This window comes from Manis javanica, chromosome 13, assembly GCF_040802235.1.
Source record: "Manis javanica isolate MJ-LG chromosome 13, MJ_LKY, whole genome shotgun sequence".
Classification (NCBI taxonomy): domain Eukaryota; kingdom Metazoa; phylum Chordata; class Mammalia; order Pholidota; family Manidae; genus Manis; species Manis javanica.
The window spans coordinates 100754058-101020321 of NC_133168.1; the positions used below are offsets into that span (position 1 = coordinate 100754058).

General features: G+C 59.3%; 18 protein-coding genes and 7 long non-coding RNA genes across 61 annotated transcripts; 10 read left to right on the top strand and 15 right to left on the bottom strand.

Annotated features, from left to right (window-relative positions):
• The first annotated feature begins 7615 nt into the window (after window positions 1–7615).
• PLPPR3 (phospholipid phosphatase related 3) lies at window positions 7616–13940 on the top strand. Of its 4 annotated transcripts, none has more exons than XM_037018586.2 (8): window positions 7616–7974; window positions 8303–8402; window positions 11287–11358; window positions 11546–11684; window positions 11768–11963; window positions 12056–12113; window positions 12184–12357; window positions 12571–13940. In XM_037018586.2, the coding sequence occupies exons 2-8, from the start codon at window positions 8328–8330 to the stop codon at window positions 13903–13905; spliced, it is 2049 nt and encodes a 682-aa protein (XP_036874481.1). In that variant the 5' UTR covers window positions 7616–7974; window positions 8303–8327; the 3' UTR covers window positions 13906–13940. The 4 variants fall into 4 exon arrangements, with proteins under 4 accessions (XP_036874481.1, XP_036874480.1, XP_073076827.1 ...); XM_037018585.2 differs by having other exon boundaries at window positions 7617–7974; window positions 11287–11472; XM_073220726.1 differs by lacking the exon at window positions 11287–11358 and having other exon boundaries at window positions 7617–7974.
• A 316-nt stretch (window positions 13941–14256) lies between these two features.
• PTBP1 (polypyrimidine tract binding protein 1) lies at window positions 14257–38026 on the bottom strand. Of its 3 annotated transcripts, none has more exons than XM_073220728.1 (15): window positions 37914–38026; window positions 22690–22720; window positions 19797–19872; window positions 19519–19691; window positions 19289–19435; window positions 19044–19214; window positions 18853–18963; window positions 18591–18765; window positions 18402–18479; window positions 17676–17821; window positions 16672–16705; window positions 16168–16260; window positions 15873–16089; window positions 15672–15749; window positions 14257–15575 (listed from the first exon to the last, which is right to left on the bottom strand). In XM_073220728.1, exons 1-15 carry the CDS (start codon window positions 38009–38011, stop codon window positions 15443–15445), a joined length of 1761 nt encoding a protein of 586 aa, XP_073076829.1. In that variant the 5' UTR covers window positions 38012–38026; the 3' UTR covers window positions 14257–15442. The 3 variants fall into 3 exon arrangements, with proteins under 3 accessions (XP_073076829.1, XP_036874484.1, XP_036874485.1); XM_037018589.2 differs by lacking the exon at window positions 37914–38026 and adding an exon at window positions 25019–25164; XM_037018590.2 differs by lacking the exon at window positions 37914–38026 and adding an exon at window positions 23408–24085.
• On the bottom strand, window positions 29990–37881 carry LOC108395525 (uncharacterized). Of its 4 annotated transcripts, none has more exons than XR_012124608.1 (3): window positions 35121–37881; window positions 32107–34150; window positions 29990–31816 (listed from the first exon to the last, which is right to left on the bottom strand). It is a non-coding gene; the product is annotated as an uncharacterized lncRNA (long non-coding RNA). The 4 variants fall into 4 exon arrangements; XR_001852689.3 differs by having other exon boundaries at window positions 32107–34393; XR_012124610.1 differs by having other exon boundaries at window positions 29995–31816; window positions 32107–32386; window positions 35121–37873.
• Window positions 38027–49719: 11693 nt separating the features above from the next.
• MISP (mitotic spindle positioning) lies at window positions 49720–57417 on the bottom strand. 2 transcript variants are annotated; one of them, XM_073220727.1, is made up of 5 exons: window positions 57308–57417; window positions 52634–54297; window positions 51968–52095; window positions 50867–50905; window positions 49720–50487 (listed from the first exon to the last, which is right to left on the bottom strand). In XM_073220727.1, the coding sequence occupies exons 2-5, from the start codon at window positions 54240–54242 to the stop codon at window positions 50398–50400; spliced, it is 1866 nt and encodes a 621-aa protein (XP_073076828.1). In that variant the 5' UTR covers window positions 54243–54297; window positions 57308–57417; the 3' UTR covers window positions 49720–50397. The 2 variants fall into 2 exon arrangements, with proteins under 2 accessions (XP_073076828.1, XP_017513358.3); XM_017657869.3 differs by lacking the exon at window positions 57308–57417 and adding an exon at window positions 55844–57245.
• Window positions 57418–57522: 105 nt separating this feature from the next.
• PALM (paralemmin) lies at window positions 57523–79537 on the bottom strand. Of its 4 annotated transcripts, none has more exons than XM_037018095.2 (9): window positions 79334–79537; window positions 69611–69662; window positions 69309–69389; window positions 69052–69182; window positions 67476–67638; window positions 65969–65990; window positions 64971–65030; window positions 62602–62733; window positions 57523–59394 (listed from the first exon to the last, which is right to left on the bottom strand). In XM_037018095.2, exons 1-9 carry the CDS (start codon window positions 79336–79338, stop codon window positions 58865–58867), a joined length of 1176 nt encoding a protein of 391 aa, XP_036873990.2. In that variant the 5' UTR covers window positions 79339–79537; the 3' UTR covers window positions 57523–58864. The 4 variants fall into 4 exon arrangements, with proteins under 4 accessions (XP_036873990.2, XP_036873989.2, XP_036873991.2 ...); XM_037018094.2 differs by lacking the exon at window positions 79334–79537 and adding an exon at window positions 78673–78731; XM_037018096.2 differs by lacking the exons at window positions 62602–62733; window positions 79334–79537 and adding an exon at window positions 78673–78731.
• A 4343-nt stretch (window positions 79538–83880) lies between these two features.
• On the top strand, window positions 83881–87285 carry LOC108386601 (serine protease 57-like). The gene is made up of 6 exons (XM_073219526.1): window positions 83881–83991; window positions 84431–84533; window positions 86200–86353; window positions 86448–86583; window positions 86786–87046; window positions 87133–87285. The coding sequence occupies exons 1-6, from the start codon at window positions 83881–83883 to the stop codon at window positions 87283–87285; spliced, it is 918 nt and encodes a 305-aa protein (XP_073075627.1).
• An 889-nt stretch (window positions 87286–88174) lies between these two features.
• Window positions 88175–92675, top strand: LOC108386599 (serine protease 57). The gene is made up of 5 exons (XM_017644547.3): window positions 88175–88265; window positions 88631–88784; window positions 89328–89472; window positions 91115–91378; window positions 92436–92675. The coding sequence occupies exons 1-5, from the start codon at window positions 88187–88189 to the stop codon at window positions 92652–92654; spliced, it is 861 nt and encodes a 286-aa protein (XP_017500036.3). The 5' UTR covers window positions 88175–88186; the 3' UTR covers window positions 92655–92675.
• Window positions 92676–93678: 1003 nt separating this feature from the next.
• On the bottom strand, window positions 93679–99380 carry FSTL3 (follistatin like 3). 2 transcript variants are annotated; one of them, XM_037018102.2, is made up of 5 exons: window positions 99193–99376; window positions 97793–97978; window positions 95583–95798; window positions 94942–95169; window positions 93679–94851 (listed from the first exon to the last, which is right to left on the bottom strand). In XM_037018102.2, the coding sequence occupies exons 1-5, from the start codon at window positions 99290–99292 to the stop codon at window positions 94802–94804; spliced, it is 780 nt and encodes a 259-aa protein (XP_036873997.1). In that variant the 5' UTR covers window positions 99293–99376; the 3' UTR covers window positions 93679–94801. The 2 variants fall into 2 exon arrangements, with proteins under 2 accessions (XP_036873997.1, XP_036873996.1); XM_037018101.2 differs by having other exon boundaries at window positions 93679–95169; window positions 99193–99380.
• A 1902-nt stretch (window positions 99381–101282) lies between these two features.
• On the bottom strand, window positions 101283–109073 carry LOC108386603 (uncharacterized). 7 transcript variants are annotated; one of them, XR_005061303.2, is made up of 4 exons: window positions 108955–109073; window positions 107437–107854; window positions 103531–103839; window positions 101283–101812 (listed from the first exon to the last, which is right to left on the bottom strand). It is a non-coding gene; the product is annotated as an uncharacterized lncRNA (long non-coding RNA). The 7 variants fall into 7 exon arrangements; XR_001850601.3 differs by lacking the exon at window positions 108955–109073 and adding an exon at window positions 108531–108668; XR_005061302.2 differs by lacking the exon at window positions 108955–109073 and adding an exon at window positions 108043–108270.
• RNF126 (ring finger protein 126) lies at window positions 108568–117469 on the top strand. 10 transcript variants are annotated; one of them, XM_017644551.3, is made up of 9 exons: window positions 108568–108716; window positions 114435–114493; window positions 114675–114738; window positions 114973–115217; window positions 115656–115724; window positions 115798–115867; window positions 116314–116407; window positions 116610–116725; window positions 116803–117469. In XM_017644551.3, exons 1-9 carry the CDS (start codon window positions 108642–108644, stop codon window positions 116950–116952), a joined length of 942 nt encoding a protein of 313 aa, XP_017500040.1. In that variant the 5' UTR covers window positions 108568–108641; the 3' UTR covers window positions 116953–117469. The 10 variants fall into 10 exon arrangements, with proteins under 10 accessions (XP_017500040.1, XP_036873994.1, XP_017500043.1 ...); XM_037018099.2 differs by having other exon boundaries at window positions 114973–115136; XM_017644554.3 differs by having other exon boundaries at window positions 115006–115217.
• Window positions 117470–117898: 429 nt separating this feature from the next.
• FGF22 (fibroblast growth factor 22) lies at window positions 117899–121202 on the bottom strand (the record flags this gene model as incomplete). Its single annotated transcript, XM_073219527.1, is given in 4 exon segments — window positions 117899–118877; window positions 118880–119005; window positions 119076–119221; window positions 120977–121202. Coding segments are annotated over 4 exon segments (564 nt in total), but the record flags the coding sequence as incomplete, so codon positions are not given.
• A 142-nt stretch (window positions 121203–121344) lies between these two features.
• On the top strand, window positions 121345–123674 carry LOC140845746 (uncharacterized). Its single transcript, XR_012124614.1, has 3 exons — window positions 121345–121694; window positions 121988–122036; window positions 123542–123674. It is a non-coding gene; the product is annotated as an uncharacterized lncRNA (long non-coding RNA).
• Window positions 123675–123695: 21 nt separating this feature from the next.
• LOC140845745 (uncharacterized) lies at window positions 123696–132604 on the bottom strand. Of its 2 annotated transcripts, XR_012124613.1 has the most exons (3): window positions 132063–132604; window positions 126201–126399; window positions 123696–124431 (listed from the first exon to the last, which is right to left on the bottom strand). It is a non-coding gene; the product is annotated as an uncharacterized lncRNA (long non-coding RNA). The 2 variants fall into 2 exon arrangements; XR_012124612.1 differs by having other exon boundaries at window positions 123696–126399.
• Window positions 130353–144676, top strand: POLRMT (RNA polymerase mitochondrial). Of its 3 annotated transcripts, none has more exons than XM_037018033.2 (21): window positions 130353–130554; window positions 134211–134315; window positions 136076–136686; window positions 137781–137911; window positions 138125–138311; window positions 138813–138962; window positions 139197–139361; window positions 139567–139737; window positions 139853–140077; window positions 140271–141059; window positions 141417–141539; window positions 141732–141854; window positions 142108–142287; window positions 142506–142592; window positions 142690–142803; window positions 142895–142950; window positions 143037–143135; window positions 143974–144046; window positions 144246–144334; window positions 144416–144486; window positions 144577–144676. In XM_037018033.2, the coding sequence occupies exons 3-21, from the start codon at window positions 136267–136269 to the stop codon at window positions 144624–144626; spliced, it is 3303 nt and encodes a 1100-aa protein (XP_036873928.2). In that variant the 5' UTR covers window positions 130353–130554; window positions 134211–134315; window positions 136076–136266; the 3' UTR covers window positions 144627–144676. The 3 variants fall into 3 exon arrangements, with proteins under 3 accessions (XP_036873928.2, XP_036873927.2, XP_036873925.2); XM_037018032.2 differs by lacking the exon at window positions 130353–130554 and adding an exon at window positions 130635–130665; XM_037018030.2 differs by lacking the exon at window positions 130353–130554 and adding an exon at window positions 133250–133740.
• A 91-nt stretch (window positions 144677–144767) lies between these two features.
• On the bottom strand, window positions 144768–163072 carry HCN2 (hyperpolarization activated cyclic nucleotide gated potassium and sodium channel 2). 2 transcript variants are annotated; one of them, XM_073220734.1, is made up of 8 exons: window positions 162444–163072; window positions 153783–154206; window positions 153116–153277; window positions 152467–152685; window positions 150981–151127; window positions 148103–148343; window positions 147722–147886; window positions 144768–146113 (listed from the first exon to the last, which is right to left on the bottom strand). In XM_073220734.1, exons 1-8 carry the CDS (start codon window positions 163055–163057, stop codon window positions 145422–145424), a joined length of 2664 nt encoding a protein of 887 aa, XP_073076835.1. In that variant the 5' UTR covers window positions 163058–163072; the 3' UTR covers window positions 144768–145421. The 2 variants fall into 2 exon arrangements, with proteins under 2 accessions (XP_073076835.1, XP_073076836.1); XM_073220735.1 differs by lacking the exon at window positions 144768–146113 and adding an exon at window positions 146140–146264.
• A 4984-nt stretch (window positions 163073–168056) lies between these two features.
• BSG (basigin (Ok blood group)) lies at window positions 168057–174804 on the bottom strand. The gene is made up of 7 exons (XM_017651490.3): window positions 174647–174804; window positions 169951–170107; window positions 169702–169784; window positions 169475–169611; window positions 169118–169394; window positions 168849–168873; window positions 168057–168744 (listed from the first exon to the last, which is right to left on the bottom strand). Exons 1-7 carry the CDS (start codon window positions 174705–174707, stop codon window positions 168681–168683), a joined length of 804 nt encoding a protein of 267 aa, XP_017506979.1. The 5' UTR covers window positions 174708–174804; the 3' UTR covers window positions 168057–168680.
• A 6912-nt stretch (window positions 174805–181716) lies between these two features.
• Window positions 181717–189848, bottom strand: CDC34 (cell division cycle 34, ubiquitin conjugating enzyme). 2 transcript variants are annotated; one of them, XM_017651491.3, is made up of 5 exons: window positions 189148–189828; window positions 186373–186459; window positions 186167–186264; window positions 185381–185515; window positions 181717–182936 (listed from the first exon to the last, which is right to left on the bottom strand). In XM_017651491.3, exons 1-5 carry the CDS (start codon window positions 189322–189324, stop codon window positions 182732–182734), a joined length of 702 nt encoding a protein of 233 aa, XP_017506980.1. In that variant the 5' UTR covers window positions 189325–189828; the 3' UTR covers window positions 181717–182731. The 2 variants fall into 2 exon arrangements, with proteins under 2 accessions (XP_017506980.1, XP_036874050.1); XM_037018155.2 differs by lacking the exon at window positions 186373–186459 and having other exon boundaries at window positions 189148–189848.
• Window positions 189849–190019: 171 nt separating this feature from the next.
• Window positions 190020–193883, top strand: LOC118972375 (uncharacterized). The gene is made up of 3 exons (XR_012124616.1): window positions 190020–190142; window positions 191685–192074; window positions 192618–193883. It is a non-coding gene; the product is annotated as an uncharacterized lncRNA (long non-coding RNA).
• LOC140845747 (uncharacterized) lies at window positions 190040–193989 on the bottom strand. The gene is made up of 3 exons (XR_012124615.1): window positions 193877–193989; window positions 190415–190639; window positions 190040–190215 (listed from the first exon to the last, which is right to left on the bottom strand). It is a non-coding gene; the product is annotated as an uncharacterized lncRNA (long non-coding RNA).
• Window positions 193990–194982: 993 nt separating this feature from the next.
• Window positions 194983–200376, bottom strand: TPGS1 (tubulin polyglutamylase complex subunit 1). Its single transcript, XM_017651493.3, has 2 exons — window positions 200011–200376; window positions 194983–195757 (listed from the first exon to the last, which is right to left on the bottom strand). The coding sequence occupies exons 1-2, from the start codon at window positions 200346–200348 to the stop codon at window positions 195220–195222; spliced, it is 876 nt and encodes a 291-aa protein (XP_017506982.1). The 5' UTR covers window positions 200349–200376; the 3' UTR covers window positions 194983–195219.
• Window positions 200377–201503: 1127 nt separating this feature from the next.
• Window positions 201504–205625, bottom strand: MADCAM1 (mucosal vascular addressin cell adhesion molecule 1). 2 transcript variants are annotated; one of them, XM_037018154.2, is made up of 5 exons: window positions 205495–205625; window positions 205139–205411; window positions 204492–204809; window positions 202575–202949; window positions 201504–201638 (listed from the first exon to the last, which is right to left on the bottom strand). In XM_037018154.2, exons 1-5 carry the CDS (start codon window positions 205553–205555, stop codon window positions 201592–201594), a joined length of 1074 nt encoding a protein of 357 aa, XP_036874049.2. In that variant the 5' UTR covers window positions 205556–205625; the 3' UTR covers window positions 201504–201591. The 2 variants fall into 2 exon arrangements, with proteins under 2 accessions (XP_036874049.2, XP_017506981.3); XM_017651492.3 differs by lacking the exon at window positions 201504–201638 and adding an exon at window positions 201712–201852.
• Window positions 205626–220355: 14730 nt separating this feature from the next.
• On the top strand, window positions 220356–225625 carry CIMAP1D (CIMAP1 family member D). 2 transcript variants are annotated; one of them, XM_073220738.1, is made up of 4 exons: window positions 220356–220534; window positions 221285–221380; window positions 223291–223404; window positions 224357–225625. In XM_073220738.1, exons 1-4 carry the CDS (start codon window positions 220378–220380, stop codon window positions 224839–224841), a joined length of 852 nt encoding a protein of 283 aa, XP_073076839.1. In that variant the 5' UTR covers window positions 220356–220377; the 3' UTR covers window positions 224842–225625. The 2 variants fall into 2 exon arrangements, with proteins under 2 accessions (XP_073076839.1, XP_036874420.2); XM_037018525.2 differs by lacking the exon at window positions 220356–220534 and having other exon boundaries at window positions 221102–221380.
• LOC140845748 (uncharacterized) lies at window positions 221704–228045 on the bottom strand. Its single transcript, XR_012124617.1, has 3 exons — window positions 227977–228045; window positions 225613–225799; window positions 221704–222372 (listed from the first exon to the last, which is right to left on the bottom strand). It is a non-coding gene; the product is annotated as an uncharacterized lncRNA (long non-coding RNA).
• Window positions 227122–250160, top strand: SHC2 (SHC adaptor protein 2). Of its 2 annotated transcripts, none has more exons than XM_037018414.2 (13): window positions 227122–227815; window positions 232555–232625; window positions 233313–233373; window positions 233526–233645; window positions 235203–235256; window positions 235379–235430; window positions 235525–235651; window positions 236875–237028; window positions 237679–237742; window positions 240519–240662; window positions 242306–242616; window positions 244184–244317; window positions 245835–250160. In XM_037018414.2, exons 1-12 carry the CDS (start codon window positions 227240–227242, stop codon window positions 244310–244312), a joined length of 1863 nt encoding a protein of 620 aa, XP_036874309.2. In that variant the 5' UTR covers window positions 227122–227239; the 3' UTR covers window positions 244313–244317; window positions 245835–250160. The 2 variants fall into 2 exon arrangements, with proteins under 2 accessions (XP_036874309.2, XP_017506983.3); XM_017651494.3 differs by having other exon boundaries at window positions 227126–227815; window positions 237679–237736.
• Window positions 250161–250343: 183 nt separating this feature from the next.
• Window positions 250344–254094, top strand: C2CD4C (C2 calcium dependent domain containing 4C). Its single transcript, XM_037018568.2, has 2 exons — window positions 250344–250574; window positions 251113–254094. The coding sequence occupies exon 2, from the start codon at window positions 251152–251154 to the stop codon at window positions 252412–252414; it is 1263 nt and encodes a 420-aa protein (XP_036874463.1). The 5' UTR covers window positions 250344–250574; window positions 251113–251151; the 3' UTR covers window positions 252415–254094.
• The last annotated feature ends 12170 nt before the right edge of the window (window positions 254095–266264 follow it).

Genomic DNA, 266264 nt, shown 5'->3' on the forward strand with positions numbered 1-266264 from the left:
GCTGAGCACCCTGTTGATTATTCCTGCGGTTCTGTGGTTCCCTGACTCCCAACAACCAGGCCAACACAGCACATCGCGGACCCCCCATCCTCTACACAGTCCCCCGTCAATCCCAGGGTCTGATCTTAGTTCTGAAGAACTTTCCTCTGAGTCATTCACACATATGAGCCCAGAGAAAACACCGAGGGCTGGGTTTTTCTGGGTCTTTCTGTTCCCATCAATGGGTTCGATCAACAACCAACCCCTCACCTCATTTACTCCAGCGGCTGGGCACCAAAAAGTCCTCCTGGGCTTTTTATAGAAACCACTTGCCTGCCTTGGGCCCCTGGGAAATACAGGGAATTCCCAGCATCCCCTTGACATCTGTCAGTACACACTTCCCAGGGTCTTGCACGTGCCCGCTGTGGGCCCTGCTGCTGCCGTACATCCGTACACCTCTTCCTCTGGGACGGTTGGCTGCAGTGCACGGGTTGAAAATGGGGGGAGACTGGGAATTTTTCTACTTGCACAAATGGGCACGCTGCCACCAGGTGGCGGCAGAGTAAGTCAGTAAGGGAAGGACTGGCGCGCCTCTTGAGCACACCGGCCCCCGTCTCTGAGCCTCGATTGCCCCATTCCCAGCTGGCCAGTGACCCTCCTTCTTCCCAGCCTCAGGCTTCTCCTGCAGGCCCTACTTCCCAGTCCGTTTTGGTGGCCCAGCAAGCCTCAGACCCACCGCCTCCCTGACCCGCTCCCCTGCCCGGCCCCTTGCCGTGCTGCATTCCAGCCACACCAGCGGAGCTTGTCCATACCCAGCAGCTGTGCACACACGGAGCCCCAGCCTGGCAGCCCTTCTCCTTATGTTCCTACTCACGCATGGGCAGTCAGATCGGGCATTGTTTCCTCCTCCAGGAAGCCTCCCTAATTGCCTTTCTGCCTCTCCCTGGCCGCACAAGGAGCCCCACAGGCCCTGAGCACCCCAGAACTGGATACGGCATCCTCACCCTCGAGTGCCAGGGTGGGGATCCTTGGACAGGGAAACGCCTGGGGTGACTCCATTTTCCAGATGAGAAAACTGAGGCCAAGGGTCACACAGACAGAGCTGGATTAGAATCCTCGTCCGTGGGTGCTGGGGCCTGGGACCCACTGTGGCCCCAGCCCCCCCACCAGCCTCCAGACCTCTACTCCAACCCCTTCCCACCCAGGTGCTGAGGACCCTCTGCTGTTCTCCCCAGCATCTCCCCACGTGGGAAGCACAGACAGGAGCCGGGGCCGGGGGGACGGTTTCAGATTTAGGTGATGTCACCAGGAGGCTGGGCATCTGGCTGCCAGGCTCTGAGAGCCCCATGGGGGCGTCATGGGGCTGTCCAGCGGCATGGGTGGGGAAGAGGCCCTGGTCTGCCTCTGCCTAAAGTTCCCCATGAGGGCCTGTTGACCGGCCTCAGCACCCGGGGTTCTGTAAGAGGGGGCCTCGGGGGCTTCTCAGCCTGGAGAGAGTCCAGTCCACACAGGGGTCGGGGAAGCAGGGAAGAAGTCAGGTCCTGGTGGCGGGTATGTTCCCGGGTCGGGGAGTCTACACCCAGGAGGGTGGTGGTGTTGACTGAGGGCCACCCGAGTCCCCTGGGAGGGGTGGAGACAGGTCGGGCAGTCACCCATCACCCAGGACATGGCTACTGGGGGCTGCCTAATGCCACTCCGGGTTCAAATGCTTCCCGTCGGGGATTGTCTTTGAGAGGTGTGGACGGGAGAGGGAGATGAGGCCATGCCGGAGGACAGTGGGCGCTGATTGGCCTCCTGCGGTCCACCTGGACCTCTCCATTCTGGCTGTGGCCCCGGAATGAGGCTGGGCAGGCCACCCACTCTTCCCTGGGGTGGGGAAGCCCCCAGACCCACAAGGGCGCCAGGTGCAAACGACAGAAGTGCCTGCTCTGTCCTCCCATCACCTGCTGAGCCCAGGTGGGAGGCTACACAGCCAGCAGCTGCTCCGTGGGGAGGAGATGGGGCTCAAACTCCAGCCTCCCACCTGCCCTGAGGCCCCAGAACCCTCTGCTGTGGGCGGCCCCCACCTCTCAGGAATCCCTCGGCCATGGTGAGGGCTGTTGACAGTGGTGTCATGGACATGGGCAAAGCAGATGCCATTGGGGTGGGCAGCAAGTGTGGGCACACCCTGCAGCCAGCACAGCAAGGAGATCATGGTGACCCATCTCCTCCAGGCCCCGGGGCGACGGCCTGTGGGTGCCTGGGTGACCCCAACCCACAGCCACGCACTGGGGCAGAGCGCAGACGGGTGGGCAGTGAGACTGTCTCCGGGCCCTGCAGCCACCCCTGCCCCAAGCCCCCAGCGAGTCCCTTCTAGGCCTTTGCACCTGCTGTTCCCTCTGCCTGGCACCCCCACCCACCCTCAGGCTGCACCTTGGAGGTCACCTCCCCGAGGGTTCGACCCCGATGGATCCTCCAAACCTGACTGGAGTCAGTTTTACATTCCATGATGCCACCCAGCCTTGGTTTCCTCTCTCTTAGTGGGAATGATAAAATCCTTTACAGGGATTAAATTACCAAATACAGACAAGAGTGTAATAGACTGTTGGCTGGTGAACAGAGGCACACGCATCCACCCACACATGGAGCACCACGCAGCCACAGAAAGGAGCGGAGCTCTGCCACACACTGCACGCAGACTGTGAACCCACGGTGCTCAGTGAGACGCAGGCACACAGGCCATGTAGGGCGTGACCCCCTTTCTGTGACACATCCACAACAGGTGGACCCAGTGAACATGGGCTCATGGGTGCCTGGGGATGGGGAGGGGGTGCAGGGGACTGCTAAGGGGACAGGGTTTCTTTTTGGGGTGATGGAATGTGAAATATATTTCAGTAAAGCTTTAACGAAAAGAAACGTCCATGGCCCGCCAGATAACTCGCCCCCATGTCTCCTCTAAGTGTTCTGGTCCAGGCCAGCATTACACGGAGGCCTGGGGGGCAGGGGCTGCCGGAGGCAGGGGCTTAGCGTGGTTGGAAGGTCCCGAGGCTTGGGATGGTGGGGAGCCCTGGGGGGTTCCTGGGGGAGCCCTCTGGGGCCTCTGAGGGTTTGGGCTGGTGAGCAGAGGGGAAGCGGGGAGCCCTAGGGAGTTGAAGCTGGGGGGACCCTCTGTGGGGTCGGATGGTGGGCGGAGGGGAAGCAGGACCAGGAAGCTGTGGCCTCAGCCCCTTCCCGCTCCAACGGTGGGTGGTGCAACAGGTAACGGCTGTGGGGCCAGGAAAGCAGGCCAGGGCGGGTGGCCGGCCGGGGGGTCCCCCCAGCACGGCGGGAAAGAGCGGGAGGCTCAGCATCTCGTGTCTCTGGCCCCACCCCGCTTCCTCTCCTGTCCTTAGAAAAACGCTCCGTTTTCCACTGTGTCAGTACTGGGGTACTCTGAGCTGGTGACCTCAACCCCTCTCGGACCTCAGCTTCTCCGCCTGAACAGTGAGTAGGCAGTGCTGTGACCAACCTCAGTCCCGGGGGCGGGGGGGGGCCCTGGGACCAATCAGGATTCCTGAGCCACCGACATGCCTCTGTCTCCCCAGCAGTGAAATGGGTTCATGAGAACACCACAAACCTTGGAGGCTGGTCGGCTTGGGTGAGTGCCGGGGGCTTCTGGGGACAGGAGGTCGCACTGGGGGCATCCAGGTTCAAGACGTGGGGTTACAGGGCCCCTCATAGGCCCCTATGCCATACAACTCTGCACAGATGCTGGCGCCTCTGAACCCCAATCCTCAGCTGCATGATGGAGAAGTAAGTCCCCAACCCCAAAACAAACGGACATTTTTGTGGGCCCTTGGTGCGCCAGCCAGCCAACAAGAAGGTGTCTCCCCTGCCACACACACACTGTTCTGCCCCATGTCTGACCGTCTCCATGTTTCCACTGTCCCACGAAGACCCCTCCAGTCAGTGAACCAAAGTGCCCAGACCTTCTACACAGCTGAATAATACTCCCCTGGTGGGTGAACTAGTTTGTGCATTTTGTGGTCTTCTGACGGGAAACCCAGACCATTTGCAGTCTCTTTTCCTTCTAGCCACATGGCAGGAACTGCCCCTGCACCCTCCCTGCCTGCGCAGTAAACCCCCACGGGAGGCACACTGCCTCAGATGCCCCTAGATCCGTCCCTGTCCAGTTTCCCTCCCACCAGGCAGACGCCCACCGTGTCCTCACACAGCAGCCCTTAGGCACACCCCACAGACCCGAAAAAGGGTACATCCCAGCAAGGTTGGTCACACCCGTCATACAACCAGCCAGCGTGTCTCCACATCGCCAAGAGCCTTTCTGTTCCTTTGCTGTGAACTGTTTTTTTGTTGTTTTATGATCGTCATCTCAAGATATAATTTCAAATTCTCAGTTATTACAAAATCTGGCATTATTAACTCATCTGTGGCATCCAGTGCATCATCACTATGTTTGTGTGTGTGAACTGTTTACATTCTGTACCTGGTTTTTTTTACTACTGGGATGCTTTTTTTAAATTGATTTTAGGTGCTCTTTATATATTACATGTATTGTGATTATATGTTATTATATATTTTGTATATTTAAAAATATATAATACATAGTAATATATAATAAATAATGATAGATTTCACCTTTTATTTTAGTAAAATTTCTTAGTATAATAAACTATAATATATAGCATATCATTATTCTTACATATATATATTGTTTTTATATCATACTTATTATCCAATGTTTGTATTTCAGCTCTTTCTATCTTAGGTACATCAGCCTTCAGTGATTCAAACAGCAAATCAAATTTTGCCATTTTCTCATGTGCCTTTTGACTCTGCTGCACAATATACTGGATTCTCGACCCAAAGGAGAGGTGATTAAGAGGGTCAGGTATGTCACAGACTTATGCTCAAAGCCCACAGTGGCTGTGTGACCTCGGGTGAGTAACTCAGCCTCTCTGAGCCTTGGTGCCCCTCTTTAGGTGGAGACGACAGCCCCAGGTTCTCAGGGCCAGGAGTGAAAGCCTTGTGGGCTGGATGCCACCAATGTTTGCTAACTCCTTCCCCCCGGAACTCCCGCAGAAGTCAGACTCAGAGGAAAGAAAGGATTCTTTCCTAGGGCCCAGACCATGCAGGCTGGGGCAGGGGGCCAGGCCCGGAGGCGTGGTGGGTAGGGTCTGTGAGAGGTTGCAGGCCCCCCACGGGCTTGGTAGGGGTTCCCCAGGGGTTCCTTGGGCCAGCTTGGGACAGAATTGATCCAGTCTCGGAGTCGTACCACGCAGGTGAAGAAGTTGGGGCCACACCACAAGATTGCAGAGCAGAGGCCACACCAGGTGCCTCTTTACAGATGCGCTAAGTGTCCCCATCACCCTGGGTGGGCAGCAGGCCAGCCAGGGCACCCCCAGGCCCAGCCCCCTGCTCCTCTCCCACCTTGGTCTGGCTGACCTTTACTGGTAGGGGTCCCAGATGCCTTCAGGAACTTCCTGACACCCCCAGACTGGGTCACCTCCTGGGGTGACCCCAATGTCCTGTGTGCACCCCTATCTTGATAGACGTCTGACTGCCCCCAGACATAGGGGGGTTCCCAAAGGGCGGGCCTGCTCTGTCCCGTTCCCCACTGTGTCTCCAATCCCCCGCACAGGACTTGGCACACGGTGTTTAATGAATACTGCTTCTCATGAAGCTAAGATGCTCGACTGCTGGAAACATCCAATCCCAGCTCCCAGGACCCTCATCCTGGACTGGCTTCCTCCTGCCACGGGGACCCACGCCGCGTGCCTCCAGGCGCCGCCCTGGCCAGTGAGGACCCCAGTGCGCACAGTGTTGGGGCGACTCTGTTATGCCATCGTAACAGAACATCTAGAAACAACTTCAGCGGGAGGTAGACAAGCAGACTGCGTCCATGTTTGTACTTGGCGGTATGACTTGAGCCACACGGCTCCCCTCCCCGCTAGACCCTCAGGCTGTCGCCGCCCGCAGCCTGCAGATTGTGCTGGGACGTCATAGTCTGTCTCCTGCTGCCTCAGGCCCCGGGCCCCCAGCGCCACCCTAGCGATTGCGGGGTCCCTTAACGGTGACCGGGGCAGAGGAGCAGCACCAGCCCTGGGGGTGGGCACGTGGAAACCACTGGTGGGTCCTCAGAAAGTCAGGTGCAGATTTAGAATTACAGTGTGGTCTGGCCACTCCACCTGCGGGTCACTGCCCAAGAGAACTGGAGACAGGGGCTCAAATACTTGGTCACACATGCGCACGGCAGCAGGATGTCACAGCGGCCACAAGTGTCCACGGACGCGTGAGTGGGACACACACACAGGTCTCGCACACGTAGCACCACGCAGCCAGGCAAAGGCGTGAGGCCTGACACAAGCTACACAAGGATGGGCCCCAAGCACGCACCGCTGGGCTCAGGCGTGGTCCCCACGGGCCCCAGGGGCAGGCCTCATAACTCCGTCCTCCCCAATCCCTTCCGGCCTTCTGCCCTCCTAAGGCCTGGACTCTCTGTCCACCCCTTCCTCTGCCCCGTGGACCAGGCCTGCCGTCTTGGCCAGAGCACAGCAGGAGAGAAGAGAGAGATTACAGGTCCACCCCTTCCCAGTTAGGTGACCTCAGGGTCCCCTCTCTGGGCCTCAGCTTCCCCATCTGGGCAATGTGGTGGGGCAGGCACAGCCCACCGCCACAGAGCTGTGGTGGGCGTCCAGTGGGCTGATTTGCGTAAGAGGTTTTGAGTGGCATAAGCTGTGCACACCCCCCATGCCTGCTCTGAAGTCCCCCATGGCTCCCTAGCGCCCCAGGCTAAAGCCCAGCACCCCCCAGCCGGGCAATGTGCCCACAGCCAGGCCTTGCCCCGTCTCCACCACGGGGAACCATCCCTGATCCTGAGATTCTCCCACACCCTCCCCAGACCCCTGGGTCACCATGAGGGTCCCCCAAAGAGCCCCCAAGAGCGATTGCCCTGTCTTCCACTCCCCTTCCTGCCCCCATGGTCACCTTTCAACACCAGGATTCCCAACCACGACCCAGGCTTCACCCCTGCTGTCAGGGGAAACGGAGGCCCGGCCCCCCACTGGGCATCACGAGGCAGGACCCGCAGCGCTGGTGTGCCCAGCACGGCGGGGCCTTGGAAGGGCAGCTCACTATGCCCGTTTACCAGAGAGGAAACCCGAGGCCCCAGTGGGGTCTGAATCCTGTTCGCAAAACGGGCAGGGCCGAGTCTCTTCAAACAAGCGGCACCAAAGCCAGGAAGGGGGTGAAGTGTGAGGGGCCGAGTGGGAATAAAGACTGGGAGGCACTCAGCCGATGCCGCTCATCTGTGTAACCCCGACTGGACGCTGAACTGTGGGATGGACCATCAGGCTCTGTCCCCGCTCCCAGGGGCTCCCCGGTGACCGCGCCTGGTGTACAGTAGGTGCTCAGGAGATGGCGACTACACGAACGGGGTAAAATCCTGCCATTTGGGGCCCTGGAGACCTTGGCAGTGATTTACGTTCCCAGGACTCAGTTTCCCCACTGGTAGAACGAGAGGTCGGCCAGTCCCTACACCACGTGGGTGGGCGCGGTGAAGACGGATCGCCTGCGAAAAGGTTCGGTAGGCTCACTGCGGGGACGCCCCCTGCCGCCCCCACACCCCGACACCCGGGCCGTGCGCCCGCCGACCCGCCGGAGGAGGGGGGCGCTGGGCGCGCGCAGGGGCGCGGACGCGCCTCTATTGTCTCCCGAGGGCTCGGCGCCCTGGGCGCTCGCCGTGGAAACGGGCGCTGGCGCGGGGCGGGCACCCGGGAGGGCGACGGCGGCGCGGAACCGGGGGAACCCCCCGATCCCCACTCCCAGCCTGCGTGCCCGAGACCCCCGAGAGCGGGGGCTGCACACGGGCGCGCGCCGCGCCCCCGGCCCGCCGAGACAAAGAGCCCCCGCCCCGCGCGCGCCGCCGGGCCCCCTCCCCGCCGTCCTCGGCCCCGCCTGTGCGGAGGGGCGCGCTTTGTGCCCGCCGCCAGCTCCGCCCTCCGAGCGCCCGCGCGCCAGGTGAGGGGCCTGCGGCGCCGCGCCCGACCCCATCCTTCCCCCCGGCCCCGGCCCCTCGGCCGCCCGGAGATCGAGCGGCCAGGCCGGCCCCGCCCTCGGCCGAGCCCCCTCCCGACCCCCCAGTCCGCGGGGTGGGGACGCCCGCAGCCGGGCTGTCTGGGCGGGCCGCGGGGGCGTCCTCCGCCCCAGCCCCAGTTTCCCCGGGTGGCTCTTGCGCATCCTGCCCGGCCCGCCCCTCCCCTGCAGGCGCCGGGCCCCGGGTCCCCCCCCCCCCCCCCCGGGCTCAGCCTGCGCCTCCCTGCCTCCGGCGCGGCTTTGTCTCCTCCAGCCAGGCCTGTGGCTCCCGCGGCACCATGATTTCCACCAAGGAGCAGAATAAAACCCCGAAGGACAGCATGACGCTTCTGCCCTGCTTCTACTTCGTGGAGGTGAGTGGGGGGCACGGGGGTGGGGGTCGCGCTGCTGGGGGCCGGGGCAAAGGCCTTAGTTACACCGGCCCTCGGAGACCCCACGCGGAGGGACAGGGTCGGCACAGCTCAGGTCAGCATCGGGTGGGGGCACAGCAGGTGCCTGGGAGTTGGGGGTCAGGGAAGTTGGGCCCTGCAGGTCGAGTAGGAGTCTCAGGGGCGCGGCCAGCTGTTGCGGGCTGCAGAAACGTCCTGGGCAGCTGCTGGGAGGTGGGACCTTCAGCCGGGGGTACAGGTCACTAGCTCACCGGAGGGGCTGGAGCAAGGTGCTGGGGGCCGTGAGGGGTGGGGGTAGGGCCCTGTCTTCCTCCAGCATTTGGGCTCTGAAGCCTGAGGGTCTGAATTCAAGTCCCTGGTGTGCTGAGGGGGAGGCTGGTACACGTGCCCTAAGCTCTCTGATACAACAGGCCTGGCCCGTGGGGTGGGGCGGGGGACGTTATAAGTGTTTAAAAATCAAAAGATGATAACCAGGGCCCCCTGGCACAGACTAAGCACTGGCGATGGCCCAGAGTGACACCTCCGTGCTTGGACGTTCAGCACCTGCTTTAGTCTCCCTGTAGCTTCGATCCTCCTGCCTTGACAGGCCAGGAGACCCCCTCACCAGTGAGGGGCCAGGCAGGGCGTGGGTGCTGAGGGCTTGTCCCAGGCCAGTGGGTCCCTCCACAGGCAGAAAATAGGATTATTTTTTGCATTCGCACTTACATCCCAGTTACGGTAGATTATGCCTTCTCCGGTTCCGCAACCTGGGGGTACAGCCCCCACTCCTGCGCCTTTCTGCAAAGCGTTTCACACATTCAAGCCCCTCCACCGTGTGTCCCTTCCCCGCCACCTTATGTCACAGGTATTTGCTCTGGCTTTTCCTCTGGCGTTTCCTGGTGCCACCTGCCTTGTCGTGGCTTTGCAGTGCCTCCAGCCCTGAGGCCTGTGCCCTGGTAGCTGGACCCGTGGGGGTCTCCAGGTCTTTTGTCATCTCAGACATTCCTGTGTCTCTGGGCACAGAAGTGACCTTATCTGCAGGATGCATCCCCAGGGGTAGAGTGCCCACTTGTGAAAGACCCCAGACTCTCCCCCTCGAGGCTGGCATTTATACGCCCATGCGTGTGCCTGTTTACTCACAAGCGTGCCAGCAACGTGTGTGAGCAGTGTTTTGTATTTTAACCAGCCTGTCAGCCACAGAACCCCGTGCCAGCTCATTTGCATTTCCTTTACTGAGAGTATTATGTTAAGTGTTTTTTAAGCACACACGTGCACCCCAAGACTAAGTATGCTGGCAGGACGACGTGTTTGTGTATCATCTTTGTTTGGGCCTGATGAGCAGGGCTTCAGAAGCAATGAGAGATGAGTGGTGGGATTCAGGAGGAACTTAACAGACCCTTCACAGGTGGTGGGCTCCTGTGTAGCGGCTCCGGCTGCCAGTTGCTCGGCATCCTGCCTTCAGTGCAGCCCAGCAGGGGGAGATGGGGCCGAGTGCTGAGGGCATGGGAGGTGCCAGACCAGGCCCGATGCCAGCGGCCATGCTGCCCGGAGACTTGCAGAGTCACGGGGGGCCCACAGACAAGAGACCTCCAACAACCCTTCTGCTGAAGGATTCCAGGTTTTTAAGATTGTGCTCGGGACCCCCAGGGGGGCCTGATGTCCACTCACCTCGCTGGTCCCATGGACAGTGGTCATGGAAGCTCACACTGAGGGCTCCACGTGCAGCAGGCATCGAGCACTCCTAACACACTCACTCATCCGGTCCTGGGCCGCAGCCCTGGCGGGCGGCGACTTTCTCACTCTCGTTTTTGGCTGAGGAAACTAAGGCGTGGAGCCAGGATCCACGTTCAGGCAGGCAAACCACCCCACGCAACTGCCTTGGGCTTCGGGCCTGCACACAGCAGGCACTCGGTGGTGCTCCCTGGACACGAACCTGACCCCTGCAGATGCATCTCTGGCATTTCCCCTCCAGAAGGGGCCAGGCACAGGCTGGGGCCCTCTTATGGCACCTGAGTCCTCATCTGCAAACAGGTGGGAGCTGCCTGAGGGGGCTGCCTGCATTTCCAGTCCCCACAGTCCCCACAGTGCCAACGCCTGCCTGGCCCCGGGGGAGGGGGTGTCTGAGTTTGCGAGCCCGGGACCAGAAGGGGTCCACAACAGGAGTCTGCTTCCGTCACAAGACCTGTAGCCGGCTCCCTGGCTGTCCATGCTTGTGTCTGAGACTCGACCGGGAGCAGCTCAGCCTTCCTGTCTGTACCCTCTGGGTGTGAGGAACATCATGTGTACTGTGTGTGCACGGCCCCCGGGGGTCACGACAGGGTGTACAGAGGGACACATGCAGGAGTGGATGACTCTGTCCGGGGCCGTTGTGTTCTTGGGGCTGAGGAAGGTTGGCACATTGGCACGTAGGAGGGCAGGGTCCAGAGGACATAAAGCAGCGCGACGCAGATGGGTGGCCAGGGAGCGGCTCTCTTAGGAGGCTCAGGGCACCGGAGAGCTGTCCGAGGGCATCCGTCCATCCCAGAGAGGAAGAGCCCAAGAGGAGGAATGTGTTTACTGGTTCTGGACTGGTCAGGACGGTAGAGTGGCTGGACGGGAGTGGTTGGGTGATGGGTGGGTGGATGGATGACGGGTGGGTGGGTGGGTAAGTCAGTGGACCGTGCATGAATCCGTGAGTATAGGAATGGCTGGGCTGGCTGTCAGGGTCCGTGTGTGACACAGATGAGTTGCGGTGGCGGGTCTCTGGGAGGCGAATGAGCCGAGGCTGGTGGGCTACAGCCTGGCTTGGTGGTGCGTGGGGAGTTGGGAGGGGCCCGTGGCCGTGTGACCCAGGGTGAGCGTGGTGACCCCGGCAGCCATCTCCCGGCAGCTGCCCATCGTGGCGTCCTCCGTCGTGTCCCTGTACTTCCTGGAGCTGACTGACCTCTTCAAGCCGGCCAAGGTGGGTTTCCAGTGCTATGACCGCACGCTCTCCATGCCCTACGTGGACACCAGCGAGGAACTCATTCCTCTGCTCATGCTCCTCAGCTTGGCCTTTGCCGCCCCGGCAGCCTCGGTGAGTCCCTGGGGGCCCGGCCGGCTGCACGCCCCCGACCGGGATCCGGGCTAAGCAGGTCTCTGTTGGGCAGATCATGGTGGGCGAGGGCATCCTGTACTGCCTGCAGTCCCGGCCATGGGGCCGCGGCGGCCGGGATGGGGCCGAGGGTAGCATCCACGCTGGCGGCTGCAGCTTCAGCTCCTTCCTGCGGCGCACTGTGCGGTTTGTGGGTGAGTTGCCAACCGGCGTCCCGGCCCCACCTGAGCCCCACGCACCCAGCTGCACACCCGGCCCTGACCCTTCCGCCCCACAGGTGTCCAGGTGTTCGGCCTGTGTGCCACGGCTTTGGTGACCGACGTCATCCAGCTGGCCACGGGCTACCACGCGCCCTTCTTCCTCACGGTCTGCAAGCCCAACTATACGCTGCTGGGCACGCCCTGTGAGGCCAGCCCCTATGTCACGCAGGACATTTGCTCCGGCCACGACAGCCATGCCATCCTGTCTGCACGGTGAGCCACCCTGCCACTGCCCTGGGCGTGCAAAGAAGCTGGGGCACAGAGGCGTCCCAGAGCCGTGGGGCTCACGTGGGCACCTCTTACAGGAAGACCTTCCCGTCCCAGCACGCCACGCTGTCCGCCTTTGCGGCTGTCTACGTGTCGGTGAGTCCCGCCCCCGGCCCGGGCACGCAGCGGGGCTGTGGCCACCCTGACCTGCCCACCCGCCCCCCAGATGTACTTCAACTCGGTCATCTCGGACGCCACCAAGCTGCTGAAGCCCATCCTGGTGTTTGCCTTCACCATCGCCGCCGGCGTGTGCGGCCTCACCCAGATCACGCAGTACCGCAGCCACCCCGTGGATGTCTATGCTGGCTTCCTCATCGGTGCGGGCATCGCCGCCTACCTGGTGAGGGGCTAGGGGGTTGCCCCAGAGCGCCGGGCTGGGGCTCTCACGAGCTCAAGCTGGCCGAGGTGGGGAGTGGCCCCAGGCTGGGACTTACGGCGTTGGGTAGAGGTGGGCTTGTCCTCAGACTCTCCTGCCCCTCCGGGCCCCTGGCAGGTCTGCACCTGGGCGGCCCCGGGTCCCCAGCCTCAGCCCCGGCCTGCATCTCACCCCCAGGCCTGCCATGCAGTGGGCAACTTCCAGGCCCCACCTGCGGAGAAGCCAGCAGCCCCGGCACCTGCCGATGATGCGCTGCGGGCGCTGACCCAGCGGGGCCACGACTCTCTGTACCAGCAGAACAAGTCTGTGAGCACGGACGCCCTCGGCCCGCCAGGGCGGCTGGGGGGGGTGGCCCGGCCTGTGGCCCGCGAGAAGAGCTCGCTGGGCAGCGTGAAGCGCGCCAGCGTGGACGTGGACCTGCTGGCCCCGCGCAGCCCCATGGGCAAGGAGAGCATGGTGACCTTCAGCCACACGCTGCCACGTGTCAGCACACCCTCGCTGGACGACCCTGCCCGCCGGCACATGACCATCCACGTGCCGCTGGACGCCTCCCGCTCCAAGCAGCTCATCAGCGAGTGGAAGCAGAAGTCGCTGGAGGGCCGGGGCCTGGGGCTGCCCGACGAGGCCAGCCCGGGGCACCTGCGGGCACCTGCCGAGCCCATGGCCGAGGAGGAGGAGGAGGAGGAGGAGGGGGAGGGGGAGGGAGAGGGGGAGCACGGGGGGCCGGCCCCACCCTCGCTGTACCCCACGGTCCAGGCTCGGCCGGGTCTTGGGCCTCGAGTCATCCTCCCACCACGGGCTGGGCCGCAGCCCCTGGTGCACATCCCCGAGGAGGGGGTGCAGGGAGCCGGCCTGTCCCCCAAGAGCAGCACGGCTGTGCGGGCCAAGTGGCTGATGATGGCCGAGAAGAGCGGGGCCGCCGCGGCCGCGGCCACAGCCGCCACCCAGCCCCGTGTGGCCAACCCGCCGCGGCTGCTGCAGGTCATCGCTATGTCCAAGTCTCCGGGCGGGCCAGGCCCCAAGGCGGCCGAGACGGCCTCCTCCTCCAGCGCCAGCTCCGACTCCTCGCAGTACCGGTCACCCTCGGACCGCGACTCCGCCAGCATGGTCACCATTGACGCACACGCGCCGCACCACCCCGTGGTCCACCTGTCTGCGGGGAACGGGCCCTGGGAGTGGAGGGCCGCGGGTGGTGGGGCCCAGGGAGTGGAGGGCGAGGGTGACTATGAGCTGGGCGACCTGGCTCGCAGCTTCAGAGGGCCCAAGCCACAGGGCGTGTCTCCCGGCTCATCGGTCAGCGACCTGGACCAGGAGGAGCTGCGGTTTGGGACTGTAGCCACTGTCAACCTGGTCACAGGCGAGGGGCTGCCCCCGCTGGGCCCAGCTAGCCGGGAGTCAACGCTGCGGCGCCAAGCAGGTGCCCTGCTGTTGGGTGAGCGTGAAGCCCCAGGTGAGGGGGCACCAGGGAGTTACTACCGGAAGGTGCAGTCAGCCCGCAGGCTCCAGGACTGAGGCCCACGGAGGCGGGTGGGGGGTTGGGAGGGGGCTTGTGGGTAACAGCACTTCAGTCAATAAACAGTCCACACTGCAGCCTTGGCTGTCTTCTTGGTCTGAGGACCCACATAGGTAAGGGCCTGGGGAATGCTGTGTATGGCGGGGGTGGGGGCTGCAAGGAGCAGGGTGGCCACTCAGCCCAGTGCAGCTGGGGCCCCTGCCCTCCAGGGCCACGTGAGGGAAGCAGGGGCCTAAGCCCACCAGGCAGGAGGTTGGTTGGGGGAGGCAAGTGGCACAGGTAGGTGACCTCGAGGCCAGCAGACTGGCACACTGCCCACCAGCACCCACAACACAAAGGAGCCCAGGAGCAACTGTGGTAAAATCGCTTTTTAATTCGGTTCTCTCCACATTATAAGCCGTCAGGCGGCAGGGATGTGCTGGGCCCCGCAATACAATACTGAGCCTGTAATTGCTGTTATCAAAATATACATCTGTGTCCCATAAAAAACCGTGTTTGCTGCCCCTCACGTCTTACAACAGGTATAAAAAATTATAAATATTTACACCCTTGTTCCACCCCAATAATGGAAATTTGGGGGTCCAGACCCCAGGGAGAGGCCAGCCAGCACGGGACCCGAGCACAGGACGTGTAGGAGACCCCCCTTCTGGGGTCCCAGCATCAGAGGCAGACAAAAAACAGAAACAGAACTTTGGTCCAAAACTTGCAGAAAGAAAGCAACCCTGGAAGTTTAGGAGCGCTTGTACTCCTGGGTGGAGGGTGGTCAGGGTAAGGCATCCGGGGGTCTCAGATGGGTGGCCGAGGCCTGGGCCCCGGCTCATCACGTCTGCCCTGCGGCTCGGGTAAAAGGAGTACAGTATGCGAGGTCACACAGAGGAGGCGTATGTTACTCAGACCATCTTTATCTTGCTATATAAAAAGTTACTCAAAACTATTTCTTTTGCATATAAATGAAAAAAAGATTAGAATATTTGGTCACTGGAAATATCGCTAGGCACAGATGTCTGCATTGAAGCTGATACAGAGACTATGGTGAACCAGAGCTCCAAAGCTGAAGCCAATGGGGCGCCCCGGGCTTGCCTGGGGTGGGGGAATCACACGCTTAATTGAGTGGGTGGGGGTGTGGGCCGGACCTGCCACACAGCCTCCCGCCACAGGACCCCACGGGAGGGCCTGCTCCCCCAAACCCCCACGCTTTTGCTACCCAAGAAGGCCCTGCTGGAGCAGCAGGCTTAAGGCACGGGAGAGCCGAGTGAGGTTTGGGAGCGCCCGACCCACGGAGGCCGCAGAAGGCACTGGGAGGGCCGGGGCGGGGAGCTGGCGCACTGTCCACGTGCCGCCGCCGAGAGCCCAGGGGCCGGCACCCGACTCCCCAAGGTGAGCAAGGTGAATTCCATTTAATTTTTTTAAAAACAGGTAAACTGATTTCTCTTTAAAAAAATAAAATCTCTGGTCTTTTAAGGTCACTTCAGCTGCTTTAAAGTGGCTTTCTTCTGGAATGACGGAAGTGTGGCCGGCCCGGCGGGAGGTCCCAGCCTAGATGGTGGACTTGGAGAAGGACACACGCAGGTGGTGGTTCTCGCCCAGGTCATGGTTGTGCAGGTCGATGAGGGCCTGGATGGCCTCCTCCACGGAGCCCATCTGGATCAGCGCCATCTTGCGGTCCTTCCTGGAAGACAGGGCGAAAGGGTGGGGTGGGGGCCCCAGGACGTGAGGAGATGGGACTGGGGGCACCTAGGACGTGAGGGGGAGGGGCTATGCTCACTGGAAGAACTTGAATCCCTTCACGATCCCGCCATTGCTGGAAAAGAGCGCCTTGAGGTCATCCTCTGACACGGAGGGCCTGCAGGGAAAGGAGACCTGAGCCACACGGGGTTTGCCAAGCAGAACAGGGCGGCTGCAAGATCTGGAGACACCTGGAAGCCTCACCCCCACCCCGGACCCTAGGCGGCGCCTGACTGCGTACGGGATATTGGACAGGTGCAGGGTGGCTGAGGGCGGGAAAATATTCTGGAAGTTCTTGGAGCCAGGCTTCTTGAAACGGTGCAGTGGCGAGTTGCCATAGTCCTTGGTGAGGCCCTGGTCCTCCTGGCCCTCACGGGGCAGCTGTACATTCTGGTGCTTGGACAGCGTGATGCGCACAGGCTTCCCATGCAGTTTGTGCCCGTTGAGGTGGCTCATGGCTGGGGAGGCAGGACACACGTGACCAGAGGCCCACACACCTGCCCCCCCCAGCGCCCCCCCCCAGCACCTCCCCTTACCCAGCTGGGCCTGGCTCCCGTCTGCCATCTGCACCAGGGCGTTCTCCTTCTTGTTGAACAGGATCTTCACCCGCTGCACATCCCCATACACGCCTTCAAAAGCACAGGACGGGCGCTGAACTCCCACCCACCACTGCCGCCCTGCCAGCCCCCGCGCCCCGCACACCCTTGCAGGGCTGCTCTTCCCGCAGGCTTGCGTATTCTGCCTCTGGGGGCCTGCGTCTAGTCGGGGAGCGGTACCAGGAGGACCACCTTCCGCCAAGGTCAACATCCAGGAACGTCAAATTGCCAGAGAACCACCACTTAGCATGCTACCAACACATTAACTCTTCGAAAAGCATGCGGGGCAATAACCATGCGTGTAGAGTCAAAGTAATATGCAAACTGAAGGCAAGCCGCGCATGGAGGCAGAATGCCAAACTGCAAATCATAGTACATCTCAGGGCGTCAAAAAATACCCTCAATTAAATGAAAAGGTAATAAAAGTGTGAAATGATAACATACCGAAAAGAATAAAGAGGCTTTGGGGTGTGACTCTCTTTAGAGGACAGCAGAGCAAGGCAGCGAGGGACAGGGAAAGGGAGAGGCCAGGGGGCGAGGTGCCAATCGTCCGCGGAGGCAGCCCCACAGGCGTGCAGGTTGATGGATGATGAAGTTGTCAGGATGTTAATATTCAAGGGCAGGTTGGTTTCCGGAGAGCAGGGTTTGAGGGGGAATTTTGTTTTTATTTATTTATGGTTTTGTTTTGTTCAAGCAACACAGGAAGCAGAAGTACCGTGCAGTCAGTTGGCAAAGAAATTCCGGATCAGGGCAAGAAAAAAAATTGGGAGAGGGGAAGGGGAGAAAAGAAAAAAGTAGCAAAAAAACACAGGTCAGTAAATACATAAGAAAACGAGTGCTCCATCAGTCAAGATCTACACATTGGGTCACAGGGTCACCTTGCAGACACAGGCAGGAGACAGGGCCGCGGCCCGGCGCCCCGCACACCGCACCCCTGCTGCCGGCTGCGCAGCCTCTCAGCGCTCACACAAGCACGCGGCAGTTAGTGAGGGCTTCCCAGCGCGGGCCTCACAGCTGAGGGCGGGAGGGGGGCCCCAGGCCAGGCAACCAAGGAGGGTCAGAGACCAGAGAGCAGCCTGAAATGCGGCACAGGAACCCCATCTTTCAAGAGTTAACTATCTTGAGCCTGTTATGACCTAACCCGAGCTCTTGCCAATCTGGATGTGGACGTGGGCCGGCACTGGCCACCACTGCCCATCACACAGAGCACCCTAGCCAGACCACGGCTTGCGTGGCTTCATGCTAAGACCACACCACGCACCAAAAGCTACTTCAGCTCTGAATGTTATGGAATTGGAAACGTAAATCAAGATATCAAAGAGACAGAACGCCGCATACTCGGGAGGGGCGCCGAGGGGACCTGGGCTGCCTGCCACCTGCTCTGAGACCTGAGGCCGATTGCCCACTTGTGCCTCCAGGAGCGATGGCCTGGAAGGAAGAGCACGTACCTCGGGGCTGAGGTTGCTGACCAAGAGGACAGAGTTGCCTGCGCCTGCCAGGCCAGGGATGGCAATCCGGCCTGCTGCAGCAGCCGCCGCCGCTGAGGGGATAGCCAGGGGGGCCAGAGCCCCATGCACATTTGGAACTGACAGACCTGGGGAGAGAGGGACCGGAAGGTTGAATGGCACCCATGTCCCTGTCCCGAGGGGAGCAAGGGTCCTGCCTGGCCTCATCAGAAACAAACGGCCAGAAGGTTCACAGGCCCTCTTGCCACAGCCGCTCCTCCACACTCTCCTTGCAGCACAGACCACACCGGCTGGGACCCACCCCCGTGTGCCCAGCAGCACAAAAGCTCAGGCCCATGGTGCAGGATGGGCTTGGCTGGCCAGCGTGCACAAACCATCCCCTTCCCAGTGCCATGCCAGGCAGAATGTCACAAAACCACAAATACCATGAGGCGCTCCACGATGGAGGCAGCTATGTCTGCCTCACAGTGCCCCTTGCCAGGCCATCTAACCCACCAACTAGGGTCGTATCCCTCCAACAACCTGCGCCTGTTATGCTGCTTGAAGGGAGTCATACCAGACCCTGTGGCCACGGCCGTCCTACAACTGCCCTAGCAGGGCTCCTTGGGGAACCCAGGGGACCGCACCCGCATCAGCTGCACAGAGGCAGAGCTACACAGAGTGGACATGCAGGATCGGCGATGGGGACCAGCACAGAGCTTTCAATACCTGCAGCTTGAGGGATGGCAAACGTGGGAGGGAAACCAGCTCCTGCATACGGAGAGGCTGACATTATACCAGGCGCACCTAGAAACAAACGAGACGCTAATCATCGCACACGCCGCCTGCCTCGCCTCACCAGGGCAATGGCTGCCAGCACCCCACAGGGCAGGTGCCCGGTGCTGGTGGGTGGCTCACCAAAGGCGGCAGCCATGGTCTGGTCCAGCGAGGGCTGGCTGTCACCCGAGGGCAGGTCGGGGCGTGTATAGTCTCGGCTCTTATCGTTGTTGTACTTGACATTGAGGCTGGTGAGCTTGGAGAAGTCGATGCGCAGTGTGCAGCAGGCATTGTAGATATTCTGCCCATCCAGCGACTGCGGGTGTTAGGGAGGCTGTTGTCAGGGCCAGCAGCAGGGTGAGGTGAGGCACGGCAGGGCAGGGCAAGGGTGCCTCCCACTTACCAGCTTGGCGTGCTGGGCACTCACAGGGTCCGCGTACTGGAGCAGTGCCTGGAACTGGTTGTTCTTGGTGAAGGTGATTATCTTCAGGACGGTGCCGAACTTGGAGAAGATCTGTGGGGGCGGGGGGGAGTCAGCCTGACAGTGGCCGTCCAAGTCCCCAGCACCCTGGCAGGTCAGGGTGGACCGCTCACCTGGTGGAGCACATCCAGGGTCACTGGGTAGAAGAGGTTCTCCACAATGATCCTCAGCACTGGGCTCTGCCCGGCCATCGCCATGCCGGCGTCCGCTGCCGCAGCCGAGGCAGCCAGGGCCAGGTTCCCAGACTGCACAGAGTTCACGGCCTGCAGAGCCGCCTGGGCCCGCTGTGGGAGGGGGGGGCATGGCCATGAGACCGAAGCCCCGCGCCTGCCCACCCCCAGCCCGAGGGGAGACGCACCGCTTGGTTGGGTGAGCTGTCCGTCTTCAGCTCCTTGTGGTTGGAGAACTGGATGTAGATGGGCTGGCCGCGGAGCACAGGCGTCACCGAGGTGTAGTAGTTCACCATGGTGTTGGCAGCCTCCTCTGTGTTCATCTCGATGAAGGCCTGGGGGCGGGGCAGGTGAGCGGCAGGGTGGGGGCCAGGGAGGGTGAGTGGCAGCTGGGGGGGGGGCAGGGGGCGGGGGCTACCTGGTTTTTCCCTTTCAGCATCAGAAGGTTTGTCACCTTCCCGAAGGGCAGCCCCAGGGAGATGACCTCGCCCTCGGTGACGTCACCAGGCAGCTTGCGGAGATGGATCACCCTGGAGGGTGCACCTGTACTCCTGCTGTCACCTTTGAACTTCTTGCTGTCATTCCCGTTTGCTGGCAGAAGAGCACCGGGTAAGGCCCAGCACCTCCCCGGCTCCCAAAGCAGGTGTCAGGAGGGGGCTATCTGGCTTGGCCGCCCGCACCCCAGAGGGGGCTCACCTGCAGAGGACGCGCTGCTACTCATGATAAAGGGTCCGTTAGTGACGCAGGCAGAGAAGAGCTCGTCAGACCCCCGCTGGAAGAGACGGGGGCGTGTGGGGCATTGCAGGGTTGCAGGCACGACCACCCTCTCCTCCCCACCCTGTGACCTGCAGGCCCTAATGCGAGAGCACTGTTGCTTTTCCAGCCTCAGTGATCCCTGGGGGGCTTTCCCAAGGTAGGGGACACCACTGCCTTCAGGGACCTCTGCGCGCCGACCCCCAAGGCAGGTCCTTGACCTCCTGCCACCAGCCACACCTGGGGCTGAGCCTGGCACCCCCTCTCTCAAAGGGGCATAGCTGCAGCCCTGCCCACTGTAAACCATCAGGTGGTCTCCAGTGACAGGAGCTGCTCACAGGCCTGAGAAACAAAGCCCCCTTGTCACCCTGCAGCCACTCACTCTGCCACAGGAGTGTGTCCTACTTTCCAGACATCTAAGGAAACCCGAGCCTCCACCTCTGTGCTTTCTTTCAGAGGACTAGAAATGCTGCCTCTCCATGCAACAGGTGGCACTGCCGCCTGAGGAGGGGGCATCCAGGTGACCCTGTAACCAGTGCCGGCGACACACCAGAACTGCCCTGGCTGACCCACTCTCCAGAATCACACAAGGCTGACCCTGGGGGCAGGGAGTGACTTCCCCAGGGTGGAAGGTGACAGCCAAGCAGTCCTGGATGGAGCCCACCTCTGGGGCTGCTCTGCAGGGAACAGGACTGTTGAGGCTGGAGCTCAGGCTCCAGGTCCCCAGGGAGGGAACAACGCCTCAAATGCAATCTGCATTGGCAGCTAGGGGTTCCCCGGAGCCTTGCCTTTTCAACCTGCCTCCCACCCATCCTATGAGAATACCTGCTCTGTCCTTCCTCCAAGCTGCATGCATCACTGCCGCTTACAAGCAGGTACAACTGTTTATGCCCAAGGCCACCACATAGCACCACTGAGGCCATGGGGACGAGCGGGAAGACAGTGAGGTCCAGAGTTGACAGCCCTGCTCACTGTAGTGAGCTTGTCCCTGACCCCAGGCTATATAAGCATTTGCACAGGGCCCCCCCGACTCCCAGCCGGTGCAACTGTAGCCCATGGACAGAGGTCCATGCTTGAAAATCAGAGTGGAGGACCTGTGCCAACAAGGGGAAGCTGCAGAAGCTGGGGGCTGACCAAGAGGATCTCACACAGGGTTGAGATTTAATGCAAACAAGGCAAAACATAAAAAATCAACCACCAGCTGCCAGTGGGGGGTAAGCTCACTTTCCTGGAGTAGACGTGGGTGCTGGGAGGCCAAGGGCCACATGAGACCCAGGCTGGAACTCAGGTGAGATCTGGGCAAACCCCCTGCACAGCATGCTAGGCCCGACCTCCTGCTGACTCCGGGGGTGTGAGTGCCTACTCCCTCCCACCTGCTTGAGCCAAGGGTCCCCACTCCCATCTCTGGCCTGAGCCCTGACCTTCCTCCTCAGGATCAAAACCCCCACCTCTGCCTATCAGTCAGGGGCTGGGCGCTGACTGCATCACCTTTAAAAGGGCATCTTTGCCCTGGGACAGGTGTTGAGTATGGTTGGACCTTGCTGAGAGTCAGGCATTCTTGGCCCTGATGGTATTCCTGTGGCAGCTGGCCTGTACCAACATCTGTGGGACAAACTACCTGTGTCATCCCGCCCATGCCACCTGTACACATGGACACACAGTAGGGCAGAACCCCACAGAGGTTTGTCCAACTCCTCTGGCCAGGCCCACCATCCCCATGGGGATGGTGCTCTCTCCAGGACACCAGGTCAGGGTGCACCCACAGGAAAACCCCCTACGCATGTGCCTGCTGCTGAAGACTGGGCAGAACCTGCTCCAGACAAACCCCCACTGTCCCCCTCCCCACCCCACCACCACAGCCACTGTGTTTCTGTCCTGGGTGGACCTGGCTCTGGAACTGAAACGTGTTGCCTGGAGTAGGATGGACGAGAGGCCACCCTGAGAACAGACAGCCCCTCCCCTGAGACCTGCTCCAGCTGGAATCAGGAGCCAGCTGGAGCTGGCAGGAGGATTATTTGCCAGTCAGACGTTTTCTGTGACTGTTACAAATGCTTCAGATGGAAGTCCCTCTCCCCCTGCCCAGCCACTGAACAAACAGGTTTAATCTGCAGGGAGATCGGGACAGGTAGCGTGTGAAGACAGGAATCCACCTGGGAAGTGAAACCCAGCCCGGGCACCATGGATGGCACACCAGAACCCAGTGGGCTGCCTGCAGGGGGCCTGGGGAGCCGGGCTGTGGGAGAGCCAAACGACCAGTATCCACAACTGGGCCCATGCCCCCCGCAGTCACACTCCCAGGTGCACAGGCCTGGTGTAAGGGTAGCACCCCACCACCCCCCTCCCCCTTTACCACCCAGCTAGCTACCTGGCTGCTTGGGCACCAACGGTTTTGAGGGTTTGGATATCAAGGGGACTCGGACCTCTGCTTTCCTTTACCTCAAAAACTCTGATATTTTGGAGCAAAACCTATCTGCAGGATGTTAAGTCAAAAGCAGCCCGACTGCCTCCCAGTCCCTATGTAACCTCCAATCCCCCCAACAACCCTACAAACCGCTCTGCAGCCAGACCAGGTTTTCCACAGAACTAGAAGCACACACACACACCCCCCACCATGGAAGCTGCCTATTGGCCCTGATATCAAACTCCAGGCTGGGAACCACAGGACTCTCTCTACCTGCCCTCGGTCAGGACAGGGTGCAGAGCCCCAAACTAAGGCCAAGAGTGCATTTACTGCTGGCAGCAGGAGGGTGTTTGGTCTGGGGCAGCCGCCAGGCCACATTGCAGGAGAGATGTGCCTGTGCGGGTCGCATGGAAAAGCAAGGTCACAAGTGCCTACCTTTGTACCAACTGCTATCTCTGGGACAATGCTGTGGAGAGAGAGAGGAGATGGTTAGCCAGGTGGCCTCGTGTGGGGGCAAAGCCAAGGTGCAACTGCAGGTCCGTCTGTACAGGGCCCCCACCCCAGCCCCTCCAGCACTCAGAGATCTCAGAGCAGGGAAGTGAGCTGCCATCCAGTTAATCTCAACTTGAAAAGGAGCAACCACTGTCCTCCAGTCAAGGCCCACAGCGGGACCCCAGCCCGCCCAGACCATCCCCAAAGATGCCCCCTTGAAAAGCCCTGGGAGGGGTGCTTCAGGCCCAATAAGATTCTAGTGCCATGTGCTTTCTAAAAACCGGGAGTGCTTAGGGACAGTTCACAGGCTGGGGAGGCGGTGGTAAGAGGGCAGGCTGCTCGGCTGAGGTCAGAGCTCCAGCCCTAGGGGACGAGGAGGGAACTTACAGGAGGCAGCGGAAATTATCAGATAACCTAAACACAAGTTACTCATCAACCTGACCCCGTGACTGGACTTTCTCCCTGACTCCAGCACTGCCCGGGAAGACACCATGCCTGTCCAAGGGATCTGCAGTCCCGCAGGCCTTGACTTCAGGAGAGCTCTTGGAGGCTGACAGTAAAACCCTTCCAGGGCCCCACGTGGCAAGCCAACTGCCGACAACTCACAGGACGTGTCCAGGAGGGCACCTCGGTCACCAACGCCCCCCACCAGGCCACTTGCCTGCCCTGTCGCACACCTCGGTGTTCCCTGCACTTGTCCGGGGAGGCTCTCCGACTTGGCAAAGATTAGGGCTGTTCTCAGGATCCCCCCAGTTCTCAGCGCTCTGGGCCTCGGGAAGGTCAGCTCAAGGAACCGAACTCCAGCATGGTGACCCCGAAGCAGGCCCTGGTCCTGCTACCTGCAACCCTTCCCTGCTTTTAGGTGTGCTGACCAGCTCTTTTCGTCCTCTCACGGCAGACCAGCCCATCCGCTAACATCAACAGCTTTTTAAAACCTGACTCAACCAAAAAACTTCTCAGGAAAAGTGAAGAATGAAAAGTACGCACTTTCCAACAGCTTCCTACTCGCAGGGCCTTTCCTGAAAAGGCCTCAAACCTTTCAGAGACAGGCGGGCTGCGCAGGCCCCGCTCCCTCCCTGCCTAGGCCAGACGTCCAGGTAACCAGGCCGCCTACAGAGGACGCAGACGGGACTCCGCGGGCCACACTCCCCAGAGAACCTGAATGGACAAAATGAGCCCCGAGGAACCCGGGCCCTGCACACCCCGCTGGCGAGCTGGGAACGGTGTCCAGCCTCCCAGGAGACAGGTGGACAACCACAGGATCGTATTCCCGGTGCTCCTCGGCTTCGTTCACATCTACCACTTCAAACCCGGCACAGAAAACATGTGACTCTCGGGGATTACAACACGCCCCCCCGCCCCGCAGCCCCCCGAAGGTCCGGGTAGGAGGAGCTTCCTCCAAGCTTCACATCTCTTTCGATGTGAAAGATAACCGAAACCGCCTCGGGAAACCTCACACTGAACCCAGGATCTGCGCCTGCCCTCTCTGCGCGCTTAGCTCCGCTGCAGCAGGCCCCGCGTCCATGGACCTGACGCCCAGCCTCTACAGCAGGCTAAGCGCTCCGCCGGCATCAGGCGCCCCCGCCCTCCCCGGCCGTGGACCCGGGAACAAAGCGGGCGGGCGCTCCTTCCCCGGCCGCCTGGCCAGGAGCTGGAGGGCGGCCGGGGACGGAGGAGGGGTCGGACGACCGGAGGAGGGGCTTCTCCGGGCCGCGCCCGGGTCGGCAGCGGGCGGGGTAGCCCCAGGGCTGAGTCGGCGCGGCGGGAAAGGCCGCGCACGCGCACGGGGCCCAAAGAGGGCGCGGAGACCTGCGCACGCGCGCGCCCCAAGGGAAGCGGGAAGGGCCACACGGGGCGCGCGCAGTGCGTACGGGGAACCGGAAGAGCCACGCGGGGAGCGCGCGCAGGGGGGAGGGGTGTGGGGAGCCGGAAGGACCACGCGGGGAGCGCGCAGGGGGGGTACCGAAAGCGGCGCGTGCGCGCGGGGACGGGATGCGGGAAGGGCCACGGGGCAGCCGTGTGAACTCGGGACGGGGCGCACCGAAGCCAGTAATGCCGAAGCTGGGCACGGGTCGGGCCCGGGAAACGTGGACCGCTTGGAGCCCCCGGGAGCCGCTCCGCCCCCGCGGCCATACAGGGGAGGGACTCCGGCACCCGTTGGTCCGGGCGGAGGCGGACGTCGCGCGGGCCGAGGCCCCGAGGAGGCCGGGCGGCGGCTGGGGGCGACTGGGGCGCGAGGAGGGCGGCAGGGAGGGCGGAGCAGACGACTCACCCGTCCATTGCACACAGAGGAGACCCGCGGGGGACGGAGTGGAGACGCCGGAATAGCAGGAACCGACTCAACGGCTCCGAGTTATAGACTCACAAAATGGCGGAGACGCCCGAACACGTCCCCCGCGCGCTCTGCCCATTGGCTCCCGCCGCGGAGGGGGGCGGAGCTAGCGCCGCGGGCCTCCGCCAGCGCCTCCCGATGACTATGAGGCGGCCCCAGGGGTGGGGTCAAGAGGAACGGCGAGAGGCGTTTGGAGAGGGCGGCCGTCCGTCAGGGCTCAAGGCGGAAACGGCCTTGGAGTCGGGGGAGGGGAGAAAGGGTGGGCCACATGATGGCGCTTGAGCCAGTGAGTGAGCTGCTCCCCTGGTTGGGGCTTTGCGGGAGAAGCCATCTTGAGAGTGGGTACGTGGCGAAGTCAGGCGGCGGGAAGCGTGCTTCCCCCAGGTGGCTGCCATCTTGCAAACGGGCAGAGGCCGTCCAACCCGGGCTGGAGGGAAAAGGGCGGGGGTCACCATCTTGGAGTCGGGCAGGAAACCTATGGAGTTCCATCTTGCTTGTGGGCACGGGGCCCAGAAATCTGATTGAAACCTAGATGTTACTGCTAGGATAGCGCGCAGGGAGGTGGGGACTGCCTAATGCGTCCCGGGCGGCCCCGAGCTTACCGGCACGATGTGTTGGGGATCGGCCTCTACCGTCCTTTGTTCGCTTCACAGCAGCGAAGCCAGGCAGGTCCTCTACCCTGACTGCAGGAATGGGGAAACTGAGGCCCGATGCCCACGGAGCACGCCGCCTGGCCTGCACGCGGGGAGACAGGCCCGGGAACACAGAACAGAATCCCGCTGTCAAGGGATGTTCGGGACCGGGTGCATCTCCGTCCCAGCAGCAGCAGGAGAGCACCCTACACATACCTCCCGAGACCATGATTCCAAAAATTGACAGGGTGTGGCTTACAGGGGGCGCCTCCTGAAGAGGTGGCGGGAAGCCTGGGTTCGCCGGGTGTGGGGGTGTCTTGAAGGGCGGTCGGGGTCAGAGAGGCCAGCGCCAGGGAGGCTGCATAGTGGGTCAGCACCCCCACCCCCACCCCCCAGCGCCTTGGAAGCTAACGGAGCCGATGCGTCCCCAGGCCTGGCGTATGCCCGCCCCAAGTAGATACTAAATAAACAGCAGAAGCCATAGTAGTAATTGTTTGCCATAGTCTGTGGCGGAGAGGGGCTTCTAATTGGCACCAGTCTAGACCAGGAGAAGAAAGGCCATTTCTCCTTTGCCTGAATGGAACAAGGCTGGTTGCCCTACGTCAGGTTGGACCTGACACCCGCGGGTTTCAGGGTTCGGGGGCCTACGGGGTGTGTGTGTGTGGGCGGGATGGCCTAGCCGCAGCTGGGGTTGGGGGCGCAGTACAGGTATGTGTCCTGGGCGCAGCCTGGGCACCCCCCTGCCGTGCTCATCGGAGGCCTCCGGTGGATTAGGGGCGGCTGCCGATTTGCACGGAGGCTTCCTGCCTGTGGTCCTCGGCCCTCACTTGCGCCTAAGGCCACGTGAAGCTCGGAATGGCTAATCAGGAATGTCCCGGCGGATTTAGGAGAATCCCCAGTGCATTCCTGTGGATTTGCCGGGTCCGGGAATCCCATCTGAGCTCTGCCCTGGGTACCACCAGGCCAGCGGCTCACCCTCCTCTCTGAGCTGTGCGGGAGGTGCTGCCCCTTGACAGCAGTGGGGAGGCAGGGAACCCTGGGAGTGTCACAGCCCAGAGGGAGAAGAGGGGGCGGCTGATCTTGGTGGTTCCAAACCATCAGAACCATATTAAAACCCACTTCTGATGGGAGGGGCGTGAAAGGCTAGGCAACTTTGCAGCCCGACCTCCTGCCCGCCCTTGGTTCCTGACCTGTTGGCACATGCTTCCTTAGTACAGCTGTTCCCTTCTGGAAGGTTTTTCCCTCACCTTCACTAGTCCCTCCTGAGAGCCCCTGCCCCAGGGCCTGTGTGCCTGCCATCCTCTAAAATGGCTATCAGTGATGGTCTTCCTCTCCACCGTCTGCTGGAACCCCTCGGGGCGAATCTGACCTCAGACTAGCGCTAGGTAGAAAGCATTTGGCAAGAGAGTCAAGAAGGCACGGACGCAGGAGCCCTCGAACGGGCAAGGCCCCCCTTCTGTCTCAGGCAGACCTGGAATCTTGCTGTTTGCTGGGAGGAGGTGAAGGAGCCGAGCCAGCCCCTGCCTGCAGAGAATCCACACTGATCACCACCATTCACAGTGCCACGAACTGGAGGGAACGAAACAACACAAACTCCTCCGTGGTCTGGAGGCCAGAAGTCCGCAGTCACGTCCCCAGGGCTTTGCCCCAGGGGAAGGTCCTTCCTCCCTCTCGCAGCTTATGGGGGTTCCAGGCATCCTTGGCTCGTGGACACATCACTCCAAACTCTGCCTCTGTGGCCACGAGGCCACCTTCTCTGTCTCTGTCCGTTTTCTGCCTGTCTCTAAAAAGAACACGTGGTTGGATTTAGGGCCCACTGCTGTAATCCAGGGTGGCCTCAACTCCAGACCCTAACCATAACTGCAGAGGCCCTTTTTCCAAATACGTCCCGGGACACTCACAGGTTTCGGGGATTAGTATGTGGACATGTTGTTTTGGGGGCCACCAGTCAGCACCTGACACCATGTGAAACTCGGAGCGGTGACAGAAGGCTGGCAGGCCCTCCATGATTGCAGCGGGGGAGCCTGGGGGCTCATGGTCACCAAGGCCCAGGGCCTGCATGCACACATTGGACGTATGCCCCTGGCTCACCAAGGAGCCAACCCACCTGCTTCTGCGCTCTTCTCCCTCCCAACCCGTCTTGCCTGCCAGCTGCTTCCCTCATTAAAGATTCAGGGTGAGCGTGGACTGGGATCGCCCTGCATTTGTTTGAGATTTTGAAAACGATCCTCTCCCTAGCTAGGAGCAAGGGAGAGGGGAGCCTGGTAGGGGCCTGCTGGGGACTCATTCCTCTTTTCTGAGCAGATTGTGGGGGTGTGCCTCGGTTTACCCATTGTCAAAGCGAATGGGGTTTCGCACCCTGACTCTCTGTGGGGCTTCCATGTATTTCAAAGGAAAAGGTTAATCATTTTGGAATATATATTCACCTTACAAAAGCGATAGGGCGGGGTCCAGGGCCTGGGGCTTGGGCAGTCCCTTCCACATCCCCCGCCCCTCACAGTCTCCCCGCCTCTCCAACCCGTTTTCCGGATTTCTGCAGGACTGACCCACCCCCACCCCTGCAGGCTGGAGCCTCTGCCGCAGGCTGGGTGGCCTGCAGCTGCTCTGGCCTGCCTGAACTCTGGGGTGAACAGCACTGCCTACAGCCAACAACAGTTCACACCAGAATCTGCCTCCCGCCTGGAACCTGGTCCCTCCTTAGCCCCAAGGCTTCGGGCAGTTTCCTCCTCCAGTTAGGGTGCCCTAGAGGGACCCCTTTCCCTGCAAGGCGGGTGGGGGGGGGTCTGGAAGGTCTTCCCCTGAAATGTCAGGGTCACCACCCTAACCCCAGCTGGCGCCCAGCCCCCACCTAACTGCAGCATCCCTCCAGCTGCTCCTCCCACTCCCAGGCCCTGGCCGGCCCCTCCGCCCTGAGGCCGCCCCTGCCCCCGCCTCCCCACACCCTTTGCTGTTTTAACTCTTTAACTCAGATAGGAAATACTTTCATCTCCTTTTCTAAATCCCAGGGAGGCTGAGTGAGCCACCTCAGCCTGGAAGAGGCCCCTAGGGCTGAACCTGGGTGGGGGTCCTGGGGAGGAGCCAACCGGCCAGTCGTCCAGAGGGTCAGCGTAGAGTCAGGGTCAGAAACTCCACTCCCAGGCACATGCCCAAGAGAAATGAAACAGGTCCTCACAAAACCTGTACATGCATGTGTCCACAGCAGCACGCGTCACAATGGCAAAAGTGGGAACAACCAGATGTCCATCAATGGACGGACACACACGTGTCCACCGACACACGGAACACCACTCAGAAAGGAGCAGAGCCCTGCCACGCGCCACACGTGGACAGACACAGAACACACAGGCCATAGGGTATGACCCCATTCCTGTGACATGTCCGCGACAGGCAAATCCACGAGCAGAAAGTGTACTCATAGGTGCCCAGGGCTGGGGGAAGGATAGAAAGGGACAGCTAATGGCTGGCCTTTCTTTCCTGGCGACGAAATGTTCTCAGATTAATTGTGGGAATGGTTGCACAAAACCCCACTGAGTTGTGCACTTCAGTGGGAGACTTGTAGGGAATGTGAATTATGTCTAATAAAGCTGCTATTATGAAATCATTCATATGCAGACTGGAAATGCCCAGCACTTGTGGAGATGGGCAGGTGGAACGGTGTGGCCGCTTTGGAGAACGGCTTGGCAAATCTCTTATAAAGCTGCTCATAGACTTCCCCTAAGACTAGCGCCAGCTCCTGGGTGTTTTACCCAGGAGAAATGTGCAGGAATAGCCAACAGATGCCTTGACAAGAATCTCCGTAGCAGCTCTTTTTAAATAAGAGCCAGACACCGGGAGAACCGAGGTGCTCACCAGCCAAAGAATGGAGACACCATTTGTGGCAGGTCCACCTAATGGAATACAACGCAGCAATGAAGAAGGACGGCACACCCTCGCAGCAATGAGACAGCTCCCGTGGACACTGTGTGGAGAGAAGGAGCCAACGCACAACAGCACTTGTGATTCCAGAGAAATGAACTTCAACATCAGGCAGAACCCAGCCCCTGGCGCTAGACACTGAGAGAGAGGCACTCAGGTTTAGTGGCTGCAAAGGGTAGGGCTGGCCGCGGGGGCCCGCGATGCTCTTGGCATCTGGGGTGTGCCTGGCGAGCACGGTGTGTGTGGCCGGAGCGCTCTGCTGTGGGCACAGTGCACCTCCGTAACAACCTGGCCAAGAACACACTGCCCGTTCTCTGTATTTGCACACTTACAGTCTGTGAGGTCCCCACAGACACAGGCAAAGTGACCTCTGGGCTGACCCTCCTGGGGGTGCAGCGGGGTTCCTGCAGGTGCCCGGTCACAATATTTTCATCAACCCAGCCACACCTTATCTTGGGTTATGTGTGTTTCTGCCTAAAGACACTTTATGTAACGTGTACTATTGATCCATTAACATCGAGGGCACAGCCAACAGCACTATTGGAACAAAGCGTCTCAAACACACATATTTTCTCCCAATTCTCTAATTTCACATCACACTTCTTGTGCTTAGGAATGGTTGGGGGCCAGTTTAAACAGCAAAATCACTCAGAAAAAGCCCCAAAGAGTGAAACACGTTGCTCTAACTAAGCCTTAAAAAAGGGATCCTTGTTCCCAGTCTCAGAAGAGAAGAGACGGCAGCCCTCGCCGGTTCCACCTCAGCTGGGCACCTGGGCACGTCCTCACTCAGAGCTCTTGCTGCTCAATGTGCCCATGAACAGCCGGCCACAAAAACGTCTCAGGAGTGTTGGTTTATAATAAATGTTACACTTTTACAAGGACTTTTACAAAAAAATACCAAAGGACTTCAGCAAGGAGGTGAATTCCCAATATGGAATCAGTGAAGAGTGAGAATCTGGCCCCCCTTAGAATAGAATGTGGCTATTTAAATCCACACTAATCACAAAGGATAAACGTGCAGCGTCCCCCGCACACCAGCTGGGTTTCAAGTGCTCAGCAGCCACACACAGACGCCCCATCACAAGGCACAGAGAGCATTTCCACGGTCACTTCCAGAAATGTTCCATCAGACAGAAGCTGGAGGGAAGGCTGCTTCTGGGCGTGACTTCCTCGCAGGACCTAGAGGCCCACCTCCTCTTATCAAATGATTCTTTGCTTGAACCCCCGCTGGGGTGGAGGTGCACCGATGTGGTCCTACTGGCGGGAACAGCATTGAGGGCAGAGGGAACAGCAGCCTCAGGCAGTAGACGGTCTTCATGGCACTGGGCCACCCTCCGTCCCAGCAGCACACCCTGGAGCACGGGACCCTATAGATGCCCCAGTACGGTAACAGGCATCTGGACTGGGCTGGGGGCAGGTGCACAGAGACACCGCCACACCTGGCGTGGCAGGGGACACAGCAGCAGGAGGTCGCACACAGGACGGGTCTGGACAATGCAACCAGAGCTGGGAATAGATGGATAGATGCGCTTGTGGGGAAAGTAGGGATTGGAGATCCTGCCTTAAGGAGACTCTTCTTGGGGGGTGGGGGGTGGTGATGTCTGGCTGCTGATACTTGATTTCTTGTCTGGGTGGTGGGCTCAGCTCTGTGTGTGCAAGTGTCTGAAATGCTTAAGACAGCCACCGAAGGAAAATCTCTGGGGTAACAGCTTTAGTGAGATGTAATTCACATACCATGCAATTCACCAACTTGTAGTGACAGTTCAATGGTTTTTCATATAGTCAAAAGTTGTGCAACTCTCACCAAAATCAATTTGAGGACATCCCATCACCCCGAAAAGCAGCCCCTCTCCCTTAGCAGTCACCCCAGCTCCCCCAGCACCATGAGCCCATGTTCTGTTTGTGGATCCACCTTGTGGATGTGTCACAGGAATGGGGTCACACAGTGTGGCCTTGTGTGTCTGAGCACCGTGTTCAGGGCCCGTCTACTTGTGGTGTGTAGCAGGGCCTCCTTTTCATGGCTGCGTGATGCTCCGTGTATGTGTGTGTGGATGGACACGTGTGTGTGCACACCCCTGTTGATGGGCACCTGACGTGCACCCTCCTTGTGGCTGCTGGGGACAGGCGTGCACGGGGTTTCTGTGGACATGTGTTTCCGTTGCTCTTGAACAGACCGAGTTTCCTGGGGTCACTGCAAGAAAGCGCCAGAGACGTGGCAGCTTAAACAACACACAGTTGTTCTCTCTTGGGCCTAAAGCTGATCCTGCTGAGGCCTCCTCCTGTGGGCGTAGATACCACCCTCTCCCCAAGTCCTCGCGTGGGCGTCTCTCTGCATGTCTGTGTCCTGGTCTCTCATAAGGACACTGGTCAGATTGGATCAGGGCTGCCCAACGATCTAATTATGATCGCCCCTGTGGAGACGTCCACCCCCAAGAGGGCCCCACTCGCAGGTGCTGGGTGGGAATCGGGGCCCCACCATACCTATTTCAGAGCCGGGTGGTGACATGATCGGTCCACACAGATGCCCAGGAGCAGAGGTGCTAGGTCACGTGGTAGCTCCATGCCTGACCTTCGGAGACCCAGGGGCCTTGGGTTTTGCACAGCGCTTATCAAGAGGCTGGGGACAGAGATGCAGGCCGTGGGCCTACACTGTCCGAGGTCACTCTGGGGGCTCCTGCCAGGCGCTGGGCTGAGCAGGAGGCTGGGCCACAGAGAAGGCGGCTGATAAGCATGTGGCTGAGGAGAGGAGCCACTGGTCGGCCTGCGGGAAACGGCCAAAGGCAGAGAAAGGCAGGAAGGGGCTGGATGTGGGGGAGGCCACCATGGAGGGTGCACTGGGGAGGCGGCCACAACGTTGCGGGGAAAACCACAAACGCCCTGCTGCGGGCTGAACCCAGTCCCCAAAAAGTGTGTCCACATCCTGAGCCCCACACCCATGAGCGGACTCACCTGGGAACGGGGTCTTTGTGGATGTGATGAGGACAGGGTCACACCAGATCAGGTGGCCCTAACACAATGTGTCCTTCTGAGAAGAGGGAAATGTGGACACAGACGCGGGGATAGGCCACATGATGAGGACGGGGCAGAGACTGGACAGAGGCGGCCACAGGCCTGGCAGCACCAGAGAGACCCTTCCCCTGAGACGGGACCAGCCTGCCCGTGTCCCGTCCGGGCCTGGTCTCCCAAGTGGTGAGGGAATGAATATGCTCTGCTCTCAGCCACCCTGTGCGTGATTCTTGGTGAAGGCCGCCACGGGAAATGCATTCTGCCTTCAAGGACCCAGGAGGGCCTGGCGGATGGAGCCGGAGCCCCGGCGTTGACCGCCCAGTGGATTGCGGTGGTGGGGTGAGAAGGCTTGTTTCCACGGCCTTGCAAAATTTATGAAAAGAAAGCTGCCTCAGTATGGAAAGGGAATGTGAGCCGGGCTGTAAGTGACCCGCAGCCATCTGCCCGCCGGCTGTCCGCCTGTCCACGGGGTCACGGGGCTGCAAGGGACCCCAGACCGCCCAGAGGGTCCTGGCCACGCTGGGGCACAGAGGGTGCCGCAGACCCAGCACCATGCTCACCGAGGTGGGGAGACCCCGGGCCCAGCCTGCTCCACCGCTGCCCTGCAGCCCGCAGACCTTGGTTTTGTCTTTCTTATTCCCAGGAGTAAGTAAGGATTTCTCTAAAAAGGTTGAACTGAATCGAAGCCCAGCGCTCACCACAGCAAGGCAGCCATTCTCAACTGGGGCAATTCTTCCTGCCCCCCCTGCACAGAACTCCGGGTAGCATCTGGGGGACATCTGTGGCTGGGGGAGCCCCTAGCATCCAGTGGGTGGGGCCCAGGGAGGCTGCCCACCCCCTGCAGTGCCCGGGACACCCCCTTCCTGAGAACGACCCACCCAAATGTCAGCCGAGTTAAGCTCAAAGCCCCCAGGGTCCACTGCATATGTGCCCAGGAACATTGGGCCTCCACTCCAGGGGGACGTGGGATCCTGGTAAGAGGCTGATTCTGGAAGGATCCGGGCGCCAAGGTGGGAATGTGCCCCCCTGGCAGACCCCTTGGCTCCAGGACAGAGAGCAGAGCAGCCCTCGGGGTTCGTAACAGGTAACACAGGAAACCCAAGACAGAAGCTCACAGTGGTGACATCACCCACATCAATACTTTATAGCGGGAAACCGAGCCTGAATTTCAGGGTGCGGGCGGCCGGCTCGGGTGGCCTCCAGGCCGCCCGCCTGCACGAGGCTCCAGACAGCCCACCTAGGGGTGAACAGGCCAGCAGGTGGCTGGCACTGCGGCTTTCCCTTCCTGCAGTGGAGCCCCCGTCACCACTTCCCTCTCGTTTTGATGGGCCCAGGATGGGGGCCTCTCATCCAAGGTGGGTTTGGCCAGAGGCTGGCCCTGCACGGCTAGGGGCTTCTGCTCATGGCTGCTGGGGGACCAGGAGAGTGGGAGGGAAGAGAGAGGCTGAGGCTGCTGGCTCCAAGTGCCTTTGCAGTTCTGAACAGGTAAGATATTTCTGTAGACGGACAGATGACCCACCTGTGCATGAAAAGACACTCAGCACCACAAGCCAGACGGGAAATGCTCATCAGACCCACAGCAAGACACCACCGCACACCAGGAGGAGCCAGGTTCCCACACTATCCCCAGTGCGGGTGAGGACGTGGAGACAGTGGGACCCCGCCCACAGCTGGTGGTAAGGAAGGTGATCCAGTCGCCACGGAAAACAGTGGCCATTCCTCCAAAGAGTGAAAATAGAGTCCCTGTGGGGCCAGCTCTTCCCTCCAAAGAAAATGAAAACACAGAGATACGTGCATAACAATGACCACAGTAACGTGCTCACAGCAGCCAAAGGCTGGGAACATACAGGTGCCCATCAGCAGGGGAACAAACACATACACGTCCACCCACCCACGGAGCACCGCACAGCCACGACCAGGAGCAGAGCCCTGCTACGTGCCACACGTGGATGGACCCTGAACACACGGTGCTCAGGGAGACACCAGACACACAGGCCACATGGTGTGACCCATTTCTGTGGCACGTCCGCAGCAGGCGAAGCCACAGACAGAACGTGGGCTCATGGTGCCGGAGGAGGGGCCGAGGGGGCTGGAGGTCTGCTAAGGGGATGGGGCTGCTTTTGTTCATATATTTCCTACTGAGTTTAAAATTTATGCATGCTAAACACTCTTGTACACAATTAGATGACTAAACACAAGAAAACTAAAAATGATCTGTGCCTCCGCCCCCGGCAGTCAGCAATAACTGCCTTTAACGTGGGACATCTTCCTTTCAGAATATTTCCAATATTTATCTTGAAGAGGAAATATGCACGCATGTAAACATAGATATGTGTCCATGTATATATGCATGGGCATAAACACAATATATGTTGTATGCCTATTTATATTATACATACTACAATTGGGAACATGTTAATAGGTTCTAACCATTGGCTAAAAATTACAAGGTATCCTTGTAACAAACTCATATAACCCCCGAAGCGTACCAAGTAAATGTGCAGAGCTCCGTTCCTGCTGATTCCCCCAGATCCTGCTAGTCTCTCCGATCCTGTCGATCCCCCCAGATCCCTGCTATTTCCGAGAGTTTGTCTGCGGCCTACGTGCAGCCCCAGTCTATGGGGACGGTCCAGCCCTTTCTGCTCCTTATAAGGTGACGTCACCCTCCCACCTCGCTTACACATCCTGCATTCTTTGGTTTTAAATGGTCTTCCAGCCTTCATCTCCCTTTTCCTGGATGCATTTAAAAAACCAGCTCAGGGTCTCCCAGGCTTTGTAGAAAACATTTAAAAATAGAGTTGGCAGCAGAGGAGGAAACAATTCTTCCAAGGCACCCAAGAGGGAATGACTGGTCGTTTTGGGAGTGGCTACACCAAACAGGGTTTTCAAATATAAACTTTGTAGCTGAATGCTGGTCACCAAAGCGATACCCACGTTCCCGTGGAGAAGGTTCTCTGTTCTTTCCCTCGTTTTACCCCCTGAACTTTTCCAGAGGGTATTCAGATTTCTTCCAAAACATTTTTTCAAATTGCAGTAAAAGTATACATAACAAAATCTACCCTTTTAACCATTTCCTAGCTCACAGCCCTGCAGCATAAAGCACGTTCCCGAAGTGTATGCATCTCCACCATCATCTCCAGAATGTCCCCAGGAGGTCGTCTCCACACGTGCCAGCCCCTGGCCCCGCCGGCACCCTGCCCTGGGCCCCTTCCACTCGGCCCGACTGGCCTCCTCAAAGCTGCTCAGGACCTGCAGTGGTCGCCCCAAACCCAGGCTCTGGGAAAGCTCACATGCGGTCCGCGCTCAGGGAGCAACCCCACAGTCCGGGCGCATAGGGGGCCTCCGCAGCCGGGCCCTCAGGCCCCTCAGACCCTCCCTCAGACCCGCCGGATGCCCAGGGGCCTTCCTGTCAGAGCAGCCGAGCCTGGCGGACCAGCAGAGAGACACAGCAGAATGAGGGGTTCTTTCTTTCCCTAAAATCCAACATGCTTGTCCTTTAAAGAAACCCACATTTTTGTCTTCCCTTGCCCTGAGCTTCTCTGTCCAGCTAACAGAGTTTAAATTCCCAGCCGTTCTCCTGGTGGAAAATTCTAGAATCAGGTGGGCAGGCCCCGGCCCTACTGGCCTGTATCGCCTCTTGTTTTCTTGGTGACTTCCTTTTTGCGGAAGATAAAATAGGTCCCAATGATAAAAACAAACGTACCAAGACGGCTTGTATTTATCTCCAAAGTGGGACCTCTGGGCTCCGGAATGTTCTTGTGTCACTTCCAGATATTGTACGGGGTTCCGGGCAGTCCGCCGCAGACTGCGCCACAGAGCTGGCCGGAGCTTTAGAAACCAGTTTGAAACCCTCCGTGTCCCTTCAACGGCCTGCAAAAGTCAGTTATTTCTCCCTGGGAAAATTTTGTCTCTGGAACCTTCCACGGAGGTCATTTACACCTTGAAGAATTCAAATAGTGAGGGACTCCCCCCTAGACCCCCAAATTCCCCTGTCAAGGAAGCTGAGATCTTGACCCTAATTGAGAAAAGAAAATTCTGTTGGGTCCCCGTGCACCGTCTTTGACATTTCTTTAGGAGGCAGGGTTTGGGGTGGTTTCGATTGCTTTTCCAAGCACACCTTGTTAATAATGTTCTTTGTTCCCTCCCCAGGCAAGCTCAGAAAGGCGGGAGGAAGCCTGGGGTGGGCCCTGGGGTGGCCTCCCACGCCTTCGCGGGGCCTGGGGGCCTGGGGAGGCCGACCGCCCACATTCCTGACATTCTTTCTCTCCTTCCCACATTGTTTGTTTGTTTGTTTTAAATTCGACCAGGAATTCCTTTTGGAATCTGCTGGGACTCTCAGCGTGTCCTAGAGCCGCTGCTGGGCCCAGGCACAGATCATTCCAGCACCCTCCTGGGCTATACCCTCCCAGAGACACCGCACACGGGCCATCTCGCATTTGAGGGCGTGCAGCAAGCCTGCAAGACCCCAGCCCATGCACGCACCCCGAACACTGCACCCCGACTCACCTCCCCACATTAGAACCGGCTGCCTTCCAGCCAGGACCAGCTGGGCCTTCCCACCTTGCCTTAGTGGGGAGGAAGGCAGAAAGAGACATCTGCCACTTGCAGGCCAGGCTGGGCTGTGGTGGACACCGAGGGAGGCTTGGACCCAGGCAGGGACACCGTTAGACAGTGGGCAGCCCCAGGACTGCAGTCATTCCCCAGAGCCTCCGCAGGATTCACGCCCACGGGGCCCCGCAGTCCCCGGACTGGGGTACCTGAGAGCCCATATTTCAGTCCCTGGTGCTGGGCATCAGTGGGCACCACGATGGTGTCTCTAAGGGGTTGTCCTTTGCAGAGTTAGGTGCCCAGCCTGCAGAGAGCCCTGCACTGGTAGGGGTGCTGAGGGGCGGGGGCTGCACGTGTGACCCTGACCGCCTCTGGGAAGCAAGGGTGGAAGTAAGCAAGATAATGTCTGCCAGCCTTGCATGGCACCAGGCGGGTGGGAAGGTGCCAGCGCACCTGGGGCTGAAGTTGTTCTCGGGGGTGTGCAGAAGTGGGGTCAGGGCCAGCTGTGCAGTGGAATTAACCATTTTTAAGTGAACAATCCCTGGCATTTAGTACATTTTCAATGCTGTGAATCATCACCTCTGACCATCCCCCAGAGCACCCCTGTGAGCCATCACCCCCACCCTCCCCAGCCCCTGGCACCCACGGGCCCACACTCTGTCTGTGGATCTGCCTGCTGTGGACGTGTCCCAGGAATGTGGTCACCCTGTGTGGCCTGTGGGTCTGGCTCTCACCGGGCACCGTGTTCAGGACCCGTCCACGTGTGGCGCTTGGCAGGTCTCTGCTCCTGTCGTAGCCGCGTCCCGCAGTGGCTGCCCTGCGGTGCTCCCATCCGCACCAGTGGGCAGGAGCCAGGGGTGCAGGCCCTCGGCCTTCGACCTTCCCAAGTGGCCCGCAGCCACGCGCGAGCCCACACGCCGTGTTTCTGCCCTGTGATAGCCTCGTGCACAGCTGGGAAATGGGAAAGTCTGGACAAGTTCGGGCAGCCTCCCGGCGAGTTACCGTCTTGGACTGCAGGGGCCGGAAAAACCTGCTGGGGATGCCCGGTCTGGAGGCTCCCTCCGTGAGCCGTGAGGCGCGGGGCTGGTGTGGTCTATCTGTGGCCGCCCCAGTGGCTTCCTTCCGGCATTTTCGGCCCAAGTAGGGAAACATGAAGGGAAGGGAGGAGGGGGCACAGGAGTCAGCACCCACCCTTGCCAGGCCTGCAGGAGCCACTGGCAGCCTGTTTGGCTTCTTGCTCCTGCCTGGCCATAGCTGAGGAACCTGCAGTTTGGAGTCGATCTCCAAGGTCTCTCAGCTCCAAGCTGGTGAGATTTGAAGTGGCCTCTGCTTGACCCTGGCCTCCTGCCACCTCCAGGGTCAGCTCTGGCCACAGTGGGAGCACGGTGGCCACTGGCCCTGCCCTCCTGGGGTCCCGGGTGGGAGCTGGCCAGGATGCAGGCAGAGCCTTGCAGTGGGCAAGCGGCCCGGACTCGCAGGAGATGTCCGCACGTGGGTGCTTACACCCACTTCATTCATAACTGGTGGGACCGGGAGACACTGGTGAGGGGCCTACGGGGACTGTAATTTCTGCTCCGTTTTCTGTAAGCCTACAACTGCTAAAAAAATAAAAAAATATTAAGAAAGGGCGGGGATGCTGACAAGAACAGGGTGGGGCCCTCCTAAGGGCGAGGCCCTGAGGTGACTTGGGAAGGAGTATGCTGACGGGGTAGAGGCCCTACATGGACATTTTCCGAAGAAGATGCGATGGCCCACGGGGACTGCGTCAAGATGCTCAACGCCGCCGTCCTTGGGGAGATGCACGCCTGTCGTCGCAGCTGCTTATCAGAAGGACAAGAGAGGCCCGTGTGGGCGAGGATGCGGCGAAGGGGAACTCCTTGTGCACAGATGGCGGGAATGTAAACCGGTGCAGCCACCGTGGAATATGTACGGACGCTCCTCAGAACACTGAAAACGGGAATACCGCATCACCCAGTAAGTCCACTTCCGGGTATTTATCCGATGGAAACAAAAACGTGGGTGGGATAGCCTGAGATGGGGAGCTGGAACAGATTTCTTAAAATTATACTCTCTGTAGCGTGTAAATTGATTTGTGTAGAAGACTAGTAAAGATATACTTTTAAATTATGCAGAAAAAATAAATTGTACAACTCAAGGGTTTCTGGGATGTTTACAGAGCTGTGCACCCACCACCCCTGCCCAGTTCCAGAACATTTCACCACCCCCAGAAGAGCCCGTCCCCTTAGCAGGCCTCCCACCGCCTCCCCAGCCCCCGGCCCCCACGGGCCCACATCTGTCTGTGGATTCGCCTGCTGGGGACGTGTCACAGGAACGGGGTCACACAGCATGCGGCCTGTGTGTCTGGCGTCTCTCACTGAGCACCATGCGTTCAGGGTCCGTCCACGTGTGCCTCGTGTCGGGGCTCTGCTCCTCTTCATGGCTGAGGGATGCTCCGTGTGGGGAGACACACGTGTGTGTCTGTCTGCTCACCTGTTGGGTGTTTCCACCTTTTGACCGTGGTGTGACCTACGCTGTTGTACCACCCATGTACAGGTTTTTGTTTGAACACCTATTTTTAATTCTTTGGGCACATAGCCGGGAGTAAAAATGTGAGACCCACAAGTGCATAATGCCCAGAAAGCCTGGGCACCGATGGCCCTGGGGGGACCTCACGCTTCTGGCTGCCCACTCTGGCAGGGCCCGGCACCCCATGCCCTGGGGAAAGAGATAAAAGGCCCAAGCGGACAGAAAGGGAGGGCCCAGCATAGCCCCTGGTTCCCACCCTGGACACAGGTCCTCCAGGAGCCCCTGCAGGTGGCCACGTTCTCATCCACACCATGTGGTTACAGTAACAACTGACCTAGTGAGGCCGCCAGCCAGACGGACAAGACATAAACAGCGACCTCCCGTCCCCAGCCCTTTCCATTTGACTTGGCAGTAAACGAGGTTTTGTAACTTCACATTGACGGTTTCATGCCAAACTTGCGGATAGGCTCAGAAATACCGTAATGTAGGCCCAGGGATGCATCTTCCAGCAACACCCCCCTAAGCATCTACATAAGTCAGGGGTGGAGCACAGAGTGAATCTGCTGCCCCAGGTGACCTGGCACAAGTCAGGGTGCTTCTGGGAACTTGGTCTCTTTATCTGTGAATGAAACCAGCTCCTTCCCTCCACCCTGCACGTGGAAAAGCTGATGCTACTGTTGGCAAACTGTCCCCTTGATGACTCATGCATGGAGCCTCCTTGCCTATAAAATTCATTTCTAATTAAAACAGTTAGCATTTTACTTTAAACAAGCTGGTTTGTCCAAACACCCCATTAGGGGAGTCAAAAGGCAAAGCACAGATTGGGGGAAGATACTTGCAGTGCATAATCCTACGAAGGACTCAGGTCTGTAATATGTAAAGATCACTAGCAAATCAATGACAAAACCAAACAGCCCAGTTGAAGTAAATGGGCCAAAGCCTTGAAGGGCAGGTCCTGAAGACGGATACCAAGTGGCTGATGACATACTGGATGGGGCCAGTCCTTGGGGAGGTGCAGGTCCAAGCTCCTGTGAGGTGCCCTGCACACCACGAGCAGCTGACACTGACCTAGAGTCCAGCGTCAAGGGCAGGCCAGACCCGGAGCAATGGAACTCTTGAACCCACTGTTGGGAACGCAAAAGGGGAGGACCCTTTGGAAAGAGTTCCCCCCACCGAGGCCTTCATCACTCTGCATACCATGATCGGCCCCAGTTCCCAGACGAGGCACAGAGGGGCTCAGCCACTTGCCCAGAGTGACCAGCCCATCAGAGGAGGGGGCTGGCCCCCCGCCTGGGGCCACAGGGTCTGTCTCCTGAGCAGTTTCCACTTGGTCTGCTCCTGGGGGCCAGCTCTGGGTCACCCTGCTGCCCTTCACTGGTCAGGGACTGGCCCCAGGCCTCCCCAGGGCTGGGGTGGAAACCTCACCTCTGTAGACAGATGGGGGAGAGACACGGAGAGGCCCCATACCTGGAGCCAGGTGGAGGGCAGCCCTTGGGGGTTGCAGACACCTGCTGCGTGTGGGCCTCTGGGCTGGCACCAGGTGGCCTCTTTTTATCCTGTGAGATCAGAGACGGCCTCAGCTCCCGGTGCAAGCCCAGGCCCCCCGCAGGTTGGCCTGTGATTCTGTAACCTGGGTGCTGCAGGAGGCTTCCCGGGGGCCTGGTGTCCCACCTGGGAGAGGAGTCAGGTCTGTGTGAAGCCTCTGTGTGCCGCTGGTTCTCCAGCAGTATTTCCAAGCAGCCACCCCGTGGTAAGAGGGGGCCAAGCGAAGACCTGTAGGGACCAGGGGGCGTTTGAGGGCATCTGGGAAGGGTGTCCAGGTGCAGAGCAGAGCTGTGCAAAGGCCCTGGGCAGCACCGGGACTGGCGTGTTGGGGGAGCAGTGAGGGGGCCCTTGGAGCAGAGTGATGGGTGGGTTGTGCAGGGCCTGGGGAGCTGCGGGGAGGATTTGGGCTCTGACCCCAGGAAGGTGGGAGCCTGGTCGTCCACAGGTACCATTTGGCAGCCGTGGGCAGGACAGACAAGAGTCCCGCTGGTCCAGGAGGGTGGAGGGGAGGGCGGTGGAAAGGATGGGGGCTTGAACAAAATGCATGGCTTGGAGACTGTGCTGTGGCCGCTGGCCATGGGGAGCCCTAGAAGGCTGTGGGGGCAGAGAGAAGTGCAGTGGGTCCCTTGTAAGCTTCCCCGTCCTACCCCCGGGGTTCTCTGAAGGTCACAGGCTCTTTGCCAGCCAAGCCATCTGTGGGGACACATAGCTGATCACAAGCAGGAAACCAACACAGGAAAGAGCGCAGGGATAGAACTCGGGACAAAATTTTAAGTTCTGTTTGCAGTATAATTTTTTTTTAAACATATATATATATGCATACATATTTAAGGCTAAACTAATGCTGTAACAGTTTTAATACACCTACTTCTCAATGTTTTCAATTAATGTTCTAGGGAAAAAAAATCTATCGAAAGATTTTCAACACATAAAAACACTATAGAGGGTACGCGGTTTCCTCAGTCACACGTGTCTTGGTGAAGCTCTCTCTCCGGTCCCCTCTCTGCTGCCTCCACCAGCCTAGGGGTGTTTTGTGGGGCGGTGGCTGCGTTTGCTCCCATCTGGACGCCGAAGGGGTGCTGGGAATGCGTCTGGCAGGAATGGGATCCCCAAAGAGCAAGTCGAGGTATTTCTCTGGGGCGGCTGAGGGCTGGCGCCGCATTGTTAGTGAGTGATTTGCTGCCCTCTGGTGGCAGCGGGCGTTTGCTCTTTCAGCCTCGAACCAGGAAATTGCGTGAGTTCCTCCTGGTTGTGTAGCAAGCAAGGGTTTATTTATTTACTAGGTCAATAGCAACAAGAACCAACATTTTTTCAGCACCGATTCTGCACCTGGTGCCTGGGAACTCTCGTGATGCGGCCCCCTCCAGGCTAGGAGAAGGCATGGGCCTTGCCCATGGTCACTCGGGGCAGAGCTGGGGCTTGAACCCAGGGCTCTTAACCTGGCGAAGGAACCCCTAAAGCCTTTTTTGGGGCCTGGTACCAGCTGAGCCTGAAGCTGGTCCTACTTCAATGTTCAGTTACGCAAACCAGGAAATCTTGGTTTTGCCAAAGCCGGTTTGGATTGAGTTTGCTTTAGAAAGTCTCTTGACCACGGCCAAATCCAGCTTCAGGCCCACTGCCTGCTGTGTGACCCCAACTGCCCACAGTGTGACCCCTACTACCCTCTGTGTGACCCCCACTGTCTGCTGTGCGACCCCAACTTCTCATCGCCCCATCTGAGAAACCCCTCCTGGGGGGAAGACGGGATGAAATGAGATACCGAAATTCACCGAAGCTAAGCTGCTGTGAGACCCACCGATATTTTAATCTCTAGAGCTGCAATGCCTCCTCATCACTTAGAATGTTAGTTTTATGAGGACATGTGGACATGGATGTCACATGTCCTCACGCAACGTGGTTTGGGGGCCTTTCCACGTGCCCAGTGATAGGCTGTGTACTGGACCCCGAAGATATTAGATACTCTAAGGAACCCATAAACGTCTCTTCATTCAGAAAAGGGTCTTGCAGATGTGACTAAGGGTCTTGAGATGGGACATTGTCTTGGATTACCTGGGTGGGCCCTCAATGCCACAGTGTCCTTATGAGAGACAGAGATCTGAGGCAGGGCCCCGCCACACCCTGATTCAGCCTGGGGACACTTATTTTGGACATCTGGCCTCCAGAAGGTGTGTGTGTGTGTGTGTGTGTGTGTGTGTGTAAATTTCTGCTTTGAGCCTCCCTATTGTGGAACCCTGAGGTCATGAAATCTCTAAGCCCAAATTAGACGCCAGGGGGTCTGGAGCTCCAGGGCTGGCTCTAGGACACCGCGCTCCGTGTGGAGAGGCCTTGCAGGTGCTGAAAGCCGCGTAGAAGCACCCACAGCTTGGATAAGTGTACAAGGAACGGCTAGCCCTGGTAGCGACCCAGCCAGGATGACCTCATGAACATAACTGACACCCACAGGGACCCTGTTCCCAAGTGGCTTCACATTCTTAGGTGCGGGGCGAATATGAGCTTGGGGCAACCCTATTTTGCCCACAACAGGAACTACATTTGCAAAGTGGGCACCGGGGGCCCTGCAAATGGCCTCAGATCTCAGGCCCAGGTTTTAAGCCAAACCTCACTCCCACTGGAAAGGTGTGACCCCCCTGTTTGCAGACTGAAAGGTAATTGGGAGGAGGGAGGCCGTACGGACTTGAATACTTGAAAAGATGCAAAGGAGGATTTATTTTTTTAAAACTGCTCTCAGCAGGGCCACTGCAAATTTTTATTTAATTACAGTTCTTTTTACTCCTCTTTGGAAGTGGAAACTGGAGGAACAGTGTCACAAATCCCTCCAAAGCATCTGCTGGGGCCCAGCCTGCTGTGAGCTACAGCCCCTGCCCCCCTGCCGGTGAGCCCGGTCAGAGGGACCTCAGGCCCGGGGCCTGCTTGAAGGGTGGATGCTGCCCCATTCCGGCCTGGCTGGAGATGGGGGGCTGCCCAAGGGAAATGATCCACGCTTGTATTAAGATAGCTTGGTTTTTAAATTTGGTATGTTCTCCAAAACTTGAAACCTTGCTGGCCAAGGAAGAGAAGTCTGTGCTCTGAATTCGGCGGGGCCTCCAAGGTGAGGGGTTCTCAGGGGTTTCACCTGCCCATCAGCCCTCAGGTGGGTAGGCTACCTCCCCTTTATTGCCAGGGAAACCGAGGCTCAGCCAGGTGAAATGGCTGGTTAACTTAAGGCAACCCAGTGGTTGGACCTGGGGATGAGATCTGAATCCAGTCTTTCCCACCAGAGCCCATGCCCTGAACCCTACTCTAGGTTCCCCCAAATACACGGGGGCCCCAAAACTGCCCCTAGTGACATATCCTATGTAAGCCCCTTGAGAAGAATGTTATTTGGTAAAGGCGAAGGGCTTTTCCAGACATAATTAAGGTCCCCAAATCAGTTGACTCTGAGTTAATCTAAAGGGAGACCACTCTGGGTGGACCTGACCTGATCTGGGCTGGGTGAAGCCAACAGCCATAGGCTGTGTGTGGAGGGGGGGCACATGGCACAGGCCAGGGGGACACAGCAAGAAAGCTGGGATCTCAGCCCTACAGTGTAAGAAATAATCCTGCCAACACTCACAGGTGCTTAGGACCCCTTCCCCAGTGGAGCCTCAGATAAGAAGGCAGCTCGGCCGGCGTCTTGACTGCAGCCCTGTGGGACCCTGAGCAGAGAACCCAGCCACGCTGGGCTGGACTTATCACCCTCAGAAACTGTGAGAAGATAAATGGGTGCTGCTGGAAGCAGCTAAGTGTGTGTTAGCTCGTCATGTGGCAGTAGCTGACCAACACAGCCATCTCCACCACAGGTCCGTTCCCACAATAACCAACATCCTGTTCTTAAGCTACACACAAACGCACTCCAACTGTTGAGAGTTAAATTTCCAGGTAAAGCCAAAAAGCTCCTTCTGTCCTCTCACTCTCCAAGCCCACTTCTGCGCTACATGTGCTCTAGTCTAGACCCGCCTCAGTGAACACGGACACCGTCTACGGGGTGACATGACAGTGCAGTTCTCTCTGTGATTTAAGTTCCTGCACGTTTTTTCAGTCAACAATCAGAGCTTGAGAATAATACATCCTCACCTAATGGAACTGGACCCACCTCTTTCCCAGGAAGATCACTGGGCATCCCACGTGGTGAGAGCAGTTTCTCTTCATATGGGGGGCATGTGGACTGTTTCCCTATTTTCTCCCTCACACCGAGACCTCCCTGTCCAGGAGGCGTTCGAGTGCCAGCCTGTCCCCGAGTGTCGCGGCTGGACATGCAACCACTGGGCCCAGGTGCCTGCCCGTTTTCCTGATCAGTACGGCCTGCCCCACTGCCAGAGTTAGCAAATAAAAACAGACATTTGGACGTTCAGATAAACAGAGAGTGATTTCTTTTAAGCATAAGTGTGTCCCAAACACTGCATGGCGCATATTTATTCTTACAATGTCATTCCTGGTTGGTCTGGAATTCACACTGAAGTGGGTGTCCTGAATTTTATCTTACAACCTGCCCCTGCCTACATCCTTGCCAACAGCAGCCCCAGCTCCAGATGTGGGAGTGAGGGTTCCCCCAAGACCCCCCAGAGCTGGTTGTGGGTGGGCCCCGCAGAGCCGAGTCTGGAATCGTGAGCTCGGAAGCAGCTGCTGTGGAAGCCACTCTGGTGGAGAGGTTGTTACTCAGCAAACGCTGACAGATACACACAGCCGGCGAGCCCCGGAGTGGAGGCGGCCGGCCCGGCTCCAGGATTTTCATCCTGAACGCCCCACGGTCCTGCAGGAGTTGATTAAATAAGAGTGATTCTCCCAAGGAGAAGATGAGGATGTGGAAACATGCCTAGAAGCAGACCCGTGAGGGAGGGAGTAGGTGGGGGACTTTTAGTTAGAAACTCGCCTTTCTAATGGTCTAGGAGAGAGTTCTTCTCCCTTCCCAGATCATAATACACTGAGCTGGGACAGAACCAGGAAAGAATATCTACCCCCTTGCACGAAAGAACGGGGGGCCGCCAGGGACCCACCGACAAGGCGTCTAATGTGCAGCACACCAGGGTCACGTCCGTCTCCATTTCACCCTGAGCGTCCACTCCGACTTTCCACACAGACCTCCCCCCGCCTCCCCTGCTTGCAAATTCCACTAAGAATTCACTTAAACCGCTCACTGAGTGCCTTTTGGGACGTCAGCCTGGCAGCTGGATAGAATTCTCTTTCTCTGCCTCATTAAAAGAATTAAAGTAAAAGCGAATCATAAAAAAACACAGACATTTCCACCAGTCACACTTTTGGCCTCTCCGAGCTCATGGTCCAGACAGATCATGAATCTCAAGGAGGACATTGTACTGTTTTAGGGCATATCTAACCCTTTTTAAGCCCGAAAATTATAGGTACTCCCCGGGTGGTTCCCAAGGGCTTTCTTATTCCTTAAAAGAGGCAAATACATTTTCTCTTGGTTTTTAAAAACTGTCAACATAAATTCACCATCCTAACCACGTCTAAGTGCACAGAGGGGGGCATGAAGCTCATTCACACGTCGTGCAGCTGCCCCCGCCCTTCGTCTCCAGAACTTTCCATCTGCCCAAACGGAAGCTCTGTCCCCATGGAACACTCCCCACCCCGGGCCCCACCACCCACTTTCTGTCTCTGTGGATGGGGCTCCCCTCAGAACTGCCTAGGAGCGGGATCGGACAGGGTCTGTCCTTAGTGTCCGGCTTATGTCACTGAGTGCGGTGTCCTCGAGGTCCGTCCACGTTGTACAGGTGTCAGAAGTCTTCCTTTTTGTGGCTGAGCGATATTCCAGTCTGCATGGACTGTTCTGTGTGTATCGGTTCATCCCTTGACGGACGCTGTTGTTCCCACCTTTTGGCTGCTGCAAATTGTGCTGTTCTGAATATTTGTGCACAAGCATCTTTTTCTGTCCCTCAATTCAGTTCTTTGGGGTTTAGACCCAGTAGAATTGCTGGTCACAAGTCGTTCTGTTTAACTAAGGACTCTGTCCTGGTTTCGTGCAGGTGCAGGTCAGTTAGGCTGAAACACAGGTCTGCCTCCCGACTGCATTCAGGGACGCAGGGTGGGGTGGGGACGCGGCTGTCATGCACCCACAGGCCTCACCGCACCACCTGACGGTGCGGGGTGGGGGACACACGGTCCCCAGCTCCTGGGCGGGGGCAGGGTGCTCCCGCTGTGCAGGCCCCACCCGGAGGGCCCAGGCAGGTCACGGGCATCTAGAGCAACAGCAGGGCCCCCGGGCTCTGCTCTGTGGTCCTTCCTGCCCCCTCCTGAGCCAAGGGCAGGGCCGGAGCCACCACAGACCAGGAACCCTTCCCCCATCTCAGGCCCGCACACTGCAGGGGGCTGGCTGGGCAGGGGCTGCCCTGGAGAGGGGGTCGTGGAGGGCGGCCTGCGGCTCCCACATCTAGCCATCAGGGTGGTGGGCTGGAGCCAGGCGGGGGGTGGGGAGCCCTCACAGAGGGGCCAGACCTGCCGCCACAGGCTCCTGTCAGCACAGCTGGACGTAGCTTCCTGTTTCTGAGTTTTCCGGCCCCGCCCCGAGAAACAAAATCAGCTGAGGGCAGGGCAGGACTTGGGACTAGGAGAGTATGTGGGGGAGCCTGAGGCAGGGACAGAGGGACAGAGACAGAGAGAAGGGCAGAGAGAGGGACAGAGGGACAGGAATAAAGAGCCGGACGGGCCCCCCACCCCAGCTCTCTGCCCCAGGCTCTGGCCTGGGATGACCCGGTGTGAGTGTGGGGCAAGTGCCCACATGGTTGCTGAGATGGGGCTTGCCCGTGGGGGTGCTGGCCGCAGCCCACGCTGGGGTGGACACTCCTTCCTGGCACTTGGTTAGGGTTAGGGTTGGGGCTTCTCCGGGAACATTCACAGGCTAGATGCGAGCGGCCTTCTGGCGTCAGAAGGTGTCCCCGGACCCCCCGGGAGCTGGGCCTGCAAGAGATGTTCTTGTGGAGGTTCAGTGGCAGGGGCACTTCTGAACCTGACGACTTACACACACATCCCTCCACAGCTCAGCCTGGGGCAGAGAAGCACAGCCAGGCCGGGAGTTGGTGAAGGGGTCACGGGGGAGCCAGCCCTTGGCTTCCTGGCCCAGCTGCGTGCAGGACACAGCCCCTGTCACAGTCCTGGGTACCCTGAGCAGACAGGATGGGGGGGAACTGGAAAGAGAGCAAGACCCTGTGGAGTGGCCAGGCAGTGACCCCAAAGGCGACCCCATGCCAGTCCAGGAACTGACGTGTCCCCTCATGTGGCAGAGGGACTCACAGAGGGGATAGTCAAGGCCCCTGAGATGGGGGTGGCCTGGGTTGCCGGGACTCACGGTCCTCACAAGGGTCCCTATGAAGGGGGCAGGTCAGGGTCAGAGAGACGGGAAGGCACGGCCCTGCCGAGGGTGCAGGTGGAGGAGGGGCCCTGGCGTCTCTAGAAGCTGGAAGAGGGGAACACGGTTCTCCCGGGGCCCCTGAAGGAGCCGGCCCTGCCCGCCTGGATTTAGGACCTTTGACCCCAGAACACGGGATGACAAATGTGTCATTTCAAGCCACGTTTGTGGTGATGTCACGGCAGCGGCTGGGGCTCCCAGGTCCTCAGAGGGATGGAAGGATGGCTGCGGGCACCAGGGAGGATGTGGAGCACGGGATTCATCGCAGGTGGGATACATTCTGGGCCCCTGAGACGCCTTCCTGAAGGGGCCGGGTCCCTCATTTGGTTCCAGGGGCTGGGACAGGATTGCCAACCCCAGAGAGAGGCCAACTGTGGCCACCGACGGGCGCTCTGCAAGGCCCAGGCTCTCCTGGGGCCAGGGCTCTGCCCCCTCCCTCGGATGGTCTCTGTGTGCCCCATGCAGCCCGGCCCCACTTCCTCCAGTGCCCCAGCCCACCCTCGGCCAGGCCCTGCCCCCGCCCCAGCTATTTGGGCCCTTGTCCCTGCAGCCTTGCAGGCATCTTCAGGAAGGATTCTTAAAACCTCAAGGCATTTTAGTGTCTCAGAGGGAGGAGACCCGAGGATGGTCTATCACCAGCCTCACCAGCAGTGTCAGGGAGCCTGTGGCCGAGGTCAGTCGGGGGCCACCATCAGCAACCCAGTCAGGGGTTGGCGCCCCCATGTGTGCGAGCCCGTCTGACTGTGCAGGGAGGTGCACCAAGGCCACATGCGGCTGCCAGGCTAGGATTTGGGTTTAGTGCCCACACTCCTGCCCAGAATGATCTGGTCTCCCGGCTGCCTGCCTGATACACGCGTGGAGCCCGGCCGGTGGCCACCCCACCTTTCCTGAAGCCAGAAGGGCTGGGACTCAGCAGCAGCATAATTAGCTCCTCAGTTAGCAATCGAGGGGGGCCTGCTGCAGTGGGAGGCACCGGCCCAATGGGGAGAGTCACTCGCTCACGTGGCCAGTGGTGAGCATCCACTGCGTGCACACCCCGGGATGCGAATGACAGCCCAGTGGGAGCAGCAAGGTCACCAGGGCAATGAGGCTTATGGAGGGGACGGGCAGCTCCCTCATGTTTTATTCCATGGGGGATGCAGACAAGCAGTCTGGGAAGCAGGACCCTTTTCTGCCCCAAATTGAGACTTTGCTCTGCCAGGTTGGGGGTGCCATCCATGGGACCTCACGCCAGAGTGTGGCTGGACATGCCATGGAGATTGGGCCTTCTCCCTCAGACTGGTGTCCCAGGGTTGGAGTGGGGCCGGTCACCCCTTTCAGATCGGGACTTCTCAGGGTGGGGTGCCCAGTGTCACCCCCTTCAGACCTGCAGCTCCTCAAGGTCCAGGACCCGTGCCTCCTCCTAACCAGCCCTCGGCCCTTGGACCAGCAGAAACAATGACATCTGCAGGTGGTAGCTGGTCTTCCTCTTTGGGTTCAAGAGTGTTTGAAAAAGTCTTAGAAGCAGAATAGACAGAGGTCCCATTGCATCCCCAGCTGTAAACCCAGCAAGCAGAACAATTTCTCCAGGAAAATGAACATGGGAAAGAAAACCCTCGCGTCTAAAAGCGCACCTGCCCTTGGGATTGTTGGCATGTGATTATGATTTGTGGTTCTGGGTGGTGGATCTGAGTGGGGGGGCTTTCCCCAAGGTGTGGGGCTCGGTAGGATCTTGGCTGTTTCCCCCAGGGTCAGGGCAGTGCAGGAACAGAGAGCCCCAACCCCCAGGCTCAGTCCTCGTCTTTGCTGGTGTAGATGCCAGCTTCCCAGCGTTCTGCCATGGCATTCTTGTGCCGGGTCACCCGCGTGGCTTCCAGGACCTACAGGAGGAGACAGAGACCCCATCGGGGTTCTAAGTCCACAGACATCTCCCCCCACTGCCAGCTTATAGGAAAGGGCTAGAACAGGGTAAAGCGAGCCCATCCCCCTCAAAGCAAATGCCCTTGCCTTGGGCCCATTCTGCCCCAAAACCGTAACCATCTAAAGAGGCAGCAGGTGGGCCTCTTCCACGATCTGTGCCCATGGCAGGGTAAAAGCAGATCACAGTAAAATCCACCTCAGGCAGAGACTTGCAATGGAGAAGATGCTCAATGATGCCCCCACGCCAAGAAGGGCTTCTGATGGCCCAGGCGCCGTGGGGCAAGGGACACGAGTCGGGGGGCGGGAAGACCCAGGTCCGCAGCCCCGGAGCACACTCACCTCCAGGTTGATGTGGTCTGAGGTGCTGACCCTTGCATACTGCGGGGAAGGAAGACATGTCAGTCCAAAAGGCCTGCCCCACCCCAGAGCCTGCCTGGACAGCCCACTCCGCCACCACGTGGGCAGAAGGGAAGGCATTCTCTGCCCTCTGTGGTCCTCCCAAGGGCCCCTTGATCACCCCGAACTCAAAGCCGTCCACCGTGCTGTTCCTCATGCTGTTCCCTCAGTGAGGCCTGAGTCCGTCGTTCGTGATTATTTTCTCTTTGTAAACTTCATCATAATAAAGACAGTTGACGTTTACAGAGCTCTTGATGCAGCCAGCCCATGCTCTAAGGCTCAGAGGGGCTTTTCTCATCCTCATGCTCATTTTACAGAGGAGGAGACAGGATCAGAGAGTGGCAGGCATTTGCCCAACATCGCACAACGGACAAGCGGCAGGTCTGGGACTTGGGCCTGGTCCCTGAGTGCATTCTGTGCCCCAACCAGCAGGCTAGTCTGTGAGCACCGGGTAGGCAAGGTCAGAGACCGTGTCATTCTCTGTGGTGTCCCTGATACCCTGCCCAGGGAGGAGACGGCCTTGTGGTTGCAAATGTGGGGCACGGAATCAGGCCTGGATTCAAGTCCGGCTCGGGAACTCACAGCCGTGTGACCTTGGGCATGTGTGACCTTAGCTGCCTCTGAAAATGGGTGTGAAAGACTTCTGTCCAGGGTGTTACAGGAGTGGTGCATGCAGAAGGTAAGCACATCACAAATGTGGTGTGGACATCGACCATCAATGATGATGACAAAAATACACACAAAAATAATGATGATGATATTGATAAACTGCCCCTGTCTTCCTCCAGGCAGAGCTGGTCACTCAGCCTTTGATTCAGGGGCACAGCCTCACAGAGGGGACCCTGCTTATGTGACTTCTGAGGGCACACATGCAACTTATCTATCCCACACCTTCCATGTGGAGGTCACAGAGGCACGGTCACCCTTGGGACAGTGAGGGAGACAGGACTCAAACCCAGGCATTCTGCCATCCCTCTGGGCCCTCTGTGGCCCTGGTGAGGGTCAGACCTCAGCCAGGCCTCTGGGCAGACTGGCAGGACTCACCCCCAGCTCCTTCTTTCTCTGCCCCGGAGCAGCCTCTGCTGGGGCCTCCGCGGTCCACACCAGGCCTGAGTGCAGTTGGATGGGACTGAAGAAGTGTGACTCAGACACCGAGTAGCTGCCCGTGATGCCTGTGGGTGGAGGGGGAAGCAAGGAGCATGGGGGGGGTGTCTCAGAGCCCCTTGAGGGCAGAACATCTGCCAAACCCCAGCCAGGGAGACACAGTCTCTGGCCAAGAAGCTGGATGCAGATGAATGGACAGACAGATGAGCAGACAGTTGTTTGGGAAAGCTAACGGGCAGATTGACCAAAATGGTCAGTCCGGAGAAACCGGCCAGACAGATGGGCTGACCACACAAGGTGAAAACAGTAAAAGTGATGGGGAGTGTTTCATATGGACAAAACGGAGCTATCACACAAGACCATATGACATCTGCACACCTTTACGCACCTAATAACATCCTGAATCCATAAAGCAAAACCTCAAGGCAAAGGGGTTGCCTCTCTCCAAAATCTACAGCTCATGCAGGTAGACCAGCTGGTAGAGGATGTGGACAATGTCCCCCAGAGATTCCCCTGGCCACCAGCCCCTCCTGGCATCCCCGCCTTCCTGTGCTCCAAGCTCTGATGCCCTGAGCAAGGCAGCCACTCCCCAGCACCCCTCCTCACCTGACGCTGCAGATGAACTTCCGGAGTCTGGGTCGCAGCCCTCAGCCGGAGGTGGGGAGAAGACCTCGGGGAAGAGCGCGTTCCGCCGCTCCTCCGCCAGCTCCTGCTCCCGCCGCAGCACGCTCTCCACCTCCCTCTCCAGCAGCTCGGACGACTGGGACCTCTGCAGCCTCAACGACGGGGCCCCAGCCACCTCCCAGGCCCAGACACGGGGGGCCTCAGCCTGCTGCGACACGTCTGGGACCCGGAACCGCAGGGGACGAAGGCGGAAGTACTCCCTACGCACGGCACCCCTGTTGGCCTGCAGGGGTCCCTGGGGGGGCTTCCAGTGCTCCTGTGTTGTGTCCGAGGGTCTTCTGGAGGATTTGGAGATGTGCCTCTGAGACCACACGGCCTCTGGAGAGCCCACGACCTTGGCCTCATCTGCAGAAAGGCCACTGGGCTTGCCGTATGCACGGAAAGCTGGGGATCCCGGCTGGGGGGTCCTGGGGTTCAGGTACGGCTGGTAGGTCTCTGGCGGGATGCGGTTCACCTTCCTCACCTCTGGGGCAGGGTCGGCCGCACTGGCACCCGGGGCCAGATCGAGGATGGAGTCTGAGCTGAGGGCTCTCCGGAGCCCAGGCTGAGGAGCCCCGAAGACCTCGTCCGGCGTGGACGGCTGGCCTGGCCGCAGGCCCTTCCGCCGGTGGCCCTCCTCGCGCTGCATCTCCCGCGCCATGTCCCGCTGCACGTAGAGGTACGGACGGCCCCTCTCCCGCCGCGGGGTCTCGAGCAGGCTCACCTTGGTCAGCAGCGGCCTGCTGTGGACCTCCACCAGCTCCTCGTGGCCGGCCGCCCGCCGTAGGCCCCTCTGCTCTCGGAGTTCTGCCTCGCGCTCCCGGGCCCGCCGGATCTCCCGCTCGATGGGTGTCTCCTTGGGGAGCTCTGGGGACCCCGCTCCGGGCCGGGAACCAGGGTCGTCCACGGCCTGGCCCTTCTTCTCTACGATGACCATCTCCGTTCCCCGGGGCTTAGCTGGGATGATACACCCGTTGGCCAGGGGCGGCCTGTTCACGGCCTTGGGGGTCTGCCCGGCCCCACATGGGGCCTGCACACTCGCCTGCTCCAGGCTCAGGAACTGCTGCCTGGCTGCCAGGAAGCAGATCTGCTCGCCGTCGACCATGTTCTCCTCTAGGGGCGAGGGCTGAGGTCGGCCGGGGGTGCTGGGCTCCCCACGGTCATAGAGTGTGGCCACTGTGGCACTCTTCCTGACCGCCTGGCCCTGGATGACTGCCTGGCGCTCCTGCTCCAGGTCCCATGGCCGCCTGGGCTGCACATCCCCAGCGTCCAGGTGGCAGGCTTTTGCCCCCTCATGCTTGCTGACCTCTGTGCAGTGTGGCCGTGGGGTCAGCCGGCCAAGAGCAGAGGGCAGGCGTCCGGGCGCTCCCTTCTTCACCACATCCGGCTGGGCCTCGCAGTCGGCGGCACCTGGTCCCGGCTTATCCAGGCCCCAGCCGCTGCCTGTGGGCCCCACGTCCACCAGCTGGAATGTGTAGCTGGTGTCACCATCGGCGGCCACGCGGGGCGAGTGGGGGATGCCGAAGATGGGGTATCTGGTCACTCGGTCCATGTTCTGGGGGTCTTAGCGCACCACCAGCAACTAGGGTGCAGTTGCTCCGGTTGTGCTGAGGGAGGAGAAGAAAAACATGACAAGTGGGCCACAGCTTCCCCTCAAAGTGCCGGGTGGCCTCTGTGCTCGGCTCGGGTGGTGAGGGACCCGACCTGGCCAAGGACATGACGTCCCGACACGGCAATTAACACTGAAAACTGGACCTTCTTCCCAGGGGGCTTGTCAGGCTGGTCAGAAGAAGCTGGTGGATGCAGCTGGCTCAAGAGCAACCCCAGACCCAACAGAGCGCCCTGAGAACGGCGTCCAAGTGTGGGATCCGGTCACACATGGACCTCGCCCCACGGTGTCTGACCAGCACGGCGGTGAGCCCCCTGCTGCCCTGCTCCCACGCCGCCCTTCCTGCCTGGCTCGCCGTGTCCAGACTGAAGCCGTCCCCAGGCAGCCCCACCAGGGCATGTGTCTCCTCTCCCAGGGCACACAGCCTGAGGTTCCTCCTGTGACCTCTTGCACCCAGCGTGTACAGATGGCCCCACTGCGGGGAAACCACAGCCCAGAGTGGAGCAGTGACCGGCAGAGACTCCAGTCTCCTGGCTCCCACATCCCGGACCTCTCCCCTGCACCCACCCCGTGGGACAGCTCGTCCCATCCCAGACAGCCTCCCTCCTCGGCGCCAGAAAGGCTAGGCAACATCTTGGACCTTGCCCTGCTGGGCAGGGTGCGGCCACAGAGTCTCTGGGTCACACCCTGACCCAGTGCCCCAGAGCCCCAGAGCCCCCACCCACGCCCGTGCTCGAGTTTCCACTGAGCACGGCTCCGGGAGCCTCCTCCCTGAAGATCCTGCACCTGCTCTCAAACCTCCACGGCTCCCGGCGCAGTTCTTCTGGCCTGCCCTGGGCACTCAAAGCTCCCATCTGGCCTCAGCACAAACCCCCAAACTCCTCAGGTGCCCAACTCCAAACCCAAACCCCCTCCCTCCTGCAGCTCCCTCTGCCTGGACCCTTCATGGTTTCAATAGCTGCAGCCTGCAGGACACCTCCTCCAGGGAGCCCCCTGGGCTGAGCCTGTCATCCAAGTATCTCCTGTGTGCCGGGCCCAGCACCCGAGTGTTAGGTATCGCCTTTTAACAGCTGAGGAAGGGAAGAGTGGCTGCTCAAATGGTCCTTGTCCTCGGCCTCAGACCCCCGTCCCAGCAGAGCTACCATGTATGTAGGTATACCGATCAGGCGCCTCCCTCAGCCGTCAGGGCTCCTGGCTCTTGGACTTGGGGGCCTGAGGCCCTGGGGGAAGGCTGAGGTCCCAGCAAGTCCAGGGATAGGGCCTCTGCTCCCCTGGGTGGGGGCTAGTAAGAAGCAGAGCTACCATAGGGGTGCAGAGCAGGGGGAGGCCCCCACCAGCCCGAGACCCCAGCTGGGCCCAGAGGGAGATGGGGTGGGGGTAGGGGTGGGGGGCCTCCCTGCATCCCGTGGGCCCCATAGGTGAGCAGACTGTGCCAACTGGCACATGAACCCCCAAGACAAAAACAGCCCCCACCCTGTGCAGGACCCGCACCCTGCCCAAGCTTTGTGCCCCTGCCGACTCTGCTCGCGCACCCTCAGCCTTACCTGTCGGCTCCCAGCCTCCTGCAGCCTCCCAGCCGGCTCTGACTCTGACGGGAGCCAGAGGCCCCCGGGTGACGCCCTGCCCGCAGGTTGCCAGGGCGCAGGGCCCCACCCTGGGGGAGCGGGTGCACCACCTCCCCCAGGCCCCACCCAGGCCTGGGACACAAAGTCCAGAGGAGGCAAGAGAAAGATGATGCCGGGCAGAGGGCGGGCACCATGCCCGCGGTGCACTGCCCTCGGCCCCTGTGGCTCCAGCCTGTGGAGCCAGAACTCACCCTGACCCCTCCCTCTCTCCAGCTGCTGTCTGGCTCTCCCGCCATCTCTCAGCACCACTCAGAGAGGGGGTGTCACTTGCCCAGGGTCACACAGCAGGCTCATGAACCAGCTGGGGGCTTCTTGGTTGGGGGGAGGGAGAGTGCAAGTTCCCAAGCCCACCTGAGCCACTGGCTCAGCCCACCCCACGGGGCTCCTCCCCCCAGAGAGGCCCCTTCTGGGGCAGCCCGGCTTGCTAGTCCTGGGGGCTTTCAGCCGGTCCTGGGTTCAAATCCACTTGACCTCTTTGAGCCCATTCCTTCATCTGTGAAACGGGGATGTCACACGACACAGCTTGGAAAATCCCCCTGTCCGCCTCTGCAGAGAGTACTGGACGGGGATGCCGAAAGCGCCAGAGATCACTGGTGGATGGGCAAGGCCCGGTCCATGGACAGACGGAGGAACTGCACCTTGAAATGGGCAGCGGGCCGTCCCGGGTGCCCAGGTGCATCCAGCCTGCTTGCTGGTCAAGGCACCAGGAACCTGCCAGGGCCGAGGGGCCATGGGGCCCCTCCGTCAGTCTCTTTGGAGGGGACATGGGACTGGGTTTGGTCTTGACCGGCCCCTGGCTGTCCATGGGGCCCTTCTGAACCTTAGTATCTTCTTTCATCAAACGGGCTCCCAGCCTGCTCAGGATGGGAGGATTTAAGGACAGGTTGGGACAAAGGGCCCGGCCGAGAATTACAGCTTGGGCTTGCAACATGTGCCCAGACCACCAAAACCTGGGGTGCACGGCCTCGCTGTTCCCCGCCGACACCCCGAAAGGTCCCTTCATCCCTGTCCTGCAGATGTGGGAACCGAGTCACAGAAAGTTTCGCGTCCTGACAGAGGGTGGACAGTGTGACTTGACCCTGAGCCCCCCCCATCTCATGCACTGCACTTTATACTGCTTCAATGGGGAAACCAAGGCCCGAAGCAGCGAACTGCCCCAAGCTCACACTGTGAGGTGGAAGTGAAGAGGGCCACCCCCACAGACACGCCCTCTGCTGTGCCCCATCTGTTTCCCGGGGGCTGAGGGTATCCGTGGGGCCCCTTCTATCCGGGCAGGGCGGGGGCTGAGTCTCCCAGCCAAAGGCTGGGCAGGCGGGGCACAGAACACTAGGGCACCCAAGGGAAAGAGAAAGCCAGTCCTGCCCCCTCGCCTCCAGGCCTTACCTGCCCAGGGGCTGCTCAGGTGCACACAGACGCAGGAGGGGCCTCAGTGGCGCCCCCACCCGCCGCACTGGGGCAAGCTGAAGAGGTGCCCGGGGGACGGGGACGGGAGAAGCCTGCTCCGGGGGCCTCCCTTTATAACTCGGCAGCTCTGGCGGGCCCCACCCCTGGGCCTGGACGCGCCCTCCCCGCCCAGGTGAAATGCAAGAACTCCAGGCTCCAGGCTGCTCGCACTGTTTATTCGCTTCTCTGGAAAGGTCAGGAACGTGGGCCTCGTCACATAGAAAGCAGGGGGGCACAGGGGCACTGCAGCGAGGAGGGAGGGGTTCCCACAGCCAGGGTCACCTCAGAGGGGGCCTCTCCTCCCGCCAGGGGACAGGGCCGAGCCCCAGGGAAGGGGCCGAGAGGCGGCCCGGCGGCCCACAGCCCACCCATGAGAGGGTGCGAGGGGTGCACACAGATGCCCCTCGGCACACTGGGCGTCAGCCGCCCCCAGGAGGGGCCCCTCAGCCCTCACCCTCATGGCGGGGCAGGCTCACGATGGGCTGGGCGGAAAGTGGGAGGGGTTCTCCTGCTGCAGCCCAAGGAAAGCTCCTGGCCGTGGGCTGTGTGCCCCCCACTTCCCGGGGTGTGCCCCGCCCAGCACAATGGTCTGATCCCTGGGGTACGGTGGGGACACCCAGGACCCTGGTCCAAGCAGGCTGAAGAAGGGGCCGGGGGCAGCCCCCAGGGTCCCCAAATTAGCACCAGGAGGAAGGGGGGCCAGAGGGGCGGGAGTCGGGACCAGAAGCGGCCCCCGAGGCCCTGCCTTGGGCAGGAGCGACTCAAAGACCCCCAGCCCGCCCCGCCCAGGAGACAGCAAAGGACCACCAACCTAGGCCGAGTGGGGGCCACGCCCCCTGGGCTTCCCCTCCCCAGGCTCCCTCACCCACCAGCCATGCCCCAGGAGAGCATAGGGGCAGGGACACGTCAGGCGTGGGGTGTCCAGGGGGGCTGCGCTCCACTCACAGACCCGGAGCCTAGTCTGTGGCCAGGGCCCCCCAGAGAGGCACGGCCTCACACCAGCCGCCTCGATGGGGAGCCTCACCTTTGGGGGCCAAGCGAGGGCCAAGCAGGCGCCAGGGACCCCCCTGGCTCCCGGGACCCCTCTCCAGAGGGGATGGCAGGCTGTCCCCTCAGGGGCCTCATTGGAGGCGGCAGGAAGGCACAGGGGGTGGCGGGCCGGCCTGAGGCTATGTGCACCCCGGCCACCCCAGCCAGGGCCACTGTGGGCTGCAGCCACATCTGCGGAACTGCTGGGACACGGTGGGGGGTGTCCCTCATTCGGGAAGAGTGGGTCTGGGCATGTCTGTCTCCGACCAGGCATAGGCCCACACTCGGGGTGTGTCAGGGCGGTGGTGGGTGGGGGGGACCCCTGTCCCTCTCCTCTCAGTGACCATGTGGTAACATGACGTGTCCTGGGGCCTGTGATGGTGGGTGGAGGGTGGGCAGGCGCCAGGGGGCCGGGCTGGTGGGTGTCTGGTACGGAGGGCAGGGCCGGGGTCTGGGGGACCGGGCGCCTCACATGATCGAGCAGCATTTACAGCGCTGTTTCTTCACATCGAGGTCCTGGGGGTCGCTGGAGGAAACCTCGGGCCCCACCTGGTTCTCTTCCCTGGAGCCCACCGTGGCGGGGGGCTCCGCTGCATTGCCGTTGGGCGGGGCCGGCTCCTTGGGCTCAGCCACGTCCTCGATGACCAGCAGCTCCGCCGTGATGGTGTCCTGCAGCCCCAGCACCTTCTGGCTCTCAGCCTCATCCTCCACGTTCTGGTAGCCCATGAAGATCATGGTGACCGGGGGCTCCTGGCCGGGCTGGATGCCCGGCGGGCCCGACGTGGCCTCACCCGGCTGTGCCTGCACTCCCGTGATCTCCCGCCTGGAAGGAGTGGTCCGCACGGCCTCCTCAGGCGCCCCCCGGGTCTCCGCTGCCCTGGCCGCGGACCCCGCCTCGCTCAGCGTGACCTCGTCTGCCTTGTGGATGAGTTCGTCCACCTCGGAGGAGCTCAGGGGTTGGATCCCGTTCTCCATTGTGCCATCCACGGCGTGGACCACTGGTGGGGGAAACAGAGAGAATGAGCTGGTTCCCAGAAAAGAGGGAAGGTCTGGCAAGGCTGTGAGCCCCACTCTGGGCTACAAAGGAAATCATAACCCTAAATGCCCATTGAGAACCAACTGAAGCTCTGTTTTGGGATCTGTGGACACAGCCAAATAGGTGTTCAGAGGAAAATGCATAAGCACAGAAGTGCTTGTTAGGAACCGAGAAAGACTGGAATGAATCGAATCGGGATCTTATTGTCTTGCATGCTGCAGCATTTCCATATTCCCTGCTAGGTGTGTTTATCTCCATTGCAAAGATGACGGAGTTCAGAGTAGGGACGTAACTAGCCCAACGTCACACAGCCAGCCAGGGCTGGGCTGTGCTCTCTCTTCCAGCCCAAGAGTGTTTCCCTTACGTGAGGAGTTGCAGAGGCCCTGATTTCCTTCTCCCTTGGGTTTATGTGGTTGATCTTGAATTAACATTTAGTCCATTCACCCAGTGTTTCCTATTTTATTAGAAATGCCCTGAAGGCTCTGCATTTTCCTCTGAGTCCTGCTTTGGCTGCATCCCCTGGATCAGATTATGTCATTCTGTGTCAAGGGTAAATAGTTCATAATATCCATTTTGACTGATTGCCTGCCTCAAAGCCAACACTTACTTACAAGGATGTCTCTAGATTTGGGGGAGTAGCGGACAGTGGCTCAGGAACACAGAGTGAGAGATAAGCTTTACGACAGTCCTGACAACTGCCTCTGCAGCCCAGGGCACGGTCAGTTTCTGAAACTGCTCGACCTGTGTTTGAAAAGAATGTGCATTCTCCATCGGGCAGAGGTTTATATGTGCAAGCAATCTGGTTAAATCGATTTTCCAAATCCAGCCGACTTCCCTTATCTGATCTGTGTCTCTCTGATCTGTCATTTTCTGAGCTGGTCGCAGTCTCTAAAGGCTGGAGTCCATCCCAGCAAACTCCTAGAAACACACATGCCTGGCTGCTGGGGGACGGGAAGGGGACACACCAGGCACCCTAGGGACATCCTCCTCCTGGGCCAAGGGTCGGGGCTCCAGATCCTGGCTCCTCACCAGAAGAAAAAAATCCTCTCCACTTTCAGTTTCCAAAACCCTGGGGAGTAGAGTCCATACTTCAAGGCCTTGGGCTGGAGACTTGGGATTGGGGGTGGTGCACCCAAGTCACACAGAATCCAGCCAAGTATTCCCCATTGTCCACTGCCCCAAGATAGGAATCGGAGCCCTTGGCTGCCATGGAAATGGATCACCTTCCCATTGCTAAGCAACCGGAGTCCAGTTGGACAGGTCCTGGATCCCCAGGGCTGGGCCAGGCTGCGCTGAGAGGCCAAGGTGAGGAGTTTCCGTGAACACAGGCATCTCCTCTGCCCCTTGGACCCATGAGGTCATTCTTGTCCCGGAGACTAGGCAGCTGGGACTTGCCCAGGGCCATGCAGTTGGAACCTGGGGCCGGGATTCCAACTGGGTCTATCCCCCCAAACCTAGGCAGAGCTGGGCTGCAACAGGGCCCCCCTGGACAGCATCCTCGATGCCTCAGAAGCCTGAACAACCTCTAAGAATGTGAAACTTTGGGAGTCAAAACCACAGTGAGATAGCATTTCACACCCACTAGGATGGCTATAATAACAATACCACCAAATAAAAGGACCATTACAAGTTTTGTTGAAGACATGGAACAATTGAGTCCCCATGCACTGCAGTGGGATGTGAAACGGGGCAGCCGATGTAGAAAACACCCCAGCGGGTCCTCAAAAAGTTAGACACAGGGTCCCCATGTGACCCTCCTGGGTATCACTTAAAAGAAATGAAAACATACGCCCAGACAAAACCTTGTTCACCAGCACAAAACCAAATGGTCCGTCAACTGCCGACTAGATACACGAGAACACCATGCAGCCGCAAAAAGGAGTGATGCCCTAACATGCGCTACGCGTGGACAGGCCCTGACCACACGGTGCTCAGTGAGATGCCAGACACACAAGGCCACACAGTGTGCGACCCCATTTTTGTGAAATGTCCACAACAGGCGAATCCACAAAAAGTGGGCTTGTGGGTGTCGGGCTGGACAGGAGGTGTGGAGTCACCAGGGTCTCTATTTAGGGAAGAAAATGTTCCAGCAACAGAAAAGGCATGGTATATACACCATGGCGGATGTACCAAAACCCCCTGAACTATACCCTGAATTGTGTGGGTGTTCTGGATCCTTTCACCCCCAACACCATTTCTTGCAGGGGCAGCATTTTCGGACCCACTAATAGGCGAATATACTTTTTTAACGCCTTCTTAAAAGATACCTTGTTTACTAAAGTGCTGTTTCCTTTTTGCATCATCATAGCAAATAATGCCTAGAATGTCCTCTGCCCAGAGTATATGCACGCGATCCTGTGGGCCATGCTGACAGAAAACACAAGGTTAAATCCAAAATGTTTATGAAACAGTCTAAATACTGATGGATGGCACAGTTTATTTGAAAGTTCTCCTTTAGTTAAAAAAAGAGAGTGAATTTTATGGTATGTGAATCATATTGAGAGAGAGAGAGGGAGGGAGGGAGGAGAGGAGAGGAGAGGCTGTCCCCCTCCCAGTAATCTCCCCCACCCTGTTCCCCTCCCAGCACCACAGGGAACCCTAAAAGCCAAATGGGATCTCAGCACCATGCCCCTGCTCACCCCAACAAGGCCTCACCCGGAGTCCCCTTCATTCCACATCAGCCCACCAGCTCCAGCAAACTCCTTCCTGCCTCAGGGCCTTTGCATGTACGGTGGCTTCTGCCGGTGCACCGTTTTCCCACTGCTGAGCCTCCAAGAACTCCTGCTGGCCTCCTGGGGAGCCTCCCCTGGCCCCGTGTCCACCCTGTTAGACCCTCCTGCAGCCCCCTCTGTGTCTCTGGGGATTTTGTCCCCTGTGTCACACCGTCTTATTTACATCATTCGTGAGCTGCCCCGGACAGAGCAGAGTCCCACATGGGACTCCCAGAGACCAGCCTGGCACCTGGTGCTCAGCCAGGCTCCAGGGCAGGTGCCTGGAGTGGACGAAGGGTGGGCTGCAGGTTCCGGACTGAAGGGCTTGGGAGCCAGCAGCGGGCAGCAGGGCACGAGCCCCGGGACCCAAACAGGACAGCGTCGTGTCCAATCAGGTTGTCTGATCTGGCTCAGGCCTGGGAAGGGGGCCAGGCAGGGTCGGGGCGGGGGTCGCGTACCTTTGGTCTCGTCCTCGTAGACCTTGATGCCCTGGGGGAGCGGCCCCCGGGGCAGTGAGGTGGTGCTGGCCAGCACCCGGGTCTCCCCGGTCACCTTGTCCTTCTCCACCGTGATCTCGACCGAATACATGGCTGGCACGAGAGGCGCGCGTTACACCACGACCGCCTGCCCACGTGCCCCAGGCGGCAGCCAAGCCAGGGATGGGGAGCCGGCAGCAAGAGCCAAGCAGCGGGGGTCCCTGGCCGCGGCCCCCACCCAGCGGCCCTCTGCGGCTCTGTGCTCAGCCCTGGACTCCCTGCTGGCCATCCCGCCCCATCTGCGAAGCTCAGGACGTCCGGCCCCCTCAGGGCAGCAGTCACCGGCCCAGCCTTGCCCACAGTCACCGCGGTGTGACCACTTGGCAGCAGGCTTTCTCCCCGCAGGGTCCCTGACCCCTGGCCCCTGGGCCCTGGAGTCTGTGCTCCACGCCTCTTCGTGGACTGTGAACTTAACCTCCCCTGCCTCAACAGGACTGAAGAATTTTCCCTCTTGAAATGAACGGATGTCTCCCAGCATCTTGCCCTGCCCTTTAGACCTCATTCCCACAAAACCCTGCAGGGAGACCACAGAGACCTCTCCCTGAAGTCCTGTATCCCACCCCTGCTCCCCCTGGGGTCCCTCCGAGGCCCCCAAAGCAGCATGTCTGAGACCCCCCCAGTCTGCCCCCTGCACCCGCCTCCCCTTGTTTTCCCATTTCTCACAGGGACAGAGTCGATTTTCTCTGTCTTCCGCCCCCTGTCTGTCCATCTGAAAGTCCTGGGGGGCCTCGCCTTCAGAACACCAGTAGCTGCCCGCTTCTCCCCAACTGCGCCCCTGGGCGGGACGGACATTCACCCCACCGCCCTCCCCCTGTCCCCTTCCCTGGGCCCTGACTCTCCCTCCTGCCCCCCACCGCCCTCCCCATCTCCCGCCTCCACCCTCTCCCCACCCCCAGCCCCCACTGACCCTCCTGGGCCAGGGTCCCCACCCTCTAACCCGACCCCTGCCCACTCCTCTCCATCCCCGTCTCCCCGCCCCCCTCCGCCTCCACCCCGCACTGACCCCCCTGAACCAGCGGCCCCTCCGCGTGTGTTTCCCGGCACCGCCCACGTCCGTCCTCCCCGCGGCCGCCAGAGAGCGCGTGTGAGCCCCGGGCCCAAGTCCCTGCTGCGCCCGCGGCCTCCGGCCCCGCGTCCCGGGGGTCAAGGCCCACGACCTGCTCCCGCGCCCCGTCGGCTCCTCTCACCGAGCTCGTCCCACCCCATCAGCCCCTGGCTGCCCCTCCCGAACCAGGCCGGTGCTGCCCCCGGGCCTTGGCGCTGCCGTGCCCCTCCCCGGGGGGCCCTCCCCCAACACCTGTAGTTGGGTCCTTGGGCTCCCCAAGTCCTCGGATTAGAATCATATTAGAATCCTTGGGGTCCCCAAGTCCTCGGATTAGAATCGCCCCCGCCCAGCTCCCCACGCGCCACCTTGTCTTCTGAAGTTAATTGCATAGGGGCCACCCCATCAGCACGTTGGCCCCCCCAGGCTGCGACCCTCATGCCTGGCACACCCCAGGTGCTCAATAAGCGCTTGTCCAATTAACGAACGAATGTTATTTAATTCCATGTCAGTACACAGCCTAACACCCCACCTCCAGACACAATTGGGCGGGTCGTGCACCGCGCAAGGGAACAAGAGAGTCATCTGGCCTCTGCGCTGGCTGGGGAGGGCCTAACAGGCGTGGGGACCCCAGGGAGAAGTAAACCCCCACCTCTGCCTCCTGCCTGACCCCGAAGGGCCTCTCGCTGCCGTCTCCCTTCCCAATGTGCTCACAGCCTAGCCCGTGGCCCCCAGGGGGTCCTCACTGCCTCCTGGCTTCCGGCCTCCCCAGCTCGCTCCAGCCGCAGCGGCTGCAGTAACGTCAGCTGTCACGCCGCCAGGCCCCCTACAATCCCGCTGCCCCCAAAGGAGCCCCGTCAGCCTTGCTCTGCCCCTCCTGCTTCCTAGAAGCACAGAAATGCCCACGATGGCTCTGGGGGACAGGGAGGAAGAAGGCCTCCCAGGGGGCGCAGGCAGGTGTGTGTGAGCACGTGTGCCCCCCCCCCGACTGGGCCCCAGGAGAGCCGCCAGGCGAAGGGCATGGGAGCCGTGGGATGTCGGGTTGGAGCCGCCATGCGAGGGCGCCGAGCTTCCAGGAAGCTGGGCCGCGTGTGATGGAGGTGCAAAGCAGAGGGGGCACCCAGGCCCCACCCAGGCTCAGAGCCACGGCCTCCATCAGCTGCCCCCCAAAGCCATGTCACCCCCACCCACCAGGCCCTCCAGGGCAGACGTGGCCCAGGATAGCAGCTGGATGCGGGGACCGACCCACCTGCCTTCATCACAGTGGAGCCTTCGACGGTCCTCAGTGGGGTGCTGGACACTCGTTTCTCTGTGGGTGAGGGGTGGAGAGGTGGGGGTCAGAGGAGAGAAGGTCATACAGCTCTCCCATATGCCCAGACACCTTCCCAGTTCGCTGGGCACCCCCCAACACTCATACACATACCTGGACCTTACCCAAACACACACATGCACCATACCCTTCCAACACATGTATGTGTACCCAGAACCTCCAAACACACACGGAATCCCTCTCCCTCCAAAAAACACACACCAGCCCCACAGCCCATTCCCATCTCTTAGCCCAAATGTTTTTCAAAAGATCCCTGAGAGACTGACATGGATTTTTTTTAATTATTAATTTTTAATTTCACAGTAAGACAGGGAGACACTCTCCTTATGAATAATTAACACAACAAATCAGGCCAAAGACACTTCCAGGCACCACCTCCAATCCCAGCCGGTGGCTCTCTCTCTGTGCCTTAGATATGGAACTAGACAGGTTAGATGAATGTTTTTAAAACATAATTTATATTAAATAACTTAAAACCCTTAATCCCTTAAAATAATGAATAAACTATTCCATTTATAGTCAAACGTACATATTTAAATGTCACATACATTTGTGAAATATTTGCAAACAAAAGCTGGGTGGCCAAGGCCTGGCACCCTCTCCCCCCAAAGGACGGGGTTCAAGACAAAGCCTCAGGACCAGGCTCCCAGCTCAGCCAGACACAGCCCTGCGAAGCTGTTGGCTCATCTGCGAGCAGGGGCATGGCACTACCTCCACCCCAGGGATGTTGTGGAAATTAAGAGACATGAGGATGAGGGGCCAGGCCTGAGATGAGTAACCAGAACGAGTCATTGCTGCTGTCACTGCTGTTTATCACCAATAGCTGCTACGTTCCAGCATCCCACCCCCCCAACACCGCCATCCCCACTCCTATCACCAGAGCACGCCCAGGCCCCTCTGTCCCTCCAGAAGCCTACCTTTGGGCGTGCCCACCAGGGTCTGAAAGAAAGAACGAGATGGGTCAGGGGTGCCAGTGCCCCCCCTCCCACTGACCAGCAACCCCACCCGTGGGCTGGTCAGGAGAGGGTCCAGCTCAGCACCTGGCTCCCCCACCTCAAGTGCTGTCCCTTTTGGACCCATGCCTGACACCCAGATAATGGCCCTGCCCTGCTCAGAAGGGTTCCTGGGCTCCCCAATGCCAGTGCTCCCGGAACAAAGTTGGACCCTTGCTGATGCCCCCCAGGGTCCGTGTCAGCAGACCCCTGCCCACAGGCTTCTCCTCCCTCCCCATTGCTGGCTTGCCTCCTGGACTCCTTAGTGTTCCTTGAACAAACTCTTGTCCCAGAGCCTTTGTGTGCAGTGTCCCTCCACCTGGAAGGCCCCAGACGTCCACTTGGCTGGCTCCTCGCTCATCTCCCTGACACCCAATCCAAAGGTGCCCCCCATCACACCATGGTCCTTCAACTTCCTGCATTATTTACCCAGTCAGGATGTGGACACCATGAGGGCAGGGACTGCGCCAGCACACAGTCCATACTCAGTCACCCTTAGTGGGAGCCTCCTCTCATCCTGGGTCCATGCCTGGAGAACTCCTACTCAACCCTCAAAACCTATCTCCTCCAGGAAACCCGCCCAGCCCACCCATGAATCAGATGTTCCCTTGGGGACTCTGTGGTGCCCTGGGCTTTCCCATCGTGTGCCCCACCATCTCGCTGTTTGTGGTTGCCTGCCTACCCAACATGACTCCATGAGGCCAGGGCCTTGGCCTGCACCCTCCCTCTCTGCACAAAACAAGGCCATGGCAAGCCGCAAGGGCAGGTCTGCTGGGCTCCAGACTGACAACATCAGAGGAGCCGTTGAGGAAGGATCTGGACGCACAGTGAAGATTTGGCCTTCCAAATGCTGGTAGTGCCCCATGTGCCTGCCCCAGTGTGAGATGCCCAGCTGTAACTCATCTGGGGTTGGGGAAACTAGCATGCACTTGGGAGAGGAGCTATGAGCCCCAAAGACAATGGCGGTTGGAGATGCCCGAATCTGCTGTGACATACTGCAGCGATCACGGTTCAGACATCAGACCCTAAAATCAATGGCTAAGTCCTATAAAGACCGCTCCTCAGCTGTGTTCTTGAGCCAGTGTCTCAGCCTCTCTGGGCCTCCATTTGTGTCTTCCACCAAATGGGGGAGAATGGCAGATGTGACACCCATAAAGTACCCAGTAAAAGTAATAATACAGACGCTATGTGTCAGCTCTCGTGTGCAGCACTTGCTCTCTGCTGAGTGGCGTGACCCTCTTGTCACCCTCAGCCTGTGGGTGCTCTTACGGAAGAGAAACGGAGGCCCAGAGAGGCGGAGTAACGTGTACCAGGTCACAGGCTGGGACGTGGCAGGCGGGGATTCAAATGCAAGCCCTGGCTGTAAAATCTGCTCCCCCACCAGCAGGCCATGGATGTGAAGGGCTCCCTAGGAAAGTCGGTGCCTCCTTACCTGCTGAGAACTCGGCAGCACCGCTGCCTTCTCGTCCTCCTTGGCAGGGCTCGGGGTCGGGGTGTGGGCTGGGGTGCGGGCTGGGCTCGGGGCCGCTGTGTCCTCCTTGGAGGTGGTCGGGAGTGCGTCTGCGTTCTCCAGAACCTCAATCTCCTTCTCCAGCCTGGGTGGGGGCAGGGGGTGACAGCCACGTGTGGGCGCTTCTGCACGCCCAGCCCCACCCAGGCTCGGCTGCTGGTTCTGGCGTTCCTAACACCTTGGAGGTGTTTCTCCTCATGCCCTCTCGCGATAGGGGAAACTGCAGCACAGAGCAGCGAATGCACAGCCAGCAAGCAGCACAGCCCTGCCTGCCAGATCCCTGCACCGCTTGCTGCTTACATCTCTGTTTACTTCCAGCCCTATGTTCCACTCACATATGTTTACTTTTACAGGAAGTTTTATCTCTCTGGGGAAACTGGAAAACCTGTGTCACTTTCCAAGCATTAGCAGATAACAGGACACACAAACCCAGTGAAAACAGAACCGGATTTTAAATCTCATGCACACCATCACCTGCCTGACTGAGTACCAAGGGAAGGCTTGGGACAGACAGGGGATGTGTTGACAGCCTGGGGGAGTCAAGCCTGGAGGGCTTCCTGGAAGAGGTGTCCAGGTAGGTGCACCGAGCAGGCAAAATGCAGTGGGTTGCCCTGGGAAGGAGAAAGCCAAGGCCCCCAAAAGCACTGGAAGAATGCCGGACATACAGCAGTGCTCCAGCAAGGCCCCGCCCCATTCAGGTAATTGAGCTTGGCCGCCTCTACCCCCACTGCCCCAGGACTGCACCCAGCAGAGTGGGATGCAAAAAAGCCCATCTTGTCTAGCCCCCAGGAGCCAGTAATTCCCACCGACTCTGTCCTGAGGGCCCTTGACCCTCTGTTGGTCATTCCCAGCTGTGTCTCTCTGCCTGAGCCCCTAACTCTGGCCAGGCACACAGTTCACAGGTGGGGAAACTGAGGCCCAGGGGAACCCCCCTCAGCTGACCCTTTTCCCCCTTTCTTCCAAAGTAAAACACATCAGGGCAGGAACCCCGAGGCCCCCACGACGGGCCTGCCTCAGTCCCCCCACCTCTTGGGGCTTCCTTGGCCAAGGGGACATTTGGAATTTTGGCCGTCACTTCCCTCCGGCCTGACCCTGCCGCCCTGGAGCTGAGCCTGGGCCTCCTGCCTGCCCGGAAACTTCAGGCCTTTTGTCCCAACCCAGGAGGTGGAGAGGGATGGTCACTTTCCCTGCAGGCCCCCTCCCCCAGGCTTCCTGCAGGCCCAGCTGCAGGCCTCTGTGGCCTCCCTTAGGACCCAGGGGCACAGCTCGCCAGCTGGGCCGGCGCCAGAAGGCCCCCAGGGAGGCCTCAGAGACTCAGGAATCCGCCCTGACCCCGCACCCCTCACGCACCTGCCCTGCTAGACATCAGGAGAAGGAAGGGGCCGCAAGGGGCAGCCCACAGCAAAGGGTGGCCACACACGCCTACCTGCGGCCCCACCTGGGCGCAAACCAGGCTCATTCCTGCCGCACGCAGAGATGCCCAAGCCGCACCACCCACCTGGAGATGGACTCCTCCAGGACCCGGGCCTTCTGTTCGTCCTCTCGCATCTGCCTCCGCATGTCCCCGTCCCCCTCCGAGGCCGAGGATGGAGTCCCCTCCAACAGCCAGCGCTCCCGCAGCGCCTTGGACTGGGGAGTCAGGGATGGAGGTCAAAGTCCTTGGGGTTGGGGTCAGGGTCAGGGTCAGCTTGGCCCGCCCTCCCGCAGGGCCCTCCCCGTGGGCCACCCGGTGAGGCGGCCATGCCCGCCCACTACCTTCAGGTGCTGCAGCAGCCTCCGCTCGTCCTCTAGCTGGCGGCGCTTGCTTTCCATCTCCGCCTGCCTCCTCCGCTTCTCCTGCGGGCAATGGCAGGTCAGGACCAGGCCCCAGGCCAGAGGTGTCACCAGACCCTCCCCACTGGGCCACGTGGGTCCCGCTTCCTTGCGAGGGCACCGTTAGACCCCCACCTGCCCCCACCTGCCCCCCATCCCCCCAGCCTGTCCCCCGCCCTCCCCATCCCACCCCCCACCCGGTCCCCTCCCACTGGCACACCACAGAGGGGCAGGGAGGCACTCACTGCAATGACCTGGAGCCGCTCCTGCTGGGACGTGGTCTCTGCCACCAGGACCCTGGGGGGGTGCACACAGTCAAGCTGGGGGTCCACCCCCTGCTTTCAGCAGATCCTGTGTCCTCCGGCTGGGTGACCACAGCAGGCAATTTTGCTTCACCAACATTACCTTCTATAAAGTGGGGCCCTTCCCCACCTGCCCAGAGGTGGTGCTGTCCTTGCCATCCAGCCTTATTACCTCCTTCATTCTCTTAACAAACCTGCCACCTGCTCAGGCAGGGCCAAAGGACAGAATGGGTGAGGCCCTGCCTGGAGACCCAGGAAGGGTTTGGGGAGGAGAGGGCATTGAGGCTGGGCCGTGAAGGATGCATAGGAGTTCACCAGCAATCAAAGGCTGGAGAAGAGTGCTTTGGGAAGAGGTGTGTTGCTTCGGACCAGGCAAGCCCCCTCCTCACCCTCCCAAGCACCTATTCTCCAGCCCTACAAGGGGCACCAGCCCCACCTCCCAAACCTTGGTCTTGGCAAAGTCACTGATGCTCTCCTGAGACTTCTAGTTCCTCTCACAGTGGCCTCCCCTGGAGTTTCCCAGGAGCCCAGAAAGTTGCTGGGAGCCTCCCGAGGACACACAGCACAGTAGCAAAGCTGGAATTGAACCCAGCATCCCTTTCTCACCAGCTAGTGTTTTTTGAGAGCCCCCCAGCGTGGTTTTAGCCTTAAATGGTCTGCAGTAGAGGCCTGATATGTCAGCGCCGTCAGACACACTTGGAGGGACAGAGCTTTGTGCTGTCGGGTTACAGGCCTTCCGTGGGGGCGAACAGGAAGACACCCAGGCTATCATCCTTGCCCTCCCTCTGCTCTGCACCCCTCCACACCCAGCAGGCAAGGGAAGAGCTTTCAAAACCTGAACCCTCCCTTCCGTGGTCTTGCTGGGTCCCAGGAAGCTGCGCACAGTAGGTGCGGAGTAAAATGCTCAACCCTTGAAGCCTTAGCCTACAAGGGGCTGAATAATAATGTGACAATGCAGAGGGTCCTTCTGATTCTCTGTCCCAAATCCAAGATGATCCCAGGGTGACTTTGGGAGACCCAGTCTGCCCCACCCCTGTCTGCCCAAACCCCTTATCTTCACCGGGATTGAAATTACATACCATTATTTGGTTCTGCGGCCACCCCCAACACCAACACCCTGTGGCCCTGAATCAGGGCCCTGGAGCCACCCTGTGCCTCCAAAGAACCCTTTGCCCTTTCTGGGCCTCAGTTCTCCATCTGCACAAATGGGTGGACTGGACATCCCAGCTCTAAACCTTCCACCAAGCTCAGAAGGGAAACCGAGGCCCAAAGTCGTGCAGTGTGCTGCGTTCCCCACCCAGCAGCTGCTCCCGCTGCAGATCTATCTCGGGGCCTCAGTGCCCCAGCTGCCCGCCCCACTCAGGTTCAGTTTCCTGGCCTTGCACAGGCCTGAGAAGTCATCCGGCTCCCACGCCCCAGCCAGGTGACCCCACCCAGCTCTTCCCTTCCTGGTGGGCGGCACCTGCACCCCCCCCCATGACTCCCAGAAGCTCCACGGCAGCAGCCACACCCTGAAGCTTCCCTCTTTCCTTCCTCAGGGAGGTTGACTTCAGCAGGGTGGAGTTCAGGAAAGGCTTGATCCAGCTATCTGGCCAGGAGGCCCTTCCTGAAGGACCTGATCAGCCAGATTTCTGGGTCTACCCCATGCCTCTGTGCTCCCTGTGGCATGGACCCTCACTTCTTGCAAACCCCACACCCTCCCATCTGCCCAGCCCAGGCCTCTACCATCACCTGTCACCTCCCTGGCCCCTGACAGTCCCCTCTCCACCCCACAGCCAGAGGCAGTTCTCAAAACAGGCAGCAGAACCAGTCTTAGATCTCCCTGGCCCCACCGCCTCTCACTCACTCTGTTTTGGCCACCAAGACCTTCTGGCTGCACCTTGACAGCACCAAGCTCATTTCTCCCTCTGGGCCTTTGCACACCTCTTCCCTCTGCCTGGTATGCTCTTCCCATAGCAGGACACCAAAGCCCAGAGAGGGCAAATCACTTGCCCAAAGTCACACAGCTAGGAAGTGGCAGAGCTGGATTGCAACCACAACTCCCCGGCCACACAGCAGGCCGTCCCTTTTCACAGCTCGAATGTGGCCTCCAGGGACATACCCAGGAAGGAGGGGAGGGGCACATGGCAGATGAGACCCCAGTGCACACAGATCCACGTGGGGCAGAGGCACCAGCTGCCTATTGCCGGGACTCCACCCGGCCAGCAGTTTGCCATTCAGGCCGGACGCAGGGACAGCTGTGTGGCCAGCCTGCCAGGCCGGAGACAACAAGGCAGGCTGTGTCCTCTCTTGGGCAGCCTGTCCCTGCCGCCAGAGGCAGGGCAGGGGAAGGTCAGACAGGCATAGTGAAGGGAGGCACCGCCCAGGAGAATTCCCATCCCTCCCCGTCCAGGTCCCCATCACCTCCCTGGCCCCCGACAGTCCCCTCTCCACCCCACAGCCCAAGGGGCGCTCGCTGCGCGCTCCTCTCCTGCTCTGTTCTCCAGGCTTGGGGGCGCCGGAGCCGCCCCGCCCTGTCCCGGGCGCCGCAGCGAGGGTGATGGATGGCGGGGCCCGCGGGAGGCGGTCGTCCTGGCAACCGCGCCATCCCCATGACAACGCAGAGGCCCAGCTCGCGGGGGTGGGGCCGGCGCGGAGCATCTCCGCCCCCGGCCAGGCGCTCGGCGGGGTGAGTGGCTTCCCACCCCGAGCCTCCGGGGCTGCCCAGGGAGCGGGGCTTCAAGGGAGAACGGGGTCTTCCCCACCCCTAATGCTGGGGTGGCTCCTCCGTTCTGGGTTCAGGGGCACCAGACCAGGGGAGGGGCTTCTGTCAGGGAGGGTCTGGCCTCGCCCCTGGCGCCAGGTGGCCAACGTCAAGCCGAGACTGCTCTGCGTCATGCATCCGAAAAACAAAGTACGACAGTAGGACCCTAACAACGTTCCTGGGCTCACCGCCTTCCGCCGCGGGTCTCAGCCCCACTTGACAAGAGGGGAAACTGAGGCTGCAGTGGGTGGTTCTGTGCACGACATTCGCCCACCGTCACCGTCCTGACCGTGCTGCGGGGCGGGGGGTGGCGGCGCCTGTTTCCTGGGCGGATGAAACGAACAGACTGAATGAATGGGCCTGGGACCGGGACCGGGACCCAGGCGGGAGCCCTCGGGAGCGCGCGGGGCGCAGCGTCTCCCCGAGGTCCGGCGAGGGGCGGTGCGGGGGCTGAGACGCCCCCTGCTGCTCCGTAAGGGGTGCAAAGGCCAGATCACAAAAGATCTTACGTGCTGGGCAGAGAAGGCTGGGTTTTGGCTAAAACGCCCCGGGAGGGTTCCGGCGCTGGCAGCCGCCGCCCGCGGGCTGTGTGACCCGAGGCAAGTCGCTCGCGTCTCTGAGCGTCCACCGGCTCCTCTTGGGCACCGCGCCACAGCCCGCAGCTGCTCGTGGGGGCGCGCGCCCTCCCCCCCGACGCCCACCCTCAGCTCAGACTCCCATCCCTGCGCGATTATTTTTACGGCGCTTGGAGCAAATTCTAGGCTCGATTGGAAATGTAGGCGCTCGGGACTCGGCGAGGGCGTCGGCTGCGAGGCGTGAGATAATCCGAATCCAGGAATGAGCTAATGAGGCCCAAACCCCACGAGCCCCGCGGAGGCTTCAGCTTCGTCGGGCGTTTCTTTTTCAGAGGCCCAGAGAGGTTACGCAACAGACCCAAGGTCACCCAGGGGGCAGGACGGGCAGGTGGGAGGCGCGAGGCGGGTGGGGGCGTGGCCCTTGTCCTTCCAGGGCCGCCCGCCCCGGGCAGCTCCAGCCGGAATGAGGGGTCCCGGCCCAGGCAGGCGCACAGCCCAGAGCCCGGAACATTCCAGTGCTAATTGAAAGGAAACGGCTGACAACGGCCTTGGCCATGGGGCTGGGGGACAGTCACGGGGCTGGGAGGTGCGGTGGAAGAGGGAGCCCCGTGGCCCCTTCCCCCCACCGGGTGGGGGATGGAGGAGCGGCGATTCCAGCGGTGGTTCCAGGCGCAGCCTCTGTCTCTCTAAACCCCACTACCTTCCTCTCTCCAAACCCACCTCAGCCGCTAAGCCCCTCACCCTTCAGAGGCTCCCTGCCTTCTCCCTTCTCTCCTCTACCTCCAAGTTCAGCTCAAAGCACAGCCACCTCTTCCAGGAAGCCTTCCTGGGTCTCCTCCCCATATCAGGAAGGAATTCTGTTCCTCCCAGCCCCTTTGCACTCAGCATGGGTGGCCGCCAGGACCACTACCATCACCCATGAGGCATGCATGCTCCTTCTAAAAGGCTCAAGGCAGAGAGGCATCACCCCCATGGTGGAGTCACATCAGAGCAGGCCACAGACCCAGGGCAGTGAGCCTATTAACCTGGGCTGGGGAGGGGGAAGAGCCGGACCCTGCCCCAGGCCCTTAGGAAGAGCATTGCTCTGTGGATAGGGACACTGGGCTGGGACCTTCTCCAGCTTCAGGTGAGCCGGGGTCTCCAGGCAAATCCGGCTGCAGAGACCAGCCCACAAGACCCGTGATCCCCCCCTTATTCCGCTCTAGCCACACACATGCCAGGCACGCCTCCACCCCACCCCAGGGCCTCTGCACTGGCTGTGGCCCCACCTAGTGCACCCCCGCAGCAGGGCCCCCATGACCTAACTCCCTCGGGCCTTTCCTCGGATGTAGCCTCCCCATTGAGGCCGCCTCTGGCCTCCCCAGTTAAGTTCTGCTCCAGTCCCCAGCATTCATCAACACACAGCACCCTTTCCATTTTGAGAGGAGGCCCCAAACAAGGGTCCCCGCCTCTTGTTACACTCTTGCCACCCCTGTGGACCACCAGCCCTGTGACCACTGCCTTTTTTTTTTTTTTAAGAATCTCATGTCATATCTTACACTTATTTGCAATAGGATCTGGGGCTCCTCACATCCCACAGACGGCCAGGGACCACCCACAACGACATCAGACGTGTCTGTACAAATTAGTGTACTGTATGCAACAACCCAAAGGCCACCAGCGGATGACTGGACACACACATGTGTCCACCCACACACAGAGCATAACTCAGCCACAGAAAAGGAGTGGAGCCCTGCCACGCGCTTCACATGGACAGACCCTGAACACACGGCGCTCAGTGTTCGCCAGACACACAAGGCCCATGCGGCATGTGACCCCACGTCTGGGACACATCCACCATAGGCGAAGCCACGGACAGACTGTGGGTTTGTGGTTATCAGGGGCTGGGGAGAGGGTGGGGGTGACTGCTTATGGGGATGGGTTTTCTTTTGGGGACATGTTCTGAAACTAGAGGTAATGGTTGTACAATTCTGTGAATGTCCTGAAACCTACTGAATTGTGCACTTTAAATGGGTGGATTGTGTGGTGTGCAACTTATCTTAATAAAGCTAATAAAAACAAGTATATACATACATATGGCAGAAATCATAAGGGCCAAGCTGGAGCCAGAGCTGGGGGCCTGCCCACCCCATGGGGCATTGGAAGATTCTGCTGGCCCTGCCCTGGGGCTGTCTGTGGTCAGAAGAATTTGCACACAAACCAGCCAGGAATTCTTCTTGCTCCATGACAGGCGTTCCCAGAAGCCCACCACCAAGCACCTGCCCTCACTGAGCCCACCCTACCACTCTCCTTTGGTCCATCCAGCCTGCCCTCACTGGCCTTCCACAGGCCTGGCTGGGGACCCTCCTTCTGATCCCCAGCCCACCCCTGACCATGGGCTCTGATTCCCTGAATTCCTGCTTGAGACCCTTGGCCAGACAGACACCCTAGCTCCTCAGACACCAAGACCTCCACTCAGCCATCCCATGTGGCACAGAGACCCTTTAGCAGAATGACCAGGGCTCCTCCTAGCCTCCTGGCGCATCCAAGGACTGGGCCTTCTGCCCCTGTGGGCAGCTCGGATCACCACAAAGTTCTGAAGCTCACCCAGACACCGGGTCCTGCCCACCAGCTCACCCCCGGCTCCTCTCTTCAAGCTGCCTCCACAGCCCCTGTCCAGGCTGAGCCCTGAGCTGCTCCTCATCTGCTCAGACACCATCACAGCTCCCCATGGCTCCCCAGCTGAGCACCCCAAACCCGGCAGGACCCAAAAGAGTGCTCCCTTCTCCCAATGCTCTCCCCTCCAGGCCTTTGCATGGGCCAGTTTCCCCACCAGGTGCACCTTCTGCCTGCCTGGTTAAGCCCTTAAATATCTTTCACAGAAAAGCACCAGGATACCTTTCCCACACCTCAAAGACCCTCCATGGGCTTCCCCAGACCCTTTTCATTCTGCACTGGGCTAGGATGGTCAGCAGAGAGCATTTGTTAAATGGACAGATGCCAGGCTTCCTGGGTGGAGAAAGGATGCAAGGAAATAGTCCCAGGCTTGGAAAAGGATGATGTGATTTTTTTCAAAGAACATCAACCCACTTTCCAGAACCAAATTCTGACACCCTTGAGGATGGGTCTCACCATGGGGCTGTGGGTGATACAGGGTCCAAGTCCATACACCATACAGCACCCATCCTCCCACCCCAGTGCAGCTGGGTAGGCTCACATCCCTATTCACCAGATGTGAAAAGTGAGGCCCAGCGTAGTTGAGTAACATGCTTAGTGTCTCATGGGGAGTCGGGACTTCCCCTCTCTGTGCTCCACTCCCAAATCAGCAGTCACAAAGGGGGTCCCAGGGGGAAGATGCAGGGCATGTGCCCCAGGCACCCAACCACAGCCAGGCCACCATCTATGTGGTCCAGTAGATCAACCAGAGAGAAAAGCTGATGTCATGAGATTCTCAAAGCTGATGTCAGAATTTGGAGGACCCCAGATCTAGCCGGTGGGACACAGGAAGGTACAAAGATCCCCTCTCACCCCTGACCCAGCAGCTAAGAGAGTCACCCAGGAGTGAATCCCACCTGTGTGGCCTCAGGTGTGTCATGTCACATCTCTGAGCCTCAGTTTCCCCACCTCCCAGGGCTGCTGTAAGGATCCAGTGAGTTCAGGCAGACAAAACGCTCAGAATAGGGCCAGGTACTGAGCAACGGCTCACTGAGTGATTGTTCAGTAAACAGATCGGGCGGTCTGCTCTGCTCAGACCCCTTCCTGCACTCTTGCTGCGCCTCCAGGATGGTCTTCCCTTCAAATCCACTCACTGTTTCAATCAAACCCCTTTGTTTTAGAAGAAAATATTGTATTTTTACCAATGAGAGAACCAGGAACCACTGCCACAAACATCAGAGTAAAAACATTTGAAAAAAATAGATACAATGAAAATAAAAGCATGTTATTAAATTCAATTATCACTAGATACTGTCGCCTCTTAACTGACTCTGCCTTTCATTATAAAGGGAGATTAGCAAGTGTGAAAGAGGCGTTAAAACCCTAGTTGCACCCAGTTCAGACTTTCTCCTTGAAAATGTCCAGGCCTGAGGACCGGGAAGGGATACGGGTAAGTCCTGCCTGACCCAGCTCTGCTCTCCTACCACCCCCAGGTCCCAACATTGCTCTCACCCAGGGCAGGGGTTTGGGCATCTCAGAATGGCTGTTCCAAGCTAAAATACCCTCATTTTACTAGCCAGACTCTGAGGTTCCCAGAGGGGCAGCGCCTCACCCAGGGTCACACAGCAAATCCCCCCAGAGCTGGATTCACACCCACCCGGCTCCAGAGGGGTGTGCCCCACCCCCACCCTTCCCAGGAGTGTCTTGTCATTGTGCCATCCCCCATCCTTGTCCCAACTCTGTAGCATCAGACCCCCTCGCCCCCAGGGAGTGAGTTACTGGCCAGTTTTCGCTAAATCCTTATATTCTTAAATTCACAAAAATTACTTTAACCCTTACATTAACAAAATTGTGACAAATTCTCAAATGTATTTTTAAAAGAAACTTTCCAGCACCACCATAAGCCACGACCATCTTCCATGAGCCTGATGGCAAAAATCCATGGACACGGAAGGAGGTGAGCAGTTCCGTTCTAGCATCTGTTGTCTCCGTGCCTGGAGCCTGCTCCTGCCCTCTTGGAAGAGGAGGATGAACAAGGGGCTGCGCCAGATGGGGGCCTCTCCCCACCACCCATCGTCCACCCAAGCACCAGAACATAGACTTTCTCTCTTGGCTAGCAGGTTGGTGAACACCGAGTCCTGCCTGGCATCTGCATCCAGAGAGGCCAGTGATCACCTAAGAGGGGTCCTTGGCACCATAAGTTACCCATGAGCAAGAAGCCCCGGGGGAGGGGGCTGCAATGAGCACCCAGGGGCCTTCCTTGTGCTGTGTGACCCTGGGGCAGTGGCTGCCCCTCTCTGGGCCTCAGAATCACCACTGAGAATGAAAGAGGTGGCACGAAAGGAAACAATGGGACCCAGCCAGAACACCCCCTCACTCCTCTGCTCTGGGTGGGTGGGCATTCTCCTTGATTTTCAACCCACTCCCCCCAAGCAGCCCCCTCCCATGCCACACCCTGTCCAGGGCCTGCTGTCAGGAGGCCCAGAGGCCCCCTGGGCCCAGGGACCAGAGCAGATAAACAAACGGGGAATGAAGCGCAGACACGTCCAGGATCTGGCTCCCCTGAGCCCCTGGCTGGGCTCCCGGGGCTGGGTGGGGGAGCGGGCTGGGCCTTTGTTTGGGCTTTCAAAAGCAGAGGACATCGGGTGTCGCCTTCCTGGGAGGGCGTGGTGGGTCACGGGTGAATCCCTGGGGGAAAGTTGTCAGCTCGGAAAACACACCCAGGGGAAGGGGAGCCGGCACGGTGGGCTGGCTGGACCTCCGTGTCCCAGCCTCTGGCATGGATGGGGACTGGGCCCAACTTGGGGCAGCTGCTGGCCCCAGCCCAGGTGGGCCGGCTGCCGGGACCCTAGACACCCACTTCCCAGCCCCCAGCCCAGGTAAACACGTCTCCCAGCGCCCACCTGTGGGAGTGGGGGCGTGGGGATACTCTGGCTCCAGGAAGAGAGGCCTTGGTGTCTGACATGACCGTGTGTATGCACGCTCACCCGGCGGCACCTGTTTCGGCAAGAACCCTCCCCTGCTCCTCATTAACCCCACCCAGACCCACTCACCAAACCCATTTGCACCCCGGCGAGAGGACTCCTGCGTCCACCATTCAGGGCCTCATTGTAGGGACACGTTCCCTGGGAAGGGGTCAGAACCAAGCTCCCCTTGATGAAAGCACCTGGACCCCCCGTCTCACACACCTTCCAGACCCGGAAGCCCTGAATGAAGCCCCCCTCCCTCGGGCAGTACCTCCGGCCTTAGCAGGGGCCCAGGGCAGCACTTGGGGACTTGGGGAGGGCGGCCGGGCGGAGGCAGGGCTGGCCTGGCCGGCGCGCGTCCAGGGCGCAGCGAGCAGCGAGCTGAGGGTGCGGGTGGCGGCCGAGCTAAGGGCCGGTCCGGTGCAACGGGGAGGGGCCGCTCCGTCACCCCCGGGCGCAGGCTGGGGGCGCCACAGGTGGCCGAGGGCCGTGGCTAAGCCCAGGGGGGCGCGGGCGGAGACACGGGCCGCCCCCCGCCGCCGCCTCCGAGTCCCCGTGAGCCGTGGGCCGCCGGGGTCGGGCAGGCGGGAGGCCGCAGGGCGGGGGCGGCCCGGCCCGATCCCTCGGCGGCTGGGCTGGGGTCCAGGAAGCCCGTCGCCCCCTGCCTCTCCGCGCGGCCACGGCGACGCCCCGCGTGGGGAATGCACCCCCCTCCCGCGGCCCCCGCGGCCCCCGCGCGCCCACTCACTCCATGTCCCCGCCGAGATCCGGGCGGGGCGGCGGTGCTGGGCGGACGCGGGCGGCGGGGACGGCGGGGCCCTGCAGCTAAGGCCGCGCGGGCGGCGGCACCGGCTCGGGCATCGCCCCGCGCTCTGCTGTTTATTGTCCGGGCGGCGGCGGCGCGGGGGGTGGGTTGGGCGCGCGCGTCTCCGCCGCCGCCACCGCGCTCCTCGCTCGCGTCCCCGCCCCGCGCCGCCGCCCCGCGTGCGCCTCCTGCCGGCCGCCGCCGCGGGTGCCCGGCAGCGCGCGCGCCCCGCCGCCCGGGCCCGGAGGGCGCGCCCCGGAGGCGGGGGTGCGCGGGGTCCCGCCCGCCGCGGCTCCTGGTCCAGAGCGAGGGCGCACGGGGACGGGCAGCCCGGGCGAAGGACGGGTGGGACCGCGGGGAGGGGGTCCGGGAGGGGCCGGTCGCGGGACTACGTGGAGGGGAGCCCCCCGGGGTGCGGGGCCCAGAGCGCCGGCCCGAGCCGGGCCTGTCTGGGGAGCAGTAACAGCCCCGCGGCCGCCGCTGATGCTGCCCGGCGCTTGCTGTGCCCGCGGCTGGTCCCGCGGAGCTGGGTGCACAGCCCGCGCCGCACACCTGCAGACCCGGGTGGCCCGAGCGGGCAGGGAGCGCCCCGCCGTTGCCCTGAGGGCCCTGGGGGGGCCACTGCAGAGCTCAGAGCGGCAGAGGGACCAACACTCGTTTTTGTGAAGGCCTCTTCAGCTGCCAGGTGTGGAGGACAGGCGTGAGGCCGAACCGGACCCCAGATCTGGGCTGAGGCTGCACCAGATTGAGATGGTTGGGTTCTGGATGGTTTTTGAAGGGGCAGCCTTTGAACGGGGCGTAGGATGACAGCCATCGGGGTGCCCCTCTCCAGCCTGAGGCCCTGGAAGGACACACTGACATCCACAGGGTTGGGGAGTGACAAGGGGTGACACTGTGTGGGTAGCCAGGCACTCAGGTTGGAGTTCAGAGCAAAGCCCCACCTGGGGTCCAGGCTAGGGTTCCCCTTGACTCCCCACGGTCTACCTTGAGTCCTTCATGCTGCACATATCACCTTGTGGCTCCCACTTGCCTGCCAACGTGCAGATAGTGGACCCCACCTCCTGGGTTCCTATAAGAACGCGAGTCACTGGCCCCTAGCTAGCCCTCCGGGGTCTGGGGGTTGGCAGGAGAGGGGGATCCTTCCAGGTACCTTGGTTTTCCTGTACAGTGGCTGTACTCGGCAGGTGCTGCACACCTAGCTGTGTGTGTAAGGGGAGAGCTGTGTGAAGCTCTGCATGCTGCCCGCATTGGGGGTGGCACTGTCGTCTCCTTTATGACCCGCCACACCCTGTCTTTACCAGGAACGCGCATTCATTTAGCACTAAAATGTGAGACCAATCAGCAAGCACAGAACAAGCAAAAAGACCCTGAGAAACATCGCACCCAGATTTGGTGCCAGCTCAGCTCCGTACATGCTGTGTGACCCTGGGTCTGCTTCTGAACTTCTCTGGGCCTCACTTCCCCTCCTCCCAGGGTTGTCGGGAAGTTTCACAGAGAGCGTAAACACAAAGGGCTTGGGAACAGGGCCTAGCACATACTAGCTCAGGGTTTGGCAAACCTTTTCAGTAAAAGGCCAGGGAGTAAATATTTTCGGCATTGCAAACCAGATGGTCTGTGTCTCAACGACTCGGCTCTGCCATAGCAGTGAGAAATCAGCCAGAGGCATAAGGAAACTGCATCCTTGTGGCTGTGTGCCAATAAAACTTTATTTACAAAACAGGCACTGGGCCGGATTTGACCCCCTGCCACTATGCTAGGCACTCAGCAAAAGCGAGCTGCGAGCGGTTCTGTGTCCATTCAGTTCAAAAAGATTTGTTGAGCACCTACTGTGTGCTTGGCACTGCTAGGAGGAGGAGGGGTGGTGATGGAGAGGGGCTGCTGGGGGCATTTCTGTCCATCCCCATACGTCATGTGCATCCTCCTTGTCCAGCCCAAACTCCCCAGGGCAGCTCAAACACCAAAGTCCTCCACTAGGCTCTCAAGCTGTGCATGAGGATCCCAACACCCACACTCCAGGCAGGCTTCCAGGGAGCCAGTCTTCAGGTGGCACCAGGCAGAGAGGGGGTTGGGCATCCCAGTGGCAGCAGGTACAGCCTCAGCCAAGTTGTGGAGGGGAGACGGGCAATGCATAACTGGCCAGGGCATTGGGCTTCAGCTGGCCTTCTGCTGCCCGGGGAGGCATCCACACCACCCACTGCCCCTCCTATCTGCTCAAGGGGCTGGAGCCCTGCCCCCTCCTTGGCTGCCACCCCAGGGCCCTGTCCTGACCCCCACCCCTGCTCTGAGCCCACCTTGCAGCTCTAGCCACCCCTGGATATCCTCTGGGGTCCACGGACTCCAGGGGCACCTCACTGTGGGCTCCCATGGGCCCCAGACCCACTCCTCCCCTGTCCCTGAGTCACAGAACACCCACATGCCCCCAGCTCAGGCTCTGTGTCCCCCAGCCACCCCTCAGCCTCCCAGGCCTCCCACCTGCCCCGACTCAAGCGCCTCCGGTGGCTCCCCAGTGCCCGGCAGCTGGGCCCTTGAGGAGCCCTTCTCGCCCCAACCCCACACCCAGCGTGGGCCCCCCAGACACACTGCGCCTCCTGCAGGAACACCTGCCCGGCTGTCCCCTGGTGGGGTTTCCCTGCCCTCTCCTCCGCATGCCTGCCCCCTGCCTATCCTCAGGTTGCTTCGCCCATAGCTCCTTTCCCACCCACTCTCCTGGTGGACAGTGCCACCTACCCACACGTTATTTCTGCATCCACGGGGCAGAAATGTGTCCCTGCCATACAGGGTCAGCATACAGCAGGCGCCCAGTATCCACACATGGGATGAATGGTTTCACATCTCCACTGTTTTCATTATTTTATTATTGAAATACCATTGATATACAATCTTATATTGGTTTCAAGTATACACACAACACAGTGGTTCAACAGTTATCCACATCATTAAACTCTCACCCCTACTAGTGCAGTTATTGTCTACATAGGAGATGTTACAGAATCACTGGCTGTATTCTCCATGCTGTACTACCAACCCCGTGACCACGCTACATTATGATTGAGAATTTTTGTGCCCCTTTATCCCCTCTCCCCCCTCCCCCCTCCCAGCCCCTCCCCCATGGGAACCAGCAGTCCCTTCTCAGTGTCTGTGGGTCTGCTGCTGTTTTGTTCCTTCTGTTTTGCTTTGTTGTTATACTCCACAAATAAATGAAATCATATGGTATTTGTCTTTCTCTGCCTGGCTTATTTCACTGAGCATAATACCCTCTGGGTCCATCCATGTTGTCACCAATGGCAGAACTTTTTTTTCTTTCTTATGGCTGAATAATATTCCATTGTGTATATGCACCACATCTTCTTTATCCATTCATCTACTGATGGACACTTACGTTGCTTCCATATCTTGGATATTGTAAATAGTGCTGCGGTAAACATAGGGGTGCACATATCTTTTCGATTCAGTGATTTTGTTTTCTTTGGGTAAATTCCTAGGAGTGGTTACTGGGTCAAATTATATTTCTACTTTTAGATTTTGAGGAACCTCTGTACTGCTTTCCACAGTGGCTGTACCCATTTCCAGCCCCACCAACAGTGCAGGAGGCTCCCTTCTCTCCACTGTCTTCATGGACTCTCCCCATGGAAGGGCAGTGCTAGGGTCAAGGGTGCAGGTGAGCAAACAGCGGGGCCCCCAGGATACCCACCCCTTGCTGACATCTGCCCTGGATGCCCACAGATGCCCCGGGGCCACCTGTCCCCCAGAGGGGGAGATGGGCGCAGAGAACTGTGGACCCCAACAGTGGCCAAGCTGCATCCCCAAGTACTCTTGCCGGGCAGGAACCCCAGAGGTGATGGAGGTGCTGATCCAGCCTCACTTACCCATGGGTGGGGCGGCCTGCCCTGGGGTCCCCACACATCCCTTGCTGGCTCTCTGCCAAGCCCGGGTCTGGGTCGGACCGCATCTGTCTGGGCCCTACATGAGCAGGACCTGTATTCCATCCAGGTTGCTGGGCTGGCTGTTTATTCTTGAGGCAGCCACCTCTCGTTTCAGGAAATAAGCAACAATGTCCTGGGAACGGGCATTGAATGGGATTAAAAAATGAGGCCTGGTTTTAAGGAAAGGGTCAAAGGCTGTGCCTGCCCTAAGCACCTTCCCATGCCTTGACTGTTGCTACCAACCCTGTGCACAGATGGGGAAAAATAGGCACACAGGGGCCAAGGGTCACAGAGAGGGGCTCAGAAGGGTGGGCTCAGGGTCCCTGGCTCCCACACTGAGTCCAGGGGTTTCTGAGAGGATTTTGAGCTTTTCTCAGATTTTCAGAGTTTCCTGACCCCCCCCACCCCACCCCCACACACCTCTCCTTCATGCCTGGAATTCTCCTGCTGCTCTGGTGTGAGGAAGGCGCCATGTACCGACCGAACACTGACCGCCCACCCTGCTCCAGGGCAGGTGCTGAACACGCCGTGTGACTCCCTCTGGGCTGGGCCGCGGGCGCCAACTGCATGCCGCCTCTGGGCTGGATCCAGTGGGACCTGGGTAGACATCTCTGGGACCTGCAGCTTCTGCACCAGCAACTCCTGACCGGCGGTCGCTCCACAAGCACCTATCGAGGGGTGAGCAAGACACTCAGCACCTCTCACAAGCTGTGACCCCCAAGAACATCCACGGCTTCCCTGTGCTGCAGTTTCTTTAGCTGCTAGGAGGGGGGATGAAAGGGGCCCTTGTAAGGGAGGAAATGCGTGCCGGTACAAGGGTCAGGGAGTCAATGTCAGTAATGAGGGGAATCGCCTTGATTGTCCTGCCATTGCAACCTGCATCAGAACGGAGGGGCGCTGAGCCAGCCTGGGGCCTGGGCTTACCCCTTTCTCACTCCCACTTGGTCTCCTGCACCCCCAGGGCCAGCCCCTTGGGAACCGTTGGTGCTGTAACCCTGCATTTCACAAGCCCCCAGAAGGGGCCGGGAAGGGGCGAGCCGGATGCACGAGGGACCATATCCCAGAGGGAAGGGACTCCGGAGCACCCCCTGCCCCACTTCATAACCCTGAACCACAGGCCCAGCCCACATCAGGCCCTGCGGGGATCAGCATGCTGGGAGCCATGACCCCTGCTGTCCTTCTGGCCTGCGCCATGGTCCTGGGAGCCCCAGCCCTTGCAGGTAAGGGGGATAGGGACCATTTGGGGGTGTGATGGAGCCACCCAGCTCTGGCCAGTTCAGCCTCAGGTACTGTCTCCAGACCATCAGAATCCAAACGCACTCCCAGGGAGGCTACGTCCTCTGTACCTGAAAGTTGTTCACTCATGCTACCATGAGTCAATCTCCTCAATATATAAAGAGCTCTAACAAATCAATAACAAAAGCAAAGGGGGTTACTATTATTATCATCCTTGTCATCACCATTACAGCTGTTGAGTCTGCCCTGACTGGGGAAGCCACCCAAATCCTCCATGGAAAGGCCCTTCAGGGACTACAGGCCAGGAGTTCTGGGCTCAAGACCCTCTGCTGAGCAGCCCCAGATGAGTCAGGCTGCCTTCTTTAGGCCTCAGTTTGGGGAATGGAAACACTGGCCCCCACCTGGCCCACTCCTCGGGGCTTTGGGGATCTTGGTTCTTTGGGACCATGAGGGACAGTTATGTTTCTCAACTGCTCACCAGATGGGAAGGAAATGGGCCTGGCTGTGGGTAGAATCGACCCCAGACAGAAACAAAGGGGCTGTCCTGAGACTGCAATCCTGGCCCCATCACCCCCTCGCTGTGTGACCTTGGACAAGGCACTTGACCTCTCTCTGCCTCAATCTCCCTGTCAGTAACATGGAGAGACAAACAGTCCCAACATTCTTGGGCTGCTCTTGGACTAAATGAGGTTGCCCACACCTGCCACTTGGGGTAATACTGGTACCAACCCCCCCAGGGCATGTGATGGGGCATCCAACCGAGGTCTGAGGACACGGCCGTGACAGCACAGCCCAGGGGCCCAGAGTGGGTGGAAGCCACCCGACGGTCTCCCAAGGAGAGGTCCAACCCCAGCTGAGGCCCGGGAACAATTCTGACCTCTTGGTTTCCATTCCCTCTGCTTCCTTGGGGTTGGTTTTGGTCTCCAGCGGCTGCTGTAACATCATCACAAGCTCAGAGCTTAGAATTGGCCCACCCTGCGCTAAAATCCAGACATCCACGTGCCACAGGGCTGGTTCCCTCCAAACCAGCTGGTTCCACCCCAACCCTGCCTTTCAAGGCGCCATGCCTCGGTTTGCTCATCTGTCAATGGGGCTCTGACAGCAGTGTAGCCCAATTAACACAGGGATGGTGGTTCTTAAATACAGCCCCAAAGGCATCCCCATGTCAGTTCCGGAACTGACGTTGTCCCCTCACTTGGCAGAGAGACTCACAGAGGGGATTAGTTAAGGCCCCTGAGATGGGGGTGGCCCTGGGGTCCCGGGGCCCAGGGTCCTCACGAGGGTCCCTATGAGGGGGGCAGGAGGTCAGAGTCAGAGAGACGGGAAGACGTGGCCCTGCCGGACGTGCAGACGGAGAAGGGGCCCCAAGCCAAGGCCACGGTGCCTCTAGAAGCTGGAAGAGGGGGACACAGTTCTCCTGGGGCCCCCAGAAGAGCCAGCTCTGCCCCCTGGATTTAGGGAGGCAAGGCCTGTGTGGACCCCCACCCCCAGAACTGTCACAATCAATCTGCTGCTTTAAGGTGCCCTGTTTGGGACGGCTCCTTGCAACAGCCAGGAGACTTGCGGTCACTTAGAAGTGCCAGGCATGTGTGAGAGCTGGCACACTGGGGTGCCGTCACAGGCCCCTCACTCACCAGGCTGTGCCCACAGGGACCCTGCAAGGCAGGATCGTGGGGGGCCATGAGGCGGCGCCTCACTCGCAGCCCTCCATGGCATCCTTGCAGCTGGGCGAGGAGCACCTCTGTGGGGCCATCCTGCTGCATCCGCGCTGGGTGCTGACCGCTGCCCACTGTGAGGTGACCAGGTGAGCGGCTAGGGCCTCCAGGGGGTGGGCTGCAGGTCCAGGGTGCTCCGGCCTCCACCCGCCATCCCCACGCCTCCCTCAGCAGGAACCTCAGCACCTTCCGGGTGGTCCTCGGGGCCCACAACCTGCACGCGGCGGAGCCCACCCAGCAGGTCTTCCGCATCACCCGGGTTGTGCCCTACCCCCTCTATGATGCCCAGCTGGACATCCACGACCTGCAGCTCCTCAAGGTGGCAGGCGGGCTGGAGGGGCAGCCCCACTAAGGGAGGGTGGACTGGAAAACACCTGTGAAGGGGCTCTGGACACATCTGGGGCAGGGGCTGGCTGGGGGGGGTGTCATTATCGTTAGCACCCTGTTTATTCCTGCCTCTCTGCCTGTCTCCGTCTCTCTCGCTGTCTCTGTCCCCACCCCCTGGTCTCTCCCACCACCAGCTCCACGCCCCGGCCCGCCTCACCCTCTCTGTCCTCCCCACGCCATTGCCCCACCGGAACCTCGTGCTGCGCCCAGGGTCGCGATGCCAGGTGATGGGCTGGGGCGACACCACGGGCCACGACGATCCCCCTGTGGCACTGATGGAGGCCGCCGTGGTCGTCCAGGCCCTGGACACCTGCAATGCATCCTGGGGTGGCGCCCTGACACGAGACATGCTCTGTGCCTCCGCAGGCTCCCGGGAGCAGCGTGGCGTGTGCGGGGTGAGCCCACCGCGGCAGAACAAGCCCGGGGGGCATCAGGCACCTGCCCCAGTGCCCGCTGTGACCCCTTCACCCTCTCCCCACAGGGTGACTCTGGCGGCCCCCTCTTCTGCCGGGGCCGGCTGCAGGGCCTGGTGTCCTTCTCCTTCATGCTGTGTGGGGACTCCCGCTTTCCAGATGTCTACACCCGCATCTCCACCTATGTGTCTTGGGTCAGGGACGTGCTGCAGCATTACTGATGGGTGGGTGGGTCGTGGGGGACTCGGACCTCAATAAAGCTTCTTCCAGGCTGCAGAGGCTCCAACCTGTGTGTCCATGGGGGCCTACCGAGGCCCTGCCACCCTCCCGTTCACCTCCAGGCTGCAGAAGCTCCCAGTCCCTCACCCGAGGCCCAGAACAACCCACACCTGTCATTCTCTGCCAGTCTTTGGGTCACCAGAGCCTGGGCTTTGGCTGGGAACCCAAACTGCCAGATCCGTGCCCCCAGCCCCACAGAACACCAGTTCTGTGGAGGGTGGTCTCTTGGCACAGGCCATGTTTTATCTCCAGTTCTTGCCAGAGGCTGGCATTCAGTAGGTGCTCAATAAATACAACACAGACAGCAATGATCACAGTGTTTTCCTGGGCCTGGCCTTCCATTGTCCTCACAGCCCTGAGGTCAGTGCTGGTTGCAGGTGGGGAAAGGGGTGGGGCCAGGACAGGCGGGCCAGGCCTGCCGAGCTACTGGACAGCCTCCCCCCACAGCCCCGAGGGGCAGCTGTGGGCTTTATGCATTGGCTGTTTACCAGCTGCTGCAGGAAGCTCCGTGCACATGGTCAGTGGGCAGATGCTGGGTAAACTGAGGCACAGAGCAGGTAAGAGGCCTCGGGGTCTCATGGCCTGACAGAGCAAGGGTTGCCCTAGTGGGTGGCCTGCTGGGACCTGCTGCCTGCCCACTGCCCTGTTTCCTGGCCGCCCTGGAGTCTTGATCGCCATCCACAGCCCTGGGCGGTTTAATCATTATTTCCCAGAAGCGTACCTCAGAGCCGGCGTTGCCGGTGGGGAGTGGGGCCCCCGACCACAGCCCACAGAGGGCCGTTGGTGAGGGTGGGGTGGGGCCCTGCCCACAGCTCTCCAGGGAGACGCCGGCCTGCAGCAGCCATGGTGCCTGGGATGGGGGGTCAGGAACATCTGCTGCTGACAGTGGCTGCCGCCCTGCTGCTGCCAATGAGACCCCCAGGTGAGGACCCCTGAGGGCCAGCCCAAGCCCGCCAGGCCCCCATATAAGGGCCCACAGCCTGCTGTAGCTACTCAGCCCCCTGGAAGGCTGCTCTTCCTGGGCCTCAGCTGGCAGTGGGGCAGGAGGCCCAGCGGGGGTCTTGGCCAGGCCCAGGCCCATGTTCTTTGGGGTCCGGGCCCCCTCCTAGAACTACCCTGGGACCCTCTCTGTTCTCTGCATCTCTGTGTCTCTCTTTTCATCTCTGTCTCTGTCCACCTCTGCCTCTTTCTCCCCAAGCCTGACTCCGACGCTGTCCCTTGTCTGCACTGCCCCCAGGAGCCGTCTTCCTGCCCCTCCCCTGACACAGTCCCCCGCCCCACCTGCAGGCTCCTGGGGGGCTCGGATCATTGGGGGCCATGAGGTGACCCCCCACTCCCGGCCGTACATGGCATCTGTGAGCTTCGAGGGCCAGCACCACTGTGGGGGCTTCCTGCTCCGTGCCCGCTGGGTGGTCTCCGCTGCCCATTGCTTTGCTGGCAGGTGAGCCCCCCTCCCCCCACCTGCTGCGGCCCCCAGGACACTGCCCAGGGGGTGTCTCTGGTGGGGGTGTTGCTGTGTTCCAGGCAGGGCATAGGGGGGTGGACCCAACGCCTCAAGGTGGCCCAGGATGGCCCAGGATGGGCCCTCTGGGTTGGGGCGGGCCTTCCTGACAACAAAGGAAGGGGGACAGGGCGGAGCCGCCCACACATAAGTAGACGACATCTTTGCCCTGCTCATTCTCAGCATGTTGTGGTTAACGTTAAGTGACACTGGAGCATTATGATTGAGGTGGGATTGTGTGAATACAGTAAGTACTCTATTCATTCTGAGTATGTTTCTGTAACAACTATTCACATTCACACTGGGACTCTTGGAGTGAATACCATAATCGTTGGGTGGGAATGGTAATAAACACAATTATTACGGCGAAGTGGCGTGAGGATGGCTTGGGTCACTTCACCCCCATTTCACAGAGGTGGGGATCGAGGCCTATGATGAGCAGCCCTGAGCCTGGTCTCACTTGTGTTCCCTCCTCCCCCACAGAGACCCCCGAAAGGGCCTGGTGGTGCTTGGGGCCCACACCCTGCGCACCTCAGAGTCCACACAACAGAAGTTCGGCATCTCGGCTGTCATCAGGCACCCCGACTATCAGCCTGCAACCCACGCCAATGACATCTGTCTGCTGCAGGTGAGCTTCGTGGCAGGGGGCTCTGGACACAGGCTCCGCCTGTCCCTGGCCTCCCCCATCACGATCGGACATGTTTTAAGAACGGCTGAAAGTGTCTTGTGAGCACCGGAGACAGAATACAGGTCACGTCCCCCCTCTGCCTGCCCTCTGCGCCTACCACGCTCTCCCCTCGGCTCCCGTTCGAGGCACACCCCCTCCTCACTGAGCACGCTGCCTCCAGGCCTTTGCACTTGCTGGTGCCCCAGCCACCACTCACCGCATGGCTTTGTCCCTCACCTCTGTCATGTCTCTGCACAAATGTCTCCTCCCTCAACGACCCCCCAATTCTGCAACCTGCCCCGTCTTGCCACCCCTCACCCTGTCCCACCTGTCCTGCACCCTCATCTCAGCAGCACCAGAACCACTGCCCCTTCACCTGGCCACACCTCCGGACCCTACAGCACAGATTTTATGTCCTTTATCACATACAGCAGGTGCTCAGTGTTCACGTGCAAAGAACAAATGAGACTCCAGGCCCAGAAAGACCCCAGCCTCTGCCCCTGCGGCCCTGCAAGGGGCCGGGGGTGGGTGGGGTGGGTGGGTAGCAGCTCCTCCCCGTAATGTGAGTTCCCCTCCCCGCCCACACAGCCCCTCCTGCTTGGGGGACCGCCTACCCGGAAGCTCTCACCTAGGCCCCAAATTCAATCCCACACACCTCCAGGGCCTCCGTTTCCAAGACAGAACATCCCAAACCTCCCTTCAAAGGTGGTGAGAAATGGAGAGGCATTCACATGGCAGGAACAGGTTCCTGGGCACAGGAGGGTGGTATGGTCTCACGGCAGCTCCAGAGCTGTGGTGGCAGTTGGGGCAGGTCCTGACCACAGGAAGGGGGCACAGCGGGCAGCAGCCAGAGCTTGCATGTGAGCCTCATCCGTGAAACCGCAAAGCCTGGGACCCACTGCTCCAGCTCACCCATCGCACTGTGCAAATGGAGAAACCAAGCTGGGGGTGGCAGGGATGTGCCCGAGCTCAGGCGGCGAGTACCAAAACCAGGGGCCGAGTTATTCATTCCATAACTCATTGTTGAGCACCAGCCATGTGCTGGGTATTGGGGGCATCGTCGTGAACAAACAGCTCAGGGCTGGCCCTGTAGAGCCCTCAGCCTAGTGGGGTGGCAGCTGGGTAAACCGGCCTTGACAGGGCCACATGGGAGTACACAGGCGGCACCTGTTCCAACCTGGAAGTCTTGGAAGGCTTCCTGGAGGAGTTGACATCTGAGACCAGAAGGCCGAATAGGAATGGTAATCCAGGCGGGGAGTGTGGGTGTTGCTAAATGGTGAGCTAAGAACTTGTATCCTGAAGGCCATGGGGGTGCTTAGAGCAGGGAAGGAGATGCTGATTAGAAAGACTATTTGGGCAGCTGGGAGGTGAGACTGGAGGCCTGGAGGCTCGGGATGACGGAGTCCTGGTTTGATGGGGCAAGCCTGACGGTGGGGAGCACGTGGCGGCAGAAGTAACAGGGCCCTCTGATAGCCTAGCCTAGCCATGGCTGCCTTGATTTCGCTCTACGAGGCCAGGAAGAGACCGGATGTCGCAGACGCGTAAACCGAGGCAGGAGCCGCGGTGGCGGTTCGGGATCCTAACTTCAGCTCTCCTCCCGCAGCTGAACAGCTCTGCCACGTTGGGTCCTGCAGTGGGGCTACTGGGACTGCCACGGCGGGACTCCCGGCCCCTCAGGGCCGGGGCGCGGTGCCGGGTGGCCGGCTGGGGCTTCGTGTCCAACTTTGAGGAGCTGCCACCCGGGCTGATGGAGGCCGAGGTCCGCGTGCTGGGCCTGGGTGTCTGCAACAGCTCGTGGGAAGGCCAGCTGAGTCCCGCCATGCTCTGCACTCAGAGTGGGGACCGCCGGCGGCGGGGCTTCTGCTCGGTAGGACGCTCATTTTCCACACAACCCCGCTTAGCGTATGGGGAAACTGAGGTCCCCGGCAAAGGGCAGAGCTGGACCTGGGGCCCTGGGAGGGCAGAGGGTTGCCCAGGGTTACAGGGCTGCTCGGTAGGGCTGGGCGGGTCTGGGCGCTGCAGAGCCGCAGGTTGGTGTGTTTATAGGCAGTGTCCAGCAGGGGGCAGTCACAGACCTCCAGGAAGGAGCTCCTGCTCCTGAAACCCTGTGTGGACCGATGGCTTCCCTGGTCCTGAAGCCGAGGCAGAAACAGCCTGCGAGGTTCTGTTCCAGGCAAGAGAGGGCAGTGGTTCAGAACAGAGATTCAGGAGCCCAGCTGCCTGGGTCCAAAGTCACACTGTGCCACTTCCCAGCTGTGTGGCCTTGGAAAAGTCACCTTACTTCTCTGGACCTCACTTTCTCCATCTGTAAGACTGCCACACCGGTAGTACCTACTTCATAGGGTCAGAGCTGGTGTCAGTGGACAATCAGGTGACAGGACCACAGAGGGCAGGGGATGTGGGAGGGCAGGAATTTTAGGATGAGCATTCAGGAGGCCTCTCTGAGAGCACCTCTGAGCTGTCCTGAAGGAGCCTTGAGAAGATCCGAGGGAAAGCATGCTGTGCAGAGACTGGTCAGAGGGCTGCCGCGTACAGCTGCGCAGGCCGTGTGTTGCATGGCGGGCTGCAGACTCATATATTTACATAAACAGTGTCCATTAGGGGCAATAACAGCTGTCAAAAATATGCAAAAGCCCAGAAGCTGGAAGGAGTTAGGTTCTCTGCGGGTACACCGGGAAGGCTGGTGTGGCTGGAACCAAGTGAGAGGAGGGCAGGCGGGTGGGTGGGGGCCTTGAAGTCTAGGATGAGGAGCTTAGTCTCTGTGGTGGGAGCACTAGGGAGCCATGCAAGGGGTTTGAGGCAGGGGAGGGTCTCAGTCAGATTTCCATCTGGGTCAGGGTCAGGGTCAGGAGGAGTAGAAGCTCCTACAGGGAAAGTGAGGCCCAGAGAAGGGACCCTGACCTCAGCTCTCCCTCCACCCCCAGGCGGACTCCGGGGGCCCGCTGGTGTGCAGGAACCGGGCTCACGGTCTTGTCTCCTTCTCTGGCCTCTGGTGTGGGGACCCCAAGACTCCTGATGTGTACACACAGGTGTCTGCCTTTGTGACCTGGATCTGGGATGTGGTTCGGCCCCCAGCCCAGCCCCCTGCCCAGGACCACAGGGTCCCTACAGCGGCACTGAGCACACCAGACACTGAACGGTGAAGACAGCTCCAGCCTGGAAAACTCTTGTGGTGGGGGCAGGGAATCCATGGGGCCCCCAAACCCTGGGAAGCCTTCTGGGGAGGGCTTGGAGGTGGGGGAGGGCGTCCGTTCCAAACAAAAAGGGACAAAATAACTGAATAAAATGCTAACCAACCAGACACGATGGTCCACCTCCACCTGCCACTCACATTCCCGAGCTACCCCTCGGTCTCAGTGTGGCTGATGGACCTGAGTGACCTCAAGCCACAACCTGTGTCACTTTGAGCCACTTGATTTGCTCCCTAGTCTGGTATGCCAGCTTCAGGCCCCGTGGCACTTCTCCATCCTCCCCTGCTGACCCCTCTGGGTTCACCCTCGCCACAGCCCACACTTGGACAGCCTCCCGGTCTTGGCACCTGCTGTGCCCCCTGCCTGGAACACCGTTCCTCTAGCTGATGCACCCACATATAGACAGGAAACCGAGACTGAGAGAGGGTGGGGTCTCCAGGTCCCCAGCGTGGAGTCTCGGGGTGTCCCAGCTCCACATGAAGCCTGTCCTCATTCTCTGGCAGATGCTTAGAACAAACGGTGGCTGGCACATACGGAGGGTTGGGTAGGTACCAGCTGGAGTTATTGTTGAGGTGTTATTATTAACTGTATCATTGCTATTGTCTCACCCCCCACACCCCCAGGCCAGGTCTCTGTTTCTGGATCCTGAACCAGGTGGCTTCTTGGGGCTGCCCTCAGACATCTTGATCCCTCCTTCCCTTCCCTGCCCTATAGAGGCCTCCTCTCTCCTCCTCGCCCCCCACCTGCCTTGGCCCTCTCCCCGGCTGTTGCCCACTGCCCGGAGGCAGACCCTGAGGACCAGAGATGGAGAGTGGCTGCCCCAGGGGTATATATATGCCCACGTCTCTCCCCTCAATGCTTCCAGAGCCCCCCACTTGCCACTGAGAGAGCACCCCAGCCCCCAGGTTAGTAATGCCCCACCACAGGGGAATGGCACAGAAGCTCAAAGGGGCAAACACAGGCCTGACACCCCACATGACTTTTAGAGTCTTTATTTCTTTGGTGAGGCAGGACCCCAGGGTGGGGGAGGTTGCCTTGGGTCTCAGGCAACCCACCTCCCCAGAGGTGCTTCTCTGGGTGTCACAGACAAGGCACTTCCAGGGGCTGTGATGGGGTGGTCCTGGACTCAGCGAGCTGGGGACCTGTGCACTGGGCCTCCCACGTCTGGGCTGAGCATTTGGCCTACACACAGTCACAGGGAGGTGACACTGACAGAGTGGAGGGAACTGTCCCAATTCCAGCATCTGGCTGGTGTCAAGGCCCCTGAGCCCTGCGGGAAGGTGAGGATCCAGCCGGGAACTGAACCTAGAGGCCTGGCCAGGACAGGCCGCATGGGACTGAGCGGTCCCGGGTCCGGACCTCACCTCGGATAGGGCGGCAGACTATGGGTGCTGCTCAGACACGTGGCTCCAGAGGCCAGGTGTGCAGTGGACCCTGATTTACACCCCACCCTGGGTCAGTGGATGGGCAAGGGCTGACAGGCCCCACCAGGTCCCACCCTAAGTGGACTGGGCTCCCCCGGACAGGTACCCTGTTCCTGGTGGATGCTGACCTCTCCTTGCCTGAGGCCTGAAACAGGGGGCACGGACAGCACCCTCTCTCAGGGTACAAGCTGGGCTTTGCCAGCACACACTGGGGAATCGAGGCAGCGGCTAAGGTAAGCTCTGCAGTTCTTGGCCCGGTAGTGGCTGCTTCCTTGGCCAGCTGGTGTCTGGGCATGTTCTGACGTTGTGCACAGCCAGGCTGGGGACCACTCCTCAACCCTAAGCCCTTGTCCTAGAAGGCCGGAGGGCCTCTTCATTAATTGCTGGCAGGGAAACCCCAGCCCTCTTGATGAAGGTGATAATCAAGGATTATCCCCAAGGGAGATGGGTGGGGTGCTGGGCAGGAGGGTCCCTGGGGTGGGCGTTCCACCCACCAGCCCCGCACCCAGGTCTCCTTCCCCCAGTCCTTCCGAAATATTAGCGAGGACTCCGAGGCTCCCCTAACGGCCCCAGTCCAGGCTCTGAGGAGCGCTCGTGAGACATAAATTAGACTTTGCTGCGACAATAAATAAAACGGGGAGGCCCTGAACGCCAGGCCCAGGCCGGCCCACAGGCTCACACGAAGTTCTCCTCCTCCTCCGACTCAGCGTCCGGTTCGGGGCTGCCTGCACAGGGAGGAGGGCGCAGAGAGGCATGGGGGCGCGGCGGGGGGTTGGGGGTTGCGCCCCGCAGCCGCTCCCCGTCCCGCTCCGCACCTGCACAGCTGCCCGGGTGGCGCACGCCGATGGAGCGGCCCAGAAAGCAGGTGGCTTGGCGCAGGTGGCACGAGGACATATAGGTGACGTTATTGTTACCGCAGAGCTCCTGGCCGGGGCTAGAGGGCGCGGGGCAGGGCGCCGCGCGACATACCACGCAGTGCGCGCTGCCTGTCTGGTCCACCACGCACGACTCCGGCCGCGGGCACGCCACGTGGGCGCACGACTCTGCGGAGAGGAGCGAGCTCAGGGGGTCCCGCCCCTCACGCGGTTCCACCCGGAGTCCCCGCCCCCCATCTCGGGGCCCGCCCACACCCGGTCCCGCCCCCCGCGCCCCTCCCTGAGTCACGCGCCCGTATCCCTCACCCCATGTGAGCCCCAGAGCTTCCCCTTTCCAAAAGTCGGGCTCTTCCTCACCCCTGACTCCTCAAAAGACCCAATCCAGTGACACTCCCGGGAGTGAAAAGACTCCCTTTATTAGGGTCCACGGGCGAGGGCACCACCTGGGCCTCGCCTACCTTAAGCTCCGCCCCAATCCGTGAAAACCACGGAGCACTGCGACCCCGCCCCCGCGCACCGCGGCCCCTCCTCGGGACCGGACTCGCGGGCCCCGCCCTCCCTCGGGCCCCGCCCCCACGTACTGCGGCAGCTGCCTCGGTACATGACGCGCAGGTCCGGGTGGCCGCGGCAGCGCGCGGCGCGCAGCTCGCACTCGTCGCGGTAGGTGGCGCCGTCCGAGCCGCAGACCTGCAGGCGCGCCAGGAGCCCCGCGCAGTCGGGCGCGCACTCGCAGCGCGGGCGGCCGCCCTGCATGCTGCACGCCTTGCCGGGGCCGCACTCCACGCCCTCGCACGAATCTGCGGACACAGCACGCGCGTGGGCTGGGAGGCACCCAGGCCGTAGGTCCTCGGAACCCTGCCGGGTTCGCGGCGCCCCCACGAGGGTGGGGTTGGCTCGGATTTGGGTGCGAGGCCAGCCGCGGCCCGGTGCACGGGGAGCCGGGGCAGCGCCTGGGCCGGGGACTGAAGCGGAGCTCAGAGACTCCGGGCGGGGTCTCTGCCGGAATTTGGGGTCCAGTGCCGCTGTCGGCCTGCAGCCGGGCCACACGCTCGGCTGACGTGTGTTCCCGGATTTACGCGTGTTTCTGGGAAGGTCGGCGGGGGCCCCGCTGCGTCAGCCCGAGGGCGCTCCCCACCCCGCCAGGCGCGGCCGGGAGTACGGGCGGCGCGTTCCCGGGGCTTGCCAGGACCTCCCCGGAGGAGGCGTGGGGAGGGCGGGCCGTGGGCGCCTGGCAGGGACGCAGCTCCTGGGGAAGCGACTGCCCACCGCCCAGCCTTCTAACCAGGGTTACCTCCAAGCCCCCATTCTCAGGCAGGGAAAGGGAAGCAAGTCTGGCACGGGGAGGTCTCTCTCCGTGGTGCCTGACCCCATTCTGGTCCCGGGTCCCTTGGGAATGCGCTGTTCAACCCTCCCAGGCTCACTGCGGTCTCCCAAAACGGGGTGGGGCTGTTTTGCCCCCTTTTTTAAAAAGTTGAAAACTAGGTCTCATCACATCTGTGAGCTGAGGAGAACCGGGGGTACTTCGACATGAAAATCCAGGCCAGACCCCCGATGGACCTCAGCAGTTCTGTTGCTTGGGTTTACTCTCCAGCCCCAGTTTCCCTATGTGTAAAGCAAGGCTGATCGGGAAACCCACCTTGTGGGTTGGGCGTGAGCATGCAATGAGCACATGCGCTGGCGTAGCCCCCAATGTCTCCCCTGCCAGGGCATGTGGGCTGCACCTGGGCGCCTCCCACTCTGCCCGCCCACACGCACATCTGGAAACGCTCCACCCGGTTGGCTGCACGCAAGCGGGAAGGGAAGTTGGGGTGGGGGTTGAGTTCTCATCCCCAAAGCCAGATGAGGTGTGTGTGCAGGGTGGGTGGGGGGTTCTGGACCATCTCATGCCCAGGCCAGGGACATTTTTAACTTTGTCCTCCTCCCAAAAGCCAGAGGGGGTTCTGGAGGGAGCCAGGGCACATAGCAGTGAGTTCAAGACCACCCAGCTAGGCTGATCTGGGATTAATCACATCCCCGCAGCCAGCCGGCTCCCCATCTCGGCCTTAGGGACTGCAGCCCTCAGCTCCAGCCTCCTCCGTTCCTCTGCCCTGACCCCACCCCCAAGGCCTAATCCCATACCTTGGTCTCCTTTGATGCTTTCCCCAACCCTTTCTGCAGCTGGTAAACTCCTAATCATACCCCAACACCCCAGCTCTAATGCCCACCTCCTTTAAGTCATGACCCCATTTCCCCTCTGGGTCCCTGTGGGTTCAGCCCTGACTCCAGAGGCCTGGGACCGTCTCCAACCCCTTGCAGCCTCCAGGGAAGAGAATTTGTCTTGATTTACTTATTCTGCCCGCCAAGAGCACCTACTCTGATGGAAGAGGCAGCATTTCTCAGGGCAGGGTCCAGAAGGCACACGTTTGTTAAAATGCAGCTGCATACCCACCACAGACCCCTGGAATCTGCAGCCTTAAGGGCAGATAAGTATCTGAGAAGACAGTGTGGCATCACAAACCCCTGTGGCCAGTCAGGAAGCTAAGAGTGAGGTGTGAGCCTTCCACCACATGGGATGCAGGTGGGAAAGGACATACAGGAGAGGGCTTGGCGTAAGCAAAGGCCTAGAGGCTGGAAACCTGTGGGGTCCTGAGCTTCATGAGTCCTCAGCTGAGGGAGGCTATGCCTGGAAACCCCAAGTCCGCACTCCTCTCTGACTCCGGGATCCCCTCCACACCCCAGGACCAGGAATTTGCTTAGATGTCCACCTTTGACCACAGTGACCCTGGCCTGGGGCTGACACCTGGGGTCTCACCTTTGCAGGGGAGGCAGTGGACGAGGCCCAAGAAGCCCAGGAGACTGATTTTGTTCCCAGGGTGGGTGAAGTTGGACCAGGCGGTGTCAATGCTGCCAGAGGCGCAACACTCGGCCTGGCTCACGTCAGTCTTCAGCACCAGGCTACATGTGGCCTCTCGGCCCTGCTGGAGCCAGCAGACACCACCTGTGGGCGAGGGGGCAGTTCCTAGCAGGCCATTCGCAACCCTCAGCCTTGACCTTGCACCCAGCTCCAGGCCCCTAGGGATGCATACAGTTGGTGCTAAGTAATTACAGAGGGATTGATCTGCCCCAGCCTGGGAAGGAAGGGCAGAGAACTGCACAGGTGTCTCCACCCAGGCTGTAGCTCCTTTTAAGATCCTTCTCTGAGTTCCACTGCCAACCCCCACCCGTCCTGGGAAGTTCCCCTCCTTGCTCCAGGCCTGGCATCCTGCCCAACCAGTCAAACACCCAGAGCTGGATGAAGCTTGGAGGTGTTAGGGTTGCTGGGCCTGGAGCCGCCTCTTCCACCTCTGCCCTTGGTCTAGACAGCGCCTGAGGGCACGCGGAGCCCCCTCGCCTGCCGGCTCCCCCCTCGCCTGGCCCGCCTTACTCACTCCAACTTGGGCACATTCCCCTTGCATGAGCTCACCGTCTCCCCGGGGACACAGCCTTCGGGGAGGGGGCTCAGCTCTCCCCGGGTGTGGGGCTGCCTGGAGGGGTGGGGATGACCCTCAGTTTCTTCACCCTTAAATGGGGGCAGCAACACCACAGCCCCCATCCCGGAGAACTCACTCGTTCCCAGGCACTGTGCTGAATGCCTTCCGGGGACCAGTTCCTGGCACCCATCTTACAAGAGGGGAAACTGAGGCCAGGGGAGGGGAATGTTGCTTGGCCAGCGCCTCTCAACAAGTGGCAGGTATGAGATCCCAACGACCCACCTGCCTACGAAAGACCCCAGGGAAGATCTGAGACCCCAGCTGGAGGTCCTGGGTCCAACTGCCCAGCCCTGCCTCTCTGGGGCATCAGGACCCAGATGGGCCGGGAGCGAATACTGGCTTTGCCACTTACAAGCTGTGCGCTCCTACGCCTCAGGGTCCCCATCGGGAAAAGGGGCTTGGTAAGAGTACCCACGTTACAGGACTGGTACAAATTTAAGGAGGCGGTAGACACTAAGCGCTCAATAAATGTCAGCGGTCCTCACAACTATTCTTGAGCGGAGTTGAGGCAGTCACATCTGCTCCGCTGAACTCCTGGTGACCCTCCCTTCGGGGCCGGGGGAGGGGAACTCCAGCCCTTTCGGATTCGACCTGTGGCGCCCCCAATGTCGCCCCCGGGCCCGCATTCCGGACAGGCCCACGTGGGTGGCCCGCCCCCGCCCCTTCCGGCCGCCCCACTCACCGGGCGCGGGGTCCGCGCCCACGGAGCCCACGAAGCCCACGGCCCAAGCCAGGGCCCCCCAGGGCAGCGGCCACAGCGGCCCCGGCGCCCCGGGACGCATGGCGAACGCAGACAGAGGCGGTCCGCGGCAGACGCGCGGGCGCAGGAGGGCGGCGGCACCGACTTCCCAGCGCCTCGGCCGGGCGCTCCCTATAAAGGTCCCGCTGCCGCGGGCGGGGCGGGGCGGGCCGGGGCGGGGCGCGTGAGTGGCGGGACGCGAGGCAGTGCGCGGGGCGCGCAGGGGCCTCGCCGGCACGGGTCCGACGTGGGACCCGAGGGCTGGCCCGGGAGGACGTGGCTGCAGCCGGGCGGGGGCCGAACTGGGACCGTGGGAGTCACCGTGCCCTCCGGCGTCTTCAGACGAAGGGCTGTGGCCCAGCTCGTTGGCGACCCACGGGGAGCGTGTCAGAGGATCTGTTTGCATGTGCTCCTTGTGTGTCCCGAATGTGGTCTGGTCCTTTACCCGTCCTCGCGGTCCCTACATGTCCACACACCTGGGAACCCCACCCCAGCCATGCCCTGCTCACACCCCCAGGCCACCCACCCGGCCACCTGGCAGCTGGATGGGAGCCATTGGGCAGGGGGCTGAGTGTGGGCCAAAGTCAGAAGGGTGCCACAGGGGGAGGCCCAGAGACACAAGTGGTTCCAACAACCCCAACAACAATACTACTACCACAGGACCTCCGAAGTGCCCACGGTGTGCTGGTCTTTGCCAGGCACACCCTAGGAGACTGTACACCAAATTCTCCAGGCCTTTGCAGATGAGACCCCAGGCCACTTTCAGGTTCAGTGCTCAGTCTCCCCTGTAATTCATGATTTCCCACAGTTCATGATGGCAACATCAGCATGGACCTGGGACACGTCCAGTCTGCTGGGGCCTCAGGGCAGCCGTGTAGTCTTGCTATTTTGGAGCTGATCCCTTCTATCTTGGGGGCTTCCCAAAATTATCAGGGCATCCTCCCAAGTGCTTATGGGTTCCCTGTAGCCCCTCTGCGTTTGTGTTTCTAAGAAATAATCAGTGACCATCTTCTGGTGGCGGGGACTGTGGGGAGTGCTGGGGTACAAGGGTGACCAAGGCAGACCCACTTCCATCACCACTGAGCTCATGGTTTGTAGGGGCCTTGGACAACAAAATACATAGACAGACAAACTAATATATAACTTAAGAGTGGTAAGTGCTTTCAGGAAAAAAAAACATTGAGAGCAATGGAGTATCTCCCAGACTAGTTTACACCTTACCACCCCCATTCCTGCATCTGCCCCCTCCCCAGGTGCAGAAACTGAGGATCCCTGCAGTCACGAGCACAACCATTCTGCATGCATGAAATCAGCCACCAGTGGACACTGCGCCCACCACTCCACCTTAGCTGCCCAGCCTGACCTGTATCCCACAGCCAGTGGCCATGGGCCACAAGACTGCCTAACAGTATGGAGGGACTACGGCCTGGCCTTGGTCTCTGACAGCCCAAGGGGATTCTCCCCTGGTTGGGGAATTGGGCAGGGATGAGACTCCGTGTTCCCACCAAGGGTGTGCCGGGGCTGGACAGTGCGACCTTGGCCAAGACCTGACCCCTGTGGCTCAGCCACCCTGCCCTGGGCTGTGTGAATCAAAGAGTCATTGTCAGCCTGGCGTGGGTTCAAAACTGAGGCCAGCTGCCAGCATCCTCCTGCCCTCCAGCCTGGCATGTGTCCCCAACCCAGAGGTTGTGTGCTGGGTGACCCCAAGCAAGTCACTGGCCCTCCCTGGGGAGCCCCTTTTTAAGTTTCTTGTATACCCTGACCTGACCTCAACCTCATCCTTGGTCTCTCAGCCTGCAGTCTGTCTCACCCCTGCCGTCCACTTCCTACCCCAGCTGCCTGCTGTAAGGCTTCTTTCCAGCTCAGACACCCACCATGGCTCCCCATGGCCCCTGTTCTCTCTGCCCCAGACCCCGCAGGTAAACAGGCAGTAACAATCCAGTGCAGTCAGAGCTGAGGTGGAGGAAGCCATGCCTGACCAGCCTGGGGATGTTGAGGCCAACTTCTCAGAGGAAGAGGACATCTAAATTGAGTGGGATTGTATATCAATGATACCTTTATTATAAATAAATATAAATAAATTGAGTGGGACTGAATGGTGTGGGGAAGGGGTGTGGGAAAATAAATGATGGGATGTTTGTGCTGCAAGTAAGAGGGAGCCCCCATGTCAGAGGTGGTTGGCCGAATAAGGCCCCAAGACATACAGGTCCTAGTCCCTGGACCCTGTGAAGATGTCCCTTCTCACAGCAAAAAGGATTTGCAGAAAGGATTAAATTAAAGATCCTTGGATGGGAGGTGGTCCTGGATTTTCCAGATGGGCCCAGTGGTATCGGGATCCCTGGGAGCAGAGACCTGTTCCCTCTGTGGTCAGAGATGCAACATGAGAACTTGCTGGCTTTGAAGATGGGAGAAGGGGCCTCGAGCCAAGGAATGTGGGTGGCCTCTACAAGCTGGAAGAGCAAATGATAAGATTCTCCCCTGGAACCTCCAGACAGGAACGTTGCTCTGCTAACACCTTGGCTTTAGCTGAGCAAGACCCATGTTGGACTTCTGACCTCCAGAACTGGAAGAGAAAAAATTGTGTTGTTTTAAGCCACCAAGTTTATGGCAATTTGTTACAGGAGCCACAGCTGACTGATACAAGCAGGCACTGCAAATTGGGTTCAGTGACCCCCACCTTGGTCAGGCCATTATGGCATCTCTGCACCCCTATCTTCTCATCTGTAAAATGGGTACAGATCCCAGTGACACAGATTCCAGGCAGGACACCAGCAGATAGTGCCTGGTACACAATGGGGCATGGCACGCCTGCATAGATGCACATTAAGTAACAGATGCTTGTTTGCCCAGGGCAGGCCCATGACCAGTTTTTGCTGCTCACCATGACGCTGTGAGGAAGGCACCCTCACAGAACTGGCAAATGAGACTGCAGGAAGGAAAGTGACTTTCTAAGAGTCACAAACCCCCACAGGGTTGGGACTGGAGGTAAGCAACATCCCAGAGCCCTCCCCTCTCTGGATTGGACAGTGAGGGCCAGCCCCCAGGATGTGGCTGGCATCACCCCTTTGGGTCCCCATACCAGATTTTCCTTTGAGGAATCATGTCCTGCACTCCCAGCCCAAATGACCCCAGGAGAGGGCACCAACCCAGCCTCGACAATCTAGGATCATCTGACATTCAGCAAACCAGGAGGAGTTAGCCCTGGGAATTTTGCTGGGAAAGGGACCGCACTTGCTGCCTGAGCTGGAAGGGAATGCACCTGGACCTACAAGAGGCTCCTGCCATGCCCGAAAAGGCCGGCACAGTCCGACTCTGAACCGACAGGGGCAGCATCAATTCCCGGTGCTGCTGTGGGAGGTCTTGGGCCCAGCTGCGCCTCAATGCCTCTTCCCCAACAACATGAAGCCCATTTCAGCTTAGTTTCCGTCCCTAACAGGGGACAGACCAGTTTCCAATAAGCCTATTTCCATTTTATTCAAGGGGAGCCTTTAGGACCCAGAGCAGCAGTTCTACAGATGCTGGAGGAATTACACAAGCCCCGAAATGCCAACCTCTGTTTCCAGGATGTGGTCGAGGCTTGGTCCAGAATGCCCAGGCACCCCCTCCCACCTCGCTCCCTCAAGCCAGAAGAATGCCTGTGATAGACTTCACATCAGCTTAGTGTCGGCAGCCCTCGCAATGGAACCTGGAAGCAAGGCCTTTTCAGTTCTGTAATAGCCTCTGACGCTTATACACAAGCTGACTCCGGCAGGGCACATGGTAGGTGAGAACTCTGAATGGTGCTGGGCCTTCTAAGGCCGTCCACGTGCCCTCCAGCCAAACCACCACCCATGGCTCCTCTGGGCCCTTGGGTGCAGTCCAGTTTTGTCTGCCTGGCTTACAGGCCCTCCATGCCCCTTCCCGCAGCAACTCTTCCCTGCTGCCCCCAGGGTCCCCTCCCACTCCCTTCCTACAAAGGGACTCAATTTTCTGCAGGAATCAGGCAGCCAAGTTTGCAACAGAAGGCAGGGCCCTCCCCAGAGGTGAATCCTGATTGGCTGAACAGGAAGTGCCGTTAACCACCACTCTTGCTAGCCATGGGTTTAGATGCAGCCATGTGACCCAGATCTGGCCAATGGCAGGAGGAATAGCCTGCTGGGTGGGGCACCCGGGAGATGCCCAGATTGCCGGGCTGTGTCTGGACCTGACCCATTATAGCTTGATGTCTTGGTTTCTTGTTTGGCGCCCCAACAAATTCCCGGAAATTTAGCTACTCCCTGTAGCACAAACTTATTACCTTACCTTTCTGGAGAGCAGGAGTCTAACATGGCTCCCATTGGGCTACAGTCAGATGCGTTTGGGGGTCCTTATTCTGGCCATCACGGTGTTCGATACTGGGTGGGTGGCCGGCTCGGCACACGTGTCCTGGCCGAGTCCTTGCTCCAGGCACACAGTCCCTCTGCTCCAACACGTGTGAGTGAATGAATGGTGGTCTCGTCCCTGCCAGGGTGACAGAGGAGGGGGACCCCTTTCCCAAGAGGCAGACTTAGTCATGCCCTGAAGCTGCCACCTTGCGCAAGCGGCCGCCTCCCTGGGCCTCAGTTTCCCCATCTGTGAAATGAAGGAGAGCTGGGGTTATTTCTGCTGGGGTGGCTGGGAGGAGTGAATGGTGTGCAGTGGGTGCGTGTCAGTGGCAGCCTGTGCTTATTTTTATTTTTCATCCGCCAGCTCAGCACAGCAGGGTCCCCAAGGGGTTGGTCTCCCTGAGATGTGAGAAGGAACTGCCATTGGACCCCTCTGCCACACTGTCCCCTTTAGCGCTCTTCCCTATCCCCAATTTTCACGGCAGTGAGGGCTGGGCTGCCCCACGTCCCTTCCTAGTTTCATTTCTCTTCTGTGTTTGTCCAGGTCCCAATGTTCTGGGGTTGGAACTGTGATGGGCCTGACCCAAGCCACAAACACCCTGTGTCAAGGTCATGGCCGAGGATGTCCCAGTGGGAGGACTGGTGAGACAACAGGATGCAGAACAAAGACACCACAACAGGGACAAGCACCGGCCATGGATGAGGCTACCAAGTAGCTGTGGCTTGGTGTCCACGGGCACTAACCACCCCACTTGGCAAATGGGCTGCTGGTTCAGGTAACAGAGTGGCCTGCTTTTGGAGAACACACCTGGGCATGTTTGGGATAAAGGGGTGTGGGGACAGCAACCTTGCCTGAAATTCCACAGAAACACAGAGAGACAACAAAAGTGGCGAAATGCTACTAATGGTTGCATCTGGGTAAAGGGCACGCAGGGTCCTCTGTGCTATTCTTGATACTTTTCTGCAAGTTTGAAATTTAGCAGCACTCGAAAGGCATCAATCAGTAGAGAATCAAGGTGACTGTGCCCCATGCTGGCCTCCCGGGCTAGTCCTGGCATCAGTCCTGACGGACTCCCCAAGCAGGTGTGGAATGAGGGACCCTTTAATTCTGCGTTAGGATTGTGACTGCTGTGGGGGTAACTGCTCTGTGGGGCTTCGGAGGTTCTTGGGCTGCAGCGTCCTGGGGCTTGGTTTAAATGTGGGTGACTTGAGGGTCCACGTGCATAGAAGTAAAAAAAAAAGAAACCAATAAATACCAACAGCCAAGTCAAAAAACAAGTCAATTCCACAAACCAAAACATATTAATTAAAAAGTGAAAAACAAAAATCATAACTCAAAAAGTATCAATAACAAGAAATAAAGTGGAAACAGAGAAATAAAAACCGAAAACCAATAAAGAAAAATAAGAAGGATAAAAAAGTCAAAATAGTCATATAAAAGATTAAAAAGCAAACCAAAAAAATTCATAAGCAGATGGTGGCACATTCATATCTGTGGGAACATCGCCAGGTGAGGCGGAGGCCTCCCTGCCCGTTGCCCATTTCTCGCCTGCAGTGTGGGTAAAGGAACTGCTTTCCCCAGCCCCAAAGACCCCAAGGGCCTCTTTCCTGGAGGTCTGATTTGAAGCCAAGTTGGTGAATGTGTGGAGCCACACACCTGGCCCGAGTGACTGCTAATGCTGCTGGCTCCCCAAGTTCAACACAGGTCCTATCATCATCCCCACAGAATTGCCTCACCCGAGAGAACAAAATGAGAGTATCCTAAAGCTCATATGGAAAAATAAATGGGACAGAAAGAATTCTACGAAGGGTCACTTGTCTGAACCAGAGATCAAAACACACCTCAAGGCCACTAAACAAAGAACAGCCTGAACCTGGCAGACGACTAGGCGAGGGAGGGACCAGCTTCCCTTCTACAGGCTTCACCTCCAGAATTCTCTCCACTCAGAGGTTGGAGCTGCTGTGCTCAAGTGACAGGTGGGGAAACTGAAGTGTGAGCAGTCTTCTGCTCAAGGTGGAAACTCAGATGGGTGTGGAGTGTCAGGGAAGCTTCCCCTCTGCCCACAGAACCCCCGGTTCGGTGTGGTGGCAGCTGGAGGGAAGGGTGCTCCGGGCAGAGGGTAGGCACATGCAAAGGCCCAGAGGCTGGAGAGAGCGGGGTCTATGATCACAGTGGCATCTACGGAGGCAGCCTCCCCGGGAGTCCTCTGGGGGTGGGAGGGAAACCCATTGTACAGGAGGACTGACACTCAGAGGGGGTTTCCGTCCTTGTCCTGCTGCATCTGAGGGGAAGCACAACCATGCTGGGGAAGGTCAGGGGGAGGCATGGCCCTGCCCAGACCGTATGAGGGGGCATATGGCTCTGCTTCTTGCACTGGGTCTGAGGGAGGAGGCACGGCCCCGCCCTGGGGGATCTGTAGGGGTCAGGCTCCATACCACCTCCATAATCCACTTTCCAAGGAAATGCTGAGAAAACATGGGAGGCAGCTGTGTCTAGCTGCATTCCTTGGAGAGCCTGGTGGGTGCCCAGGGTCCTGCTGCCAAGCCTGTGTCCTCAGCGGCAGCACCAAGGTGGCCACCAGGCCCGGGAACCTCAGAGCCACTGGATCACACATGGACACTGGCCTGAGCACACAAGTTCTAATGCCACAGCGCAGTTCCGGGGGGCTGGTGGGTGAGGCACCTGATCCAGAGGCCCAATGGCTTGGGGCTGAATCCTGGCCCTGCTGTATGACCATGTTTGAGCCTCAGTCTAACATATGTAAGATGGGGACCTTAATTGTTCCCACATCATAGTATTTGTGGATTGAACTTCAGGCCTGGCACCTACTAGCTCTCAGTTTTATACAAGATCTTGTTCCCATGGCATTTCCAGTGCCCTGACAGGGTCTGGCAAGAGCAGGCACTCAATGACTATTCACATATTCAAGAACCTATGAGCACCTACATACGCAGAGTATTGCATACTGGTAAACTGATCACCCACTGATAACTCCTGGGTTTGCAATGGCAGCGGGAGAAGGGAAGAGGGTACTGGGCAATGTGGTGCAGTAAGAGTTGGGGCTCCCCCAGGAAGGGTCGAGGCAGCTTCCCAAGATGCAGGGGAAAAGAAGGGACAGTGGAAGGGCACTCCCAGCAGAGGCCATGACAGGCAAGGGCCCTGGTGCAGGAACCAGCTTGGCCCATCCAAGGTGTGGGTACTCACATAGGCCCCAGTCATCATCCAATCCCAAGCCCTTGGAGGCAGGCTCTGCTACCTGCCCAGAGAGGTGGAGAGACTTGCTCAGGGTCACAGACCCATCTGGTTTGGTAGGATGTGAACACAGACACACTGGCTCCAAGACCTTGTGGGTGGTACCTCACATGCTTCTGTAGAATGAATGAATGCATGTTGTGGGGTGCAGTGAGCCAGGATCTTGGCACAAGAGGCCAGGGGCAAACTGCCCCTCCCTAGACCTGGGTTTCCTGGATTCCCTGTGATGGGTTAAGGTCTGGAATGGCCTGCAATCACCCCTTAGCCTGAAGGGGACAAGATGGTGGCCAGCAGACAAGTCCCTATCCCTAGCCTCTTGACATTCAAGACCCGTATACACAGGCTCCAGTTTTTAATTCCTCAACACATTTACTCCAATGTTCCCTTCTGCAGAACGCCCAACCCCAACCGATTTCTATTTATCCCTCAAGCCCTGGCAACAATGCCCTCTCCACTAGAAAGCCCTGTTTCCCCAGGCGGATCCAGGGCCGACCTAGGGACTCATCCCCCAACTCAGCGTCCTGCAGTTGGGGTGTCTGCATTGAGCTCTGTCTCCCCCAGCCGTGGAGTATTTCAGACCATTTCCGTTACCTGCTGAATCTGTCGTTTCACAGGCTGCATTCCTGCACAGGGTCGCGCACGCAGCAGGTGCTCAATGAGTATTCGTTGAGTTGAGTGGATAGACTTAAATGCATCATTGGGCTGGAACCAACAGAAATGATTCCGGTCTGCGCTGGGTGATAATGCAGTTTCTACTGATTAAATGTTTTTGGGGTAGGTTTCCTGCTCCCTCCTCACCCCAGAACATCATGGAAACAAGGCCCCGGAAGCAGTCCTCAGACTCTCTTACTCCTTGGGTCACATTGAGGCACGAAAAGCAGTCCTCCTTCGACCCAGAATCGGGTCTCCTGTCTGCATTTATTCACAGGGTGTATGGGATGCCTGTGCGCCAGGCACTGAGTCCAGCCGGCGACGATATACAAAAATCCCTTCTGCTGTGGAGCTGTCCCTACAGTTTATCAGAAGGAAATAAGTGCTATTGAGGAGAGCGTCTCAAAAGGCGAAACCACTCGAGGCAGAAATCCCTGTGGGTGTCTGGGGGCCGGAGCAACCGGAGGGGGCGCAGCTGGTGCAAAGGCACGGAAGTGACCGCGCCCGTGCCCCCAGGCCCAGGGAGAGCGGGTCTGCGGGACCTACCGCGGAAAGTATAACCCAGACGCGGGGTTTCTGCAGATTTGGGGCAGGGAAGCCGGGATTCCGCCAGCCCCGCGCAGGCCCCGCCCCTCGGCCTCCCAGAAAATGTTCGGTCTGGTCCCGCCCCAGCCCCGCCCCCATGCCCTGAGCCGGGTTGCCAAGGAGACTAGGCCCCGCCTCGTTCTGGCCCCTCCACCCAAGGCCTCTGCGGCCCTGTCTGGCCCCTCCTCTTCCCTCGACCCCTATGCGGGTTGCTAAGGAGACCTGGCCCCGCCCCTCGATCTCCGGGGCCCCGGTTCTGGCCCCGCCCCCGTGCCTTGATGCAGGTTGCCAAGGAGACTCGTCCTCGCCCTGCACTGGCCCCGTGCCCTGCCGGACGCGTAGCTCTGGAGGCGCCCGCATTTAGTATGCCCTTCGGCGGCCACCGTAGCCCGGGCCTCCCCCGCCTTGCGCACCGCCCATTTCGCCCCCGCACTTCCCGCCCCACGCACTGCGTGCCGTGCGTGCCATGCGTGAGCGTACGCGGGCGCGTCGGCCAGCGAGGGAGCAGCAAAGACCAGCGGCGGGCGCCGTGCGGGGGGCTGGAGTAGGTGGCGGTGGCCATGGCCGAGGCGTCGCCGCAGCCCGGACGCTACTTCTGCCACTGCTGCTCGGTGGAGATCGTGCCGCGCCTGCCGGTGAGGCGCGGGCCGGGGCGGCGGGCGTGGGCTCCGTCTCTCGGCTTGAGGCGGGCTGCTCGGATGGGGAAACGGGGCGCAGCGGGGCTCGGTGTCCGCCGAGGGCCCCCAGAAGGTCGTGATGCCACATGCGCGGCCTCCTGCCCGGGAAACTAAGACCGGCAGAGGCCGCGTGGCCAGCCTACGGAGGAGCGCGGGCCGTTCTCGGGGAGCGGCCAGCGCCGCGGGGAGGCCGTACCTGGGCTTGCCCGCCACCCGCGGGCCTCTGAGCCGAGCCTGCGGCCCTGCGCTCCCTTGGGTGGGGCTCTCCGGGACCGAGCCTCCCACCTGTCGGTGTTGGCGGCCAGCGGTGGGCCGGGGGCTGCTTGCCAAGGGGCAGTTTCCCAGATCGCTTCGTCCCGGAGGTTCTGAGTAGGTGGGTCTGGGATGGGAGAGGTGGTCTCCGCCTGGTAAGTGGAGCAGCTGAAGCCCAGGGCAGCCGGGCGGTCACGGCCCTGCTCATGGGGAGCAGGAAGAGGAGGGGGGCTTCGGGAGTCCCTGCGCCAGGTGACCCGGGAAGGGGCTGCAGGCCTGGAGGGTTTATTGAGCACCTACTGGGTGCGCTCCATGTGTTTCGTTTTCTGTCGGCGCCCTCCCCGCAGTCACCTGGCCGGTGGGCGGTGGAGGCTGGTTCCATTTCACAGCAGGCAGGCCTCTGTCCTGCTTTTCCAGCTGTGGGCTTCCCTGGGAGGAGGGCCTGAGTTCAGGGGTCTTGTCAGTCTTAGAGCAGTGCCTGGCCTGGGAGGAGAGAAAAGGGAGGATGGCGGCTCCAGGGTCAAGGGGTTTCCCCACCCCAGGGGAAGGGCAAGCAAAACGAAACCTCGGGTGTGAGCGCACACTTGGGGCCCTGAGGCTTACCCGGCTCTCACCAGCCTCCCGGAAGTCCTGTTCCTGCCTCTTCCGGCTTCCTGCGCCCCCCAGCTCTTGGGTCTGTCTCTCGACTGTGGCAGTAAGGGGCTTGCTTGCCTGTCAGCCCGCCAGCCTAGGGTAGCTGTCAGCAGCCCCTCGCAGCTGGTGCAGGCTCCGCCAGGTGGCCCCACCAGAGCCTTCTGGAACCTGGGCCCTGGTGGCGCGGGGCGGTCTGCACAGGTTGTTGATTTGAGCCTGCCTTCCTGGGGCCAGGGCAAGGTTTGCGGCCGGGCCAAGTGTGTCCATTTGCTGGCCATGTGGCCTTGGACCAGGAGGACCCTGACCTCTTCCCACAATCATTCGGCTGGTGAGAACCAACCTAGGCACAGAATTCAGTGACAAGGCACCATGGCCTTTGTCCTTGGGGTTGGCAGGCTGGTCAGGGAGCCAGTGGTGAACAAATATTTAGTCAGGAATGTTGGTAAATTCTGAAAGAACAAATACTGGTGGGTAGGGGTGGGAGGATGCCTGCTTGTTGGTAGGAGCAGGCATCTGAGGCCCAACCGGCTGTTTATCAGGAGGGGGCTCACCAGGCGCTCCGGGGGCAGGAAGGTTCCAGCCAGCTCTCACACCCCTAAAACGGGACTTGCGGTCTTGAGCCAGCCTGGTCTTATCTGCTTGGGGTCTCTGGGCTGGTCTGTGCCACTCCCACTCCAGGCCCCACTCCAGGCCCCCAGGCCTGCTCACAGGAGCGTCTCAGCGGGTGGCTCCAGGTGAGGTGCCTGGCCTCCTCCCTGTCAGATGGGTTTGAGGAGGCAGTCCATGCTTGCCCAGTGGGACCTGGTGGCATCCGGTGGGAAGCGTGTGTGCAGGGGAGCCCGGCTTCCTGCTTCCAGGACGCACAGGGAGGAGGGTGGCCCAGCTGGGTTGGGGCAGGAGGAAGCAGGACCCCACAGGCCCAGACTCATCCTTCCCAGTAAACGGAGCCCTGGACACGGCGAATGTGCTGGTTGGGCGGTGTGATTGCAGGGCAGGGGATAGAGGTTAGCAAGGTCCCTGCCGGGGACTGAGCCCCTCACTGCAGGACAGTGCCTTGGCTGACCCTGTTTACAATTGTTCCCGCTTACTGGCCTGCCCGAGTGGAAGCCACCCTAGGTGGGTGGACAGGCACAGGTCCTGGGCACCAGCACTGACACCACCACCACCACCACTGTCCTCTGTCCTGGCCTCTCGAGGGGTCTTGGGAAGCTTTGGCCCCTGGTTTTTAGATGGAACCTAGGTCCTCCCCCCCCAAGTACACTGGACTCTCTGTCCACCCGACTGCTCTGTGTCATGCTATGCTGGATGCAGTCTTGGTGAGGTGAGGCCCTGCCCCTTCACAGGCAGTTGCAGAAACTGGGCTAGGGGGGCCAGGTGGGGAGCTGGCCCTGGCAGGCCGCTGGGAGCGCAGAGCCTGAGGTCAGGCACCAGGTTGCTGTGAGTGCTTCAGAGAGGGCTGGTGCAGCTTGGTGTGGAGGTCGATGGGTGTGGAGGTGGGCTGAGGCCCAGACAGGTGGCCAGAGACAGGTGAGGTGCTGCACAGAGCCATGCCCTGGGGCACCAGGGCTGCTGTGGCCCCCAGCATAGTGGGCATGCATGCTGCCTCATGGGGGATGGTGGTGGGGGGCGGTTCAGAAGGTGTCCATTAGTGATGTGAGGGACTCCGTGGGTGCAGGGAGCAGTGAGGGCAGTCCTGGGGGTCTGGTCGCATCCGCGTGCCTCCTTGCACCTCTACTCTGGCCTCCCTGGGTCTTCCCGAGGGTGTGAGGCCATGCAGGCCCTGGGTCATGGGTCACGTGGGGCCAGTGGCTCTCCCAGTCAGCTTCCTGACCCAGCCCTGGGCCAGGCGGGGCAGAGTGAAGGGTGGCGCCCTTCCTCAGAGGGCCAGGGCGTGGGGCAGGGTGCTCCCTGTCACCGAGGAGAGGCCAACATGCACCTCCTGGCAGACAGTTCGGTATTGAGTGGGCTTAGGGGCACGGTGCTCCTCTGCCGCCCCGTCCCGGTGCTCTGGCTGTGGTGGCGCCCTGGTGCTGGTGCTGGTGCTGGTCCTGGTGCTGGGTGGGCCCATAGCTGCTCTGAGTGGTGAGGCGAGTGATGCCCAATGAGGAGCCATCAGCCAGGAGGGGAGCTTGGACGCTGGCTCCTCCATCGGCCACTCTGATTTACCCAGAGCATCTGGGATGTGCCCTCCGACAGGGACAGCATTGGAGACCCCCGACCTGGTCCTTCCACACAACTTGCAGGCCTGAGGCCCACATGGGGCCGAGGGCACGGAGGCAGGGCTCTGAGCTCGGCCAGCAGGGAGCCACATCCCTGGGTCCTCGGCGGCTGCCTGGGCTCGAGGCCGTCCTCCGTTTACAGGTGGGAGACCGAGGCTTGCATCCAGGAAGTGTCATTTGAGCAGAGACCCGACTGCCGCGAGGGGGCAACCAGGTAGCTATTGGGTGCTCCGTGGGGGGCTGTGTCAGGCCTTGAAAGGGCAGAAAGTGGGAGCAGAGCAGCCAGGTGGGGGCTCCGTGCTGGCCCGGCTCTGGGAGACACCCGCAGGTGGCAGTGGGACTTAACAGGAAGAAGAGGTTTCCTGCTTCCCCCGGAGTCGGTGCTGCTCTTGTCTCTCCCCGGCTGGCCTGGGGAGGGTGGGGGACCCGGCGGGCTGTGTGCGCAGGCAGGAGATAGCTTCTCACCAGGCCCTCCGGGCCCCGGCCCAGTCAGAGAGAGAGGAACACATCCGACTTAAGGTTCCTCTGTGGGGGGACAGGGGCGGGTTGTGTGCGCCCAGACCCTGTGAGAGCCTGGACCGCCCTGCAGGCCCCTGGATAGTCTGGCACCTCGCTGGGCTTAGGGGTGTCTGCTTCCCGTGTCCTAACCCAGCTGTTGCACATGCCCCTGCATCCACGTTTGCCCATGTCCATAGCCCTCCCCGGGGCTGCACCCTGTGGGAGAACCCCAGCCCAGTCACAGCCTCACGTGGTGTCTTCCATGCCATGTGACACATTGAGCTGAATAGTGTCTATGGGCTGGTGGGAGGGTGTTAGGAGGGCTCCTGACACCCCAGTCCCATGACAGCTGTGTTGGTAACACACTGCCCCTTGCCCCCATGCCCCTGTTCTGGAGGCCAGAGGGCTGCTGTCCGTGTGTTCCTTGGAGCATAAGACACAGCCAACCCATCTAAAGCAGCTTGTGCCCTCAGTGTCCCACCCACTTCTGTCCATTTCCAGAACGTTTCATCCCCCAGAAGTAGCCCCATCTCCATATGAGCAGTACCCCCAACCCCTTCCCATCCCCTGGCACTCACAAGCCCACGTTCTGTCTGTGAATCCACCTGCTGTGGACATTCCACAGAAATGGGGTCACACCGTGTGACCTTGTGTGTCTGGCGTCTCACTGAGCACCGTGTGTTCAGGTCCCGTCTACATGTAGCGTGTCAGGCACACACTCCTGTTCATGGCTGCATGGTGCTGTACGTGTGGTTGGACACATTTGACCATTGATGGACACTCAGGTTGATGCCACCTTTTGGCTGTTGTGAGTTGTGCCACATGCGTGTGCAGGTTTCCGCATGGGTGTGCGTTCACACATGGCTTAGGTACACACCCAGCCATGGAGCTGCAGGGTCCTATAGGGATTGCATGTTCAGCTTTTTGAGGAACTGCACCACTATTTTCCCAAGAAACCCCCCGTTTCACATTTCCAGCCACATGCTGAGGATTTTGACTCTGCCTCCTTGATAGCACTTGCTACTGGCAGGTGTGAAGTGGTGACTCTCTGGTTGGATTTGCACTTCCTGGTTGCCTAATGGTGGCAGCATCTCTACAGGTTAATTGCCATTCGTGTATCTTCTTTGAAGCAATGTCTATGCTCATCTTTTGGCTGGTGTTTAAGTGGTCTCTTTGTTGTTGAGGTGTAAGAGCTCTTTATATATGTTGGGTGTAAGTCCCCATGCCCTGGTCAGCTCCTGCCTGCCCTCCCCACTCACCGCTGGTGGTGTTTTTTGACCCCTAGCCCCACCTTTGCTTTGGGCAGCGGGGCAGTTGAGGACATGGTGTGCACAGCCATGGCACCACTGTCCAAGAGGGTCCCAGCCCTCAACAGAGGAGGTCCCTGCAAAGGGCAGCCCAGCTCCCCTCGCCTTAAACAGCCTGCTGCGGAGGCCCCTCCCCACCTGCCCCTCCCCAGGGCCTGCAGGTGGGGTGGTGCCTCTACAGGTCACCATGGCAGAGGCAGGCTTGGCTTCCATCTTGGGGACACCTGTAGACATGTGTGTCCCCAGCCACCCACCTGGTGACATGCCTGACTAGCAGGGGTGGGCCTGGGCTTGTTTTGGGAAACCACAAGCAGGGGCCTTGGCCTACTTGATGGACACTCAGGTTGATGCTTCGGCTGTGCGGGGTCATGGCCGCTGCCGGTGGGGTCGCCGTTGCAGGCCGTGAACCCAGGCTTCCGGAATGTTCCAGAACAGCGCTGTGGGGTGTCCACAGGTGAAGCGTCTGCCTGAGTGTGGTTCCCATTCCCTCTGTCTCCTTGGATCCCCACAGACAGGCCAGGTCTCCAGTAGTGCATGTGGGCAGCTCAGTGATCTCAAGTCATGCAAGGGCAGCGGGGGTCCAGCCTGGCCAGGCGGTGGCCTGGGAGCTGGGGCTCAGATCCCTGACCCACAGGTAGTGGCCGTGGTGACCAGCTGACCTTGCGGATCTGGCCCTGGACTTCACAGATGGGGCCTCGTGCCGCGTTGGCTGCGGTGGTGGGCCGGCCCGCGCAGGCCTGTGATCACGCGCTCTGGTCTTCCCCCAGGATTACATCTGCCCAAGATGTGAGTCTGGCTTCATTGAGGAGCTCCCAGAGGCATCCAGGTAGCGCCCCCCGTGCTGGCTTGGACCCCGCCTTTCGGGCAGGGGTGGGCTGCGCCCTCAGGCGGTGGGGGCGGCTCCTTTCAGGGTCCTCGTTCCGCTGACCCTGAGCCCTAGGGGTGGCCGCACGTTCTGGCTTCTCGCGCAGCCGGACGACCCCACCGCCGGCACTGTGCCCTTGCAGGAGCGCAGAGAACGGCTCCGCCCCCTCCACGGCCCCCGCGGACCAGAGCCGGCAGCCCTTCGAGGTGAGTGGGCCTGTCCCCAGGCAGCGCCACGTGCGGGGCCCCACCGCGCCCCACCCCCCAACCCCGCGGGGCCGCCGCCTCTTCCTGCGCCTGACGTACGCTGAGATTTCCCCGGGCCTCCCCATCCCCGCGGAGCCCTGGGCCTGGGACCGTGCCCGTGGTGCGCGGAGGAGGCGGGGGCCGCGCAGGGAGCACGGCGGCCGGCTCCTGCCCCCTCACGGCGCCTCTCCGCAGAATGTGGACCAGCACCTGTTCACACTGCCGCAGGGCTATGGGCAGTTTGCTTTCGGCATCTTTGACGACAGCTTCGAGATCCCCACGTTCCCCACCGGGGCGCAGGCCGAAGAGGGCAGGGACCCCGAGAGCCGGCGGGACCGGGAGCAGCACCCCCGGCACCGGTACGGCGCCCGGCAGCCGCGCGCCCGCCTCTCTGCGCGGAGGGCCGCTGGCCGGCACGAAGGCGTCCCCACGCTCGAAGGGTGAGGGCCGGGCCGGGGGCTCGTGTCCGCTGAGGGCCCGTCCGTCGTCTGTCCCCCCCGGGCATTTCCCTCCGAGGCCGGTTCGGGCGGGCAGTGCAGGGGGTCACCAGTGCATCTGCATGCTGCCCCGGAGGGCGTCTCCCCACGGACCGGCCGCTGTTCACCACTCGCGGCCGGCACCCTCAGGGCCACTGCCGGGAGCAAGGCCGTCCCCGCAGCCCCAGGGCCCCCGGCCTCCCAGTGTAACAGGTTTGAGTGGGGCTGGAGGGTTGGCAGGCACCGCGGAGGCCGCAGGGAAGCACTTCCGGCCCCTCCCACCCAGGGTTCTCTCTCCCCGGGAATCTGTTAAAAACACAGCCTCTGGCTGCAGCGAGCTTAGAAGCTGGACGTGGGCTCCCTGCTGGTGGGGGGACTGACCACATCCCTCCTCTGCACCAGGATCATTCAGCAGCTGGTCAACGGCATCATCACTCCTGCCGCCGTCCCCAGCCTGGGCCTGGGCCCCTGGTGAGTAGGTGGGCGGGCGTCCCTGTCCCTGCCCAGCCCCTCCGCCACCTGAGCCTCAGGTCTCTCTGCCCAGGGGCGTCTTGCACTCAAACCCGATGGACTATGCCTGGGGGGCCAACGGCCTGGATGCCATCATCACGCAGGTATGGCCAGCCTCACTGGCAGGCGTGGGCACTAACACCTTTCCATCTGGTGGGGGCTGAGAGGGTGCAGTTCCCAGGCCCCTCCTGCTGTGGACAGCCTGCTCCCCATCTCCAAATCCCATCCGGAGGCCAGGGCGCCCCAGCTGTGCACGCATCCCTGCCCCCCGGTGCTCGCAGGCAGAGTGCTGCTGCTCTCTCGGCCTTGCTGCTGATGGACCGCTTGAGCGTTTTGTTGCTGGCGGGACTGGCCCTGCAGCTCCAGCTGGTGAGGGGCCTGGGAAGGAACCCTAGGTGGGCCTGGGTGCTGACCTCTGACCTCAGTGGGGCCAGGCACCAGGACAGATGTGGCCTGGGTGCTCCTGTGGGTAACCTAGTCTTTCAGAGCCGTGTGGGGCGAGGCTGCCCCTGCCCACTGCCCCAGCCTCACTCTGGCCTTTGTCTTTCAGCTTCTCAATCAGTTTGAAAACACAGGCCCCCCGCCTGCAGACAAGGAGAAAATCCAGGCCCTCCCCACCATCCCTGTCACCAAGGAACACGTGGGTGTGTGTCTGCTGCCTGCCTTTCAGGCGATTCCCCAGGGCTTTGTGGTCAGCCGGGGGCACAGCTGCCCCCGTGGGTGCAGGGTGGCCAACTGGGCAGATCCCCAGGGGCAGCTCTGGTTGGAGCTGCAGAGAAAACCCCCTCCCCAAGAGCCCGGGCCGCTGGCAGTGGTCAGGGGCATCACAGGCTACCTGCCCCACAGGCTCTGGGCTTGAGTGCCCTGTGTGCAAGGACGACTATGCACTGGGCGAGCATGTGCGGCAGCTGCCCTGCAACCACCTCTTCCATGACGGCTGCATCGTGCCCTGGCTGGAGCAGGTGAGAGGGCGGGCCACCCCAGGGACCCCCTGCCCTGCCGCCTCTGAACCGCTCCCCTCTCCCCTCTCCCCACAAAGCACGACAGCTGCCCTGTCTGCCGAAAAAGCCTCACAGGACAGAACACAGCCACCAACCCCCCGGGCCTGAGTGGGGTGACCTTCTCCTCGTCCTCGTCCTCATCCTCGTCCAGCTCGCCCAGCAACGAAAACCCAGCAAACAGCTCCTGAGTCCCCTGCCAGACCCTAGAGTAAAACCAGGACCCCACCCACCTCAGCCCTCACACGGCCGCGGTGCCCATGGACTGCAGCCCGGCCGCGGGCAGAGGCCCAGCCGACCTGCTGCCTGCAGGCTGCAGGGGAAGCTTGGCCTCCCCAGGGACGCCCCGCGCTGGGGACCGGGCACAGCGGGGCACAGGGGCACATGGCCCTGGAGCATCTACAGCTCCTGTCCTGTTTGTGTCTAACTTCACCCCCTATGTGTTCAACAGTGGAAAGGTTTTTATAATTTTAAATTATTACCGCTTTGAAATAAATGGACATTTTAGCTTACACGGGGCCCTGCATGATCTCTGGAAAGACCAGGTCCTGGCGCCACCCTGACAGGCCACCGTCCCCACCTTGAGCGCAGGAGTTCGGGGCCGCAAGATGACCAGCAAAACAAGAACAAACTGCTCCGACAGATGTTTTTTAAAGGAAAAAATATGTGTATCTTGAAAGCTATTTAAAAATATACCTACTTAGAGAAGCAGGTGGTTGGCGTTTTCCTTCTGTGCTGGTGCATGGCGAGGGCGGAGCTGCACTGCTCCCCCGGGGTCTGGGCACCTTGTGGTTGTGCCTCACGGCGTCAGCCAGCTCAGCGCTGCAGACCTGAGCCCTGCGAGTGGATGCCCAAGCTTAGGGTACGAGGCTGCCCCCCGCCGTGCCCACCGGGCCAGTGGCGTGGGCTGCTCAGGAATTCAGGGTCACCCAATGACCCCAGTGACCATCCTGTCCCTTGAACGAGTACCTCTGACACCCTGTATTTTAAGGGACAATTGGTGGCTAGGGAGCCCCACCCCCAGGACTGTCACCTCCCGCAGCATAATGTCCTACCTCAGCCTGGGCTCAGCTCCACCCTTGCTTCCCGCAGCATTTCAAGCCGGCGACGGGCCTGCAGGCTGAGGCAGGCCCTTGGCGGGTGGTGGGCCCGGGTACAGGGTGCCCTCTGCAAACCCTGCCCGTCCTCTAGCGTGAGGCGCTCCAAAGACAGGGATTCTGATGGCTTCAGATTCCTCGTGCAGGTGTTCCTTCCCCAGGCTGCTGTGCCTGATCAAACAAGGTGGCCCAGCCTAGCCACACGTTCATTCTCTCAGGTCTCAGGTTCCAAGGCTGGGGCCCCACACAGGCCTCACGCCCCCAAATCTTGGTGGGGAGGGCCGGCTCCTCCAGGGACCTTGGGAGAACCGTGTCCCCCTCTTCCAGCTTCTAGAGGCGCTGGAGCCTCGGCTAAGGGCCCCTCCTCCATCTGCAGAGCTGCGCCTTCCCGACTCTCTGACCCTGGCCCCCTACCCACCTCATAGGGACCCTTGTGAGGACCCTGGGCCCCCAGGAATCCAGGTTCACTCCCATCTCGGGCCTTGACCTGATCCTCTCTTTGAGTCTCTCTGCCATGTGAGGGGACATGTGCACAGGTCCTGGGACCAGGACCTGTCACCTGTGGCGCATCCATGTTGCCCTCTTCCCCAGACCCCAGGCCCGCTTGTCCACCCCAGCCTCCCCCCACCTCGCTGCCTCAAACACTCCAAGGGGTGCCCACCTCCAAGCCTTGAGCCTTGCCAGGGCCGTGTCTGGCCCAGGGTGGTGACCACATGGCCACACCCTTCAGTCTCCAGCCTGGGAAGTGCCTTCTTGGGGCCTCTGCAGCCCCGACTGGTGACTGGGTACCCATGATGGCTCAGCTCTGTCCAGCGCCCCTCAGACTCAGATGGGGCTTCCTGAGGGCCGTCTGGGATACACAGCAGGCTCTTGATGCTATCACAAGACTACCAACCGGACACGAGCATGGCCACACCTGGACTCCCCGCCTCGGGTGGGCTCCCTCCAGGGCCTCAGGAGACCAGGACCGGCAGGAAATGGCTGGACCGGTGGAGCTGCCGCGTCCGGCCGCCGCACCGCACTGCGGGACACCCCTCCCGTCCAGCGCCAGGAACATGGGCAGGTTGTGGTGCCAGTGAAGCGAGGTGTACGTGTTGTAGTCATTCTCGATGCGCTCCCAGAAGCTGCAGTGGACAGAGCAGACCCGCTGTGGGGGTTGGACAGTGAGGCAGGCAAAGGACCCCCCTGCCCACCCACAGCCCTGCCTGCACACTCACTGACCCATAGAGGCAGCCCCGGCGGCTCACGGCCACATAGAAGTGCACGGCCTTGAGGGCCATGGCGCCCACACAGACCAAGTGGACCTCAAGGATGCCTGTGGGAGGAGCTGGGTCAGGGCCCCCCGCCACCCTCTGGCCGTGCTCTCACCCAGCCACTGAGCTGATGTGCACCAAGCACAGCCCCGGGTGTGGGGGACACACAGGAGCTGTCCCGGCCAGTGTGAAGGCCTGTGGTGGGACTGGCCCTAGCAGGACGCAGGAAGCAAGTGGGGCGGAGTCTGGCCTTTGGGGGGCGCTGGGAGCTGCCGCAAGCTTTGGAGCAGGTTGGGCCCCATTAGGTGCCCAGGAGGTGCTGCCCGCCCGTCCAGCACCCTACCAGAAGGAACACGCAATGAGGGTCACCGATGCAGACCCCTAGCGGTGCCCATGCGGGCCACACGCTGAGCCGACGCGTCCTGTCCTTCGAAGCAGGCTGGGAGATGAACCGCCCCTGTGCACTGGGCCTGATCTGGAGTCAAGGCCTTGCCCTCTGGTCTTCAGTCCAGACTTGGATGCCCCAGGCGACCAGGAGCTCATGCCATGCTCCACGGGGCCTTTGTGTCCGCAATGTCTTGGGGGGCACCCAGCTCCCCTTGTGCACCACCAGCCCCTCCCCTCTACACAGGGCTCAACTCCCAGGCCTTCCAGGAAGGTGCTACCCCAAACATCTCCCTGCTTCCACTTCTTGTGACCCCTATGTGACCCCCCTAAAATGACCATGTCACTTGCTCACTAACGGCTTTACCTCCTGCTCTGAGCCCCATGAAGGCGTGCTGTCCTGGCCGCTACTGTATCCCTTATGTCCAGCACAGCAGACAAGAGGTGCCCAGTGAATAACCACCGAATTCATGAAGGAGAGACATGCTCCGCCCCGCAGAACCATCCACCGCCTGCCCTCCTCATCACTGCCCACACGGGGAAACGGGGGCTCAGAGAGACGAGCCGCCCCACCCTCGGAGCCAGGCCCCACACGCAGCCCAAAGCCGCCCTGCCTGGCCGAGCCCATCACCCGCCGAATGGCCCTGCCCGGCCCCCCACGGCTGCCCACCTCTGCCCAGCTGAAGACCTGGGGGTCCCCAGATGAAGGCAGCAGGGTGTGATGATCTGTCCTAACGCGGGTGCTTCAGGCAGTTCCCCTGTCCAGGGCTCAGAGCTGCAGGGGGTGCCGGGCAGGCCACAGGGTCGCCACCACCCAGCCTCCCAGCCGTCCTCAGCCTCCTCCTCCTCTAATCCCGGTGCCGCAAACACTCACTGAGCGCCTACTGTTTGCTGGATGGGGCAGCAGGGACCATGACCCCAACCCCACGTGGTTCTGGAGGGGAGCCCCAGAAGCACCCCCAGCCGCGCCCTCAGGCAGGTCATCTCCCCTCGCCATGCCGCAGCGCCCTCATCTGCCAGGTGTCTATGAAGAGACATCAGGGTCCCCAACTCAGGTGGGTCCTGAGCTTGGCTTTGCAGAGCAGGGAGCCCCGGGCTCAGACCCCAGCTCCGCCCCCACCCATTATGAACCAGGCCCGCCCAGACCCCTCACAGAACCTCTGTGAATGGCGACCCCAATCTCAACTACTCGGCCAAGGGCCTTCTCTGCCGCCGAGCCCGGCCTGGAGCTCGGCTCCTCGGTGACCTCTGCCTCGACCGTCCAACCTTCCCAGCCTGCGGTTCGGTCCCATTTTACAGTTGGGGAAACCGGGGCCCCGGGCGGGAACTGACTTGGCAGCCCCACACAGCCGGAGCAGCTTCCCGGGCGTCCCTCTAGGGCGGCAGCAGCGCCCAGCTCACCCTTATTATGACTTCTCCCGCTGCGCTACTGTCTGCCCTATGCCCGCCCCCGCAGCCCGGGCAGTCCCGCGCCGACTCACTGCCAGGCCTGTGGCGTCGGCGGGTGCCCTGCACGCGGCCGCTGGGGTGCACACGCCAGGGCACTTCGCCCTCCAGGTGCGGGTAGCTGCGGGGTCTCCGCGGGCTGCCTGGGGCCCCCGCGGCGCCCGGCGCGTGCGCGAGCAGCAGCCACACCAGGACCAGCCACAGGCGGCCGGGCACGGCCAGCGCCCCGCTCGCCGCCAGCTCTCGCCTCCCCGAGCGTCCGCAGCTCTACCCTCGTGCGGCTGGGGGCGGGGCGCCCGCGCCGGCCAATGGGGCGGCTCGTGGGCGGAGATTCTGGGGGCGGGGCCCTCGCGTACGCGCTCCTGCTTCCGCGCGGATTTGTCCGTCTTGCGGGGCTGGGACAGAGAGAGGGTTGGTCTGCAGGGGCTGCGGGGCCGTGCGTACGCGAGGGGCGGGCCGCAGGGACACGGAGGGAGACGGGGAGATGGACAGAGATAGACAAGAACAGACACACCAAGATGCAGAGATCGAGACAGTCGGGGAAGGACGGCTAAGAGAGACAGGAGATGCAGAGAGACAGAGACAGATATGTGAGAGACAGAGAGACAGAATAAGTTGGGCAGAGACAATGGGAGAAACTGAGCCACCAGGGGTCAGCGGTGGGGTCAGAAGTTCTGGCCCGAGAGGCTGTCGGTGTCAGCCGGCTCCTTGGCCGAGCACTCCGGGCGACTGGCCCGTCTGCCCTCCGCACAGGTGCTTCCCGGCGGGGGTATGGGGCCGCTTCGCTGTGGGGTGGGCGTGGGGAATGCGGGGCTGCAGGGAGCAGGTGAGCGTTGGGGCGAGTGTGCATGCGGGTGTTTGGATGGGTAGGTGGCCGGGGAGTGGGGGCTGCAAAGGTGTGGTTGGACACGCGGGCATGTCCATGCCAGCCGACGAGGACACAGATGAGGACCAAGGCCAGCACTCTGTCCACAGCGTCTGGCCCACACATGCAAGGTGGTAGGAATGGGATGGCCCCATTTACACCCTCACATGCTCATTTACAGACACACCCGAGCCCCACCGGGAGCCACCCTGAGCCCTGGGCCCTGAGAGGTGAGTGAAGGGAAACTTCATAGCCTCAGAACAAAGAGGCGTCGTAGGCAGGTGGGGAACTCTGGGTCTGAGAGGTCAGCAACCTACCCAGGGCCCCCCACTGGATGCATCTCAGGCTCTGACCCCTGCCCCTTGGCCCTAGGTGGGCCTTTTAAATAGCACCAGGGGGGAGACAAGGTGACAAGCCTGCCCTAGTGGAGGACTGGAGGGCTAATCGGTCGAGCCAGACACTGGGATTACCCAGGAAGGGCCACCCAGCGGGTGTGGCAGACACCTGAGCCCCAGGACCTTAGGACTGGGATGGGGGAGTTTGTCCTGACGGCATGGGTCCAGCCTGACCCATCTCCTCAAAATCAGAGCCCTGAGACCAGCACCAGAGAGACCCTGCATGCATGTGGACCTCCCAAGCCTCCATTTTCCTCTGAAAAAATGGGCCAGGAAGGGGAGGCTGGAATGGTGGAAGGCGGTAGTGGACAGCCTTGCTGGGTAGGAGGTTGGCACACAGAGTAACACCTAGCTTCCCACCAGCCAGAAACTTAGTCTCCCTTCCTAGAGTCCCCACCCCACCCCCTTACCTAGAAGGGTAATCTGATGCCACCTCCTTCCATCTAGAGACCCCTAATTTCCTTGTCTTCAACATGGGCACAACCCAGCTCACTTGAACATCTCATGGCTCAATTCTGACAAAACATTTTGGGTGAGAACCTAGCATATGCAGTTTCTGAAAACCAGTATTGCCCAAACTTGAAACCTCTCAGCAATGTATTCTCCATTTAATTACACCTGTCTCCAACTAACTTGTATGTTACTAATATTCTTCCTAAGTTTTAGAAGGAAACTTGGTCTCACCATCAGGAGTGGAAAACCAGTACCCTACATTGACTCACAGACAACACGCTGTAAAAATAAATCAAATGAGGAGACCATATGACAAAGTGTCAGACCGGTAGAATCACAGCCAGGAAGCTGAGGCAGGAGATACACACAGGTGGGCACTGAGAGAGACCTCCTGCCTTGGAGCAGGAACTGAAAGGAGCTTTCTCAAGGCTGAGATCCAGGGACCTGTCTGTGGGAGAAGTATTGGTTCACTGGATCTGATATCCTATTGAATAGAAGTAGAAGAAGAAACTGAGGCATAAAGAAAGAATTTAGAAGTCTTAGCTTCTAGCCCAGGTTCCTGGCTCTGCCATACTACAGGGATTCAAGGGGGTGTCTCTAGGTCTTGAGGGACCAGGTCCAACTGATTCAGGCCCCTGGGGCCAGGAAGGCACCCCCAGGTGTGAGTCAGGTCTGAGGTCAAGGCCCCCAGAGCATCTTGGGGTGGGCTGGGTGGATCTGGGAGGATGCTGCAGCCACTGAAAACATTCCCAGCCGGTGTCATCACAGAGCACAGGCCCACGTAGACAGCTGTGTCTGGAATGTGCAGTCAGGAGGCTGCCAGACCTGGAAGTCTGGCCTTCACCCTGAACTAATGGGCAAACCAAAATCTGAGCCTCTGGGGACAGGTGGCAGCTAGAGCCAAGGCCTGCCCACCCTCCGGCTTCATCTCCGACTCCAGCCTCCAGGCCTTCCCAACCCGCGGGACTATCAACGGGGGTCGACGACCTGGAGGAAAATGAAGGGGCAAGAGACACAAAGAACCGACAGCAAGACAGGATGTGTGATCAAGCTGACCAATTTTATTTTTCTCAGGCACAATTTATATAGGTCGTGACGAAAATATATGTAAAGAGGTGATTGGTCTTCATTTGGCGCCGGCGGGAACCGAGGACCCGGAAGAGAAGCAGGAAGTTTGCCATCTTGTGGGTGGGGGCTCTTGGGAGGGAGGTTTAAGGGTGGGGCTCTCCCCTGGGGCAGCGGGTGTTCTTGAGAAGCAGGAGTTTGGCAGGGTTAGAAGGCCAGTGGAAAGAACAGAGGAGGAAACATTGCTTAGCAATCTGACTGCAGGATCTGTATTGATTTGGCTAGGAGAGCAACTCTGCCTTACTGCAGAAATGATTGCTGTTGTCTTAAGACTTAGATAACTAGTATTGCTTAAAAGGCCATAGGCTCGCTCCCAGCATCTCCCCCTTTCTTTATTAAAAATCAAGACGATTTTGGTTGAGCAGGCTAAGGGGCGGGGACAGGGGCCTGATCCTCAGTGGATATCTGGTGCGTGAAGAGGACTCAGTCTTAACAGGCTCTGCTGAAGAGAAAGAGCTTCTCTGTTAAGCACAAGGTGTCTTTTTCCTGAGAGGAGGATGCAGGACACAAACCTCTATGCAATCAGGCATGTCCCTCAGGGAACCCAGGGCAGGCGTTAGCCTTTCCTCAGCGGTGCTTTGCCTCGCATCCCCCTTCGTACTCAACCGGCACTCAGAGACTCCTGGGCGGGTCGCGCTGGTGCTCACTGTTGCTGAGAAGAGATAGAGGGGGGTGCTTCGTCGTCGTCATCGCTCCCGCGAGCTAGTTTGTGATAGTGGACTTGGATAGGTTTGCCGACAAGGGTATCTATTTGTCTCTTTATAAGGTTCATCAAATGTTTAAGAGCCCAAGGGCCAAAAGACAAGAGCAATATCAATCCTATGGGGGGGCCTAGGAGAGTAGTAAGCCTTGGGGAGGCTGAAAACCAATTTTTATACCAACTTTCATCTTGCTCTCTTTCTTTTTTCTAACCCATCTCTAACTCTTTTCATACTATCTCTAACTACTCCTGCTTTATCAGCATAGAAACAACACCCTTCTTTCAGGGCGGCGCAAAGCCCGCCTTGCTGCAGAAAGAGCAGGTCTAGCCCTCTGCGGTTTTGGAGAACTACCTCAGCAAGGGACGCGATGGAATCTGTCAGGTCAGAGATTCCTTTCTGCCATTCTTGGATATCTTGATCTATAGTGGCACTGAGCTCGTGACAGCGGGAGTTAGAAAGAAGCAGAGAAGATATGCCTGTGCCTGCACCTACAGCCCCTAGGCGGAGCAGAACAGCGATAGTAACAGCAGTAATGGGTTCTCGGCGGGAGCGTTTAGGGAGGGAAGGGTCTGAAGATTGTTCCTAGATATGGAAGAACTCATCAGGCTGGTAGTAAATGAGCCTGGGTATAACTTTTACGAGAACACAAAATCCATGCTCTTGTAAAATGGGATTGTAGGCACAGGGGGTGAGTCCGTCTAAGCAGGCCCACCAGGTGTCACTGGGGGGAACTATAAATTGGGGTCCCCATCCAATGGAGAAGATTTCTCGACAGAGGTGGGTGTACTCATGAGGGATCTTTTGAAGAGTGTTATACAAGTCCCATTACCGACTACTTGGGCTAAGGTTAGGCCTTCCCAACTAGCGCGTTTCCAATGGCGGTTGTAGGTATCATTAGAGGTGGAGAAGTTGCCAGGGATGGCGGCACCTTCAAAAAAAGGGGGGGAAGAGTGGTAACATAACCAACATTCGGCGGTAAACTCAGGAGTGGTGGAATTAAGACTAAGGAAGGTTTGATTTATAAGGGTGAGAACAAGGTCTTTAGAGCTCGCTAGGGCGGACACTGACTGTGTAGGGGAGGGTTTAAGACTACTAGTTGTGAAGCTATGGTTAGGCGAGAGGGCGGAAGGCTTCGATGGGGGAGGGTGCTTCCCACCTAGGACTGTATTTGGGCCTATAGCAGCAGAAGGGGTGGCAGGGAACTCTCTAAGGAGTTTAACAGTAAAGGTGATGCCTTCATCATAATGTTCTTTATATAAACGAAGACCCCAAGTGTATCCTTGTGCCTAACTTGAGGCTTTTTTCTCTTCTTCAGTGAGTGTGATAGAAAGAGGATTGCACCAACCTTTGGTACTATTTCTAGGGAAGCACTCGGGGAGTGCTTCAGGGTATTTTTGCCCTTTAAAAGGTTGGTGGGTATAATTGGCTTTGTCAGTAATATAATCCCAGGAGGAGGAGGGTCTCCAGTAAGTATCTCTGGTGGTCTCACACCCCCATGATGCACAATAATAGTCTGTCTTGCCTACGCATTTATGAAGGAGGCTACGGGGCCAGTGCTGCCCGGGGCAAACATAAAAGGAATATGACCTAAGAACTGACCGGCGCCCTACATCAGAGCAACCGGGGGTGGTGAGACCTGCACGAGAGATAAGAGGTGCTTCACTCTGCTCAAGAAGATGTTCTACTCCCCAAGGGGCTCTTGCACCTAGGGCCAGCTTACAGAGATCAGGTTGTAAAACGCTTGGCCACCAGACATCTGGCGAGGTTTGAGAGCGGGACGAAACAACATCTCCTCTTTCAAAAAGCACTATCCAGGTGTAGTTCCAGGGAAAGTGTCAGGATCTCGCGGGTCGCGGCGCTGGCTGATGGCTCAGAGCTGTGGTCACGATCAGGAGAATGAGAACTTTTGGCGACTGCATCTGCAATGGAAAAAGAATTTGTCTCAGGCGGAGATGGAAGCTCCAGTCTGGACTGTGGTAAGTTAGTAGTTTTAACTAGCCTTTCAGGGAGCCATCGAGGCTCGAAGTTTTGTTGGTCATAAATGCAGACAGACCCTCGGCCCCAGATAATAACGGGGTCGGGACCTTTCCATGCGAAGGTCAGTGGATCTTTCCATTTTACTAACGCTTGAAGTTCATTGGTTTTAGGGTGCCATAACCAATCAGCAGCTGAGCGTCCGTGGGAGTCGAGCGTCAGGAAGGTAATGACAAACAAGGCATGGCTAAGTTGATTGTGGGGGCTGATGGTTGTATAGAGGAGGGGATTGTTCTTGAGGCGGGAGAGCGTGTTTTTAAGAGTTTGATGAGCTTGCTCTACAATTCCTTGTCCTTGGGGATTATATGGGATGCCTGTGATATGTTTTATCTGGAAGTCAGAACAGAAGCGCTGGAATTTAGCTCCTGTGTAACCTGGCCCATTGTCGGTTTTTATGATCTTTGACTTGCCTAGCACTGTAAAACAGCGCAAGGTGTGGGTAATGACATCTTTAGAAGCCTCTCCGGTAAGAGGTGACGTGAAGATAAAACCACTAAAGGTATTTATAGTAATATGGAGGTACTTTATCTTCCTAAAGGGGGTGAAATGAGTGACATCTATTTGCCAAATTTTATAGTCCCCGAGGGTTCACTCCTAAATGAGGAACAGGAAGATGTGGAGCACAGTCATTACATTTTTTGACAATTTCTCGGGCTTGCTCTCTGGTAATTTTGAACATGAGTCGCAGAGTATTTGCTGAAAGGTGGTGGAGGGAGTGAGCATGCTGAACTTGACTTAGGGGTGTACTGCTGAAGGCTAGCGCTATTAGGGGGAGGGTATGGGCAGCTTGATCAGCAAGGGCATTGCCTGCCAAAAGAGGGCCGGGGAGTCCTGTGTGAGCTCGCAAGTGGCCAATGAAAAAGGGGTTGGAGCATCGGATTATGAGACACTGAATTTGTCTGAACAGATCAGCGGCATTGGAGGAAGGCTTAATAAAGGGAGTGGTTTCTAGGAGAGGTACTGAGTGGGCTATGTAAGAGCTATCTGTATAGAGATTGAAACACTTGGAGGACTGCGTAAAGTTCAACAAGTTGGGCGGATGAAAAGGGAGTGGGCAGGGAGACGGGTTTTATTTTGAATAACATATGCTGCCCACCCTGTTGCTGAGCTGTCTGTGAAGACGAGGGCTTCTCGCAAAGGAGAGGGGGAGGTAACTTTGGGGAAAACTAGGGGATGTAGTCTGCTAAACTGAATTAAAGGGTCAGTGGGGTAATGATTATCTATGGTCCCAGCAAAGGAGGCACAAGCGATACCCCAGTCATCGCTGGGTTTGTAGCAACCAATCTATCTGCTCTGTAGTATATGGAACAAGGATATCGGGATCTTTACCAAAATACTATCTGCTTAGTTTTCTTCCTTTTATAATAACAGAGGCAGCTAGGGAAAAGTAAGGTGTTAGAACTTTCACAGGTTTGCTGGAGAGGTAGACCCAAAGAAGAGGCTTGCCTCGTTGTTCAAGGGTCTTGGTAGACTGCCAAAAAAACTCCTACTGGAGCATGGGTGGTGGCACAAATGATAAGACATAAAGGAGAGGAGTAGTCAATCTGAAAGGTTTGTAGAGAGATAGCTTGATTTATCTGTTCTATAGCAGCAACTGCTAGGGGCGTTGGGGTGCAGGGGGAGAGGGGATGCGAGTCGCCTGCTAGTAAATTGTTTAAGGGAGTTAAGCTTTCAGGGGGGAGTTTCAGGTATGGCCTTAAAAACTGTAGGTTGCCTAGCAATTTTTGAAAGTCATGCAGCGTTTTAAAGGAAGAAATGTGGAGCTCTGTTTTGGGTGTGAAAATTCGGTGAGCTTGGAGCCCAGGTTAAGTATAGGGTTCGGAAAACTGAATTTTATTGGGAGCAATTTTCAAGTGTGAGGCTTCAAGGGTTTCTAGGAGGTGTTGGAAACAGGCAATGCCTTGAGCTTCATCAGGGGAAGCAATAAGTATGTCATCCATGTAATGAAGGAAGTAAATATGAGGCCATTGTCTCTTAACGGGGTCTAGAATTCGGGCTATGAATTTTTGGGCTAAGGTAGGCCTATTCGCCATACCTTGGGGAAGAACACGCCATTGATACCTAGGCGTTGGTTTGTTAAAATTGATCTGGGGAAGGCTAAAGGCAAAATGGATACAATCATCTGGGTGGAGGGGAATAGTCAAGAAGCAATCTTGAAGGTCTATAACAATCTTATAATAGTTTATGGGTATAGCAGCAGGGGACAGGAGGCCAGGCTGCAAGGTGCCCATAGGGACCATAACTTTATTAATGGCTCGCAGGTCTTATAGGAGCCTCCATTCGCCTGATTTTTTTGTGATGATGAAAATGGGGGTATTCCAAGGAGAATTGGAAGGCTCAATATGGCCTGCTGCCAGTTGCTCCTGCACAAGCTGCATGGCGGCATATAATTTTTCTGCATTTAGGGGCCACTGATCAACCCTGACAGGCTCGGTAGTTTTCCATGTTATTTTATCGGCATGTTGCTGGGGTACAGGCATGATTGTGGCCTCTAGGAGAAAGGGGATCCTAGTCCCTTTCTCTGAGTATTTGATACGATGGTCACAGGAGTTTTAATGCCTTGTGCATTCTTTCCTAACCCTTGGCCAGGCAAGTAGCCTTGTGTCAGCATTTGCTTGGTTACTAACTCGTTTGGGCTACACATAATAATATTCATTTGAGAGAGAATGTCTTGTCCCCACAAATTGACTGGAAGCCTAGGAATTACAAAAGGAATAACTGTGCCTGAATTCCCTTCTTGATCTGACTAATGAAGGGACTGGGAACTAACTTGAGGGTTTTGTGACTGTCCGATTCCCTGTGGGTGGTGGAGTTTGTAAGGGGCCAGGAAGGGGGCCACTGCTCTTTGGCAATAACAGTGGCATCTGCTCCTGAGTCTAGGAGGCCTTGAAAGTCTTTCCCATTTAAGGACAGAGTTAGCATGGGGCAGGCACGCGTAATTTGTTGAGTCCAATAGACATCTGTGGTGCCGATGTCACTCGTTTCACGGTGCTCCTTAAGGCACTTATTGGAGGAAGGGATAAGGGGTAGGAGAAGTTGGGCAAGGGTATATTCTGCTGGAATATATAGAGGGCCCTTAAGAGTGGAGGCTAGGATCTGAATTTCTCCTTTGAAATCTGGATCAATTACTCTAGGGTGTATTTGAAGCCTTTTTAGGGAGGCTGAAGCGTGTCCCAGAATTAAGCCAAAAGTGTTAGGGGGGAGGGGCCCTCGGATGCCCGTCTGTAGAAGCTTTGTCCCTTCTTCTGGAGTCAATATTGTACTGGTGGTGGAACAGAGGTCCAAAATTGATTTTGGGTTACTGTCGAGGGGATGAACCCAATTGCCCGGGGTTCATCTTCTGCAGGGGGGCTGGCGGCTGCCCCTGAAAGGGTTTCCCTGGTTCTTAAAAGGGAGGGGCAGACCTTGTATATCGGTTTTTGACCGGCATTCTTTGGCCCAGTGATATCCTTTATGACATCTGGGACAAGGGGTGGACGGATTAACTGGTTTGGGGTATTGCAAGGATTATTAAAAGGGGGTGGATTGGGAGGCCAAGGGACTCGGGGCTGTGGGCAGTCTTTGGCAAAATGGCCAGGCTGCTTGCAATTAAATCAAATTTTTTGTGTTGAGCCAATGCCTGCCCTCTGCAAAGCAACTCCGATAGCCAGTCCAATGGCATGACTAATTCCGGCGCCTGCGCAGAGGCGCACGAAGTCTGACACTGACTCTTTGCGATGATGCCGAAGCAGGTCTTGACAGACCAGATTAGCATTCTCAAAAGCCAGCTGTTTAATAAAAGGGTTGTTGGGCTCTTGGATTCCGAACATGCACTCAGTCGCCTCCGTAAGGCAGCTGACAAAAGAGCTGTAAGGCTCGTCTGCTTCCTGCCATATCTTAGTAAGAGCGGCAGTAGCTGCTCTTTTGGGGGGTAACTTTTTCCAAGCTCCGAGGCCAGCTTGTCTAAGAGGCCTGTGGGAAAGCGTGCTTGGACTGCTAGAGTGTTATAAGGAGCTTCACCTAAAATTCTTTTTGCTGTCCAGTCTCGGGAACTGGGTCGGGTAAGATTTTTACTTTCGATTTCTTTAGCAAATTCGGCAAGCTCTGCTTTCCAAAGAACAAAGTCTCCCCCGTTTAAGGCTGCGCGAGCAAGCTGATGGAATTCATTTGGGGTAAGCCAATCATCGGTGATAGATTCTAGCAGAGCTAGAGTAAACGGGGCGGTAGGCCCATAATTGGAAACAGCTGACTTGAGCTTCTCTAGAGCTCGGATATCTAGGGGTGAAAAGGATGTTCTTTTGTAGGGGCTGGGTCTCTCATCCCTGGAGGCCTGTCGCTAGGACACGGGCCTCTTTCGGCTCGGTCTTCAGGGCTATCGTTTAGATGGTCATCTCCATCGTCGTGCCATGAGTCTCTCTGGGCTCTGTCATCAAGAGTAGTACCCACGGGACCTTCTTCTCTCACATCAGGATCGGTGCCCTCTCCTTCAGGGTTATGGGGCCAAATCACTTAGGGGAGGGGCCCCGGGGAATAGAAGCCCCACTCTGTAGGGAGACAGGAAAAGTCAGGACAGGGTTGGGCGATTTTTTTGTTTTGTGAAAAAGTGATTTCGAGGGAGGGGGAGTACTTTTAGAGGAAGAATTTGGGGTGTGGGTTAAATGGGTTAGTTTGGAGAGCTCTTGATCTAGGTCGCGGATGGCTTGTAGGAGTTGGATTTGTTTCTATTTTTGACCATCTGCCTGAGGACTGAGAGGTCATTTTCAGCATGTAAACGCTCACGGGAGAGAGAGGAGAAGGCGGGAAACACTTGGTCAAGAACAGGGGGGTGATAAGGTGGCGGGGGGATGAAGGGGGGTAAAGTCACTGCTTGTGGGTGAAGCGCAGAGGCGAGGGCGATGGTAGTGGCCTTAGGTGGCCAGCCAGGATTGTTATAACGCACTCCCTATTCTTCTAAAGTGGCTTCATCAGCGGGATCAAGGGGCTCAGCAGGACTTGAGTCGATGAGGCTAGGGTAAACACTTGGGGGAGGGATAGCAGGGAGAGGACGGGAGTCAGCGGAGTATTAGGGGAGGAAACTTTTTCCGTCAGTGACGGGGAAAGAGACTCGACAGTCGGTAAGGGTGGGAGTCTGTCCGATATTTCAGAGGGGTTTGCAGCGGAATCTGAAGGATGTTCTTTGAGAGAAGGGGAGGCTGGCCGAGAAGCCTCGGAGGGGGAACGAGAGCGGGATCTCATGGTTTTTTCTCCCTCAATGACAACTTTTTGTAAATCGGGCCACTCGCGATGAACGCGCAAGATATCATTAATAAGGTTCCAATAGCTAAATGCTGACACAGGTACTTTTTCTGGACTAAAAACTCTGTAATAGTCTTGAAGGCAATCGCCTACTCGTCGCCATTTCTTTTCACTAATGGTCCCTTCTTGAGGGAACCAGGGACACACATCTTCAATAAAGACTAAAAAACGTTTCAAATCTTTTTTCTTAACCCTTGTTCCTCATGTCCTGAGGGACTCTTTGAGTTCGGCTATAAACAAATCTTCTTGCGAGGATGCTTGCCCCATGACTTACCTTCTCAAATGCGTCGCCGATTGAGTATATACGAGTCTGTCTCACACCGGGTTCAGAACGTGGCGACTCTGGCGAGGGTCTCGTTGCTGCAGACACCTCCTCTCATGGGTGGGGATGGGCCCACCCTCCTGGGGGCGACGTTCTCGCCTCTCCGGTCTGTTGGGCCCCACGTTGGGCGCCAGTTGTCCCGACCCGCAGGACTATCAACGGGGGTCGATGACCTGGAGGCGAGAATGAAGGGGCAAGAGATACAAAGAACCGACAGCAAGACAGGATGTCTGATTAAGCTGACCAATTTTATTTTTCTCAGGCTCAATTTATATAGGTTGTGACGAAAATACATGTAAAGAGGTGATTGGTCTTCATTTGGCGCCGGCGGGAACCGAGGACCCGGAAGAGAAGCAGGAAGTTTGCCATCTTGTGGGTGGGGGCTCTTGGGAGGGAGGTTTAAGGGTGGGGCTTTCCCCTGGGGCAGCGGGTGTTCTTGAGAAGCAGGAGTTTGGCAGGGTTAGAAGGCCAGTGGAAAGAACAGAGGAGGAAACATTGCTTAGCAATCTGACTGCAGGATCTGTATTGATTTGGCTAGGAGAGCAACTCTGCCTTACTGCAGAAATGATTGCTGTTGTCGTAAGACTTACATAACTAGTATTGCTTAAAAGTCCATAGGCTCCCTCCCAGCACAGGCCTTTGCACCTGCTATAACCTCTGCCTGGAACACAGTAACTTATTCTTTTTCACATCCTTCCTGTGCCAGCTGATTGCAGACCCGTGCTCCCCTCACCAAATCTGAGTTTCCCCATCTGAACTGACAGGACAAGTGGGCATGTCCTCCAGGTCTGATTCTAAAGCTCCTGAGCAGGATCACTGGAGACCAGGCCTGGGAAGCCCCAGGCGGCAGGGATGATCTCATTCCATTTATCATCGAATCCATTTAATGGGTTCCTCTGCACTTTCTGTCCCACTCTGCCCCTTTCCTTGGGAGCTTGGGTAAACTGAGGCTGGAGGCAGTGGACGAGGGTAATGTCCAGGAAATACGACGGCCTGGCTGCTCGTTGGCTTTGGGGCTGGGAGTCAGACCGCCCTGGGCCTTCGTTCCAGTCCCCTTCTGGTTTGTGCTGTGCGTCTTTGGGCAACGCGATTGACCTCTCTGAACCCCAGCTTCCTCCCGAATACACTGCGGCTAGTAATAGGTCCTGCTCCAAAGTTGTCTTTGGATCAGTGAGGGTCTTACACAGAGATCTCTAAATTGCAGAACGATGTCATAATTATTTGACGCCTATTTCTTAAAAAAAAAGAAAGTTCACGTTCCGAGTCCTCTCAAAGACTTAGATGCATCCCGCGCTGCTCAAGCAACTGCTCGACCCCGCCGCGAGGGACGAGCCAATCAGAAGGCTCAGTGGGCGCATGCCTTCGCCTCTTCGGGGCACCCGTTGCCCCCTGGGAGTTGTGGTTTCAGAGTCCTTCTGGCGCGCGGCCCTTCACAGCCGCCGTAGCCGGGGAACCCCACTCCGGGCGGGCCCGGCGAGAGGCGCAGGCGTTGATTGTAGAGCGCGGCGCCGGGCGCAGGCGCGCCGGGCGCGTGCGGGCGGCATGTCGGCTCTCCGCTGGGGCCACGGCGCTGCGGGGCTCGGGCGGGCGCTGTGGCCGGCGGGCCGCCACGGGCCCCCGGGCCAGGAAGGTAACGCGCCGCCGGGCCGACCCGCGGCCGTGACCTTTGGCTTTCGGGTCCCGGGATCCGGCTTCCCCGATGTTTGCCCTTTGCTCCGCGGGGTTCTAGGGGACCCACTGACCAACCCCGCGTCACTTGCTCTTGGTCCACCTCCTGGCGGGTGTCGTCAGGGCACTTTGACCTTTGACTCTTGGTTTCTTTTGGAGCCCCTTGGCCCTTTTATTTGCATAGTAGTGCTCTTGACCTTTGAACTTTATTCCTTTCGTTCTAGGAACCCTTCGTTCTCGATCCCACGCCCCAGTCTTGGCAGCATGTGGGGCCCCCTGCACCTTTGACCTCTTGACTTCTTTCCAATATGAAACCCGTGACCAAAACTGCTTCCCTGGTGGAGGGCTCCTCACCCCTGGATCCTGCGGTTTATGTGCGCAGGGAGACCTCTGCCCCCAGCCCGCCCCCTTCAATCTCCCTGTCTCCCACAGGGGCCCTGGGTGGCCACTGGGGCCGCAGAAGGAGCTCCTCCGCCAGCCCTTGTGAGCAGGAGCAAGACCGTCGGAAGGACTGGGGCCATGCAGAGCTGCTGGAGGGTGAGCCCGGCCCCAGGCCTGGGGCTTGAAGCCCCTTTCTCGGTGTTCCCACGGGGGCCGCTCTGCTGTTGGTCACCTCCCTGGGTGCTCAGTGACCCTGGGAAGTGAGGATGTCAGTGTAGAAGTGAGGTCTGTAACGTGGCGCCCAGCCCGTGGGGTCTCCAGGGCCTGCTGTGATGGTGGTGTGACTCGTGCTGTGTGCAGTGAGCTCCCGCAGCCCCTCCCTCCTAAAGCCTGCTGGGTGCCCCCACCTTCCAAAGGAGACAGTGGAGGCTCAAAATTGTGACTAGAGAGACTGGCCCAAGGCCACATGCAACTGCTCAGATGGAGCCAGGATGGGAATCCCGCACTCACCCCTGTGTGCCCGGGTTGGGTGCCTGATGGGACCTGGCCAAGGTCCCAACTTGGGAAGGAAAGCCCAGTCCTGGTGGCCTTGGGGGCACAGAGCAGGTGTCTTTCCCACCGCCTCCCTGTCGCTCCCTCCTGGACTGTGCCCAGTGGCCCCCCGACTTCCCCTCCTGCCCCACATCCAGCAGCTGAGGGTCAGGCAGGGGAGCCGCTAGAAAGAAAAACCAAGGAAATGAAGAACATACAGGAGTGGACATAGTACTGCCAGCCTCAGCGGCCTGCTTTGATTCCTTAGCCAGCTGGTTATTTTACAGCAAAGCTCACCTATCATATCCAACTTCAGGGAAGTTCTAGAGCTCTAAGACACATTGTGTCACTCTCTGACCAAAAGGATAATGAACTCCAGCGCCCCAACCCCCACCCCCAATTCTCAGGTCAGCTGGTGGTCAGTGACAGGCAAAGACAGACCCTCTGCACGGGCAGAGCCTGCATTTGCAAAGTCACCTTATGCCTGAAATTGTTCTTAACCCAAACTCAGCTAGAGGGGCTCCCACAGTCGCTCGTAGACATGCAGAGATGCAAAAAATTTCAGTTGCCCGCCACGCATCCCAGCTCAGGTCAGGTCAGGGTCCCTTGTCACTGAGCACGCTGAACAAGTGTCCTTCCCTGGCATGTTTAGGGCCACATTTTTGTGCTGCTTGTTGGAGGTTTTGCTGTTTAATGTGGCCCCTACGCATAACACTGAGGTGCTGGCAAGTGTTCTAAGCTCAAGAAGGTTATGACTTGCTTTTTGGAGGAAATGTGTGTTAGATGCAGTTTGTTCAGGAGTGAGCGCAGCTGGCTGTGAGCTCAGGGTTTGTGAACCTACAGCGCATGTAAAATGAGGTGTCTTGACCAGAAATGCACATGAAACAACATGATGGGTTGATGTCGAGACTGGAGGGAGCCTGTGTGCCCCAGCCCAGAGTTGTGGGGCATTGCAGAACAGAACTCCATGAGCTGCGCATAAAGGGCAGAGTGTGCGGGCTGCATATTGCCGGGGTAGTGCCTTCCAGCTAGCGGAACAGTGCATGCAAAGGCCCTGAGGCCCACATGGCTGGAGTGAGTGGGGAGGGCAGAGGGCACTGGCACACTGAGGCTGTGCTGGCTGGCAGGAAGTGGAGGAAGAGCAGTGTAGATGACCCTGGGCTCTTAGCTGAGCCCCTAGAAGGACAGAGCTGCCAAGCACAGGGCAATGCAGGGGAGCACGTTTTGGGGGACACAGGCACTGGGATGTTGAGTTCTGAGCTGCCGTGGGCACGGAGATGCTGAGGGGGTAGGAGGGTCACCCACTACTCCAGGGGCACAGGGAGTGTGGACAAGGGGTCTGGAGAGCACTGGGCTGGCCTGATGTCTGTCCCTTGCCCCCACAGTTCTCAAGGCACGTGTGCGCCAGCTGCAGGCCGAGTGTGTTTCAGAGGTAACCGTCAAGAGGGTGGGCTTGGCTCGATGCTCAGAGGCTGGTGGCTTTCAGCCCTCCAGAAAGGTCCTGGAGGTGGCCCCAGGCTCTGCCCCAAGACTCAGCAGGCCTTGGGTGGACAGACTTCAGAAGGACAAGCAGATCATGCAGAGGCGCCAACAGAGGCTGGAGGCAAAGCTGCCGAAGCTGCAGGCGCGCTACCTGAAGGCTTTCAAGCGGCCACTGCGCCTGGAGCCGCAGCTGCTGGATGAGCACCTGGCAACCTGCCTGCAGAGCCAGGAGCTGGGGCCACCTGGGAGCCCCTGGGAGGATCTGCTGGCCCGGCTGCTTCAGGAGGTCCCTGGGCGGCTGGGCCGCCAGGCGGAGGAGGCCCGCCTCAGGGCCATCTCAGCGCAGCTCAGGAGCCAACAGCAGAGGATCCTGGCCTTCCTCGAGTGCTGCCTGCTCACAGGCCACCTGCCTCTGGCCCACCACGTGCTGGTCACTTACCATAGCCGGCCCCAGCAGCAGCTGCAGCTCACGCTGGCCATGTACAACACCGTCATGCTTGGCTGGGCTCGTAAGGTGAGTGGCATCCCCAAGGGAGTGAGGTGGGCACCGAGCCTAGAGTCGGCAGGACTTGCCTGGGGGTCTCCCTGCCCCCACTGGGCATCACTTAGATTCAAACTCTTGTCTTCGCTACAAAGTTCGAGTTCTTTGCTTGGTACTGTTTTACTACTCAGGCCTGCTGTAGATAAGTCACACACTGCCTTCAACCAAAAAGGGGGGAGGAAATTCTGGCAGCTTTTTAGCATATTTTCTTCAGGGTCTTTGCAACGGGGTTTCTGAGCCTGTCTAGTCAGGGGCATTTTGTGGCATCAGGGACACCCGCAGACCCCTTCTCAGCACAGTGCTGCAAGGCTTTTGGTTTACTGTGTCCTTTTTTCTTGTTTCCTGAGGTGGGAGGTTAGGTCATTGTTTTGAACATCTTTTATCGTAGGCTTTCACAGCTATGAATTTCCCTCTGGGTGCAGCATTGGCTGCATCCTGTCTCTCTTGTTTTCTTGTCTCCAAGTATTCTCTGGTTTCCCCTGCAATTTCTTCCTTTCACAAAGTGTTTAGGAGAGTTCCATGTACTTGCCCTTGCAAGAGAAAGATATCCCAATGCCCTCCATCCCTGTGGGTCTGCAGCCCTAATTGGAGGAGCAGCAGAAGGTGCGAATGCATAGGCGAGTGCCCTCTCCTGCAGCAGATGAGCCCCCTTGTGCCCTGGGTTCCTGATGTGACAGCATGTGTCAAATGAGGGCTGCAGGTATGGGGTGGGGGGTCATCGGGAAGCTTTATCCTGGAGAGGGCCTGTGGCCACTCCTAAACCACCAGGCATCCATGGAGTCTCCAGGGGAGTCAACCAATCCTCGGAGGTGAACACAAAGGCAAACGCCAGCATGAATCGCAGTGCCCAGAGGAAAATGGAGGCAAGACACCTGCATTGAGAAAGGAGGCTGTCTCAGCCCTGGGAAACTGGGGAGAGAGCTCCCCAAACCCAGAGCGCAGATGAGGAGAGTGTAAAGGCTGATGTGAGGAGGCTGGTGGACCTTCCTACCCTGCGCTGGCTGTAGAGGGGTCTTGAGGGGCAAGCTGGGTACCCCCAGACTCTCACCCCAGCTTGGTCTCCCCAGGGCTCCTTCAAAGAGCTAGTTTACGTGTTCTTCATGGTGAAAGACGCTGGTCTTGCCCCGGACCTGCTGTCCTACGCAGCTGCTCTACAGTGCATGGGACGGCTGGACCACAAAGCCAGCACCATCCGAAGGTGAGTAGGTGTTGGGCTGTCCTGCCAGGAACATAGCTGTGTGCCAGGAGCCTGGGAGGGTGAGGCGATCTGGCCCACAGTAGGGGCTGGACCTCCTGGTAGACCCCACTGGCTGCCTGGTGCTGAGACCTGCGGGCTTCCTGGGCTTCCCTATCCCCAGGCTGGGTCCATGAACACTGCGTGCCCACCACCTGCCCACCCTGTGCCTGGCAGGTGTCTGGAGCAGATGGCCCAGGACGGGCTGCAGCTGCAGGACCTCTTCACGAGCTTGCCGCTTTGCAAGGAGGAGCAGGCCATGCTCCTGAGGGCTGTGTGCAAGGCCAGGCCCAAGTTCAGGCCTCTGCCGCCTGGGCTGCAGACCCAGGCCAACACCTCACCACTGCTCAGGGAGATCTACGAGGTGAGCGGGCCCTGGCCCTGTGGGGCCCAGGCTGGCGGCACCTTGCCCCCTTCCCCAGGGCAGAGGAGAGCAGGCAGGCAGGGTGGTTCCCACTTACCACTGTGGTGAATCCTGCTTCTCTGGGTGCCTTTGTGTGGACCTGTGTTCTTGACTATCAGTGTTTCGGTTTTTGCTATTTTTGATTTATGTATTTTTGGGTGGGCCAAAGGTTCACACAGTTCCAAACTTAAAAAGGAAACAGTGGTGTCCAGGGACTTGAACAGCCCTGTGCTGGTCTGGCCTAACCTCAGTTTTGACCCAGTTTCTCCCCTAATGTGGACGATGAGGGACTCTGGGAGACTTGGAGAGGCATCTGCCAGGAAGGGTGGGCGGGGGGATCCTGGGAGACGCCTGGGGGGCAGCTGCGCTCCTCAGCCTCCGGAGTGCATGAGGTTGGCCGGGAGGGATGCTGGGGCTAGGGCTGGGCGCTGAGGTCTTACGCCTGCCTGTCCCCACGTGCAGGACCACCCCGTGCCCTTCCCAAAGCTGCCCCTGCCCCTGAAGAAGCTGGAGAGCCTCTTCAGCGAGCAGCTGCGCCTGGAGACGGACACCACCATCACCGTGCAGTCCGTGGAGAAGGCCCCGAAGCTGACCAGGGCAGTCCTGCATGCGGTGAGGGCTCCTCCCTACCCCGCCCCACCCCACCACCTCCTTGCCCCCCTCCCATGATGGAGGGCAGGCCCGTTCTCTTCCACTGGGCTCCACTTGGCTCGCGAGGGCCCCTCCTTGGCCTGGCCTCCAGTTGCCTGTGTAGGGGTTGCACTACCAGGCTGGGTACCTCGAGTGATGCTGGGGCCAGAGGTCACCGTGGTGACACCTGTGTTGGCCCCCCACCCTCCCCTACAGCGGAGGGCCCTGTGGAGGCTGCGCGCGCAGTGGCAGGAGACGCTGTGCCAGGCGCTGCAGGAGGCCAGGGCCAACGAGGCCCACGCCGCCTATGAGTGCCGCCCCTCAGTCTACCCATTCCTGTGCCTTCTCACTGACAAGGAGTGGGCGCAGCTGATGCTGCAGGTGGGTGCGGGCAGCCCGGGGCCCGCTGGTTGCTGCAGGCAGGAGGGGTACACTGGAGGGGGCAGGGCCTGGGGGGCAATGGGGTGGAGGTGGAGGGGCTTGGGGGGTGGCGGTGGCGCCCAGATGGTTCTTGCAGGCAGGAAGGGTGTAAAGTGGAGTGGGCGGGGCGTGGCCTTGGTCTGGTCTTATGGTGCTGCCCCCCTAGGCCCTACAGGTACTGCCCCCACACGGATTGCCGCTTCTGTACATGGCCCAGCAGCTGGGCCTCCGTGCCTTCAACCAGTACACGGTACAGAGGAAGCTGCAGGGCAACCAGATGCGTGGGCTGGAGCGGCGTTACTCTGAGTACCTGCACCTGTTGGCGTGCGACACCGAGGTGGGGGCCTTGGGGGCCCAGGGTGCAGGTCACATCCCCAGCCTCAGTCTCCTCATCCGTGACAGCCCCTGTGGGGTGCAGAGCTCTGTGCCCTGACCTGTGCCCCCGCCCTCAGGTGGCAGCACCCTGCCTGCCACGGCAGCACTGGGAGTCTCTTGGCTCGCCTGAGGGGCCCCCAGAGCAGCCCTGGCCCCTGCCCGTGGTGGTGCAGCTGGGCAAGCAGCTGGCAGAGATGATGGTGCAGGCCTTGGAGATGCCCAGCTGCCTGGCGTCCCCCCGGGGCTCCCAGGTCCCCATCCGGGTGCTCTACCACGTGTACTCTTTCCGCAGCTTCCGCCAGGTGGGTCCCGCAGGCCCTGCTCAGCCGGGACGTGGCTCCCCTCCTGGTGCGGCATTAGGGGCCTGGGGCCTGGGGCCTGCCCCGGGCTGGGGCTCCGGGTGGTGGGAGAGCCCCTGGGGCCTGGCTGGGGCCCTGACCCCAGGTGCCTTTGTGCAAGTGGCCCCTTGAGCCTCTCCACTTGCCTCGCTGCCAGATCGGGATCGTGAAGCCACACCCGGCCTACGTGCAGCTGCTGGAAAAGGCCGCGGAGAACAGGCTTACCTTCCAGGTGGCAGATGTGCCCATGCTCTGCCCCCCGCTGCCCTGGACATCCCCGCACTCGGGCGCCTTCCTGCTGAGCCCCACCAAGCTGATGCGTGCGGTGGACGGCACCGTGCAGCACCAGCGCCTGCTGGAGAGCTGCCCGCCCGCTGAGCTTCACGGCGCCCTGGATGCCCTCACCCAGCTGGGCAACTGTGCCTGGCGCGTCAACGGGAAGGTGCTGGACCTCGTCCTGAAGCTCTTCACCGCCAAGGGCTGCCCCCGCCTGGGCGTGCCGGCTCCTGCCTCTGAGGCGCCCCGGCCTCCTGAGACCCGCCTGCCCCTCGGTGCCCCGCCTGCCTCCAAGGCCCGGCTGCGGCGTGAGCTGATCCGCTGCCTGAAGGTGTCTCGAGAGATGCACAGCCTGCGGGTGGAGGCGCTGTACCGCCTCTCGCTGGCCCAGCACCTGAGGCACCGCGTCTTCTGGCTGCCGCACAACATGGACTTCCGCGGCCGTGCCTATCCCTGCCCACCCCACTTTAACCACCTGGGCAGCGACCTGGCACGTGCACTGCTGGAGTTCGCCCAGGGCCGGCCACTGGGCCCTCACGGCCTCAACTGGCTCAAGATCCACTTGATCAACCTCACCGGGTTCAAGAAGCGGGAGCCTCTGCAGGCACGGCTGGCCTTCGCGGATGAGAGGATGGACGACATCCTGGACGCGGCCGACCGGCCCATGACGGTAGGGGCAGGGCTGGCTGCCGGCCCTCCGCCTGCGCCTGTCTGTCCTCCGCCGTCCACAGCTGCCTCTGGCCGCCTCAGCAGCAACTGTAGCCACCCTCCAGGCCTCCCTGGCCTCTGCCCCCCGGCAGCGGGGCTGCCCGTGGACCCTGCCCATCCCGCCATGGCTGTCCCGCTCGCTCGGGCAGCTCGCACCCCTCGTGCGTGTCCCTGGGCTCTGTCCCACCTCCCTGTGTCCCCCCGTCCCCTGGGCAGCCTAGCCCACGCCCGCCCAGGAAGTACTGCCCGGGCCAGCCTGAGCCACCTCTGCCCCTCCAGGTCTGGGGGTGCCTCCCTCAGCACAGCCTCGCCCCTGTAGGGTCGGAAGTGGTGGATGGAGGCGGACGAGCCTTGGCAAGCCCTGGCCTGCTGCATGGAGATCACGCGGGCTGTGCGTGCCCCCGACCCCACCGCCCATGTCTCCCACTTCCCCGTCCACCAGGTGAGTTGCTGGGGACACTCGTGAGTCTCGGGGCAAGGCTCATGGGACGGATGGTGTGGCTGCCCAGCACCTGCAGATCCCATTCCAGCTGCCTGGCGTCCCCGACGAGCTGGACGCAGGTGTGAGCTGGGGGCGAGGAGGGCATGGAGTCTGCTGCCTGCCCTCCACCTCACTCTCCCCTGGTGGCTGCAGGATGGCTCCTGTAACGGCCTGCAGCACTACACCGCCCTGGGCCGGGACGCCATCGGGGCTGCCTCTGTCAACTTGTTGCCCTCAGACATGCCACAGGATGTGTACAGCGGGGTGGCTGCACAGGTGGGCATCACAGCACCCCCACCTGTTCTCATCCCCAAACACCACCTGGAGTCTGTCCAGCAGATACCTAGGCGTGGCCAACCCTGTGGCTTCTGTCACTGCAACTGGGCAGTCAGGGCAGGCTTCCTGGGGGAGGTGTCAAAAGGGAATGGTGAGGCCCTCGAGAAGATGGGGCCCATGAGCAGAGCTCCTGGGTGAGGCTGGGTGGGCTGGAGGCCAGAGGCCAGTGTACCCTGCCTGCTGACCTCCACAGGTGGAGGTGTTCCGCAGGCAGGATGCCAGGCGGGGCCTGCAGGTGGCCCAGGTGCTTGAGGGCTTCATCAGCCGCAAGGTGGTCAAGCAGACGGTGATGACCGTGGTGTACGGGGTTACCCGCTATGGGGGCCGCCTGCAGATCGAGAAGCGGCTGCGGGAGCTCAGAGGCTTCCCCCAGGTACGAGGTCTTGGCGACGCCTGGCTTTGCTGCCGTGTTCAAAATAATCCAGCTGCTGCTTCCCCTGAATAGTTGGCCTTTGAGCAGCGGGCAGGTGGGGGCAGGGGCTTGTCCTCTCAGAGGGACCCACAGGAGCCAGCCAGCCTCCTCAAGTCCCATGCCTCGATGGGGTGGGCTTCCAGATCTCAGGGGGGCCCTGTCTCCCCTCCCCTCCCCAGGAGTTCGTGTGGGAAGCCTCTCACTACCTGGTGCGCCAGGTGTTCCACAGCCTCCAGGAGATGTTCTCGGGCACCCGGGCCATCCAGGTGCGTCCCCCTTGTCCCTGCCTTGGCTTGGGTCCCCCAGAGGCTCACCTGGCTGCCCAGCACGGGCCTCGCCCTGAGCCTGGTGCGGCTCCCACAGCGCTGGCTGACTGAGAGCGCCCGGCTCATTGCCCACTCTGGCTCAGCTGTGGAGTGGATCACACCCCTGGGCATCCCCATCATCCAGCCCTATCACCGAGACTGCAGGTACAAGGTATGTGCACCCCACCCTGCCGCACTGTGCCCCGCCGTGCCCCCATTCCTGTGCTGGGCCGGAGTGACACCCCTGCTCATGCCCCCTTCAGGTCGTGGGCGGCAGCATGCAGAGCCTCACCTACAGCAGCAACAGTGACAGCTGCCAGTGAGTGCTGGGGGCTGGGGGCTGGGTGGGGTACCTGGGGTCGGACGGGGAGAGGCAACCGAGTCCCCCATTTGGCCGCCCCCCAGGAAGCCCAACGCGCTGAAGCAGAAGAATGGCTTCCCCCCCAACTTCATCCACTCTTTGGATTCATCACACATGATGCTCACAGCCCTGCACTGCTACAGGTGGGCCCTGCACCTGCAGACCCTAGGCCTTGCCCCCCATGTCACTGGATGCCACCCCTGGTGCTAGGGATGCAGTGGGGACTCGCCGAGTGGGGCAGACTTGTGTGGTCCTGCAGTATTGTGAGGACGGGGTTGGGCAGGGGGGCAGGGGGGAGGCCCACACCTGGCAAGGCCCTGCCACTGGGTGTGGGGCCTGGTGCCCAGAAGATGTGAGGCTGTGCAGAGGCCCCAAAGCAGCCAAGTGTGATTGGGAATGGGGTGCTCTGAGCAGACAGCTGCCCCTCAGGGGTCCCAGTGGCCACATAGGTCCTGCTCCTGAGGTCTGCCCACCTCGTGTTGAGTGCTGGCAGCTTGCTGTGTGGCCTGTTCTGACAGATGTGTGCGCCTGTGGGGGCTTGTGTCCTCAGCGCCTAGGCAGTCCAGCAGGAGTGATGGGGCAGGTGTGTGGATGGTCTCAACAGAGTAACCACTCATGATGGGGAGGCACATGGCTGGACTGAGCCAGGTCTCAGGGGCTAGTTCTATGTCCCCTGGCTCCTGCGATGGTGTGAGGTCCCCCGGGACAGAGCCCCATGTGGAGGGAGGTCGGCATCAGCTGCCCCCTACAGGTCGCTTAGAATGACTCGGGGCATGGTAGGGGCATGAGGCCAAGCTTTTCACCCGCACTCTAAGGGGCTGCGCCAAAGGACAGTTGCCAGAGTGGGCAGGGGTCAGGAGCAGGGAGAGTGAGCGCCCCAGCTGGGCGGTGGAGCCTGGAAGTGCAGACCAGCAAGAGTGGTGAGGGCGCGAGTGACTGCCTGGCAGCCTGTCTCACAGGAGACCCTCACCCCTGCTTCAGGAAGGGCCTGACCTTTGTCTCCGTCCACGATTGCTTCTGGACCCATGCAGCTGACGTGGCTGTCATGAACCAGGTGTGGCCGCCCCGCCCCTCAAGGACACCCCTGATCCCACGGCCCTCACCACGTGGCACCTTGCACCCCCCCAGCCTTAGTTGGGCCATCAGCCCTAGCACCCACTGCTGTAGTGGCAGGGTGGTGGGGACCCCACCTTACCTCGGAGGCCCCACTCCACCCCTCGGCTGGTTCCCAGTCCCTGGTGGCCCCTCCCCAGGTGTGCCGTGAGCAGTTCGTGCGCCTCCACAACCAGCCCATCCTGCAGGACCTGTCCAGGTTCCTGGCGAGGCGCTTCTCCGAGCACAGGTGACGTTCCCTCACTGCCCGGGTAGCCTGGACCACCACCTGTCCGGCGCAGGCCTTATACCCGACTCTGCCCTGGCACAGGTCCCGGAATCAGTCAAAGAACATCTGGGTCACCAAGTTGGTGGACACGCTGCAGTCGGTGCCCAAGACTGGTAGGGCTGCGGTGGGGGAGGGGCGTCCGTTACGCAGATGGGGCGGGGCGTCTCAAGGGCCCCGCCCCACGGCCTGCCTCTGCTCCGCAGGGGATTTCGACCTCGAGCAGGTGAAGCAATCGACCTACTTCTTCAGCTGAAGCCCGTGCTGCCCTGTGCCAGTGTAAATAAAGTTGCGTTGCCACCCGCGGGAGCCGCCGTCTTCTGGGAAGTGGTGCCCCACGAGTCCCAAGTCGCCTGACCACAACAGCCGGGCACCAAGCAATCAGACGCGGGCAGGCTGGGCGCCAATGCTGTCGTTTATTGCGCGGAATGGGGGTGTGGAGATTAGGAGGCGTGGGGGTCACGGAGGGGCACTGCGGCCTCAGCTCATCAGTACATTCACGACGGCGGGGCCCCTGGCCTCGCCCCCACGCCCGGCGCGGCCAGGATTGCCACCCCCACTGCCGGATGCCCGAGGGAGCTGGGTGTGCCCGCTCCACGGGGTCACCGCGGGACGCACGCGAACAGGGGGCCGGCAGGTTATTGCGTGAGCGTGACGGGGGCAGCGGGGGGCCGGCAGCCAAGTATTGCACTTAAAACAACCTTCGGGCGGGCGGCGGGGCTCCACAGCCCCCTCTCCCGGCCAGGGCCGGCCCGTCCCCGGTTCACAGTTGGGGAACTGAGGCACCGAGGTGAAGGGAGCTCCTCGCACGCGTGCACACGGGGCCGCCACTGGGGACGGGGGGGCGATGTGGATGGGCGCAGGGCGACGGAGGCTCGGCGGGGGCGGCTGCCCCCCCCCCCGCCCGGGCCCGCCTGTCTGGCTACTACTACCTACGTCTCCTCTATGGCTTCTGGGCTGGGCGGCCGGGGCAGCGCGCAGTGGCATGGCTTTGGTCTGGATGACGGCCCGCCCCGGGCCCGCCCGGGCCCGCGGGGCGGCGCGGCGAGGGTCACAAGTTGGAAGAGAGGCGCGAGCGTGCGGAGTCCAGTGGGTCCAGGGCGCCGGCGGCGCCGGGCGAGGCCGAGTCCCTGCGGTCCGGGCTGGGTGCGGCAGCTCGGGTGGCGGGCCCGGGTCCCAGGCGCGGCGTGGAGCTGCTGGCCGCGCGCGGGGAGGCCCCAGGGCCAGGCCCGGGTGCGCCGTGCGGCAGCGAGGGCTGTGAGGCGGACAGTGGCCGCGACGCACGGCTCAGGCGGCGCGCGGGCAGCGCGGGCCCGGCGCGCGGGGCGGCGGGGGAGCTGGGCGCGCAGCCGTAGGGCGAGGTCCGCGGCGCCCGGGGGCTGGCGGGCGCCCCCTGGGGACTGGCGACGGGCGCGGGCCCGGGCGAGGCGGCGGCGGGCGCGGGCCCCGGGGCTGGGCGGCGCACGAGGCGGGGAGAGCCGAGCGCCAGCGGCCCCACGAGTGGACGCGCCACTTGCGGGCAGAAGCTCATGGCCACGGCCTGCTGGAGGGTGGCGATGGCCGAGGTGACCTGCGGCGGCTGGGGCTGTGCGAAGAGGCCTGCACGGTGGCCCAGCTCGGCCTGCTGTGCCATCTGGCGGTCGTACTTGACGATCTCCTGGATGATGGCGTTCTCCTGGTTGTTGAACACGCCCGAGTTGAGGTCATGCTGCACCTTGTGCAGGAGGATGGAGTTCTTCTTGCCTGCGGGCGGGCGGGGCGTCAGCGCTGCGGGCGCCTGCTGCCTACCGCGGCGGGTCTGTGTGCTGCAGTGCACAGCGAGCGCGTGGGAGCGCTTCCTACATGCAGCCAGCAGGTGTGTCTGCTGTATACATGAAGCGGTATCAAGCACCTGCTGTGTACAGGAAGCACGCACTATAAGCAGCAAGCACGCAGGGATCTGCACTTGCTCTGTACACCCGGTTCACACTGAACACCTGCAGAGCCACGGCAGCACCGAGTTCTGTACTGTGTACAGTAAGCAGGTATCAGATACCTGCCATAGATAAGCATGCATGGAGCACCATGTGCATGTAGTAGGCGACTACCGATGGGACCTACTCTACACCGCCAGCACAGGTGGGGTGCCTCTGCATACAGCAAATGGGTGTCAAATGTCTGTTTACAGCAAGCAGAAATCAAGCACCTACTGTATACAGCAAGCATGCATGACCTGCTACTGTATACAGCCAGCAGGTATGAGACACCTATACTGTCAGCATGCACAGAGCACTTCCTTTATACAGTATGCATTGTGCACCCGTTGTATACATAAAGCAAGTGTGAGACTATGGCAGGCATGCGTAGCAACCTCTTGTGCAGTAATTCCGTATTGGGCACCTGCAATGTACAGGAACACGCCCAGAACACCTGCCTTATATGGAGCCAGTGATGAGTGCCAGTCCCATATACGGCAGGCATGCCACTCACAAATATGTTGAGCCCCTACTGTATACAGCAAGTTGTTGAATGCTTATTGTACATGAACTTTCTGTAAGTCTTCCCTCTAACACTTCTCCACCCAACCCACCCTGCTTTTCCAGCTACTGTCCTTATTCCCACAAAGCACCAAGGGTCACCGTCTCCCTGACTCCTACATCTAGTTGTCAGCTAGTCCTTAAAGCTTCACGTCAATTGAGAGTCCCCTGCCTTCCCCTACACCCAAAACCTCCAGGCCAGGCCACCACCCCCAACTCCTGAACAACACTCACCCTTGCAGAATGGGAATCTGATCAGATCCTCCTCTGCCTAGAATCCTCCACAGCTCCTATTGCCCCTGATTTACTGTCTGGGTTCCTCTCCCCACAGCCCAATAGATCCCATGTGCCTGGGCCCTGCCTGCCTCCCCAGCCCCTTCCTCCCAGCTTACCTGGTTCCCAAGACTCCAGGCATCTCCCACCTCAGGGCCTTTGCATATGCTGTGTCCATTCCTAGAGCATGCCCTCTCCCTTTCTACCTAGCAACACCTATTCATCTTGGTCTCCACTCAGCACCCTTTGGAAGCCTCACCACTCCCCCATCCTGCCCTCTTGACATCAGTCTTCTGAGGATGGCCCCTGGGCCAGCCTCGTGATCCACCACCTACACCTCGTTGGCACACAGTAGCTGTCAATTATTTGCCTAGTGAGCAGTTCTTCTGCATAACTGTACCCCACCCCCCGCACTGCACTGTCTCTTCCTTGGAGAACCAGGGCTGTGTTTGGCCAAGAGAAAAAGGTCTAGGGACCGGAAAGGGCCTAGGAGATCAGCTGGGCCGGACCACCTCCCATTTCAGCCTGAAGGCCCCCACAACCAGCAGCCAGGCCCCCTCACCGATGCGGTCCAGGCGGTCGATGGCGACGGTCTCAAAGGCCCGCCGCATCATGGGGTACTCCTCAAGCACCTCGTTGAAGTTGTCCACGCTCAGTGAGTAGAGGCGGCAGTAGGTATCAGCCCGCACGCTTGCCGTGCGCCGACCCCGTGTCAGCAGGCAGATCTCTGTGCAGCCAGGCAGGTGACCTCAGCTGCTGTGACATGCAGCCACACCACCATCCACCCTGGGGTCCTCCCATTGGCCATGAGCACAATCTGGCCTTTGCGCCTCCACTAGTAGGACAGGCCCACACCAGCGCCCCCACAGGCTCCCCACCCTCCCTTCCAAACCCGGGAAGGGTCCAGCCCTGTTGCCAGACCCCAGGGCCCTCAGGCACTCACCCCCAAAATAGGAGCCATCAGACAGCTTCATCTCCTTGTTGCCCTTGGTGAGCACGCTGACCACACCGTGCTGGATGAAATACATCTTCTTGCCAATGGTGCCCTCACGGATGATGTAGTCACCCGGCTGGAAGACCTCAAATTTGAGTTTGGTCAGCATGGCTGTGACAAAGTTGGGGTCTGCATTGGCAAACAACGGCATTGAGGCCACCAGCTTCCGGCAGTTGAAGTTCACAATCTCCTGTAGGGGCGGGAGGCAGGAGTGACCTCAGGGTACAGGTCTTCCACTCTGCCCTACCTTTGGGACCATTTCTCCTCACAGGCCCTAGGTTTCTTCATCTGTGAAAGGAGTTTAACACTAAATCTGAGAATCAGCATCTTATTTCATATGCAAACACAGAAGGTTGTGCCACCAAAGACAGGAGAAGAAAAGATGTGCACGGATTCCCTACTATTTAACTCTGTATTGGCAATACTGGCCAATGCAATTAGACAAGAAAACTCCAAGAGAATCAATGGAAAGCTATAACAAAAGGGAAGTCAGTAAAAATAGCAAGTGATAAAAAAATCAACAAATCAAAAATCGAGAACCTTACAATGAACCAATGTTGGCAGAAGTTGGGGGTGACGGTTACCCTTGGCAAAGAAACTTCTGGGAAATGGGGATATTCCACATTTGATGTGGCGGTGGTTACATGATGATGTCACCTTATGGAATACCCATGAAGCATGGGTATCCTTACGAGGCGGGCACTTTTCTCTATGATTCTTTTCAAAGGAAAGGAAAGCTTACCTTAAGAAAACCAATGGCTTTTGTATATATAAACAAAAGACACTTGGAAGAAGCTATAACAGAGAAGACTCCATTTACACCAGCATAAAGAGCAAAGGAAGATGGCATGGCATGAACACAACAAAAGTGTCCAAACTTATCTGAAGAAAACTTGAAATCACTCCTGAAAGGCAGAAAAGGAGACATGAACACACTGTGTTCTTCGAACTCCTCACCATCACGAAGGTGAAGGATGTCCGTCCTCCTTGTCCACTTTTACATCGAACACGATCCCAGTGAAACTGCCGTCAGGTCTGCTCTCTACTAACTGGAGCTAGACAAGTTCTTTTAGAAGGAATGAGCAAATGAAAAAGAAATGCAGGGGCACGGGACTAGCCCTCCCAGCTATTCAAACACTTTGTAAAGCCTGTGATTCAGACAGTGTGGTTTTGGCACACACAACAGACAGGCCAGTGGGGGAGAGAAATCCAAAAATAGACCCAAGCACAATGGAACTTTGGCTTAAAGTAGAGGCGCCCCTGCCCCCTGTCATGGGGCAAAGCCGGACATTTCCACCATACGGCTGAAGATGAACCCGAGTCCCTTATTTACTCCATATTCCAGGATGAACCCCAAGGCACTCAGGGATGGAAGAAAGCACGGGTGAACTCCACTATAACCTGGGCAAACCGTGATCATGTATTGTGCACCTGCTGCATACAGCAAGCTGGCTGGTGCTGCAGGAAGGATCCAGTGCAGGGAGCGGAGCGAGATGGGCTGCATTTGTTTTATATTAAAAAAAAAAATGGAGGTTATGGCAGGAGGGACCGGATAGAGGACAGGATGGAAGCCGGAAATTCTTTGAACACACGTGTAAACCAGACTTCGGAGATGTGTAAACATTTAAGTAATTATCAAGCACAGGTTGCCAGGCGCTGGGGCAGGGGAGTGAAGGCCAGTGGGAGCTGGTGTCACTTTGGGATGGCAGTGCATGGGATCAGCCACTAGTGCTATCAGCACAGCTCTGAATATACTAAAAGCACCTGGATTTTATGTTTCTGGTCTATGAGGTGTACCTCTGTACAGGAATGAAAGTAATTATCAAATACAATTAAGTGTTGTCAGTGAGGATAGCCACAGCACTTAACCTCTCCCGGCCGTCCTCCCCACCCTGAGGGCCCTTCCCTCCTGGGGGCCTCTGCCCTGGCCCCGCCATGTCTGGACACTGCAGGCTCACACCCGCCTCGCCGCCTCTTCCCAGAGCTTCCCACTCCCGCACCTCCCTGCGGGCACAGAGCAGGGCACAAAGCCAGGGCTCAGCTCGGTAACTGCCTGGTAGGTGCTGTGGGTTGAACTGTGTCCCCAAAAACTTATGTTGAAGCCTTGACCCCTGGTACCTCTGAACGGGACCTGATTAGGAAATAGGGTCTTTTAAGACTTGGTCACCCAGAGTAGGGTGGCCCCGATCCAATGGCAAGTGCCCTATAAGCGCGGACACAGATGTATAGGGGGAGGCACAGGAAGACAGAGATAGCTCAGTGATGTCCCCCCAAGGGACACTAAGGACGCTGGTATCACCAGAAGCTGGAGAGGCAGGCAGGGCCCTCCCCCGGAGCCTGGCGGGGAGCACAGCATAAGCACAGCCCGGCCCCACCTTGACCTCGGAGTTCTGGCTCCCAGAACTGTAAAAGAATAAATTACTGTGGTTTCAAGCCACCTGGCTGGTGGGAATTCATCACGGCAGCCTCAGGAATCTGACCCAACACCACACAGGCTGTGGGTCAGGACTGGGACAGACTCGTGGTTGGTCAGCGCTTAGTGAACACCGGGCGGCCCGCCCTGGGCTCGCCTGCCTCTCCTCAGTCTCTCTGCTTTGTCTGGCACAGTCCCCCCAGTGGGTGAGTGGAATCAAGCAGGGGGGGGGGGGCACTCAGGGGTGTTGAGACATCAGGGGAGCAGGAGATGGAGGCTCCCGGCAGGACTTCTGGGTGGGGGGCTGGACCCTGTGCACGGCTAGTCTAAGCCCTTCACGCTGCAGCCGGGCCAACCACTCCTGCCCTGGGACACCCCCCCAGAGGCCAGCCCGGCCCGCAGCACCCGCCTCACCTCCCGCAGGGGCCCGCTGAGCTCGCCCAGGATGCTGTCCTCGTCGAACATCTTGCCCTGGTAGCGGTGCTCGTAGTAGTCGTGGATCTTCTGCCGGAAGTCGGCCGGGAGCTTGTGGAAGGACATGTACTGCTCCACCTGCTTGTACTGTAAGGGGACAGTAGGTCAGCGCCGTGCCCCAGGTCCACCCCCACCAGCTGCAGGTGCAGGACCAGCAAACACAGGGCACCCCCTAAATATGAATTTCAGATCCACATGCTTAAGGTAAGTGGGTTCTCTGCAATGTCATCTCCAAGACATGCTTATATTAAAGGAAATCGTTCCTGTGTCCAAGATTTATCTGGCAACCCCACCCAAGATAGAGGTGGATGGCAGGATCCCAGGCCCTTACAGGAGGCTGGACAGGACCCCTAGGTCTTCAAGATGCTGAACCATTGTCCCAGAGACTCCCAACTGCTGGTGGCCTGGCTTCCATCCCCCATGCTCTTTCTAGAAATCACTTGCTCACCCCTCCTAGGCAGGGCAGGGGGTGTGGCACCAGGCGGGGGTGCCAGGCCCTGCTGTCCCCAGTATGGCACCCCCCCAGGGTTGCTCCAGGCCCATTTCCGCCCCGACTCCACCAGGGTCCAGCTGCCCTGAGCTCAGCGGAACCCGTGACGGCGGGCGGGTGGTGGCACCAGCTCATGTTTGGGTGTACAGCCCGAAGCTTCCGGGCAGCCAGGACACCTGGCACCCAGCCCAGCTGACCCGGCTGGCACTGCTGGGGGTGGCTCACAGCTGCCCAGCCACTGGATAGCGCTGCAGGATGGATGGGGCAGCGTCAGGGAGGACCATGTGTACCCTGCCCTTCAGCGTGGGGGAAGCTGAGGCACAGAACAGAGAGAGCAAAGCCGACCAGAAAGGGCCAGCATGTGAGGCCAACGCCCCCTCCTCCTTGGTCCTTCCCAACCCCCAGGTCCCCTGGTCCCAGGACTGGCCCTGTGGAGGCTCCTGGGTCCCAGCAGCAGACTTGCTGCCCCAGAGGCCTCCCCCATGGGACCCCCAGGCCTCTCAGACTCTCTGGCAGCCTCCCCTGCCCCAGCCCCTCTCCTTCCAGAGACTCCAGCTGTGACCCTGCCTCCCAGAGAGGCTCCCCCATGCTCCAGCCCCCAGAGAGTTCCCTGGCTCCCTGTGCCCTGGCGCTGCCCTGTGCAGACCCTCCTTGTCATCACCCCTTGGCTTGTGCCCCTCTCAACCCCTCTTGCCGTGGGCCTCTCTCTCCAGGCTCCCCCACTCTGCAAGGGCCCTGAGCTTTCTCACCATCTTTCTTCGGGCTGCTCCTTCTGACTGAGGGGAGTCCACCCCTCATCTCAGCCACGGCCCCTCCAGGGTCCCTACGCCCCCCCCCACTCCCTTCTGGCCACCATCCTTAGCGTGCCACATGGAACTGGGGGACGGGGCTGGTCAGGTGGCCCCCAGACCTCTGCAGTGTGCCTCCCCCTCAGACCTTCTCCTGGTACTGGCGCCGCGAGGAGTCCAGCGACTGGATGAGAGCAGTGGCGTGGCCGATGAACATGGCGTAGCAGGTGGCGCCCACTATCATGCTCAGCATCGTCAGCCAGATGTCTGTCATGCTCTCGGGCGCCTGGCGCCCGTACCCGATGCACAGCATGTGGCTCATGGCCTTGAAGAGCGCGAAGGAGTACAGCTCGCTCCAGGAGTGGTTCTGCAGGGCCACGGGGGGTGGGTGGGTGGGCGCTCTGGGCCCCAGGAGCCCTTCCCTTAAGTGCCCACCCACCCGTCCTCCCCACGCTCCCTGAAGGGCCGGGCACATGTCCCGCACCAGATTTCAGCCAGGAGGCAGTGTGCGCTTGGGGGTCCCCTGATCTTCATTTCCTACAGCCCACGATCCCACTCTCCCATCTGAGGATTACCCCGCAGCCTTGTCTTTCAAATACATTTCCGTAAATCAGAAGTGGAATCGATTGGAAGGGAACAGCAAGTACATGATGTTCTCTCCAGGTGACAAAGCTGTCGTGGTCCCCCTCAATGACCCAGGGACTGTCTCCCGATGGTCCGGGGTCTGGGCCGCAGGGTGCTGGGCAGGCTTCCAGGCGCGGGGCCTGACCAGCCTGTGGGGCAGGAAGGGCGCTCACCACCATGCCGTTGATGGAGACCCAGCAGTTGCGCGGGAAGTCCTGCAGCATGGGCACCAGGAACTGCAGGCAGCCGTCCCAGTGGCACAGGAGGAGCATCATGCTGATGAGGTTGCAGATGCGCATGACCGCGCTCGCCAGGTCGTAGGTCATGTGGAAGATCTGGGGGCGGGGCCTGAGGGTCCAGCCGACCACCGGGAGGAAGCCCTCAGGCGGCACCCGGACACGAGCGGCCCCCCCAACGCCCGGAGGCCCCGCCGCCTTCGGGTTCACGAAGAGCCCGGACGGGAGCACGCGGACCCTCCCCCACCAGCCCCTGCCCCCACCGCTTCCCCCCTCTGAGCCCGCCGCGCGGCCAGAGCTGGGTCATCCTGGGCGCAGAAGCGGCCCCGACGTGGAGGGCAGGGCCGTGATTCATCTTCCCTCGGCCTCGGCTTCCCCATCGCCGGTGGCTGTGGATGCGTCCTCTTACAGGGCAGAATGACGTGCCAAGGGCCGCGCTGCGCTCTCCATGGGGCCCCTCCGCGTGGGGGACCCTGCGACCCGCCCCGTGCAACCCCTGGCCCCGCTCCAGTGCTGTGGCCGCGGCCCTGGAAGCCTGGAAGCCCCGGCCGGAGCTTCCCAGCACTGCCCGCACACGGGGGCCCTGCGCGCCGCGCGCGCTCACCTCCTCCCACTGATGGATGTAGCGGATGAGCCGCGACAGGCGCAGCAGGCGCAGCAGGCTGAGGATCTTGGTGAAGCGCACGATGCGCAGCGCGCGCGCAGTCTTGTACACCTCGGAGTCGATGCCCTTCTCTACGATGAGGAAGATGTAGTCCACGGGGATGGAGGACACAAAGTCCACCACAAACCACGTGCGCAGGTACTTCTTCTTGATCTTCTCGGGGTCCAGGATGATCTCCGTGTTGTCCTCGATGACGATGCCCGTGCGGAAGTTCAGCACAAGGTCCATGAGGAAGAACGTGTCCGAGACCACGTTGAACACAATCCACGGGGCTGTGGTCTCATCCTTGAAGAAGGTGATGCCCACGGGTATGATGATGAGGTTTCCCACCATGAAAAGCAGCATGGTGAAGTCCCAGTAGAACCTGGGGGTGAGGCGTGGCATCATGCCTCTGGCCTTTGCCCATGCCAAGCCCTCTGCCAGGCATGCCTTCCACACTACGCACGTGTGTCTTCCAGCCCCAGCTCAGGTCTCCCCTCCTCTGGCAAAGCCAGCACTTAGGCCCCAGATTGTGGATAGTGTGGACCCTGCCTCCAGAAGCCCACCCTCCAGACAGGGCCTCACGGCGGCCGGCCTCCACCGGCCTGCGACCCTCCTGCTGGTCCAGCTCTGACCTTCCCTCCTTGAAGGAGAGCTCAAGAGGATGCTCAAAGACTGATTGTTTCCCATGGCCAAAAAGGTCCAATGTGGCTGGCACAGGATTGACATCCAAAAACAATTACAGATGAGAAAGGAGAGAGGAGCTGGGGTGGTGGGGAGTGGGGGTCTGGAGCCAGGAGCATTGGGCATGCTGGGTGGCAGGCATGGTGGGGGACCCCAGGCAGGAGAGTGCAGGCTGGGAGCTGGTCAGGGGCAGCTTGACGTGCAGGGGGCAGGGTCCCCATGCAGATCTGAGCAGTAGGCGTCCACCTGGGGCACTGGCTGTACTGACATTTCAGGTAGCACTTTTGGGGGCTGGAGAGAGGGAGAGGACACGGCATCAGCCAGCAACGGAGAAACGGCCAAGGCCTCCTTGTAGATGGTGGAAGAAGCCTGAGCAACAGGACTGGGCATTTACTGTGATAAACACTCCTGAAAAGTGACCACCGGCTGCCTCCACTTCCAAATGCACCCAGGACAGATTCAAATCCCTGAGATCAATTCCTGAGTTCCACCCGGGAAGCGCTCACAGCAAGGCTGCCCATTCAAGGAATGCCCGCTGATGGCCTGCACAGTGTCCTGAATAAAGAGGCTAGGCATGGGGATGGATGGATGGATGTAGCAAGAGGCCACATGGACCAATGCCCGGCCCGCGGCAATCGAGAAAATTCAAATCAAAACCATTCCAAGGGAAAACTGCCAGTCAGTTCCTCAAAAAGTTAAAGAGAGTTTCCATCTGACCGGGTGATTCCACTCCTGGGCATACCCACGGGAATCGAAATCAGGGACTCGGACTCAGATAGATACTGCGTGTGTGGACGTCCACAGTGGTGCCGTGACACAAACCCAAAACAACACCAAATAAACGAGCAGCAAAAGCCCCAGCACCGGCTCGGCCGCCGTGAACTCCCTATTTCAGAAACTGCTGTAAATTGGCTCCTTTCTGGACAAGGGAGGGAAGTGCTGTTAACACCCCGCCTGCTGGGTGATCCAGGCTTCCACTTCAGGGAATGGATCCCGAGGAATTTGTCCAAGCCCAAGAGAAAAAAATTAAAAAGCAATTTGTAGCACGATGTTCACAGCAGCTTGGTGAGAGCCAAAGGCTGGAAGGGACCCAACATGTAACACCCTGGTGGCAGCAGCCACTGGCAGGCGTGGCCTTGGGCAAGTCCTCCAGCCCCTGGGGACTTGGTCTCTACTCCTGTCCATCCTGGAGGCAGCCTTTGAACCCCTGCCCAGCTCTGTCCTGCCCATGCATGATGCATCTTTCTGAGTGGACCTGGGGACCCCAGCCACGGTGGGGAGGACCCTGGACCTTGAGGGCCCCACGCACAAGGCCCCCCCTGGGGATAAGACCTGGAGAGAGCTGAAAAGACACACATGGCCTGGGAGTGGGTGTTGAGGGCTATGAATGCTTGACATTCAAGGCCTCCCTTTGCCTGAATCTAGACGGGCCCCCTGCCTGTTCCCCATCCCCAACCCCAGGGCACCCACTGTAGAGCTCCCACTGGCACCCTGTCCAGACTGAGACCTGTCCCTGCCTTCAGGGCACACACACTGGGAGAAAAGAGGAGAGTCCCTAAGAAAGCTGGGGGCTAGAAACTGCCAGGGGGGCCTAGAAACACTCTAAATGGCCACAGGGCACAAGGGCATCCTTCACAGGTGACCCTTCTCAGACATCCTCTCCTTTATTCCTGGGGTGGGGGGGGGGTGCCTCTCCCAACAAACCAGGGAGTGAGGCAAAGCTGAGGTGCAGGCCTGCCACTGCTGGACCCCCCTCTGTCTGCTGCCCATATTGTCTGGGAGCTCCTGTCTCCAGCCCCAGCACGTGGTGTAGCCCGCAGCCTTCCTAGACTGGGTGGCATCCCCTGGGCTTATGAGGGGTCAGAGGGCAGGGGGCTGGAGAGGCACTGATGGGCAGGATGGCCCGGCACCATCCCCAGGGCATCCCACCGGCTCCAACTCAGATGCCCTGAAATAGGCCAGGGCCTTGAACCCTCCCTCATCCTCTCCAGCCAGCCTGTTCCCCCTGCAGGGCAGCAGGAAGAGGACAAGGGACCACCACATACCTACAAAGGGGAAACTGAGGCCCCTACCCCCCATCTCGCAAGCTAATTACCGTCCTTCTCTGAGCCACAGAGCCTCATCTGCCCAATCCCAGCAGACCTTCCCACATCAGGAGCCCCGCAACCACGAGGACCGCTGAGAACCAGGGGCCAGGGGACATCAGGCAGCTGGTGGGCCAGGCACACAGTCACCCTCAGCTACCCAGGGCCTCTGATGGCCATAATTAAATCCTGCATTTAAAAATTTTCCCAAACAAATAACTGGCCCAATGGGGCCCCCGCTCCTGTGGAAACACCCAGATCCCAGGAGGGCGGCTGCATGCACTGCTCCATGCCTTGTTTGCAGAGGGAGAAACTCAGCCCTGGAAGATGCACAGTGAGGCTGGGGTCTCCCAGGGAATGGAGGGCTCAGCGGCAACAGCCCACACCCCCAGGCCTGGGGGCTCTCAGCTCCAAGCCCCACAGATGGGGCAGCCTGGAACCCTCTCCCAGGCTCACCCACATACCCACGTGTCCCAGCACCGTCCCCACCGTGAGGTCAGTTCCGGTGCCAGCAGCTGCCCGGCCATTCCAGGCTCAGGCAGAGAAACCTGGGCCCCACAAGGGTATAGTGAGAGAATCCAGGCAGCAGACGTCCGGACTGGAGCTCCGGGACCCTCCCTTCCAAGTCCCTGAAGCTGATGAGCATCCCCATTGTGCCAGGAAGGAGTGGAACAAGACCGAACCAGTTCATGGTGGGGGTCTTTGCCTGCCACCCCGGGGGCAGGGGAGTTCTGGGAGCCCCACAGCCACTGGTTAGGGATGTGGTGAGCAAAGGCAGCCAACTCCCTCTCCGCAGGATCTGAGAACCCGGATCAAGCAGTCCGGGAATTATGGACTGGGCAAATCCGAGGGCATTAGGGGCTGGCGATGGGTGATTAAGTGCCAGCAGGGACGGAGGATTAGGAGTCTGAGCCCTCTGATGTGGAGTTACACATCATAGGTAGGTGTCAGGGATTAAGAAAGAGATGCCGGAGGGGGAGACAGCTGGATCCCTGGGTGATCCCGAGACAGGGCAGATGGTGGTGCCGATTGTATGCTGGGCCCAAGGGACATGTGGTGACTAGACCCGGCCCTTCTTCAGGGTCTCCAGCCTGGATGGGGATGTCAGGCATTTCCCAGAGATAAAGTAATAGGATGCTTCAGAGGGGCCACTTTAGCCAGAGTGGGCAGGGCGTGCTTCTTGGAAGAGGGGACATTCGGGCAGTGCATGGAGAAGAAGCTGCTGGGCAGAGCACAGGGGGCTCCCAGGCAGAGGGAGCAGCAAGACCAGAAGCCCTGTGGCCCCCTCCAAGGCCAGCTGGGCAGCCCGGGGCTGGGGCAGAGGGAGTGGGGTTGGGGGGCAACCAAGTTCTACAGGGCTGGTTGTGGTAGGGTAGGGGGTGTGAGCGAGAAAGATGGGCAGATGCGTATGTTGAGAGTCCCTACTGGCAGCTGGAGGCCAGGAAGGGGGCAGAGGGAGACATCTGGGTGGGAGATGGGGTGGCCTGTGCTGGTCAGATGGTGGCTTTCCTGAAGGGGGAAACTGAGTCAGGGTCAGGCCTGAGCAAGTGGGTGGCTGAGGAAGGGTCCCCCGAGGCATCCTGGTGGTGTGAAGTCTTTAAAGCAAAGACTCAGACATGAGAATTTCCAAATTCTGGCAGGAAGGCCCTGGAGGGAAGAGGTGGGCCTCAGCCACACCACCCCAACTCCTTCACATGGCCCGTGTAGCTTCCTCCTAGCCAGGTGGGCCCTGGGCCTCAATCCTTCCACCTGGGAAATGGGATCGTCCACTGCCCCCTGCTCCGGTGCCTTTGTGATGGGTCCAGAGCAAGGAAACCCTCGCCCCTGCGCCTCAGGCCCATGAGCTAATGCAGGGATCTGCAGAGAGCTCCCCCACCCCATCCTGATCTCCTGCTGTGTCTTAACCATCTGGGGTCGGGGGACAGGGGCCTTCAGTCCTGAGTTTCTTCAAGCCAGTCCCTCCTCCACCTGGTCCCCTGGGGTCCCTGAAGATGTGACAGAGATGCAGGTCAGCATCCACTGGTCCTGGCTTGTCAAAACTCCTCGGAGGGCCAGGAAGGCACCTACTCCCAGTGGGAGACTATGTGGGAACTGAACTGAAGATCAGCAACAAGAGAGATTCAAGTCAGACCTCAGAGGCACTTCCAGACTTAGGAACAGGATGAAAGGCACCTCATCTCTCTCTAGGGCACTGAGAACTCTGCCCCCCAGGCCAAGCCTCCCAGACCCACCATGGCCACCTCTGTCACCCAACTGGCAGCCATCCAGTTGGAGGTGGTGGGAAGGGATGGGAAAAGCCCGATCAGGGGACAGCAGTCCCAGCTGGGCTCCACATGGGCCACCCCTTCCCGGGGCCCCCATGCCCACCACCTCCACACATACCCTCCTTCACAGATCTCAGGTTTTTCCATGTTGGGGCCCATTTGGTCTACAGAATTGGTGGTTTTCCAGGCAAAGAGAACAGGAATTAACTGTATTTATTTTTAAATATTTAGGAAGGGGGGCAGAAGACCTGCCAGGGCCCCTGGCACTCAGTGTGGGGGTGACCTCAGGAACTTGTTCAGACTTGGCACAGAACTCAAGGTGTAAATAAGGAGATCAATCCTTCTCTCTGTCCCTTGAACTGGCACCTCACTCCGTGGAGGCCTGGGGACATCTCTCAGGGCTTCTGCACGCTGGATACTGGCATTACTGTCACCCCCAGGCCCACTTTACACATGAAGAAACCACCTCAGAAGCGGTTGGGCTGGCCCAACACTGCACAGGAAATGGAGGTCACCATCACCAGCCTCTGCTGGCACCCACTGTGTGCCAGACTCCAGGGTGTGTTGGGGACTATGGCAGGGGGCTGAGAGGTAGGTAAGCAGTACCAAGGGGAGCAGGCCACTTCCAAGGGTGCAGGCAACCCAGACACAAAGGAGATGAACAGTGGGGTGCACATGCCAGGCGCAGGGGGCAGGGGAAGCCTCTGGGGAAGCCGTGTGGGAGCTGGGAGTTGAAGGGTCAGAACTGGGCGAGGGCGTCTGTGGGGCCAGCCCGTACGAAGTGGGTCGCTTAGCAGGAAGGGAGGAGAAAGGGTGTGAGAGTTGAGGCCCAAGAGAGGCTGTGAACGTTAGACATCCTGCTTTCCCGAGTGCCACCACCTCCTGTGCTTGGGGAAACTGAGGCAGGGAGACCCAGGGAGAACCGAAGGCCAGTCACAGGCAGCTCCTGCCCCCTGGCCTCTGCCTAGGACACCTTCCTGCACCCATTTCCACTTGTCAAGACCCTTCCCTTCTTCCCCGAGGCCTTGCAAATGCCCTTCCTCCCTGGAGGCTCCACCAGCCACATAAGCATGGAGGCACAGCCAGGGTGGTTCCAGTCCACCCAACATTAATGGTAGCATTTCTGGTGCCAGACAGGTGCCAGGCCAATTTTCACATGACAGTCTCCACTGGCAAGCAACAGAGTGGTAGCTCAGTGGAGGACGGACACCACTGGATGGGGACCTGGAGCTGGCGGGAGTCCCTGCGCTTTGACATCACGTAAGGTGTGTGGATGCCAGTGGGGATGGTACGTGACCCACTGGGGCGCTAGGCACATGTGGACAAGTGGACGCCCCCTCACTCCCCCAGAAATGGTTTTTAGACACTACACACATGTAAACAGAGAGACGACCCATGACCCACACCCAGGTGCCCCAGTATCTCCAACAATCCCAGGATGCCTTTTTCCTGCCGTTTCTTCTTAGCCTGGACAGGATGTGGCCAGAGTGCCCAGCGGTCAAGAGCGTGGCCTCGGGGGCCAGCCTGCCCAGGTGTGAACCCCCAATCTGCCCCTGCCTGTGGCTTTGGGCAACTGCCTTGAACGTGGACAGCTGGCCGCCCACCTCACTGACACGAGGACTGGATCAGTGAAGGGTCAAGACGCAGGGCTCTCGCCACATGCCTGTGGTCTGTCCCCATATGGAATCAGGAAGGTTTAGAAGGGGCACAGTTTCCCAAAACACAGGCGGTTGTGGAGGCCCTGCTGCACCCAGCTTGGCAATATCTTTAAATTTGTCTGTGGCTCCCCTTGTCCCAAATGCAGGCCACCACTGCCACCGCAGTTACTCACCCTCCATTTCACAGTTTATCTGCCCAGCCTGGATCACAGGGACCCGAGCTCAATGAGGCACAAGGATGGGGAAGCCAGCTCCTCCCCCCAGTACCCCTTCCACAAGCCATATGATGCCCCTTCTGCAGCCAAGAGGAGCCGCCCTGGGTCACCCATCATCCAGGGGATGCTGCAGGCAGCCATACCCGAAGGGACCTGGGGGAATGGCTACTTTCTGCAGCCACCACCCCGTACCCTCCATGTCCCTGCTATCCCTTCCCAACCAGCTGACACTAGCTGCCCATGCAGAGTGGCCACGTAGGCTTGGGAGCCCTGGAAATCAAGTCCATCCCCGTTTCACAGAGCTGAACCCCAGGGCAGGGCAGGACCGCCCAGAGGCACCCCATCTGGGCCCGCTGGGTATCCCCCCCAAACTCAAGCCACCGGTCAGGGCTGCATTCATCTCCCAGGGGAGGTCTGAGGGGTGAGGAGTTGAAACCCCAGACCTACCTGTGTGCCCCTGGGCCCGTTTCCTCAGTTGTCAGGCCCCGAGGCTGCAGAAGGGCAGGGAAAGGGAAAGTCCCACAGCCCCCCTTTCCTAGCTCTGGGGATCCATAAGCTAGTGGAGCACCGCCCGCCCTCTCCCTGATTGGGGATCTCGGGCCAGGGAAGGGGAGACCGCTGAGCGCAGGCGGAGGTGCCTGGAGGTCTCTGGGCAGCTGTCCGTGGTGCTGAAACCGCGTGCCCAGAAGGCCAGGGCTGGGTGGCCGGGCGGCCCTGCTTGGAACTGCCTGCACTCAAGCTCACTCAAACCGCGTACACATCGCGACCCACTGCCCACCGATGCACGCCCACCCCGGGCACTTGCACACACACACCGTCTCTCCCAAACACATACCACAGTGACCCGCCACGCAGACGCTCTCTTAGGGACATGCCTTCCCCCCAGGTCACTCGGCCCACACCCCCAGGACCCCCGCCTCCGCAGTCACATGTCTGTGATCACACACACGGCCTGCAGTGACACGTACTGTTCAAACTCAGGCCTCACAGGCCACACGGCGCCCGCCCAGGAGAGAGAAGGCAAACATACGCGGCCGTGACCCTGCACGGGGTCTGAGTCTTTCCACGCATCATGGTTTAATCCACATCAACATCTACACACCCACTGACACATGGGCACACCACCTAGAGACTTGCTGATGCGGCTCAGAGAAGCCACAGCCTGGGTGCCCCCAGAACGCTCAGGACCCCCTCCACGCACAGTACCCAGGCCCAGGGACCCGGGACGCACCTCCCTGCAGCGTGGAGCGCAGGTGGAGACCGTGGGAGCGGGACGTGTCCGCTTAACCCTTTCTCCACCAGCCTCTCCCTGGCGCGTCCTTTCTGGGCGCCCGCCCTTCTCCCTTCCTTCCGCCCCGCCGCCTCCCCGGCGCCCACGTTCCCCTCTATTCGTCCTCTCCGCCCCTCCGCACTGAGACCCTGATCCTGCGGCCCGTGACGCGCGCCCACCCCGCAGGGCGGGGGCCGTCAGAGCGCGTGGGAGGGGGCGCGCCAGGATCCCGCCGGGAGCTTGCGCGCGCCTGCCGGTGCCTCTCCAAGGGCGGAGCCTCGCGCTCCCGGGTCATTCCGGGGCGGGTCCCGGACGCGCCCGAGGTCACCGAGGGGCCCTGAGGTCACCCGCGGGGCGCGCCACCCCGCCTTCGCCGAGGCGCTCCAAGGACGGACCCCGCGCGCCGTGCCCCCCCGCGCCGCCGCCGGCTCCTCGCGCGGTCCGCACCTGAAGTCGCTGTACGGGTGGATGATCCAGGCCCCCGCGGACTTGACGCGCTCCTGCTCGCGCTCCACGGCCTTCTGGCTGCCGAACATCCGCAGCGAGAACTTGTTGACGCCCGGCTGCAGGAGCGCGCCGAACTGGCGCTGCAGGAAGCTGGCCTGGCTGCCGCGCGGCTCCCCGGCCGGGCCCGCCTCCTCGCTGCCCGCCTCGTCCGCCGGCGCGGGCCCCGCGGCCGCCCCGCGGCACGAGAACGATACCTTGGCCCCGCGCGCCGGGCCCTCCGGCCCCGCGGGGCTGCACTGCGGCTCGCCGCGCCCGCACTCGCCATTCGGGCTGCCCTTGGCAGTGCTCGCCGCTCCCGGGGTGCCCGGGCGGCCGCAAGAGCTGTCGCGGCTGCGGAGCCGGGCCCGCGGGCCGCCCTCGTCCGCCGCCTCCGGGGGCGCCGCGTCGGCCCGGGGAGGCTGCTGGGGGGGCGCGGGCCCGGGGCCCGAGGGGGGCGCGGGCGGCGGCGGCTGCTGCTGGGGAGGCGCGGGCGGCGGCGGCGGCGGCGGCGGCCCCGGCGCGGGGGTCGCGCCTAGGCTCTCCCCGGGCCGCCCGCCGCCCCCGCGCGCGTCCATGGCGAGGCGGCGCCGGGCAGTGCGGAGCGGAGCCGCCGCCGCCGCCGCCGGCCCGAGCCCGAGGGAGGGGGGTAGGCGGGGCCGGGCCGGGGCGGAGCCGCGGGGCGGGGCCTCGGTCGCGGGGGAGGGGCGGGGGCTGGAGCCCCGCCTATGCCCGGGACCCCTCCCGGTGCGTCCCTCCCGGTGCCGCGCCGGGGAAACTGAGGCCGCTGGGTCGGGACAGCCCAAGGTCACATGGCCTGAGATTTTGCAGACCTGCTTGGGCCACGTCCCAGAAAGGGAAACTGAGGCTTGCAAGGAGGAAGGACGCGCCCAAGGTCACCGAGACAACCCCGGCGGGGCCTCTGCGTGCGACCTTGGAGGAGGACCTTCTTCCCCGAGCCTGGGGTCCACGTCTGTCCAGAGGGCACAGCAGGGCAGTAAACGACGCTGGGTCTCGGAGAAGTGGAGCCGATCTTTCTATAGGTCTGAGAAATTCCATAATAAAGGGTGTTTTTAAAGGCCGCCAGAACCCTTGCCCTGTCACTTGTGCTGGGGCGAAGGACTCACAGAGTGGGGTCAGTGCAGGAGTCTCTCCCCCACCTCCTGCATTTGAGGAAATTGAGGCCAAATCAGGGAATGCCGGACCACACAAGGGTGCTAGTGCCCCAGCCCCACCAATGGTCCCCTTAAGTGCAGTGGGGGTTGCGGCCTCCTGTGACGTCAGTGGACTTTAAATGGGTATGTGCCTGGGGCTACATGGGGCCAGAGCCCGCTGTCCCCTCCCATAGGATGTCCACATGGGAGCCCCACTGGGTCACCCCATTTCTCTGCCCCTGGGCTCAGGTCCCAGCCAGCAGGGGGCCAGGTCTACTCTGGGAAGGCACTTGAGGCCCTGCTTCTGGGACTGGAGTCTGGTTGGGGTGATTCCTGGTATTAGGTGCCATGTGGGCAGAGGCCCAGCATTCTGTCCCCAGTGCGGGAGGTGTCGTGAGAGGCTGGTGATGGAGAGAAAGAGGACAGGGAAGGGGAGGCCTGGAAAACCAGTCGTGGGAGGGACACCCCAGTGGAGGAGGCAGGACCCCCACCTCCTAGGACCCCCCAGCCGACACCCACCAGGATGTCAGGCATGAAGGTGGAGATGTGAGCAGTCCCACACAGAAGATACTCCATGATGATAATAAGGGTCCCATGCGGACAATGAGTAGGCTGAGCTGGACCATGTTATGCCCCTGCCAGGTTGCCCTAGGCCCTGGGTATTCCTGTGCCCTTACCAGGCAGGCAGTCTGTCCTCCCAGGGGGCTACCTCCACTGTGCCCTGAGCAGACCTGTAGCCAGATGGGTGGGCAGGCAGGGCTTCGGTCTGTCCTAAGGTGGTGAGAGAGAGAGGGTGGGCGGGCCACAGAGTTGGTAGTGCCAGGCTGCGGCCCGCCCCGGGCAGATGTGTGTTCCAGCTGAAGGGGGATCTTTTATGCTCGCCCTGGGAAGATGTCAGTCTGGGCAGGCCGCCAGAGCCCCAGGGTTCAATGGCTGAGAGTGGGGCGGAGGCAGACCAGCTGCCCTGCATGAGGCAGGCCTAGACCTTTGGCTGGAGGGCTCTGAAGCCAGGGGGTTCCGGCCCCCTCTGAGCCTCCAGGACCTTGTCCCAGGTCCTGAGACTCCCGCCCACACCCAGGCTCCACCTGGGCCAGGCCACCAGCAGCCTCCTGTCTCTTCAGTCACCGCTGCCCCAGACCGGAGTATTCTTGGCATCCACTCTTCCAGTGAATACTAAGCACCTGATCAGGGGCTGAGGGTCAGAAGGGAAGCTACCAGGCCAACCCTTGCCTGGGGAAGGCTGACGGGAGCAGACACTCAACAGAGCAGACCTAACATTCAGTCAGCATTGATTCATCCGCTGAAAGGCAGGAAGTGTTGCCCAACCCAGAGTTGGGAGGGGTGACCTTGGAGGCCTGAGGAGGACCTGAGGGAGTGCAGGGCTGGTGTTGCGTGCCTGGCTTGTGTGAGAAGGGATACGAGAGCTACGGTGGTGACAGAGAGATGGCAGGGGACAGAACGGTAGGTACGAACCCTAGGTCAGCTCACACAGCCTGTTTCGACTCCTCCAGTCCTTCCCTGCCATCCACTCTGCCCCCCCACTCCCTCTCCATCACTGGCCTGTGGGCACAAGGACCCCAGCTTGCTCAAGCCCCACAGGCCTTTGCCCTGCCTGGCCCCCCAGCGCCACCCCCAGAGCCTGTCTGTGTTCACCTCCCTCTGTACCCTCCACAGCATGTGCCACCCTGCGTCTCCTATTCTGTTGGGGCAAGTCCAGGTCGGAAGTTCAGAACCCTGAAGTCCATACAGTTTGGGGACCCCTCTGAGTGAAAAATAGCTTAAGACCAGAAGACAGAACCAGGCCAGACCCTTGGCAGCCTGAGACCACTGAGGGGCCCCAGAGTTCAAGCTCCAAGGCCTGCCTGGAAAATCAACCACAGATGAGAAACTCTAGACGTGTGACCAGCCCTGTGGTGGGACAGGAACCCACATTCCCTGCTGGCCTAGGAAAGTGGGGTGAGGCATCCCAGGTCTCAGAGACGCAAGTGCAGAGGCCATTGTGTCACTGTGCAGGGTGGAGAGCCCCGGTGTCCAGTGACTGCTAAGCAGAGTGGCCGCACAAGGAGGGCAGCCTCCAGCACCCTGACCCCAGCACCGCCTGGTGAGAACGTGATGCCCCCACTGCTGGCCAGTTGCCCTTCACTGAGCCCTCTGCTGCTGGGGGAGGCCCCAAGTCCCTCTTGTTGCCAACTACTGTGGAGCTGTGGGATGTCCCCCGCTGCAAAATGGGGGTGCTCTGGGGCTGCAGGTAGGCTCCCAGAGGCCTCACCGCAGGCCCTGTCCTCACAGGACTCTGGTCCAAGGGTGATGCGCCCAAGGAGAGAATGGGCAGCCCTGTTGGCCCAGAGAAGCAGGGGGCATTTCCAGGCAGCTCCAGAAACAAACCCTTGTTCCATCTGATGGCTGCCCAGCCCTGCTTCCCTGCAGGCTGTGACAGAGATGCTGATGCCCGAACCCCGCCACCCCTCACTGAGTCCTTGCCAAAGATGATCATTGAATCCTGTGACTTCTCCACCCCACTCCTGGGGAAACTGAGTCAGGCTTCAGCAGGATGTCACCAAGAACACACCCATGAGGCCCAGGGCTGCAGACTGCCAGCTCTCATTAAATCCTTTCTGAAAGGGTGGGTGAATGGGTGACAAATTGTGCTGAAAGAGAAATGCAGGGATGCCTGCCAGGGGGTTTGTTTTTGTGCCCAGACTGGCAGGCAGCAGCCATGCAAGTCAGCAGTGTCCCTACCTGGGAAGGCCAGCCCCCTCACCTCTCCACACCACCCATCACCCTGCCACCTACCACCCCACCTGCTGGCCTACCACCCAGGAAACGCCCCTGCACCCCAAGGAGCCTCCTGCCAGACACTCCTGCCTGTTCACCTGCACGAGGACTCCAGCACCTTGGTGAAGCCCTGAGCCCCACGCGGCTCCCTTCTGGACCCCGCAGGTGCAGTACTGGAAGCAAGATGGGTAAAGCCCCTGCTTTGCAGGGGCACAGACCCCAACCAGCACACACCCACTGTACACTGACATGGGGTAGGGAGGCCCGGCCAACAGCGGTGTACCGCCTCATCATCTCTCTGTTTTGCTGGCCTTTCACACAGGACCTTGTCCATGAGGAATCCCCACTCCAGGGATACCACTGGTGCTGTCATTGCCACTGAGTAGGCCAATGGCATCTTCTAGGCCAGACAAAAGTTTAAGTGGTAGGTGCTTCAGGAACCTGGCCTCAGGGAGGTGGGGGCCCAGGTGTGTGTCAGATCCTAGCCCAGGTCCTGCTCCACGTGTGCGTGGTGCCCTCTGCTGGCGGCCAGACGGCAGGACCAGGCCCGCAATTCCTCAACACCACACCCGGGTTTTCTGGGACTCGAGCGCCTTGTTCCTGTTAAATGAGGTAGAGCTCCTCACGTAGGGCCTCACACCCCTCACGGGGACTTAGGGAAATCAGACTCATGGCTGACTGCTGGTGGCCTCAGTGAAGCACCCTGGGTCTGAGGGACCCACTGTCCAGGGGCTATGGTCCCTCCATCTTCTGCCTTAGAGTCACGAGCTTCACACTGGGGGCCGGTGGGCCAAGCGAGTCTTAAGCTTTTGTACCACTGGCAGGCTGGGCTCGTTTGCCAACACTGAAACACGCAGACTTCACCTTGGAGCGACATCTCAGGGGGCTACAAAGAGCTGGCCCAGTGCCCCCTGCTGGCAGTGTGTCTGAATGTGCTGAAGGTCTGGGCTCTCTGCAAGGGGCTCTGGGTAATTGTGTGCCCTCAGCGTGGCAACAGGCTTGCCCTGGATGAGCCCTTCCCCCTCTGGGGCTGTTTCCCCACTAACACGTGGTGGGAAGCCTAGATGGCACCTGCGGCCCAGGGTTTGGTGGCGAGGGCCCCGTCCCCATCCCCACTTCCTCATTCATCCAGGGTCCAGGTGCAGGCAGCTCCCTTTTGTGGACTGGGTTCACCCCCTTGGCTGGAACCAAGTCCAAGAGGCTGGCTCCAGGCACCTACACAGCCAGGACCTCTCCAGCTGCGTCCACCCCTCAGACCAGAACCCCCCTGCCCCAAACGAGGACAGATGTATGCTGGGCTGTGTAGGGTGCCTGGTCCACTCTGGGAGGCTGGTGGCAAGAGCGCCAGGCTCTATCCAGCCTCTCTGAAGACAGGAAACAGGCTTGGAGGGAACCAGTGGGTGGTGTCTGTCCCATGCTGACCTGCTGCAGGGGCGAGGCCTTCTCTGGGGCATCCACAGGACCCCTGGGGCCCCTCCCTGCCTTTACACTTTGTCCTGGGAATGAAGCTCCCAGCCCGACTGGTCAGCCCCCACCCCCGTGCATGGTACCACTCAGGCCTCAGCATTCCGCCGTGTTCCACCCTGGCAGCAGAAGCCTCCCTGAGCTCTCCTGAGGAGACCCAGATGGTTGCAGACTGGAGCCGGGAGAGGAGGCAGGTCAGCCTTTATTGGAGAAGGCATGGGAAGGGTGAGGACGCTGTGGAGGGAAGAGGAACCTCAGGCCCAGGTGGGGAGGGGACAGATGGGACAGCACAGGGGCCAAGAGCAACTCCTGCATGACAGCGGCCATCCTGAGGGACAGCCACGTGGCTGCAGCAGACCTGGGCCCTTCTGCAAAGTCTCAGGAGGTGTTACTGGGGTTGGGGCCTCAGGAGAAGGCACAGCTGCCCTCCATACCCCACCCCAGCACGGAGCACAAGGAAGGAAAGGCCTGCGGGACACCGAGGGGCAGCCAGGCTCGGGCAGGGTAGCAGGGGCCAGACACAGACCTCAGGGCTCCCTTGTGGAGCTCGTGAATTTTTTAAAAAGGAAAACAAAACCCCTCAGAAAGAGAATCCTACATATAGAAAACCCTTGTGTGGCTTTTCTAAAAAAGGAGAGAAAAACGTATGATTTGAATCCACAATGATCTGCTTCACTGGTTGGGTCTCCTCCCGAGCAGAATGTGGAGCGAGCAAACACCGGCTGGTGGGGCTCCCAGAGAGGGTGCCAGGGGACCCCACCTGTGGGGAGGGGCACCGGGTGGGGCCCCACGGAGCCCTCACCTCCGCTCAGCTGGCGTTCCTCTGCCGAACACTCTTGTCTTTGTCGTTCACGTGGTGCCCGCTGCTCTTCCTGGGGACACAGAGGACACTCAGTGCTCAGGAGGACCCAACAGCAGCTCCCACCCCCATGCCCGCAGCTCCTCCAAGCCCGCCTGTCTGCCCACCGGGACTTACAGCGGAGCGGAGCCTGTGTCCTCATCTGGTGGATGCGCAGCCACATGCAAGAGAGGACAGGCCATCAGCGTCGGTTTGGATGAGGCCCCCAGGGGTGCCTGTCCTGCTGAGTCCTGCCCTCAGGGTCCCTGACGGCACCTTGTGCCCACCCACAGGCAGGCCCTGTCTGCACACGGCCAAGGCCCACCACCTCCCGAGGGGGACACCACCCGCAGCCATGAAGGACAGAGGGGGTGGGCAGGCTGTGGGAGGCAGTGCCCCTCGCTCACCGTCGGGGACCTCATCAGGCTTCCTCCGCTTCTCGTAGATGAAGATGACTGTGACCAGCACCAGCACCTCGGCCACGATGCCCAGGAAGGGCCAGAGGGCGGCGAAGCGGTGCCGCACACGCAGCGTGATGGTGGCCTGGCCAGTGCCCTCGGTGTTGGTGCCATTACAGACATACTGCCCAGGGTCGGCTTCCAGGTCCAGGTCCAGGAGGTGCAGTTCCGACTGTGCCTCCGTCGACACCACCAAGTGCTTGCCTTGGGAGCTGTTGGTGATGACCTGGGGGAGGCGGGCCTTGTGGGCACTGGGATGCCGCCTCCTGCCCCACCGCATCCCACCCTGCAGGGCCAGGCCCTCACCTGGTCCTCAGAGTCTGTCTTCTTGAACCACACCCAGTCTGTGACCGGAGGGTAGGAGTCTGACTTGCAGCTCAGCACAACGGTTTCCCGCTCGGTGGCATGCTCTGATCTCTTCACGGCCTTAACGTTGGGGGGCCCTATGGAGAGCCGAGCAAGGCGGAGCCTGAGCCTGGGCCCCAGGGAGGGAGCGGCCTCTCAGCATGCGCCCGTGGGGCCCACAAGCTCACCCTTCACCTCGATGCTGGTCCTGCCCGCATGCTCTGGGAGGAAGATGCAGGAGTATTTGCCCGAGGCATCCTCGGGATCCACCCTGAAAGCAGATGCCAGGCGATGAGCAGGGGCACATGGCCAAAAGAGCCCATCCGGCGTTAAGGCCAGGCTGCTGCACGCTGCAGGTAATCCCACTAGGCCGGAGCCAGACCCGGTTGGAGGTCCTGGTCCCGAGGCCGCCAGTCCCACCCCTCCGGCTCACGTACTCGTACTCGGTCCTCAGGCCAGGCAGCGTGTCCTCCTTGAGCACCCGGCCCCCCTTCACCCAGCGGTGGCCAGTGATCTCGGTGGTGCTGTGGTTCAGGGCACAGGTGAGGCGGGTCCTAGGGCCGACGGCTTCTACAGATGTCCAGACACTACTTCCTGGGGGGCGAGTGAGGTGAGCAATGGGGATGGGGCATGGGGGCACCAGGGCCCACGGGGCCTAGGAGAGCTGGCTAGGCCTCGGGGTGGGGACAGAGGCAGCCAACCCGGGTCCCACAACAGGAATCAGGGCGTCGGAGATCCCTCTTGCCCGACGTGGGGCCGGGGTGGCTCCGGGTGGGCAGTGCCAGGTGGCGTGGGGGCGGGGCTCCAGCTGCCCCCACACTTGCCACAAAGCCCCCAAGCAGACGATCATTTGTGGCGCTGAACATGGACGGCCCCCCTCTCAGTGCCCACCCACGGACACCCCCTCTGGTGTATGACGCGTTCTTTGGGAGTCGGGCGTGGAGCTCACTCAGAGCCATAGGGTGAGCAGCACACTGCGGGGTTTGGAGAGAAGGGGCTTGGGCCGGGGCGCTCTTCCCAGCACGGCCCCCAGGGACCTGGGCACAGGGCAGCAGGAGCAGTCCCCTGCTGGGGGCAGGGCCCCCTCGCCCTCCAGATGCTGACATCTGTGGAGCAGCAAGTGCACTGTGTCTCCGTCTGAGCTGTCCCAGGCCTGGGAGCAGGTGCTGGGGGGACAGTCCCCTCAAAGCACCCGGGCTCCCCCAATAATGTCCCCTGTGTCCCTTCTGGAAAAGCGGTGACTACGAGGCTGGCTCCAAGGGCAACTGCTCCTCTGGAACGGTCACCCACACTGCCATGCCCACAGGGCTGACGGCTGAGCATCTTTTCATGTTAGTTTGTGGGGAGAAACACATTTTTTGCAAGGGACGTGACAGAGCAGAATCTGAGATGGTGTCGGAGCAACTTCAGCTAAGCTCAGAAACCACCGTGCTGGAAAATTGGCTACGAGAGGTGCAGGGTGTCTGGCAGTAACCGTGAAACCACAACAAAACAAGTGACACCGAGTGGAACGGTCATAGGTCGCGACCCGTCTGGACAATCACTCGGTCACCTGGAACTGGCCACTGGAAAACTGACTCCACAGGCAGCAGGGCCTGGGTTCACCCTGAGTCCAGCAAAGGAAGACAGGCTGACGCCAAGGTACTGCGGCCTTGGGACTGACATAGCCAGGCAGGGCTCCCTCCACCCACAGAGACAGGACAGCAGTCTTTATCTGAGACATCACAGCTGGGCTGTTTTCTAGAATGATCCATGGGCAGAAGGCACCTGGAGGGCACAGTCCCAGGGTCAGCAGCCAGGGGCCAGGCAGCGCCCCAAAGCCCAGCCCTTGTGCACTGACCGCACACAGCTCCCCCAGCTCGCGTCCAGCCTGGGGGAACACGCCTCCATCCTGGGGAGGGGCAAGACCCGAGGCCAGGCGAGGCGGGGTCTCATCCTGAGCAGGACTCGTGGTCTCAGAACTCCAGGTGGGCAGGGGACAAAGGCAGAAACTAAACTGCGGGGCACCAGTCAGGTAATGCAGGGAGGGCCCCATGCTCCCCTGGGCATGTGGGCACCCATACACAGGTCTGCACAGATCTGATCCCAGGGGAGCAGGGTGCAGGGCTCGGGGCCCAGGCCTTGGGCTGTGTTGGGCGAGGCGGGGCGTGCCTGAGAACGGGGACCTTCATGTTCACCCGGCTGGGCTCCAGGTGGTTTCAGCCAGGCAGGGGCATGAGGCCGGGAGCCTGCTGCCTGGGCCGGGACCTTCATGGCAGAGCCGTTTTCACAAAAGGCTCGCCTCTAGGTAACCCACGTTTCTCAGGAGTCAAAATTTCCCAAGATTGCAAAACCAGCTGCCCCACTGTGGGGCTGGGAGCAGTGAGTCAGGGCAGGAAGTGAGGCCAGAGGCGCCCTGCCTCTGTCCTGGAGCCTGGGACCAGTGTCTGCCAAACCCTCACCTGTGGCTGTTGGGTAAGGGAGTCAGTCTGCCCCAGCTGCTCCGTGCCCGCCTGCCAGGGGGGCTGGGGAACTCGGGTCTCAGACGGGCCCAGGAGGGCAGACCATCTCACTCCCTGGGCGTCTGACATGGCCAACAGGGCCCCGGGAGGTGACCCCTGGCCACCATGCTGCCTGAGTTCTCAACGGGCCCATCCATCCACAGAAGGAGGTGTCTTGGGTCCTCCCCAAGGTCAGGGCACACAGAGACCGGCAGCTATTATCTGTGATGTTAAATGTCACTGGGATAGCGCATTAGCAAAAAAAGGTCTCAAAAGCCTCCTTAGAGGGTGGTGGAGGAAAAGGGTTAAAAGGCACATCCTCTGGCCACCCCTGGCCCGAGCCAGCACCCAGACTCTCGGAGGAGCACCCCAGGAATTCACAGGGACCCTCACAGCTCAGGGGGTAGAAGGCAGAAAACCCCACCCCCGGAGCACCAGGCATTGAGGGAGAGTGCCACCTCGATTCTGGCCACGTGACTGTGACCACGTTCTCAAGTCACCTTCATCTAAAAACAGCCACCCCTCCACCGTGCCCACTTGAAGCTGGTGGGCCCAGGGCCAGGCAGGCCTTGCAGTAAACGGCTGGAGTTCCCCCTGCTGCCCATCCTTCCGCTCCCCACCGGCTCTTTGCAGCGCAGAGCGAGCCCGTTTCAGAGCTCTGCACCACTCCACCCTGCCCTCCTCCAGACCAGAGGCCAAGTCAGCAGCCAGCTCTGGGGACCCAGCTGGCAAAGTCCTGCCTGCTAAGCCAACCAGCCCTGTGAGGATGGTCTGGACCCAGGGCTTGGGGCCATGCATGACAACCTCTGGTGGAGGAAGCCCCTCCTGGCAGAGTCCCTGAAGCAAGTTTCTGGGGAGCTGGCCTGGCCAGGAGAAGCAAACAGCTCTGGGGGTCACTGGGTCACTCGCCCCAGGCAGGGAGAGGACACACCTGGACTTACAGGTCTTTCCAGGAGTCTCTGGGAAAGGTGGTATCAGGAGCGCCAGCAGCCCCCGGGGGTGCAGACAGCCTCAATAAAACGGGACCCCCCACTGCACGCCCGTGGGCGGCCACTGCAAGCACGGCCCCAAACATCCTCCCAGTTCCTGGCTGCAGCCCTGGGATGAACCCAAGGTGATTCACCGGAGGCTTCTGCTCGGGCAACGTGCTGCCCAGTGAGCAGGGCCCAGGGCTCTCCACGCGCTTGGCACCTCCAGCCACAAGGGCTCTCCAAAGGGCGCAGCTGCCAGAAGCAGCGCTATCTTGAGCGTTCACCTTGCCTGTGGGCTCCTATCTGAGTGTTCCCAGACACCCGTTGACAGGCAGTGCCAGGCAACATGCCTGCTGGGGGCCAAGCGCCTTGCCCAGAGGTGTTGAACAATAGTGTTTTGATTCTCATAAAGAGGAAAGGGCCGATCCAGACCTTAAAGTGGGTCAGGGATAAACCATGAGGCATCTAACAGAGGCAGCCTTCCCGGGCCCTGGCCCAGCCCCCCTGCACCGCGGATCCCTGCTCAGGACAGCTGACCCGCGGCTCAGAGCCCAGAGCCCACGCGCACTGGCCTCCCCAGAGGAGCCTCGGACCCTTCTGGTCTGCACTTCGTTCCTTACGTGCCAGTCACTACAAATCTTTAACCCAAAAGCCAACAGGAAGTCTCAATACAGGAAGCAAACGTCTCTCCATCAGGCCAGAGAGGCTGTCAGCTTTCTCTGGGAAAAATACTCCTTAATCCATTTTCCCATAAGTATTCTCTTAACCTCAAATCTGCCCGCCCCTGTGAGGAGCTCCGAGAACTGAACGCTGTTCCAGAGTCCGTAAAAACAATCCTCTGCGCAGTTCCTGCTCTGACCCGCCCGGCCAGGGCGACCTCACAGTGACCTTGGGACATCTCCCCTCCGGTCCGGGCCTCAGTTTCCGCCCCTGTGAATGGGGGAGGGTGGACCAACGTCCGGAACCAGGAAGAGTCCAAGGCAGCAGGGCATTCACCTCCCCACAAGGACTTCTTAAGTGCTTGGGCGAACACCACGGGCAGGTGCACACCCAGAGCAAGACGCAGGACCAAATCCTGAGGGCGATGGCAACCCCTTCCGAGTCCAGCCGACCCGCTGCGGGGCGTTCTCCTGCCCGGGGCTCCAGCGTTCCTGAGGACAGCCGGCCGCCTCCCAGACGACGGCCAACGGCCAAGGGGCAGCTGTTGCTCCAGGCTGCTCAGACCCCGCCTGGGCCTCAGGGAGTCCCGGGGTCTCTGCACTGCACCTCTCGCCCTAACACAGCCCGTACAGGCGGGACCCTGCCAGGTCGCAGGGGCGCCCCCCAGGACGCAAGTCTCAGGCCCCTTGGCTCTAGTCCCAAGGGGGCGCTCAAGGACTCAGGCCCAGGCCTCCCACTCCGGAGGCGGGGAGGGCGGGACCCACGCAGGACCCACCACGGCCGGAGCCACCCCCAGGTCCCTCCCAGGTGCCTTCCTGACCCGTCCGACTCCAAGCACCCCCAAAGCAGGGACTTCGCCTCCAGGATCTCCCTGGTGTCCCCCAAACCAAGCCAGGGCTTCCTCCCGAGGACTCCCACGCCAAACCGAGGTTTCCTTTGGGCATCCCCCAAACCAGGGCTTTATCTCGGGTCCCCTAAGACAAGCCGGAGCTTCCCCGGGCCCTTGGCTCCGCCGGCCTCACCTGTCCCGAAGCCAGCCTCGACGCCCAGCAGCGCCAGCACCACGAGCAGCGAGCCCGCCATGTCCCCGCCGTCCCAGCCGCCAACCGCTGCCTGCGGCACTATAAGGGCCTTCGGCGGGCCGCGCACGCGCACGCAGGCGACGCCGCGGAGGCGGGGCTGATGCGATCCGGTACGCCGCGGACGTACGCACGCCCCGGCCCGGGAGCGCGCACGCTATGGAGGGGGCACCACGTGACGCGGCGGGCCCCGCCCTGCTCTCCACGTCCTTCAGGAAGTGTCAGCCTGCGGCTGCCACGCGCGATGCGATGCCCTCCCTGGCTATCCTGTAACTTTTCCACGAGCAGTAAGGCATCCGGGGAGGCGGGAGAACCCGAACGGGTGGTTGGGGCCCCTGCGAATAAAACTCTGGATCCTATTGAAGTTGACTCCAGATGACAGCGAATAATTTCTTAGTGTGAGTATGCGATATGTGGCTTGGTTACGCAGGGAAAGTATTCGCTGTTTATCCGAAATTCAGATTGGCCGGCCGCCCCCGATTTGTCTGGACAAGCTACCCTGAGGTCCTCAAGTTTTACAACAAAGTTTTTGAAAATGACAAAATAAGTTCAAACAAAAACATAATGCAGCGTAATGTGGTCTTCGTGGCCTTGGGTTAGGCCGTGGTTTCTTAGGCAAGACACTAAAAGCACAAGGACCTGTCCAAAAGATTCAGCCAAGTACATTTGAAAGTCTGATTGGCTTCACGAATCTTCACAAATCGGGGATGCACCTCTCCGAGCAATGGAGATGCTCCGAGGAATTGTACAAAAGGGAAGGTTTTCATGGACAGGAGGGTAGGGTGACGTTTTCAGCAAAAGAAAAAAAGAGGTCGTTTCAGGCAGGGTCACTCAAGCTCTCCACCTGGTCGTCTTCTAGGGGATGGAGGGGGCCCCTGTGACATTAGCTTACAGATGATGCTGCCGAGAAAGCTCCTGCCTGACGACATTTCCGGGGGTGCCTGCCATCTGAAAGGCAGAAAATAGCTAGTGTCAGTGGGCAGGTGAAGAGACTGGCCCCTTCACACAGGGTGGGTGGGGTGTGAAATGGGGCAGCCGCTGTGGAAAAGACCCCAGCAGGTCCTCAGAAGGTTGAACGTGGAGTCACCATCTGACCCAGCAATTCCACTCCTACCAAATGCCCACAGCAGCATGATTCACAACAGTCAAAAAATGGAACGACCCAAATGCCCATCTACACACATGTCCATCCACACACCGAGGATCACTCAGCCACGAACCGTAGTGGAGCCCTGACACACAGCACACGTGGACAGACTCTGAACACACAGTGCTCAGCGAGAGGCAGACACACAGGCCAAATGGGGCAGGGTGACGACCCCATTTCTGTGGAACATCCACAACAGGTGAATCCACAGACAGAATGTGGGCCCGTGGGAGTTGGGGGCTAGGGAGGGGGCAGGGCTGCTTTGGGGGGATGGAATGTTCTGGAATTTATGGTGATGAGGCCACAACTCTGAGGTGGTTGAGTTGTATGGTATATGAATTATCTCAGTTTAGACATAAGGTGTAGGGGCGCAGATTTTGTCACCCCAAGACATTACTCTTGCATGTTGATTAGTTTAAGCCGGTTTGTATTAAGAAACTGCAGGTGCAGAGAAAAATCTGAAAACCAAGAAGCTACCCTTTTGTAAAAGATATTTATAAGGGAAATCTCCTTATATTAAGGGAAATCTCCCTCAGGGTACTAGCAGGAGGGGGATGACTCCAGATTCTAGAAACTCTTATCAATGGAGAAAACCTACCTAGACTTATCTGGAAAACAGCCCCACCCCTTCGCAGACCTCTCCTGATAACCCGTGGCTGGCTCTCCGTGCAGCACCTCTTGGCTGTAGCTGAAGATAGCACTAAAGATGGGGGCTCTGGCCAGCTTTCCTGGGTCTATGTGAACGGTTTCCACATTACTAAACTTCTGTTTGTTTTTCTCCTGCTAATCTGTCTTATGTTAACTTAGTGATCAGGCCAGCCAGAGTCCTAGAGTCCCAGCTGCGTGAACACCTCTGGAATAGGCTGGGAGGATGTGGCAGGGGGGCTGTACTTGCCAGTGGTTGGGAGTGAGGGCTTTGATCCTGGGAGCCCCAAGCTCAGGGCCTGGGAGCCCAGAACTTCCCAGAGCGCCATCAGGCTGACAAGGCTGCATGAGATGGAGAGCTACGTGCCCTACGAGGAAGGAAGGCAGCCAGCTGGCTTCAAAGCCTCTTCGGGCCCCCTACCCCCGCCAGAGCCTGGCTGAGGACAGAGCTCGTGGGAAATACCAGGGCTGCCAGGAGCTCTTTGCCTTTGTTTATAAGACAAAGCTGGGCCTCCCTGAGGACCTGGCTTCCTGGTCCCCTCCCTGGAGCGCCTTCCCTGCCCACCCCCTCCCCTGGGCCAGGCAGGTCCGAGTCCTCCTCTGCTTCCCCACGGAGGCCTTCTGGGACAGCTCCATTGGGGTGGCCATCTGTAGCAAATAAAAACACATGACACCCAATTAAATTCGAATTTCAGGTTTTAGAAAATCAGTTACTTTTTAGTGTGGGTGTATCTCCTGGGGTATCTGGGGTAAACTAAAATTCTTCTGTCCTAGACATGAAGTCCAAACTTGAGGGGGTGTCCTGCCTTCCACCGGGTACCTCTCACCCTTTGGCTCCCGTACAGCACTGGTCACTCTCTGACCTCGTGTCCAGCCTGTGCTGCCACTTGCTGGCCTCCGCTTGCACAAGCTGCACTCAGCAGGTGCCCCTAATTAGCTGTGGGCAGTGAACACTCGGGACCCTCACTCCCTGGCCACTGAGGCCTGCATCCTCTCTGGAAGGGGCCCAGCGTAGGAGCCTAACAGCCACCTTCCTCAAACTGCAGGGCCCACCTGTGCAGCTCTGCTCTGTGTGAAGGGAGGGGGCCTCTTTTGTTCTCATTGCTCTTGCAGGAAAAGCGAGCCTCCTCCCAGCAGTCCTCAGGCCTGTCCCCACTGACCCTGTGGTTTTAAGCCGCCCAGTCTGTGAGGCCTCGCCCAGGAGCTCCTACAAACTCCAACACTGGAGTTGGCAGGAGGGACGGTGGGGTGGTGGGCCGCTGGGACCAGGCAGTGAGCTGCGGAGGCCACAGGTGCGGTGAGCGCACCCGGCAGGCACAGCTGCCATGCAGTGAGGGATTTACAGAAGCAGCCACCTTCCCTGCACTGGCCTCTTGTCAGCCCACTGATCCGTCCCCAGAGAAGTGACAGGCGCATCCTCACCATGGGTGCTAAGATTTCCTGGCTGGCCACATGTCATCGCCCAGTTTGGTGATGTCTTTGTCACAGTGGGATAATAGGAGGGTTTTTATTCTAAAGTTCATTAAATCTACAAGAAGAGACGTTGTGAGGATAATAACCACCCTCCCAGATGCCCAGCTGGGAACCTTTGCACACATTTACTCCTCTCTCTCCCCGTACATTTTCTTCCAGACCATTTGGAAGTGAGTTGCAGGCATGCACCTTCAACCTAAGACAGAAAGGACCCAAGCTGAGCAGCAAAGGATTGCTGCCGAGGAAAAGTTGTTCCCACACCCTGGAGGCCCCCATGCCCCACCGCAGCCCCCCTGGGATCTTTTCTTCCCATCCCAGGTCCAGCTCAGCCCCATTCGGCATGTGACTGTCCTGTGACTTCTGTGTCCCTTGGTGAAGGAGAGACCCCCAGACTGGCCATTCCTCCACATTATCTGCAATCTCATCAAAATATCCATTTTCTTAGCAGGTGTGGTGGTTCCCTGGCCCGAGTCCCCACCCTGGCTCCCCCACTGCTCAGGGACGGGTGGTGTCCCCACAGCATCCCCATCACAGGGCCGTGGTGTCTGCACACACAAGTGAGTGTACAGGGCAAATGGTGCCCCCTGAAGTCATGCCTCAGAGTGTGACCTGATTTGGAAAGAGGGTTGCTGCTGTGGTCAAATGAGGTCAAAATGAGGTCACGCTGGGGCTCAGGGGTGCCTGTAGACTGGTGTCCTCATGAAAGGGAAGTTCAGACACACACACCTCAGAGGCAGAGATCCGAGGGAGGCACGTGGGGGGAGGAAGCCCTGTGTCCCAGAGCCATCTGCTTGCTGTGTTTCGTCTCAGCTGCCCCAGGACACTTACTCAGTGTCCTAGATAATCCCTCCACTCGAGGCCCTCAGAGACCAGTGCAGCCACCCAGCCCCTCTGATGTCCCACGTACTCCATCACAGGGCACCCAGGGAGGGTAGCCTGCTCATTCCCGCTGCTAGCTCGCACTGTCCCTTTAAGCCCACAGCCCCACTCACTTCAGGGTGGGTGGAACCAGCGGGAAGAACAGCTGGGAAGGAAGATAAGCTTTTTGCTGTTGGGAGGCTTCTGCCCTCCCAACTCAGAACTCCGGCCGGACCCCTGATCCCCATGCAGTGGGAGCCACCCACAATCCTGCCGCTGCTAAGGGGACATCACCTTCATCCTTGGGGGGCCGGGAGGAAGCTGCTTGGCGCCTCCTGGCCAACTCCTCATGTCCCCCTGCCTCTATATCTGGTGTCACTGCAATATGTCAAAGGAAAAAAAACCCCCCAGCTTCCTGCAAAGTATGTGGGAGGCCACAGCACTCCTGTGGGTGTGACAGCGACAGTCACCAAGGCCTCAGTGAAGGAAAGCAGCAGCCAGACACAGGCCGTGGCCGGGTGCTCACAGCGGCCACAAAGCAGAGACACTCCCGGGTGTCCACCAGCAGGTGCAAGTGGTGCGACCACACACGGAGCATCACTTAGCCAAGGAGTGGAGTCCTGCCACATGCTCTATGTGCACAGACGCCGAACCCATGGTGCTCAGTGAGATACCAGACACAGAAGGCCACATAGTGTGCGACCACATTTCTGTGGAAAGTCCACAGCAGGAGAATCCACAGACAAAACGTGGGCTTGTGGGTCCCGGGGAAGGGTTGGGGTGACTGCTCATGGGGATAGGGCTTCTTTTTGGGAGATGGAATGTTCTGAAACTGGATAGAGGTGGTGGTTACACGACTGTGAATGCTCTACAAATGAGTGAATTATATACTCTTTAAAAGGGTGAATTGTGTGGCACATGAATTACATCTCAGTGAAAATGTTACCCCTGAAAAAGCAGAAGATTCTGGGGTGGTTGTGTTCACATCCACCTGCCCCCCCAGTGCCAGGCATGCTGGTCACACTGCTGGCAGCCCAGCCCAACCCACCGCTTGCCTGCTGCTGGGCTCCCCCAAAAACCCCAGAAATACAGCCTCTGTTTTGTAAGTGGGGACCAGGCTTGCCTGAGGTCAGACAGCTGGCATGGGGCACAAGTGGGGTCAGAACCCTGGTGGGCTTGCACGGTTTCCTTATGACAGTTTGTGATCCTCTGAGACATGGCCAGTCCCTCGCTGCCTACCCAGCAAGGGAGTCATCCCCTGTGGCATCAGGCCTGACAGGGGACCACGAAGGATGGGTGATTTTCCTGACATAGGACTTGGTAGTGGCCACAGTACCTTGGTGAAGTGACCTCGGTAGTTTGGAGCTAAAGGACTGGACTCCAGCCACCTGCCCTTTGCTGCACCCCAAGGGCCCCCTGGAGTCCTTCTGCCAGAGGCGACAGCACAGGCCATCCTGTGGGCTCACTGGAGGGCCTGATCATTCCTGGAGGCCAGAGGCTAATGGGGCAGAGAACACCCCCTCCCCCACCCCCACCCCCACCCTAGCCTTTCATTCCCTCCCCCTTTCTTCCTCCTTGCCCCCCCCAACTCCCAGCACCTCTGCACAGGCCATTTCCATATCTTGATCATCTTTGATGCTAGAGTTCAAACTCCAGCTCTGTGGCTCCCCGGCTGGTGATGGCGGGCAAGTTACTGAACTTCTCTGTGCCTCAGCTTCCACATGAGACTGGGCTAATGCTAATACCAACCCCCGGGGCCCCCAGTTGGAGAGCTGCCCTGGGGGCTTGTGAGTTGCCACAGGCTGAAGGCCTCCTGCCAGGCTGCCCAGCTTCCCCATGGTGCTCTCTCCAGGGGGCCGACCGGACACAACCATTACTGCCCATCCAGGCATCCGGCACAGAGTCAAGCTCCCAAAGTGCCCTGGCCTGCTGCCACCCTAGGGCCCAGCCCCAGCCAACCACGCTGTTCCTGCCTAGTGCCTTGGGCAGGGTGGGGGTCTCTGTGGTCCAGCTACAGGTGACAGGAAGGGGCAGAAGTTGGGGGGCAGTGGGATGGGAAGGTTGGGGAAGGGGTGCTGGGAAAGGGGCAGAGGGCCCAGTGCGTGAGCTCTTTCCTTCTGTCTGCTCCCCGGCAGCGTGAGGCCACTGCAGACTGGGTGCCGGCTTGCATTTGGAGGGCTGACATGGAAGGTAAGGCTGGCATCTCTAAGCACATGGACCCCGGACCAGCCTCAGCAGCTGGGGTGGTGGGACGAGGGTATGGGGGGGCCGTGGCAAGGTGTCTACTCACTGTCCACTCCCAGCCTCTACAGCCTCCAGCAGGTCCTCCCCACTCCTCCCTCCTCAATCTGCCTCCTCTGGGAAGCCAACCCTTCTTCCACCCCCGCCCGATCCCTGAATGTGTCCAAAAATGCCAACCCCAGCGGGCTTGCCTCTGCAGGGGCCCGAGCCCTGACCAGTGCACGTCATGCCTCACCGGTGATTCGTTGGGAGGCTGGCATGCGACCTAAGCTGAAACCCCCAACTTGGCCCAAACTAGAGAGAATGAGCTTTTCCTCTGGACACAAGCGGGCCCGCCCTGCCGCGTGGGAGCCCTCCTAATGATGCAGCCACGGGGCAGGGGGGCCCTGAGGCAGGCAGGCCCCTGGGCCGGGGGTGGCTGTCACTGCGCCTGGGAGCTTGTCCCCCAGCAGTGGCAGGGTGGACACCCGGCAAGGTCCAGGGGCCACCAGAGCAGCCGGCCCAGAAGTGCGAGTGAGCAAAGCCCAGCCCAGTGGGGGGGGCCAGAGGGGCAGCACAGGCCTGACTCCACTCACACCCAGCAGAGCACCCGGCCTGCACACACCCTGCACTGCCAGCCTCCAGGTTTAAGAAAAGGCAGAAATTAAGATTGGGTGAAACCTTCCACGTTTAATGTAGGAAAATCATTCACGCTAAAGAAAACACAAAGGAAACTGCAGGCGCCAACCATCGAGGCTGTGTCTGTGGAGGCAGGCTGCTGGGGTCTGCCTGGTGCCCCTGGTGCAATCATCCAGGCTCCAGCATCAGTGACCCGTCAGGCCAGCCGGGTGCCCCGAGTAGGGCCTTCGTTCCCAGGATGCCGATGAGCTGGACCCGGCCACTTCAGTCACACAAAACAGAGCCACAGAGGCCTGGGCCATGGTGTGGGGGCGGGGGGCCTCGGGCCTGCAGCAGCAGTGTCCCCACCCTGCACCCGGCATGCTTCACACCTGCAGGCAGCGGGGCAGGGCCTCTCTGGGCAAGGGTTCAGGACCCTCAGGGAACCCGCATCCTCAGCCTTAACACCCACCCGCAGGCTGTTGGGGCGATGCTGAAAAAAGCGGTTTTCTGCCCTGCAGCCCTTCTAAGGTCAGCTGGCCCCAGGAAGGAGTCCCCTGGGGAGCTGTTGGGGAGCCCCCAGGCACGAGGGGGTGGCTGCTGACCCTCCTGAGCCCTGGTCACACAGGTCACACGCAAGGGGCGGCTGCAGGCATCCAGGGCCTGCCCCCTGGGACCATCACTCTCTTGACCTCCTAAGGCAGGCCAACGAGAGGTTAGCTCTCTGGCTTCTCATAAAGTCATTTTATTTAAATCTCAAACAAACCAAGGCAGAGGGACGAGGTGACCATCCACTCCCAAGCTGGGCGCCCCGAGACTCTGCTTCTGCAGCAGGAGCTGCAGATGGGGGTCTGGGCCCCGCAGGCCACCGCAGCCCAGGCCTGACCCTGCAGGCCCCCAGCACTGCGGCCCTTCTTGAGGCAGAGCCCAGAATGCACGGGAAAGGAAAGCGACGCCCAGACGAGACACCGAGGGGCCGGCAGCACAGACCTCTGGTGAGGTAGACGGTGGCACAGCCGGGCTGGTGAGGTAAAATCTGTAAGTTTATTCATGGGGCCACTGCGCTGTCAGGACTCCTCATTGCCCGAGTCGTCGTCGTCCCCGAAGCAGCTGTCGGCCTCAGCCTCGCCGTCCTCGTAGTAGTAGTCATAGAACAGGTCTGAGCCCTCGTCGGGCACCGGGGCCTTGGTCTTCACGCAATACTCAGCCAGCGTGGTGGGCACCTTCACGCCGTCCCGCTCTGCGTCCACCTTGGTCCCCAGGACCTGTTTCCTGGCAGGACATGGGCAGGGGTCAGTGCCTATCAGTGCCATCTTGCCAGGACCCACAGCCTGGTGGCCACATACACAGACAGCATCAACCAGGTGGATGCCACCAGAAGGGGCCCACACCACCGGGCACCCTGGAGCCCTGCTGGGGCGGAGCCTGCAGCCCAACTACATGACAACCCCCGGTGGCCCATGGCTGACTCTGCCCTGATTGTCACACTTGTGAGGACAAGGAGAGCTGTTTTCAGTGCCTGGCTGGCCCAGTGCCTGCTACACTGAGGGATGGACAGGCCGGGGGTGGAGGGCCCATGCCAACCTCACCCCATGCCCTCCTGTCCGTGGTGGAGGATCTCTGAGACGAAGGAGACCGGGGCAGGGCCCTGTGTGACCCCCGAGGAGAAGGTCCTGGTGGGCACTGTTGCCAGCTCAGCTGCTGTGGAGTGCGACACTTGGCCACCCAGTGTCCCAGCACCGATTCCAGCCCAGCCAGGACCTTGGAGGACCAAGCTGCAGACCCACGCCCTGAGCCAGCCAGTGGCACCACATGTTCTGCTGAGCCAGCAGGAAGGGGCGGCCACCACAGCCTTGCCACATGGGCACACACTGCCAGCCCACAGGGAGTCTGAGGGATAAAAATAGTCTGGTTTTATTTCTGTGCCACATGGAAGGCAGCTGGGAAAAAATGGGACAAGGAGCAGGCGGGACCCTCCCCTGCTGAAGGGTGCCTGGGGGCCTGCTGCGCGGGAGGTGTTTGAGGAGCACGAGTGTCACCGTCCCCACAGGGTGCACATTTCCACAAATGGCAAACTGTGACCAAGGGCACGAGCTGTGGCTGCCACTGGCTGAGGGGACAGAGATGGCAGGAAAGGGCCGCCCTGCACACTCATGGGTCCCCTCACAGCTGAGTGTGTGGGTGAAATGCACACGGATTACATGTGCAATGCTGCACAAGTCACTTAGAAAATTCTGTTTCATAAGCCACAGAATGTCCAGCCAGACTTGTGGGAAAGACGACAGTCTTCCCCGGGAAAGTGAACAGATTCCACACCACAGACCAAAGACCTGAGACACGAGGCAGTCCACCGCACAAAACCCCCACCTCCACCTGCTTGTGCACGGGCTGGAAGGACAGACACACTGAAACTGACCAGGTGTTAGGGTTGAGGTTCTCTTTATGTTCCTATTTGCACTTCAGTGTTTCTCTTCCATGAACATATTGCCTTCTTACTGCACAAATTGTGTGTCTGCAGCTTTAGTGACATGAACTGCAACAACTCCAAGTGTCCATGCGGTCCTGCGAAACCAGGCCCACAAACAAGAACACGAACGTGCCACCACAGTCCCCGGGGTCCCCATCCTCCCTGACAGCTGCTGCCGTGCCTCCCGGGGCTGTGTGGTAGGCCATGGCTTGCTCAGTCCTCCCCTGTGGATGTACATTTGGGTCACTGCCAGCTGTTGGCAAACCCAAGCTGTCTCAAACATCCCCATGGGTGCTGGTGTGAATGCTCGCCTCCCATTTCTCCTGGACAAACACTCAGGCCTCCGGTGGTGGGTCCTGTCTAAGGTAGGTGTGTGTCTTGACTTATTTCCTATTCTGATTAAATGCTAAGTGACAAAGTGAAAGACTATTTGGAAACAATCTAATGAAGAGTTTCCTGAATTAAGTCAGAAAACCTACATGGAGAAGTGCCAGTGCACACAGACGCAGAGCAGCCCACAGAGCTCAGCAGAACTGAATTAGACCGACAAGGGAGAAGGGCTGGCGGCTCCGGGCCTGAGCGGAGCCCTGCACACCAAGGCTCTTGCTGGTTCGGCCCCTGCACTCCAGGCACCCATTCGTGGAAAGACCCCTTTGCAAAGACATTAACCTATTTACCCGCGAGGTGGTCTCACTGGAAACAACTAAAGTGCAGGGAAGGCTACTGGCAAATCCCTACATAACCTGCTGTTTGTAACAGAAAATAAATACCCTTTAGGAAAGAAGGATATTTTTGTAAATACACTAACACAGTCATCACCTGCCTTTGGAAATAGATTCCAAGTGTCAAGATTACAAATGCAAGCGATGTTCACAGCACCAAATCCTCAACACCAGAAGAAAGCGTCACACGGAGCGTGGTCTCAGCAGCTACCAGGACGTGCTCCTCAAGAGCACACACACTCATCTGGGAGCGGAAGGACCCCGAGCACCAGCCACGGACACACAAGTTTGGCCAAAACATGCAGGAGGCCTCTGCTCAGGACAGACTGCCCAGGGCAGGGAGAGAGGCGAGACCCCTGCGGAGCTGGGCTGCACACGTGCGGCCATATCAAGCATGCAGACGGCACGTTTGTGTGATGGGGACGTCTCCCGGAGGAGAGAAAGGGAGCACCCAGCTTTCTGAAACAAGGAGCAGACCGACCTAGCAGGAAAGCGCCGGGCCCGGGCCGCGTCTGAGCCCCGCTCACCGGATGATATCTGTGTACTCCCGGTCTTTGCCTTTGCTCTCTTTCCACTTCCTGTACATCACGGAGGCGTCCACGTTGGCCGGGGAGAAGGTGTTGGGCTCGTTGAGGAGGGAGATGATGCTCAAGAGGATGGTCCTGGGGGAGCACAGGGTCGGTAGGCAGGGGTGTCTGCTGGCTGCACAGCCTGCCTGGCCACAGCTCCTGGAGGGCTCCTGGGGCCCCTGGTGAGAACTCAGATGCCCCCCCAAGACCCCAGGAGAGCTGAGGCTGAGCTCAGGGCTGCCCTCCTGCCAGCCTCCTCCGGCCTTTGCCACACGCCCAGCACCCAGGACAATATGTGTGGCTCCCTGGGCATCCTGCCTGGTGAGGGGGTCCCTCTGTGCCAACAACTTCTGTGGTTTGGGCTGGACAGGACACAGGCCGGGAGGCAGGGTGGTGTGTTCACCCGAATGGAGATGGTTGGGTCAGTGGGAGGTTGAGGATGGAGGGGAGAGCCCAGGGGCAGGCAGACATGGATATAGGATCCCCGGAGCTGTCCCCAATGGCATACAGGGTGGCTGGCATCAGGAAATGAGTGTGGGGAGAGGTGAGCAGACCAGCCTTGGGGATTCTGGGGCCCTCAGTGTACAGACGCCACAGCCCTGAGAACAGCAAAGGTTGCCTCCCAAAGTCCTGGTCCACAGGGTGGGCCAGGGTTGAGGACGACCTGCAGGAGTGAGGAGTTCAGGGATGGGGTGGGGTATCCATCTGTTGACTGGCCCCTAAATAAGGCTGGCCCAGCCTCACCTGACGTTCTGGGTGGGGTTCCACCGCTCTGAGGGCAGCTCCCCACTCTGAGGGTCGTCGACTGGGGGGTGGAGGATGGAGATGCACACATCCCCAGTCTGTGTGGGGACAGGAAGAAGGGAAGGTCAGTGCCCGCCAGGTCCTGCTGGGCTGCACAGTGCCTGCTCCGTCCCCCACCACCACACAGAGGCGGGGGGCAGGCTCACCTCATAGATGTTGGGGTGCCACATCTTGGTCAGGAACCGGAAGGCTGGCGGGGAGTAGGGGTAGTCAATAGGGAACTTGAGACGTGCCTGGGTGGAGGCAGAGAGCAAAGGGCTCAGCCAGGGCCGGCCCTCATCCGGAGTGATGTTTCCCCAAGCACCATGCATGGGGTTTAGGCTACAACACGGGACACTGCCCATGAGCACGTGAAGGGCGTCAGCCTGGGAATGCCTACTACATGAGGGCCACCCAGCACACAAGGGACCCCACCTGCCACCCTCGCTCCTCATAGGCCTGAGATCAGGTGCACAGTAGGCCACCTCAGGCTTTTTTGGGGTCATCTGAGCTGACCCCAGCCCTGACCCTGCTGCCAGGGGGCAGGGGCACCATCAGGAGCAGCTCCAAGCTCACTGGCCACCCAGGCCCATGGGAGGGATCAGTCTGGGCCCCAGGAGCTGTGTGCCCCAAGCATGTGATGGACCCCCAGGCCTCAGTTTCCAGGTTGCAGGAGGACTAAAATAGATGTGTGTTCACTCAGCAATCATTCCCAACACCTCCGTGGGCCGGGCATCGGGAGATGAGTCAGCGCTGGGTGGACAAGCTCACTGCCTGCAAGTGTCATGGGGAGGTCAAGAAGGAGGCAGGAAGGTCACGGGGCGGCTGGGGGAGGGCCACCTGCCCTGGTGGCAGGTAAGGAAGCTCTGATTGCTTGTTTACGCCCCAGTCCCAGGCACTGGGACACCTGGTCCTGGAGGTGCTTGCATGCAGCTCTCAAGGGTGAGCCAGGGTGCTGAGAGCCATGGCAGGGCACCTCTCCCGCAGATGCCCCCGGGGCCTACCTCTAGAGAGAGGCCCTTCTGGGCAGGGCACTTGGGGGAGCCTCAGGCTAAGGCCTGGAAGAAAAAGAATTTGCTGGCGACTGCGGAGCAAGCCTGGAGCTTGTGTCTCAGAACCTGCCCTGTGGACCCCCCAGGTCCTGGAAATGCTGAGGCCTCCCCTGCAGCAAGCAGCCACCCAGTCCTCATTCAAGGCGTTCCAGGAAATGCCTTCAATGCTGAGCCAACTGCAGCCCAGAGAAGGAAAGCCTCTTGCCTAAGGGCACACAGCAAGCAAGCTGTGCAGGGGACTTCAGCTGGCGTCTCTGAGTGCCTCACAGAGGAGGCGGGGGCGGCTGGAGCTACAGGAAGGAGCTTTGGAAGGATGGAAACTGCCTGCACCTCCCGGCCCTGGTTTCCACACTTTCTAAGGAAGAGAGTCTTCCCCACTACCCACCCAACTGCACCCAACAGGACAGGGGTGGGGGCAGCCCACCCTGGCTTCTCTGAGGACACAGATCCTGTGGCCAATGGGATGGATATGTGGCAGTGCCCTGGCCCCAAAGCACTCTCTGGAGAAATGAGATGATCCCCCAGTGCCAGCCTGAGAGGCTCTACCCACACCCAGTTAGTGGGCAATGCCAGAAACCCCACATCCTTCCCACATCCTAGCCTGCAGCCTAGCCCAGGCACAGAGGAAGAGTCCTGGCCAGGCCTCAGGTTGGGCCTCCTTCGTGGGTCTGAGCAGAACTGCCGGCCCCCGAGCAGACAAGGTTGGAGGAGGAGGCTGGTTAAATCGCTGATGGATCAGCCCCAAATCCACTCCCTGCGTGGTGAGGCTGGGTTCCAGACCCAGAATGCAGTCCAAGCTATCCATGCTTGACCCTCCTCCCCACCCCAGCAAGGAGGGAACGACTCAAGATCACCCCCAGCAGGCCAAGCTGCTCCCTCACAGCCACAGAGTAGGTGCGGTGAAAACAGCAGCCCAAAGTGCAAACACAGATGTCAGGTGCGTGGCCTGCCCCACCCCTCCGCCTCCCCTGCAGCCTGACCTGGCCGTGGTTTCTGCTCTCCACCCAGGCCTCCCGGCCAGGCAGGAACTGGGAGCAGCGTGCCAGGCAAGCTGTGACAGGGTTCCTGGGCTGAGGGTTCATTCCCTGTGTCTGCACAGGGGACCCCTCGTCTTGTCCCCCGGGCCCCAGGAGCAAAGTCCCCATGACCTGGGAGGTCCTTCCAATGCTGTGTCTGGACTCAGTTCAAGACACAGAGAAAGCTGCCGACCTTGTGGCCCAAGTCCTTTATCACAGCAGTCAGAAACAGCCAGTCACAGGGAAGGCACTAGCCCCCCTGCTCCCAAAAACCACAAAACGGAACTGCTGGGATTAAACCACAACGAGGGCAAAAGAGATGACCCAGAGCGTGAGACCTGGGCCCCCAGAGGCCACCTGCTCGGCGGAATCTGAGAAAGGGCAGCTGCGGCCACTGGGAGCCCCAACCCCAGAGGCCGCGCCACCCTCCCTCCCCGGGTGCTCTCCGCTGCGTGGCTCCCAGGGACAGGGAGGAGAATGGAGGGAATGCTCCACTCCACCTTTCCAGAGAACAGGTTACGTAAAGCTCGGGACGAAGCCGAGAGAACCTGGCCCACTGCTATCGGCAAGGGTGGCAGCTTTCCAAGCAGGCCCCAGCTGCCAAAGGCCCCATGCGGGCCTTTGTTGGAACCCGCGCCAGTGGCCAGGCCAGCACCCCCGGGTCGGAGTCGCTCCCTCCCTCACCCGCCCCGCGCTCCCCAACAGGACCGCTGGTTCTGGGGAGGCCTCTCTGTGTTCTCCGCGTAGGAGGCGGGAAAGAGCCGAATCGGGGTCTGCCGGTCCCAGAGAGAGGGGCCGCCGGGCCGGGCCCCGAGGGCGGGAGCGGGCGCCCACCCAAGGATCGGCGGGGCCCGGGCGCCGGCCCGAGGCTCACCTTGAAGTAGCCGCCCTCGTAGAAGGTGTTGGGGGGCCCGAAGATGGCCACCTCCCAGTTGTACAGGTCGCCCTCGTCCACCAGGGTCACACGGAAGCCCTCCACCGGCTCCTCCTGCAGCCCCTTGAGCTCGAGCAGCAGTGCCTTCTGTGAACTGGGTACCAGCGGCCGGGCCATGGCGGCGGCGGCGGCGGGGCCCAGAGTCGGAGACGCGGTGGCCGGGCCGGGCCGCGCGCCGGCCAGGGGGACGCCGCCGGGGCTGCCGCCTTCCTCCTGTACGCCGCCGGCGCCGCCCCCTCCCGGGACCTCCGAGCGTTCCACTACCTCTGGGGCTGCCGCCCTCTCGGCGCTCTCCTCGGCCCGGCCGGCGCGCTCCGCCCCGAGCTGCGCCTGCGTGCCGCCGCCGGCCCCCTGACCGCGCCTGCGCCTCGGGGCCCTGCCCTGACTGCGCCTGCGCCCCCACCAGCGGGGCACGCTGGGAAGCAGAGTTCCCTCCCTGGGCCGCCTAGCGGGGAGGCGCAACAGCCGGGAGGAAGTGGGTGCCGAACGCGCAGGCGCCGTAGCGCTTCCGAGCCCTTGCGAGGCCGCTGTCGCCCCCGCGGTAGCCGGACTGTCCTGGACTTCTGTGCGCCGGGAGGCGGGAAGGGCTGGGCTGTGCCTCCCCGTGCAGCCCGACTGGCTTGGTGTCTTTTTTGTGACGTCCCACCGCGGGCGGGGATAGGGCGGGGAATTGGGGGCGGGGGCACGGCGGGGAGGGCGGGGAGCGGGCGGTGTACCCCCCTCGGATGCTCCCCAGCCCCGAGACTCCCCACGAGTCTCCTTACCCCAGAGGTTTCCCTCTCCCAGGGTTCTACTCTAGATGCCCAGTAGGCTCTGCCACCATTTCTCCGCCCCGGAGGCTCCCCCCACCCAGCCTTCCCACCCGGAGGCCCGGCGCTGGCGGAGCAAACTGGCCTGGGCGGGCTCTGCCTCAGTTTCCCGACAGCGGACTGCAGGTGGGCCCGAGCTGGGGGCCGCTCAACCGTGGAGGCCTGGCGAGGTGTCTCACTGGGTGGTGGGCTCGGCGGACTGGAGTGTGGAGATGGTCAAGCTCCGCTCCCCCACAAGCTGGGTATGACCCATCACCCGCTTCGTTGTTCGTTTGGTGGCACCGATCGGCACCCATCCTGGCTGAACCCCCAGGCTGGGCCCAAATCCCAGGCTGACCTTTGACTCCGTGGGAGCCCTGACGTGGCTGAGTCCCAGGCCCATATACCCACACACACACCTTGCGGGACACTTGGTCAGGAGAGCTGGGTGTCCTGCCCTGGCCTCCATCCTCCGTCTTAAGGGACAGCTCCCAGGAGGGTGGGGGCTCCGCGGTGGCGCTCAGGCTGTGCCTGCCACCTTGCTGGAAGGTGTCGGTGGCTGGGCAGAGATGATGCTCTCTTCCAGGTGTCCCAAAACCTGGCCCCTGACCTCCTTCCAGCTGAGGACAGGCAGATGAACCTGTCTGGGTGACACAAAGCAAGATTTTGGGGAGGGACTGTGAAGTCTGAGAAGAAGCCCTGGACAGAGGGCAGCTTCATACAGCTGCCCAAGGCTGGGCCTTGGCTTTCCGTAAAGGGGGCTTTGGGCTTCAACTCTGCCCTCTCCTGGGATCCTAAACGAGCCCCTCATTAGTAAAATGGGCTCTGTGCCTTTGCCAAGTGTTCCGAGTATGTCTCACCCTCATTCTTTGCCTGTAGCACCAATGTCATAGTGTTGGCATGTGGCGGCTGCCTGACCAATAGTAATTAGAATTAGTCATGATTCTTCTATGGAGGATCCATGAGTTCTCCCTACACATAACTCACATCCTCAGGAAGTACTGAGTGGATGGGGGCAGTCCTGGAAATGTGAAGAGGGGTACTGGGTTCACGGCCCCTCCCACTGGTCCCACTGAGGGCCTTGTCCCCCAGGAAAGCCTGCTTCTCTAGCTCTGAGGCATCCCAGAGTGGTGGTCATCCGGGGTTTCCACCTGCCTGTTTTCTGGCCACAGCCCCTTGATTTTCCCTTGGGGCCTCCCCACTCTTAGTCTGTAAGGTTTGAATTGGACTGATCCTCAAGCCCTAGCGGCATGGCTGGGTCATCCAATCAGAGCACTCCAGGCCCCTTGGCTGCAATCGTTGGTTCAGGAGCAGCCTCTGACTCAGCCATCCAATGAGATGCAGCCCTGGGACTTTGTCTGGAACACAGTGCTGGGGTGAGGAGGCTGGAAGGACCTGGATCTGGAGTTAATGGAACCATCACAGCACCCAGGGAAGGAGGAATTGTGTACCAAGTAAGCACTCGGGGATAAGAAAGTGCTGATAACCCTGTTTGTGCTCCTGGATCCAGCCATGCCTGCCCTCCCCCAATGTTCCAGTGATGCAAGCCAGTAAACTACTTCTTATTAAGCCAGTTTGAGTTGGGCCTTCCATCACGTACCACAGAAGAGCCCTGCATTCATCTGCCATGACCTTAGAAATGGTTCTTAAATGCTAAACCAAGTCTCAATTTCTTTTTCTGTGAATTAGGAATTGTGGCCACCCCATGGGAGAGGGACATGGGGTTGGAGGACAAAGGCTGCTTCAGGGCCAGCTCTGCCTCATCCCGGTGGCTGTGCCATCTGGAGCCAGTTAGTGCAGCAGCACCCCACAGCCTGGTAATGTTCCAGCTCACGTGCATGTGCAGATGAGATCAAGAATCTTGAGATGGGGACGCGACACAGGTGTCCCCGTGGGGTAGAGAAGGCCATGGGACCGTAGAGGCAGAGGCCAGAGGGATGCACTCTGAAGGTGGAGGAACAGGCCTGAGCCCAGGAATGTGGGTGGCCTCCAGAAGCTGGACAAGGCAACAAGACGGATTTTCTGGAGGGAACCAGCCCTGCCCACACCTGGATTGCAGGACTTCTGACGTCCAGAACTGTAAGATAATAAGCTGGTGTTGCTACTGACTTTGTGGCAGTTTGTTGCAACAGTCAAAGGAATCAAATGTGCTTGCCTCTATGCTTCCTTTGGGAAATTAATTAATGAATGATCTTCCACACACAAATCTAGGCACTGGGGATAGAGCAGTGAACAAAACTAGCAAAATCCCTGCCATCAGGGAGCCAGGGAAAAAGGCCATAAGCCGGCTGGTAAATGAATAAGCAATTTCTGATATCAATATTTGCTGTGAAGAAAAATAGAGCATGGTGAGGCATTAGCAGTAGTGTAGTACAGGGGGGTTCCTTTGAGGAGGGGGTCAGGAGGTATCTCTCAGGAGGTGGCACATGAACAGAGACCAGAATGGGGTAAGGAAGTGAGTCACATGGGTCTGGAGGAACAGTGTCAAAGGCAGAGGGAACAGCACATACAGAGGCCCTGAGGTAGGGACGATCTGGCCCTGCTGGAAATCAGTATACTTAGGGCACAGTGAGGGGACAGAGGCCAGAGAAGAGGCTTCCTGAGAGCTGGCTTTGTTCACAGGCCTTGAGGTGACCCCATGGCCCCAGAATCCAGGCCCAGGCCCTCGCCACCCAGCCACCCCATGTGCCAGGGCTGCACCTCCTCGGCCAACCAGGAGTCACAAGCTGTTCCTCAAACATCACTGAGGCCAGGGAACCTGGAGCACCCCAATTGGCTGGTGGAGTCGCCCATGGGTGAGGATGTGGGCTGGACTGGGCAAGAGGGAGCAGGTGGGTGAAGTTATCATGCATACCCAACAGGATGCAGAGAAGGGCAGGCTGAGGGGTGGGAGAAGTACCCAGGTCTACCCCTGACCTGGGCAGGCTTGGGGCTTCCAGAAACTGCAAACTCCAGAGGAGCCCCTGGGCTGGGGAGGCCAACCAGAGGCTCTGTCCTGGACATGGCAGGTCTGGGATGTCCTTGCAATGGCCCCCCGGGGACACTCAGCAGGCAGCTGTCTCTCAAGGGCTGGAGCCGAGCAGGGCTGGGGCTGGAGATGTGTACTGGAGAATCCTTGGTGACCAAGCAGTAATTGAAGTCATGGCTGGTGAGAAGCCAAGTGAGGCGGATGTGAGGGGAGGAAGGCCCTGCCAGCCAGTAGCACACCTTCTCCAGGGAAGATGGGCAAAGAGGAGGGGCATTCTGGGGGCTGCAGAGGGACCACCATGCGGCAGGGCCATGTAGAAGGCAGAGGCGGGGAGGTTCCCAGCGTTCTGGGGCCACACTGCTGTAACTTTGTGTAAGGAGAACATGTCAGCTTCCCAGGGTTTGTGCTGCCCAGCAGCGGTCACGCCAGGATGATGACAAAACAGCACTTTTGACCCAAGACCAGGCCTGACAGCAACTCAGGAGGCAGTGAGGGAAGCTGGGCAGGGAGGTGGTCCTGGCTGGAGGTGGCTTCAACCTGATGTGGGGGTGGGTGCCTGGAGTGCCAGCTGCCACCGGGGTGAACTCCAGCTGATGTAAGGCGGACAGCTTTTGTACCCCCGGTCACTGCTCATTGGCAACTCCTGACCCAGGAGCGATGGAGCCCCTTGTGCCATGCGGCTCTTTTTCCATAGAAGGGCAGCTGGAAGGGGACAGGGTGGGAACTCTAGGGAACCAGAGAGCTGACCAGAGGTGGCCTGGGTCCACACGTTCACTAGGAACCACCATGCCCTGTGTCCCATCCTGGCCTCCAGGGGCCCAGTGGCAGCTAGATCACGAACACTTGTGGTGGACTGCTCAGGTGAGGGCATGTTGTGGCTGCCACTGAGTGATCCACTCTGGCTTCATCTTACCTATTGCTGTATGACAAATTACTCCAAAACTTCAAGTATAAAACACTAATAATTTAGGTCATGAATCTGCCAGTTGGCTGGGTGTCCTCATGGCATGGCCATTGGTGTCCTCTGTGTGTGTGGGGGGGGTCACCTTTTGTGACATAGCCATGGAAATCATGCAGTGTCACAAAAGCCACCCAAGTTCAAGGAGAGGGGATGCAGATTCCACCAATGATCTGCCTCTTGAGGGGCTGTGGGGAGGTTCTGGAAGAGCATGTGGGGACAGACATGGCCATGGTTGTGTTTGGCAAGTGGGCACTTGAGCATGATTCAGTGGTTCTTTGGTTTGCTAACTGCCTGCCCTGTGCCCAGAGTAGGTGCTGGGAGGGGGGAACTGGCGAAAGGGTTAAACAACTTTCCCATAGGATCTTCCTCCATCAGAACAAGGAACAGGGCTGAGCGGGGAGTGAAGTCACTTGCCGGCACATCAGAATCTGATCCGGGATTGGCTCCTCCGCTCCCTACAGAATTTGCCTCCACGTAGTTCCCTTGGAGGTGGAGGGGCGCCCAGGGGGTGCTCATGACTAGTGGGGACTAATCCCACAGGCACGTGTATCCTCCAGGGGGTGCAGTGCAGGGTGTGGGGCCTGGGTTCATGCCCCTGCTCAGCCCCTCGCTGGTGGGACCTTTCACTTCTCTGGGCCTCCGTTTCCCCATTTGCCATCTGGGTAGGAATTCACCTTCCTCCTGGGCAGCGGTGGGTCAAGGACACTACAGATCCTGACCTGTTACCTATTTCCACCACCACTGTCACCATTATCGGCCCAGCTGACCTCTTCCTCTGACAGCTGGGGAAACGAGGCCCAGGAAGGAACTTTGGGCTGGGCATGCATGGAGAGCGCAGCTGGAGGCAGTGCCCACCTGCAGCCGTCAGGCAGAGCCTCGTGCGTCTGGGGGCCAAGTCCAGGGCACCTAGGGGCCTCCGCCCCTTCAGAGTCCTGCTGTCCAGGTGTTCCCAGACTGCAAGCACTGCTCTGGGCAGCAGGGGCACGCGGCTGGCCTGAGCGAAGGGTGTCTGTGGACAGTTGGCTTGGGGCCCACAGGCACGCACACAACACACTGGGTGGGCCTTCGAATAGACTTTATTACCGTTAAAGAAAAGAACCTGTGTAGGCATGTGGGGAGGACTGCCCACTTCCCGGAATCCTCGACCTCCCCCAAGGGGCTGGGGCATCATTCCAGATCCGAAGCTGGCTGGGAAGGGCTCCTGGCACCCCCTGCATGCAGGGACACCCCGTCCTGGTCCCAGAGCCATCTTCCACCCACCGGTCCGGGCTGAGCAGGGGCAGCTGGGGCGGGGCTCAGCCCACCGGCTTGACCTTGGCGATGAAGAGGGCAGCGGCCTTCTCCAGGAACTCCTCCCGGGTCATGGGGGAGCTGGGCCGCGGCGCCACCAGGACGCGGTCCATGGCCAGCGCCAGGCTGTCGGGGCCCAGCCGCGAGCCGGCCTCCAGGTAGCGGGCAGGTGCGGCAGCGCCCTCGCTGGCCTGCAGGGCCGCCTCCAGGGTGTCCAGCACGGCCTGGCCCACGCGGCGGTCGGCCACGGCCCGGTCTGGGTCCTGAAGCAGCTGGTAGAGGGCCCCAGCACGCGCCACGAACTCCAGCAGCACGAAGCAGGTGAGCATGCCGGCGCGGAAGACGTCCAGCGGCACCGCCTCGTGGTCGCGGCACTGGATCTTGCGCAGCAGCGGCGCCACCACCTCCTCGGGGGCCTCCCCATCGCGGCAGATGCGCCTGAGCAGCTCGCTGTAGGTGCGCCCGTCCAGCCCCGGCTTCTTCCTGCGCCCGCCGGCGCTCAGGCACTGGTAGGCCACGCCCACGTTGTTGTTGAAGGCCGCCCTGCGGGGGGCGGGGGCGTGGGGCCGGCGGCGGAGCCCGCGCGCCCCCGTCCCCCCGACAGACCCACCCCCTCCGACACCCCCCATTCCCCGCCGGGGGCTCTTACCCCAGATCCCCCAGGGCTGCTCCCCTCCGAGTCCGCTCACACGTCACCTTCCCGGTGGCCCTCACCCCCTGGCCGGGCCTTCCTCCTGCTCCACACCAGCCACCGCGACCTGACCCTGTCGCCGGCAGCCCAGGAGCCCAGGTGGTCCGTGCAGGCCAGAGATTCAGCCCCAGTGCCTAGAACCCTGCCTGCGCTTGGCGGGCGCTAGCTAAGCGCCTGCTGAATGGACCGGGGCACCGCCCCACCTACCCTCCACGCTCTCCTGGTGCAACGCTGGCACTATGGGCCTGTCTGGTTCGCGGCCACACAGTCCCACAGCCCAGGAGCTAGCAAACTACCGCTGCAGGTCAAACTGCCTGCTCCCTGTTTTTGTGAATAAAGTTATGGGCACGTGCCTCATCCATCGACAGGCTGCCTGTGGCTGCTTTCTTGCTGCAAAGGCAGAGTCCACTGGTTGCAGCAGGAATTGGCCCCCAAAACTCAGCATACTACCTGTTTCTGGGCAGAACATCTGTGGATCCTGCTACTGGCTATGAGACAGCTCCTTTCCTGGGCCATTAGGATGAGCTGGAGATTAATGGCGGGGAGATCACCCCATGCGGTGCAGAGTGGTGCCAGGTTGAGCCCAAGGCTGCAGGAACAGCTGCTCCCACTGGTGTGGCTGTCACCCACAAAAGTTGGCTGCTGCCTCGTTAACCCTTTTTCAGAGTGTTTGTGATTAATTCTTTGCAGCAGGAAGAGGAAGCGTGGGGAGGCCTGGCAGGAACAGACGCTGCAGCCATTGGTGCCTGTATCAGTTATCTATTGCTGTGTAACAGATGACCCCCAAATGGCCTAAAAAGGCAATAAACATATATTATGTGTCAGGAACTCAGGAGTGGCTTGGGCCTCTCCTGAGGTTGCTGCCAGGTGGCCAGCCACAGCCGTCCAAGGCTCAAGTGTGCAGGAAGCTCGCCCCCACACCCTGGGCAGGAGGCCTCAGTCCCCACCCATACATCTAACGGAGGCTGCTCCCTAGAAGCCACTCTGCATCCTGGCTGTGACATCCAATGGAGATGCAAGCTGGCCCTGCTGGACGTGGGAGGCAGGGGCACAGGGCATGGATGCCAGGAGGTGAGGTCTCGGGTGTCCTGAAAGCTGGCGCCACCACTCTCTCCATTCCCTCTAGTGAGGATGGGCCATGTGCCTCGCTCCAGCCACTGAAGCGGGGGCACAACACGTGGTCCTCCTTGGGTGGAAGTTTTAAGAGCCACTGCAGCATCCCCTAGCCAGACCCTGTGGCCAAGACCAGGTGGGCCCTGCAGGGCAGAGTAGAGCCTGGTGACCCCACAGCATGTGAGAAACAAACTGTAGCTCTGCCGAGGCTGCTGAGGCTTGGGGTGTTGGTCACTGCATGGTGACACAGCTCATCCTGACCTAGTCTGGCTCTGTGCCCTGACGACTCTCTTTGGCAACCTGGCTGACACCAATTCTCATGAGCTATTCACTCCTCCCCAGAGAAGGCATCTCCGGCTCCCAAGTGGTCCCTGAGCACCTTCTGTGTGCATGGCTGTTGCTGGCCGGGTCACTGTCTCCTGCTTTCCTTGTCTGTAGAGTGAGGGTCCTAACCCCTGCATCCAGGGGTTCTTGTGAGGACAGGATAGAAATCATGCCAAGAACTTGGGATGGAGTTGGCCTGTGGGAAGGGTCCTGTGTACACTTGCCATTAGCCAGACTCAGGGCCGCAGTGGGCTGTCCAGATGCTGTTTATCTTACACTCCTGCCTCGCGGGGCAGGAAGATGTGCAAAGGGGTCTTATGACAGGTGACTGGGCAAGGAGCCAGGCAGGCCACACCAACCTCCAGGATGCCACCTCATGCCCCCCTCCCAGGCGGTCCCCAGCCATGAGGGGGCGCCACACCACCTGAATTGTGAGAGCATGAAGAGCTGGAGGCAGCCAGCAACACCGTGGAGCTCTGGGCCTCAGTTTCCCCATCTGTAAAGTGGGGCACTCACTTATGGAAGGCTCCACCTGTATCTGCTCCTACACAGAGCAGCTGGCAGATTGTTAGCATTTGTTAAAAAAAGAACATATCTCGGGAATGTCTCCAAGAGGCAACATGGAGACTTTCTACTTTAGATGAGGGGGTTCTGCCCCCAGGGGAAACTTCTGGTTGCCACACTGGGATGCTGTTCAGAGTGCCCCACCCCACAGAAGGAGCAGAGCCCTGGCCGAGATCCATTGGCATCTTTTGCAGGTTTTCCAGGTCACAGGGACCTGCAGGAGGTTGGCACTTGTGCTGTCACTACTAGCAAACCGGTGGCTTCGAAGGCCTCTGGGCCACCTGCCCAGATCTGACTTGGCCTCTGCCCTCAGTGCCCATGTGGCCCTCAGCAAGTCCTGTAAGACTGTGTGTATGCTTCTGGGGCCTTAGGCTAGCCGGGGGTGGCCGATGCCACCATCACCAGTCCTGGAGGCCAGCACTTCTAATTTCTCATATCAGCAGAAGGGACTTCGGTTGGCTTCTCCCCAAGTCGTCTGCTTCTGCACACTGGGAGGTTAAGGGGCTCCTGACAGCAGCTCGTCCTCTGGGTTCAACACTGGCTGCATCTCTGGGGAGACCAGGCATGTGTGCCACCAGCACCTGCCACCCCTCTGCCCACTCCTCTCCCTCTGCACCCCTGTTGCTCCAGATTGCCTCTAGCCAACATCTCCAGTGCAGTACAGTGAATAGTGTACCCCCAAAATGCATGTCCATCTTGAACCTGTTAGTGTGATCTTATTTGGAAATAGGGTCTTTGCAGGTGTAATCAGTTCAGGATCTGGCAATGAGCTAACGTGGCTCTAAATCCAATGCCAAGTGTCCTTATAAGATAAAGGACAGAGAGGCATAAAGGAAGCCACGTGCAGAAGCAGATAGAGGGATGTGACCCTCAAGCCAAGGATCACCTGGCAGGCAGGAAGGACCCTCCCCTGGAGCCTCCAGAGAGAGCATGGCCCTGCTACACCTAGATTTTAGACTTCTGGCCTCCAGAGAAGGGAGAATGAACTTCTGTTGTTTTCAGCTGCCCAGTTTGCAGCAATTTGCAGAGCATCCCCAGGAGACCTGTATGGCTTCTTGGGCCCTAAATCTAACACATTCTTCAGCCCTAATCTATTGGGCCATACGGCATGGCCTTTAGCAGACAGGGCGCCCTTGTGTGAATTAGGAAAAGGCTCCACAAAAAGCCTTCCCATCAGTATCCTCATCTGTGGTTGTCCAAGGGGTGAATGTCTTGTGCAGTACTTGACCTGAACGACTGCACATGGTGGCCCTACCACTGACCACTCTTCCTCTTTGGAAGATGTCCCAGATGCCTCTCTTCTGGTTCCCTCCTTCCTGTTTGGTCTGCCTTCTCACGCTTTTTTGAGGGTTCTCTGAGGCTGGAGCTTCTGAGAGTTGGGTCCTAGGCTCTTCCTGGCCTCCTGGCGCCCTCCTGGCCCCTCCCGGCGAACACCTCCTGACCAGGGTGCGTGTCTCAGTTGCAGACCTGACCTGTCTGTCCACCTTCCTGTAGGGGAGGCTCTCCCAGGCCCTGACTTAACAGTCCTCTAGAAAATTCCTCCAAACCAGTGACTTCCCATGTCAGTAGATGGCCCCCGAAACCAGATGGGACTGTCCCTGCACATTCCCCTTCCACTCCGGCCCCTGCATACCCATTAGCTTGGCCTTCAGAAATCGTCTGGAGCCCACGAACTTCCCACCCGCCTGCTCCTCTTCCCAGGGCTCATCACAGGGGTGGCCTCCCGCGCCAGACGCATTTTGTGCTCCCTCTCCCTCCCGCCCCAAGCACGGCCTTGGGTGTCTCCACTGCCCAGCCCTGTAAATACTCATTTTCTGGCTTAATGGACGGGGATGCGACCAGGGACCTGGCACGAAGGCGTTGCTGCGTGACTTGGGGAGAAGTCCTTCCTGCGCTCCAGGAGCTTCCATTGTGGGGCGCGCCGCCCCGAACCCCAGGACCCGCACCCGGCCCCACCCGGCCCTTCGCCGCCCACCCCCACCCAGCGGACTACAGCCCCCAGCGTGCCCCGCGCGCCGGCGCCAGGTCGAAGGCGGGGATCCGCGCGGGGCACGCCGGGAGTTGGAGTCCGGCTGTTCCGGCCCGTCCCAGGACGGCCCCGCACCTCTGAGAGTGGTGAGCCAGGCGAAGGTGCCACAGTGCGCGGCCCAGGCGCTGCTGCTGCAGCAGGAGCTGGCCCTGCGGCTCCCCAGTGCCGCCATTTGCAGGCGAGCGCAGGCACATATTCTCGAAATAATGAGCCAGGAAGGCGATCGGTTCCTCGGGCCGCGCCTCCAGCACCTTCAGCAGGGCCGCGCGCAGCATCTCCGTCACGCCGACCTGCCGCAGGAAGTCCTCCTCGTTCTCGGCCGTTGCAGCCGCCTGGGACATCGCCGGTCGGCCGGTGTCTGTGAAACTGGCCGCCGGGGCCACCGCGGGTCGCCGCTTCTCCACCGCCGCCATATTCGGTGAGGGCAGCGGGACCGGAAGCGCCGCCATATCCCACAGCGCGCTGGCGCCTCGGCGCGGCCATCATAGTTAAGGGCAGGTTTGCGTGTGGGGTTGGGGGGCGCGGGGGGCGGGGTCCCGGATCCCGCTGGGAGACTCTGGGAAGCAATTAGTGCAGGCCTCCCAGTCTTCTCGGTTCCAATGGGCACTCATCCTCCAGTTTCTCATTTTGTGTTCTTGGTTGGCTTTCCCGGCTTCGGCCCGGAACCCTAATGCTGCCAGACTCCAAAATGGCTCCTGAGGAAGGGCTTGGTTTCTATCGTGAAGCCGGATTGCTGGCCATCTTGGTAGTGGTCGAGTCGTTCAAGTTGGTACGCTAGCAACCAGTCTTCTTGGTTGCAGGGAAGATGGGCAGGGCGTGGGTGGGGATGCATCCAGTCCAGGAGGACTGGGCGCCGCCCCGCCGCCTCTTCTGATTTTCCTCGCTTGGCCTCTGCTCTCAGTCTGAGGTGATAGCGCACCACGTGGGGATAATGCGCTCTCCCCGCTAACCCACCCACGGGCTGGGTCAGGGTCTGCTTTGGGCTCCGCGACCCCTTGTCCCCTGTGAATGTTTGCGGAATGAGGGGAGCACCCCAGTCCCCAGTTCCCCACCCCAGGTCACCCCCAGAGGTCTCCTCCTCCCCTGTATCCTCTACAGCTGGAAGCATCCCATAGCTCCCCAGTGCCCACAGGCCAAGTCCCTGCGTCTACAGCCCTTCATCAGAGATCCCTCGCCTCTTCCCCTCCTTAGCCCCCAGTCACCCCAAGGGGATGCAGTTTCCCTTAATAAGCCGTCTCTTCTGTGTCTGCTACGCTGCCCCCCGACAAAATACTTTCCCCCACTTTTGCGAATTCTTAGTTACTCTTCAAGCTCCAGTGTCCCCACGCCAGGGAACTGCACAAGCGTCTGTGTTCTATCCCCAGGCAGATCGCCCGCTCCCTGACGCCCCCTCTTCCCTGCCCTGGCCAAGTGAGGCTGGGCTGACTGCCCATCCTTGCCCCTCTGGGGTGTCGCCGAGTGCAGAGGAAAGTTGGAGCAACGAAGAGGATTCCAGCATCCTCAGACCATGACAGGAACTAGTCATGAGGTCAGGTCACGAGGCTCTTTATTCTCCACCCCAGACTGTTGGGGGAGGACCCTGGGGCCCCCACTGAGGGGAAGTCCAGCCAGCTGGGGAGCCTGGATGTGCTGGCTCACAGGGTAAGGGGTCCACGTTCAGCCCTCATGCTGTCTGGGACCCTGCATATGTTCTCCAGTTGCAACTGAGTGGAAAGAAAGGGAGTCCACTTCAGGAGGTGCTGCTGTCTGACCTGGTCAGTCTGGCCCGGGTGGGGCAGGGGCCCAGAGGAGTGGGTGGGCCTGGACTTCAGCGGTCAGTCTGGCAGCATTTCCACAGGCGATGGGTGAGAAACACCAGGAGAAGCAGCCCCAGCACTAAGCTGCCGGTCCACAGGGCAGCAGAGGCTGGTGGGAAACCTGGGGGAAGAAGCGTCAGGTGCCTGAACCCCTCTTTGCAGGCTTTGAAAGCCCAGCAGAGCTGGCTAAGGGCTCCCAGATTTACCAAGTTCCCTGAAATTTTACAAAGACATCATGGTTTGGAACATCTTTTGAAATGTACAAAAACCCCCAGGATATTTGAAGGACTTTATAGAGCCACTTATGTGTATGGTACTTTATAGTCAGAGGTGGGCTGTCCAGCCAGGTGGCCGCTTGCCACATCTGCATGTGCTACGTGGCCAGTCTGAATGAAGAGCGCTGTGAGTGTAAAGTACACGGCACGTTTTGAAGACTTATTTAAAAAATATGTATATATGCTTTTTTATGGATGACATGTTGAAATTATAATATTGGAGATATATTGGGTTCTGTAAAATATATTATCAAACTTACTTTTGCTTTGTTTTCTGAATATGGTCACTAGAAAATTTGAAATTACCCATGTTGGCTGTATTCTGTTTCTATTCCACAGGCTGTTACAGTCTATAAAGTTTGTAGTCTATAAAGAGTTGACAATCTCTTGATTGTGAATCTGTGGTCCCTAAAATTTGCGGTCTGTTGAGTCATCGCCATGCCAGGCCACTGTAATCATATCATGTTGGGGAAGCCCGCTAGCAGATGTGGGACTGGAGCTGGACAAGGCCATTCCTTGTCTAAGGTCTCAGCCACAAGCCTCCCTCCCAGGCTCCCCCAGAACTCACAGATTTCCGGGACCAGGTACTGGCTGGCCGTCTGGCCCCCGGGGTCCAGGCGGCACTGGAACCAGCCCTCAGGGTTGCAGCTGGCCCACAACACGCTCAGCCAAGCCTGGGCCCCAGCCTCCCGAGTCTCGTAGGCTGCTAGACCACCAGGGGCATCCGTCCAGCGAACGGCCACAGCAGAGTCACAGGCTGCCTCACACAGCAGCTCCAAACCCCCTGGCGCTGGCGACTGGCGGATCTCAGGGCGGCAGGGACCGGCAGAGCTGTTCCTGGGCTGGGGGCCAGGACTCCCTGGGCTGGCGGTGGAGCCCTCCTCGGGGGCGGCCTCTGGGGAGGTCATGACCGCCGCCGCCGGGGAGGTCAGGCTGTGCAGGACTGGAAAACAGGGTGGCTCTTTTTTCTGTTGCCCCAGCCCCTCTCCTGCCTCAGTCTCTCCACCTGGACCTTGGGGTGGGACCAGAATTGCTCCAAGCCCCATCCTTGACCACTTGGGAGTAATTGCAAGGTATCTTAGTGGGTAGGAGTAAGGCTGGGGTCTGTCATGCCCCCCATCTCCGTCTCCTGGCAAGTTTCTGAATCTCTGCATCTCACTTTCCTCCACTGTCAACAGATGGAGAGCCACCAGCCCTGGGGGCTGCTGTGGGGGGCACATGTGTTCACAGGATGTGGGGTCAGTGAGTGTTGGACTTTGGGGGCTGCTGTGAAGAGACAGCGTGCTCCCTGAGAGTCAGGAGATGTCTATCCCTTGTGCAGATGGGGAGAGTGAGACTCCGGGAGGGGATTTGTACTTCCTACTGAAAAGCTCTGAAGTCTGGCTGCTTCTCTGCAGGCTGTCCCACTGTACCGTCCTTGCCACACCCTTCCTGACCCCATGACTCCAAGCACATTTTGCGGGTGTCCTGTGGGAGAAGGGATCAGTGCCTTTTAAGTGAGAGGCTGCCAGGGGCTTCATGATGAGGGCAGGGTCTGTCCCAGATTAGATACATGTTAGTTAAATTAATAACATCTGACAGCAACTACACACCTACTGTGTGCCAGCTCAACATTAAATGTTTTCATTCATTCAGCAAGTCTTTATCATGTACCTACTATGCACTGGGTACTGGGATAACATTCATCCATTCGTTCAAAATGTATTTGTTGAATGCCTACTCCGTTCTAGCCACTGAGGACATAGCCATGGACAAGACAGACACACATTCCTATCTTGGTGAAGCCAGTAGTAGGGGAGACAGATAGTGGACAAAATAAAGAACATACAGGATGTCAGATGTTGATAAAAGGTGTCAGGAAACACACAACAGTAAAAGAAAAAGGTCTTGAGTGTGTGTGCATGTACACATACATGTGTGGTTTGTCCCTTTAGATTGGGAGGTCAAGGGACTCCTCCCTGGGAAGAGGACGGAGCCATGGAGAGGAGGGGGGAGAATTCAGGTGGAGGGCTCTGCAGTGCAAAGGCCCTGGGGCAGCCCCAGGCCTAGTCTTTTGGAGCAACAGTGAGGAGGCCCCTGTGGCTGGAGCAGAGTGAGCGAGGGCAGAGAGGGAGGGGACAGGCAGGTCATGCAGGGCAGCGGAAAGGGACTGGGCGGAGGTGGGAGCCTGGAGGGCTGTGTGCATGGCAGCACAGGACCTCACGGGGCCTGGCACAGAGTGGGCTCAATAAATCTGTTAAATGAATAAACAAAAGTCACTCTGGCTGCCACAGGGGGACAGACTAAAGCTCACATGTCATCTTCCCACCTGCTGGGGGTTCTGTGACCGTACAGATGGGGACACAGCAGTCGAGGGGGCAGGACCAGGGTTTCGGGAGGGCTGGTGGGCCCCTATCATCAAGGCTCTTAGGAGCCGGGCTTTGGGACTTCGCCAACTTCCTCGGGGACACGGAGGTGCGGGGCAGCAGGGACTCCGCAGGCTCACCTGGAATGGGCCGCTGGTGGCTCAGCTCCAGGCTTGGTAGCCTCATGGTCGCCTGGCAGTGGAGGGTAGGTGGGGCAGGAGTCCCCAGCGGGGGCAGCTGCCAGCTCTCTGTCACTCGGAACAGCAGGTCATCCTGGGGCTCTGTCTCCACCTCCCTTCCCAGGACCTGCAGCCCCTCCAGGTCCTCTCCGTCCAGGAGCAGCGACAGAGAGAGGGCCTCGGGGTCGGAAGGCGTGACGTTGTGGGCTGTGCAGGCCACCTCCTGGTCCCACCCGGCCACCAGGGCCGCTGGGGAGACAGTCAGCTGGTTTGGGAAGGCTGTGGGCAGAGGGTTGGAGGAGGGTGGGCTGAATCCAGAGGGTCAGCACTGTGCCCTGAGGAGGGGACACAGAGGTGGGCCAAGAGGTGTGTGGAAGCCACTGAAAACCCAGTGGCCATGATCTGTGTGGCTAGTACACAGGGCACTGGAGAGGAGTCAGGTATGTAGGGGGGATGCGGAGGAGAGAAGGGGACTGATTGCAGAGAGACTCAGGAGGAGCCGAGATGCAGGTTTGGAGCTGGGGCAGGGTGGGCAATCAGGAAGGCTCCCCAGAAGAGGCGGTATAGGGAGAGCAGGGCTGCTGGGCGGCAGAAGGCGCGGGTCTCACCGAACACCAGGAGCTGCACGGTCTGCTGCAAGGTGTGGTTCCCGCAGGAGCCCACGCACACGCGGGTGCCCCCAGTCGACAGCGAGGCGTTGCGCACCCAGAGCACGGAGCTGCCTGCGTCTGACTGCACCGCTCCCAGGCTGGTGTCCAGGCCGCGCCACTGCACCGAGGCGGTTCCCCGGCCAGGGCAGGCCAGCCGGCAGATGAGCTGCCGCGACCCGCCCAGGGCCACCGCCACCACGGGCTCGGGCGGCTCCACCTCCAGGCGTGCACCTGCGGCACAGGCGCGCTCAGACCGCGCGCAAGGCACCCCCGCGCGCCCGCGCCGCCCCCCGTGAGCCCCCTCCCCTACTCACCACGGCCTCGCGGGAGGAGCCCCAGGAGGAGGGGAAGCAGGAGGGCGAGACCCCGCTCCATGCCCGGTGCCCTGCTCTGCCCCCGCCCGCGAGGCAGCCGTCTTAAATAGCGGCAGCCGCGGCTCCTCGCCGCCGCGCCCCCCCCTCCATCTGCTCCCCGGGGGTTTCCTGAGGGGGTTTCCTGCCCCGTCCTCGACCCTGGGAACCACTGAGCGGCTGGGGGCCAGGCATGGGGGATCCCGCGGCCAAGGTCAGAACTGAGGGGGCGGGAAGGCCTGGGAGGATCCCACTTTTAGAGACGGGAAGACCCGAGGAGGGAGGCCAGAGAGGGATGCCTGGGTTAGTCGCTGGGCGTCGGAGCCGGGTCCGGGGTTGGCGCCACCGCGTCCCCCCCGACGGCCGTAACCTCGCTGCCCGCAGCGGCCGCGCGGGGGCGGTGGAGAGCCTCCTCGGTCCAGCTCCGCGGACTTCGGGGCAGGAGGGCCGGTGGTGAGGATCTCCTGGAAGAGGGTCCTTTGGGAACAAGGCTTTTGGGGTGACCGGGTCTCCTAGGGGTTGCTTCTCTTGGAAGTGCGGGTCTCCTGGGGGTGACGGAGCTGAGGCGCATCAGAACCTGGGACACAACACCCCCTACCTCTGCGTAACTCCCTTCCCATCAGCAGCCAGGACTGTTGGGGTCCTCGGGGCCCTGGACCTCCATGCTCCATTCCCAAAAGGGACCTGGGTCTGGGGTCTACAGGCGAGGCCTGGGAAGAGCCCCTGGCCAGGCTCCCCATCGCTGCTGGTGCCAGCGAATCCTGGCAGCCCGCTCTCCTGACTTCTAAATGCAACCAGCCCCTCAGCCTGGCCCCCACGTTCCTGTTTGCCTTTCATGGTTGTTCACCATCCAGCACCCAGAGCGGTTTCAGGAACACCTTTCTTTTTTTTTTATTAAGGTATCATTGATACACAATCTTATGAAGTTTTCACATGAGCAACGTTGTGGTAGGAACACCTTTCTGAGGACACGGACACCTAAGGAAAAACTCCCTCCTCCCGTGGCTGGAGCCTGCAAGATCAGTGGCCCCAGGGCCTTTGCACAGTGGTGCCTCCCCTGCTGTCCCTACCCAAACATTGCCTTCCAGGGTCCCCCCCAGCTTTCTCCCTGTCCCTTCCTCTATTTCATCCTCTCCCAGTGCATTTTCCTGGAAGCCCTTAGTGAGGCTGTGTAGCTGAAGTCACATCTGTCCTGTACTGGGGGGAGCTTGTCTGCTGTGGCCCGCTGTGACCCCAGGCTCCATGCACAGCAGGCCTGCAGGAAGAAAAGACTGGAGGGTCCTGGGGTGCCCTTGGCCAACCTCAGCATGTGGCTTGTGCCTCAGTTTCCTTGGTTTCATTGTCTAAGCATCATCAGCTCTACCATCTTTCCAGCCAGCCTCCCAAGTGTTGGAGGCAGAAACGGACGCCCAAGAGGAGGAGGGGCTGATAGCAGAATGGGGAAAGTGAGGCTCAGAGGATTTGGGTGCAGAAAAGGGAAACTGGGGCCTTGTGAGGCAAGGGTCCAGGTGTGTGAACCGGAGTCCATCTTCCTTGGTCCCATCCCCCCTCCGCGCGGTGCCGGGAAAGGCCAAACAGGAAGGCAGACTCCAAGGAGTGCCCTTCCCTAGGCCGGAGGTGTGGGCCCTTCTCGGGAAGCTGGGCTCTTAACCCAGGCAGGGGGCAGCAGGCCTGGCAAATGGCCTCTTCCCAGCCCCTGACCCTCCTTCCTGAGGCCCTTGCAGCTCAGGTCCCTTGTCAGGGTGTGACCCAGATCCCCTGCCCTGCCTCCCCAGGGCCTGCCTGCTGGTCCTCCACGACGCTCACTCCAAGCTCTACCTGTGTGAGGGAGCAACCTCCGTATTCAGACATATTTGGCTCTCAGAGAGTCTAGGGAGAGCCCGATGGTATGGGGGGACAGCCAGCGGCAGCCCGCCAGGAAAGGACACGTGGCCTGAGCAGATGAAGGTTCTGGGCAGAGGTGGGGAGGAGCCAGGACCTGGTGGGGTGGAGGAGGGAGAGACAGAGGCTGAGAGACGAGGGAGGGGGTGCGGAGAGAGGGCCGGGCTGGGCCTGGAGGGGTCTGGGTGGCCCCCGGGGAAGTGGTCTCTGAGAGCCTGAGGCCAGCTCTAGTCCCTGCCTGCTCTTGGCACACCTGGTCTGTCCCCGGGAGACAGAGCCCCTGGGAGCCGTTCTCCATATCAGCCCGGGCTTCCTGCAGCACCCGCCCACCCCATCCCCCCTTTCCGGCCTCATCCCAGAGGAAGTCCTCAGTGGCTTTGGCAGGAAGCTTCCTTCCCACTGAGGGTCCCAGCCGCTTCCCTCAGCCCCCCGACATCCTGGCCTCTCCGCCGCCTTCCCACCAGAGCAGGGGTCTTACAGGCCAGCCCAGGCGATACCCCTTCCCCCCGTCCCGGCTGGCTCAGCCCCCCTCCCTTTGTGCCACTGATCACCTGGGGGGCCCTCATGGCTCTTTCTTTGGGGTGGGCTGGAGCTGCGAGGGCAGGTCACCAAGGTGGAAGGCCCTTGTAAGCGTGGAGGGCAAAGCCTTGTAAGACCTGGGATGCTGGTGATTGTGCCCTGTGCCGGAACCCCAAATAGTTAACGTGGAGAGGCCATGAAAACGTCACTTGGTGAACCTCTTTTCCTGTGAAGCTGAACCCAAGTTTGGCAAACGGGTGGCGGCCAGGTGGCTGTCCCAAGGCAGTCAGAGCCTGGTGTGCGTGCTGCCCGGCTGCCTGTGGGCTGGCCGAGAGCCCGAGGCCTAAGGCACCAGGGGCATCAAGGGAAGCAGAGACTCTTAGTTCTCCGTCCGCACTGACTGGCAGCCCCTGGGGTGGTGCGGGAATGGGGCGGTCCTGGACAGCCCCACAGATGGTCCTAGCTTTCCTGGATTCCAGCTCGTCCCCCACCAAGGGCACAGGGCTCAGGCCAGGGCAACCCAGAAGGAGCTGGACGGTTGAGAGGGTGCCTCAAGGGTCTCTCAGTCACTTCCCTGTAGGGCAGGCAGGCACATCATGGTGAGAGCTGATTTCAGGGGCTGTATCTACCACCCTGAGGCTGGGGTACCTGAGGTGATGGGGCCAGGGCCCCCAGAAGTGCGACCCCTGGCCTCAGGCCCTGTCCATCACTCAGGCTGTGCTGTCCTCCAACAGTGGCCTGCTGACAGGGCCCTAGCAGCAGGAGGACCCTCCACAGCAGCCGGGAGTTCATGCTGGGGATGAAGAGAGCAGCCAGGACTGTGCAGAGCACCGGGCAGGGGCCGAAGAGGAGAACAGCCAGGGACGATGGCCCGGTACAGAGTGGGCGTCCAAGGCAGCCCCGTGCCCTGTGCCAGGCCAGACATGGGTGGGACACAGGCATCGCCTCGTGGACAGGTTTGCCATGCTCATCCCCACGGCTTTGTCAAGAGACCCAGGCCACCATTGCGCTCAGCTCCACTGCATGGAATGGGTGGAGGGCAAAGCCTTGTAAGGCCTGGGGTGCTGGTGATCGCGCCCGGCACCAGGCCTGGGTACAGGAAGGCAGGCTGGCCACCATGCCTCCCTGACACCACTGGAGCAGGGGGTGGAACAGGCCCACACTGACCTTAGGAGGTGCTGGCAGACCAGGGGTGGGGCTCAGGGGTGGCTATCACCCATCGGTCCATCATCCATCCATCCCTCCCTCCGGCCCTCCCTCATCGATCACACTGCAGTGTTCCTGGAGGGGCCCCTGGAGAGGAGAGTCACTCACTGCTGTGCCCCCGAGGAACACAAACCCATGTGGGCAGATCTTTGGGTTGTCTGTGAGGCCCTGGACCACCACCCAAAGCAGACATGGTGGCCATTAATTTGCATGGTATAGGATTCGCCCAGGGGGTTGCCAAGGCCAGCACTGAGCCTGCTGTTTGCAATTTCCAGCATTGCTGTAGACCAGCCGGCTGCTCAGTGCCAGGAGGGCCAGGCCAGGGAGGTGGCGACCCTGGGTCACACAGCACACACAGGCCAGGGCTGAGCTATCAGCCACTTTCATCTACACACCACTTGAAATGTAATTTTTAACTTAAATACCAACTTAAAAATAAATACTTGACTCAGTCATTGGAAAACTTTTTAAGTATGTTTGGAACAACTTGGGTTTGTGAACCCACTTTTACAACTACAACGTTAGAAATCTCAAATACAGAGAACATTAAATGTAAAATAAAGACTGGATTTTGAGGACTCAGTATGAAGGAAGAATGTAAAATATTTCACTATTAAATTTTGATTACATGTTGAAACAATATTTTGAATGATATATGGGGTTAAATAAAGCACATTTTATTTTACATTTCGTAAAATTTGTTTTCCTAAGAAAGGGGGCATTACAAATAGCATGTATAGCATGTATAATGTGGTGGGGGGGCACGGGGAGGGCTGTGCAACACAGAGAAGACAAGTAGTGATTCTACAGCATCTTACTACGCTGATGGACAGTGACTGTAATGGGATTTGTGGGGGGGAATTGGTGATGGGGGGAGTCTAGTAAACATAATGTTGCTTATGTAACAGTAGATTAATTCTACCAAAAAATAAAAAATTAATTAAAAAAAATTCATTTTCCTTTATGTATGCCATACATTTCTTTTTCTGTTTCTCACCGTGGCTGCTTGTAGTATAGATGACCCTCAGAAACCTGACTAAAGTAAAGCTAATTTGATTAAAGTGGCCATTTTAAGGGGTGAACTGCTGGGCAGCATTCCAAGGGAGGGGAGGAGGACTATGTCCCCAGCCTCAGCCTGTAGGCTGGTGACAGAAGCCTGCAACTGAGTGCATGGAAACTGGAGACGAGGCTCCACTCTTTCATGGTCCCCTAAACGTAGTCCCCTTCCCCATCCCCAGATAAAAAGCCAGCTTAACATGCGGGGGGTGGGTGTGGGTGTGACTTCACATGTTGCTCACCACTCCGTAGGTCACCGCTTAGTAAAACTCGTTCACTCGCCGAGCTGGACCCGCTAGCCCAGTCATTCTGTCTGTCGGTTCCCTCACAGTTCTGTGGGAGGCCCCTCCTTTACATCTCCCGGCACAGGCACAGAACTGATGGAGAATTTAAGTGACCCATCGTATTCTATTCCTGATGGGCAAGGGGATCTGGCCTCCGGCTGGGTTTGCAATCTGACTTGAGCACAGGATGAAAATGTCCTCTGGTTGGGTGATGAGGCCCTTTCTCCTTCTTCACCTGATCAGATCTCCTGCTTTTTTAAGGTGTTGGAACAATGGTTCTCATCCAGGGACGATCCTGCCCCCAGGGAACACTGGGCCATGTCTGGGGACACCTGCGGTTGTCACGACTGGAAGTGCTCCTGGCATCAAGTGGGTGGGGTCATGGGTTCTGCCCAACACCCAAAAGCACCCAGGGAACAGTCGGGACCCCATGCCATCAGTACTGGGGACGTTAGTGGTTGGGAAACCCAGGGTGGGAGACGCTGGTGTTGGAGAACTTGGGAGAATGGGGTGGGCCTGACTGCAGAGGGAGAGAGGTTGGGCTCGGGGGTCGCAGCCAGATCAGACCTGCTTAGGGAAGTTCTCTGCCCAAGGAGCTGTCCAGGCACTGGGTCTGTAGCTGCAACCTGCATGGGGCCAGGTGACCAGGAAAGGGCAGGAGCCTGGCAGCCAGATCAGGGGACCAGGGGGGGCCAAGCTCAGAGCCCCATCAAGGTGGAGCTGGGGGAGGTTCTGCAGAAAGGGCAGAACTGGGATTGTAGGGCTGTGCCTGGGTGTCTGGGCAGGGGCCTGGTGGCCCTGGGTAGGAAATGAGGCCAGGGTTTGGCCTCCAGGGGCGAGACTGGCAGCCCTAATGGGTCCGGATGGGCTGTGGGTGCCCAGCATGGCCAGAGACAGTGAGGCAGAGTAGGGACACAGGACAAGCATCATGATTAACTTTTCCTGCCTTGAATGAAAAATGCTGAGATATAAACAGTATAGTAAGAAAAGGAGGGACCCCATCTTAAGGCAAGTTTCCATTTTAAAAAGCAGAGAGCTGAGAAGTAAGATTCCTAACATGTTCTATGGTGATCAGACAATAACGCACCCAGTCTTAAGGCAGGGCAAACAGTCTTAACTGATATGTGCCCACTGCTTACGGGTAGCACTGTCTTGGAGAACAGGATCGATAAATCCCTTGTGTTGAGTTTATCTTACAGAATTATCCAGAGAACTAACTGACTGTGGATGAGGACATGGTGTCCTTCTCTAGAGAGACATCACAATACCAACAAACCGCGCCTCCTTGAAAGCCTTAAAAACGCAGAATCCCAGCATATCAGCGTGCCTTCTCTGAGGGTGCCCGCACTTCCTTTAAGCGTGTACTTTGAAACACAGCTTTTTCACTGCCCAATTTACTGTGTTTTGTTTTTTTGCTATTTCATTCTATTTTCAAGTCTCCGTTTTACCCCTGATGAGTAGGGAGGGGCCGCTGAGAGCTCAGATGTGGGCTTGTGAGTTCCCATCGCCTTGGTGACCCAGAGGGACCTGCAGCTGCAGGAGCCTGACTCAGTCTCCCTTCTTTGGGGAGTTCTCAGAACATATCTCCCAAATCCTGGAGTGCTTAGGGTCCAGTCCCCACACCGTGCAGATCCAAGCGGACACAGGACGCCAGGGGACCCTGGTTTCAGGAGTTGGCAAGGAAATCTGCCCTAGGTTGATAACTTTCTGGAAGGAAAAGAAGGGGCAGCGAATTCAACAGTCCAAGCAGGTTTATCGCTAAACCTGAGAGGGACCCCTCTGTCTGGTTAGCAGAACAAAGAAAGCATCTCTTACAGGCTAAGAGGCTTTTTATGGCTAGGTTTTTTGGGGGGCTTTTTTAGGGGAGGCGTCAGGGAAAAGGCGGGCTTGTGGCTTGCGGAAGTGTCCTGCGGAGAATTCTTGTAGCAGTTAAGATGAAACCTGGGTCTCTCTGAGATGGCAGGTGGGCTTATTCAGACAGGCGGTCCTCCTGTCCGGATTCTACCACTTGCCCTCTGCCCTCTCCTGTTCTCTGCTGCCTGCAGGGCAGCTGCCATTCCCTGCTGCTCTCGCCGTAATGAATTCCTGCTGCACCTACACTGGTCCGACCTGTTCAGGAACCCTCTCCCGCCCAGGTTGCGGTTTCTCCTGGTGTCAGGGAGAGACCTCCCCCGCTGCAGGTGGCCGGCAACAACGCGGTCCCAGGAGGGCCTTCGCTGAGGGCCGGGGCAGGGCGGGGGTCCCCGCCAGACCGGGTTCCGACACGGGGCCGCTCCTGCCCCCAGCCAGACGCCCGAGCTGCTCAGCCCCGTCGCCCCCGCCCACCGGTCCCAGCAGGCCCAGCCGCCCCGCGTCGCAGGACTACAACTCCCGGCATGCCGCGGGCGCAGACCATTTCCCACAGGGCCGCGCGGCCTAGGCCCGGCCAGGTGACCAGGCGGCGCGGGACAGGGGCATCCCGGCTCGCGGAGGGTGGGCACGGCGGGTACAGCGTTTCTTTTTGACCCCCGCCGCCGGGCCCTTGGCTGGTCCCGGAGTGGCCACGAGCCAGGACGGCCCCGCGGCCGGGACCCAGAGGCGGCGGCGCTCGCTGAACGTTTACAGGACAGTCGGACGCAAAGGGGTGTCGCGGGCACCAGCTCGAGGCCACGGTGTCTGCCCTCAGCCCTGGGCTCGGCTCGAGGCGTCGGGAGCTGCTAGGGCAGCTCGCGTTGGGATCCGAACAGCAGGGTCATGGCGCCGGGGACCAAGGCTCTCGGGGCGCGAGTTTCTCTAAGGGGTGGAGGATGCTTGGGGCTGGCATGGGGGCGCTGGACACCGGGGTCATGTTGAGGGGTCGTTTTGGTGGAGGGCCCTGATGTCAGTCTGAGAACAGTTGCTGGGAATGAGGGTCACTAATTTGCACAAATATTTACTGAATGCCTACTAGATGCCAAGTATTGTTCTAGGTGCCAGGGTGACAGCAGAGAACAAGGTGGGCAGACCCCTGTATCGGGGAGCTTACATTCCAATGCGGGCGGGGGGCAGAGACCATAAACACTACGCATAATAAACAGGCAGCTGTGTGTCTTCAACTGTTGAACATCTGGCTTCTCTTGGGCAAAAAGCCCTGCTCTGTAGTGCACACTCAACAGTCAGCTCTTACAGCGCCAGCCCTCTTCTGTGCAGTGGGTAAACGCTATACTTCATTAGCTGGGGATGAGTGCTGTGGGAAAAAAGAAGGGTGGAAGGGGGATTGGCAGTGTGGAGGTGGGGCAAGTTGTAGAATTAAATCGGATGGTCAGAGGAAGACTTCTTCACAGGAGAGGTTTGAGCAAGTGAAGGAAGTGAAGACAATTAGCAAGCATCTAAACGGGAAAGGGTGAACCAGGTAGAAAGGGCAGGGAGGGCAGAGGCCCTGTGGCTGAGCTGCCTGGTGTGTTCGAGAAAAGAAGGAGGCCAGCAGGGCTCATTGGAGGGATGGGCAAAGGCTGAGAGGGCAGAAAGGACCTGGTCGGGTCGGACTTTGTAAAAGGCTCCAGGAAAGTGTGCCAGGATCCTTTTCCAGCAGCCGGTTTTCTGTATACAAGCCCTTCCCTCCGAACCTCACTGTCCTCATCTGTACACTGGGGACTTGGCAGCTGGCTACCCAGCAGAACACAAGAGCTGGTCCTGTCCCTGCTCTCTGTACTGAGTGGACAGCTGGCTCTTTCTGGGATGGAGGCAGGAGGGAAGCCTGGCAGGTTTGCAGCCTTCTCATCCTCTGGGAAGAACAAGCCTTCTTTGTTAGAGTCCCCACCAAACAAAGAGGCAGACGGCCACAGGGGCACGTGAGTCTGAGTCAGGGGGCTGGCCCCAAGACAAAGGACGATTGGAAAGGCCCCCAGGGAGGTGGGAAGTGACAGACTGCGGTGGCTGGAAGGGCAGAGCTGTGAGCTGATTCGGATGTGGGCAGCATCCTCTTCTGCCTGTGTGTCGGACAGAAAACAACAGGTTGTCAGATAATCCCAGCCTGCAGGGGGTGTAGCCACACTTTTAGCCCCCAGGTGACTTTAGAAAAGGACGGTGGGAATCAGCACCTGTGATAGTTCCTCCTCACCCATTACTGCAGCAGATTTTCATTGTGCACCTGCTCTGGGTGGGTGATACTCTGGACCCCCCAGCACATGGCAGGCGCAGCTCCTGCCTCTTCCTGTGCACATACATGTGTGTAGGTGTGCGTGTTTGAGTGTGCAGGTATGTTCTGTGGTGATGCATTGTAGAAATGGACAAAAATCAACTGGGCCCCCCATCTGGGCTGAGGTCAAATCTGTCCTTCAGGAGGTTCAGGTAAAAGCCTTGCAGCCATTCTTTTTTTTTTTTTTTTTTGAGAGGGCATCTCTCATATTTATTGATCAAATGGTTGTTAACAACAATAAAATTCTGTATAGGGGACTCAATGCTCAATGCACAATCATTAATCCACCCCAAGCCTAATTCTCGTCAGTCTCCAATCTTCTGAAGCATAACGAACAAGTTCTTACATGGTGAACAAGTTCTTACATAGTGAGTAAGTTACATGGTGAACAGTACAAGGGCAGTCATATCACAGAAACTTTCGGTTTTGATCACGCATCATGAACTATAAACAATCAGGTCAAATATGAATATTCGTTTGATTTTTATACTTGATTTATATGTGAATCCCACATTTCTCCCTTATTATTACTATTATTATTTTTAATAAAATGCTGAATTGGTAGGTAGATGCAAGATAGAGGTAGAAAACATAGTTTAGTGCTGTAAGAGAGCAAATGTAGATGATCAGGTGTGTGCCTGTAGACTAAGTGTTAATCCAAGCTAGACAAGGGCAATAAAACATCCACAGATGCAGAAGGTTTCTCTCAAAACAGGGGTGGGGTGGGGTTCTGAGCCTCACCTCTGTTGATCCCCAATTTCTCACCTGATGGCCCCCCTGTGACTGTGCCTGTCTTAGGTTGTTCCTCCCTTGAGGAATCTTACCCGTCTCTGGCTAACCAGTCATCTTCCAGGGCCATACAGGGAGATGTAAAGTTGGTAAGTGAGAGAGAAGCAATATTGTTTGAAAAGGTTAGCTTTTCACTTCATTGCAGATTTATGCCCTGTGGCTACTATGCCCAGCATTTGTCTTGAGGTATCTTTACCACTTGGAAGAATTATGATACTCGGTAAATTCGATATGAGGCATGAATTCTATTTAAGGGTTGTAATTAGGAAGGAAGAAGAAAAGCTATAGAGGTAGCAGGCGGGAGAAAACATGGGAGGATTGATTATTTCTTTGTCATGTCTTCTTGTAGAGTAACTTAAGCATGTATAGGTTTTAAACTACTAATTAAATTGCACACACACATTAACATAATAGGAATAGAGTTACATAACCAAAGCAGACCTATAATTACCAGCCATCTCCAGTGAAACCAAGAAAACCAGTTAGGCACCCTAGGCATTTGTGAAAACTTATCTATGATATGATGGATATTGTCCAACTGAATTTGAACAGTCTGAGAGAAATTAGACAAATTAAAACAACTCATTCCTGGGAACTGTTCACATCCCATAAGTTCTTTTAACAGTAGATAGTCTGTAGTTGTAAGATTTTGGAGCGTTACAACTTGCACTTCTCCTAATTCTTGGTTGAGTTCCAACAGTATAGATTCAGTCAAATTTGTTGTTTTACTGTATGCACAGGCCAGCTTAGATATCTCCTCCTTCATTCCCATGGCAAGTCCAGGAACCGGTGGGATGGATGCAGCTACAACTGCAGCATCACCTGGATCTTTGTGGAGGTTTTTTGATGATCATCTTCTGGAATGACTCTTCCAGAGAGTGCTGATGTTGGAAGTTCTTCTTCATATCGTATCTTAGTTCATTTTCTGGGTAGCCAAATTAGGCTTTGATCCTATGTATAAACACAAACAGACCCTTTGCCCACACTTTGATAAGCGCTTTATACCGTTGTGTAGAACTCATTGGAGGTCACCACACAGGAACTGCTTTTTTTTTTTTAAGAGAAAGGAATATTATCAGAAAAATGTACCTCCATAGCCGATCATCTGACACCCTTTAAGTGATCAAAATTAAGGATATTTAAAGCATGCATTAATCGTTGATTTACAGTTAGTTTTATCCTATCAGGGAGTAATCACCCTTTTCTTTCTTTCTTTTTTTCTTTTTGTTATCATTAATCTACACTTACATGAAGAACACTATGTCTACTAGGCTCTCCCCTATACCAGGTTCCCCCACAAGCCCCCCCTACAGTCACCGTCCATCAGCAAAGCAAAATGCCACAGAATCACCACTTGTCCTCTCTGGCCTTGCAGCCATTCTTGACTCTGCCCTTTCTTACACCTGAGTACACCCCTGTTTTGTTACAAATGCCCCCATGGATCTCACCTCCCTTAGGGCAAAAGCCAAGTCCTCCCCATGGCCCCCAGTGCCCTGCACGACCTGCCCCATCACCTCCTTGCCCTCCCCTCCTTGCTCACTCTGTCCCAGCCGCACTGGCTTCCATTATGCTCCTTCAGCACACCAGGCACTGGCCTGCCCCACAGCCTTTGCATAGACTCTGAACTCCAGGATGCTGTGAACAGCATTATTTGCAGTAGCCCCAGATGGAAACGCTCTGGAAGCTTGTGAAACGGAATATTACACCCTGCATGAAATTGAATGGTTTGCACCTGCACCTATCAACAGGATGTATGGCACACAAGGTGTAGGGAAAGAAGCCTCCTAAGAATGCAGTGCCCAGTTCCACCAATATCAAGTAAGAAAGGGGCAAAACCCCTGCTTTGGAACTAGTGGTTACTGGGTGAGGGAAGGAGACAACTAGAAGGGGGCAGGGGGCTTCTAGGGGTGTGGAGACTCCCTGCTGTGTCATCTCAGTGCTGGTGCATCTGTGGGCTGATCTGTGAGCAGTCAGTGAACTGTGAAGAGGGACCTGGTCGCAGCTGTCCATCAGGCACTCCCCTCCCCAGCACTGCTGACAGGGCTGGGCTGCTCTGTGCGGGGCCGCCCCAGACAGTGTGGAGGGTTGAGCAGCAGCCAGCCCTCTGGCTCCACCTGCCTGATACCGGAAGCTCCCTCCTCCCTAGACCTGACCAGCCAACAAGTCTCCAAACATGACCCAGTGTCTCCTGGGGACGCAGAACGATCCCAGGTTGAGAACTGCTGGACTAAGGGATTGACTCTAGACTAAAACGCTCTAGACCTTTGCTGTCCAGCATAGTAGCCACTGGCCACATGTGGTCAGTGGGTGTTTAAACTGTGGCAGGTCCAAACTGGGATGTACTGTGAGTGTAAGACATGTACCAGATTCCAAAGACAGCAGAAAGAATATAAAATATCCATAATTTTTGTATGCTGAAACGATAATATTTTGGACATATTGGGTTAAATAAAATGTATTTTAAATTTAATTTCTCTTGTTCCTATTCCTTTTTTTGATATGGCTAGTAGAAAAATCATAATCATGTATGTGGTTCCCAATGTTTCTTGTGTGCTGTCTTAGATGCCCCACAGCTTGCGCCCACCAGCCTTCCTCCCCATCGCCTCCCACCTTCCTCCCGGCCGACGCCCCACCAGCCCTCCTGGACCCCCGTTCCCTACGCCCTGGTCTCAGTCTGTTCTCCCCGCGGCGCCGCCAGAGGACGCCCGTGAGCACCCCAGGCGGCCCTGTCCTCGCCTCCCCGCCCTTTCCTCCCCGAAGCGGCCACCAGATGGCGCCCGTGAGCACCGGGGGTCCTGCCCACTTCTGCCCACAGCCTCCAGCGCTCCCACCTCCCTCCGGCTCAGAGCCCGAGTCCTCCCCGCAGCCTACCAGGCCCTTGCACGACCTTGCAGTCCCCTCCTCCCTCTGTCCCCTCCCTCGATGTCGCTGCTCCAGCCGCACGGGCCCCCTCTCTGACGCCCCAACAAGCCAGGCCTGGTCCTGCCCACGCCCCACCCCAAGGCCTTTGCTTAGCTGTGCCGTCCGCCTGCCGGGCACTTTCCCCGATGTCCTCTGGCTCCTCCGGACTCCCTCATCCCCTCCTTCAGGTCTCTGTCCCAATGCCACCTTCTCTGCGAGGCTTCCTCTCACCAACCCCTTCAAACTGCAGCTCCCCCACACTTGAAGCCCTCTTCTCTGGGGTTTTTCTCCACGGCACTCCTTGCCTTCTAAACTATGTAAAACCCACTTATCTGTCTGAGTCTCTCGACAAAAGGTGAGGAAGGGAGCTCGTGTGTTTTGTTCACACCCATGTCACCAGCATCTGAACAGTGCCTGGCACAGTGGGTGCACAAATACTGGTCGAATTATTTATTATGATTGGGGCTATAACTTAAGGACATGACTGTGTCCATGCTCCCACCATCCCTGTGGCCTTGTTTGAGTGTGCTGAGGTTGGGGTGGTGACGGCCCTCCCCCAGAGGCAGCTGGGGCAGCCCAGGCCAGGCGGGAGTGCCTCCCAGTCCAGACTTCCTCTCCCTACTTTGTGTATTTGCTCTCCTCTGTCAGTGAAGCCGACTGGATTAGAAACGTGGCTCATTTGCATGTGCTTTGAATCCATTAACGAGTCACTCACCATTTTCTTGTCAGTGGTGAGGAGCCCTGAGCTGGAAGTGGGTTGACAGGGAAGCTGGTGCCACTGCAGGGGACCAGCAGGCTGGGGGTCAGGTGGGGTCGGGGGGTGCTGAGCTCAGTCTGGAGTTGGTGGGCCCGGAGGTCCCCACAGTCGCCTGTCACAGGCTCAGGTGGCCATTCAAGTCAGCCCCTGGTGTTAGCTCTTGTCTCCTGTCCTGATCATAATGGGGAAACTGAGGCAGTCGGGGCCATGTCCTGGAAGGAATCTGAATGAAGGGTCTTGTCCCTGGGAGGGAGACTGGGGTTCGCAGCTCATGTCACAGGGAGAAGCTGAGGTAGTTGGGACTGAGTCCCATCTGTCTGCACTCCATGGCTGGCCGATGAAGCCTGGGCTGGGGGCCTGGGTGTGGGTGGAGTGGGTGGGGAACAACCGCCAGACGCCACCCTGGTCCTTCTCTGCCCGGCCTGGGTCCTCAAGGCTGACCTCCTGCACTTCTGGCCAGCTTCGGTCAGTGGGAAGCTGACGGGCAGGAGGTGGGTGTTGTCTACTCCAGGAAAGAAGCAAATGCTCCTTCAGTGTTGGGGACCCACAGGGGGCTGGGGGTGCAGCTGGCCGTGAGCTCATTTTTCGGCCACACTGTCCTGGGGGGAGGGAGCCCTGAGTGGCTTCAAGGCAGAGCAAGCCAGCTGATGGGGCCAGCGGGGTGCGAGCTGTGAGGCGCATAGGAGGAGTGGGGTCTGGGGTGACAGTGAGGTTGGGGACTTTATCCTCAGGGCTGCATGGGTCCCCAGAGGATTGTCATGCTCCCGGAAGGCTGAGCTGGGATTAGAGCCTGGGACTAGCCCCTGGCCCTAACCTTTGATCTGCAGTCGGAGCCAGAGTCCTGGGTTGGAGTCCTGGCTCTGCCGCTGAGTTCCTGAGGGACCGGGTGTGACATGTCTCTCTTAGCCTCTGTACCCATAACGTCACAGGTCTCTCCTGCGCCAAGGCTGCAGATGTTGTATTTGGTGCTCTGGCTCCCTGGGACCTGCTCTGCCCCTGGCTGCCCAGCCCACTGGCCCCCAGGGAACCCACTCTGCTGACACCGGATTCTTTCCTGGACTGTCCAGCCACCTGGCTGACACTTGATTCCAGCCCCACTTCCAGGCCAGCATCCACCAGCCAGCCTGCCCGGGCCAGGGCCCCAAACTCCCTGCCGAGGGACAAGGAGCTGTCTGTGAGGCCCCCAGGAGGGTGTGGCGAGGCCGGGGCTCTGCCAGCACTGGGAGAAGCTACGAGGGTCTGGGACAGTGCCGGGGACTGTGGCCTCTGTGCTCCCTGTGGCCCCTCGCCCACTCACCATGCGGACCCTCCACCTCGACCCCGCTCCACAGCTCGCCACAGCGCTCCCGGGCCCCCGGGCCCCCAGGTGCCATGTTCCAGACACCAGCCTAAGGAAGTCCTGTGGGATGGCCACCCCGGAGAACGGTAGGCGCCAGCCACAGGAGGGGGGCCGTGGTGGGAGGCCCTTCCCTGCCCCCACCCCGCCTGGGCTTCTGGGCTGCTGTGGGAGCTCCTGTCCTTTCAAACCCATTCCACCAGCAAGAATGGAGCCTTGTATGGGTGGGCCTTTCTAGGGGCTGAGGGTCCCGCAGTGAGCAGAGGGGTGCAAAGGTCCTGTGGGGGATGACGCACTGTCGAGGAAATACGGATCTGTGGTGTGTCAGTCAGTGATAAGTGATGGCAGAGACTGGGGTGAGCACAGAAGGGCGAATACCAGGGTGGTCTGCAGGGAGCCGGGCACTCCCACCTGACAGCCACAGGAGCCCAGTTAGCTCCCTGGCCTGAGCCTCAGTTACTCTTTCTGTAACAAAGCAGCTGGAGTCAGGGTCCTTGGCCTCTGTGGCTCTGACATTCTTGCAGAGGCCACCAAAAGTCGCCATTGTGCAGGTATCTTTGTATGACTCGGGCACGTTTCCTACCTGTGACAGTGTGTCTCTGTCTGGGCCCCAGTTTCCTGCCTGTGACAAAGCACCTCCGTGTCTGGGCCTCAGTTGTCCCAGTGGTGGGGGGCTGCTGGCCCTGCAGACCCTTCCCGCCGGTGGTTCATGTTCGACTCACAATGCCTGTGTCACTCACTTTGTCCTGCCCCCACCCCTCCACCCCTGCCAGGGAGGGTGCCATGGGGGCTCAGGGGCTTGGCCCTGGACACCCCCTATCCCTCAGGGTCCCTAGCTCCAGGCCATGAACTGAGGGCTTTGGTCACAGGCTTGTACGTCCTGCCATCCACTGTGGGCTACATCAATCACGACTGTACCAGGGTGGCCAGTCCTGCCTACTCGCTCTTCTGGAGGCCAAGCAAAGGTGAGGCCAGCTGGTGGGCAGGGCAGGGGGATGGGGATGGGTGGTGGGCCTCCCGAGCCTCCAGTCTTCCCCCAGGGAGCATGTCCTCACCCCCATAGATATGGGCCCCTGTAGAGTGGGGCAGGAAGCTGGGAGGGCTGTTCAACTCCTGTAATTCTGTGTGACCTCAGGGAAGGTGCTGTGCCTCTCTGGTCCCGTTGCCTTATCGAGGAAGAGGATGGAAGGAGGGTGTATGCGGAGGTTAGGGCCTGCATGTGCCTTTGCGCTCTGCAGATTCCTTTTGTTGCTTGACTTTGGGCAAGCTGTTAGCTGCTCTGTGCCTCAGTTTACCCCTCTGTAAACAATGGCAGTATGCTTCTTACGGAGTTGTAGTCAGGATTAAATAAACATGAGACGCCTAGAGACTTTCATTAAGTGAGGATCCAGTGCCTTACAAGTAGCCACAGTGGTGCCCGGTAGCTCATCAGCACTCAGGGAAAGCGGCCTTCGGGTGCGAATGACCTCGGTTTCTCCGTCAGCAAGGCCAGAACTCCCAGGCCCTGCTTACCTAGCAGTCTGAGAGCAGAGTGTAAACTCTGTTGTCCGAACAGACAGGGTGGCCCGGTCAGTGGGGGGCCTTGCTCTGCGATCCACTTTTCTTCTGGCCAGAATGGGTGCAATAGGGACTGAGCGAGCATCAGATGCCTCCAAGTGCCTGACGCGGTGGCCCCCTGCCGCAGAGAGCTGCCCATTTCTGTTAGTGTCATTGGGACATCTTTGCATCCTGTATCCTTCACATCGTGCGCACCAATCCCATCTCCCCATTTTCTAGAGCTGCTCTGAGGTCTCAGGTGGGCTGGGGTCGGGGGTGGATGGGTCCCATGTGTGGAGTTTGATTCACGGCAGGAGGCCTGTTGGGAGGGGCAGCTGGTGGAAGTGCATGGCCAGCAGCCTCTTCTCAGCCTTCACAATCACCAAAAATCCCAAACCAAACTGAAACAAACCTCAGGAAGCTGTAAAGGAAGGCATTAGCAAGACGCTTGTGACTAGGAAAGGTTTAGAACTTAGCCCATGACCCAAAGTGACCTGGGTTCCCACGTTCTAGCCTAGTCACAGGACACCCTGGGACAGAGGGGCAGACAGGCCGGGGAGTCAGTCGGGTGTGGTGGTTAGCGCAGACTTTGCTGAATGCCCAGGAAAGACTTCTTGGAGGTGGAGGCATGGGGTCTGGGCTTTGTAGGATGAGGTTCGGTGGAGCACCCAGGAGAAGGTGACTCTGGATACAGCCTGCAGCATAGGCAAAGGCCGGGAGGTGGGAAACGGCATGAGTGGGGACGTGCTCGCTGGTCGCGAATGTGCTTCATGTGTGTGCATGGTGCCACTATGGGCGTGCATGCACACATACTGCCAACCCAAGTCCACTCTGCGCAGGTGCACTTATGGCTTAGGAGCGGTGTGAATGGCAACCATTGTGATGGTTCCTGATGATGAAGTGCCAGGCTCTGGACGCCCCTTCTGTGGGTCGCCTCACCTTCCAGCCCTCCCATCCTACCAATGAGGAAAAGGAAGCTCACGCAGGCTACCCAGCTTGTCAGGGACGCCACCCACCCATGGGGCCCTGAAGCACTCAGGCCTCTTACCCAGCCTAGTCACTCTTTCTTTACGTGCAGTGCTGAACCTCTTTAAGCTGGCCTCCCCCAATGGCACAGGAGAGACTGAGGGGTGGGACAGCTTTGAACACCAGGACACAGAAACACTCTAGGCAAAGTCGAAGCAGAGACCCGGGGCCTCCAGGTCAGGGCAACCACACCTCAGCGGTCTGAAGTCTCTGCTCTCTGAGATGGGGCTGGGGGGCTTGGAGCCCGGCGGCACTGAGCAGGGGCAGTGGGGTCGTCGGAGGCGCCCTCAGGACCCCGGGCTCCTCTCCCCAGCATCTCCACGGGACGCCAGCCCTGGGCCCGTCTACTTCCTGGACCCGAACGTCACCCGGTTTGGCCGGAGCTACAGCCCCGCCTACTCCATGCAGGGCCGGGGCAAGTCTCGGGGTGAGTATCTGACAGTATCCTGCAGCGGCTCTCCTTCCCTCCCATCCCCGAGTTCTTCAGTGTCTTAGGGATGACAAAATCCTAGGGACTCAGAAGAGGGGCCGGGGACCGAGAGAACCTGTGTGACGTGGGCCGGGGGTGGTGACGTCACACATGGTACCACGAGACAGTGCGCGGCGTGGGTACTGGCATATGCGCCAATCCCCTCCATGGGCTCCAAGCAGCTCATTTTCTCCCAGCGTGCCTCATTTAATTACCTGGATCCAGTCTCCCATACCCCTGCCCCTTCATCTTTTGACCTACCATCCACCCGCTGCTCCACCGACTGATCCATCAACTTACCATCCATTCATTCACCCATTTATCCACCCACCAACCTACCCAGACACCCACCTGTTTATCATACAATTTGCCAATTGATTCATTGATTCATCCATCCTCTCATCCATGATCTAGCCACTGGTAATCCATTTTATCAGTCCACCTATCTACACACCCACATGTCCATTCATCTACTCATTCACTCCTCACCCACCCACTCAAACATGGATCAAGCCAAATTCTGGGGAGCAGAAGCAGATACGGCATGTCCTTGCTTCTTCGAGACCTCAGCCAGATGGGGACCATCCCACCTCAATGTGGCCATGTCTGGGGACAGGGGCCGCCCCAGCCACTAGCATCCAGTGGGGCCGTGAGGGCTCTTCCCCGGGGGAGGGTGTGGGGAAGGCAGCAGAGAGGAGGGGCCTTTAGGGTTGCCTTGAAGGCTGACAAACAGCCCCCCATCACCGAGGTAGAAACAGAAGGCATGCCTGGCAGAGGGTTGAACTCGGGGAAAGGCCTGGAGGCTTGAAAGAGAGCCCGCTCTGGGGGGAGGCTGGGGAGGGGGCAGCCACGCAAGGCACGACCGGTGAGGGCGCTGTCCACTGTCAACCCTCCTCCCCCATTCTCACAGGTCAGGAGGTGACACCAGGCCCTGGCACCTACAGCCCAGAGAAGGTGGCTCCTGTGCGCCAGCGGACACCCCCAGCTTTTACCCTGGGCTCCCGCTTGCGCCCTCAGCCCCTGGACACCTCAGCCCCTGCCCCTAACACCTACACCCTGCCATCCCTCTGGGGCTCCCAGATCTTCATCAAGCCCAGGAGCCCCAGCTACACTGTGGTGGGCCGCAGGCCTCCTGCCCGCCCCCCACAGGACCCTGCTGAGATACCAGGGCCGGGCCAGTATGGTAGTCCAGACCCCAGTGCCTACCGGCAGCGCCAGCCAGCCTTCACCATGCTGGGGCGGCCCCGCGCCCCCCGTCCCCCAGTGGAGACACCCGGGCCTGGCAGCCACAGCCCCGAGCAGGTCACCGTGACGAAAGCCAGAGCCCCAGCATTCACCATGGGCATCCGCCACCCCAGACAGGCTGCCGCCATGGCCGCAGACACCACGCCATGACGCCTCTGGGCCGAGCCTGGCTTCCCACGCAGTGAGGTGGGGTGTGGGCAACCCCTGCTGGGCCTGGCTTTGGCTGGGGGCTCACAGAAATGGGGGTGGGCGAACAGCACCTCCTCCCTCCCTTTTGGAACTATCTGAGGTCCTTCCAGGCCACCTACTTCCCCGAGTCCCTGGGGGCTGTGACCCTGTGGCTCTGTGCAGGGTGAGCCTCTTTCCAGCGCCCCAGTTTCTACTCTCCTGGTCATGCCAGGCCAGGCAGAGAAAGGGACGCCCACACCCACACCCCTCTCCTGCGGCTGGCCAAGAGGGAGCTTCCTGTGGCCTAGAACTCCGTGTCCGCCCTGCCGGGCCTGGGTCCCCACACAGCTCCAGTTTCTGCCAAACCCGGGCTCTTCCCTGCTTCTGCTGGAAGTACAGCTGCCTGCCTGGTCCCAGCCCTGGTGCCCCTCCCTCTAGCTGCTTGCCAATAAATCTCTCTGTGGCACCCAGAGCTGTCAGCATCGCAAACACATCCCTCTAACCTGCTGTCTGTTCGTGCCACAGGAAGGAGACCTGAGCACTGCTCTCCAGATAGACCTCCAACTCCGCAGCCCCTGGGGGTTGGATGGGACCAGAGGAGGGTTCCAGGGTTGGGGGAGGCCAGAAGCAGAGCCAGAGCTTTCAGTGGGCAGAGCCAGGTGGGCTTATTGGAAGAGGAGACATTGAAATTGGGTTTTGAAGGATGTGGAGGAGTTTGATGTATTCTAACATCCGTCATCAGTAGGTGCCTACCATATTCCAGGTATGGATGAAAATCATCTAAGCTTCACAGCCATTCAGGGACAGGTGATGTTTACCAAGTGGAAATGGGTCTTTGGAGACATCGGACACTTGTCTGAGGTCACACTGTGAGCCCTCATGTCTGTGCGATGCCAGGATTTGAATCTTGGCCATTGGGCTTTGTTCCTCCCATTCTTTCCTAGGGATGGAAAGGAAATACGTGGGTCATGACAGTGTGAAGACACCTGGGCCCAGGCCTTATAAACCCCTGACCAAGAAAGACCTAACTCCTCAGCTCAGGAGGGACAGACTGCGACTGCGTCTCCCTGGAGGAGATGGCCCACAGGGCAGCTGCAGGCTGCACCCAGAGGAGTCCTGGGTGGGCACCAGCACTCTCCTTTGGCCTGGGGGCCCTAACCAACACATGCTTCTTTCCCCAACCAGTCATCCACACCAGGACCTTCCCACCACCACCACACACACCTGGACGCACCAGGACCCCTACACACACATTTGGGGGGACCCCAGAAGCTTTCTCCATGCGGACCACACAGCCCTCATACAGTCCACGCCTATGCGGACCACAGTAGACACGTTCAGATGCCGGACCTGAGCCCGAAGGAGCGGTACCCCGCGCAGACCCACGGTGACGCCCTCCCTACGCGGCTTGCCTGGAGCCGCAGACGCCGGCGCGCGCGTAACGCCACTGGCCCCACCGCACCCTCTGGCCAATCGCGGCCGCGCGCGCCTCCCCCCACCCTCCTCCACCGGCCGGGACGTGATCTCATTTCTCTGATTTATCGATCGGCTCCGGGAGGCCTCGCCCCTCCTTCCCCACCTGCCCGCGCGCCACAGCCCCCTCCCTTTGTTTCCCGGCAGTCAGCCGTGCCTGGGGCTGTGGCGGGGGGCCGGGCCGGGCGCTGGGTGACCGTGACAGCTCGTCCGGGTGCAGAAGGAATCCACCCCTGGGCTTGGGTGGGAGACCGAGAGGCTGGGGCCAGAGGGGCAGGCGGGCCTGGGAGACCGAGGCCCGAGTTCAGTTGGGTCGATGATGGACAGGGCTCCCCAGAAGTGAGGGTCCCCTTGACCCTCTGGGACGTGCCCCTGGCTTACAGCCTGAGAAACTGAGGCCCAGGGGATGCAGCAGACGAGGGTCTCGGTTACCGAACCTTAGCCAGGGTGGGCACTCCTGGGTCCGGGCCTCTGCCACGTCCTTGCGCGCACTCCTTAGGAAATAGAGCAGGGCGCGATTTTCAAGTACCTCCCGGCTGGAACAGCAGGAAGGGAGTGAGGGAGGGGGTTGGCCTTAGGGTTTGGGGCTCTCTCCTTCCCTGACCACGCCTCTGCCTCCTCCCGGCCTCAGTTTACCCGTCAGTCAAAAAGGGAAGAAGGGAGGTGATTTCGAAGTCCCCCCACGTGTGTACTTCTAGGAACTTAAAGGCAACGCGTTGGGGCGAAGCAGGGCGTCGCTGCCCGGGTCCTGGGTTGGCAGCATCTCTTCCTGCCTGGCTACCGGAACCCAGTCAGCCCGAGCCCTCGGCGGGCCTCAGTTTCCCCAGCCTCCCCGCCAGGCGCCGGGAGGCCGAGGGCCGGGGTCCCAGGGGCGCAGCCCCCCGCGGCTGCGCGCTGGGCCTGGAGGATGACATCACCGGGCCGGGGGCGGGGAGGAACGGGAGGGAGCGGAGGGCCTCCTCCGCGCCAGGCGCAGCGCCCGGTCGGGCTCGGTCGGGCGGCCGCGGCCATGACGCAGGGTCCCGGCGGGCGCGCGTCCCCCGCGCCCCCTGCGCCCCCAGAGCCCGAGGCGCCCACCACCTTCTGCGCGCTGCTGCCGCGCATGCCGCAGTGGAAGTTCGCGGCTCCCGCCGGCTTCCTGGGCCGCGGCCCGGCGGCGGCGCGGGCGGCGGGGAGCGAGGGGGCCACGGGGGGCGCCGACCCCCAACCCGAGCCGGCCGGCCCTGGTAGCGTCCCGGCGCTGGCGGCCGCGGTCCTGGGCGCCTGCGAGCCGCGCTGCACCGCATCCTGCCCACTGCCGGCGCTCAGCCGCTGCCGGGCCGCCGGGGCGCGGGGGCCGCGGGGCGCGCGGGGTGCTGCTGGGCCCCCGGGCGCCGCTGAGGCCGAGTGGATCGGCAAAGGCAGCTTCATCCACAAGCCGGCGCACGGCTGGCTGCACCCAGACGCCAGGGTACTGGGGCCCGGGGTCTCCTACATCGTGCGGGTGAGTGCGCCGGCGGGACCCCCGGGACCCGGTCCTCCCGGAATCCCCCGGTAGGAGACTGCGGCCCCCTTCCCCCACTTCGTTCTCTAGGACGCCCCGGCCGTGAGAGCGGAGTCTCTCCCCCCGGCCTTCCTCCTCTCCCCGCCGCCCGGACCCCCCACCTCCAGCTCGTGCTCCGCGGCCGCCCCTAGCTGGGAGGCGCTGGGGTCCGGGTTCCCACGGCGTCACGTGGGGCGGGGCGGGGAGAGGGCGGCAGGTGGGTGGGCTGCACGCATGCGCAGGGCCGGCTCCCCAGTTCCGGGTGGGCGGGAATCTGGGGAGTGAGGAAGCGGTGGGGGCCTCGTGTTACCCGGACCCCATTAAAGCTCCTTTGCCGGCGGCAGAATAGGAACCTGCCAAGACTTGGCCCGAGGTGGGGGGCGCAGGGAAACGGCATCTGGAAAGGGCCCGGCGCCCAGCCAGACCCCAGGATTTGCGACGTGAGACCCCGGGGCTTCGGATGTGGTGTGGAGAAACGTGTCTTTAGGCACCTCGACCTTTTATCCTGAGCGTTTCCAATGCACAGAAAGGTCGGAGGAACGCGCCGCCGGCACCGGCACCGTCTCTGTCCCGGTAGCGGTTAGGAAGGGCGCTGCCCCTTGCCACACCCCCGTGAGGTGCCTGCTTCCCCAGATAGCCGCCCTGCTGCGCACCCGCAGCTCGCTGAGTCCAGAACAGCAGCGAACGCTCGGCAGCGTTCAACTCCCCTCACTTGGCTTTTTGGGACCAGGATCCTGGAAATTTGTGTGTGTGTTGCATTAGGTTGTGTTTTTGCTTCCTGTTCTCCAGTCCTGGGCACGTCTTGTCCCTGCTCTCCTGGTACTGGGTTGATTAGTGTTCCCCCAGCATTCATGTCCGTGGGAACCCACAGATTGGCCTTTTTTGGAAATAGGGTCTTTGCAGAGGTAATCAAGTTAAAATGAGGTCATCCTGGAGCCGCTGGCCCTAACGCAATGATGTGTCCTTATAAGAAGAGGAAACTGTGGACACAGACACGGGAGAGGCCACCTGATGACAGGGGCAGAGACTGGAATGATGCGCCTGGTTGCCAAGGGATGCCAAGCGCCGCTGCCCTCCTCACCACCGCCAGAAGCTGGAGGAGGCGGGATTTCTCCCCAAAGACTTAAGAGGCACCTTGGCCTTGTGGATGCCTCCGGACTTCTGGCTTCCAGACTGTGAGAGAATAAATTTCTGTAGTTTTAAGCCACTCAGCTGGTGGTGTGTTGTTACCGCAGGGCCAGGAAATGGACAGTGACTTCTCTGTCTTAGATCGGATCCTCTCCTGGTGGCAAGCGGCAGCCAAGGCACCTGTCCTATCGTCCTGCAGAAAAGAGTCCTCTTCCTGTGGGGTCCCTTTACGAATAAGGAGACCGCCCCTGGAACTCCTCAGCTGTTGTCACACTGGCCAGACTGGTGTCCCCCGACTTTCCCTAAACTGGTGTGGGATCAACCTAGACCTCACTGCCCCAAGGAACTTTGTGCAACCATGGAATGTTCTAGATCCGTGCTGTCCAATGTGGTGGCCACTGAGCCTTTTGAAATGTGGCTAATGTGACCAGAAAACTAAATTTTAATTTTTCTTGATTTTCAGTTAAATTCAAGTGGTTAGTCACATGAGGCCCATGTTACCCTTTTGGTCTGCCCAGTTGTGTTTATCCCTGATTGGGGGACCTCATCTGAAGGGGTAGATGTCTGAGCAAAATTTGGCTGTAAACAAAGTGAACCTGGACCAGGGAGAAGCCAGAGTCTGTACCTTGCTCTGCAGGCGGCTGCCCCTGTTTTCCTCCCACGGCCACTATTTGGACATGCTGCTCTTCTTTCACAAAAGTTCCACTAATAAGATGTTTCTAATTTCTGAGGTGTGCTCACTCATGTCCTCTCATGAGGTCCTCATGAGAGGTTTAAAATGCAATACCCAGCTTTGTTGATGGCACCATGGGGACCCTGCCCAGGTGGCCCAGGCCTGGTGATTCGAGCTCAACCCTGCACACATGTCAATGAAATGCAAGGGCTTCTTGTGACCCAGTCTTGCCTGAAGAATGGTTCTCACATGCTGGTGATGCGCAAGGGAACTGCGAGAGGTTAACTGAGTTAAGATGTCTTCAGGGGCAAACGCAGTTCCTTCCTTGAAGGTCAGGGGGTAGGGTGGCTCCAGAGTGTATTAATTCAATGACAACATCCCTGAAGACCCAGGTCTTTCCATCTTTTTGCACTGCATCTTTGGCATGCTGGCTTGGCTATCCTCATGGTCACAAAGTGGCCGCCACAGCACCAGGAATCGTATGCAGATCCAGCCATAATCACTGGAATAAAAGAAGACCATGTCTTCCTTGGGTCTCTTTGTAAGATACTCCTCACCATTCTTACTCCCAACATCTTGTTGACTGGAAATGGCAAACTCCATTCGTGGTAGGAGAAATGGGATCACCAAGTTGGTTTAAAATAGCAATGAGCAGAGTGTGATCCTCAGACATCTGGGAACTTGTTATAAATGCACATTCTCAGGCTCCAGCCCAGACCTGCAGAGTCAGAAACTTTGGGGGTGGGCCCAGCTATTGACGTTTTACAAGCCTTCTGGTTGATTCCAACACCCGCTCCTGTTTTGGAACCTCCAGCTTAAGCCAATTGTTTTCAATCCTGTTGGATTAACCACTACTTATTTATAATCCGTATTTGATAACCCTTCACCCCGAACTGAACTTCAAATATATGGAACACTTACCTGTACATTTCCTCTTAAAAACCGATCCGATGTAACAGAAGAGCAGTAGAAAGTAGAAGCACAATGATAGCGATTAATAGGAACTCAGAAGACATTTCAGGACGTCAGTGTGTGGGCTGTGCTGCTTTCAGAGCGTGGTGACACAGACAGGAGCCGGTATCTCCTTGACAGCCGCGTCCACACAGCTTCAGAAACAGGTTGTTACTTCAGCCGCCGAAACCCCACGCTGGAGCTGCTGCCGGCCTGAGACTCTCTGAAATAATGGGCACCTCTTGCTGCATTCTCACAACACAAAATGAAGTCCTCTGTCAATGCACATGATAGTTTCATTAGATTCAGTGTGTATTAACACCACGCCAAAAAGAATCACCATGTGGGCCAGCGGCTGCGCTTCTGGGGTTACACCCAGTGGAATTGGAAGCAGTGACTCCAGCCACTGTGTCATGCTAGAACTGCTCACCCACACAAGTGTGCTTTCCTCCTGGGCCCTGTGTCCATACAAGTCTATCTGTTTGCACACCACTCTTGCTACTTAATGCTGCATCACACAGATGCTCACAAATTTTCTTGTTTTCTTTCACAACTGCTACTCTTCCATCCCAAGTGCCACGATCTGTCCAGCTTGAGCAGAAATACAGGATGCCCACGTAAATGTGAAGTTCCAATGAATACAAATGATTTTCAGTGTTAGTATGTCCCATGCACTATTTGGGACATGCTTATTCTAAGAAAATATTTATCGTTTTATTGGAAGTTCTGACTTACTGGTGTCCTGTACTGGATCTTGCAACCCTACCTGTGTTGAGTTTTAGAGTGTCTCCAGCTTCTTGCTAATTTGTTCAGGGCTGTGAGTCCCAGAGGGAAGCGAGGGGTGTGCACTCAGGGCCTACCTTTGGGGACACCAAGGGAGGCAGGCCTCTCAGGGAGGGCTGTTGTGCACGGCAGCTGAACGTGGCAGGAGGGAGCCTGGGGGTAGTACCTGGCCTCCTGTTTCTCAGCTTCAGTCCTGCCTGGGGCATGGGGCCCCTAAGGAAGGGCGGGCATCGGTCCCCCACAGTAGCTTGGATGTGTCTGTGGGATAGTGCTGAAAATGAGGTTCAAGGTCAATGCCTTTGTGTGTTTATTATTTTCAAACTTCATATAACAAAATTAAGCATTTTAAAAAAGAACAACTCAGGAGCATTTAGTGCATCCGCAGTGTTGTGCAGCCATGACCTCTGTCTAGTTATGGAACATTCCATCCTGTAGAGGTAAACTCTCCCTGCAGCTCACTCCTCACCCCCTCCGCAGGCCCTGGAACCCCCAAACCCACGTTCTGTCTGTGGACTCACCTGTTCTGGACGTTGGTCCTATGGACTCCCAGGAGCCACACTACCACATGGCCCTGCACACATGTGGGGCATCCTGCCATGTTGGAAGGGTGCTCCAGGCCATCGTTTGCTTGGGGCCTTGTGGGAGCCCTGATGGTGGCTTCCACCTCTTCTGTCCCTCAGGTTCTGGATTCCTCTCCGTGGAGATGGTGGTCTGGGCAGGGGTGGCTCGGGGTTCTGAATTGTCTTTCTGTGCTTTAGGAAAAGGGGCAGACAGTCAATGCTTTGCGCTTGATGGCCTCCACCAATCTGCTCTCAGCCCTGTGCTGGGCTCCGGGGTGCAGAGGTGTGGAAGGTCACTGCCATCCAGGACTGTGCAGATGGCAAAACAGGCTGCCACGAGCTAGAGCTTCCATGAACGGCTTGCTCAGAGCCAAGCGGGGAAGGTGGCTCTGGGGAGCTGCCACGGAGCCTCCTGGCAGGAAGGAGCCGGCTAAATAGAAGTGCGGAGAGCAGGTGCAGGGGCCCTGAGGCAGCAAGCCTCCACCGTCCAGACAGGGAAGGGCTGGAGCTGGCGGGTGGCAGGAGAGGAGGGTGAGGAGATCTGGGGCCTGGGATTGGACCGTGGGGCCATGGGCCCCCTACTGACCTGGCCCCTCTCCCCTCAGTACATGGGCTGCATCGAAGTCCTCCGCTCCATGCGCTCCCTGGACTTCAACACTCGCACCCAAGTCACCAGGTGAGTCTTCAAGATGGGGCAGCTGGGTGCCTGGGGCTCAGGCCAACTGGGGGCTCTTCTCAGCTTGGCCCAGCTGGGCTTGGTGAGGGGGGACAGTTGCAGGCATAGGGGTGACTTTCAGGGTGGGGACTCAGTGACGGTTCTCATCTGCTTCCCAGTTTGGGACAGTGCTGGGCTGGGCGAGTGGTCAGGTGGGGTGAGCAGGGACATATCATGTCTGAGTCGTGGTCTGTGGCGCCTACTGGCTGTCCCTGCTATCCCAACCAATTCCTGATTCACAGGGGTCTCGCCCATACTGTTTGTAGGGGGTCACCTCCTGCCACTGTTGGGAACCCAGAGCAGAGGTCATCCCCTGGGAGGGTCACAGAACTTAGGGTCCAGGCTCAGCAGCTGTGTCGGCCCCCCAAGTCTGTCTGCCCGGGGTATGGGTCAAGCTGTGGCCCAGGAATATGAGGTCACTGAGAAGGGGTGTGAGGGAGAGAGCTAGGGGTGTCTGCCCGATGCAGCTGGACAGGGGCTAGGGGCCCCGAGGAGCCCCACTCCGTGCCCCTGGTTCCCTCCTCCTCTCTGCAGGGAGCCTGCCATCTTCCCCTCTCGACCCCTCCTGCGGTGAGCCCCACCCCTCTCTGATCTCCTGCCCCCTCCCCTGCCAGCTCTCTAAGCCTCCTCCCCACCTTCCCCCCATAGGGAAGCCATCAACCGGCTCCATGAGGCGGTGCCTGGGGTCCGGGGCTCCTGGAAGAAGAAGGTGGGTCAGAGGCTTGTGGTCCCTGAGTGGTGCTGGTGGGTGTGGTTGGAGCCAGAGGGGCACCATGACCATCCTCAGACCCTGCCCCAGCCAGGGCCCCCATGCGGTACTGCCCATCTCAGAGCCCAGGCTGCCCTCTGTCCTGCCCCCAGGCCTCCAACAAGGCACTGGCCTCAATCCTGGGCAAGAGCAATCTGTGCTTCGCTGGCATGAGCATCGCCGTCAGCATCTCCATTGATGGTCTCAACCTCTCGGTGCCCGCCACGCGCCAGGTGAGTGCTGCCACCCCCGGCCTCAGCCCCTGGCCTCCTTGCAGGACAGGGTCAATGGACTCCCTGGGGATGCCTGGAGGGGAGGTGGGTGCAGGGCTGTGTCACGTGGGCATTGGTGTGAATGTGCCCGCCTGGAGAACATGCTGAGACCTCACCCTGAGCCAGGAGCCCAGGAGGAACACTGGCTGCCCATGGGCATCCCTCAATTAGCAATCTGGGGGAGCTCCTGGCATCAAGTGGCTGGGGCCAGGGAGGCTGCTCAGCCCCCACAGTGCCCAGGAAGGCCCATCCCCAGAGGTGGACCCAGTCCCTGGCCTGCAGTGCTGAAGGAGAGAGACCCTGGGTTCGAATCCTTTGCTGAAAACAGACTACCAAAATATAATGCAGAAATGAGGGAATAATTACAAATTCTGAGAAACATTGTGAGGCCAGGCAAGGGTTGTGAGCATGCACAGGCCACTGGGACCTATCAGGGGCACCATGGAGGGCTTCCTGGAGGCAGTGATGTTGGCACTGAGTGAGGAGGTGAGGAGAGGGCATCTTGGGTAGAGGTTTGAGCTGGAAAGGTCAGCGAGGATCATGGCAAGGGGTTGGGATGTGTCCAGACAGCACTGTGGTTCTGTGAAGTTTTTCAGGGAAGTGCTGTGATGTGTGGTCTGGTATGAGCATTGACCTGTGCAGCTGTGGGGGCCATGCAAGCGGGGCCAGGGGCCAGGGTGATCTGCGGGGGCCTGGGGGGCAGCAGGAGCACTGACTTGGCCCTGCCTGGACCTGTCACTGCTGGCCATTGGGGTTGTAGACAGACATGAGCACCAGGCACAGCAACAGGTGGTGGCATGTGGATGCAAACGAATTAGTGGATGTAAATGAGCATGCAAAATAAGAATGCAAATGAGCGAATGGATGCAGTCATGCAAATGAGCAAGTGAGTGTAAATGAGCATGCAGATGAGCATGCAAATGAGCAAGTGGATGTAAATAAGCATGCACACGAGCACGCAGGTGACGTTGGTGAGGTTGATGGTGCTGAGTCAGGAGCCCCTGGTAGGTCCACGGCTGCGCGGGGTGAGTGTGTATATGTGCACCTGTGTATCAGGCAAGTGTGCTATGCCTGGGTGTCTGTGTGGCAGTGTGTGATGTGTCAAGCTGTGCAGGTGGGCTTGAGACTGAGTGTACATGTGAGTGGTTGTGTCTCTGGGCATGTTGGTGTATGAGTCTGTGTGGGAGAGTGTGTGTGTGCAGATGAAGTGTGAGTGTGTGCCAGGGTGCAGCTTGCATGGGGACTGTGTTCTGTGTCTCTGTGTTTGTCCGTGTGCACTTGTGCATCTGTACATTTCTGGGGGAGGTGTCAGCATGTCTGTTGGATGTCTGGTGCATGCATGTGTGAGGGTGCCCACCGGTGTGGCACTGAGTCCTGCCCAGTCAGGGGGCATCTCCATTCCCAAATCCCACCCCTCCTGCCCTCTCCCTGTGGCCCTGGTACAGTGATTGACCCAAACCCCAGGTACACCCTACCCCAAAATGGCAGCCCCTTGACTGTGTGTGTCTCCCTGGCCAGATCATTGCCAACCACCACATGCAGTCAATCTCCTTTGCATCTGGCGGTGACACGGTAAGGCCAGGAGTGGGGGTGGGCCCTCTGCCCATGCCCTTGGGCTCCCACCAGTGTATTGCTGGGAGGTGGGTGGCACAGGCAGGACCAGCTGACCCCTCCTACCCATCCCCTCTCTGCAGGACATGACAGATTACGTGGCCTATGTGGCCAAGGACCCCATCAACCAGAGAGGTGAGGCCCTGTGGTGTGGGTGGGGCACCGTGGGCCGGAGTGTGTCTGCTAGCCAAGCCGTGCTGATGCCGCATAACGAGCCCACCCTCCCCAGCCTGCCACATCCTGGAGTGCTGCGGGGGCCTTGCCCGGAGCGTCATCAGCACTGTGGGCCAAGCCTTCGAGCTGCGCTTCAAGCAGTACCCGCACAGCCCCTCCGAGGTGGTGGCGCCCCCAGACAGGTACCCCCTGCTGCCCCCCTCCCTGCCCTGGGCCATATCCACTCACACTCCACCCTTGGCTTCCCCTCCACCTGTCCCTTCCTCTCTCATGGGCACAGGGCTCAGCTGCCAGGATCCCCATTCCCTGGTCTGGAAAACCAGGACGCCCCCACCCCCTGTGCTGGTGTGTGATGCTGGGAACCAGGCATCACTGTCATCCTCAGTCTAGACAGGCGGCCAGCGCTTCTGTGAAGGGCCAGTCAGTATTTTTGGCTTTTCAGGCCAGATTGCTTGTCTTCGCCATTGTAGTCCGAGAGCACCTCCCTGCCCCAAGGGGGACAAAGGATCCGTGGCTTTGACACTGAAATTTGAATTTCATGGAACTTTCACGTGGCACCAAATGTTGTTCTTTGGATGTTTTCTTTAAAAGTTTTATAGCTTCAAAGTGTAGAAACCAATCTCAGCTCCTGGGCTGTGCAGATCCAGGCAGTGGGCCAGGTTTGCCACCGCCTGCTCCTGGCTACTTCCATATCTTAATAGGTAGGAATTTGCTAGAAGAATGAATCAGTGGATCTGTTAGAAATGCCAGTGTGCACTTAAGGAACAGGACGGATGCCCTAGGACACAGCAGCACGAGCCGACCTCACCCAGCCGGCCTCCTGGCCTTGCACCCAGTCCTTGTGTCCCTGCACACGCGCTGGGTCCTTGCAGCTGCTTCTCTCTGCCTCTCCCGGCCGTGTGGCCCTCATCTGGTGTCCGTACTTCATCTGCTGTCCCTCCCCAACTGAGCGGCAGGCCCAGCTCTCCCTGTTTTGCTCTTAGGATGTTTCTACAGTTGTGAGCACAGGGCCAGACAGCAAGGGCGCTTTAAATGCTGAGGGTGTTGCCAGCCCAGGCCCACGGCCTTCTGATTCCCGTGCAAGCCTGGTGTTGTGCCCTGGCTGCCTGGCGGGGCTGGAGGTGGGCGGAAAGGAGCGGAGGCCAGCTGTCCTGAGGACTTGCTGTGGTCCAGCCAAAGTCCCGGGAAGCTGCCGCACCCCGTTTTATAGAGAGGAAAGAGCACCAGGCCCTCCTCAGCCAGATCAGCTGCCCAGAAGGGGGTCAGTGTCCCCTGGGCCTGGCTTGTCCCCTGCACACCGTGCAGAGCTGAAGCCCAAGGCCTTGGTGCCCTCCTGGAAGCCCTGCTCTTTCTGCCCTCGTGGGCTGGTGCCCCACCTGTGCTCCTGTTTGCTGCCTGCCCCCAGGCTGACTGGGCTGGAAGAGTCAGCCTGGGGGGACGAGGAGGACCCGGAACACAATTACTACAACAGCATCCCGGGGAAGGAGCCGCCCGTGGGCGGACTGGTGGACTCCAGACTGGCCCTCACGCAGCCCTGCGCCCTCTGGGCCCTTGGCCAGGTCAGCCGCCAGGGACCTCGTGGAGGAGGGGCCCTGGGGGGGGGAACTTGCGGCAGGGGGGTCCCGGTGCTGACTCCCAGATCCTTTTCCTGCCTTTCCTTCTGCTCCTGTTCTTCTGGCTCCAGGGGAGGGTCTCCTGTGCATGCCCCCTCCTGCCCTCAGATCTGCTGGGCCCTGTGCTAGACCTCCAGATGTGGCGCCCACCCTTGGACACTGAGTAAACAGTTACATTGCTGGTTTAGTCAGGGACATGAAAAGGGCTTCTAAGGATGGTAAAGAGAATGTAAAATAGGGAGACTGGCTTTGTTTGTGGTCAGGAGGACTTCCCTGAGGAAGCAGCCTTTGGGCTGGGCCCTGATGGGTGAATAGGTGTTGCCCAGGAGAACAGTGCAGGGAAGGGCATCCAGGTATAGGGAATAGTATGTGCCAGGCAGTGGGAGGGTGCAGACCCCCCTCTCAGGTGGAGAGGGCCGATGGGGCTGCAGCAGAGGTGGGCAGTGAGCCCAAAGGCAGTTTGAGAGCCAGGGACCTAGGGAAGGGTTTGGAGCTGAGCTTCATGTCCAGCTTATGTCTCCAGCCATTTAGGAGGGTTGCTGGGGTGGGACTAGGGGCTTGCTCATTGCAGAAGGACCCCTCACTCTTTTTTTCAGGGAGCATCTCCTGCTCGAAGAGACGCCTGTGGCCTGCAGTGGGACCTGGGCCCCTCGGGTATGGGTAGGCTGCTCTCGGGCTGTCTGGTGCCCAGCCCCTCCCCACCGGGTCCCTCTGCCACCGCACACTGTTTCTCCAGTGCTATCTCACTTTCGCCTACAAGGTTGTTTTTTTTCCCCAAGCTGTTATGAGATGTGATGGCATCAGTTTCTCTTTTTCTGTTCAGACTAGTTCCATCGTGTTTTGGGGATAGACGCTGCATTCACATGGTTTGGTGCCAGGTCCCTCCTGTCCTGGTTTCCTGTATCCCCTTCTCAAATCAGGCAGCCACTGTCGGTGGTTAGTAGTGTTCGTTATTTCTCCTAAATTTCCATATATATTCAAGCCAATTCAAATACATAATGACTTTCCCATTTTTACAGACGGTGGCATATCATGCCTGCTCCCACCTTGTCTTTTCTGTGTGGCAATCTGCTGTGGAGTCCTTCCCACATCAGTGCCCGGATGGCCACCCCTTTTCACCATTGCATAGTACTCCACCACACAGAGGACTTTTGTTTCTTTGGCCTGCCTCTGACTCACAGGCATTTGGTAGTTTCCAGGCATTTGCTCTGATAATGGGGTGATGAATAACCATGAGGGCTCATCACCCAGCTGTGTGCAGAATTTCAGTAGTGCCCCTCCCCAGGATGGGGATTGCTCAGTCTGTTTTTTTTTTTTAAGCCTTGCAATTGCCTTCTCTGTTTGCATTCCCACAAGGTACTGTGAGCTTTTGTTTTAACAAAGTAATTGAGTTTACACCCTCAAGCGTTTTATACAAAATTATAAATGACATGGCAGAGGAGGTTAACATCCCCCTTGCTTCCCATTCTGAGTCTGGGAGCTCACCCCCTGACACTTTTGTGTCTCCTTTTAGACTTTATACAAACAGGCACCCAAAGAAACGGTGACCCTTGAGGCATGCTGTGGGTGCCCTTGGTCGCCTTGCTGTGTCAGTGCATTCTTTTGAATGCCTGCATGTGTCTCCTTGTCCCCAGAGTGGGCTTACTGACATGGCCCTCTCCTGAGGGGCACTGAGGGGCACTCAGCTCTCCCTCTTATGCACAGGGCCGCAGACATGCCCTTGCGCCCACCGTGTGCTCCTCCCGAGGATGCTGAGCTGTGGAGTTGCTGGGTTAACGGGCACAGTCCTCACTCGCAGTACTGCAGGCTGATGGCCTGCTCTCTGCTAAACTGGACGTGCCAGGCGGTATTCGCCCACCAGCCCTGCTGCATCCGCCTGTTCCCTCACAGCCTTGCTAACATCTGTGTTGGGCTTTTTTTAGATCTTCCCAAATAATCTGGGCATTTCACTGCCAAGCGTGAGAACCCTTATGGGTTCCCAGTGCCTGTGGTTAAAGAACGCATGTCATAAGTCACCTACCAGGTGCCACGCTGTAATCTAGCTCTGGTCTGCTATTTCTCAGGGACACTGGCTGTTCACCCCTAACTACCAGGGCTCGCCAGCATTTCCTGTCCTTGAGCCTTTGCACATGCTGTTATTGCTTCTTGTCATGCCTTTTCTAGTTCTCTGGCCAAGAACTCCTACCAACACATCAGTGCCCCAGCACCGTTGCCTAGGATTTCTCTTTACACTGGACTCCTGCGACCTGGGTTTCTTCCCTCTCACCTAACCCTGATGATAAGAGGCTGGGAGAACCTGTGCTTCCTCTGGGCTGACTGGGAAGCCTAGGCTGAGACCCCTGTGCCTCCATCAGTCACCCAGGACTGACACAGTGTTAGCACTTGTACTGAATTGTAATTTTTGCCAGATCCTGTTTTAAGATCTGGATCAGCACCTCTACCTATGAAAAAGCTAGTCCTTTCCCCCCCATTTTACAGGGGAGGAGACTAGGCACAGAAGGTGCCCAGGCCCACAGCGGGAGGGTGGAGCCGGCCTGTGAGCCCAGGTGTCCATGAAGGTTGATGATACAATTGGCATAAAGCAGAGATAGCAAATTGCAGGTCTTGGGCTGGATTTGGCCACATGGTGTATTATTAAAAGATCATCATTTCCCAGGCAAACATAAAAAATGGAGACATTTTGCAATGAATAGAGGGTTCAGAGAAAAGGATACACAAATGCCCTTCGAACCTAGGAAAATAAGCTCAACCTTGCTCAAAATAAGAGAAATAGAAATTAAAGTTCCCCAGGATGCCGTTTGTCACCTATCAGATCAGCAAAAATCTAAGTCCGATAATGCATGGGGTGAGGCCAGGAGGACAGGGTGGAGGCACACCGATCAGGACCCAGCAGACCCCTGACGGCCTGCTGAGGGGACCCAAGCGAGAAACTCCTCCAAGGATACCTTTCAATGTAGCTGCGGCTTTTGAACCATGGAATGCTTAACACATACAAAAATAACATTTAAAAAAAGGAAAGAAAGGAAATCCTAAAATAGAGCACAAAGAGAAACAAATGACTTAATAGTATCTTGTTGATAACATAATTACAGGGAGAACAGAGTTGCATTATTATTTTTCAATGTGGAGATGGAACATAAACATCGGGATTTCTGGTTTCTTTTGAAACTGGAAGCTCCTGTGCCGCAGGCCACCCTCCTGCCTGGCAGTTGGGGGGCTAGACTGGGCGGGCAGCTGCACTCTCCCTGGGTGTGCGCCTCCAGTGCCCCACGTCCCCTTGTTGAGTGTTGATGGGTTTTTTCTCTCCTGATGGTGCTATGCAAAGGGCCTGCCACTTCCTTTCTGGGGGGACAGGAGTGGATGGCTCCCAGGTGGGGTCCCACCCGGCTCCCTGGGGTCCTCAGCTGACCTCTCACCATTCCTTCTTCCCAACCAGCCCCACCAGGGGATGGCTACGTGCAGGCAGATGCCCGGGGGCCCCGAGACTATGAGGACCACCTGTATGTAAACACGCAAGGCCTGGACGCCCCGGAGCCCCTGCAGCCTGAGGACAGCCCCACGAAGGACCTGTTTGACATGCGTATGTGGGGGCGAGCCAGCCTTGCTGGGGGAGGCCACGCCCTGTGCACCCTGTGGTCTGATGGGGAGGCCCAGCCTTCACTCCGTGGGACTTCTCCATGGAGACTGTACAAGTCAATGGTGGTGGGGAAATCTGGTTCTGCTGGGACACCCTAGTCTGATAGGGGAGGCTCAGTGGCTCCCCCTCCATGGGACTTCCTAGTCTCTTGGGGGTCCCCAGTCTGAGGGGAGTTCATACCTCGTTCATACCTCAGAAGAATGGCATGTGTGGTGGGGGAGGCCTAGGCCCCTCTTCTTTATGGTATCCTCCATCTGCTGGGGGAAGCCTAGATCCCTATCTCTGGGTCTTCCCAGTCTGATAAGGGGGGCTTAATACACATCTTGATAGAGTGACTAGCTGATGGTAGAGCCCATTTCTTCCTGCTGGGATGTCCCAGCCTGAGGGAGGGCTCAGTCTGATGGAAGAGGCCTCTGCCCCAAGTACCCTGTTTCCCACAACAAACCCATTCTCTTCCACAAGCGCTTGTGGGGCTATTGGCTCTGTGCTGGCTCAGGCAAGGCGGTCTCTCCTCAGGACACCCAAGCCCCCTGGGAAAGCCCTCTTCCCCCAGCGTCTGACAGCTGGATTTCTTGTCATTGCAATGATGACATGGGCCAAGATTTGTGCACCAGGCTGGACTAAAAGCATGGCCCTCCGCCTGCTGAGCTCCTGTTGAGACAGGCTGTTCCCTTGGGGTGTCCAGACGGCCCAGAGGAGACTGAGCTTCTTGCTAAGCTCCTGTTAGATGCCCCCTGGGATGCCTCTGCCTGACCCACCCTGGGTCATGTGCTTATCCCCAAGGAGATGGCCAGGAGGGTGAGATGAATAAGCTGACCGTCTAGGCTTGGCCACATATCCTGGGAGCCGGAGGCCGGGTCAGCTCACACGGGCCTCAGGAGGAAGCTCCCAAAGGACCAGAATAGAAGTAGTGCAGCTCAGGGTTGGGATTCTGCAATCCAGATGCTGACATGCCCATTTTGCAATGAGGGAATGAGGCTCACCGATGGCCAGTGACTTGTCCAGCACCATGCTGGCATCACTGGGAGCCTTAGGAAACCTCTGCAAACCATCAGGAGCTTTTCGGTTAAAGTTTGGAAGTGAAAGGGATGCCTGCTGCCTACCATGGAGATGGAGTGGTCTTGGAGGTCCTGGCCCATGGGAGCAGACAAGATAATGAAGTTAGAGGCACAAACATTAGGAAGGAAGCCAGGGTAACAAGATAAGAAAAAGAAATAAGTGTACACGTTGGAAAAAAGCAATGCTTTCATTCTTTTACATAGACTATACTTCATCCAGTATACTTAGGAAATCCAAGAGAATGTGTTGAATAACAGAGCCAGTAAGACTGCAAAGAAGGTGACTGGTTGGTACAACACACCGCATACACCCAGGGCACACTCAGCACACAGCCGAGAGTGCGCTGTGGTGGGCGCAGTGCACGGTCTGGTACGCAGCAGGCGCACCAAGGCAGTTGTTGGTCCCCAAGGTGGTCCCCGGGAACCACCCTAGCTCACTCCTCCAGGCAGGCCACCGTCCTTCCGGAGGCAGCTCCATCCTGGCCCTCCCACCCCTTGTCGGCCTCCGGCACTCCTCCTTGCCCGCAGGACCCTTCGAAGATGCCCTGAAGCTGCACGAGCACTCTGTGGCAGCGGGCGCAGTGGCAGCGCCCCCTCCCGTGGAAGACCAGTGGCCCAGCCCCCCGACCCGCCGGGCACCCATCGCCCCCACGGAGGAGCAGCTGCGGCAGGAGCCCTGGTACCACGGTCAGATGAGCCGGCGGGCGGCGGAGAGGCTGCTGAGAGCCGACGGGGACTTCCTGGTGCGCGACAGCGTCACCAACCCCGGGCAGTACGTGCTCACCGGCATGCACGCGGGGCAGCCCAAGCACCTGCTGCTCGTGGATCCCGAGGGCGTGGTAAGGCACCGGGTGCCGCGCGCCGCGTGCCGCGTGCCAGGGTCGGAGGCGGGGCCTGGGTGGCCAGGGCGGGGCCAGGCCCAGAGCGGGCTGGGTGAATGGGCGAGGGCCTGGGGGCCCTGTCTGGGAAGGTCGGGGCAGCTCCTTTCTGCCCAGGGCCCTGGGCGCCCGACTTCCTAGCGCCCTTTAGGATTAATGCAGTAGTTTCCCAATTACAAAGCCTTTGTGTTTAGAGATTCTGTTCCCGTTTACCAGGTATTTCCGAATTACGAAGTATTCCCAGTTTTAAGAAGAATTTTAGGATTTACAAATGTATTCCCCATCTATAAACATTTTGGGGGTTACCAATTCAAGACGTTTCAGGGTTTACAAAGAACCGTATTTCACTGTAAGGTACTTTGCTTCACATTTTTTCATCACTAATTCATTTTTCATTTTGCAAATAATGATGTCTTCGAGTGATAAATACAGTATTTTCAGTTTTGAATATATTTTAGGGTTTACAAAGCATGTTTCAATTTCAAGGATTTTTAGGGTCCAAAAGTTACTGAATTGCCTCAACTCTCTGATACACACTTTTATCTCCTTTGACATCTCTTAAGTCTGGATTTTTTTTTTCTAACCATCAGTTGCATCTTTGAACTGCATTATTATTTAATTGGGAAGTTTTTGTTCCCTTCTCCTCGTGGTACGTAAAATAGTGATGCATCTTACAGTTGTTTTGAATCAGTAAGATTTGGTATTCTTTAGTTCCTAAAACGTTCTGGGGTTTACAAAGCATTTTTTGATCCTAGGAAACGATTCCAATGTTCAGTTCTAGGGTTTAGGAAGCATTTTCCAGCATCCAAGGCCTTGGGCTTTGCAGGTTATTTCCCGGGTGAGAAAGTGCTTGAGGGAGTTAAGAGTGTCCTCAGAATTCACCGGGCGTCTTTACTCCGTCCCGCTGAATGCAGAGCACGGCCTCCGGGCCAGGTGTGCCCCTTGTCTCTGTGCACAGGTGCGCTCAGGTGGAGGGTGGCTGTGTGGCCTGGCCAGGTAGGGCCGGGGCTCCTGGCCTCTGTTCTTTCAGCACCCTTTGCCCAGTTTCCCAGGCTTGCTGCTCTCTGTGGCTGTCTGTGGCCCGGCTCCTCACTCTGTCTCTGCCTCCAAGGCCTTCATCCGGTGTCTGTGTCCAGGGCTTTCTTCTCTTAAACCATCACCAGTCATCGGCTTTTGGGTTACTTAGGTTAGCCGGGATGAGCTCATCTCAAAGCCCTCCACATAATCACATCCCCAAAGATGCTTTTTCTAAATAAGGCCCCGTTCACAGGAGTCAAGACGTGGACATATCTTTACGGGGCCATCATTCACCCTGTTACAGGAAGTGTGGCCTCAGAATCCCGTGTCCACACCTAGTTACGGAATTCTGGGGCCGATTCTGTGGCAGAAGTCCTGGGAGTCTCGAGCCCGGCGGCTCTCAGACTTGAGCACACATCAGAATCACGGGGGCTTAGGAAAACACGGAGCTGATGCAGCAGGCCTCTGACAAGCGCCCAGTGTGCTGACACCGAGCCCCCTGGTTCTGCAGGTGCGGACAAAAGACGTGCTGTTTGAGAGCATCAGCCACCTCATCGACTACCACCTGCAGAATGGGCAGCCCATTGTGGCCGCTGAGAGCGAGCTGCACCTGCGAGGCGCCGTCAAGCGTGAGCCCTGAGCAAGGTGTATAGTGAGACCGGGAATTTACCCGTTGCCATATTTTTTTCTAATGTTAAAAACTGAGGAATAATTCACAAACCATGTAGTTCACCCAATCAGAGTGTATACCTCAGTGGTTTTCATTATTCACAGTGTTGTGCAACCATCCCCCTATCTAGGTCCAGAACATTCCATAACCCCATGAGCAGTCCTCCCCACACCCTCCCCAGCCCCCAGCACCCATGAGCCCATGTTCTGTGGATTTGCCTGCTGTGGACATATCACATAAATGGGGTCACACAGTGTCTGGCGTTTCACCGAGCACCGTGTGTTCAGGGTCCATCCACGTGTGGCATGTGGCAGGGCTCCGGTCCTGTTCGTGGCTGTGTGATGCTCCATGTGTGGGTGGACGTGTGTGTGTCTGCTCCCGTGACAGCCGTGTCGTTCCCACTTCAGGCTGCTGCAAATCCTGCTGCTGTGAGTGTGTGTGCATGTTTTCTGGGGATGTGTTCTTGTTGCTGCTGGCGGGTGGTGCCCGTGGGTGGAGGTGATGAGTTGTGATGTAACTCTGACTGTGACTGTGTCTGGGAGGAGGTGGCCATCGGCTACCCCAGAGGAGGTCCAGGAACTTGGGCCTGGGAAGGCTGTGTGGCTGGTGCCCTGTGGAGACGAGAAGTTGAATCCTTGGCCTTTAGCTTTTGGTGCTGGGGGGACCAGGGAGGGTTTTGAGCAGGGTAGCAACAGGCTGGTCTGGGTGATTCCAGGGCCTTTGGGGTAAGAGAAGGCTCTGGGGTGAAGCGGGAGGTGGTCCAGGCAGGAGCGTGGCTGAGCTGGGGTGTGGAGGGGTGGGGGTGGCGTGCGCACACTTTGGGGAGGAAAGAGACAGTTGCTGGGGGCTTGGCTGTGGAGGGAGGACCTCAGGGGAGGGGGAAGGAACTTCCCCAAAGGCTGAGAGCAGAGGAGCTTCTGGGCCAGGTTGCACGGCTATCCTGTCCCCATGACAACGGTCTCCTTCCTGCCTCCTCCCCTCTAGGTGTGGACTTCCTCCCTGCGCCCAGCCAGGCCTCCAGTGCAGGCAGAGAGGGGGTCCCCAGTCTGGGGAAGGGCTTCAGGGATCGGGGCAGTCCTGCGGAGCACCAGGAATGGCCACGGGCTGTGCATTCGCCTTCACTTCTGCCTCGCTTCTCTCCCTAAGAGGTCGGGGCCCCATGAACGATGTTGATAGCAGTGGTAGTAGCTGCTAACAGCAGTTGCTGAGTCCAGGCACCATGCTCAGCCCCTCCTGCACCGTTACTGGCTCCCATGTGGTTCTGAGATGGGCACTGTTGTTGGCGTTCTCATTGTGCAGAAGATGAGACGGCACAGAGAGGTTAAAACGCTGCCTCGGGTCTCACAGCAGGAATGCGGGGCTGCAGGGACTCGACTGCCTGTCCCAGCCTGAGGCCCCTTGCTGGATCACTTTGCTGCCACGTAACTGAAGTTGGTGGCATCGAATGCCTGAACCCAGGTCCCTGACCCTTTCCCCTCTGCTCTGTTCCCAGGTGATGGTTCTCAGTGCCTGGTTCCTGTCCCTGCTGCCCACATGCCCCTGCTGTGGCCTTATGGATCCTCACCCTTTCTCTGGACCCTGGTGAGGCTGAACCATGTCTCACCTTCCTCTGCACGGGCTGTGGAATCGGCCTTCTCCAGCTGGCGCTGGGCTGAACTAACCAGGCCAGGAGCCCAGGACCCCCACCTACCCTCAGGCTTCACCTCCTGGAGGGAGGGTATATATACCAAAGACAGAACCTCTTTTCGCCTTTCAGTAACAAAACGCAGCCCTCTGTCTTGGAGCCAGCCAGGTCCCTGGTGGGGAAAGGAGGGGCTTCTGTTTGCCCAGCTGGACTTCAGCTTATCTCCCTGGAAGGGGAGGATTCCTAATTCCCTGGCATGGACATGGATTCCTGTCCTAGCTGGGCTCAATTTTTCCACAGGAAAAATCGGTGCAGTTGTCTTTTGGGGAGAATTGAGGTGGTTTGGGTCCTCAGGCTGGGGCTCATGCTGATGTTGACATGGGGGCATTCTTGGGGCTCACCCAGGATGATAGGGGCATCTGGGCAACTCCAAGGGGATTGACCAGTGGGGATGGTTGCAAGGCCACCACCCTCCCAGCTGGCTGTCTGGACTGAACATTTGGAAGCTGTTTGTAATTAAATCTGGGAGTGACCAGGAGCAGGGACGGCCTAACTGCACATCAAGGAGCCCTCCTGGGCTGGGGGGCTGGGGGCAGAAAGCCAAGGTGGTGTCTGGTGCAGCCTCTCTGGGGCCGGAGGAGGTGGGGGATGAGTGAGGCCCTGGAGACTGGAGAGGAAGGAGCTGGGCCCCTGGGGGTGCCCCTGCTGGGGGTGGGGAAGGCAGGTCACCCTCCCAGAAGCCCCAGTGCTGCTCAGAACATGTTTTCATCCCAAGAGAAGGCACGCCCCGACTTCCTTGGAAACATCCTGGTTCATCTCAAACGTTACAAATCTCTCTCTCTCATGTCAGCTCGATTTCCCGGGCAAAAAGCCCCTTTTTCCCTTCTCCAAATGGCTCCTATCTTTCCCCTAAAAATGGCCAGACTTCCCGGGGCCCAGCTGCTCTCTCGCCCGTGTTCTCGAGATGTTCTCTCTCAGACCTTCCTCTCCATGTGGCCCTCAAAGGCCCTCCTTCCCCCGAGGCCAGCCTCCTTCTGTAGTACCCTGACTTCTGTTCTCCAGACCCTCCCTCACATGATTGCTAAGACCCCCGTCTCTTCCCAGGACTCTCTTTTAACTCCTCCTACAAATATGGGGGCATCTCCTCCACAGAGGTCCCTGTCCCCTGCCACCTCCCCTCCAGGGCCACCTCCCCCCCAGGGTCACCTCCCCCCCAGGCCCACATCCCTGGGGAGGGGTTGTGCTTTCTCGGTCAGCAGGCCCCACCCCGTGCCCAGGGATGGGTCTGGGAGCTGGGAGCCTGGCTCCTCTACACCTGTCTCCTGCCGTGTTTACCTTCAATTATTCAGTTAACAAAGGTTCGAATTCTGCTGTGCAGCCTTACACTAGTCACTTCCGTTCCCTGACTTGGGTGTACTGCAGAGTTAGGCCACTTCCTTGTGCCTCAGTTTCCTTATGTGGGAATAAGGGATGATGACCTCTCCCACCAATGGGTTAACCTGAGCTTTGTGGGGCCCAGGGCCCCTCCTGCAAACCCAGGAGCTTGCGGACAGGCCATCCACTCCCTTTTTCCAGGGGAGAAGACAGGACTCAGAGGGGAAGCCCTCGCTCTGAGCTTCAGGGGCCCAGGGTGGCTCCTCAGGGCCGGAGCCCACATCTCAGGCCTGTTTTTCTTCAAGCCACCTTCCTGTGCTCCCTCCAAGCTGGCCTGCTGGATGCCACCCACAGGGAGCAGCCTACCACTCAAGCCAGGCTCCTGCCCAACACCCGCCTCCCATACAGCTCCCCCCTCCGTACAGCGGGTCCCTGGGTAGGGATTGAGAACAGAGATCACCCAGCATGAGGTGCTGGGACTCAGGGTGGGAGAGGCTGGTCAGTGCTGCCTGGGCCCCCCGGCCCCAGCTTGGGTCTGAGGCTAGCAGCCTCCCATCTCTCATTCCAGAAAGGCTGCAGCTAGGGTGGGGATGTAGGGTGAATCCTGGGGTTTGGGCCACAGGGCTCTGCAGAGGTTCTGTTGACCAGGAGAGGCTCCTGACCATGGAGTCAGCTGGAGCCCTAACCCTACTCCCACCCCTCCCATGGTGGGTCTGCAGCAGCCCACAGGGCAGGTGTTTGGGACCCACGCTCAGGTACCTTTTCCCTCTAGGCTTCAGTTTGTTCAGCCCCCAAATGAGATGGGGTGAGGGGAAAAGGTGGGGGGGCTTCTTGCTGAACTAGGATGTCAGGGGTCAGGGTTCTGGGATTCCCTCCAATGCCTGGCAAGGCCTCCCCCTGGGTGTTCCCTTCCTCACTGGGAGCAGCATTGGTGAAATGTGGACAGCCAGCACTTAACACTGCATGTTTTCTATGCCCTGTTCTAAGCACTGTGCAGAGTAACCTGTTGAATTCTCACTCTGATGCCATAAAGCAGGAGCACGTTTATATCCATGGGCCGCCAAGGAGACGAAGCCACAGAGGAGTTTGGACACTTGCTAGAAGACACTAAGCAAGAAGTGTTGGCAGCGGGATTCAGACCCAATCTAGCAGTTCCAGATTAGTGTCCTAGCTGCTCAGCACAGAATAAACTCACCCTCTCCTCTCCCAACCCAGCGAGGAGGGGAGAATCTGCCCCTAGCTGGGCAAGGGTGAGCAGGGAGTGAAGCCCCCAATGCTCAGGCTGACCTGTCATCAGGACACCTGGCACTGTCCCTCCTCGAAGACTCCAGCACTTATTTCCCCCTCCTGGACCCCGGTGTCTCTCCATGCAACAGAGGAAGGTGGCTCATGGCCCCCCAGCCCCGCTCCTGCCTGCTTTACTGGGGCACTTACTCATTCATCGTCTGGCAGATATTTATTAAAAACCACAGCATCCTGGGGACGCTGCAGGAATAATCAACCAAGCAATTGCTCTAGGGCATTCTTCATGATAACTGGGGTTGGCAGTGGGCTCAGTGGGGCTTGTGATGTGGGGCTGGCCCAGGCTCGCAAGCACAGTGGGCTTCCTGGGGGCGGCTGTGAAATGACACATTCATTGGTATGTGCCTTGTCTGTCATACCGTGCGGCCATGCCAGCGTTGCCCCAGCATGAGGAGGGGGCTCAGTGTTTGCTGGATGGGATGAGCAGAACTGAGACAGACCTTTTTTTTGGAGTCAGAGTCAGCTCTGAGCCTCACTTTCCTTACCTGGACAATGGAGTTCTAAACCCTACCACACTCCCTGGCCCTGACGGGGGGCTGGGGAGTCAGGGCCTCCATCCGGCTCCCTCCTGCCCCCAGTACCCCTTCTGCTGTTGAATCAGAGGTCACTCCAGCCCAGCCCCCATCCCAGCTGGGAACACAGGAGGGTCCCAGACGATGGTAACTGGATAAAGTCCAGGAGTCCCTTTGGGTCAGTCCTGGTGACACTTAACCTTGTGGCTTATCACCGACACTCCATCCGGAACGTGTTGGCCTTGGGTTCCAGAAGGGTAAACTGAGGCTTGGAGTGAGGGAGCAGGAACCCCATCCAGAGGTACCTGTGGTCTCAGGAGCTGCCGGTCCTGGGGCCACATCCCGTTCTCCCCGTGGGCTTCTGCGTCTTGGAGTAGCCGAATCACCCTTTCCTGTCACCGAGCCTGCAACTAGGATTCACCTGTGTGCTGGTGGTCAGTTGGTGTCCTCCGACTGGGAATCCCCCCAAGGCGGGGTCTGGGCCCTGGGTCACAGCGGGGTTCCCAGTTCTGGGTCACCGTCCTGCGCCCAGGTGCCCACACGAAATGCAGGAGCAGCCCCTCGCCGGCTTCCTGCGGCTGCACGTAGTGGTGGTGGGCGGCACACCCCAATTTCTAGAGAGAGACCCTCACCTTGGGACAGCATGTGGCAGTCGGAAGAACTTCGCGGGTCTGGCACTGGGAAAGCGCTAATCATAAATTCAGCCCCGGTTGTTATCACAGACGCTCCCCGGGGAGATAGCCCACAGCGAGTGTGGGTCCGCAGGTGACTGAGGCAGGGGCTTGGGGCTTCCGGGCCCCCGACTCCCCGGATCCGCAGTCACGAGAGGGGGTGGTCATCGCGACCACCTGCTTCCCTCCCACGGACCCCGTGGCCCCGCAGCCCGGACGGGCTCCTGGGGGTGAGAGGCCGGGACTGCGGACCGGGGGCAGAGGCGTGACTGTGCAGGGGCCAGGGCAGGAGCTGCGTGGGTTCGGTGCTGTGGGGATCCAGGGACTGCGAGCTGGTGCTGCGGGGGTGGGGGTGAGGCCGCTGAAGGCCCGGGGGCTGTGGGGCGGGCCTGGGACTGGCCCGGGGCTGCGGGGGAAGTGGGTGGGGCCGCCGGATCCCGGGGCTGCAGGCCAGGACAGCGGGTGCGGGTGCGGGTGCGGGACGGGTCTAGGTCTGCGGGGATCCGGGGGCAGCTAGACGGGCCCGGTCGGGGGGAGGGGGCGGCGGGCGGGCGGCCGTACTCGGAGGAATACGGCGGCTCGGCGGCCGGTTGGGCGGTTTCCCGCCGCCGCCGGTGCATGAGCCCCACTGCGCTGCCGCCGCCGCCGGAGTGCAAGCCGCGGCCGCGTCCCCGAGCCGTCCTGGCCTTGGCGCCGCGACCCCCGCGTGTCCGCTGGCAGCATTTAGCCTCGGGCCGTCGCCCAGGCAGGTGAGTTCAGGGCTCACTCCGGGGGGGCCCCGACCCCACCCCCACCCCCACCCCCACCCCGAGCCCAGGCCAGCGGGAGGCGGGGAGGGGGGGGTCCGCTTGCTGAGCTGTCAGCCCACAGACCCACCAGCTGTTCGCCCCCCACCCGCAATGCCTGAACCCTCGGGGAGAAGCCACAGGTGGCCGGGAGCTTGAGGGGGGCGGGGCTGGGACTCCCCGGGGGTCCACCCCCCCCCGGGGCGTCTTCCCTGCGGGCTGGGTGAGAGCCCTTCAGCAGGCGCACTGACATCCCCAGGGCGGGGGCGGCGCAGGAGGGGGCCGCTCTCCCCCAGGGGCTCCCGGCTCCAGCGCGGCCCCCACGCCCCTGGGTCCTGGAAGTTGAGCGATCTCCGGGCGGGGAAGGGCGAGCTCGCACCGCCCCCGCCCTGCGCCGCGGCCCTGGAGACACCCAGGGTGGCCCTGCCGACTCCTGTCCCGGTGGACCCCCGGCCGCCAGGGCCCGGGGCCTGCAGCTCCTGACGCTCGCTCCTTTGCCCAGCCTCTGCAGCCTCCCTACGGCCTCCTGCCTGCTGCCTCCATGAAGAAAACCAACATGTGGTTCTTGGAGCGGCTTCGGGGGTCCGGGGAGAACGGCGCTGCGGGGGGCGAGGGCGGGGACAAGGCCTCCAAGGGGCCCTTGTACAGCAACGTGCTCACGCCCGACAAGATCCCCGACTTCTTCATCCCCCCCAAGCTGCCCGCCGGCCCTGCGGAGCCCGAGGGGCAGGCCGAGCTGGGCCCCGCCGCGCCCGAGCAGAGCCTGGCGTCGGCCGCGCCCCGCCGCGCCCCCCGGAGCCCCCGACTGCCCGCCAAGCTGGCGGCAGAGAGCCGGAGCCTGCTGAAGGCGGCCAGCCGGCACGTGATCCAGGTGGAGAGCGCCGAGGACTGGCCGGCGGAGGAGGCCGGCACCAACGCCGACCCGCAGGCCCAGGGCGCCATGTCCCTGCCCTCCGTGCCCAAAGCCCACACGTCCTACGGCTTCGCCACGCTGGCCGAGAGCCCCCACACGCGGCGCAAGGAGTCCCTGTTCCACAGCGAGCACGGGGCCCTGGCCCAGGTGGGCTCCCCGGGCGCCGGGCGCCGTCGGGGGGCCACCAAGGCCAACGGGGGCGACGGGGTGCCCAAGGAGGCCAGCGGGGCCCTCATGAGCCCCAGCCGCTACTTCAGTGGTGGGGAGAGCGACACAGGGTCCTCCGCCGAGTCCTCCCCATTCGGGTCCCCTCTGCTGTCACGCTCCGTGTCGCTGCTCAAAGGCTTCGCCCAGGACGGCCAGGCCAAGGTGAGCCAGCTCAGGCGCTCAGTGGGCCGCCACGGCTCCCTGTCTGCCGACGACAGCACACCCGACACGAGCCCCGGGGCCCGGCGCCGCCTGACCCGCAGGGCCGCCCCGGAGCCGGGCCCCGAGCCGGGGCCTGCGCCCTGCACCGAGCACGCAGTGCGCATGGGCCTGCGGGGCAGCGTGCGGCTGCTGGCAGAGTACCAGGCGGCCCAGGCGCGCCTGCGGGTGCGCTTGCTGGCCGCCGAGGGCCTCTACGACCGCACGTGCGAGGCGCGGAGCATCAATTGCTGCGTGGGCTTGAGCCTGGTGCCCGGCAAGCTGCAGAAGCAGCGTAGCACCATTGTCAAGAGCAGCCGCCACCCGGTCTTCAACGAGGACTTCTTCTTCGATGGCGTGGGGCCCGCGAGTGTCCGAAAGCTGGCCCTCAGGATCAAGGTGGTGAACAAGGGCAGCAGTCTGAAGCGGGACACGCTGCTCGGGGAGAAGGAGCTGCCCCTGGCCACCCTGCTCCCCTTCTCCTAAGGGCCGGGCGCCCCTCCCCTCTCCTCCCTCCCCACCCCTATCGCAGAGCAGGAGGCCATTTGCCGGCCCAAGGGGAGATGGGTTTAAAGTCAGACCGGTTTCTGGGCTGGAGGTTCTCTGGGTTGCCCATGGCGACCAGAATAATATTTTTCATGGATTACTTTTTTTGGAGGTGGAAGAGAGGGGCTGCCTGGGAGGGGAAAGGGCCGCTTTGCTGGGCTCAATGTCCCTGGTACCCCCAAGTTCCACACTGCCTCATGCCTTTCGGAAAAAGAATCCTCGCCAGGAGGTGGCCTAGGGGATCTCAGACCTGGAGGCCGCCAGTCCTGAGGCCCGGCTGAATCCTTTCTCTGCTGCACCTGTGTCCTCCTTTGCAGGCCTGACAGACTCCCCTGTGAGCAGTGCCAGGCCTGGGTTCTGCCAGCGGTGCCCCACGGGCAGTGGGAAGCACCCCCTCCCAGGTGAGGCTGGCTCCGGGCAGCCTTAGGTCCTCTCAGGCCCCTGAGGCAAGAGCCCGTCAGAGGGAGGAGGGTGACATGTCTGACAGCCCTACCTGGTAAGAGACAGCTGGAGAATGGAGACGGCAGTCCCAGAAGATGAAATCCTGAGCCGTTGCTCCTCTCCTGTCCCTGGGAGCGAGACAGTCCTGCTGTCGGCTGCTTTCCTTCAATGATGTTTTGGCTTGCTTTAGGCCCGCCCACCTGCCCCTGCCCTGGACCCCGCAGCCCTGCTGGGGCATCTGCAGCCTCCCTCCCTCGAGGGAGTTGCTCAGAAGGTGTCCAGGGAGCAACCCCCAGCCCCTATTCTTCCCTGCCCTTCCTTGGCCGCCGCCCTGCGGTCCTCCCGTGCCTTTGGCAGCTGGGTGCCAGGAAGTGGTGCCTGTTGACTGATGGACTGCTTTTATTGCACGTGTGTGAATAGGTTTTGGTTAGAGTGGGTGGGACAAAGTGAAGAGGGGCAGGCTGGGGGACCCTGGTGGTGGCTTTTCATGCTGCTAGGTGGCTACATGGGCTCAATTATTTTATCAGTGCGTGGGTCCTTGAAAGATTTTTATAGAGGTTTACCAGCTCAACCAAACAGAAACGGTAGTTTGAAGCAGGGGCCAGGCCGGCTGTGCCCCTCCGTGTGTCCCGGTCTTCCCGTTGGGCACCGATGGACCATGGGGATCCTGGGGGCCTCCCTGTCCAAACACTGCCCCTCCCAAGTCAGTTTTTCTAAATCCTGGGGTGGGGGGTGGTGAAGGAAAATGTGTTCCCATCTGCATGCCCACGAGACATCCCAGTGAGACTGGGAATGAAGGGCCCTTGGAGCTGGGGTCCCTTGCTGTGCCCCCCACCCTGGCCTCCATCCTGGGCCTGGGCTTTCTTGCAAACTGCTCCTGGCATCAAAGGGGATCCCCCTCACTCTGGAACGTGGGGGCCACCCAGGGCCAGAATTGTGGGCTGGAGGGTGCAACGGAAGTTCCTGCACTGAGTTAGAGGCTTGGAGCTTGCATCCCCTTCCCTTCTCTCTGACCCTGACCTTTCCCACCCCTTTTCCTGCCTGGCCTCTTTATATGCCCCCACACTGATTGGTATCTTTGTGCTCCACGTTGACTATGGGTAAATCTTTGAGACATCCTCCTCCAAGTGTGTTTGTTTATAAATGCTGTTTTTAGTGCAATAAAGGTGTTTCAGGAACGCGGGGGTGGAGATCTGCTTGTTTTGTTGTTTAATAACGAGAGGAATTTTGCCTTGAATTTCAGGGAGGATGGTGGGGTGACTTCAAGATCACTGAAGTCCTCTCAGCCCTTTGGGGACACGTGGGTCTCTCTCTTGCTTGGGGTGGAGACAGAGAAGCCCTGGGGATCCCCTGGCCCTGGTAAAAAGACAGTGAACAAATACTGAGCAGGTCTGTGTGCAGCCTCTGCATCAGCACACAGTGCAGGGCCATCGCGCTGCATTCAGAAACTCGCCCAGGGCAGCCAGGACTGGAAGCCACACCCTCACTGTGGACAACAGTGGGGGATGCCAGGGGCCTTCCCAGGCTTGTCCACTTGGGAACAAAGGCTGGGCATGTAGCGCCATCACTGATGGGACGCTGTTGGACACTGTCGGCTGCCAAGAGGAGTGTTCCCAGTGACCTGTGGCTTGTTCTCATCTGACTTGCCCAGTCCCTGCCATCAGACAGGAATCAGAAAGCATTTCAGCCGGAGGCCAGCCCCGACTCTTGTCATTCAACTTGGAGAACCCCTGGCCAGGGGCAGCAGGCAAAGCCCGGGTGCCAGGCATCCATATCTGTGTTTCACAGAGGCTGTTGCCCTTACTGGGATGCCTCCCGACCCCCAACTTTTCTGCTTTTAGGCTTCAGCTGATTTGGCACCTCCTCCAGGAAGCCTTCCCAGTCCTCTCACTGGGGAAGTGGCCTTTTCTCTGTGTGTCACGTGTCCTCCTATCTCAGCTCCCAAGCTGTCCAGACTTGTGTCTATCTCCATCGCCAGAGGTGGGACAGGTTCATCTTGATCAAAGGTGTCCCCAGTTCCAACACCACGCTAGGTACCCAGGAGGCTTTTGACTGGTGGTAGATACATGGAATGCCACAGCCTGACCCAGCTTGGGGCTCTGGCCAGTGAGCCGGGAGGAGTGCAGGGCGAGAGCCCACTACCGTCAGGCCCCTGCTCTCACCAGAGGACCTGCTGCTACTTTGGCAGCTGTTTTTAGTTTGGGTTCCCTCACCCCACCTTCCCAAGTCGTCCTTTGTGAGCATGCAGCCCCCCTGCCAAAGGGCATTTACTGAGCACCTGCTGTATGCTGGAAACAAGGTGCCCTTGGTGAGTCTCACAGAAGCCTGGCCGGGAAATCCTATGCCACAGGTGGAGAAGCCCAAAGCTGGGTGGGGGCATCAGGACGTGGCCCTACTGTGTGCCGCCGCCGCTGCACCCCGGGCACATCTGCTGTCATTTGCTGGCCTCTTCCTCCCTGCCTTCTGCATGTGCATCCACTTCAGGGCCAAGGAGACTCGGGGGCAGAGGTCCAGAGAGGAGCTGGCCTTGAACTCATCTGCGGGAGGACAGGGGAGTGGCCAAGGCTCAGAGCTGGGCTCCTCTGTGAACCCACTGTCTCCCGGGGCAGGACTTGTCTCCCCCAACAGATCGCCAGTTCAGAGCTATGACTCTTGCTGTGAGCCCAGGACCGGCCCCTTCTTCCCCTCTTATCCCAGCAGGGCCCAGGTGTCAAGGCTGTCCCAAAACCACCAGGAGCCTGTGTGTTGGGCTGGGGTCCCGAGCAGCCCTCCACCTGCTGACAGCCCAGATGAGCTGTGCTAACAAGGCCCCGGCGGTCCTAGGATGTGTTGCCAGGGCAACTGGGTGCCTTATCGCCTCTTCCTCCTCACCAGCCACTCATTGCCGGGCAGCCTGTGTGTGCGTGTGTGGTCGTGTGTGTGTATGCCATGCATGCATGCACGCATGTGACCATGTGCCTTTGTGCCTGCGTGTAGCTGTGTGCCCTCTTATGTGTACATGTGTGCTTGTCAGTGTAGCCTTGTGTGTGTGACAGTGCAGTGGTGTTTGTGCACATGTCACAGTGCAGGCGTGACCACACGAGTGCTGCCATTATATGTGTTAGCAAGTGTGGTACATGTGTGTTTGCATGCCTGTACAGGCTGTGCATGCATTTCTGTGTGCATGTGGGTAACCCTGTAAGCGTATGTACGTACATTGCTATAGAACAGCGTAACTGCATGTGTGTGCTTGTGTGTATGCTGTGGCTGCCCCGTGCTTTGGGATGTCCAGAAAGGCATAACAGGACCAGCATCTCAAGAAGCCCCCTCCCTCCCTGTCCAGGCTGGTTCCTCACTGGGATGGCCCTCGACCGTGTTTTCCCCCTCTGCCATCAGGTCTCACCCCTGCCCTCTTCCTCAGGGTGGCCCCACCTTGACGAGGTCTGACCTCCCTCGTGTTCCTTGCCAGCGTCGCGCTTGCCTTGTAGCATCAGCAGATCAGAAGGATCTGTCGTAGCACCTGCAGCTTCCCCGTGCTCAGCCCAGGGTGCAAACCAAGGAGGCGTCAGCTCTCCCCACGCAGCTGGGCTGCCTTCTGCTGTGGGCATCCAGGGCCACCCCCAGCAGCAGGCACCTGATGGTGCAAATCACAAGCCAGTGCCCCTTTCTCAGAGTGGAGCCGGCACAGGAGACACAGAGCCAGATGTCTCGTGACCTGTGGGCACCTGGATCCAGGTGTGCCTGAAGCCCATGACTGAGCACCATTCAGTTCAGAGCCAGAAAAGTTGCTTTTTCGCTTAAGCCAGTTTCACTTTTCTTTTTTTCATTTGCAGCCAAGGCACACTGACCCGGTGAGTCTCCAGTAGGAACGAGGAGAACTGCCGCCCTAGGGGTGTGAGGCCTGACCTGGGGAAGGGAAGTCCTGAAGGAAGGACAAAGCCGCCGTCAGGGCATCGCTCATGCAGCGCTTTGCAGAAGCGGCAGAGCCTGAACCAGGGGAGGTAAGGGGCGGGTGGAGGCCCCCGAGACACAGGCAGGGCCAGGAATCCTGCCCTGTGGCATCTTGCCCCAGCAAGGCCACGGCCTGCCCGCAGCCTTGAACTCCACATGGGGGCCCTCCCTGTGCCCGGCACTCCACCGAGGGCCTGGAGATCTGAGCTCTGACATGCTGGGCAGGACCTGGTGGAGTGCAGCCCCAGTTTCCCACCTGGGCAGGTCACGTTGCTCGTCTGGGTCTTGGGTTCCCCTAGAGGGCCGCCTCTGCTGTGAGGGGCCACACTCCCATGTGCAAAGAGCCCGATGTCACTGTGGATAGAGGACAGTTAGCATAATCGCATCAGGAGGAAAGCTGTAGGCTGCCTTCCTCCTTCCGGTGCACCTGCCCCCTTCCCCCTGTGTGGGACTCAATTAAGCTTTTGTTTTCTTCTCAGCTCCTGCTGCTGGGAGGGAGTGGTTGCTGACAGGAGGAGAAAAATGACTCCAATAAAAAGGAACCGCTCCAGAGCATTGACTCTCAAAGCGCTGTCCCTCCGGATGCAGGGCCTCTGTGCCCTCTGCCACCCTGTGGCCATGGGGAGCCTGGCGTGTTTGTCCAGTGGCAAAGGCCTGGGTCCTAGCTCCACCACTCAGCTGGCTGCCTGGCTGCTGGGGCTCAGTTTACCCCTGTGCGCTGAGATGCTCAAGCTTCTACACATGTGCAGCAGGAGGGGGTGACCTGCTGAATCCTCACCCGGACTCTGGCCCCGTGCACACCTAAGGAAACCAAGACATTGGGCGGAAAAATGGCCTGTCCAGAAGTGCCCAGCTGGCAGGGAGCAGGATGGCAATTCAAACCAGGGCTGGTGCATTGACCCTCCCCGCTGCCTGCCCTGGGAGGTACTGACCCCTGCCCTCCAGGCCCCTGTGACTCAGTTTCCTCTCTAGTACTCTACATCATGCCCCATGCTGGAACATGCATGGCACCCAACTGTGGTGCTGGGAGAACTGCAGACCCTGCCCGAGGGCTGTGGGGTGACTGGTGGGAACTTTGCCTTGCCCAGAGGGACTGGGAGTTCCCTCCAGAGACCAGTCTTGGTCCAGAGTGTGGCCCTGGGACACCGAGGCAGTGGACCTGGGCACTGAGGTTGGCACATGTGCAATCCACCTAGCGGGCCTGTGTTGGAGCCCGGTGGCAGTGGTGCCCATGTGCTTCTCCTGGGCCAAGGTGGCCTGCAGAGCCAGAGCCCTGCTAGTCCCTTCTGGAGAATCACTGGGCCTGAGGGGGCGGTCTGTGGACCCCTGAAGTTGCAGTTGGTGTTTACAAGTGGAGACTGTGCCCTGTTTCCAGCTGTACACCTCCAGGTATACCCCCAAGTCCCCCAGCCATGCCCTTCCTGGGAGCTCATGGCCTGGGTTGCCATGGTGATGTCTGAAGCCACCAGACCTGCTCCCCAAGTCCCAGGATGAGGCCACCCTCTGCCTGGTGTTTGAGTGGCCCAGGGGCTCTGGTCCCCACAACCAGCTGTGGCCTCCCAGCCCGACCTGGCTCCCCACACACCCCACAGAGGACCCCGAGCAGCACCCTCCCCCTCCCTGACCCTTAGTGTCCCCTTGAGGAAAGGTGTCATGGTTGCCCTCCACTCTGGGGGCTTGGGAGGTGGCAAAGTTTGGTTTCCACAACATGCATAGCATGAACCTCATGCACCCGTGCAGACCAGCAGGTCGCAGAGCCACTTCAAAGGGGACCGAGCTGTGTGAATTCTAAGTTCAAGGGAAACAGGGCTGATTCACAGCCTTCCCAGGGCAACACCATAGCCTTGAGAACAATCTTCCCATTTAGAGCCTGTCAGCTCCAGGTTCACGTCCAGCTCCCCCAGTGGGACATACGCTAGGGCAGAATAAAGGACAGGTGCCCTCCCTGGGTATTGGTGACCCGGCGGTGGCCTGACTGCTTGGGCTCTCGAAGGCGGATCTCACCTGGGGGATTCGTCCCCAAGGGCACACTGGATGCTGTCTGGGGATGTCTGTGGTAGTCACAGCTGGAGGTGCTCCTGGCATCTTGTGGGGGGTGCTGCTCGCCCCCCAGAGCCCAGCACAGTCCTCAGAGGACCACTTGCGGACTCGGCAGTGCTGCGTGGGGCGGGGGATGCACCTGGTTGAGGATGACCCTGAAGGACAGGAAGGATGACTTTCCCCTTTCTGAGTTCTGGTTAAGTTTTCTAACTGAAGACGATCTGCAGGAGCACCGAGGTGCCTGTGTGGGGCCGGCTAAGCACCAGCGCACATCAGCTGTGCCCTTTCCATTTGGCAAATTCAGGCCAAGTCCCTGCAGCCTACTGAGCACCGAGCCGGAAGCTGGGACCCCTGAGAGCCACACAGACAGGACCCCTCCAGCAGACTGCAGCCTCTACCGACGGCCACAGGAGCTTCCGCAGCTCCTCCAGAGGCCATCCCGTCCCCCGGAGGAGAGGGCGTCCTCCCCTCAACTCGGGTGGCCTTGTGTCTGCTCACAGCAGTAAAGCGTGGCTGAAGGGATGCCGTGTGCCTTCCCAGACCACAAGAAGGGCCCTGGGTCTGCGGGGCTTCCTTTCTCAGGAACACACTTGGAACCCAGTGCCATGCCACCTGGCGGGGCCGGGAGAACTCCTGATGGTGGTCCCAGACATGTAGCAAGTAAGCACCCTGCCCTTCTGGCCTCCCAGCCAGAGTCCCTGCCATCATGGGGGAGCAGGGACAGGCATCCTGCCACGCACGCCCCTGTTCCTGTCCACAAGCACAGGAAATGGCTGCTTCTCGCCAGTAGGCCTTGGGGTACTTATCCAGTCTGGTCACTGGAACCCCTGTCCTTGGCAGGGGAACAGAAGTGTGGGCACTCTGAGGTCAGGAAATGCTCAGCCCCCCAGGACCCCCAGGAGGTTGCTGGTCTGAGAGGCAGACTCTGTGGCAGTTTGTCTCAGCCGCAACAGGCTTTGGTTAATGTCTCAGAAAGACCCTCCAGTCTGGGAGGAAAGGGGACTTCTGGCCATCACAGAGCCTGAGGTGGCAGCTGTTGCTACATCCAGATGAAGGGGTGGATGTTGGGACCAGGGGTGCACAGAGGGGGCAGAAATACTTGAAAGAAACTGAGGATGAGTGCCTCCAGGACAAGCTGGGGCCCGGTGTGGACCCTCTCTCGGAGCCCCACCCCAGCTCTCCCACAAGCAGCCTCAGAAGGCTCTGCCTTCCAAGTGGGCCCAGACATTCCCTGGGAAGAGGGAACTGCGTGTGACCTGGCGACTCAATGTCGAGTGAGGAGGCAGCACACAGAGAACACGCTGGGCAGCTCCCTTTCTGTGGAGCTCAAGAACAGACTGGCAGAAATCGGCCACGACGGAAATCAGGTTGGAGGCCCCCGGGGGCCGGGCGGCTTCTGAGCTGCTGTCGCCGTTGGTGTTTTCATCTGGGGAGAAGTTGCTGTGCTGGATTTGCTGATAAATGTTCATGGAGTTCGTAAGAGTCAAGTACCAGATACTAAAGAAATTCTTACAACTCAGCAACAAAAAGAGCAACGACCCAGCACAAAAACGGGCAAAGGACCTGAACGTACATTTCCCCAAAGAGGATAAACACATGGCCGGCAAGCCATAAAAAGATGCTCAGCATCGTTGGTCACCAGGGAAACGCAAATCCGAACCACAAGGAGACACCACCTCACCCCCATAGAATGCCTGTGGTCAAGAACACGGCAAACAAGTGCTGGTGAAGCTGTGGAGACTGTGGAGGCTTCTGCATTGCTGGTGGTAAAATAGTGCCAGCTGCTGTGGAAAACAGACCGGCATTTCCTCAAAGAGTTACACGTGGAATTCCACTTGACCCAGCAAATCCACCAGCAGGTGGACAGAAAGGAAAACTTTTCCTCAAACAAAAATTTGTAAATTAATGTAAATAACAGCAGGATTCACAGCAGCCGAAAGGTGGAAACAAGCCAAATGCCCATCAACTAGATGAACAGGTACATATATCCCTCCACACACGGAGCACCATGCAGCCACAAAAAGGGGTGAGGCCCTGCCACACGCCGCATGTGGATGGGCCCTCAACACGGTGCTCAGTGAGATGCCAGACACAGAAGGCCACATGGCTCATGACTCCTGGGACACGTACACAACAAGTGAATCCACAGACAGAACATGGACTCGTGGGTGCCCAGGGCTAGGGAAGGGTGGGGGGACAAGGCTGCTTGTGGGGTGATGGGGTGTTCTGCAGGTTGCATATTGTGAATGCAGTAAATAACCCTTTATCATTTACTATAAAATGTTTAATTTTATAAAACCTTACTGAGCTTGGTACATTCACGATTTGCACACTTTATATTTATTTATTTTGTATTTTGGTATCATTAATGCACAATTATATGAGCAACATTATGGTTACTAGACTCCCCCTATTATCAAGTCCCCACCACATACCCCATTACAGTCACTGTCCATCAGTATAGTAAGATGCTATAGAGTCACTACTTGTCTTCTCTGTGTTATACTGCCTTCCCTGTGCCCCACCACCCCCATCCTCTACATTATGTGTGCTAATTGTAATGACCCTCTTTCCCCCTTATCCCTCCTTTCCCAGTCCCTTTCCCTTTGGTAACCGTTAGTTTATTCTTGGGTTCTGTGAGTCTGCTGCTGTTTCGTTCCTTCAGTTTTTGCTTTGTTCTTATGCTCCACAGATGAATGAAATCATTTGATACTTGTCTTTCTCCGCCTGGCTTAATTCACTGAGCATAATACCCTCTAGCTCCACCCGTGTTGTTGCAAATGGTAGGATTTGTTTTCTTCTTATGGCTGAATAATATTCCATTGTGTACGTGTACCACATCTTCTTTATCCATTCATCTACTGATCGACATTTAGGTTGCTTCCATTTCTTGGCTATTGTAAATACTGCTGCGATAAACATAGGGGTGCATCTCTCTTTTTCAAACTGGGCTGCTGCATTCTTAGGGTAAATTCCTAGGAGTGGGATTCCTGGGTCAAATGGTATTTCTATTTTTAGTTTTTTGAGGAACCTCCATACTGCTTCCCACAATGGTTGAACTAGTTTACATTCCCACCAGCAGTGCAGGAGGGTTCCCCTTTCTCCACATGCTCACCAACATTTGTTGTTGTTTGTCTTTTAGATGGTGGCCATCCTAACTGGTGGGAGGTGATATCATTGTGGTTTTAATTTGCATTTCTCTGATGACTAGCGATGTGGAGCATCTTTCCATGTGCCTGTTGGCCACCTGAATTGCTTCTTTGGAGACGTGTCTGTTCAGCTCCTCTGCCCATTTTTTAATTGGATTATTTGCTTTTTGTCTGTTGAGGTGTGTGAGCTCTTTATATATTTTGGATGTCAACCCCTTATCGGATCTGTCATTTATGAACATATTCTCCCATACTGTAGGATGTCTTTTTGTTCTACTGATGGCGTTCTTTGCTGTACAGAAGCTTTTTGGTTTGATATAGTCCCACTTGTTTGTTTTTGCTTTTGTTTCCCTTGCCCGGGGAGATATGTTCATGAGGAAGTTGCTCATCTTTATGTCCAAGAGATTTTTGCCTATGTTTTTTTCTAAGAGTTTTATGGTTTCATGACTTACATTTGGGTCTTTGATCCATTTTGAGTTTACTTTTGTGTGTGGGGTTAGACAGTGATCCAGTTTCATTCTCTTGCATGTAGCTGTCCGGTTTTGCCAACACCAGCTGTTGAAGAGGCTGTCATGTCCCCACTGTATGTCCATGGCTCCTTTATCATATATTAATTGACCATAGATGCTTGGGTTAATATCTGGGCTCTCTAGTCTGTTCCACTGGTCTATGAGTCTGTTCTTGTGCCAGTACTAAATTGTCTTGATTACTGTGGCTTTGTAGTAGAGCTTGAAGTTGGGAAGCGAGATCCCCCTTTTTATTCTTCCTTCTTAGGGTTGCTTTGGCTATTTGGGGTCTTTTGTGCTTCCATATGAATTTTAGAACTATTTGTTCCAGTTTGTTGAAGAATGCTGTTGGTATTTTGATAGGGATTGCATTAAATCTGTAGGTTGCTTTAAGCAGGATGGCCTGCACACTTTATATAAGCAAAAACAATATTTCAATAAAAAGGAAATGAAAAACCATTTGCCGGAGCCTGCAAATTTCTTGCCTTTTCTTCCACCCCTGGCAGCATTGGACTCACCCCCAGACCCTCACTTCCGTTCCCCAAAATGTTCTCCCCTCCTCCTCCCCCACTGCCCCTTCCCAACCTGTCTCCACTGTTCCCCACCATGCATTCGCCCACAACCCCCACTGACCGCCCTGGACCCGTCCCCACTCTAACCCTCTCCCTTCCCCTCCCCCTCCCCACCCCCATCCACCTCCACCCCACCCTGACCCCCCTGGACCAGCGGCCCCTCCGCGTGTGTTTCCCGGCACCCCCCACGTCCGTCCTCCCCACGGCCGCCAGAGGGCGCGTGTGAGCCCCGGGCCCAAGTTCCTGCTGCGCCCGCAGCCTCCGGCCCCGCGTCCCGGGGGTGAAAGCCCACGACCTGCTCCCACGCCCCGTCGACTTCTCTCACCGAGCTCGTCCCACCCCATCAGCCCCTGGCTGCCCCTCCCAAACCAGGCCGGTGCTGACCCCAGGCCTTGGCGCTGCCGTGCCCCTCGTGAGGGTCCCTCCCTAGATCTCCACAGGACCCTCATCGCAGAAAGGCCTTCCAGCCTAGACGCACTCCCAGCCCCGCTGTGTTTTCTTCCTAGCACTCTAGGGAGGCCAGGACCACCTCCCTGCACCTTCAGGCCTAGAGCAGGGCTTGGTGCGTAACAGGTGCGCGGCAAATATTTGCTGAATGGATGACCCAGTGAAAGACCGTCAACGCTAAGATGCTGAATTTTTTGAGGAGTCAGCAAAGCTGGGGGGATAGGGGGCGGGGCTGGCACAGGGCTCAGCCCCTCCCGCCTTTGGAGGCAGCTGCAGACCCCCACTCTCGCTCTACCTGCAGACCCCCTCTGGCTCACTGGTACGAGCTTTTGTACTTAGTGACCGTCAGCCAGAGCGTTTTCGTTGCACAGTAGGTGAGGGTGGGCGAGTGGTGAGCAGACGGGAATCACGGTCCATCTGCCCGGCTCCCTCTTATGTCCGCCCTTGCACACTCACCTAGGCAGGCCAGGAAGCCCTCCCACGCGTGCCTTCGCGTCTAGCCTGACCCCACACCACCTCCCATCCCTGAGGTTCTCTGCTTTCCTGACACTCTGCAACCCGCTTCCCCTGTGTGCATTGGGGTCTCCCTGCTAATACGTCAGCTCAGGAGGACAGACACCTTGGCTTGTGTGCAGCTGGATTTAGGGCCACCCTACTCCAGCGTAACTAAATTAAGTCCCGGAAGCTCCTACAGACTCTGCTCAGATTCACCACTGGTTGCATTCACCCCATTTGCTCTGCTCTGTCCTGTGCTGGCATCTACCTATACCTGTACCTACAGGTATCTATTATCTATAAGCATTTGCATATGTTTATATACATTTTCTTGAACTGGTTAGGACTGTTTTGGAGGTACAATGCCCAAACACACCACAGTAGGTTGCCTAAAAACCAAGGTTTCCTTTAATAACCCAGTGCAGTTATCAAGAGTAGAAAAATTCACACTGATACAATATACACATATAATCCACTGTTCATATTCATATGTCACCAGCTGCTTTAATGATGTTCCAGTGGCGGGGGGCTTGGTACCCTAGCACGTTGCCATGGCAACAGATGCTGGCAGCCAGGTCAGCAGGCAACAGCTCAGATATGCCTGGGCTGGCTCTCCTGGGGAGCCAGCCTCGGGGAAGGGGCCCACGGGGAGGAGGAGGGCAGCTTCACCAAGCTTGGAGATGGTAGTGGCCCCGGGGTCAGGGTTAATGGAGCCCGGGGGGCCCACAGGGGGCAAAGTTCCTCCTGGTCCTCTCAGATCACTAGGGGTGTGTGTTAGGAATTGAAAATGTCTTTTTCGGGAGGTACAATTCAACTCAGTGAAGGTAGAGTCTAAATTCCTGGATTCACAGGGTTTAGATATTAGTCAAGGCGTTGCTGGAAGCTGGGGGCATTGTCTCCGGTTGTAATCGGCCCATCTGGGCATCTCCAAGCTGTCCCTAGTCCTGCAGGCTCTCCATCACTGCTCCATGCACACGATGCTGCCTCCCCTTGTCCCTCTCTCTCTGGACACTGCTGGCCGTCACCCGCCTGCCAGTTTCCTTTTCCTTGTGGGCAGAGCCTGTATGCTGTTGGGTGTCCATTCCCACCCCTAGTGACTCAGGGAAATTGTCCTGCCTGGGCGCTGGTATAAATCCTCACTGGTGTCCCACCACTTTCCCTTTTGCTGGGGGCTGGTTTATGTGTGGACATGTGATACCCTTCTGCCCAATGAGATGCAAGGGAGGCCCTTGGGAGGGGCAGCTCTTAGAAACTGCCAGATTTCCTGGCTCATGACCCCTTCAGTGACATGCACAGGCACCTCACTGCTGTCTCTTGGCCTCTTTCTCTTCTGCCTCCTGCTTCCACTTATGATGGCCTTGTGGCTACACTGAGCCCACCCAGATAATCCAGGTGATCTCTGCATCTCAAGGTCAGCCAATGAGCAACTTAATTCCAGCTGCAAACTCCCATGCCCCTTGCTGTGTGACGAAACAGTCCCAGGTCTGGGGACTTAGTCATGGACATCTTTGGGGACTTCTTATTCTGCTGACCACAGAAGACTTCCTGGCCCCTAAGAGGGAGGCCCAGTGCCTTTGGCCATTGCAGCTTCATGATGAGATGTGTGGAGCAGCTGCAGCCACCTTGGTGCACCCTTCATCAGGGCTCCTATCATACACATGATGGATAAATCCAGGAGTGGAATTGCTGGGTTTTAGGGCATGCAAATGTTTGACTTCATGAGATATGCCAAATTACTTTCCAAAGTTGGACCAAATTACTCAGTATACAAGAGGGGTCACCAATTCATAGTCTCTCTAATATTTTAATGACCAGTCTTTAAAATTTTTGTGAAATGTGACCTCATTCATAACTTTCCTCTCTGTAAAATGTCTCCTCATGTCTTTTTCCTATTTTTAGTTGATCTAGCTTCTTTTCTTATTGATTAGTAGGAGCTCTTTACATATTGTGGGTACTAATTAATTATGCATGTAACAAATGTCTTCCAGTTTGGTGGCTAGGTTTTTCATTTTATTAAGACGTATTGATGATCAGAAGTACTAAAATCTAATATGGTTGAATTTATAGGTCATTTAGCACTAGCACTTTTTGTGTCTTCTTAAAAAAAAAATCCATCCTACAACAAGAGGAGATACTTTAATTTTTTTCTGTATGTTTTGAAGTTTGTTTTGACATTCAAATGCTGAATTCATTTAGAGTTGAGTTTTCTG

Bases quoted from the DNA above. Each gene is read 5' to 3' on its own strand.
- PLPPR3 (XM_037018585.2), top strand. From the start codon at position 8,328: ATGATTTCCACCAAGGAGCAGAATAAAACCCCGAAGGACAGCATGACG. The intron at 8,403-11,286 runs GTGAGTGGGGGG...ATCTCCCGGCAG, and splicing joins CCTGCTTCTACTTCGTGGAG to CTGCCCATCGTGGCGTCCTC. The intron at 11,964-12,055 runs GTGAGCCACCCT...CACCTCTTACAG, and splicing joins CATGCCATCCTGTCTGCACG to GAAGACCTTCCCGTCCCAGC.
- PTBP1 (XM_073220728.1), bottom strand. From the start codon at position 38,011: ATGGGAGCACCGCAGGGCAGCCACTGCGGGACGCGGCTACGACAGGAG. The intron at 18,964-19,043 runs GTGAGCGGTCCA...CCGCCCCCACAG, and splicing joins CCCTGGATGTGCTCCACCAG to ATCTTCTCCAAGTTCGGCAC. The intron at 18,480-18,590 runs GTGAGCCACCCA...GTTTGTTTCTAG, and splicing joins GACCATGGCTGCCGCCTTTG to GTGCGCCTGGTATAATGTCA.
- MISP (XM_073220727.1), bottom strand. From the start codon at position 54,242: ATGGACCGAGTGACCAGATACCCCATCTTCGGCATCCCCCACTCGCCC. The intron at 52,096-52,633 runs GTGAGGAGGGGT...CTCCACCCACAG, and splicing joins AAGTTCATCTGCAGCGTCAG to GCATCACGGGCAGCTACTCG. The intron at 50,906-51,967 runs GTGAGTCCTGCC...CCTTCCCCGCAG, and splicing joins AGAGAAAGAAGGAGCTGGGG to TATGCAAGGGTCAGCACCTC.
- PALM (XM_037018094.2), bottom strand. From the start codon at position 78,716: ATGGTGGACGCAGGAGTCCTCTCGCCGGGGTGCAAATGGGTTTG. The intron at 69,183-69,308 runs GTAGTGGGCGGG...CTGACTCCCCAG, and splicing joins GGCTGCTGCAGCACCTGAAG to TCCAAGGCGCTGCGGGAGCG. The intron at 65,991-67,475 runs GTAAGGAGGCAC...TCTTTCTTTCAG, and splicing joins TGCTGCCGAGTTCTCAGCAG to ACCCTGGTGGGCACGCCCAA.
- LOC108386601 (XM_073219526.1), top strand. From the start codon at position 83,881: ATGCCGCCTCTGGGCTGGATCCAGTGGGACCTGGGTAGACATCTCTGG. The intron at 86,584-86,785 runs GTGGCAGGCGGG...TCCCACCACCAG, and splicing joins ACGACCTGCAGCTCCTCAAG to CTCCACGCCCCGGCCCGCCT. The intron at 87,047-87,132 runs GTGAGCCCACCG...CTCTCCCCACAG, and splicing joins AGCAGCGTGGCGTGTGCGGG to GGTGACTCTGGCGGCCCCCT.
- LOC108386599 (XM_017644547.3), top strand. From the start codon at position 88,187: ATGGTGCCTGGGATGGGGGGTCAGGAACATCTGCTGCTGACAGTGGCT. The intron at 88,266-88,630 runs GTGAGGACCCCT...CCCCACCTGCAG, and splicing joins GCTGCCAATGAGACCCCCAG to GCTCCTGGGGGGCTCGGATC. The intron at 88,785-89,327 runs GTGAGCCCCCCT...CCTCCCCCACAG, and splicing joins GCCCATTGCTTTGCTGGCAG to AGACCCCCGAAAGGGCCTGG.
- FSTL3 (XM_037018101.2), bottom strand. From the start codon at position 99,292: ATGCGTCCCGGGGCGCCGGGGCCGCTGTGGCCGCTGCCCTGGGGGGCC. The intron at 97,979-99,192 runs GTGAGTGGGGCG...CCTCGCCCACAG, and splicing joins GGGCGCGGACCCCGCGCCCG to GTGGTGTCTGCTGGCTCCAG. The intron at 95,799-97,792 runs GTGAGACCCCAG...CTGTGTCCGCAG, and splicing joins CCACTGCCTCCCCTGCAAAG to ATTCGTGCGAGGGCGTGGAG.
- RNF126 (XM_017644549.3), top strand. From the start codon at position 108,642: ATGGCCGAGGCGTCGCCGCAGCCCGGACGCTACTTCTGCCACTGCTGC. The intron at 115,725-115,797 runs GTGAGTAGGTGG...CTCTCTGCCCAG, and splicing joins AGCCTGGGCCTGGGCCCCTG to GGGCGTCTTGCACTCAAACC. The intron at 115,868-116,313 runs GTATGGCCAGCC...TTTGTCTTTCAG, and splicing joins TGGATGCCATCATCACGCAG to CTTCTCAATCAGTTTGAAAA.
- POLRMT (XM_037018030.2), top strand. From the start codon at position 133,392: ATGCATCCCGCGCTGCTCAAGCAACTGCTCGACCCCGCCGCGAGGGAC. The intron at 133,741-134,210 runs GTAACGCGCCGC...TGTCTCCCACAG, and splicing joins CGGGCCCCCGGGCCAGGAAG to GGGCCCTGGGTGGCCACTGG. The intron at 144,335-144,415 runs GTGACGTTCCCT...GCCCTGGCACAG, and splicing joins AGGCGCTTCTCCGAGCACAG to GTCCCGGAATCAGTCAAAGA.
- HCN2 (XM_073220734.1), bottom strand. From the start codon at position 163,057: ATGGACGCGCGCGGGGGCGGCGGGCGGCCCGGGGAGAGCCTAGGCGCG. The intron at 154,207-162,443 runs GTGCGGACCGCG...CCTCACCCCCAG, and splicing joins CACCCGTACAGCGACTTCAG to GTTCTACTGGGACTTCACCA. The intron at 148,344-150,980 runs GTGAGGCGGGTG...CCGCCCCTACAG, and splicing joins TCAGCGGGCCCCTGCGGGAG to GAGATTGTGAACTTCAACTG.
- BSG (XM_017651490.3), bottom strand. From the start codon at position 174,707: ATGGCGGGCTCGCTGCTCGTGGTGCTGGCGCTGCTGGGCGTCGAGGCT. The intron at 170,108-174,646 runs GTGAGGCCGGCG...CTCGCCCCCCAG, and splicing joins CGAGGCTGGCTTCGGGACAG to GAAGTAGTGTCTGGACATCT. The intron at 168,745-168,848 runs GTAAGTCCCGGT...CTGTGTCCCCAG, and splicing joins GACACAGGCTCCGCTCCGCT to GAAGAGCAGCGGGCACCACG.
- CDC34 (XM_017651491.3), bottom strand. From the start codon at position 189,324: ATGGCCCGGCCGCTGGTACCCAGTTCACAGAAGGCACTGCTGCTCGAG. The intron at 186,460-189,147 runs GTGAGCCTCGGG...GCCTCCACCCAG, and splicing joins ACGAGGGCGGCTACTTCAAG to GCACGTCTCAAGTTCCCTAT. The intron at 182,937-185,380 runs GTGAGCGGGGCT...ATGTCCTGCCAG, and splicing joins GAGTACACAGATATCATCCG to GAAACAGGTCCTGGGGACCA.
- TPGS1 (XM_017651493.3), bottom strand. From the start codon at position 200,348: ATGGCGGCGGTGGAGAAGCGGCGACCCGCGGTGGCCCCGGCGGCCAGT. The intron at 195,758-200,010 runs GTGCGGGGCCGT...CGCCCCCCGCAG, and splicing joins CTGGCTCACCACTCTCAGAG to GGCGGCCTTCAACAACAACG.
- MADCAM1 (XM_017651492.3), bottom strand. From the start codon at position 205,555: ATGGAGCGGGGTCTCGCCCTCCTGCTTCCCCTCCTCCTGGGGCTCCTC. The intron at 205,412-205,494 runs GTGAGTAGGGGA...CCTGTGCCGCAG, and splicing joins GCTCCTCCCGCGAGGCCGTG to GTGCACGCCTGGAGGTGGAG. The intron at 204,810-205,138 runs GTGAGACCCGCG...CTCTGCCCACAG, and splicing joins CGTGCAGCTCCTGGTGTTCG to CCTTCCCAAACCAGCTGACT.
- CIMAP1D (XM_037018525.2), top strand. From the start codon at position 221,125: ATGTTCGACTCACAATGCCTGTGTCACTCACTTTGTCCTGCCCCCACC. The intron at 221,381-223,290 runs GTGAGGCCAGCT...TCCTCTCCCCAG, and splicing joins CTTCTGGAGGCCAAGCAAAG to CATCTCCACGGGACGCCAGC. The intron at 223,405-224,356 runs GTGAGTATCTGA...CCATTCTCACAG, and splicing joins GGGCCGGGGCAAGTCTCGGG to GTCAGGAGGTGACACCAGGC.
- SHC2 (XM_037018414.2), top strand. From the start codon at position 227,240: ATGACATCACCGGGCCGGGGGCGGGGAGGAACGGGAGGGAGCGGAGGG. The intron at 233,646-235,202 runs GTGAGTGCTGCC...CTCCCTGGCCAG, and splicing joins CGGTGCCCGCCACGCGCCAG to ATCATTGCCAACCACCACAT. The intron at 242,617-244,183 runs GTAAGGCACCGG...CTGGTTCTGCAG, and splicing joins TCGTGGATCCCGAGGGCGTG to GTGCGGACAAAAGACGTGCT.
- C2CD4C (XM_037018568.2), top strand. From the start codon at position 251,152: ATGAAGAAAACCAACATGTGGTTCTTGGAGCGGCTTCGGGGGTCCGGG.